The sequence below is a fragment of the Mauremys reevesii genome, linkage group 8, assembly GCF_016161935.1.
Source record: "Mauremys reevesii isolate NIE-2019 linkage group 8, ASM1616193v1, whole genome shotgun sequence".
NCBI classification, from domain to species: domain Eukaryota; kingdom Metazoa; phylum Chordata; order Testudines; family Geoemydidae; genus Mauremys; species Mauremys reevesii.
In genome coordinates, this window is record NC_052630.1 from 89,817,004 (window position 1) to 90,074,197 (window position 257,194).

The window sequence follows — 257,194 nt, forward strand, 5'->3', positions numbered from 1 at the left end:
TGAACCCCTCAGCCCCAGCCCAGAGCCTGCACCCCCTCCCACACCCCAACCCCCTGCCCCAGCCCGGTGAAAGTGAGTGAGGGTGGGGGAGACCGAGCGACAGAGGGAAGGGGGTGGAATGAGCAGGGCGAGGACTCAGAGAAGGGTGGGGGCGGGACAGGGCCTCGGGGAAGGGGGGTGGGGCAAGGGTGTTTGAGTTTGTGTGATTAGACAGTTGTCAGCCCTATGCAGTTCCTTTACTTTCATGTGGCCCTGCTGCAGCTCTGTGTTGTACCCCCATGCCTCCATCCCCTGGGCAATCTGCTCGTAGATGTCCACATTTCTATGGCTGGACTGTAGCTGTGCTTGCACAGCCTCGTCTCTCCCCAGGCCCAGGAGCTCCAATACTTCCTGTCTACTCTAGGCAGGAATGTGTCCACTACTTGTCTCCGTGCATGGAACCAGCACACACAACAAGGGTGAGCTCTGAGGTTTGCTCACCAAGGAGGACAATCAGGAAAAGGAATTTCAAAATCACATGGGAGATTTTGAAGGGAGTGGAGGGTAGCTTCCAGTCTCTGTGACCCCTGGCCTATAATTGTGACCAGAGCAGTCATTGTCAGAGGGAGTGATGCATTGTGGGACAGCTGCTGGAGGACTGTCAACACAGGTCATGCAGCATCTACACATGTACTGCACCAGCCTCAGTAGGGCTCTGCCCCATTCAGGGAAGTGTTTTTTCCTGCATCATTGTAACAGAGCTCTGACATTGGTCTGAAATAAATTTGAGAGCAGACATATGTACAAATAGGTCAATGTAAGGCAACTTACATCAATCTAATTTTGCAATATAGACCAGCCCTTAACTAACTTCTTCTCAGATCTCTAATTGTTCTGACATCAGAGACCATGGGTCTTGAACCCAGGTCTACAGAGCGCTTCATCCCTAGCAGGCTCCAGCCTGCTACCCAGTACCCTGTTAAGGGGTGGCAGAATAGAAGCTGAACTCTGACAGAGGACCCCATTCTGGAATCTGATTGGCAGAATGCTGGGTGCCTTATTGGTTCACAGCTTCTATATCAACCCGGCACAGGCCCAGGAAGTTGTCCATGTAACTGGGTTCTGCCTTGGACTGCTTCTCCTGAGATACTTGCACCCACTGCTGGTTGTCTGTTAACCTGACCCTGCCTGCCTCCTGACCTCGGTTTACCCTCTGGCCTGTCTCAGACTCTGACCTCCTGGTATTAGACCCAGTCTGACTCCTGCTCTGACCACTAGGTCAGCCTGCCCATGTCCGAGCTGTGATGTCCTCAGAACACTTTCTGATCCTCAATTCTAATTCTGTCTTCAGTCTGTTTTTCACTAAATCATCTAACCATCTATTTCTCAATAAGTTCTTTAGTAGCAACCAATAACTCCTTGGCAGAAAGAGTGACATCCTGCTGTGAGAACTATGTGACTCAGCAGAGGTGTTACTGTAGGTACGTGTTAGAACATGTACTACTTAGATATCGTCTCAGGAGAGGGTTTGGAAAAACAGAAAATTCTTCATCTGTCAGCTCCCTTGTGCACATAACAAGCTGTACGTAGCGATCGGTTTCAGTTGCAAAGTTCTTTAGCTTTTGGATTAGGACTGTCTTTATTATAAACTACTGAGAGTGATACAAAGAGCTGCAGTAATGATGTCTACTAATTAACTGGCTTTAGGCCTGATCAGCACTTAAGTTTTGTCATCAGACCTATTTTGGTTAGGGGTGTATTTTGCTTTTATTTTGTGTCTTTGCTGCTGCCTGATTGTGTACTTCTGGTTCCAAATGAGGTGTGTGGTTGACCGGAAGAATAATGAACAGTGGAGAGGCCTCTGCTAAAACCCTGCATCCAGACACACCTGAACTTTGGAAAAAGCCAAAGCTTGCTGGGCCCTCACCTAATTAGGACAGAGTGAAAGACGCAGGATGAAAATGAAAGTGGTTTCATGCACTAGGCGTGGCTGCTTCTTGGTTATGCTTCTCTTCCCTTACACCTTGTCTGGGTTTCCTCACCCTAGGAGTGGAACTCAACATTGATTAGGACCTTGTTGCCTGCAGCTCCCATTTCTCTGATTTCCCCAGGTCACTCTGCTGTCTGGTGCTGGCCTCCTCCTGCATGTTGGCATTTAGTTTATTGGTTAGAAAAGCCTCTGGAAGCACTAGATAAAGTCCTGGAGTAGGCTTCAAAGAGCAGGGTGTGTCTGTGAAGAGTGACTGAGCCGTGCCACAGCCATTGGGAAGTGGGGGCTGAAAATTGAGAACGTGTGCTCTGGAACATTTTTTAATTGCTTGTAGTTACCCCATGACACAAGCCCCCTCTCTCGGTGAAAAGCTGGCAACCTGACTGACGAGGGTGGTGAATTTTGGGACATAACCTTGCTCCTCACTGAGCCGCCTAGTGTGTATTTGAGCCTGCACTTTCACAGTGTCCATGTTTTCAACCCCTTCCCCAACTTCTTAGGGCTTGGCTACATTTGCAGATGTAGAGTGCGGTGAGTTAAACCCGCCTTTGGAGAGTGCAGTAGGGAAAGCGCTGCAGTCTGTCCACACTGACAGCTTCAAGTGCACTGGCATGGCCTCATTTGCAGCACTTGCAGCGGCATTGGGAGCGGTGCATTATGGGCAGCTATCCCAGCATGCAAGTGACTGCACCGTGCTTTTCAAATGGGAGGGGGGCTGTGGTGTGTGACAGGGAGTGTGTTGTGTGTATGTGGGGGGAGAGAGAGTGGGTTTTGGGGGGGTGAGAGCATGTCAGCATGCTATCTTGTAAGTTCAGACAGCAGCAGACCCCCTCTCCCCCCGCCTCTCTCTCTCACTCACAGCATTCCACACTAATGGTTGCGTTGTCTCGGGGCAGATAAGCAGCCGGCTGTCAGAAACGGAGCTTTCAAAGGGCTATCTGCATTCCTGTTGTGATTCAAAACAAAGACAAGAGTGGCCACTTGACTTAAGGGAATTATGGGATGTTTCCGGAGGCTGATCAAAGCGCAGTAAAACAACAGCCCATTCACAGTGGCGCCAGGGTGCTTCAACAGGGGCCCAGCAAACGTTATTCCTCTCGCCGAGGTGGAGTACCAGCAGCACTGCAGCCGCGGAGTCAGGGCGCTCTATGGGCCTTGCCAGTGTGGACGGGTAGTGAGCTAGTGCGCCTGGTACTCCTTTACTGCGCTGTAACTTGCAAGTGTAGCCAAGCCGTCATGTGATGTAACCTCTCCTCTGTGAACACACCCTTCTCATTCTTCTGAGGCTACAGGAGCTCCAGTGGGAGCTCACTTAATGCTAGCTACTGCTTCTAGGTCAGTAGATGGCCCTGTAGAGTGATTATCCCCCTAGGGCTTTCTGCTGGGTCTCTTGAGTGTAATTTTGCACCATCAGACCCCAAAACGTAAAATCTAATAACCAAAGTCCCATATACAGCATCTGTTCTTGTTACATGGGGGATGGGGTAGGAATGAATTGGTTTATGAAAGGTGCTGGTTTGCCTGGAAAACGAGGTCTTTTATTTAGCTACGCAACAGATAGAGCCCTGGTAAATGCAGCGCAAGCTTCTCCCATGCTGCCTTACCTATGTGCCCCAAGCCCGATGTGGAGTGGGACCTCCTTTAGCTACGTCTTTGTTTTCTCCATGAGAGGATGATTTATTGATCTAAGTGTTTTAATCTGAAATGAAAATATGCCACTGAAGAGGCATCTCAGCACTCAGCCACATGTAGAAGGAGGCAAATCGCAAGATCAGTCTGTGTCCAACTACAGATAAAGCCATCCACATTTAGGATGTGGACTCATACCCTGTTTTATATGAAGCTGTGTTTCTGTAACCCATGCTTCGCAGGAGATCAGTGCATGCAGCCAAAAAGATTTTTTTTAATTATTATTATTACATTGGGCATCTGGTCTGAACATGGTACAGTACCTGTGATAGGGGCAGTAGCAGCAGCTGCAGTGAAAGCTTCCCCATGCTGTCATGACAATGTGCCTTGACGCGGTTCTGGAGAGAACCACTCTGGGAGTGAGAGGGGAGTCTCCGGGCTTGCTCAGTTCTTGGCCTTTCTGCTGAGGCTGCCACCAAAGGTACAAACTGTGTTGGCGCTTTTGTTCCTGGAGGCGTCTGTCCATTAGGAACTGGACTGAGATCGCAAACTCTTTACTCCCACAACTCGCTAAGCAGCTGTCAGATGGTGGTAATTTGTGGTAGATTTGGGCTGCTGAATTGGAAAGGAAGAGCTGTGTATTCATTGCCACTCCCCTGAGCCATCCAGTCCCATCATATCCTAACCACTGCCTCCAATGAGAGCATTCTGCACTGTAAGCATTCTCCCATCTCTGATACATGCACAATACTTTCCTTAACAAGGAGATACAGCAGATTAACTCAGTCTTAGTGTGTGGGGGGCACTTAGAAAGTGGTGCCAAACAGGGCCGGCTCCAGGGGTTTTGCCGCCCCGAGCAGCCAAAAAAAAAAAGAAGAAGCCGCGATCGCGATCTGCGGCAATTCAGCGGGAGGTCCTTCGCTCCGAGCGGGAGTGAGGGACCCTCCGCCGAATTGCCGCCGAATACCTGAACGTGCTGCCCCTCTCCAGAGTGGCTGCCCCAAGCACCTGCTTGCTAAGCTGGTGCCTGGAGCCGGCTCTGGTGCCAAAGCCACCATGAGTTTTACAGGTGCACACAAAAAAGAAAGGAAACATGGCTAACTATGCAGGGCTCTGGGCCGAGAAAGTGCTTGCTCAGCTCTCCTGCTATAGGGTGGAGAAACATGCTCAGCAAACTGAAAAAACCTCGACACCTGCACTGAACTGAGCATGGGTAAGTAGGGGAGCGAATGGGAGGAGCTGGAACAGGTGGAGCTGGCCAAAGTGTCTGGCATAGGTGCCTATACACAATCCAAAGAATACAAATGATGTGAATCTCAGATATTTTAAGGATTTTCTGTTATTCCTGCTGCCCATAAGAAGCAGTGGCTACCTGAGTGTGTTTAAGAGCTGCACTTAGAAGAAACTGGGAACAGGGGAAGCAATGAAGGCCAGTGACTGACACAAATATGTCCAAGAGTTTTAATAAAACCATCGATTCCACAGCCAGTTTCTCAGCGTCTCATGACACATGCGAGCCAAAGCGTTCTTGCCAACCCCTCAACCTGCACTGCCTGCTCTTTCCGTAGTTCGCCTTCTTGGAGCTTATCAAAGCTGCATGCTCAGCAGCCTTCCCTGATGTCTCACTCTGCCTTCGCTCAACCCTCTTCCACACCCTGCAGCATCAAGCTCTCAAAGTTTGCTCTGTGTGTACAAACAGGAAGGGCTGGTTTTCACTGCAGAGATCCGCTTGGCATTGCTTCTGAGTACAGCAGAAGAAGGGAAAACAAATTTCTACATGTCTCTTAATTGAATAAGAGAGTACAGTACTATGAAGCAACCTTCCCTTGTATGAACAATACTACAGACAATAACTTTGAACTCTAGAAGTAGTAGCAGTGTAAGATCCAGTATTTTTAAGGGTTATTTTCAGAGGTGCGTCTAAGCCACAAATTGATTTTGCACAGGAAGTTCACATGTGTTTGACTGTGGGGTTTTGAACCAGCCCATTGCAAAGATGTAGGACACTTGCAAAATGTAGAGCTGGGCAATGATTTTTAATAAACCCAGTGCCCAGTGTTTTAGGAGGGAGAGGTTTTGATTTGAGCCCAGGCCTAGTTATTTTTACAAGGAAAGTAACAATTGAGGGATTTTTTTTATTCCTTATATTTGGAAGACTTCACCATGCTGAGATTCGTATTTGTATATTATTTAACACATCTGAACCTTTGGTACAAATTTGAAGGCTGAGCAGTTGCATGGATTGAGGTTGGGCCTAGTAGTGGCAGCTGCAGTTATGTTCACTGTCACAGGAAGTGCACCAGTGGCTTTTATCGAAAACAAAGTTAACTCTTTCACCGTTTTTTAAAAGAGGGAGGAACGTAGGCAGGAAAAGCATAACACTAAGCTGTCTGCACTGAGCTACAGGGAATCACCATTTAAGGCATGGATGGGCAAATTTAAGATAGTAGAGGGCAACTTAAAACCCTTTGGCAGGCCAAGGGGTTTGACATAGGGAGTGGTGCATGTCAGGTCCTGACCTGGGGGCTCTGACTGGGAGAGGAGGGGTTTAGGTCCTTCCCCTGGAAGGGGGGTGGGTTGTTGGAGCTTAAGGGGCCCCCCTGCCCAACCCCACAGCAGCAGCTCCTGTCCTGGGGGGCTGGGCTCCACACTCTAGCCCTTTGGCTTTCACCACAGCGTCATGTGACGGGTGCATCTGTGTGCAGACAGCCCTCTCCCCTCCCATCCCCCTGCAATGCCCTGCTCTACCTCCTTCCTAGTCCTGATGCCCCCAGATCACCTGTCTCAAGCTGGGCTATGGCAGGCCAAATAAAATGATCTGGTGGGCTAGATGGAGCACTGTGCTGCCAGTTGCCCATCCCTGATGTAAGGTCTGTTCCTGCTCGGTTTGAGATGGTTGAGTAAGGCCAGGTGTACCCTACAGACCTATACCAGTATAACTACATTGCACCTGGGTGTGAAAAATCCACCCCCCGAGCAACGTAGTTATATCAACCTTATCTCCCATGTAGACAGCACTATATCAGTGGGAAGGCTACCACCGCTCGGGGAGGTGGATTAACTATGCCAACAGGAGACACTGTCCCATCAGTGTAGGAGTGTCTTCACTTAAGTGCTATAGCGGCGCGGCTGCATCAGTGCAGCTGCACCAATGCAGCGTTCTAAGTGTAGACCTGCCCTAAAGCATGTATCTGCATTCTTTAGTCTGCTTTGTTTCTCAAGATACCTCACATACATTAATGAATTTACCCTGCTAACACCTTCATAGGATAGGCAATTATTATTCACATTCCACAGGAAATCTCGTACAACCAAAAACTGAATCTGGATTTTCTGAATCCCACACCAACGCCTTGACCACAAGGCTATTTGTTCTCACTGGTCATAGGCATGGGAAGTAGGGGTACGGAGGGTGCTGCAGCACTCCCAGAATTTATGCGGGGCTGCTGGCTCCACGTCTGGAGCTCCACTCCCCAGCTCAAGTCCTGGGGACCAGCTCTGCGCCCAGCTCCCCCGCTGCTGGATCCACACTGGGGCCCTGCTCCTGGCCTTCCACCTGGGACTCCGCTCCCTGGCCCTGTGCCTGGGGCTTGAGTCCTACCCGCTGGCCCTGCTCCCCGGCCGCTGGCCCCACACCCCTCACTCCTGCACCTGGGGCTCAGGTCCTGCAGCCAGCCCCACTCTGGAATTCACTCTCTCGTTAGGTCATCAGAGCCTAAATTTGTTGACCTAGGGTAAGACTCTTCTGTTTACTCAGGCTTCTGCTTTTGTTTGTTTTTGTTTGTTTTTGGGGTGGAGGGAGAGGAGTAAAAGGTGCTTGTGCAGAAGACCACAAGCAGAGGTCCTCTGCTAACAATTCATCTTGTTTTATTTTTCACTCTCCAAACACAGACAAACCCAGCTCCTGTTGAGGAATCTGGGTCATGTAGTCCCATAAATTCCTTCCGACACCAAGGGGTATATAATTAGAACTACCATTACTGTTCATATATTACAGTATGAACTCTTTACTTGAAATTTGTTAATGTTGTACATTGTTAATCTTTGTAAGTACACCCAGAGCTTTGGGTGGGCTCATTTTATAAAGCCATCAATAAATGAATATTAAATCTGTTATTTTAGTATGACTAAATTTGTGCATGGTGTGCTGCCATCTGTGGCTCGGATCCTGCATGTTGTTCCACACAGGCACCTGTTCAGAACCCCACTGAAATAACTCACATAAAATTAAGCATATGTGTATTTGGTTGTAAAATCAGGGCCTTAATCTTTAATTAATTTATCTTCTTATGAATGAGGGTATACTGGATTGAGTGATGTTACATAGTCTCCAAAATATACCTCTCTCTGCCCAGACATGGACTTCAGTCTGGGCCCTAAAGTCCTTTCTTGGGAGAGGAAATAGAATCATAGATTATTAGGGTTGGAAGGGACCTCAAGAGATCATCTAGTCTAACCTCCTGCTCAAAGTGGGACCAGTCCCTAATTGGCCCCTCAAGGGTTGAACTCACAACCCTGTGTTTAGCAGGTTAATGCTCAAGCCACTGAGCTATCCCTCTCCTATAGTCAGTTTTTGAACACAAGCAAACTGGAGTGCTAGTGACAGTAAATAAAAATTCATTTGGAATGATTTTCATTTGGATTCCTGCTTTGGGGATGCTGCATGTATAACTGAGCAGGCTATGAGCCCGTTTAAAAATCCTCAGTGGGATGCTAGCCTGCCTTTAGGAAGCTTGTACAGAGGGCCTCATGAAAGAGAGAGCTTTAGAGGGGGTCAAACAAAAGTGATTATAAAAGGATTTTTATGTGTTTACCTCAATTTTTAAAATACAAGGTGTGCTTTTACATATTGAGTATCTGCCACCTCTGTTAATCATTTTGTTTTCCTCTCTATGAAGGGAGTTGAAAGTTTGATTTGCAGATTACTGACCATTCAAGAGAAAGAAAAGTTAGAAAGGAATAAATTAGTCTTAATTTCCAATCAAATGTGTATTGCTGCTTTGTAATTAACTGCACAACAAAATTGAAATGTGTCATAATGTTGAAAGCCCTTCCACTGTCTGTCTTCATTATGTTATAACGATGTGTATGCTTAACACAGATATATTGTAGTAATTCAAATATTTAACCCCTGCCATAAGAAAATCACTATTTTCTCTGCTCAGTGCTATGCTGAAATGGACAAGTTACTGCAGGATAGCTGTGATGGCAAAGCTGCGTGGGGAAATTTGTGTGACTCCTGCCTGTGCTATGCCTGCCTCTATGGGTTTCTTTGTTAGACTATGATGATAGGTGTAAATGCTGTATAGTTCTAACTAGTGTTCACCCTCTTCCTGTCGTGTGTGCTACAAACTCAGCATTGCACACTGGAAAAAAGCAAGCAGACAAATCAACAGCAAGTTTCCTTAGTTTCTTAGAACCCATTTAATTCATCACCTGAGCAATATCTAATAGTCTAGAACAAAACAAACATTAAGCATCTCTGCATGTGGTATTTATGTAAACTTAAGCAGCCATAATTTTGAATTTAATGTCTGTTCTTCTTCTTGCAATAATTGTCTTATTTCAGAATTGACCAGCACTGACAGCTAATCGGTGTTCTGTATTCAGAAAGAATAAAGTGCAAGGAATAGGTCATAGTATCACATTTTACTCTTTCACGATCTTCATTCAAGCTGTATGAAGGCTACAGTTGTAGAACAGCAATTTTTGAATGCTTGTTGTTTTCATGAAGCAAATTCTAAGTGCTCTGAAAATGCTCACCAGAACAACAAATTGAGCTAAATAAACAAAATCAATTGAGTCAATTAGTTAATTGTTTAATACTATAAAGTAGTATATTGAATACTTATTGAGATTTGGTAAGTAGGATCAGGTTTCTCCTTTTCTATCCAAAACCTCACAATATTCCACAAAGAGTGGGAAAAGATCTGTCCCAAAAGAAAGCTCTTAAAATTGTCTTTATCTTCACAATGCTGTACATTTTTATAGTGAAATACTCTGTAAAACATACATCTGACAACTATCTGCAAGATTTAAAAACCTTCAGCTTAATGTGGAAACATCAGAAATACTGTTAATGGAGCCAGACTGCAGACAGGTGCCTTTTCTCCCCCTTAAACTTGTTGCATTTCTTATTACCCACTTAACAGTGCTTAATAAGCTGCCAGCCAACAGCTGTTAGCCAAGCTTGACAACAGTGTAGCATGTCATAAAGCTCTCAGCTCCTCATTTGGTAAGGAGTGCAGCAGTAGTTCCTTTGGTAGGTTATCTATAGGTCAGTTGCAGCCATGTAACATTGTTGCATGTTGCAGCTATAAATAGCACCAGTGATCTGTTTCTGTGGGTGGTGAAAGGGTTGGCTTTGATGCAATGCTAAATGGTAACTGATCAAATGAACTTGTCCTATACAAAGCCGTATTAATCTATTCAGTATTTAAGAATTTTCAACTCAAATTATTTTTCATTTGTCTAACAGTATATACGGTTCCTATCAATGCACAGTACTAATAAGGTGACTAGCCTGATGGCAATGTGGGGTAGTTCAGTGCTTTGCAAGTATTAATACAATACAGAGAGTTGATTACAAGCAAAAGTGTAGGTTACAAATTCTTGCCAAATGCTATTTAACACTCAAGCAAGGATTAGTCACAGATCAGACTTTTAGGATTGACGGCAATTCTATATCATGGAATGTGCATGAAAACATGTTTCCAGTAGAAAATCAGTGTCATTTCCCTGACCTAGCTGCTTATTTTGCTATGTGTCTGGCAGTTAGAAAGTAAAGAAGCCTAAAACCCCATCACTTGTGTGTCTCTTTTCTGGCTGTAGCGCAAATTCTGTCTTTACTTAGTGTAAAAAGTAGCTGGGTTTGTTTCAAGAGAGTTTAACTGAGGTTGGCTAACACACGTGTACATGCTCATCTGGACACTCCACAAACTGTGCTTTCCAGGACACACAAGTCTGTAAAGTGCCTAGCGCAATGGGCCCCATGCTCATTTGACCCTTAGGCCCTACCAGAGTAACCTTGGTTGAAAACGAAGCAGTCATGTACAAACATTGGCTAATTCAGGTTAATTGGCAATCAGTGTTAGTTCAATATAAAAAACCCTGCTGTGCACAAACCCTGAGATGAAAAGGCAGTGCAGCCTGGTAGACCAAGCACAAGGCTGGGAGCCAGAAACAGTTGGCTGTAGGGGACCCTCCATTCAATCATTTACAACAACATTTTGTAGAAAAATCAACTTCTTTGGCTTACCTGACTGAAACCTGCTGTGCTATGTTTCAGTTCAAATCAAAGACATTAAAATGTTGCCTTTCTTGAATGGTTTCCCCTTGGCCCATGTACAAGTGTATTCTGCTAGTTGACTTTTGGTTGAATATTCCCTCTCACTCCCATTAAGAGAGTGTCAACTTTTATGATGGCTCTTCCAATCATAATCTTGTCTTCTGCTGTTTTTCCAATGGATGGTCTGCTTGGCAAACAGCCAAAGCTCTTTAACCAGTATGTATTCTGGCTCAGCGCGGAGAGCAGCAAGAAATGGATAGGGTCAAGATGAAGACTTTTGAGGACCTTCCAGCTGTACTTTGCTCCAGAGAGATGTTCTATAACAGTAAGTTACAATACTGAATTGGAAAGGTGGAGGGATATTTTAGTCATGGTTTCTGCTACACTGTATTTGACATGGTCTAAAAGTAGGCGGAAGTTTATCAGGTTAAACATGTCACTTGGTGAGTTGGGTTTCAAGTTTAACTTAAAGTCAATTAACTCTTCCATTTTACCAAAGTTGTTCTGTTCCATCTTTGAAAGTTAAGATGACTGTCCATTCTATATATGAGTCAAGGTTTCTTCCTATGCTTTCATAGCAGATATCAAAAACTAGATGTAGACTCTAAACACACTATTTCAGAATGGTTAGAAATGGATATTGTTTTTATGGCCAGCACTAGTAGAAGATTGCAGGTGCCTGAAAACTGAATTCTGCAATTTATGAATTAATGTTTTTGGTCTTCTGTAGAATTTGATTTAAATACTGGAGTTTGACTTACGTGGCTGAATGGAATACATGCTTAGTGTGGAATACATGCTTGTTGGTGTGCAACTAAAATAGGTATGTAGTCCAGTGAAAAGTTAAAGAATGAATCATGTATCTCCATAATATTTTGTTGCTTTTATACAACAGATTAGTAATTTATTAATCGGTGATCACATAAAAATGGTCTCCTCTGGGTTACTTTTAAGCTGATGTTCTAATATAACAAGTCTAGTCTAAGGCCTGTGCTACACACATCGCACGGGTTTAAAACCAAATGTGTGCCTTAAAACAGATTTAGGCCATATTTACACTAGGAGAAGGTGCAGTTTGAACATGTTAGTTAAAACATGTTAATTTGCTTTGTTCACCCTAGGAGTTCAGCGTTTTAACTTGTTCATTGACTGAAGGAAACCTTAGTGTGGAGCTCAAGCAAAATGAGGTTGAAAAGAATCAGAAAACTCTTGCAAACCAAAGCAACAGGATTTTATACCTAGGTGCTATGAATATTTTAACAAGGAGTGCTACAAACTTCCCCTTAGCCTATAACAAACCCCATGTACTATGGGTACTTGACTGTGGAATCTCTTTGTATAAACATATGCCTTATCATAACAAACCCATAAAAAACTATCAATACCACTCAGCAAACAAGTACATTAAGCATCTCATGTGGGAAATGTTTATACTTTGTTCCTGGAAAAATATGTTGTGTATTGATATTTTAGCACAGTGTTCAACTTGTGTAATTTGAAGGGAGGATGGGACAGGCTGAACACTTATCCAGGAGTATTTTCCCTTAATTTTTTTATTTACCTGCTATTTGGTGAAATCTGATCCATTCCAATAGCAAAATACTTGCTCTAGCAAAACATGTTTTGAGTACTAGGGATATCTTTGTGGTAACAATGAGTTAGCAGTATCCTGAGAATGGGGTGAGCTTCCTTACAAAAGACAATTATCCCAAACTTCCTTTCAGTTTGGTAGCAGCATTTTAATAAGGGACTCCTGAGAGCCCCCATTGTAGGAAAGATTGTTCAGCTAATGCAGTGAAACTTGGGCTGCTATGATGAGCTGAAAATACCATGATTTCAGCCTTGTCTTAATGCAAAAATTGACTAAAAAAAATACTGATTACACATGGGGTTGCACCAATTTAATGTAGACACTCTTAAACTGATTTAATGAAATCAGTTTCTAAGGCAACTACATGAAATTGGCAACTTTTGTGAGTAGACAAGAAAAAAGATGTTAATATGAAATTGTCACTTGATGGGTTTTAAAATCTATTGTAACAAAAGCGTTGCAACTGATTTGAAAGGCATATGCATAGCCTAAGGTAATTATAGTTAGAAGGGTATCTATTTAAGTGTGGGCCATTCTGATCTTTAAATATGCTATAGCCTATACTTTGAGTTGTTGCACATATTTGCAATACTAATTGTTCTTGTTTCAGACTCTACACTTGATGCTACTTCATTCTAATTGATTATTTCCTGATTAGATAAAACAGTTAGTTAATCTTAAAATTCATTTACTTACTAATATATCAAGAGCATTTGCATTGTGGCTGTTACCCACTTGTAAGGTTTTCTCTCTTTAAAACAATCAACACGTTTTATTGATAACTGTAACAATGACTCTCTGATCTAGTTTCTTTGAGTAGGATACACTGAAGATGCTTTTAGTGGCAGAACACTTGAAAAAGCAACACTTAGGTCATAAAGATCAACTAGTATTTTATTTTAAATGTGAATTTTAATGCTAATGAAAAATGCTACATTGATAGTGCTAGAGTGTAAGGTATTCTGCATATCCACAAAAAGTACAACCTGGGCAGCAATAAAGCAAGCTGTACCACCAACACGTCTCTCTTCTGACAGAGGTGTCATTTATATAATTGAGTATATGTGGTGGAAAGGGGTCTGGTCTATACTAGGAAATTAGGTTGGTATAATTACATCGCACAAGGGTGTGAAAAATCCTCTTGGCGGGGGTGGAGTACCTATGCTGACAGGAGAACCCGTCCCATTCGTGTAGGTAGTGTCTTCACTGACCTGCTGCAGTGGTGCAGCTGTGCCATGATAGCAGTTTGTGTAGACATACTCTGAGTTTAACCATGATTCTTAAAGGAAGTTCACCGTCATATGACCATTATGGCTCACAATTAAGCTGTGTTTAGAAACATGTACCTAGCTGGAAATGTTACAGTGACACATACAAAGCTGAAGTACCAGAATCACCCAATGAGAGATCGGTTATGTCTACACTACAGCTGATGTCAGCAGAATTTATGTCACTTGGGGTGTGAATAAAGCACCCTACCTCCTGAGTGACATAAGCTACCCTGACATAAGCGCCGATGTGGACAGCGCAGATACACCTCTGCAAGTGGCAGAAGCTAGTTTTGTTATGCTGGCGGGAGAACTCTCTCCTGTTGGCCTAGAGCATCTTCACCAGATGTGCTGCATCAATGCACCTGCCTGCTGCAGTGCTGTATATGTAGACATGCCCATAGATAGAGCAGGCCAGAGCAGATAGGATAAGCTCTGATACAGTGGAGTCAGTAGTCAATTTAGAACTGTAAATGTTTAGAAAGCAGTTTGATTAAGCAAGATATTAAAATTAAAGTTAATTAAACAGGTTGAGGGAGTGTTCGTAGAGAGCTGATAAGTATTGAAGGGAGATCCTGGTGTCTGAGTTAATTGGCGGAAGAAATTATTAAAGGTAATACTATGCACTAGTGTTTAAACACTGCAATAATTTTCTGTATTTAAATGTTACAAAGTACCTTGCTTCTGGTATTTAAAATAGACAAAGATAAAATAGTTACTAGTTAAGTTGCCTCATCAAGATTGGAAAGAGGCTAGTGTGGAATGTAAGGTATAAACTATATTATATAACTTGGTAGTTAAAAACACACAACACAATTAAAGTTAGTGGGAAAATATTCTGAAGTTTATAACACACAAATAAAGATGAAGTAATATTTTGAAGTAAGCGTCTCTCTCTCTCTCACGCCCACACTCTGTACTATTATATGGGAGGGAGATCCAAAGATGCTTCTCTCATTGACAGGTAACACATGTTATTGTGGCCATGTTGGTCTCAGGATTTTAGAAAGAGAGAAAGGGTGAGGTAATATCTTTTATTGAGCCAACTTCTGTTGGTGAGAGAGAGAGAGACTTTGAGCTTACACAGAGCTCTTCTTAGGTCTGGGGAAATATACTCAGAGTGTCACAGCTAAATACAAGGTGGAACAGACTGTTTAGCATAAGTAGTTAACAGTTATAGGGAAGAAATAGGGGGAAGACTATATGGGTTATAGATTGTTGTAATAAACCATAAATTCAGTGTTTGTATTCAGTCCATAATTTTTAGTATCGTCTTTTGAAGGTGTTGTACAGGTTCCTTTGAGGATAAGGACTGATAGGTCAGATATAGAGTGATAGCTCTGTGCAAAATATTCACTCTCAGATGATAGGGTATTTTTGTCTTTTATCATATTACTGTGTGAGTTCATTTGAGAGCATAGTTATTGTCTGATTTCACCCACATAGTTGTTTTGGAGGCATTTAGTACCCTGAATATGAGATGTGTTGTAGGCAGTGTTGATCATTGTAGCTGTGCAGATGTGTCTACAGGTTTTGCATCAGTTGTTGTGGCAGGGTCTGTTGCTGCTTTGAGTTAGTGTATCCTGGTCTTTGGTGAGCTTGCTTCTGATGGTGAGCTTGGAGGTTGTTTGATGGCCAGAAGTTGGGGTTCAGGAAAGATTTCTTTCAGGATGTGGTCCCCATCGAGTATGGGCTGTAATTGTTTGATGATACTCAGTATGAGTTTGTGTGAGGAGGTACATGACAACTGGAAGTGTGTGGTCAGAGGGGAGTTTATTTCCCTATTGTAGCAGGTTTTCTCGGGGTATTTGGGTGGCCCATTTCATGATACAATCTACTTATCTGGTGGGGTGCCCTTGTTTGGTGAAGGCAGTTTTAAGTGTGTTAAGGTGTATATCCTGGACTTTCTTGTCCAAGCATATTCTGTGATATCTGAGTACCTGGCTGTGGATATCCGACTTCTTGGTGTATTTGGTGTGGCTACTGGACCTGTGAAGGTAGGTGTGGTGATACATAGGTTTCTTGTATATTGTTGTCTGTAGGGTTCTATTGGTGTCCAGGAAGTTGATACTAGTGAGGGAGTGTTCTAAAGTGACTTTACTGGTGGTGGTTGAAGTTCTGGTGGAAATTTGAGGCAATTTAGGTCGTCTGTTCAGAGGATGAAAATCTCATTGATGTATCTCAGGTATATCATTGGTTTCATGGTGATTTGCCCAGAAATTCTTCTTTAAGTTGGCTTTGCTATATACTAAAAATCATGGACTGAATAGAGATATTCGATTTACAGCTTCTTGCAGCAATCTACAGCCCACTTAAACCTCTCCACTCCCAGATTTTTTTCCCCCTTTCCTCTCCCCTCCCCCTTCAATGGTCCCTTGTTGTAGTATGGTTAATAGTATGCTAACTACTTATGCTAAATGATCTCTTACACCTTGTATTTAGTTGTGACACTAAGCATTTCACAGACCTGAAGAAGAGCTCTGTGTAAGCTCAAAAGCTTGTGTCTCTCACCAACAGAAGTTGATCCAATAAAAGATAGTACCTCAGCTAACTTGTCTCTCAGGTAACTTTCATTCACATATGCAAGGCAGCAAAGCTTCAGGTGCTTGAGTGTATATAATACAGGGCAAACCAGAACAGTGATTTCACAAAGATACTACAGAATTTCTTAATAGCACTTAAAGTTAGGAATTAATTTTGAAGCAAGACATCAAAGCTAAATTAACCATTAAACAATGAATTTCTGCAAAGATATAACTCTCTTAACTGTACATATGTTATGTACTTATCAAACCAAAGGTTAGTTCTCTTAAGCAGTAAGCCAGATAATTTTGTAAGCCAACTGAAGTGAACTCAGCACTACACACCAGGTGTGAACAATAACTCTGGCAGTTACAGGTGAAAACATTGGCACCAAATCAGTTTTAAGTACAATGGTGTTTGAATTAAATCCTATAACTTAGTTCAGCTATGTTTGTAGGAGAATTTTCCCAATTTTAAGCGACTTTAAGGCTCTGTTTCATTTTCCTCTGTCTACTGTAATTCTATTCTTTGGCTTATTTGGAATTAGGTTATCTTATAGTATCTATGGAAACTGATATGCTTATGACTTTGGTATTTTCCAATGAAGGGTTTCTACCAGCCCAAAAGTCTTGTTTTATGGAGTAGGGCTAAAATCTAATAGGTTCAATATTCTAGGAAAACAATAATTATGCTCTTCGAGGCCAAATTCTGACTTCCTTTGAAGCACAGAAATGCCCCAAGGAATTTTAGCAATAAGCATTGACTTCCTAAATCTTTCTGCACATTTAAGATGGTGGAATTTCTCACTCTTCCTTCTGTTGTTCGGTGTGCAGTCTGTTTTCGTGGTGGGATTTAGGCTTCTGTCTTCAGGGAAATCTCTCTTTTCCCCAAGATGCTAATAATTGTGATTCTGGATGTTAGTGTCCCAGGATCTAAGATTGTTCTTAGTGAAGGACTCTTAGTCCAAAAAAAAAAAAAACTCTCTTAGAGTTAAACAAGCACTTTATTATGTGGACTGGACCAGCTCATTGATCTGTTGAAGGTAGGTTTTGCTGGACAAAGATTTTGAGCTTGACAATCCTTTCTATGTATAATCTCCCCTTTGATTGCACTGGGGAACTTGGTCTACCCCCAAAAGCATATATTTGGCAATTTTCCATTGGCCTGTTTTCTTTTGGGGAGGTGGTCCTTGATTAACTGGACAGGTCAAAGTGTCACGGCAAGTTTCCTGCCCATCCAATAGATGGCATTCAAGCCTCACACAAAGTTCCTTTCCAAGGGTTTCCAGCCTTTCCTTGGAATCCTTAATGTCTTCTTTAGCATAGTTAATTAAAATATACACTAACAGAATTGTTCAAAGAGTCTTTTGGCTCGCTTTCTGTTTCTAGTTCTCGAACCACCATTTAACAACAGAATAAAGCTTTCTCATATTGTAACTAGGTAATTATCTTCCGGAAGTTGTATTCTTCATACTCTACTCAAATTAAAGTTAACATTTTTGTTCCAGCCCACTTATAAATGCGGGAAGAAATTATCCCCCATTTGATTCTAATTTACAACAACTTCCAGGTTCATTATAAAATCAGTATCCTAATTCCAAATGGTTAGAATAGTTTAGCTGGTTTTAAGCATTACACTTGATACTTCAAAACACTAGCAACAGAACAAGAGTGCTCCTTCTTACTAATAATGGCTTCACAGTTACTCCACTTAATCTTTTTTTATACCATGTTTCTGGATTTGTTAATATGTGAGCATACACTACAGTTCTATATACCAAAATCTTCTGTTTGTTAGTAAAAATATATTTTCATATATATGTTTGTGGTAGTGTTGCAGCTGTGTTGGTCCCAGGAAATTAGAGAGACAAGGTTGGTGAGATAATAGCTTTTATTGGACCAACTTCCATTGATGAGAGAGAAGAGCTTTCAGGGGTGCTGGAACTAGGGCTGAGATGGGGGTGCACCCACACCCCCTGGCTTGAAGTGGTTTCCATCATGTACAGGGTTTACAGTTTTGTTCAGTGGCTTTCAGCACCCCCACTATAAAAGTTGTTCCAACACCACTGCGAGTTTTCACAGAGAAGCTGTTGCTAAGGAGAAATGAGGTTCTCTGTGAAAGCTCATCTCTCTCACCAACAGAAGTTGGTCCCCTAAAAGATATTACCTCACCCACTTTTCCAGATATATGTGAACTTATTCAGTGATACAAAAACGTACTTTATTAGAAAAACCTTTGTTTGATCACTTTAAGCCAGGGGTCGGCAACCTTCGGCACGCGGCCCATCAGGGTAATCCGCTGGTGGGCTGTGAGACATTTTGTTTACATTGACCGTCCGCAGGCATGGCCCTCTGCAGCTCCCAGTGGCCGCAGTTCGCTGTTCCTGGCCAATGGGAGCTGTGGGAAGCAGCAGCCAGCATGTTTCTGCGGCCCGCAGCTCCCGTTGGCTGGAACAGCGAACCATGGCCACTGGGAGCTGCAGGGGGGCCGTATCTGCAGACAGCCAAGATAAACAAAATGTCTCGCAGCCCACCAGCGGATTACCCTGATGGGCTGCATGCCTAAGGTTGCTGACCCCTGCTTTAAGCCTTAACCAAAAAGTCATAATGTGAGTTGGTCTTAGAGTTTTATGGCTCTCTAGATGGCTAAAACAGTTGTTTACTTTTGTTCACCTTATGAACTAGGGAATGTTGTGAGATACTTATTAAGTTAATTTATTTATTTGCACATTGCTAAGAGGTGCATTAATGATTGTGATGGAACCATTTAGTTTGCGCCAAGTGAAGAAATAAGCATTTCCAAAACAATTTCAGAGACGTTGATTTTAGAAACACTTAGGTTTATAGTCCCACTTTGCTGGGACCTTGACTCGTTAACAAGGAGAGATTGCTGGAATGGGAAGGGAGAAAACAGACTGTAGAATCCTTTGTGTGTAGGTTTGTGTGTCACTTATGAGGAGATGAATTGAAACATGATACTAAGTATATTTTGATAACTCTTTTGCATGTTACCTTTTATTTCAGACTTTGTGATTTAGTTTAATACAGGCTTATTCAAGATGTTAATAGAAATTTAGATGAAAGCGGGAAAGGACAGGTCATTCTTTAAGGATCTTGAATATGTGGAGATATGAAGGCCTAGTCTCCACTACGAAGTTAGGTCAACGTAAGGTGACTTGGTGGTGGTCTAGTTGTGCATGTGTCTAAGCTTACATTTGTGTCCCACCGTGGGTGGAGCCCCCCTTTGGGGAGGCTAGCCCTCGGGTCTGCCCCTTCTGCCCACAGCCGGAGTCCTGAAATCCCCTGCCCCACCTGCAGCCACAAGTCCCCTCCGCCCAGAACCCACCCCTGACTGGAGGAGCCATGGGCCAGCTGCAGACTGGAAACCCCCCCACCCCTTCGGCTGCAGGAGCCCCAGGCTGGCCAAAGCCGTGCTGCACCTCCCCTCCCCAGACCCAGCCTGCCCAGGGGAAAAGTGTCTGTTAGAAGACGCTTTTGATATGCCCCATGCAGATTCGGGGCAGCTGAGGAGGCATATGTGCCTTCTCAGCCACCCCGGAACCTACATGGTACATAATAAAACAAAAACTTTGCCGCCAAACCCCACAACTGGGGATCCGGCAGCCGCAGCAGGTCCAGTGGCCGTGGCAGCGCTGGGGGAGGCAGAGCCTCCCTGGCAGGAGCGGCTCCAGGCACCAGTGCAGCAAGCATGTGCCTGGGGTGGCAAACTGCTGGCGGCGGCGTGCTGGTCACCGTGAGGGCGGCAGCGAGGCAGGCTTTGGTGGCATGCCTGCGGGAGGTCCGCTGGTCCCACGGCTTCGGCGGCAATTTGGCGGTGGGTACAGCAAAGGCGTGGAACCGGCAGATCACCCGCAGAAATGCTGCTGAATCCGTGTGACCAGCGGACCACCCACAGGCATGCTGCCGAAGGCTGCCTGACTGCCGTGCTTGGGGTGGCAAAAACCATAGAGCCGCCCCTGCTCCCTGGCCTATTATAGCTGCCATTCATGTGTCCCACCATATAAGTGCGACGTTACAGTGAGGCAGTAAAACCACCTCCCTGAGCAGCGGTGAGCCATGGTCAATGTACTGAGGACAACACAGCATGAGTAGACTCTGTGGTACTTATGTCAATCCTAACAGTCCTCTAGCAGCTGTCCCAAAATGCCCAACACTGATCACTCTAGTCACAATTGTGAACTTCACTGCTCAGGGGTCACAGACACCAGAAGGCCTCCCATCTCTTTTAAAGCCCATTGAATTTTTGAAATGTCTCTTCCTGATCGTCCAGCTTGGTGAGCACACCTTGCAGCTCTCTGTTCTTGTGAGGATCTGACCCTGCTGGCGACGCGCTCTGGCTTGAAGTAGATGAGAGATATTGGATCTCTGCGGCCTGTAGGCAGAAGAGGCTGTGCAAGCACAGCTACAGACCAGCCATAGAAATGTGGACATCTACGCAGGGCTGCCCAGAGGATTCAGGGGGCTTGGGGTCTTTGGCGGCAAAGCACGGTTAGGCCAAGGAAGCTCAGGTAAGTGTGTAATTGTATTTCCCATTGCAATGACGTACTGATGGTGCCCCCAACTTAACAGGATTCAGCTATCGACTTTTCATTAACTTACTCATACTAGAACAGGTAGCAGTACAACAAAGAGAGGAAGAGTTATCTCCTTTTCATTCCCTGTAGAGTTGGGCAAGAGGGGTCATGCAGTTTGTTTGTTTTATGTCGCTGGGATGTCCCTTGAATCCTCCTGAGAGATCTCAATGAAATTTATGTGGAGGTACTCTGCAGTCCTCTCCCAATGGTTTCTAGGGTTGGCAGTCTTATTTCTTCCTCTGTGGTAGCATGCTTCCCAACACCAGTCAGCAATCGCTTCAGCAGGCACCATTGCAGCACACAGCAGGCTAGCAGAATACGGCCTCGAAGAAGCCCACAGCAGCTGTGCTCTCTGTCTTAGTTACCCTCAACTAAAATCACCACTACCTGTGGAAAATGGTGCCAGTATTCAGTGCCATTGTCCTATACTCCTAGTTTCATGTAAACAAGCAATTCCCTTCTCATTTCCATCACCCCTGGCGGGCTATACTCACCATGGCTGATGCTGTGAGTGGTGCCATACACAAGCACTCTGATGCAGATGTGTCAATAAGCATGTTTTGGTTAAAACTTTAAGGGGAGCAAGGGAAGAGGGAGTTCAGAATCTCAAGTTTCACTTTCCATTGTGACTATACTGATGATCTCTGTGTGTTTTTATCTGACGCTGCTACTGTTGCAGCCTTGGGGAGTTCCCCCTCCATACAGGAGTGCCAGAAGCTCCCTAGAAATGCGGAGGGGGGGGGGAATCGGCACCAGAACCATGTCCTGCCCTCCACTCCTCTCTGCCCTCTTCCCCCATTGCTTGCCCATAAGGCAGGAAAAAAATGCCCTCCCACTTCTATAAGTGATGGGGCCATGGCCCCTCTGTTCAGATGCCCCTTAGCTGAGTTGCTCCAGCATCAGCACGTACAGCTCTCACTGGTTGGCCCAGCTGTGGGACTCCTGGTGTGGGTGATGATCCCAGAACAACTCAGCTAAGGGGTGCCTGAGGGGTGGGTCATAGAAAAGTAGACCTTTCTGTGACAAGATGGTCCGGTGCCAAAATAGGGATATTAAAATTGTATATACTGGGGCCAAAATCAGACCCTTTAGGGACTGCAAGTAATTCAGCCTCTGTCTATTAATCCTAGGAACTTCTGTCAAGTTTGTAAATCAGGGTACCAGTTGTAATGGGTGCTTTTTTTTCTGATGTGAATATTCATCCACCAGGACCTAGAATGAGATCACCCAAACATTTTATAGAGGACCCAAGCAGGTGATAACTAATGTTGATCGTTAAATCAAAGCTGGATTTGACTTGGTGACCTAGAGGTGAGTAATAGCTGTGAAATATAATGGACTAGGTAGTAGTACTGTTTTCATCTCAAATTTCTGATTCTCTGAAGGAGTAGGATTGCACATCTCAAGTACTAAGGCATTCTCCATGGCTCATAATACAAGAGTAGAAGGACATTTAATTATATGAAAAGGTGGTACATTCAAAACTAATAAAAGGACTTTTTTTTCACAGCTGTGGTTTAAGTGTGAAACTTATTGCTTTAGGAAGTCACTGAGACCACAAATTTTAACCAGATTCAAAAAGGGATTGTACATTATTTATAGTAACTCTGGGTATTTTTCATAGCTGTATAAATCACTATGAAAAAAATTGGAAGCGATATTAAACCTCATGCTTCAGGGTTTAAACCAGTCTCTATTGGAGACCCAAATGAGACCTGTGTTAGGGGCAGATTATCCCACATCTTCCTACTGCAAGGTTCTTACACTTTCCTCTGAAACATCTGGTACTGGCTGCTGTCAGACACAGGATAGTGGACTAGGTGGACTTTGGATCTGATCCAGTTTGGCAATTCCAATGTTAATGCATCTTGCACATCCTGGGTATACATTTCTTTAGTGACTTTGCTGGAACATGTTTACCCTCTAATTATGTGGTGGGTGGAGAGGGTGGGGTTTTAAATGTTCACCCAGTATTTAACATGTAGGTGATCTTCATGCCTTATCTGCATTACTCTTAGGACTGTGATTTAACAGTATTCATCATCAGCATGTAAGAATCCTCTTAATCTCCAAATCAAATAGTAGATAACAGTAATTGACATCTTTCTGCCGTTCAGTGGATAGCACACTAACATTGTTTCCTCCTCCTTAATATGTGCAGGTCCTGAAAGTGGCTATTAGATGCAGCTGAACTCAGAAATAATACAACAGTAGAGGCTATGGGAGCAACAATGACATTTTGCCACATAGTATGCAGCCAGAAGGGGTCCTGTGTTTCAAAGGGTTTGTGCTAGGAACTTTAATTGCAACAAAACACCAATTACTGAGTACAGTAATTTCAATATTAAAATGGGAAGTAGGGGGAATCTAAGCAATGTCTTCCACTGGTCAATAGGGCAATAAAAATAAAAGTAAATGAAGTGATCTCCGATTTCATAGGTGGATTGACACCTCTATTTTAGATTTTAAAATGCCATGTAAAATGATCTGAACATATAAAAAATATAGTCAGTCACAGTTCTGTGATTCTTGCCTTCACTCTGGGTTATGAACATACTCTTAAAATGTTTGTGTACACAGATAATTATATAAAAGTACCTGAAAATTGTAAATATACAGTGGCCAAATTGAGTAATCCCTTAAACAATCCCTATAAATGGCTTCTGTCTCATTTTAAAAGTAGCATTAAATGTCCTTGGAAGGATACCTGAAGAATATTTTATAAATGGTTCCACACCCACAGTGGAATCCTGAAATGCAATGTTTCTCTACTGTCTCCTTATCTGTGGGTATGTACTGGGCCTGTAATGAGGTGTTTTGAGTAGGTAGCTGATATGGATTTTTTTTTTTTAAGTATCACATTTAGATATGAGTGCGACAACTACTTGGATTTTGCTTATTGCTTGATATTTATATTACTGTAGCCCCTGTGATTATTGAGCCATGTTAATACTAAGTCATTTTTTCTTTGGTTTAAAGTATTTAAGATGCTCAATAGTTTTCAGGCATGAGTGCTTTTATACATTAAAATGTGGTGTAACTTGCAAAAATATTTTCAATAGGTTTAATTGTAGATTTACCAACTTTGGCAATATCTCTTTAAGGTAGTTCCTGTATTCATGAAGTTTTTCCATTTCAACAGTTAAATTTGAGACATTTCTGATTATTGCTAGGGTAACCCACTGGTCAGTAAAAAGAACAATAAGTATTTGTGGCAGCTTAGAGACTAACATTTATTTGGACATAAGCTTTCGTGGGCTAAAGCCCACTTCATCAGATGCATGCAGTAGAAAATACAGTAGGAAAAATATATATATACACGCACACGCACACATACAGAGAACATGGAAAAAATGGGTGTTGCCATACCAACTCTAACAACACTAATAAATTAAGGTGGGCTATTATCAGCAGGAGAAAAAAACTTTTGTAGTGATAATCAGGATGGCCCATTTCAAACACTTGACAAGAAGGTGTAACAGTAGGGGAAAAATGGCCTGGGGAAATAGATTTTACTTTGTGTAATAACCCATCCACTCTGTCTTTATTCAAGCCTAATTTAATGGTGTCCAGTTTGCAAATTAATTCCAGTTCTGCAGTTTCTCATTGGAGTCTGTTTTTGAAGATTTTTTTGTTGAAGAATTGTGACTTTTAGGTCTGTAATTGAGTGAACAGTGTGGTTGAAGTGTTCTCCGACTGGTTTTTTAATGTTATAATTCTTGACGTCTGATTTGTGTCCATTTATTCTTTTGCGTAGAGACTGTCCGGTTTGGCCAATGTACATGGCAGAGGGGCATTGCTGGCACTAGTCAGTGTGTGTTATGAGATGCCATCTGTGCACATGTGTAACAGAAGATGTTAATATGTTGCAGCCCTCATCTACAGCACCTAGCTCAAGTTGCCAAGACTCCTGCTTTCAGCTCTGGAGATCCCTGGACCAATCTCTAGGTTGGTGAAGATGGCAGCCATCACACCAGCAGTATGGTAGGTAGAGTTAATGACATAGCTCAGATCATATTGTTAATGGATGTGTTACATATATATCGGCTGTGGAGCCCATTTCAGGCTTAGAGAGAGCCATATGAGCAAACCTCTGTTTGCACAGAGTTTCAGTAGGGGACAGTATGGTGCAGAGTCCATTGTCTAAGTGGAGCCTTAGTTATTAACACCTAAAAAGTATTAAAATTGACTTTCATTGTCCATGCTGAGATGACTGACAAGTTTATGCTTTAAAAAAATGGTACAAAGTAAAATGGAGACTTAAATATTGTCAATTTTTAAAAAAACAATTAAATCTTGTCAGGCTTGAAAGTAGAAAAATCGGAACAGCATAGTTTCACTTAGGTTCATAGCCAATTTATTTCTACTATTGTAAACCATTAAATGTCTGGGTTACAAATAGACAAGATGGGTGAGGTAATACTGCAGCCAAAGTTTTGTTTTAAAGTAACTTTATACTGGCATTAAAACAAACCTATAAAACACTTCTACTACCTTTTCTAAAAGCATGATTTTACCAAGGCCAAATTTGAGTTGCCTCATAACTTGGATGGGTTTACAGTCAGATTTCCCTGTTTTAAAAAGTGTCTCTTTCACAACAGGCGAGGGAGAAACAAGTGCCAGTGAAACTGGCCCCAAAGTGCCCTCACATGCACATTGTTAAATGCAGTATATTTCCGCCTTTCACTCACTCACATTAACCTTGTAACAATAGAAACCAAACATCACTTTTGCCTTTTTTAAAGAAAGCTATAGGTGTCCCTGTAGCAGGACCCATCTGTGTTCAGACACCACAGGGGCTAGGGCAGTTTCTGCTCCAGTGTGGACAGGAGTTGGTTGTAAACAAGATCTGTGTGATGAAACATATCACTGTTCAATCCTGTTTATGGTACTACACTGGGAAGTGGGGCAGGAGACGGGGGCTGCTCCGTGGCTCTTTCCTGCACAGGCTGGGAACACCCTTTAAAAGCGAGGGGGAGCCAAGTATGAATAACGGTCCTGGAGGCAGCACCAGGGAGGCTGGGCTTGTGCGGGACCTTGTTTCCCTCGCAGCAGCAATTTGCTGCCCTGCCAGCATGAGCACAGTGCTAGGCGCTGGGGAGGCCTGGCCCACGTGGGTGGCCCTGTTGGGGAGCCGTTGCAGCGGGCTGGGCCTGCGCGAGACAGGTGTCCGGCCGGGCTCCGCTCCAGCTCTGCGTTGGTCGCCTCTCGCCACCCACCAGCGCGCGTTCACCACCCCTCACAACACACGCACTTAACCCCTCCACGCACGCGGGGCCTGCGCTGCATACTGGGAATTGTAGTCCCGCCCCTCCACGCGCGCCAGCTCCCGCGATGCTTTGCGCGCGGCAAACCCCGGCTGTTCCTGGCGCCGGAAGAGAAGCGGGTCTCTTTGGGGCCGGCCATCTTGTGTGGTATCGCGAGCAGGGGGCTGGGGCCTGGGCAGCATCGGAGGAGGATCCCGCCGAGAGGGGCCCATCATGCCCGGACACCTGCAAGAAGGGTTCGGCTGCGTCGTCACCAACCGCTTTGACCAGCTCTTTGACGACGAGTCGGACCCCTTCGAGGTGCTGCGGGCGGCCGAGAGCCGGAGGAAGGAGAGCGGCGGCGGCGGCGGGAGCCAAGGGGGCGGCGGCGGCGGGGCCCGTAGCGGGCAGGCGGCCCAGGCCAACTCCTCTGGCGGGGTCGGCAGCGGGGGCTCGGGCCAGGCTGGGGGAGGCGGCGGCGGCAGCAGCAGCGCGGCCAAGCAGCTGCGCAGGGAGTCGCAGAAAGAGCGCAAGAACCCGCTGCCCCCCTTCGCTGCCTCGCCCGGGGGCGCCGGCGACCGCAGGGAGGAGGGCAGCGGACAGCCCGCCGCGCCGCTGAGGAAGGAAGGTGAGCTCGGGCGGGGAGGCGGCCCATGCGGCCCGCGCCCAAATCCGCCAGGGCGGCGGGGGGAGTTTCAGACGCGAGACATGCGGCAGTTCTCCCTGCCCTGGTGTGGGGAGGGAGGCTGTACCCCCCCGATGCGGGGTTCAGAGTCTTTAACCCCCCCCACCCCCCGGGCCTGCAGATGTGCCGCTCCAAGCGGTGCACCCCTCCCCCCAGTGAGGGAGAGCTGCCGCCCCTGGGTGACAGCCCGTCACCCCCACATGCGGCCGGCGGCCTGGCTGCTCAGGCTGAACATTGGAGTCTCTAAAGCCCCAGGTGGGCCAGCCCCTGCTAGATCCCCACCGAGACACCACCTGCTCCTTGGGGTGGCGGGGTGGGGTAGTTGCAGGCCGTGGCCGCTGCTTCTCTACCCACGTGGGGGGAAGTGAGGCCTGTCGCACATGCTTGTTGGGAAGGAGGGGGCTGCATCTAAGTGGGGGTGAGGGGGTGGGCTGAAGGCGTTTTAACAATGTTAGTTGCTGTGGATGGGAGGAGGAGGCTTGGGGTGACCCACCGATGCAGGGCTAGGAAAGAGGATTGAGTAAGACCGGCTGGTGCTTGTATGTTACTCAGTACTTGTGGCTCCGGAGCATTGCACCGACGGACGTTTGGAGGCTGGATGACCCTGTTGACGATAAGGGACTGGGTGGGATGGCAGCCGCGTGTCGGGGAGGCCCGGCACGCTTAAAGTGTTGGGACGGAAAATGATCAGCCGAGTCTGTTTTTCCAAAGGGAGTTGCATCACTTTTCAAAGCACCGTAGCCGCGTGTTAGTGTAAGTGAAGCTGAGTTAATTATACCTGAGCCACGTGCGTTTTCAGTATGTTGTCGATCCCCTTCCCTTAGCTTCGGCTACTGCGTTATCTGCCGCCGCCTTCCACTGGCTGGGAAGCTCAAAATGGAACCGTTTAATTTGTGGTGCATCTGATGTCTTTATTTTTGTATGTTTGGACCCAGTTGTGGTAAAATTTTCATTGCTGAAGTGGGGAACTCACCAAACTGGCAAGAGAGGCGTGAGTAAGGAATCATTTGGGACTACGAATTAGAGACTGATTAATAATCGTCTATTAAGCCTAAATTGCATCTCTAAGGACTTGTCCCATTTAATAGTCAATTTAACACTCTTCTTCTGGGTTCTTTTCAGTATTAGTTTATAGCCTTTCAGATTCATTCTGAAATACTGTTTTGTTTTTTTAAGAATCATTTGAATTTGGCTTGAGATTAGTAATAAAAGTACATTGTTTTTCAGATGTGTTACTACTGAAGTTACATTTATTTTAGTGTATGTTAAACATTTTTGTGGACTGTAATAAAGTTTAATTTTTCTTATGAACAAGTGAAGGAATACACAAATATAGTGACATTAAAATTAATGTCTTTGATTTACTTTTTTATGGGTTGATCCTGCAAAAAAAAAATGCTTAATTTTAAGTGTGAATAGTTTGTTGGCATGGCACATTTCATCATTAGATCTCAAAGCGCTTTAGGAAGGAAATCAGTATCATTATCCCCGTTTTACAGATGTCAAAACTGAGGCATAGGGAGGGAAGATATTTGCCAAAGGTACCCTAGCAGGACAGTGATAGAGGGCTATTTATGTACATAAACTTTAGCACATGGATGATTGAAAGATTGTGGCCTAAATATGTAATGCTCATCATATAATTTTTGAGTGCATTGAAAGTGCTTGGTAATACTTGGATAAAGAGCTATTTGGCAAACTTGTAAGATAATTACGACTTAACCAAAACTAAATGAGCTCTTAAAAATCTTACTTCCCCAGAAGATTAGAAATAATTACAGTACTAAAGATTAACACATTGCATTTCTTTTTAAGAAAAAGTATATTGCAATATTGTCTCCAGGTGCTTTTTTTGACTTTTGGTAAGAGTGAGAATAGCTTTAACAAAATGTCACTTTAACCAAGGAAATACTAAGTAAAGCATCTTTTGTGAAGGAAAAATAAGAAATAAAAAATGTGTTTACTGGGCCTATGGACATCTTGCACATCAAAGTCTGGTAGTTGGATTTTTTTCTGAGCAGTGGACTAGCAGGCTCAGAAAATACCAACTGACAGTTACTAACCTGGTAGCTTTTTTGAAAGACCAGCTATCATAAATTTGCTCTGTCTTCCCTCATGAAATAGATTTTTAAATGTGGGTAATACTCCTGATTAAAGCTACAGAACAATAAGATTTTGACCCTTAAGACAACTGTCATATTATAAGGGCCTGACTTTTTTGTTTCTTCCAGACCAACAGGGGCAAGTCCATTCAGTGGAATAATAAAGGTAGAGGGGGTTTTAAACTTGGCATATTGTATTAAGGAAAAAATCACTCATAAGTTTGTAAGCATTCCTGATTTACTTTAGAACAAAAATGTTTTATTTCACTTTTAATAACATTCTTAATTTTATATGCTAGGATAAATTTGTATATTGGTACATGTGTAAATACAAACGCCAGTCATAAATAGTCATAACATTGTCTAAACTGCCTCTCCAATATATTAGTCTCAAAATATAAGATGAACTGCACCTTCAGGAACTCATTAAAAAGGCTGCTAGAAATTAGGATTTTAGTGCTGAAAGCACTTGACTTGGACTTTTGAGATCTAAGTTCAATTCCAGGTTCTGCAACGTATGTCCTGTATGGCCTGAGACCAGTCACTTAATTTCTCTTTGCTTCACCTGTGCATCTGTAAAATTGGGATAATACTTCCTTTCCTCCAAAGAGTTCTATTAAAGTAAATCTCCGTGAGTTTAACTTCCATCTTTTCATCTGGAAAAGGATTATTTAGCAAGAGTTTTGGGACTTGAAAACCTGTTTGTAGGGTAAGGAAGTCGTGTGTGTGTGTGTTTGGCTTGGATATCATTACAATGTGCTAGTTCTTATTGCTCCACCCAAATATAGCATTGCTTTTTCTGCAGGCGGTTGTTCAGTTGGCTTATTATAGAGAGTGAAATTTGGCAGTTTTAAATTTGGGATCAAAGACAACATGGTTTGACTCATGAATAAGAGCCTACAAAACAGTAGGTTCATGGGGAATATGGCTATTGTTTTCAGCTAAATCATAATTTTTAATCTTTTTTTTAACAGTTTCAGTGGTTGTGTTGCTTTTTTCTAATGTTGATATACATTGTTTTCCTGCTTGTTTTGATTTTATGTTAAAGCAGCTGATGTCTCATGGAAATGTGTGTTTTTTTTAAACCAGCGTTTGTATATTTTTAGCATTCTGAACTTTGCAATACAAAAGAGATTTGCATAAAAGCAAGGTCGCTTTTTCCTTGAGTTCTTTTGCCCCTTCTGATCATAACTTATGAAGTCATAATGATCTTTATGACATAATATCGTTTTAAAGATATCAATTAACTTAGTTCCACATAAAGAGCAAAACAGCAGGAGGATATTAATACCAATAAACAAAGGTTCCTTTTTCATGAAAATAACCTTAGTAGCATAAAATGGGGAAATTAAATATCTAACATTCTCTAACTAGAATGTGTTCAGGAGAGAAACATAGAAATCAAGCTGTTTCTGTTGCTTTGAAATGATTTGGCTTGTTATGGAAGATAATGGCAGAGTGGGAAACAAGCTTATAACAAATTTGTTCTGGTGAACTGACTGTTTTCATTCTAAAGAGCAGTAAGCGAACTTTTTCTAAAAGAACAGTACCATACAATTGTCCATTTAGAGTCCTCCAGACATCCCACAGTGAAAAACTGGTAATGGCCCTTTAAAAGTGACCTGCAAATGGGAGTGGGGAAAGTGAGCTCCTGCAGGGAGAAAATAACTTATGCTGGTGGCACAAAGTGTTCCTAAAGCTTATAATGGTTTGGGTGAATCCTTTGCTGTCACAGAGCCAGAATAGCTGGTTCTACACCATTTGGTAGGCAGAGGGAAAAGTATATCCATTGTATATCACAGTGGGGTCTCTGTGAGTAGGGTGCCTACACAGCACAGTAATACAAACAACAAACAATAATATCTGGGGTAGGAGGATGTTTGGTTAGAGCACATGGGGCCCTGGCAATCCCCAGCCACTTACCAGTCCTAGGATGAGTGAGGATGGAGCAGAAAGGTGATGTAAAGGCACTTTCATCCATCCACACCTCAGAGCAGAGCTCTAGTGCATCTGATGCAGATGCTAACTTACTTTCTCTAATGTGCTCCAAAGCAGTGACCCATCTGAAGCACAGTTGCCAACTTTCATGTGGTAAATAAGCACCTTGACTTCACAATAAGCCAAAAATCAAGCTAATCCCATTTGAAAACAAGGCCAAAGCGAGCCAATCCCTAAGAACCCCAACATTCTATGTGACTAGATCTCCTTGGTATGCAGTCTGGGACTGGTGGGTCTGCTGTGCACCCCTGACTCTCTTGACCCCCTTCCTCCTCTCTTCCCCCTCTCCCCCGCTTGCCAGGAGCCAATTTTTTTTAAAAAAAAGGCCACAAGCTGCTACATCGTGGTAGTAAAAGGACAAAACATTACTTGTAAAAGGAAATCCTCCCAAACCCCTGGCCATCAGGAGATTGGAAATAAAACCTAAATGTCAGTTCTGTATTGTGTTTTGCTTTTGTGCTGCTGGTAGAGTCACAATTTCTTGGTTGCTCAATAATTTGCTGATGCAGATTGTCTACTATTTTAGGTATAAGACGAATTGGCAGACGGCCTGATCAGCAGCAGCCTCAGGGTGAAGGCAAGCCTATTGAGAGGAGACAGGAGAGACGACCGCCTCGTGAACGCCGATTCGATAAACCTGCTGAAGAGAAGGGTGAAGGAGGGGAATTTTCTGTGGATAAGTAAGACTTTTTCATCTTGCAAACAATCTTTGTGATGATTTGGGTCAGTACTCTTATTTCCCTCTACTGGTGTACAAAATCAATAAAATCTTTGAGCTGGTTGGTTCAGAATATTGGTATCTTAATTTTGTTAACTTCATCAGAAAAGATTTGTAATCATGCAAAGTAGAATAATAATCTTTATCGTTATTGCATGACTTTGTTTATATACTTGATCCAGATTACTGTGGACCCAAGGTCTAGTCTAAAGACACAGTTGAACTGATTTTAACTAAAGGTATTGTTTTTTTGAATTTGTGCAGAACTCTGTCTGGACATTGTAATAGGTCTAAATCAGTTTAGCTTATGTCAATTTACAGTCAAAAGCTAAACCTATAGATCAGGTTTTAAGCCAGTATAAGTATGTCCATACAGGGAATCTGTCAGTTTAATTAGAGGTTTTCAAACTGATTTTAGTTAGACCAATGCAACTTGTGTGTAGACAAGGCCTAAGTTATGTGAATTCCAGAATTGTGTGTGTTAAATATAGTGCCACCAGGTATTACAATTTTTAATCAATTGTACCCTAATGAAAACATCATTACTTTTTTAAAGAAATAAGCTGGGGGAGAGCGGCCGTTATTAAAGAGACTATGTGGTTCTTGTGATATTTATTGTATTGCTTGCAAAAATATGGTTGATTACGAGATGAAATAAGGTATGCAGTTGACTTTTTAACGCATTGTTTCAAGAGTTTAGAACTCGGGCTGCATTTAAAGTGCTATTTTTTCATATTGTAATTAGATGGTAGTATTCCTAAATGGATGTTTATATTCGACTAACGGTATACAGCATAGAGTTTAAAAACAAATATATTGAAAGGCTCTGTGAGCTGTGCTTTACATTTTGGAAACGTAATATTTAATGGCCTCTGTTCTATAATAGACCCGTTATTGACCGACTTGTGCGTGGTCGTGGTGGTCCAGGCGGAAGAGGTGGACGTGGTGGTCGTGGACGTGGAATGGGCAGAGGAGATGGCTTTGACTCCCGTGGCAAGCGTGAATTTGACAGGCATAGTGGAAGTGATAGATCGTAAGTCTTAAATGTAAACTCTTCTTATTGTGTTTTTCACTAGCCTTTAATAGAATACAATTCTTAATTTGCCTTTGAATTTCTGTATGAAGACACTATTATGTTAACTCAGTTTTGTTAGTTCTCTCTCACATTCCCATTTCAGTGGCCTAAAGCATGAGGATAAACGTGGTGGCAGCGGATCACACAACTGGGGAACCGTCAAAGATGAGCTAACGTTAGTAATCCGTAATTTCTTGAAACTTTTAAAGTTTACATTTTTCTAATTTAAAATGGGTCCCCCAGTTTCCACTATTTATAAAATATAAAAAAGAGTATTTGCCTCTCTGGAATTTGTATTTTTGGTGGGAGTTTTTAAGTCTCCAGTGTTAGTGGAAATAGCATTAGTTTATTTTCTTAAAATGAGTTTTGAAACCTTATTAACACTTGACAAGCAAAAAGTTACCTAATAACTTGCTGGTAACATTTGGGGTTACTTGGACTTTGGACTCTAAGTTTAAACTGATGTTTTTCTTTTCCACTCTTTTTGAAAAGCAGTGATTGTCACTTTGCATCATTTTACATCTACACTTTTTCAAGGGCTTCATTGTCTTTCTAGTCCTCAGTTTACTGCCTGGGTCAGTTTTACATTTGAGGAAGAGGCAGGATACTTGAAGTATTGGGGATTGATACTAAGAGCAATACAAGTCTTGGGAAAACTGCCCAGAAAATTGCAGCAATTGTCCTTCTTAAATCTATAAAGAGACTCACGTTTTTCATGAAATAGTGAGAAAAGCTCAACTTCATGACTAAGGCTCTGTTTGATATGGATTCCATGATCTCTGTGACTTCTCGGGCAGCCTCTGGCCCAGGCGCGCCAGCTGCTGCTGGGGCAGTCTTGGGGGGGCCCCCCCGTTCCTGAGCAGCAGGAGTTTGGGTGTGTGGGGGTTTCAGGGCTGGGGATAGAGGTTTGGGGGTTGCTTACCTGTGGGGGGTGAGGGAGCGCTCCCCGGAGGGCAACAGCAACTCCTTTCCCTCAGCTCCTGCAGGCACTGCCCCCGCAGCTTCCATTGACCACAGTTCCCAGCCACTGGGAGCTGTAGAATCAGGGCTTGAGGCGGAGTGGAGGTAGCAGGTGGAGCTAGAAGCTAGGGTCTCTGCTACCCAGGAGCAGGGTAGGGAACCAGCCCCCCAAGGCCGCCCTCCCGAGTTGCACCTCTCCAGCTCTCCCCAAGTTTTAGTCAGGGGTATATAGTATATAGAAGTCATGGACAGGTCACAGGCTGCGAATTTTTGTTTACTGCACGTGACCTGTCCATGACTTACTAAAAATACCCGTGACTAAAACGTAGCCTTACTCATGACTGTTAAGTGAGTCCGAGTTAGAGATTCGGTAACATCTTAGTAGTTTTAAACAGTTAGGCGCTGGTTTGAAGAAAAATCTCTTAATTGCAGTGATTTGGATCAGTCGAACGTGACCGAGGAAACACCAGAAGGAGAGGAACACCCACCTGCTGATTCTGAGAATAAGTGAGTACTGTTCTTTTTACAACTTTCTTTAATTGCTTCATGTACCATTTTTTAACTATTTTACTTTTTAGTTTCTTGGGTTCTTTGGCCATGGTGCCATTGGCATGAGTTGTTACCCATGGGATCATTGGTATTTCTTCCACAGATATGTAAATGGTCACAGTACCGTTGAAAGACTGGGGAGAAGAGGGGCATGTTCTAAACTACCTTTATTTCTAGATGTTTACATGTTAATGGTTCATCAACTACTAGGCTGCCTTCAGATTTATTTTGCTAGTGATCTGTTAAATTATAGTTTTAATATGCTTCCAACATAAGATCTTCAAATCAAAACAAACAAACTTGAAAGCTACCCAGCCACATCTGAGCAGAGTAACTATTCAGGAGGAGATGGTTGGTAGGCAGCACTTCTTTTTACTTTTGGGTTTCCAAAATAGTTGTATTGATGATGGTCAGACTTGTGAAAATACTGCACGTCTCCCCAGTTACGTTGCTGTGTGTATGTGGGACTACTTTTAATTTAATTTAACTTGACCCTCAAAGAAAGAGGGAACCAGAGAATTGGAAATCAATGATTTTTAACACCTGTTGGATTGGTTGAATAAAAGCAAGTGGCTATAGGAAACAAGATAATCAGTAGTGAGACCTGGGGTTCATGAAAACGTAATGTGAAACTTTGATAAGATAATGAAATGTAGTTTGTCAATTTTAGTATGGCACGTGATACGGTTCCATGTGACAATCTCATAAGAAATGACAACTGGATTAGAGGGTAACTCGGAGTATACATTTGTCTAAAAAAATTCTAATAAGGGATGTAGTACCAGTCAGTTTTCTCATTAGTGACTTTGTGGATAGTCATAAAGAGGAGAGCAAAGTTTTATTATTCAGTGAGGAAATTTAGATAAGAACAGTCAGACCAAAGGTCCATCTAGCCCACTATCCTGTCTTCTGATAGTGGTCAATGCCACGTCCCCCAGAGGGAATGAACAGAACAGGTAATCATCAAGTGATCCATTCCTTGTCCTCGTCCGTTCCTAGATTGAGTATTAAAGGCCAAATTTTGCCCCTGTGAGGCTGTGGAAGACTCTGGTACAGCAGAAGTGCAGTTTGCCTCATGTCCCATGCATTTCTGTTGTGGTGAAGATCCCCACCTTCTGGTATGTAGGTGAGCAGAAGTGGGGTCAGTGGATCCACCAGCAGATTTCCCGTGCACTAGGGATGGCGGGGAAGTGCTCAGGATGCGGAACATCTTGATTGGTCCTCCAGAGCCTCAGGCGAGTGTATGTGATGCATTTCCAAGGATTTGTGGCTCAGTCTAACCACTTACTACATGCTTGTGTTTTGAGATTTGGCCCCTAAAATAACAAAACCAGTAACACAAAAATCTGCTGCGGAAGGGAGACTTACTCAGGGTTAGAAGTAGGGATCCACCCAACAGGGAGGGTTTACAGATAACTACATTTTCCACAGAACTGCAGAATTGCGTATATGATGCACTAGATTCCCACTACCCAAAATGATAAATCAGTTGTTAATATAGAAAAGTTCTTTAAAATAGATTATCTCTGAAACACTTGATGTGAAGTTGGGTGGATGAATGAAACTGAATGCTTCTGTTTGTGGCTTTAATAGTAATACCTTTTTAAATGTTAACATTTTGTTCTTTACCCAAATGTAGCTCTTGACATCACCCAGAATGCCCAACTAGTAAGTCAGAACAGAGTTTTGGAAAAATCAGTGTTGAGTATGATAAACATTTTACTGATAGATTATTTATTTAAAATAATTACATTGATGTAATTGGAGTTTTGATACCGAGTCCATTACTACTTGTTACAGCTGTTTAAACAGTTTGTCTGGTTCATGTTGAAAATCATTTTACAGTGTGACTCACATGGAAGTCTTGCATTTGCCTCCCAGAATTGCATTCAATATATACTTTATAGGAAAACAATTATGTTAAACTAAAACCACTAATTTCAATAGCTGTAATGTTAAGCATAATTTGCTGAACATGTTAGAAGCTTACAGTTTGTCATCATTAAACCTTGTGGTGTTAATGAAGTGTTTCAAACCAAAGCGGAGTAATATTAAATATGTTTAACAGTTGATCAAACAATTTTTGCTTCTCCTGGAAGTTATTGGAGTAATATCCTATTCCAGCATGCATCTGAGTAGCAGACTAGTATGAATCTCAGGTGAGCTGCATTTAATGAAAACCAGGTTTCCCCTGCAGCATGGAGTAGCTTAGGTACCTTTGAAGCAGATCTGGAGTATAGAATGCTAAAGTAGGAGAAAGAAGTGTAGTAATTTTAATTTGTTCAAGTTTAGGTAAAAGATGGGTGAGATAGAAAATAAGAAAGTAAGTTTGCAAGCTCACGCACTACTATACATCTTCAGAGAGCAGTAAATACATTTATTAGTGTTCTTGTTGAATTAGGATGTGTTTCTATTGAACCATGGGGTGGTTTACATAGAATTTCACCCTAAATTGGAATAGCAATTTGTAATCTGTTTAAATAGCATGTAGACACTTTCCATTAGTAAAATATGCAGACTGCCAACAGAAGGGATGTCCTGGGACAAATAGATAGAACGTAACTCAGGCAGTGATCAGTAAAGTTAACTGTGGATGTTAGCTTACATAAGCTTCATGGAACAGATTGGAAGGGAAATTTTCCATTGGGAGGCTGCCCCCACCACCTGAGACAGCACAGAAAGTAGCATGGAAACTGGGAATTATGCAAAGAAGTTAAGAGGTGGTTGGTCAAACAGGCTTGAGTGGGAGCATAAGAACTGTCTGGATGAGAATGGAGATGATGTGGGTAAGTGGGGACTGATGTTGTGTTCTCACGTAAATAAGGCTTCTGTTAGTACAGAGCTATATATATCTTGGAGTTTACACTGAACTCATTTATTTACGTTTAGATTTATTTTAAATGTTCAGCACTCTGGAAGCATGATCATACACTTCAACATTTAAAGAACATTTTTAAGGAAAATAAACTACCAAATTAAAATTATTTACCCCTTGTTAATGAGAGAGGTTTATAGAAAGCTCTCTGAGGTTTTTTAAAGTTTAAAATGAGGTATTTGGTAAACTTCTTGTTGGAAATGGAGACAAGGGAGGCAAAAATAAACAAATCCAAACTACTTTGCCACTAATTTTATTATTTTGTTTATTCCTTTGGTTGTAAGTAAAGACCTTTTGAATTCAATTTTCTCCTTCTGATTGATCTCTCATTGAAACCACTATGGCCGTATGATATTAAGGAATTGATTGCCACGACTGATGACTTCAGCGTAGCATGAACTAACAGGAGAGGAATATACTTGAATTGAGAAAATCCTGGCTTGAGCGCTAATAACTTCTAAAGTCCCTCTTTACGCATATCATGACCTACTGGTATTTGTTAGAAAAGGCCAGTGCATTGACTTACTGTAGCTTTTTGTATTGCTAGAGAATTTTCCAGTGCTGGAGGAAGAGACTAGTCTCTTGTGTATTTGATTTATGAGGTGCAAAGCTGTCTGATTCAATGGCAGTATGTATTGCAGCCAAAAAACCTACACTAAAAGAACATTAAGGTTGCAAAATCAAGCCCTCAAAATTAGAAAATGCCAGAATTGAGGCTGCCTGTGAAACCTTAATTTGGCGCTCTTGTGAGTATGCATTATGAAATTACAAGAACACGTGACCCTTGCTTCATGCACAGACTGTGCTCTGGGGGATGAATCAGGGTTTTGTCATCGTCTGTAAGGACCCCTACCTTGTTTGTAGTGGAAGTTGAAAGATGTACAGTGAATGAGGCACAGAACTGCAGGTAGAGAAAGGATGTGATTAATAGAGTTGAAAGCTGCCCTGGAAAGATGGGTTCTATTCCTGGCTCTGCCAGAGAGGAATTATGAGATTCTGGGCAAGTCATGTAAACAAAAATTTTCATAGGCAGTCCTAGGTTTCTCATTTTCTGGTTACCCCATGAGACACCCAGGGTACGTCTACACTACCCGCCGGATCGGCGGGTAGTGATCGATCTATCGGGGATTGATTTATCACGTGTAGTGTAGACGCAATAATTCGATTCCCCGATCGCTCTCCCGTTGACTGCTGAACTCCAGCAGTGCGAGAGGCGGAAGCAAAGTCGATGGGGGAGCCGCGGCCGTCGATCCAGTGCTGCGAGGTCGCGAAGTAAGTAATTTTAATTCGATCTAAGATGTGTCGACTTCAGCTATGCTATTCTCATAGCGGAAGTTGCATATCTTAGATCGATATCCATTCCCTCCCCACCGTGTAGACCAGGCCCCTGGGTCTGAGTTGCAGCAGTTGTGAGCACAACTGTTGTAAATGGGGGCTCTCCTTTGAATGTATAAAGTGCTATAAAAAACCAAGTAATATGAAAAAACAGGCCCTAAATGTAAATGAGGTAATACATTAAAATAAAAAATGTGATGCCCCAAATTAGTTTACATTTCTGACAATTTTGGCTTTAATCTCTCTGTCTCAATGGATATAATGCTACCTCACTTCATGAGTGTTGTGAAGATAAAATTATTCATGTTTGTAAAGCAATATATTATCATAAGCACTATAGAAAGGGCCCAGAAGAAATTAATGATACTGTTTTCAGCACAGGGTTTGATTAAAAAATAAAGATAAAAAATATTGAATAGCTTCCTTATCAGTGAGTGCTGTCCATCTTGTGTTGAATGAGGCTGGGTTATAAGGGGAAAAATATGTCGTCATGTAATTAAAGACAGTATCATAATGCATATGCACAAAAGGGGCTAATGCTGTACAAGCAAACTTAATTTTGGAATTTCCTAACTTCTGAGTGCTTGACTTTGTGACGTTAATGTTCTTTTAACGTGATTTCTGGATGCAGTTTCCCAAGTGTGTTTTTTTTTTTAAGCTTAAAACTTGAAAGAAAAAAATCATGTGGAACTATATTGACAACCCTGCCCATGGGTCATCAGCAGGTTGGGATCTTTAAATTCACAGTAGTCCTCTACTGCTTGAGCTAATAGAGTAACTGTGATAATGGAAGACGGTTGTGTAAGATGGGGAGACACTTTGCTAGTGGGTTTCACAGCTATTTACTAGAGAGTAACAGAAAGTTCACTCGGGAATAATTAAATCAATTCTAGGTTCTCTAAAGGCACGTCTACGCTACAAAGTTAAGTCAACTTACAGCACTGCAGTAATTACTGCAGTTTTTCATGTCCATGCTGCTGTCCTTCTGTGTGTGGTGTGCCTCCTCATTGGGAGTGCTTGCACTGACTGAAGAGGGCCAGTGTGGGGGGCCGAGAGCCTGGGCTCTCGGCTTGGTGCCAAGTTCCAAGCCGGAAGCTTGGCTGCTACCCAGGATCTCAACTCCCCATGGAGCTCCCAGCTGGAGGCCAGCAACTGCCAGGCTCTCAGCTCCCCACTCCCTGCGGCAGACAGTGTACAGATGCTGCATCACCCAAACTACATCAGCCTAAGCTGTACGCCTCTTGTTGAGGTGGCTTTACTAGGTTGGTGTAGCAGGCAAGTTACGGTGGCAGGAGGTACGCTGTCGTGTGTTACATAGTTAAGTTGCTTACATAGTTACGTTGATGTAAGCATGCCCTAAGAGAGTGTGCTTTAGTGGCTACAGACCCTTTTGCCCTTGATCCCCCCCAAGCCTCTAAGAGAGTGTGCTTTAGTGGCTACAGACCCTTTTGCCCTTGATCCCCCCCAAGCGTCTACCTGCCACTTCTGCTCCTGTCCCCTTCCCCGCTACTCCTTGTTGCCGAGGCTTTAGCTTCATGAGCAGCTGCTACAATAAAAATTTGTTTTCTTAAGGTGCCACAACAAGTACCTGTTTTTTTGTTGCCTCTAGTCATCTTCCCCATGCTTTTTTCCTATTTGTCCAGCATCACTTCCCTTCTCTTCCTTGTCCTGCATTTGAGCTTCTTCCTTTTCCATCCATGCTGTGTGGGCACCAGGAGGGGGTGGTATTGAGGGTGCAAGGCAGACATTCCTGTTTTTAGTTCCAGTGCCCCTAGAGGCAGCATGCTTAGTTGCTCTTTGGGGATGGCACATGCAGTCTGATCTCAGGAGCTGTGCTGAGGAAATGGAGCATGCTGAGTGCATACAGAATGTTTGGAGAATTTAGCTGCCAAACTGTAAAGAAGTCTTTGCTGAACATGTGCAAAAACTGAGATTTTTTGGAGGCTTATATCTTTCCACATTGGGCAAATTTTCACAGAGATGGCAAAAGGCACATTCCTGAAACCTGGGTGATCCTCCTTGCCAAATTTCAGATCCTTCCTCCAAAGCATGGAATAGTAGAGCTTCTCAGCAGAGTAGCTGAAAACAATTTTTTAACATGGCCAAACATATTTTTCCATAACCTTGTTCTTTCTATATACCTCCCCCTGGAAATTTCCACTACTTGCATCCGACGAAGTGGGTATTCACCCACGAAAGCTCATGCTCTAAAATGTCTGTTAGTCTATAAGGTGCCACAGGACTCTTTGCTGCTTGTTCTTTGAAACAGCTGAACCGTTTCAGCTGAGTGCTAAGTCTGAGTTTTTGTTTAACATAAAAAAAACCTCCTTTCCATTATCACACCAAAAATTAAGGTTGCTAAATAACAAGAAACTTTCTCATTTAGTTGATGCTTTTATAGTATCTTACATATGCCTGTGTACACCGTTCTCCCAAGAAGTCCAATGATATGTAAATACTGAATGTTAGTGGTATCATTTGCCCCATATAAACATACTAGGTGAAATAGGTACAGCATTTGTGTTCTCAGTATGGGTAGTTAGAGCACAATCTGTTACTGAAAACAATGACCGAGTATTTATCTAAGTTACAAAATAGGGTGGTTGTGTTTTGTTTTTTTGGTTTTTGGAAGAGATCAGAGATACTTAGTGAGTGAAACTGCAAAACGTAGGAATCAGATCTTAAGTTGTTTACAATTATTGTTTCAAGGCAGGTGAGACTATAACTGTGATCTGGTGGAGGTATAAACCATTTTGTGCATTTTAAGATTAGAAATCAGTCCTAGGACCAATCCTATTCAATTTATTCATAAATGATCTGGAGAAAGGGGTAAACAGTGAGGTGGCAAAGTTTGCAGATGATACTAAACTACTCAAGATAGTTAAGACCAAAGCAGATTGTGAAGAACTTCAAAAAGATCTCACAAAATTAAGTGATTGGGCAACAAAATGGCAAATGAAATTTAATGTGGATAAATGTAAAGTAATGCACATTGGAAAAAATAACCCCAACTATACATACAATATGATGGGGGCTAATTTAGCTATAACGAGTCAGGAAAAAGATCTTGGCGTCATCGTGGATAGTTCTCTGAAGATGTCCACGCAGTGTGCAGAGGCGGTCAAAAAAGCAAACAGGATGTTAGGAATCATTAAAAAGGGGATAGAGAATAAGACTGAGAATATATTATTGCCCTTATATAAATCCATGGTACGCCCACATCTCGAATACTGTGTACAGATGTGGTCTCCTCACCTCAAAAAAGATATTTTAGCACTAGAAAAGGTTCAGAAAAGGGCAACTAAAATGATTAGGGGTTTGGAGAGTCCCATATGAGGAAAGATTAAAGAGGGTAGGACTCTTCAGCTTGGAAAAGGAGACTAAGCGGGGATATGATAGAGGTATATAAAATCATGAGTGATGTTGAGAAAGTGGATAAGGAAAAGTTATTTACTTATTCCCATAATACAAGCACTAGGGGTCACCAAATGAAATTAATAGGCAGCAGGTTTAAAACAAATAAAAGGAAGTTCTTCTTCACGCAGCGCACAGTCAGCTTGTGGAACTCCTTACCTGAGGAGGTTGTGAAGGCTAGGACTATAACAATGTTTAAAAGGGAACTGGAAAAATTCATGGTGGCTAAGTCCATAAATGGCTATTAGCTAGGATGGGTAAGTATGGTGTCCCTAGCCTCTGTTCGTCAGAGGATGGAGATGGATGGCGGGAGAGAGATCACTTGATCATTGCCTGTTAGGTTCACTCCCTCTGGGGCACCTGGCATTGGCCACTGTCGGTAGACAGATACTGGGCTAGATGGACCTTTGGTCTGACCCGGTACGGCCGTTCTTATGTTCTTATGAATGAAGAAACAAAATTGCTAAGAGTGAGAACAGCATATGATAGTATCCCTCACTTAATTTGCTTGCCATCCCAGTCTTCTTTTCATTATCTGCTAAGGGACATCTGAAAAACTGATTCCAGGGCAAAAGGTGAAAATCTCATTTGCTGTGAAAAATAGAATTAATGGGTATAGGAATACATTGGGCCTTACTTGAAACTGTTTACTGTGCTATACTCCCATTTTGTTGTTCAGAGGCACATTGCTCTGCTGTTGCTGAGTTTTTATTGTTGGTTAGGGTGGACATCCCATCTTACTTTTGAAAAGCAACATACCCTTTCTGTAAGGCAGTGTTCTGAAGGTTTTCTACTCTGTATCTTAATAACTACTACAAAATCTTTGACATAATGAATTCCCCTATATTCTGATACTGATGCACTGTTTTTGGATTTGCTATGCATAGTTGTTTAAAATATTAATGAATAGAAATTAAGTAATCATAATAAAAATGAATTTCATTCAGAGAGAATGAGGTGGAAGAGGTTAAGGAAGAAGGCCCAAAAGAAATGACCCTGGATGAATGGAAAGCTATTCAGAATAAGGATCGTGCAAAAGTTGAATTCAACATCCGTAAACCAAATGAGGGTGCTGATGGGCAATGGAAAAAAGGATTTGTTCTCCATAAGTCAAAGAGTGAGGAGGTAAAGTAAAACTTAATGGTATTCCAAAGTGCCTAGATCTCATGCTGTTAAAATATATTTACTGTTTGACTTGCAGATTTTACTTCTTGACGTGAAGATTATGGCAATAAAATTGCTATTTAAAAGCAGCTACTAAAATTTTTAAGCAGCATAAATAAAACAATGTTTAGTGCAGTCAGTTTCAGGTACTGGGCTGTCTCTTTTTAGCTTAGTGGGTATTATATTTTTAACTAGAAAAGTAATGTATTAAAATTCTGGAGAGGTACTGCAGTTTTGATAGGTTCATGAGGAAGTTCTTTTTGAGCATTTAAAGTAAAACCTTACCGTATCAACATGTAAGTCCATTTAAACAAATTATAGATTAAACTTTGAAAGGCATTTGATCAAGTATCAAATAATACGTTCAGTAATTTTTTTTATTGTTACTGTCATGCCCAAAGGTCTCAATCAGGATACGAGCTCATTGTAGTAGGCCCTGTACAAACGTGTCTGAACATAAGCCTTGTCTGAAACATCTTAAAATGTAATGTAACATCTGATTTTATAATGTTGGTATCCTGATGTTTTGCAGTGCTACCTAGAGTGCCAGTAAAGAATATTAAATTAAAGAAACCACGGAATACTTGCTATTTTTCTGTAATGTTCATTCTATTAACTATTTTATGAATCAGAAGCAGGATAATCCTGTGTTGTGAAGAATCACAGTATCCAGTCCCCACAATATCTAACAGATTATTGGACCTCGCACACTGGTGTTAGAAGCTTCACGGATGCAAATTCCTTTGAATTTGCTTCCTCTCCTGAAACTTTAAACTGCATCATTTTCTAATGCGGACTAGCCAGTGGTTTAAAACAGCTTTGCAAACAGTCGTTCGGGGGGCTTTTTAGTTGGTCTTTGTTTTAAATATTAGCTTCAAAAAAGGATGAGTGACGTGGTCTGTGACAAGCCAAGGATCTAGAACTTTGTTCCGTAGTTTGCACCGACTCCCACTAAGCCAGTAAATTGTAATTACTCTCCTTAGTTTTTCTGATTGGATAAATTGATGCCCTCCACTTTTTACATCTCACTCTTGTTAAGTACACATACCCAGTTTATTTTCATAGGATTTAAACTACATGTATGGATAGATGAGCACTCTAGCCCCAGTTCGTCATCTCTAAAATGAGGGTACTAATACTAGCTTCTTGTCTCAGAGTACATTCTGAGACTAGGCAGTACTTGGATAATACTGTGATTGTGGCTATATACGTGCTTAGATCTGTGTGCTGTTATAGACTCAGTACTTGCCATTTTACTTAAACTAAAAAATGTTTAAAATTTGTCAATAAAAACACTTGAATGCATATGGCATCAGTAGAAAATACAGGTTTTTATTTTTTTGTTTAAATTTTGCCTCGCAGTATAGAAATAAACAAATTCACTCTTCTGAAAAGACTTTTGGATTGACATCATTGGGCGTCCGTATTTTATGGGGGCAGTGACTGTCTTTTTGTTCTGTGTTTTATATACCACCCAGCACAGTGAGGGTCTGATCCATCACTAGGACTCCTAGATGCTACAGTAACAGAAATAAAAAATTTCCTGGGTTAATTTGTTTCTATAAGGCCCAGCTCTTATTAGAGAGGCTAAGTGGAGAATGATGAGATTATACTAGGAAAAACTGACTTCCATGGCATATAGACCATATAATTCCTTCAGAGCTAGTGGCAGAGAGAGAATTTTCTAATTGCCGTTAGATGATTGATTTTTATTTACCTATATGTTTGTGTGTTAAGGCAATCTAGTATGGTTTTGGACGTTTAGCAGCTCTTGAAGTCATGCAGACAGTCTGGAACCTTTTTCTCTAAACCAGATCAGTTTGGTATCTGGCCAGGGAGACTTAAATTTTATTGTCTCCTCTAAGAATAAAATAAGGATAAAATACTGCGGCAGTACTGTTGAGCACATGCAAAGGTACATACATAACATATCTTTTATCTTAATTAGTTACTGTCTTGCTTTCTGAAGTTGCAGTTTTTAATTTTTAAAAATTTATATAAAGACTCAGTATTTCAGCTCAACAGACATCTCTCCCCATCCGTATTAATTTGTCATAGATTCAAAGAAGGGAGATAAATTTTTATTAGCTAAATATGGAAGGGGAGCTTTTCATAACATAGAAGTCCAGAATAGCAGTTGCATGAGCTCTCTACCAACAGATTAAGGAGTACAGTAATCCAAAAGTGGTCAAACAGAATTCAGAAATCAATATTTCCTGCTATTTCTGTTCCTCCTTCTTTCATACCACCTGATCAGCCATGAAATCTGATGATGTGATATGGAATAATTCACATTTAGGCCACTGGTGCAAACCTTGCTCTGGTCGATAGCAATCAAAAGCCATGCAATAGTAGTTTGGCTTGTATATAAGTTTGAGGTTTCAGTCCAGGTCCTTCTGGACTGTTGTGGACAATACAGATGATCATGGTGAGCCTCAATTGATAGTCTCAATAGAGTAATCAGGGATTGAATGGGCTTGATGATGGAACAATTTTCAACCCTTCAAATACGTTTTGAGATAATTGGTGGGCAAGTGCCACCCTGAGTCTCTAAGGATAGAAGACTTAAGTGTCCAGTGCTCACCATCTGCCTTAAAGTTGAGAGAATTGTTCCCCATACCAACCTCCATTTTCTTTTTTGCTGTTTCAAGGAGTTACAGCCAAGCATTTATCTAGCTGTTTTATCCTTCTCAGATTTTCCATGAAACAGTAAAAAACTGATGATTGTCTAGTAAAATTCACTCAAAAGTGTTTCTTGTTGTTAGATTTAAGATGAGATCTGTTGAATTTTGGGAATCTTGATCCAAATCCAATACTCATTAAATTGGATTGTGTGACATGAAACAAATCTGCAGTGTTTCCCTTCAGATTTGTTTTACTTCGTCAAATACACAAATTCTGTTGACATAGCTGAAAAATCAAAATGTAAATGGCATTGTAAAAAGGATTTAAGGTTTCAGGTTTAAATAGTTTTACTGGTGAAGGACTTGCTTGCTGGCAAATCAGTCCATATCATACATGTTTGCTATATAGATTGTGTTTGCTGTGCTTCCAAGCTTTCTTGCCTGTCCTAATTTTCATAGTGAGAGAGAGAGAGAGTGTGATGGGAGGTACCTGAAAAAGCTTTGAATTGTTTGTTGGAAAATACCTGGTATCTTTGAAAATTCAGAAAACTGTAAGTCCTCTTTGTAAACTTTTTCTGGGTGTTTTTTTTTTGGTTTTTGTTTTTTTTTATGACCCTTTGTGGAAAAACACAAGATTTCTTATATCAGCCTTACAGTTGGAACAGTTGCACACAAATCCAAACTATATGTGTAGATATTCTTTTTTTACCGGATGAGCAATGCTTTAATACAGCATCTTAGGTTCTTGTACTGTACCACTCACTGTGGTGGCTGAGAACCTGAGATGTGGATTTGCATCTTGGTTTCCTCACTGGGTTTGCAGTTGTGGTATTTTTTTAAATTTGACCACTGTTGAATCAAGATACGTCACTCTATGAATCTGCAATTGTACGCAGCCTTTTTCTCTTTGTGGGTACTTGTGTAGCCTTTTGTTGTTTCATGTACTCAGTGGCGTATGTATTCAGCGGGTTCACTTAACCTTAATGCCTGGTATTTCTGTATGTAATGGAGTCTTATTTCTTCTTTTTGTTTTTATACCTTTGGTGTGGACACACAACTTGCATCAGACAAAGGGGATGACAGAAATGCCGGGGAGTCCGCTGGAGTCAAATGAGGTACCTGATCCTTTATAGCTGTAATTAGTTATATTTATCGTATATACTTATTCATTAACCCGTTTGTTTATAAGCCGACCCCCCACCCCGCCGGATGGTTATGTAAAAATAGCAAAAACTATCTGCCCCTTTCATAAGCCTATATTTCAGGGGTTAGCAAACTTTGGCTCCTGGCCCGTTAGGGTAAGCCACTAGCGGGCCTGGACGTTTTGTTTACCTGGAGCGTTCACAGGCATGGAGCCCCTCAGCTCCCAGTGTCCGCGGTTTGCCATTCCCAGCCAATGGGAGCTGAGGGGCTCCATGCTTGCAGACACTCCAGGTTAAAAAAAAAGGACAATGTATTAGATATTCAATTCGGTGACTCCATAGAGTTTAAAATCATCAAATTTTGGTATAGACCCGTTTATAAGCCGATCACCGCTCTTTGATGCATCGCTTTTTACCAAAAATATTCAGCTTATGAACGAGTATATACGGTATGTTTTGAAACATTTATATGCAAGGAAATTAATAACAGTAAAGCATATAAATATATGATATATAACTCTTCTGTCCATGCCTGGTGCCTTGCTGTGTATCATGTATGACCGTTTCATAACTAGAATGTTTGCTCCCCACAAAATTACAACCCTTTGCTTCCTAAGTGTCTGCTTGTCTGCTTCTTTCATAAGTCCCTCTTTTTTCATACTATGCCTTGTACACAGAAGCCACCTCCCTGAGATAGTCCATAAAGTTATTTTTCACAACCCACCTCAAGACCCACTTCACCTGTGATGCCTACAGGAAATCATCAGCTGATAATGGCGAGATAGTGCCAGAGAGAACTGCTGATGTTTGTTCATACTTAGAACAGCTTTCAAAATGAGGTGGAAAGAGATGCAACTTCAGCTACGAGAATAGTGTAGCTGAAGTCAATGTAACTTAGATTGACTTACTTCGCATCCTCGCGGCACGAGATCGATGGCCGCCTCTTGCCCTGGTGGAGTTCCGGAATCGACGGGAAGCGTTCGGGGATCGATGTATCACGTTTAGATGAGACGCAGTACATCGATCCCCGATAGATCGATCACTACCCGTAGACGTATCCCAAGCCATGCATAAAGTGTGCCGGTATAATCATATGTTCTTATTACTATTTCCCTCATTTCCCTTCTGTTTTTTTACTCTTTTCTTAGTTTGTCTTAAATTAGATTGTAAGTTATTTTGAGCAGGGACAGTATCTTCATATATGTTTGTATAGAGCCTAGCACAGTGAGGCCTTCCATGATCCTCACAGTGGGGCTTTTATGTGTACCGCGGTTTACTAAAACTAGATTCACTTTCTGATGTGGTATGCAGCCTCTGGTTGTTCAAGCCGTAATGTGTATTCCCCTCCACCCCCCCGCCCCCCCCCAAACATAGTAGGAAATGATTGATCTGAAGTCGACAAACATTTATTTTAACTTCAGTAAAAAGGGGGGGGTTATGGTTTCTTTGAAATTAAATTATTTAATGTTAAGTGATGCTGACAATTGCTATTTATGGTTCTTTCTTCTGATAAAATCTGTTTTTTGAATAAGCTAACTTTTGATAAAACTCATTCTTCTGGTAGGCTACTAAGTTTTCAGTTTCAGTAAGCACGTTTCAGGAAGCCAGCTCAGAAAAGACACACGTAAATGGCTTTGTAATGTTGATACAGTTTTCTAGACTTCCCACTGGTTTTGGTTTTTTTTTTTTTTTTTTAATGATTAATTGTATTTTGTATGTGTTTGTTAATAACACCCCCAGCCTTACTGACTTGCCAATATACATTTTGGTTCTGGAACTTAGGATTCCTAGACACAATAAATGCTGAATACCTTGGGGGCCAGCTAGCTCCAGAGATAGATAGAGATATATTTTTTTAGTAGTACGCACTAATACGGCACAAGGTTAGGGCTCTTGTGTAATTTTCACTATAGCTCATGATACCAATTTGTTCTTTATTTAAGCATGGTATGTTAGCTGCCATCATGGTTGCAATATATTGTGTGTAATCTAATCCATTGGCCATTTGGGGCAATGGTATGGTGGGTGAAGTACTATAAAACTTGGCTTTAGCTAGTACAGAGGGATATGCAAATAGAGAAAGTTAAAAAGCAGTCATGTTAAATATGCAAAGGTTATTGACACTGAATAACAATTGAAATATAAAACTAGCAGGAGTCCTGGAAGAGGAAAAAGAGAATAATAGAAAATGAGATTCAGTATTGCCTTTTTATTGTTTTTAGTGAGAAAGATATGGATGTTAAGTAAATTCTTTCAGTTCTGTTTTCAGAAAAGCTAAATCAGCATTTGTTCCTTTAATGGAATACAAAAAAAGATCTAGGAATAGCCCAGTGTGTTCCATTTAAAGTTCTTTGGGTAAATGTTTCCTTTGCTGTATGCTAGCTTGTATGTTAGTGGAATTTCTGTATTATTCAAACAAAGTTGATATATTTCTCACAAGGAGAAGAAACTGCCAGTTTCTTGATCTTAGACTCTGAACGTAGCATACTTATGTACTTGCTTAAAGCTAAGCTCATAGATAAGTGATTGTAAGAGCAGGGCCTTAAATCGGAATTTTTTTGTAAGTGGTGGTGGATGCTTTCATTTTAATTTTAGGCTCATGCTGAAGACTCTGTAATGGATCATCACTTCCGTAAACCAGCAAATGATATTACGTCCCAGCTGGAGATCAATTTTGGAGACCTTGGTCGCCCCGGACGTGGTGGCAGAGGTGGTAGAGGTGGCCGGGGGCGTGGTGGAAGGCCCGGGCGTGGCAGCAGAACTGACAAGGTAAGTAATCTGCTTAGATCCACAAATTTATTTTCTTTTTAACAGTCTTTCCCAGCAAATTGGGTTAGTAAATCATAAAGCTTCTCCAGAAATCTCTGCCATTTTTAGAGACGCCATTATTTTTAACATGAATAGAGATCATTGTTCTAGTAGTCCATCCTTGTTCCTCCTGTTGGAGCGGAGAAAGAGCCTGTCACAGCTAGGAAACACATAATCAGCACTTTTTAGGTACTTGCATGCTAATTGTGCAGTTTATCCCTGTAAGTTTCAAGTAAACTAGTTTTCTACTAAACTTAAGGATGCAACTTGGCAATGTTTTCATTATTGGCAAAATTGACCCTAAAATGTTAGTATCTCTCTACAGGGATTCTTTCAGGTTTCATTACAGGTTACACAGTGCCTAGGAATGCTTGGTCATCTCTAATTGTCTATATTTTCCTTGACACACAACTCAGAGTTTATGGTTGCATTTTTTCCATTGACTCAAACATATTCCAGAAGATGTAAATTTTCCTCTAGAAAAGTATGCAAAGTTAGCAGACTGTAGAAACCAGGTCGTCTTGTTTTCACCTGAAATACTACTTATTCCCTCTACCTTTTCTTGTCCTTGGTTGACTTCCGACATTACTGCTTTAGTAGTTTCTATTTTCCTGGTTTCGGCAACAATTCTCTCACTAGAAAGCGAAAGCACCTAGGGCTTATCTGCATTAGAAGAACTGTACCAGTGTCACCCTAAAGCAGATCATCCCTACTATAGATACAGTATGAGCAAGTTAAGTTGGTCATTTAACCAATTTAAGTACATCTGTGCTAGAGGTTTGCACCTTTAAATTTATTTAGTTGCAGCACTGGTGCAATTTTTCAAATGTAGGCCAGCTTGTAGTCACTCCTTATTCAAAATACCTTGCTCACTTGCACCACTCACAGAAATCTGGTTTTCTTTTCTCTTCTGCATTAGCTCATCTTGGATGTTTAGATTTAGTAGTTAGGAAATGAGTCTACAAATGCAGTTGAATTGGGTTTTCTTTCCTTAGAAGCACTCCCAAAATCCAGGTATTTCTTGTTCTAACTTGATACTCCAGCATGACATCTAATTTCTTTGACTGTCTTTGTGATGGCATTCTTGAAGGCTTTCAGATCTTGCAGCTATTTTGTGTTGACTTTGTGTGTTTCCTTCCAGTTGGTGAAAGAGTTTGACGTGATCCACACACCCAATCAGGTTGGTGATTTACAATGATAGTGTTTTGTTTATTTTACCTTTGAATTAGGCTAGTCTATTATGGAGACCATTCGTTTCTGCGTGGATTGGCTTTTATGGCTTATCTTTTAGTTTTCATGGAATGGAAAAACGGGAGGGCTAGAGACTGGCATAGCAGATCCTTGCCCCACTGATGTCCATACTCCCAGCAATAGAGAGGAGGGTGGGTGGGGGTGTGTGTGTGTGGTGGGGGGAAATAGGGGACTGCTTTCTTGCCTCTGTCTTATATTTGGCATTTCTACCCTTTCTGTTTGTTTGAAATTCCTTCTTGCTTGTAATTGCAGTTTGGATCTTTGGAACATTGGGCTGAGGTTGAAGCCTCTTTATTCCTAATTGAGTCATTACATCCTTATTCAGGTGCAGCGTAGCAACCTTCATAAAAGATGGTTGAAGATGTGCTTAAGGGACTCGTTTGTTTTTTGTGGGTTTTTTTTTGTAGTTCAGCTTTAGCTTGCCAATTGTTGCTTGATGTATTTCAACTCTAGTGTATGTTAGAACAGGTTTCCACTTGAACTCAGACTTGGGTTTAACAGAATTCTATTCCTGAAAAACTAGTCTTGTTTAAATTCTGTGAATTTCCAAGAAACTTATTTTTCCCCAGTTCTATTGTATATCTCTGTGTTGGCATAAATAGTTACAGATTTTAAAGTGACAAAATATTTACATTTTCATCTATGAATTAAAAACTATACAGTCAACACCACTGTTGTGACCCATCCCTTCATGCCACAATAAGACTTAGAATTTGTGTCAATATATCACAGGTTGTCACTTTGTTCATGTCTAAAGCTGTACTTCTAATAGAATGGGATCAACCATATATGTAAGGTGTTCCCCCCCCCCCCACACACACACGTTTTATACCTTTTGAAAAACACATGGCAGTATGAGAGAGATGTACTATAACTATAGTGAGGTGTGAACATGGTTAATAGATGCCCAAAATGGATAACTGAGTAGTGGAGTAGCAGTACTAAAATGTTAGTGTGAGAGATCTGACAATACTTAGAATAATTCTCAGTATGATTTACTGTGGGGAAAAAATCATAGGAAATTCCAGTAATTTTATTTTGACTGTTTTATATACTACTTTGAACACCCATTGTTTGGCATTTTAGTCACTTTTCTTAACTTTAAGCTTCCAACTTGCTAGACACAAGTGTACTATGCATAACATTTAAAAAAGATGAAAACTGTAAAGATTAAAAACTTTGTGGTTCTCCAGTTAATTTCTATAATATGTTTTTCTTTCAGTCAAGTGCTTCTGCTCCTGATGTAGATGACCCAGAGGCTTTCCCAGCTCTGTCCTAAACTGGATGTCATAAGCCAACTCTGCCCTCTCGCTGGGCCCTCCTCTACGAGGCTTGCATGCTTAAGGATCCTAAACAACTAAGAAATTTAAAAAATGAGACTGTCATTCATACCATTCACACCTAAAGACTGAATTTTATCTGTTTTGAAAATGAACTTCTCTCGCTACACAGAAGCAACAATATGGTAGTCAGTTTTGTATTTAGAAATGTAATGGTAGCAGGGATGTTTTCATAATTTTTTCAGAGATTATGCATTCTTCATGGATACTTTTTTGTATTGCTGCTTGAAAATATGCGTTTCCAAACTTGAAATATAGGTGTGAACAGTGTGTACCAGTTAAAGCTTTCACTTCATTTGTGTTTTTTAATTCGGGATTTTAGACGTTTTCTCCAAACTACAAACTGGTTTTTAAATATTGCACACTATTTCTGTTTCCTTTAATACCTACTTAGCAGATTTTTATCAACCCATGGTCAGTTGGGATATGTAGGATTTAATTTGGCAAATTGTTAGTACCATGTGGAATACTATTCTGGAATACTTTAATTTAGTTTTTAATACTTAATTTCAGACTGGGAAAAACAGTCATTTTTCATCTATCTTTGGTAGTTTGTTGTGTATGCAGAATCTTTATACAAAGTTGATATCAAATACTTGAAAAATAGTCAAAGCACATTGGTTTATAGTCAAATACCTGCATATCGATCCAGCAGTGATGTGCAGATGATTGGTCTAAAAAGTTTTTTAAAACTATATTACACCTTTCACTCACCCTTTTTATCTTTTATTCCTTTCTCCTTTCAACAAAACTAGATACTTTATTGGTAAAAGTTGTTTATCCTACTTAATATTATTCTTTGGGAAAGTATCCTCTAGACTGGGGTAATTCTTTCTGTTCTATAGACTGGGAGGTGGGAAAGGGAGCATCATCTATTTCTAATGCAGTCTCTTTAAATTTAATTTGGACTATGGAATTTTGGCAGTGCAGTATGATTATATAAATACATCACCATCTGATGTATTTACACACTGTTCCATTAGCTGCAATTCTTGTTCTGAAGAGGAAAACAAAGAACACCATCTAAGTCTGGGAGGAGAATATTTGACTCCTAAGTCAGAGAACAAATCCCTTCAAAAGGAGACATCTGGTCTGCATAGGATACAAACCAAAAAACCTTTTGCTCTAAATTTTGTTCTGAATTTTTGCTCCATTTCTTCACCCTTTGGTCTCTGATTACTCGCTGACAAATAAATGTTTTTCAGGGGGTGATTGTAAGAAGACCCGCTACACCCTGTAGAAATTCCTTCTAGGTTAATTTAATCCCTGTGAACAGGAACATTACCACTTTCCAAATATGAAAGGACTTGAGAGAATGACTAATAAAAAAAAAGATTTCTTAGGTTTTTTTCTTTTGTCTGCAGCATTTGTTAGGAGACTAGAAACCGGTTGCTCATTTTATTTAATGATTTATTCTTAGAGCAGCTTATAAAATATTTGTAGTTTCTTAACCAGGTAGATAGAAAACAAATGGTAATGCCCTATTTTTTTAAAAACTGTATAGGACAGGCAAAAAATATTGGAAACCTTTGGATATGAAACTTCTGCTGTTTAGCTGGCCTGCTTTATCTAAACTATTTTCTATCCAAAAAACCCCAATACACACTTGTGCTGATTTAAACAAACGTTAATACCATTGGATTAGACTCTTGTAGTGCACTCATTTATCAGTTTAAAATAGTTGGCTCTGTGAAGGAGTAAATTTTTCCAAACAGTGGCTAGTAACATTTTTTGTTCCTGGATCAGACACTAAACATGTTTTACACAGGTGCTTAGCATTGGGGTATTCCAGTTCCTGGCACCAAGAGGTAAATCTTCATTAATTACTTTTGCTCCCTTTGCGATTGCACATTCCACACCATGGAATGTGTTGAAGGTTATAATGGCATCTGTCCATTAGGAATACAACTGATAATACAACTGTGCAAAAAGCTTGATTTCCAGAATCATTTTAATTGAAAAGCTTTTGCTGTAATAGAACCCCTTCCACCCAAACTATATCTTTGTGCTCTCCACCATGAATCTTAACTCTTTATCCAGACTACTCCTGTGCCAGTCGAGCATTTTGAGCCTTGCTACCCTGACATTGTCACAGAAGTCGTCTGCCTCTTTGCATATCGGAGTATAGAGCAATACCTTGAATAACATGTCAGATAGAAGACCCCTTTTAAAGACAGCCTGTACATAAAGTTGGTCCATCTGCTGTTCTGATAGATGTAAATTTGCTTCTTTTAGTCCATTTATGTCAAGAACTAAAACTGTGAAGTTATCTCTCACTAATATTAGTGGGTGTTAACTGACGTAAAGGTTTATTTTCATGCTCTTTTTAAAATGTCCTGAAAACAGACATAAGAATCCATTTAGGTTCAGGCGTCTCTTCTAGTTTCTGTCCCAAGTATTCTAAATCTTATGGTGGTAGTGCCCTGGCATGTCCATTGCCAGCAATGGGACTTTGGGTAAATGTCTCCCTCCATTGAGTAGTTCCAATATTTGCTATTGATGAGCTTCTCTTCAATAACTTGTCTTGTCCTCTTGCTTGCTCATCATGCTGCCATGCTATGACCAGAGCTTATTCATATTTAAAAAAGCTGGGTCAGAACAGAAAAGTTCACTCAACGTTTGTGGAGGGAAATGGACAGAATCACAATACAAATTGGCTTATGATTGTACTAATTCAAAGGCTTGAGCATGAAAGTTCATCTTATAACCTGAATACCATTGATCCTGGTAGAAAATATTAAGATTGATAGATAAATACAAGTGTTGGCCTCATGGAAAAGGGCATAAACTATTTTAAGGAAAATTAAACAAGGATAAAAAGCCTTTTTTTGTGGATATGGTGTCTGCACCTGTTACTTTCAAAGAGAAGAGATTACTGTCATTTGACCCAATACCTTTTGCCCAGTGACATTGATTTGTATATCCATGTCCCTTAATAAATGCAGTACATATGCATAGGACTGACACTTCCAAGCATTTTCTAACCTATTTTATGATTGATTATAGGGGTAGCGTCAACTTCATTTAGCCTCAGTATCCCTCCCACATCTACATTTATTTACACTTGAAAACTTGCTAGTTGTAAAGTTAAAAGTTACCACTTTTGTGTGATGTGATAACACACAATGCAAGTCTGCATAATGCTCTACAAGAGCATTAATGGATGCACAGATTCCTGCTGATGTCTTATGATCCTGGTACACTGATCCATACGCCAAGGCTGCTGTGTTGGCTTCTGCAATAAAAACAGCAAAGGAACAGTCTTGCTAGTGAAATAAAGAAAAGTTGGGGAAAGAAATGTTTTATTCTCACGAGCATTTATACAGACTATGCAGTTTAAGTACCTTACCTCTGGGTCTGAATGTGGATTTTATGATTGATGCTGATCAATTTTTCAAGCTTGAAACGGGGCTTTTAAGCAAGTTTCACATTGAAACTGACTACTGGGTCAACAGACTAAATAGAGCTTAAATTCTATAATAGCAAAGAATATATTAACTGCTTAATTACAGTTACTGATGCTGGACTTCTAGAATCAGCTAGCTGTACGTGAAGTGGTGGGCAGCATTGTGTAAAGCCTACGTGGTTGAGTGCTGGGAGAATGTCAAATAAAATAGCTGTTTTTAGACTCCCATTCTCAAATGATTTATAATACAGGCATCTAATCTGGTTGTGGGAAGATGCCGTAAGGTACTTACCCTTAGGTACTATTTTTTCTTTAACATGCCCTACCAGAATCTTCTACCAAAGTTATTAAATATACAGCTCTTGAAAAGGGAGAGATCTTCTTGGATGTCATAGCCAAATACGTTGTTTTCCCTGACTGTTAAGTCTAATGATAAACCATTGGACCCACAGGACTGAAGACCCTTGCATGTACTCCAGGCTGTGTGTTGCTGATAGTAGTTGTCAAGCAATAAGCTTTTGGGACCTGAAAGTGAAGCAGATAGGGTAAAAAGCTGGTAGTATTTCCTTAGGGAGAAAAAGTGTTTTCTGTTTTGCAGACCACTTTCATTAGAAAGGGGCCCTGTATAAAGCTAGGACAAAATTCAAATGTCTGCAAGGCTGCCTGAAGCCCACGTGGCATGATGGTTTAAATCTACTTTGTTCACAGGGGAGCTTTCAGTTCCATTGTAAAGATTGCTGTTCCTTCAGAACAAATGTTTGTCATGGCTTAAAGCTATTTTCATTTTGCCTTCAGCAATCTTTAAATTTGATATAGAATAAAAGAGCAGCGATTTCTGTTCTTGTCACTAGTGAAGTAGTTGCAGTGCGCACTGCTCTTATAAACAACTGGCCATCTGCTCAGAGGCCTGGGACTATTCGAGCTCTTCCAGGGTAAGGTGCATTGGCAGTCAGAAGAGGCTTGCAGAACACCACACGCCTGCACTACTTGGTTTAGCCTAAGGACAAAAAAGCGGCGGTCGCACTTTGACTTGCTGTAGCCTCATAGGCCACACTTACACGTGAGAAGTCAGTGCTCTCTAGCAACATTCCTGCTCGCTGCTGGCTGGAAATTCAGTGGAAACTGCAGGTGTTCAGCATCTATGACATGCATTTTAGACACTCAAGAATGAGAATTCTGGCTTCAAATTTGAGGCTTTTAGTCTACCAGGGTTTCAGGCAGCTAGGTCATTATATGATAGCTTCTATTCAAAGATCAAAGTATTGTTTGCTGGCCGCTGTGCTTTTGAGCTGAAAAACTATTGTGCTATGTGGCCTCATATATACTTGTCTTTTAAATGTATTTAGCAGGGACTATAAATACTAAAGGTTTTTCATTTTTATTAGCTCTGCTGCAAAACAGTGCTGGACATATACCTGTTACGCATGTGTGAACAGTTTAAAATGAAATAAGGCCATTTATTGGATATAATGACATAAAGCTACTTCTGTTTCTGAGAAAATTTGTGCACCAAAGTGTGTAAACATTTGAAATAAGTTTGGCCATTAGTCTTCGATAGGGCCAACCTGCTGCTTAATAGTGCCAAGTGTGGGTGGCTTTACTCTTGCCAGCGTTAGCACTCTCCGTTCATAAACACTGAATTTTCCCAGTGTTTAATGGTGGAGAGAGTATACCAGTGACATGGGATTGGTCATAGTCTATTGCAGTTGAGTTAAATTAACATGTGATCAGTATATTAAGCAGCCTTTAAGATGTGCACTTCAGAGAGTTCACATTGCCTGTTGTAATTTACTCTTTATACAGAACACTGAATAAAAATAAAGACTTGCCTGTTCTCTCTCTGATCACAAGGCAACAGTTGCCCAGTTTTTAAAGTCAAATTGATTAAATCCAAAATGAAATACTGGAATTACAAGATAAAATGGCAATGAGAAACTTGCATGGCTACATAGAAGAGTAAGAAAGTTAAGGAGAAAAGAGGCTGAATTGTCCATTGCTAGTGGTAGTATAAGATAAACATGCAGTTTCTGTCTGTCCCCTTCAAGGCCCTTCCTCCTAATATCACCACAAGTCACCATGTTTTGTGTTTGTATATTAGAAGGGTCCTGGTCCATGACCTGGTTTCCTAGGCGATAATACAAATCTGTTCGAGAGTTCAAATAGCTTTGTTGTACTCAAGAGAAAATGCTTTTATCAGTAGCAGCACAAAGGTGATGGTGATACTCTCCATTGCAAATTTTTGTGAAACTTCACCGAGCAAGCAAGTTCTTTGGGAATGAAATGACCAGTGTATTGCTGCATTTGTTTTCAATTGCTATGACTGTCTCCACCCTTAGCTATGGTTTGGCCATCCTAACTGCAACAATAAAATGAATATTGAAAGTGATCCTAGTGATCTTAAAACACTTGCTTATCATGACTCCCAGGATCAAATGGGTTGGGGCGGGGGGAGGATCCAGGTTCCTCCCACTGATATCTGGGGATTAGAGGGAATATTCTGATCAGTGCTAATGGTTTGGGGCATAAATACCTTGCATGTCTGTGGGAGTATACACCCCCAAACACAAGTGGTGGGCTAGGCAGTAATTATGTAGCTACATTGGCATAGGTGGGGAAGCTTGCTTTCTGCCTTTCCTTCATCTGTATATTGTGGATAATTTCTACAACCTGTCTTATGGCAATTAGAGTGAAGTGTTTTGACAATAAGGGTAAGTAACAGTTGCCATCAAGGGAGCACAATACACTTCACAGTATAATAAATAGCCTTAGAGTAGAAATAACATTCCAATTGTACCATGCAGAAATGCTAAGGGGCTTGGCCAGGGTGACACAGTGAGTTGGGGATAGAACTTGTCTCCTAACTCCTGGTACTGGGCTTTATATTAAGCTATAACAGATAGAAACTTTGTGAAGCTCTTGACACAGAGAATTAATGTCCAGTTGTGTAGTTCCTCTTCTAAGGCTTGTGATTGCCTGATCTTTTGTATTGGAGTGGTGGTGAAGTCATTACAAAGCTTTGAAGATTTCCCCAGCACTAAAGCACATCACTTTAAATTCCAAATTAAAAAGCAGACTGGAAGAGTTGTTTAAAACTGTGCTGTCCCCATTTTTCATAGCAGAGCAGCCTAAAATATGCATAGGAAAGACGTTTAACCCTTGTATGATTTGAATGGATTAGAACTTTTTGCTGATGGCCATTATCTGTTAAGTAAGCTATAAAATGAGGTTCTTTTTTTTGTGTGTATTCCACACTATTCCAATGTGCCTTTTTGTGGTACAGTTATTTTGCTGAAAAGTTTCTGGAGCTTCTAATTGTGTGTAATCCATTTTCCTGTTCCCAGATTTCCTTCCAGCTCTGAAAAATTGCCTCTCCAAATGACGTAGAACCCTACCTCTTAAAGGCCAGCAGACTCCGGATCTCCTGAATGTTAGTTCAAGCCCGAATTAGGTGTAGAAAGGAGACAATGAGGACAAGGTTACTTATTTTTGCTTCAGTTGCAATTGGCAGATGTTCAAAAATAGACTTTAGAGGCGCTAGACAAGCTTTGTGGTATATTGGATTGAGTTGTCATTCATTGATCAGATATTAAAACCTTAGGTCAAATGTCTTTAAAAGTGATTTGTAATCTTTTCTACCTATAAAGGACCTTTCAACAGTGGGGGAAGAATAAATTACCAATTCTAATTTTGAAGTTCAGTGACTTATTGCAGAGTAGCAGAAATGTGTAGCACTGAAATAGTAATGTTTGAGAAGAGATTGGTTACTTGTGATCAGACTATTGTACAATTTAGAGATGGAAAACATCAGCTGGAATTTTTCAGGCCACCCACTGCAAAGGTAGGTTATAGATAGGTATAGTATCCATTTAATATTTTATCCTGATGTTAACCAAAAGGCCAAGGAGGAACAATTGTTGAGGTAGTCGAGTTGGTCACATTAAGTCTTGTCTACACAAAGGAATTACTGATTTAGTTAAATTGAGGCAACTCCCTTGTGCAGACACTTCAGTTAGAGTACAGACCTTAGGCCTAACGCTGCAGCTTCTATTAGTATTGTGCCATTCATCTGGTACAATATGTACTATAGCAGTTTGTGTACATTTTTGTCAATTTTATTCCTCCCTCAGACTTGCTTGTTATAGACGTGTGGATTTATACCAAAGCACTTTTTTTAATATATTGGTTTTGCTACCCAAATTTAGAACTGTGTTCTAAAAAAAGACTAATAAATATGATGGAAATGGACTTTATTCAAGAATGTAGCGTTATATCTATGACAACTGGCTAGATTTACTTTATTTGTATGTAACCTATTTTCATGAGCTTAAATTATATTCTTGTTCATTAAGATGCCTTGATTAGTTGTATGACGGTAACATATGCACATTTCTAATCGTATGACAGACAGAATTTGATGTAAGACTCTTAACTGAGTCTTATTTTCAGCCAGGGAATAAAGAGGAACAAGATGACAATTTTTCAGAAGGGATTGTAGTTAAAAGTACAAAATTTATTTGAAACCCCGTGGGAACCATTTCAGAGGTGATCATAATTTGGCTATTGGAATTCAAATTTGCTTTAAAATGTTTTAGAATACATATTTGTACAAAACTTAGCCTTTTGTAATTTGGGCATGGAAAACAAAATAGTGTCTTAAACTAGGCGCTATATATATATTTATATATAATCATGAACGCATGCACACACACCTCATGATGTAATAAGTATATGTGTATAGACAGACAGTGTCCTGCTTGAGTACAATAAATGACTTAAAAGAAATCTTGCAGGCATTGGAGCCTAATTCTGCTGCTAATCTGTACAGCAACTGGAAGGGGGCTCCACCTAAGAAGTGGCTGCAGGCTCAGCACCATAGTTTGAACTTCTCTTCTCTCTTCCAATTCAAAAAAAAAAAAAAAAGCTAAATAGCTAATTTTCAATATGTACGTTATTTCACATATACAGCCACTAATTTCATAAAAGCAATATCAAAATATTAGACTGATATATAAGACCATAAGATAATTAGCAACAACAAAATACTATCTTCTGTTTTGATGCTTGACTACAGACCAAGTGCAATGACTATAGGGAAATGTGTGTGATTGTGTTTCATGCAAAATCCACAGGAATGTCATGACAGATCTTTTGACGTTGAAAACAGATGTGATAGAAACTTAACATTATGGACCCTATGTTAACAAAGAGGCAATAGTTGGAATAAAAAGTCTTTTGAAAATCTGCAGACAAATAAAGGGCTTCCTCCCTGACCTGCAAGAGTTACTTGAGTAGGTCCTTCACTTCTGAGTACAGATGCTATGTTGGTCTCAGTGGAAAAAGCTATGGCCCAAATGCAGCAATCTTTTACAATAATGGTGCATTTCTACTACATGGGGTGGGTAGGGAGGGGTGGTGGAATTCTTTATCATTGCTTTGGGAGTATAGATCTCTTCAGATTCACTGAGGATTGTTTCCTCAGGAAATTAGAAAATAGCATGTCAACAGAGACAGTTTGGGATAGTATTGAAATAGTTGCCATGCAACATGCTAAAATCTTAATCCATTTGTTGAAGCACTTGCTTTACCTGCTTTGAAAGGGGAACTGCTGTTATAAATGGTGAGTAAAGAAGGTCAAAGGAATGCATTAAAGGTAAGTCAAAAATCTGAACTGCTTCAGATCTGCTTGAAATGTCTACATTTTAAAAAAACAAATACCTCATATTAAAAACTCCATCTGTGGCTGTAGCCCAGAACGTGTGATCAGTCATACGGTAGCTAACAAGTCAGTATCGAATGGAAAAGAAGATTATGTGAACAAAGCAACTTAGTTTTCAAATTTCCAAGATTTTAAGTGAATAAAATCATAGAATGTATAGAAAATATTTTAAACTGTATCTAGACTATTTTAATAAACAGTCAAAGATTTTGCTGTTGGTAGATTCTTGTTGCCTGTTTCTTCATTCCTGGAAACTATTCCTACTACCTGCCATTGGTTCACTCAAAAAGGCAATCTGACTTTTGCTTAGTGATTCATATAACCTGCTGCAAAAATGTAGTAGGAAGCCCTTTCTCCAGTTACCCATGTACACGTGTAACACAGTGGACAATAGCACCACTACAGTTAAAGTTGAGACTAGCGCACTGCTTAACCGGGGCAAAAGAAAAAATCAGCAAAGTGCTCTAAAATTGTGCTTAATTCGATTGCCTTGAAGTGAACTGTGCTTCAGCAAGTCTCAGGGTGTGGTCTAAAGCTGGAGTTTGAGCGTGGCGTTTGTATTCCTTAAAAATATAAAGGCCATGTGACCTTAATTTCACAGTGGTTTTTTTGCTCATATTTGGGACTCAAAATGGTGATTCTGATTCACCCATGGCCCTGAGGATGTCACATGGGCCGCAGCTGTGTGCTGATTGGGCTGTGGGTAGAGAACCACTGGTTTAGAGACAGAGAGGGCAGTTGAGAAATGGATTTCTCTGTATCTCTGTCCATGTACAGGTGCAAGTAGACAAGTGCCCAGAGCCATCTAGAAGCCGGGGCTGGTAGTTTCTGAGCAGATCAGTGTTTTCCTGTGGGCTGCAGAGTAAGTTTCCATGGTAGTTGGAGTCATAATTGGAGAACTGAGCCAATCAGCACTCAGGGAGAGAAGCTATAAAATAGGAGTATGAGACCACCCAGTGGGCTCACTGTATGATCCTGATGAGATGATACATAATGGTGTCTCCTGGAGTCAGAGGCCAGGTCCTAATGTCTGTGATGACTTTGCCAGGGTCTTGCACCCAGTAGCACAGCGCCTGGGGCCCTCCATAGGATCAAGCCCTTAACACCATACATGACCTATTTGTGCCATATTTATGAAGCTTGATCTCAAAAGTTAGAATCGGGGGGAAATATCCTTCTTCATATAGCAAAACAGCCTTTAACTCAAAATTTTAGGTAGCGGGTCCACCATGGATTCAGCATATTTATTTAAAATTTTTAAGAGATTATCATAAGTTTAGGCTTTAACATAATTAGCATTCAATTCAGATTTCATTTTAAATAAGTTTTTTTTTCCATCTAGAATTTAAATAAAAAATCAAATTGAAATAAATTTTTTTCAAAAGAAATAGGGTTTTTTTTAAAAAACATCAGCCTGGTCAGGGTGGTTCCTCCTCCTCTCCTTATGGTGCTGCTCCATCAGAGAAGCAGCCCCTGTTGTGGTGATCCCTTACGCACATAAGGGACAGTCCTCAAAACGGAGAAGAGGAGTGCTAAGGGGCAGGGAGGGAGCTGTCCAACCAGGGAGACTTCTGGGACTGTAGGAGCAGGGGAGTCAGAACCTGGAGCCCCTTCCCCGACACTCCCTCTGTCACATTCTGGGGTGCAGTCCAGGCCAGTGAGGGGTTGTCACCACCTCCCTTGTAGGCCTGGCTGCCTCACAATGTCTTGCTGCTGCCACTCCCAACCTGGGCCACTACCAGCATGTAGGTCACACCTTGAGTATCTGGGCATGGCTGTAGCTGGTCCAACAGCTCTGACTCCAGCAACCTGTCAGCAACACTCCAGTCACACTCTGGCTTTCACCAAACTTAGTTACAACCTGCAGGTGACCCCAATGCACTCCCACTCCTGGATTTTCCCAAAAATGTGTTCTGCAACGTCCAGCCCTCTCCTGGACAGTTCAGACAGTATGGTTTATTGCTCTTGTAAAGAGTCAATATTCAATTTAATTAACTGAAGTTACCAAACAGCACTGGATTGGTTTAGATTAAAAATAAAACAATTTTATTAGCAAAAGATAAGATTGTAAGTGAATTCAAGTATGAAATAAAATGAGATTGTTACAAGCAAATAAAAATGAAACCACATGTCTAAAACTTAAGGTAGCAAATTTTGGTTGAAGGTTTTGTTTTAAGGTGGCCTTTCTCACACCCGGTCTTCCAGCAATAGGGGACTGACCCTTTTCTTGGTTAGGATCTCCCAAAGGTGCTTGTGCCTTGGTTGTCTTAGCTGGAAGATATAGCTTGGGTGTCTCTACCCCATTCTTTTACCTTTTGAAGTGGATTTACCTTGAACCTTTGAAGTGGATTCTTCTGAGGGTCACTCTTCAAAGTAAAGTTCATTCCATCAGTAAAGGAGAAGACATGGAGTCCATGCTTTCTTCCCCTACTTGTTTGCTGAAATCCAAATTCTTTTGTTTCCTGCCATCTTCTCCCCATACTGTCTTGAAGACCCTGTTTACATCTTATACGTAAACTGAGGTAAACTCACACTTCTTTACTTAGAACAGGCTTGTTTAATAACTTTTGCCTAGGCAGAGCTGGTTAGTTTTGGAACATGTGCTAATATCAAATGGGGAATTCACAACTTTACATATAATGTTGCTACATACATTTCACATGATAATTTGACCAGCGAGTTACTAATTTTCAAATGATACCTCACAAGGCATAGTTTGTACAAAGATTATTACAGTGATGTGTAAGGTGTGAATACAGAGATGCTTTTGATCAGTCTCCCCTAAAATAATCTCAGCCTTCAAAGATGGGGGGGCACCATTTAAAGTCAATGAGAGGGGGTTGTGTAGATCTGCCCTCTGTATTCCTTCGTTTTCAAAGGTTTCAGTTTAGCCACATTCTGCGCAGGGATGGGCAGCCTTTACCCCACATCAGTGGTGATCGCAGCCCTCCTCCCCCACCCTGCTTTGTGTCTGTAGTAATCCCACACACAAGTACATATACCAATTTAAAAAAACCATGCAACTCTCACTAAATTTTAAAACCAGTAAGGCACTGATTCAAACAGAACCATTTAAGTATAAGGGACTTCCACCTTACTTCAGCTTTGAAGGCAGTGTCACCACCAGCAGCGATGCGAAAGAATGGCGAATTGAACAGTTGCAAAGGTGTAAGATGGATGCCTTATCTCCCTCAAGTCTCAAGAGTTATTCATAGCTGTGGGTACAATGTGCGCAGTAAGGGTCCTGTCATTACCCCCCCCCCCCCCAAAAAAAAAGCTTCTCACACACACCCAGAATACATTCAGTGCCATTTCCTCCCTCAGAGAACCTATGCTCTACCTTAAAATGGAACTTTTGGCAGTTAATATATAAGTATGCTCTGCTGTAAGAACTCAACTTCTTATCTGTATGAACACGTCACCTACCTCAAAGGCAGGTTCTCACAAGATTCACACAAGAAAGAGGTGCAAAACATATACTATCTCACAAAGACACAAAACACAACTCTAACCATGTGTATGTTTAGATTTTACACCTTTCCTTTAAATTACATGAAGTGGCTGAGCTGGTACTATTAAACTAAAAACAATAATTTTGTGATTTGTGTATTTGACTAAAGTGCACAGAACCTGGCCAGAATACAAAAAAAACGGACATACAAACTGGACTGCTTAGTCTGTGAAAGAATTGCAGTCAATTTTTACTGCATCCAAAGTAAGTTTCCCTCCACAAGAAAACATTGGCATCAGAAGAGAAGTTGTTGGGAAAATGGAGAAGGATTTGCATTCAAATTCATTGCTTTCTTCATTTGTGTCCATAATGGGAGACAATATGTTTGAAGGCAAATAGTTCACAGTCATGTCTGCAAGTGGATTGGTAAGGTACTCAGAAACCGTTTGAATTTGCTCTGTTTCCTCCAGTACTACTTTTTTGTACAAGTAAGGCAGGTGACACTTATAATTGTCTTCATCATCTGGTGTGCTGGGGGCCAAAGGTTTGTACTCAGAGTTCTTTTCAGTGGATTCCTGTTTCTCAAAGCTGTTTTCTATTGTTTGCCAATCATGACCTTCACTGTTTTTAATGTTGTTGAAGATGGGTATGTCCTTGAAAGCCACTGGTTCCCTTTTTATGAAGACTTCCTCTACTTCTATAGTTTCAGGTTCTTCAAAACTGCTGAAGTAGCTTAGAAACTGATTGGAATCCAAGTTCAGCTCATTCTGATGGGTGAGGAAAAATATTCATTATTCAGACAGTATCTTCTACCCTGTCAAAATGCGAATAGCTTCTACACAACATCCTTTCTAATACTGCTAATCCTAACAGGGACAATGCAGAAACTTACTTTATCAGGCTAGGTGATAATCTTAACAGGCCATAAGATTCACAAAGTAGTTTCCTGCAATCATCCCACTGACCATAAATTCACACTTTTTTTTGTACCAAGAGATTATGGACACGTATGGCCAAAATCATTTTTAAAGTGAGCATGACAAGCTTAGTATAACAATTTTAAAAGGTGACTTACCTCTACAGAGGAGTACTTTTTAGCCCATGTTGAGTTAGCTGGGTCTGGAATGGCTTTTCTGTACCACTGAGGTACAAGGACAGAAAGGAGTGAACATAATCTACAAACAAATGGAACATGTTGGCATTAAAATCATGATTGCTAATTCCTGCAAATGTAATGGCTTCAAACTATATTGTAAACATCCTCACGTTTTAAAACTGACACATTCAGTTGGGACACCACACAATGCCAAGATACCAAATAATTGTGTTTTGCTCAGTGTAGACTACTTTAGTCTGGACCAGTAGAAATTCCAGCCTGCCAGTATTTGGTAATTTGCAATTTACCATGTTGGAACTTGTAATAAAGCAATTTAGTTTAAGCTCAATCTGGACACTTCTGATATAGCTCCAAACTTTCTGGTCTCTGCTGTTAACATTTTGTGGTGGTCATTGAGTCAACAAGGTAGTAGATAATCTACTTTGCCTTTTACCTTTAAGCATATCTTTAAAAAAACAACAACAACAACAAAACGGCCCCTGTTAAGTTTTTAAATGAATTAAATTTGGAAGGTAGCTGATATAGGGAAATCCTTTTGGCATCAAAACTGTTCTGTAGCAGCAGATAATTAGAGAGCTCTTCTGTTCTATAAACTATATTTTGTTCTGGTCTCTAGATATCTATTATATCCTTGGTGTGTGTTGCTTTATGAAGACAAATCCCTGCTCTTAAGAGTTTTCAGTCTAAGGGCTGGATTCTGTTCTCAGTGAAGTTAACAGGTGTCTTGTCATTTATTTCAATGGGAGAAGGATTAGGTCCTAAGGGTTAAACTTGGGAGAAAAAAAAAAAGTATATATCGGGGGGGGTGGTGTGTGTGCACATTCTCGATTGGTGCATTTCTGAACCTGCATCTATTTACATGTACAAACACCTAACTTTGTGCTGTTTTTTATTGAATATCATTTATGCAATTTTTTGGCATCTTGTAAGTTACAGGTAAAATTTCAAAGAAGTTTAGAACAAGTTGTAAAAAGACAGTATTATACATTCTAAAGAGAAAACGACTTTATTTTTGGAGTTATGATAAAAATAATTCACTTACGCTTTTTGAACAGATTGCACAAAGCAAATGCAGGCTGAAATACCGAAGAAGATGCAAGCAGCCGAAACAATAATCCATTCAGAAGAACCTATAAATCCAGCAAATCCATGTTGATAAACAGCAAAAATCAGGTTTTAAATATGCTAACTCAACTGTGTGGATGGTTGAACTATGATAGTCCTGGGGTATGCTCTCTTGCTCATAAACTAAAAAGAACTGAGTACATTTAAGAACTGGAATTTGGCACTGCTGCTAAGAAAAAAAGAGTACTTTGTAACATGGGGCTCTTAATTTGGCAATTTCACCCAAAACTGATTGTCTAATATATGCAGCCCTTTAACCTTTGTCTTGGGCCACTGCACTTAACATCGACATATGCAGCAAATAAACACAGAGTCAGTAAGATGGACTATGCTAGTGAACGCTAAGCTAGGCAGAAAAGCTTTAAAAAGTAAATATACTATGTTGTATCTGTGAAACACTCAAAATTAGAGCTGGTCAGGAATTTTTTTTGACAGAAAATTCAATTTCTACAAAATCAAAATTCATTAGGGGAACATGTTGATTTTGCTGAAGTCTTTAAATTTTTTGTTAGGGAAACTAAAATGAACTATTTTGGTTTAGATCAACCCAAATCTGAATACTTCAGTTTGTCGAACTGAATCACAATATTTCATTCGGGGTCAGTTCAACATGAATCTGTGTCTGCTGCAGCTGCCACAGTGCCTCATGGGAACTGTACTAGGGGTGCCTCATGCCCCCATTCTCTACAGGTCAGGCTCCCTACCTGGACATCTCCAATGATGCACCATGGCCTCTTCTCTGAACTACTGTGGTACATGATGGGAGTCACATAACCACTGTACATTGTAGGACAGCTGACAAACCAAAATGAAACTTTTTGATATTTACTAATCAAAATTCTTCTGAACTTACTAGTATATATGTAAAATTTTGTTCTTTGACTTTCCGTCCCAATTTGGGATGAAAACAAATTTCAAATATGGGAATTTCCTATGTGTTTGAAAGTCCGATTCTACCAGCTCTAGTCATAAAATGTAGAAAGGGGTCTGACTTTAACTGGCCTACACACACAAAGGGGGAACTTCTGAATACAGAAAACCTCTGAAATAGCTGAAAATTACAGCAATTCAGAAATAATACTATTTTATTTATTGACTAGAGTCAGTGGGAATTTTGCCATTCACTTCAATGTGAGCATAATCAGTCCCTACTTTAACCCTAGCTTAAATATGTAAGTAATAATGAGGCCAATGGGACTGTTCATATTGAAGCCTGTGCCAAAACTCCTCTTACCTTCAGTGAGGTCTAACACTGCTTGCCTTACTTATGTGAACAGTCCCACTGGACTCAAATTACTACTTGCAAATCCTATTTGTCTCTACAGGTGTCTTGGGGGAAGGCGGGCAATTGGAAGAAAAAAAAACATGCACAATTTTATAACCATCTGAAAATATCCAATTATTTCCTCTGTAAGGATGTACCTACTCCTGTTCAATCAAAATCTGTGTGAAAGGGCTGGGGCAAGGGATAGGCTTAGGTGTCTTTCTGCTGGCTCCTCACACAAAGGTCTTAAGATGAAGCTATTCATTACTTTCTAGGTAAACCAGTTCCTCGTTCCCCATAGGGCTTTCTCCAGCCATGGTTGAAGCTGTCATCCACAAAACGTAGTTCACACCACGCTGCAAGTTTTTGATTAAAAATGAATTTCTGGAAGTCTCTTTATGGATGACTGAAAAGAGGAAAAAAAGAGAAATCAACGAAGAATCCAGTGTTTTTATTTCTCTTGCTTAATTTTAAAGAACTGAACCCTCAATTCTCCATGTCACTTCTTTCTCCCTCCCTTTCCTTGTTCTCCGAGTCTTGTCTTCACTGCTTTCTCCTGCTCTTGGCTACCTATCTTTGTTTTTCTTCATAACCTATGCTCTGAACAGGCTTCTCTTTCACCAAGTGTCCTGATTTCTCCTCTAAATCTCTGTGCAGCTTCTTTCATGAAGCTTTTCCAACCCAGACCTCTGTCCCCTTTGCCCTTTTGAATCTGAGCCATTGTCTGAATTAGATCATATGCTGCTCAGGGTAGGGACTATGCTTGCCATGTTTGTTAAGCACTATGCATGCTTAAAGGACTCTGTAAATAACCATGTCCTGTACATAAAGAATTTAACAGTACCATTTTCTGCCCTATTCTAACGCGTGTGATTGCTAAATTGTAAAGGAACACTAAGCCCAGACTAGTAGCATTCATATTTGAGCAGCTACTTTTACTTTTTATGCTCCTGCAATGAGCTCCAAGAAGGATGGACTCAAATTCCCACACAGAGCCCTACTTCAAGTCAGTGCAGCTCCATGTGGTCACAGAGATCTGCCTAGGCAGCATTTGTAACGGGGAGGGAAGACAGGTTTTCAAATTATATACACCTGCTTTCAAGTGGGGCTGGAGCAGCAGTGGTCAGCCCCTGCCACAGAAATAGCAGCGGGGCTAGAGCAGCTGCAAGTCCTGGCGACACGCAGTTTGTCCCGCCTCCCCGCAGCATAATTTAGTAAAAGTCAAGGACAGGTTGTGGGCTTCCATGAATTTTTGTTTATTGCCTGTGACCTGTCTGTGACTTTTACTAAAAATCACCTTGATCGATCAGTCCTTCAGCCCTTGTACAGCTTACGCTGATCGCAACACATCTTCCATTCTTCTCATGTCCTGGCCTCCCTTCTCCCTGTACGGCCGTATCTTTTCACAATAAAATTTTCCCATCTCTTTGGAGGTCGGCCGAGTGGTTGTTTCAGTTCCCGTGGGTACCACTTGGCGACAGCTGCAGTCCATCGATTGTCAGTGAACCTCGCTATATGCCCGGCCCTTCAGATTTTACTATGCCTGCTCTCAAGGACGTCTTGCACTCCACTCTGTTGTCTGATCACTTCTTTGGGGACTCGGTCACAGATTGAAATTCCCAGAATTCTTCTTTCCATCGCCCTCTTCATGACAGACAGTTGCTGCTCTTCTGACTTCATCAGCGCCCATGTTTCGCTGCCGTACAATATTGCTGGCAGTATTGTTGAGTTGAAGAGGCTGGTGTGTGTTCCCTTGTTGATCTTTCCTTGGCGGACATCCTTGACAGAACTGAATGCACACCAACCTGCTTTCTTTCTTCGCAAGAGTTCACCTTCCTGATTGTGGCACATGTTAATTTCTTGGCCCAAATAGACATATTGCTCAACTTCTATTTGTTCTCCCTTGATTTGTTATTTGGGCTTTTGGCATGGTATCAGATCACATATATTTCGTTAATTTTCAGTCCAACTTAGCTGCTTTTTGTGTTGCATTCTCGCAGCATTTTCTGTAGTTTGATACTATTTTTGGCCATCAACACTTACTAAAAATACTGTGACAAAATCTTAGCCTTACCAATGATTCATTACAGGTTTTTCTGAATGTAAAAAATCCCTGCCAGTAGCTCCAAATGGATCAGAAGCCCCCAGATCACAAGCTGGTCTCTTCATAGGATTAGGAGCTAGCTAATAGTTGCTCATTGAACAGATCCCTAGTGAGTGTCATTTTTAAGCTTTATTTTATTAAACCTCATTAAAATCCCTTATGGTAGCAAAACTATTCCTCAAACTGTGAACGTGGATGTAAATCAGTGCAGACGTTGGCATGTTTTCTTCTAGACAATAGCTACTGCCCTGTTACAGTAGTACACAAACACCTCACAATCTTTTAATGTATTTATTCTTACAACACCTGGTGAGGGAGGGGAGTACTACTGGCTTTTTTTTTTTTTTTTAAACTGCCAGGGTGTTGAGGCACAGAGAGGCTAAATGACTTGCTCAAGGTCATACAGGAATTCTGTCAGAGCAGGCAACTGAACCTACGTGTCTCAAGTCCTAAGCTAGTGCCCTAGCCACTCTCATACTTCTCTGTGTTAGCTATTTGTGTAGAAATAAACTGCATTTACATAAGGAAGAAAAACAACTTGATAAAGTACAGAGGACAAAATTAAAAACTAAACTTGCTCCTATAAAATTACTTTAAAGGTGAATGAGAGTGTGGTGTGTTTTTTTTCGGTTGCTTCTTTCCAATTTTTTTTTTTAAAGGCCTGAATACATTTTGTCAGGAGGCTGTTGGGAGTGAGGGGAGGGGGCTTGGCCTTTGTTTTTTAAGTGTGGAAGTGATTTTTGCTTCTTTTTTTCCCCTCTTTCTTAGAAACAATAACTCTTCCCTCGGTGTGTTGGCAGAATTCTTGGATGCCTCAGAAATGTGAACTGGGAGGGTTCTCATTCCATAATGGAGGAGCCAGCAGGCCCAATCCTTATCCAAGAAGTTTTCTCCAATTCTTTAGTTAAAAGGGGTGTTGTTAAAAAAGAAACAAACCCATAGTTTTAAGCAGTGACTATAAACTGCTTCCTCTCTCAGGCTCCGATTCTGCAAACACTTACATTCTTAACTTTACTACTATGTGCTGTCCTATTGATTTCAGTGGAACTACTCACAATAATAAAGTTAAAAACATGCATAAGCAACATCAAGGTCTCAATTAGGTTTCACTTCTGTGGTATCTCTGATGCCATAAACTTACTACTTCTCTGGTCACACAAAATACCTGGGTAGATGAGACCTGAATTTCATTTAAAGGAAGTCAAAAGAAACATGCCTTGTAGGTCATCTCCATACGTACTTAATGAGCAGAAGACCCACCCCAGCATCATGGAGATACTACAGCCTGAGATTTGTGGCCTTTCCACAGTGATTAATTGACCTAATCTTATGCACAGGTGCTGTCAATAAGGAATTTGAGAGCAGAGAAAAAAGTGAAATTTAGGGTTGGTTTAGTTACAGTGTAGAAGCTGAGTCTATATCTGAGCTATAGCAGAAAATAGAATCAATAATAAAAAGCTGCTCTGTAAAGACAAAGATGTTTAATTGGGCAGGAGACACTTGAGAGATATAGTGTTATAAAACAATAAAGGACCTTTCAGTTGAAGTGATGCAAGTAGGAGTAAGGAGAACAGAGCATGTGTGGCTGCAACAGAGGTAAGTTTTTTTTTATTAGTCTTGAGAACCTAGCAAGTATACAGAAGAATTAACACTATTGTGGGTGTAGTAAGACATATATTATCCTGCAGTACAATGATTACTAGATACTGCCTGAAGATTGGATTTTTTTTTTTATCCTCAGGGTATCACTGGTTAGAGGTGAAAGATCACCCTCGCCTCAAAAGATGTTTGTGAGGTGATGTTTTGAAAGGCATGTTTGTGTTTTAAGAACTCTCTTGTTGCAGTGCCTGGATACAACTGAGAAAGGAATGTATATGGGTTTGTTTCTTCTGGGAGGGGGTGGTGGATATAGGAATTACAGTGTTCATGGGATAATAGATGACTTGCACAACAAGAAAGTGGTGTGTGTGTGTGCACGTGTGCGCTGAATAAAAACTTCATTGATATGTGTATATCCTGACTGACTTCTGAGTAAATCTGTTACCTTATCCAATCTATAACTAAAAGGGACTACATCAATGACTGTTAAGTAGATAATTCAAGGGTAGCAGTGTGCACAGATATCAAATTGCATTAGTTTATTCTATTTTTGTCTTGCTAATACAAGTGACACATTTTTAAAAACTGACTCTCCAGTCCCTTCTGCAGATACTTTTAGTAGAGAGAGGCTCAAACCAAAACTTGGAATTGGTTGGCTCCAAACTCTGGGGAAGTTCAGCTCTGGAGCCAAGACTTGTGGCTTTGGGGCTCATGTGTATCTTTCTAAATGCGTTTTTTCCTCTTACCTAGAACAGTGGGGTTCATATTTTCAATGTCCTGTAAAAGAACAGGGTTTATGTTCTGCTTATTTTTTGCCAGATACCTACCATAAACTTTAGGGCCTTCCTCTGAGTTTTTCTTCTGCAAGTACATATTGTAGCTAATGATACAGCCCATTTGCTGGTGGCCTGGGATTTCTTCCCATGAAACCCAAACACCATCTCCTTTTACTGCTGTATAAACCTGGGGACCAGCTGATGGTGCTGCAAAACACAATATTTTCTTTTTAAGGACAAATGTTCAGGCTAGTTTAAACAAAATGTCTCAAACTGAATAGCCAGAGCTTGCCTTCCTGTTTCGAGTATCCTCTAGCTGAAGCCACTCGTCCAGCTCTGTTCCTATAAAGTGCAAATACATTGATGTCGTAGCACACATCATGCTTTATGTTCTCTGAAACAAGAGAGATCAGACATGTGGTCAGTTGAAATATTATTAACCCAATTACCTAACCATTTAAAGTGGAGACTAGGCTTCAATTTTATTGCATATATTCTTCAAATTGAGCAAGAGGCTCTTCATGTTCTCCTCTCTGGCAGCTTTGCATCATCTCTCTGTTTGTGTAAATAGCTTTAATGTTTGTGAAAAATGTCAAGCTAACACTCCTGAAGACTGAAGTCTTTTACATAGCCATCGAGTGGGTATAGCATGGGCCACCACAGTGGAAGAAAAGTCTGAGGAAAATCTCTTCAGCCATTTTTGAGTAATGGGAAAGCAGAGGAGTAAACAAGCTGTTACACAGTTCACAGTTTTAATATATATGATTGATGGCTGCTACAGCAAAGTCAGATTGGAAGCAGTGCCAGTGATGGCCTCCTATCCCACATTCATAACCATGGAATATGAGCACCTCCCCACTAGAAGGGTCTCTGGGGGTTGTGAGATGCTGCTAGTAACTCGCTCTCCTTCTGGAGAGTACAAGATAGTAGCATGAGCTTGCTGGTTGTTTTCTGGTCTACTCCAGAGACAGCAGGGTCCTTACTCCTGAAAGGCCTAATAAACCAACAAGGTACAGGACCAGTACAGTATATTGGAAAGACTATTTATAGCAGTAATGAGCAAAGTACTACTGCCTAGATAGTCCAAATCAGCATACTTTGTACTGATTCTAAGTTCCCCTGTTAATCTGTTTCAGTGTTCAGACTTTGTGTAGCACTGTTCTTAAATCACCGGGAAGGGACTACTACTTATGGAATGAGAGAGAACTGGCACAGAACAGCCCATTTACCAGTTACAAACATACAAGGAGTCACTGACAGGCTAACCTAGCGCAACTAAGATTATTACATAGCAGCCACTAACTATTTTTAAATGCTTTAAATACTGTAACTGTTCAGCTTGGGCTAGTAGAAATGAACAGTGAATCAGATGGTTCCTAACACACAGCTTTCTAATTGGAAGGAGAATCCACTTCTAAACTGTACAATTACCTGATATTATTGTGGACAAATTGGATGCTGGAAATTTTATCCAGTTCAGATGGGTTTCAGGGCTGCCTGTCTTTGCCCATTCCACTATATATCCATTGAAGGCTGCGGATTCAATGGGAGGCACCCAAGTGACAAAGATGCTGTTATTCCCCATTGGTGTAACAGAGACGCTCTGCGGAGGAGGTAAATCTTAAAAAGGAGAGAGAAAAAAAACACACACAAGTTGCCTGTAACACTCCCTTAAACAATATCACTTATTTGAATCTGTTACTCTTGGTCTGTTGTATTTTGACTTGGTAGATTGGATATGTGCAGTTGCTGCCTTTCTTCATCTTAGTGCTAAAGAGTGTACAGAATCCTTCATCAGAGGGACAAGCTCTTTGTGCTAGTCTGATTACAACTAAGCTGCTAAAACTCTGGGGTTTGTTTGTTGTTTGGCTGTTTTTTTTATTGTCATCTTGCATCATGGTACAGCAACAGGAGCATTGCTAGCTTTACACCTTAATGTCCATGGTCTTCACATGGTTTCTACCTACCAACCATTCTAATAACACCCATGTTTCCACCAAGAGTCTGGAACATGTGTGATCCACATAAGTGTAAAATTTTGCTTTCAGACACAGGGCCACATTACTCTCTTCTGCAGGAAAAAGCTGCGGGAGGGAAGTTGGTGACAAAGGTGGGTTAGTAAGTTGCTGTTTACCACTGAAGTATGACCATGCCACAGATCTGACCTTGGTATAACAAACATGGCTGAGTTGTGTCCACTCAGCAGCCTTTTTCACAATACAGCCATGTATCAACTGTCTCTATCCATCTTAGGCAGCCTAAGCAAAAAAGGCCTCTATCAACACAGTCTCAGCTGCTGATATGCCATACTGTCTCAGTTGGGGGGAGGGCTGTCTAGAAATAGTAATGCAGAGCAGAATAAGCAACACGTGGAGCAATGCACGCTGTGAATATCCTACTGCAAAGTTAGGACAGGGCCCAATAGGGGATCCTATCGATAGTTTAAAAATAAGTATTACTCCTGGGCTACAAGAAGGCAACTATGTGCCAGCCTAGGCTGCAGAGAACGATGAAACCCGGCTAGCTGAGTCCAGCTGCTGAATATTAACCATGATACATAGACACAATGTGCTTAGAGTCAATCATATTGCTCATTAATTACAAACTCTGACAAATTATTAGCCTAGGCAGCAAGCCTCATAAGCACTAATCTGAACTGTATAAAGAGGTAACAGGGCTTTGAATGACCTTCTAGCTTAAGCTGAAGGTCACAAAAGCTGAATACTTCAGAACACAGAGTTCTGCTCTGTTCAAAAGCAAGAGCTGATATTTCTCGTAACTCAAGCAGTAACAGTGTTTACCTAAAATACTCAGATCAGTAATGATGGACGTTGGAGACGAGTTTCCTTTTGAATTATGAGCATAGACCATTATGTTATAATCCACTTTGGGGAGGACTCTAGTGAAGTGGGTTTGTGTGGTAATGTTCACGTCTGTCGTTCTAGGACTCTTCTGGTTTAGTGCTTGAAAGGTCAGTGTGTAATGCAGGATCTTTCCTCTTGCTTCTGACTTGCTCATAACCTACAAAGAAATATACCTTATTACTTTCCCCCATTATTTTCCTGGCAAGATCACAAATATTCAAAAACAGGAATTTGCCAAAACTGTTAAGAGCACCTTGCACTAGCACTGTTCAATTGAAATTAATTAACTGAAGTGCTTCAAGTGACTTTGGAAAGTTTTCACGTCTGCTCTTGGATAAATATGTTGTTAGCTGCTGAGAACTATACATCTTACCAAAAGCTATGGCTAGTAGTTCACAGAAGCGTCTGGTGCCTTTACAATAGCTTGTGCATAATGCATGTACAGTATAAAGGTTCAATATAGTAATAATTAAACTCAACTGTAAAAGGTTCGATACCTAAAAAAATTGGCATAAAAGTACACGCCGGCAGAAGAGGCTGTAATAACTGATGAGAAATCCTGTCTAGAAAAAGACATGAATTCAGATCAAATATTTAGAATATAATTGGGAGTTTTTGATTTTATATACATAAAGGCTTTTCATATTCAAGATGTACCAGAGCCTTCTTCACAGTAACATTCTGTTTCTGATAATTCTGTAATTATGAAATAAATGCAGAAGCTATTAAAGAATCAGCGATGTTAGAAAAGATATTATGAAGACCGGAGAAAGTTTATGAGGATCCTGCCATTTCCACTCAGTATCAAAAACAGCTCCTCCAGCAGAGACAACCAGAATGAGATGCAACAGCCCCTACTGTTGAAGGGAAGTGTGCTGGTGCGAGCCCCATCTACTGATGGAGAGTGCTGCAGCTACACTGACATAGAATCCTCCCAAAGGAGCATCAGGCTTGCAAAGGCCAAAAAAAAAAAAACTATCAAAAACTGAGACTTCAATAGTACTTCTGTTATGAACCTGCTATTTCCACTTTTTTTAAAGAATCTATTTAAATGGCATAGGCACATCTTGGGGTTTTTTTGTTTTTTTTAATTCAAATGCAGACACTGTAGTGATCAAAGGGACACTACTCTGTAGCTTAGATACCAAATATGACCTACCTTAAATTTACAATCTGACAACATTCTCTAGTTCACTCTTTTTTATTATTGTTCATAAGCCCATTGCAATTTCTACAACAAAATATATAGCAAAGAGAAGTTGGCTGAAGTTCTATGGCCTGTGTTCCTCAGGAGGTCACGCTAAATGATCATCTAATGGTTCTTTCTGGCCTTAAAATCTATGCCAAGATACATACTAATTCTATGGCAGAGAACCTTAATTATAGAGTAATAGCAGAGCAATCTCTCTACTTGTCTGATTTCTTTGCAAAACTTATAGCTCATAAATGAACTATTTGAGGTGCAATTATACCTTTTAAAGCAAAGTCCTAGGGAACTCAATAAGACTGTACAGACCGCTATAGGTCTTGTATCCCTGCTCCAGGATTTTATAGGTTGGTTTCAAATGATGCAGAAAGGTTATCGTTCTGTTAAATCCCTTTTCCTTAAGGGAAATAAAATTATAAAACTTTAATCCAGCTTTCCCTCTCTGTAGAGGAGAGGGATGGAAAGCTGGTTATTTGTGGGTCCTGTGGTAAGACAATGGCTTATGTCCTGTGTGGTGGTTCCGTGGAGGTTAACACACTTTGTTTCCCAGAGCTGTCTCCGTAAGCTAACAAACCTGAGATCAGCAATTCTGGTTGACTCCATTCAAAAACCACAAAAAACAATGCAATTATTTGCTAGGTAGTGCATCTAAAAAAACCCACTGTGTTTTTGCTTCTGCTCAAATGCATCTTCTACCAGGTAGCTACACGTAATTAAAGTAATGCTTTTGGATAGGGTTTTCAAAGGAGTTTAAGGTAGTTAGGCACCTAAATCCCATTCAATCAAATCAGTTCGCTGGGAATTGGTCACCTAACTCCTCCTCCTTTAAGAATCCCCATTGCAAAGTTTGCCATTAACTGCTACCTTAGCTACATTTCAGTGCTGAAAGGATCTTTTTTTGTGAGAAAATGATTCATTAGATGCTGCTATCCAGGGACAAGGAGAGAAGGAGGTGGAAATCCTGTCACTGAGAAATATAAAGAAGAAAAATCATTGCTCATGTAAGACCTGTAAAAAGATATTGTACCTGTGCTCCCTCTGCTGTGGAAAATTACTAATGAACACCATCTGTGATGGTTCTGGAAGCACTGATTAGAACAACAGAAGTAGTAATTCCTAGTTCTGTCTGTCTGCCTAATACAATGAAAGAAAATAGATTCCTGTGTCACCTCGTATACAATCTCCCTGTCATAAGTTTTTATAATATGAACACACTACACATGGGCTATAGCTTGTCCATTAAAGGCTCGATTTCAAGCCCACTGTCCTCCATGTAGTCTTTCCATACAAGCCAATAAGCTTTGAATCAGGGCCTAATTCAGAATCTCCTCTAACAGCAGCTGGGAGAGCTGTCATTTCCTGGAAAAAATATACCAGCACATCTTTCTTCCTTTCCAGGAAGGGGTTTAGTCTGATCTAATACTTCTGTCATGTGCGTATATTCCTTATGAGAATAAAGAATTGGAAAACAAACTCAGGAAATCGGAACAACTTCAAGAACAGCTGCTGTGGCTACCAATCGTCACTACTGTGGTCTGTCACTAATCTGAATGACAAAAAACTATCTGCTTGTTCAGTGCTTTTCACACCTTCCACATCTTGCTTCAGACCCTCAAGCTACTTATATTAAGTAACTCAGCCACTGTTCCTTCCAATACCCATTTTAAGGTGAGGTAACATTTTTCTGAATCAGACAGCTATTTATAATAATAGTCCTCTTCGCTAGAAAATGATACTCATATCAACACCTGTCCTTTAGTAACACACTTTCACTTTCTTCCTACCTCTAGTCTAGAAGCTGGAGGAAGTACAGTAACAACGTAGGCATTATTTGAAAGCTTATTGAGACTGGTTAGCTGTAACTCCTTATCAGAAATTAGCTAGTCAGCAGTGGCACTTCATGTTGGAGAAGATCTGAATATATTTCTTTTAATTAGCAGAAGCATATTTGTTCTGACTAGAAGTAGCAGCTGTCGTGTCAATAACTTACCAGATACAAAGGAAGTGTTACTTCATATTATACAAGAACCTGGGAGTCACCTAACGAAATTAATAGGCAGCAGGTTTAAAACAAACAGAAGGAAGTATGTCTTCACACAACCCAAAGTCAACCTGTGGAACTTGTTGCTAGGGTAAGCTGTGAAGACCAAAACTATAATGGGATTAAAAAAAAAGAACTAGATAAACTCATGGAGGACAGGTCCAACAATAGCTATTAGCCACGATGATCAGGGCTGCAACCTCACACTCTGAGTGTCCCTAGCCTCTCATTGCCAGAAACTGGGAGTGGATGACAGAATGGATCGTTTTACGATTGCCTGTTCTGTTCATTCCCTCTGAAGCACCTGGCATTGGCCACTGTCGGAAGACAGCATACTGGGCTAGAATGGACCATTGGTCTGACCCAGTGTGGCCATTCTGATCTTAAATTTTGAAATGCCCCATGAAACTTCCCGCATTTTAGAAGATCCTCAGACTAAGATATTATAAATAACACCACAAAAGGTATTTCAAAATATGTCTTCCCCGCAGCAGGGATGAGAGTTAAAATGTTGGGGAGGGGGAGGAGAACATGGATATTCTCTCTCCTAAGCCATGGCTGGGATGATTTAGTTGGGAATTGGTCCTGCTTTGAGCAGGGGGTTGGACTAGATGACCTCCTGAGGACCCTTCCAACCCTGATATTCTATGATTCCCTGGAAGGAAGGGGGAAGTAGTGATGGAGAGCATCCTTTTTTAAAGGAAAGGGGTGGGAAACCATAGCTGGAACACTTTCACTCCCCTGATCAGGTATTGCTACTCCTACTCCATCCACTGGCAGGAAATGTTGGGACCCCAAAAACTCTTCAGCCAGGAACTGGCTCCCTCTTCACATTCCCCCACCTGGCGAGTCTTTGCTGCACTGATCAAAGAGGAGAAGAAAACTCACAAGTAGCTGAATTTCCTCTCCTCCTTGGTCTGCTCCCTTAAAGGGAGGCAAGGAGGTAGCTCTCTTTCTGCTGTTAGCAGGAGAAAGGGAGCTGTGTTTTTCTTTGCTCTAAGCCCTTTCTCTTCAAACACAGTAAAACACAGTCCCTGCTTCAAACTTGACTATATACTTTTAAATTCACTTAGATTAGTAAAATCTTACCTTCCAAAAAAGAGTGATATTCTGTGTTTGGGAGTCCATATCCTGCATTATGTACCAGACATCTAACAACCCACTTGGCACTGGTTGGGGGGGAAAAATGTGTTGAGTTTATGACTGCACTTTGATACAAATCTGCAAAATGTTGAAAGATATGAGGGAAAACAAAACTAAACTGAAATAGAAATGTGTTTTAAATGGCACAAAACCATGCAGCCTAGAATCCTTGAAGGGACCCTTCTGAATTTTTCATTCATGTATAGTACTTAGAGGCTACAGCGAGAGGCACTTTAGAAATATTTATAGATGAACGACAATATAAGTACTAAGACAGGTAGGTTATGTTAGTGGTGTGATTACGTACAAGGAAAACAAGATTCTAGGGCATCCATCCAAACCATAAAACTCAGATACATTCTTAAGGCTACATCCTGCCATCATTCAATGCATAATAGCATGCTAACAAGATCAGCTGCTAATAGTTGCACAAAACTTGGAGAGAGTTAAACCATTTCAGCACTAAAACAATTAACCTTGTGGTTATGCCACAGCACTCAAGCACAGGACAGGGTTTTTTTGTGTGTGTGTGTTTGTTTTATTCTTACTGGCTCAACATCTGCAAACTTTTCTGTGGCTACTCAAGACAGATTAACAGCTCCATAGATAACATTCTGGTAGGGTTTTTCTTGTATGATTTATATCTATTTGTGACTTACTTTCTTGGTAGAAAGAGCACTAGATCTAAGCTCAATGGGAATATACCGTTTCTTATTATGTTACTGAAAATAATAAATGTTCATAATGAATGAGTAGGTATAGGATAGAGGGACCTAGACAAATTAGAGGATTGGGCCAAAAGAAATCTAATGAGGTTCAACAAGGACTAGTGCAGAGTCCTGCACTTAAGATCCCATGCACTGCTACAGACTAGGGACCGAATGGCTAGGCAGCAGTTCTGCAGAAAAGGACCTAGGGTTACAGTGGATGAGACACTGGATATGAATCAACAGTGTGCACTGAGGGATGTGATCGTTCCCCTCTATTTGACATTGGTGAGGTCTCATCTGGAGTACTGTGTCCAGTTTTGGGCCACACACTACAAGAAGGATGTGGAAAAATTGGAAAGAGCCCAGCAGAGGGCAACAAAAATGATTAGGGGGCTGGAGCACGAGACTTATGAGGAGAGGCTGAGGGAATTGGGATTGTTTAGTCTGCAGAAGAGAAGAATGAGGGGGGATTTGATAGCTGCTTTGAACTACCTGAAAGGGGGTTCCAAAGAGGATGGCTCTAGACTGTTCTCAGTGGTAGCAGATGACAGAACAAGGAGTAATGGTCTCAAGTTGGAGTGGGGGAGGTTTAGGTTGGATATTAGGAAAAACTTTTTCACTAGGAGGGTGGTGAAGCAGTGGAATGGGTTACCTAGGGAGGTGGTGGAATCTCCTTCCTTAGAGGTTTCTAAGGTCAGGCTTGACAAAGCCCTGGCTGGGATAATTTAGTTGGGGATTGGTCCTGCTTTAAGCAGGGGGTTGGACTAGATGACCTCCTGAGATCCCTTCCAACCCTGATATTCTATGATTCTATCATTAGTGGTGTCAAAAGTTGCAGTTAGCCCAAAGAAGAAAAATGTTCATGAAAGACCTTTTAAGATTTAGCAGAAATAAGATATCTGATAAGCTTTGGCTAAAGTTTTTAATAAACCCACAGTAGGAAAAAAATGGAGCAAACTGAGTGTGGAGAATGCCCACCAACTTTTGGCCTATGTGCTCAAGTAGTTCAAAATCAGAAAGAAGTAGCAAGATAAGAAGAAAGCTAGTAAAACAAAAGATACTACAGATTGGTTCAGCATACACTAGTGAAATCAGTTTTGAAGAAAGAAAAACACAACTCAAATAAGAACAAATAGTTACTAATAACTCTAAAACAAAAGCAAGGAGCTCATGGGCAAATCTGACTGGAATGTGACTGGGACTGCATGCAAGGAGGAGATAAGTCCTTAATATAAGCAATGCTAATAACTCTTGCCCCATATCACCTGTAAATCTCCCACAACCTTATTAATCTTAGCTAAAGGAGGGGGAAAAAAGTAGGATTTAGTTCTCCCAATACTAAGCACTATTAGATGGTGAGATAGAGGTTTTTTTTCCAAAGAATCAAAAAATATTCCTCCTTCAAGGCTATTTGCACATATATCCTATACAAGGTGCTTGAATGAACAGAAATTCCAGAATGGTGCTTAAATGTAACATGTCCCAATGCAGGACCAGACCCTATAGAGACTTGAAAATAAGTAGCTTTTTAAAAAATTCATTCTTATATTAAAAGCAGAGCTTTAAATTCTGCACATTAGTTATTTTAGGTAGTAATGTAGCCATTTTGTCTCTGACTTCTCACTAATGACTCCTATTGAGATCAGTTGGAATGAGGCTAGAGTATACTTGTTGATTAGTTTGAGATTCTTATTTCATGTTTAGCTGGGAAAAAGATTAAATGCTCCTCCCCGCCCTAACTGAAATCCTAACATTTAACTGAAATACTATAGCAACCCAATGTGCGTACAAAGGGTTACAAGAAGGAAATTGTTAGGGGGGAGAAAAGGTTCACACCTCTCTTGCATCAGTCAATGCCTCATACAGAAACTGATGTTGTCAATGGTGGTAAATTGCATGAGTCATAGTAAGATCCTGTAGGTTTTATAATAACTTAAAAATATATCAAAGGTATGTGTAAGATCAAAGGAGCTGGTGCCAAACTAACACAACTTTGACAGACAAACTTCTGAGAAGTTTTCTTCTTTAAGAAGAACTGAAAAGTCTGTACTATGTGATTTCATAGGGTGTAGTTTTGAAGTCAAGCTAGCAAACACATGACCCGATAGTGAGCATCACACATCTTATATTAGAGCTGGCACAAATTGATTAATACTAATTCTCTTTATGGTCTTACTATGTGTTCCTGGAAACTGTCACCTATTCCTACAATATGGAATAGTGGCAACATCTACTGTTCACCTCATACTTTATTGTGTGTTTGACTGTCAGAACACATGGCCAGATTCTGCTCTGTTACAACAGTGTAAGTCAGAAGTGACTCCACTGACTTCTGGATAGAGCTGTTGAGAAATTTTCCAACAGAATGTTTTTCCATCAGAAAATGCCAATTTGTTTCAATCAAAATGTTCCAAAGAAACATGTCAAGTTAGTTGAAACTGACAACAGAAACCAGGCAGGTTTCTAATGGAAGCCTGCCTGGATTTCCTGCCACCATGCTTGGCCTCTCAGCAGCCCACCCGGTAGGCTGATAGGTAGTGAAGAGCCTGAAAGTCCTGGCATTCAGGGGTGCAGCTCCTTGGCAACCTCTGCTTCCAGGCCTCTGCCTCATTGGCAGTCTGGGCTCCCAGGGTCCCCAGCTCCAGGGCAGTATGTCAGGCAGATGGCCCCAGAACCAGGGCTTCCAGGTTCCCGGCTCAGCATTCTTAGGAGCCCTGCCTGTGGGCTCCAAGAGCCTTGGAAACATTTCAAAAAGATCAAAATGAAATAATATTTCAGCTTTTAATAAACAACATTTTTGGAATTCCTGTTTTGCAGGAAACTTCAGAAATTTATTTTTTGTTCCATTTCCAAATGAATTATTTTTTCTGACATTTTGGAATTTCCCGATGAACAGGAATTCCAATTTCCGACTATCTCTACTTTTGGATTTACACAGCTGTAACTGATGGTAGAATCTACCCCACATTTTGCATTTATTAATATTAAACTGTTCTCAAACAATTTCTAAATACATGTTAGACAACAAATTAACATGGCAAACTGCATATTTTATTACCTGCTTCTGGAGTCTGTATTCGAAATGTGCTCCAGTCACTCCACATTCCTCTGTTGGGGTGAAATTTGCAGCAAACCTGAAATTCATACTCTGTATGTGGCTTCAGATCATGTAGATTATGTCTTGTAGAATTTAAAATTTCAACCTTTTAATGGCATTAAATGTAAAGCATATGTAATGTTAAACTTAAGAGGAAATAAAGATTGAATGAAGTAATGCTCTGAATTATGGATAACTGATATTCTGCCTGAAGCCTGTACTGCTACCCAGGGTTTTCAGAACCCAAAGCAGTGGTAACTTAATGGTCCTTTTTATGTGGTGTCAGGAATAAATCAATGGGGACAGCTCCTCTGTTTGATAAATAATTGGTAAAAACAAGAGTGCTTTTACCTAAAATTACCTTTTTTATTAGGTCTTACGTGCACACACCCCTATATGCTGTCGCAATAGGTTCAGAGCACCCTGTTACCCAAAGTCTGAGACTAGTTTTGAGTGATCACCAGCCAGGCTTCCGGGAGCCCTTCTTCTGTCTGATTGGGAGTTTAGGTGTCAGCTCATTGTCTGAAGAAAAGTTTCCTCAAACTGCTGCAAGGCATATTCTTAACTCCTGGTGGGTCACTAATTTTCTAGTTTTAGCAAACTACTCATTTCTGCAGTACTGTCAAGTTCTGGGGTTACTCACAGAAATATCATTTTGGGAGTTACAGTACCAGCTATCCTCATGTAGCAAAAAAAAAAAAATTAATACAATGCTTAAAACCAATGGCAAACTAATTCAGTGCAACCCTAAATAACCTTTTAAAAAAGAAAAGGGTAATGAATATTTTGGTTTGCAGTTTTCCAACAGAATTCTATAGTTAATAATCTGAAGATAACAAACTCTTCCATTGTTCACAAATTCTGTTCTCAATACTTTATATGATTTATACTTTTTTAAAAACCCTAATATGTTTGTTTGAGGTCCGACTTGGATCCTGTTAAAGTAAAAGGGAAAAACTCCTATTGACTTCAATAGGAGTTGGACAAGGCCCTTCTTCAGCTTAACAAGTGTGGTAGATATATGTTTATATCTTATAACTCTGAAAGTGTAATAAAAAATTTCTGGCTTTTGCTGAGATGCAGCAAGTTACTTACTATATGTCTGAACACAGGGCTATGTCAGACATGAGGGCCGTGATCCTGAAAAGACTCAAATGAATATTTGACTTCGCTGAGGCTATTCATATGCATAATATTAAGTACATGAATACGTTCTTGCAGGATTAGGGCCTCACATGCAGAAAACTTCAGACCAAAGATGGTGTTTATGATGGACGTTTAAATTAAAGCTAATTTCCTATAATGCAATAATTCATATCCTAAATTTGGTGCCAACAAGAAGAGATGCAAATTTGAAGGGAAAAAACCTGGTAAAAATAATTAAACAAAACCAAACATCAGTGACCAGCAACTTCCTTTTTTTTTTTTTCCTTGAAAGAATTATTACCATATTCCAGGAATGACTGTTAACCGGTCGGTATCTTAGTCTAAAGCTTTGTGACTGTTGTTGATCCTGCCACAAGACAGTGCAATTTGTTGCAGAAACGTTGTCAAATTTCACTAAAATATCCGTTGGAGAATGCGGTTTCACTAATAGCAAAGACCAAAAAAACAAAACAAAAACCAGTTAGATATGCAATGTGATTAGAAATCATTGTGTAAGATATGATGGAATATAAATTTCAGGTACATTTACACTGGGTCACTTCCTTATTAATTTATATTAATGTTTCTTTACAATAAGAACCCCCATCCAAAGCTCTGGGTGTCTTTGAAACTTGAAATTTATTCACTAAGGCATATATTGGTATATTCAACCACTTCTAACCAGCTCCCTAGATCTGCTCATTTCAGAGACAAGTAACACTTACCTATGTCTATCAACATGAATGTAAAGGGTAGGGAAGAAGCATTTCCTAGTCTATTTGAGGCAGCAACTACAGCTGTATAATTGGATTCAAAATTCAGCTTGGTCAGATTCAGTGAGCCGTATTTAGGATTCATACTTTCTTCTGCAAAATGTAAGCATTCTGTCTCATTTGTTAGCCTAGAACAAAAGAGAAACCTGTGATTAAAATCTTCAACACACACTCTGTGGGCCAAATCCTCAGATGGTGTAACTGAGCAGAGAAAAACCTGCCCTGGACCTATATTAGGACGCTGGACAGTTTGAGAATGTTCCCTAGGAAGGGCAAGCTTAAGCAGCTGTTTATTACCAGTTCCAGTAGTAAACATCCAGATTCAAGGGGGAAGCATGTCTAGAAATGGGGTGTAGTCCCTGCACCCTGCCTAGCTCAGAAGGTGCTGAGGAAAGTGGTACAGCCACTGTGGGGAAAAATGTGAGCTGAATGTGTGCTCGCTTTCAGGAATTTGAGTCATATACTGTCTCCATTGTGCTTTTCCCCAAATAGTTTAAACGTAAGCCAACTGACTTTTTTGGGGCCTTAATAAAAAGAAATAGGCCTGCCAGAAAGAGTAAGTTTTCAAGCTATTATTCAACGTAGGCTAAAAAGAACCTTGTCCACCAGTTACTTACTGTACCACGTAGGTAGTGTCTATGTGAGTGAGTCTTCCTTTAACCCAAGTGCAAGTAAGGTTTCCATCTCTTCCATACTGAATACAGGATACATTTCCTGGCTCCTCTGGAGGATCTGAACAGACACTCTTATCAATATTTGAGGTAAAAACTGGTAACAGAGGTATTAAGAAACCCTCTTCTACACAGTCTTGAGTTTTGTTTTGTTGCCTTTGTTTTTAAAAACAAAGAGTTCAGGGTTCAGGCTGTCTTTTAAACTAGCTCTTTTATGGGAGACTGGCTTTTTACTTACTTAGAAGAACAAATTAAAGCTCCACTTTCGGCAAGCTGTTTCCATGGGGTGACCACTGTGCGGAGCCCCAGTGAAGACAATCGGATTCCACATAGACGCAGGGGCCTCAACGTGCACAGCCTGGATAGGATTGGGGCCCAAAAGCCTGCCTACAGCAACTGATGACTGTTCTTAAAAAGCTTTCTTCCCCATGAGACAAAAGAGAGTATTAGCTCCCATAGGCTACTGGAAACTCTGTGGGATTCCCATTGCACAGTTTCTTATTCACACTAGGATTCATGGGGAACTACTGGGAGTTTGTGCCCTGAATCACAAATCTTGGGGATCCACTGGAGGCTAGATCCATCTATGCCAAGACCCTATGTCTGTATTTTGGGGAACCCTGCAACGGAGCAATCTGTTGTGGATTTTTCCATCTTCCACTACTTTGGAATCTTCTGTTCCCTTCACACTAAAAGGGGCATTCCACTGAGGAGGGTGGGAGAGGCACAAACATTAATAAAGCCTCATGTAGTATTTTACAAAGGGGAAAGGGTCAATGTGTTTACAGTGGGCTGGTGATGTGTGTGTCCAACCCCTTCCCAAAGTAAAGCATATGACACTACATGGTGAATGCCCACACATGCATGGGGGGAGATCAGTGTATGGAAGGTCCCGGAGGCACAATCTGGCCCAGAGTAAATAATTAACTAACTCTGACTATAATAACCTATCCATCACCCAATGGACTCACTAAAGTAGTTATCCCACTACCACTTTGTGATGTGCGTTCAGAGGTACATCACATCTGATACCCTAGGAAGAAAATAGGAAATAGCTTCTCCTTACTTCCAACATAGATGTCAATTCCACAGATGATTTTTCCATTTGATTTACATTTGCAACTAAATGTGTGTCTTCCATATGCAAGGACCATTTCAGAATTATTGAAAATTATCTCCTTGCATTGTTCACCCTGTTTTAGCCGGCACGAGAGGGTAATGTTTGATCCAGGAAGGACTACCGAATCTGTGCTAGCAATCATGTCTCCTCTTTTGCAATTTTCTACAATACAATGGGAAAAACAAACAGTGTATATATAGCAACAAAGAATCCTGTGGCACCTTATAGACTAACACATGTATTGGCGCATAAGCTTTCATGGGTGAATACCCACTTCATTAGATGCATGGGTATTTATACTCACATGATCCCTTCTTAGAATGTGCAAAGCCTTTTGTTTGAAATTTCCTAGAAATGTATCAGTATTTATTGCAAAAATTTTATAAAAGGGGTGAAAATCGGTGCAAAAAATTAACTTCAGGTTTTTGGGTAAATATCAGGGTTAATATTGGGGGACAGAAGGACAGAAAAAAAAAAGCAGCAGATTGCTGAGCTGCCATCTCTTTCCGCAGTGGGGAGCTGGTCCAGGGAATTCTGTCACTTTTCTTTTTAAGGACTTGAGCACTGGGGTGCATTTGTATGTGCGCACATCCTTCACTACATTGCCTTACTTTAACAGATAGCATCACATTTATACTTAGATTACTTTAGGTAGATGTGTTTGTGTTAATAATAATGTAATGGATTGGATTTTTCTCAACATAATCAGTATTTTCATGTTGAGTGGTCTAAAATTTGTGTAAATGTTTGGGGTTTTTTTGTTTTTGTTTGTTTTAAAAAAACAAACCCAAGTAATAGCTTTTCTAAAACTTGAGAATTGGGTGGGGGGGGAAATCAGTTAGTTATAAACTGAAAATGAATGGCCTTAAGTATAGGGTATTCTACAAAGCAAAGGAGAATCCTCCAGCAGTATAATCCTCTACCATAATCCAGTTCAGAACTCTGGATTATGATTTGTGCCTGGCACTAAATTTTCGTTGATTTAAGGGACATCATGAATGAAAGCCAACCTACTTTCTTACTGAAAAAAGTACAATCCAAGGAGTCACCTGAAAGCAGAACTTTATCTTCTAACAAAAAACACTATGCATATTGGTGAAATAGCAGCAATCATGTCCCTATTGAGGTGAATGGTAAAACTCCCTCTGAATTCCATGGGAGATAGTTCCCGTGTAGATGCAAGGATAGGCAGGTGTAACACCCAATTCAAACATATGTGCATATACATTTGATGTTGCTCAGTGGCCCTGGAAAATGATGGAGCAGCATTTCTATTTATTTGTTAACCTAGTCAACTCCGTCTATTTGGAAATGGATTGTATGCAAGATGTGCCTCTCAGGTAACCAACAGCAAACCTCTAACTTTAAATAAATTACTAGCAGTTATTTCCTGTAGTAGCCTTGAATTCACACATCAACAGAAGTGAAACTTTAGTTATATGCAGTATAAACAAATGAAAGTGAGTTGCCAATGGTTGCATGTATTGGCTCTTTTATCTTGTGCACCATTTGGTTCTGAAAAGTGCATTCAATGAAGACCAGCCTGATCCTCCAATGCCTTGCACTTTGTAGGGTTGTTTACAGTTGTGCACCAGGGTGTAAAATGCTGCCAAATCAGAATAGTAGTGTCATACATCCTCTATGACAAGGCGCAAGGCAATAGAGAATCACATCCACTATTCTTAACAGCGTTATCCAATTAACTGAAAATGAATTATTTTTAATAAGAAAACAATCCAGGCAGGCATTGAAGTAACAGTAGCATGACCCTCTGGAACTTAAATATAAGGAAGGCATTTTCCAACAAAGCACTCAAAGACAGAAGGAGAAACAAATTAAACTGTTCAAGATTTTTCTAAGCAAAGTTTCTGTTTAGAAATCAAACACTTACCTGTTACTGCTTGTACCAAACACCAAATTGCCATGTGCACAAGCCATGTGGAAAACATTTTGCTCTCTAAAGTGAAATGAATGCCTTTTCCCTGTTTTTTAAAAATAAAAAACAATATATTAAAATACTCCTTACGTTACAACATCTGCAACTTAGGACATCAAAGATGCTTGTTGCAATATTTAATTAAAAAAATAATCCTTTCACACACAGGGATAAATTGTGGCTTACTGGAAGCATTGGCTAGAGAGCTTATTGACCTGCTTCTGGCAGGCACTGTATCCATGGGAACGTATGGACTAAGTGTGCCTCCTTCCACAGCACTTTAAAAAAGATATAGCATATGCTTTTCCAACCCCCCCCCCCAATAGTCCCTCTTTACTAGCCCAACAGTCTAAAAAGGCTATGAGGAGGTTAGCACCACTAGCAAGTGCTAGCCATTGTAGTGTTTATGGTTAGGAACCACAAGGACAGACTGTGACTAGCCCCTGTGCAAAGCAGACATAAGGATCTCTGTTCACATCTTACTCGCTTCCCTGTTCTTCCACTACTTTGTATATCTAAGCAGGATTAGTCATGCAGTACTTAAGGGTGACATTCCCCAGCTCCCTGGAGTTCTGCCATATTTTAGTCCTTGCACAGCTACAAGGAAGAAGACCTGCCAGGTAGGGGCACTCTGCAACCCTTGTGTGCTACAGAATTCAACTCTGCAATTTTGCTCTGTAGGAGCCCAGGGGAGAAGGAGTTAGCGGACAGGACAGGTGAATGGTGAGACGAGAACAGTAAGTGGTCTTGTGAACTGGATGATCCACTGGCTAGAAAGCCCATGGGGGATAAGGGGGTGGGTAGGAGAGGGACTGGGAGGGGCACAGTGCCTGCCGCCACTCTTCAAAGTCTGTGTTATGACTTTTCTTGGGTGACCCAAGATACTGCCCTAAAGTGAGTAATGCTGTGTCCCCTATACACAGAACAGGTAGCAGAGGCAGTGAAAGCTTCCCTGTTAATTAACTCCAAACTCCTCTAGGGTTTAGGGCATAGTCCAGCCTTGCTACTGAGAAGGCCACTATGGGAAGTGTTATTCCAGCATGAGGAAATTAGTTCAACCATGTGAAATTCAAAAGAGAGGTTATAAATCAAAGGCTCTATAGTCTCCTAGGAATCAGTCTTGCTGACTCCAAGAAAATCATGGATCAGGCCCTATAAAATCATGACTTTTTTTAAAACAGAGAAGTGGAGTGGTTCTTATTTGCCTTCTGGCTTTTGAGCCTTTAGGGTTGCCAATATTGGTTGGATGTATTCCTGGAGATTTCATCACATGACATAATCTTTAATTAAAGATTAATCTTGAATTCCTGGAGACAACAAGCCAATCCTGGAGCGTTGGCAACCCTACATGAGAGCCATAAACACTTTTTTTTAAAAAAAATGAAACCTGAGACTCTCTCAAAATCCAGAGATTCAAGAATCTAGAACTTTACGAAAAACACCAAATAATGCAAGACTCATAATAAAATTGTGGAAGCTGGCAATACCACAATTCTTTGATCCATCCACTTCCACAAAATGAAAGGCAGCACAAATGATAAAAACACTGCTGACTTTCAAACTGTTAGTTAAAGTCTACCCTACAATAAACAAATGCCCAGGCAGATGTAATGGAGGCAACACTTTTTTTTTTTTAAAACTAAAAGTGAGATTTAAGTTTCAAGCTTCCAAAGGATTAATACATTTTTTAAAATTATAAATATGTCTCTTCAACTGCAAACCTATACTAGTTCTGGTCATAATAAACAACTTTAAAACATAGATGATCTTGAAGTGTTTGAACTTTGGCCAGAAAATTCCCAGAAGGGGCCTTGAAATATTTCAAGTTCAGGTGGGACTATTTTCCACCCTATTTTAACATCTAAAAGTGGCATTAGTAATTGATGATCTGTATCCTGTAATGCTGCACATATATATTGGAGGAGTGAAGGCATATCAGGCATGTTACAGCAGAGTGAATCTATTATGACTCTTATGATTTGTAATGAGAATACTTCTATTGCAATGTTTTCATGATTTAATTCTTTATTTCCAACGAAGTATTTGTGCTGTTAGAAGATCTGTAAATCCTGACCCTTTTGCATGACATTTTGGGGGACAAGTCTGAGACACTGTTCTGGAAAATCCAGTCTTTGCTAATTTTTTACATTAATATGAAGTTTTACTTTCAGGCTTTTGGAGGAGGAGGGTTGGGGGAGGCAAGGAAATGTGAACTTTTCCTTTTTTTTGAGAAGTATCTGAGGATGAAAGATAGAGGGGAGTTGATATGTGGTGGCTTGTAATTTTTTTAAATCTTATCTATTTCATAAAGACTGTATGTTTTTAAACCTGTAATTATAAGTCCTTCAAACTGAAATCTTAAGTCTCACTGTACAATTCCTCAGCCTCTGCATAAACTTTACTTACAGCAGTCACTGAAATCATCAGCTACCATACTGATGAGCAATCACAGCACTAATGTGATTCAAGTAAATGGTGTGTTTTCCAATAAACTGAAATTGCCCAGTAACTGTAAACATCCTTCAGACAGCTTGCTTTATGACAGCAAAACCATAGCCATAGTACTGCCTGAGTCAATGTGCCAAGAACCCATCTATTCATATCCTCTTTTGGCTAGTTGCTTATTGCTTAAGTTCTTGTCAATGAAAGCACTATAAAATGAACTGACCAAGTTACATACGCAAAATTCATACAGCATAAAATGTAAGAGTAAATATCAAAGGAGATCAGAGATAAACTTCAAACTTTCTTTTTTTTTTTTTAAAAAACCCAACCTTTAAGAGTCTATATCAGGAAGGGGAAATTTTGCTACCTGTACACAGACTGAATAAAAGATAACTGAGGTTCTCTTTAATCTTGTGAGCTAGCGAACCTATGAAGACAAAATAAAAGGTCCCCCATGCTTATGCATGCTTACAACCTTGAAGTCTACATGATATGCAGAAGTGCTGATAAGAGTGAATTCTGTGTGTCCATGAAAGTATTACAGTTGTCTTAAAGTAACTGATGTGATCAACTAATTTTTACTTCTTAAATAGTCTGTGAATTTTATCCTTCACAAAGGCTTTGCAGATCACCTTTAAGTCTGATGTTCTCATTCCAAGAGCAAAGAAATTCAAAGTTCAGGCAGAAACTTCATTCTAAGCAGGATATACTGCCATTGATAGGAACACTGAGATGTCTTTCTAATGATAGCATGATCTCTGACAGTGCATTACATTACATGCATTACAGCATATGCAAACTGACAGATCACATACTATTTAGGGATCATGAATAATATACTAATAAATCTAATATCTGTTTTTTCAGCACCATTACACCACCCACAGTGGTACTGATAGTATAAAATCTAGTGGACACCAAGAATAGGAGTGTTTATGTTGTATCATCTAACCTCCACAGGTAGTCTGAAAAAATTGACTGCTCCTTGTCTATGGTAGTGCTTACACTGCTGGTAGCATCACTGCAGCTGCACTTTTGCTGAGGATATTTTCTAGACAAGACCATGAGGAGTTACGGATAGAGTTGCAGCACTTATGGAATGTCCTTGCTTTTGTGGGTTGACAGACCTTGATGTTGAACAAAGAAAGGTGTGAATATAGCCGTATGCAGATGTCAGAAAGATTGGAATTATATAGCGTTTATATGGCAGCCTAACCATTCCGCTGTTGGGTAAACATATCTTAAATAATTTTTAAAAAAATACCTGTAACTTACTTAATACAATCATATGGTCTTGGAAAAAACCAACCTCCAACTTTTTTTTAAAGGTGGTGCTTTCATTCAAAATATTACATTTTTATAGTTTTCATTTGGATTATTGATAAAAGAACCCATTACAGGGTATAGTGTGAATCCAATAATAAGAAACGATTCCATGGTAATATGGATTTTTATATTTAGCAATAGTTATACAAAAGCTCGTTGGGGCAGGGATGGTCTCTTTGTTCTCTGTTTGTACAGTACCTACCACATTGGGGTCTTAGTCTATGCCTACAGTTCCTAGGTGCAATGGTAATACAAATAAATGTGTAAAAAATATTTTTAACCATTAATATGGTGACTTTGGGCTTGATCATCCTATTGAAGTCAACAGCACAGCTCCCATTGGCTTCAATGGGAGCTGGACTGGATTCATTAGATAATAGAAATATCTTAATTTCCTATGCGTAAATGGCTTGCAAAAATTTATTTTAAAAAATGCATATTTGAATTGCAGAAGCATCCAATATGCACTGATATAACAATAAACACAATTGTAACATAAAAAGGTAGGATGTCCTGCCTTAGTAACAGAAATAAGTATTGAATCGCTAATAATAGCATTTAGCAATGGTGTAGTGTCAGTACTTCTGCACTGTGTCCCAAAAGACGTAATGAGATCAGACATTCTCAGCCTGGAGTACAGTGTCTCAAAAAGGTTTGTGAGCACTTTCTAAGGGATAAATATATTTCAACCCATGGTCTGCAGTTTATCATTAAGGATAATCTTTCCTCCCTCCCAGAACCTTGTCTCAGCTAAATAGAAAACAAGGTGCTGATCCAGCAGGGTCTTTTCCATTTCTAACTTCTGTGGGCAAGACACTCCTCTCTCTGTCCTTTTTATTCTGATCACAGAATAGACTTGCCTGGCTTCACTGATGTGGCTCCAGTCACCAGGGGAGAGCTCCTGTGGTACCAAGAAAGGCCAGCTCCATCTCCACCATTGACCCAACATGACACGTCCCTTCCAGGGTGTCTCTTCACCGCGCAGCTTTCCTGTTGAGAGGGAATTTGGAAAGGAGAGAGGGGGGCAAAGTCTGACCCTGCATGAGAATCCCTCAAAGCCCAGCCTCTGGGGCCTGATGCTGGGCTGATCCCCCTCCGACCCCCAGCCCCACTAAGCGCCCAGAACCAGGAGCCCCCTGTGCCCTGGTTGCAACGAGCTGAGTTCAGGTGAGGGGGACAGGAGGGGACCCTTGCCCAGGGAAGAGGCTGGAAACTCCCCCCATTCTTCGCAGGCCGCACTGCCCCCTCCCCCCACAGCCCGGGGGCCACTCACCCTCCAGCATCGCCAGCCGGGCTCCTCGCCTGCGCCGCCTCGCTGGGCCCCTCCGCGCACACGCGTGCGCCGCGCAGCACCAGCCGAGCTAGGACAGCGCCGCTTGCCCGCCCCGCCCCGCTGGCCTTTCCGGCGCCCGGCCTGGCCCCTAGGGGCCGAGCTGCGCTGCTGGCGGCGGCTCCGCTGGCGCGCAGCCCTGGAGCGCTGAGGGAAGTGCCGGGCTCAGCCCTCTGCCTGGGCTGGGCTCCTCGGGCGCCCCGCCGCCTGCCCGCGTCCTGGGCAAACCGCGCCGCGGGGCAGCTCGGTGCGGCGGAAACCCACCCCCGCCCCGGCGCCTCTCTGGCCCGGTAGGCACCGGCTGGCCGCAGGGCGGGGGAGGGGACAGCGTGAAAACTACTCGGAGCGCTTGAAGCTGGTGGTAAGAGGCGCTGGGTACCCTGAGCCCCCTGATAACTAAAGGAGCAACTGTGCCGAGCTGGGGGGGGCAGGAACTAGGGGTGCGGCTGCACCCCCAGGTTTGAAGCGATTTGCCTCATATTCATGGTTTAGGGTTTGGTTCAGTGGCTCTCTTCCCCCCCCCCCCCCCACTATACAAATTGTTCTGCTCCAATGAGAGACTTTCCCTTGACTTCAGTGGGTGTTGGATCATGCCCCTTGTAATGATTATATGATTTGTAGCGTGGTAGTGCCTGGGAGCCCCAGCCACAGACAAGGACCCTATTGTGGTAGGTGCAAGAAATAACAGCTAGGTTAAGTCCAACCTTTTCTGCTTCTTAACCAACTTTTGAAAACTGTGTATTCCCCAACTTCAGGCTGACCATGACATGCATTACAGCTGTTTAAGTGGGCAACTCCTAACCCAAAACAATGTGCTGTGTAGGCCCACTCTTCAAATATTAATTGCTTTTAAAATTCTGTTTAAAAAACACAAAGAGCTCTCAAGGAGATGGTGGGCTGAGGGAGGCAGTCCTTTGCCCTTTTTATATTTATGGGTTAGGTGACCAGAGCATAGGATGGGTGCCCATTGTAACAGTGTAGAAATTTGGAGAGAAAGAAAAAGAATTGCTGAAAGGATTTTGCTCAAACATTCACTCGCACCTAATTTTTTTCTTTCTCTAGCGTCATTATATTTTCCTATAACAGGAAAACTTGAAGAGTAGTTTTTATTCTGTGCTTAATCTCATGTGACTTTTTCTTTCCATGTGCTGGAAACCCTTTGCATCATAGTTTCTCCTCTCTCAAACTATGTGTTCCAAAGAGCTTTCTAAGAGTTCATTTTCTGTAATCACATGCTCAGTAATATCTGATAGGACAGACTACAGAACATTAAGGAAAATATAGTCAATTTCTACCTAAAGTTAGCTTTTAAAAAAATTTGCTTGTATATTTGTCCTTGCCGCTTCTCTTTTCAAGATCTGACAACAAGAGGGCACTGTTGATAATGACGTCCCCTTGACTAGCTTGAATTTCATAACACAAGTATTCTCAGGACAGCCATTCAAATGAATGCCCAGACAAAGATGCGTATAAAGTTTGAAGACTCCAAAAGATTAATCTGTGAACTTCAGCTTCCTCAGCACCTCCGTTTACCAAACCCAAAGTAGCGTTAGTTTAAAAAAACCAAAAAAACTGCTGACAATTCACAGCACTGGCTTCTGCGAACGGTGCAGTTTTGGACCACATACATTATGAAAACACAAATTTCCCCAGTTTCATTTTAGGTGTGAATTTTCCCCCCCACTTCTACATGTTCTTATACTGAACACTTAATTTTTCTCTCTTATTTGCAGAGTTCTTTACATTATAGTTGGTTCCAGCATAGTCTTTCTACCATTTGTAAAACAAAGATTCCTACTATTCCCAAAGGACCAGATTCTGACTCCCTTGTTCATGTTGGGGCTCAGTTCATCAATGGGGCAATGTGTGTAGTCCTTTCTATCAGTGGAAAGTGGGTGCAAAATGCTTCCAAATCAGAATAGCGCTCACTTCTCAGAATAATCATTTAAGTGAATGTGTAGCACATTACTATACAAGTAGTGCCATTGGAGTAAGGAGCAGTGAGCAAGGGTATCGGAATCCAGCTTAGTGTTATGGAGTCTGACAAAAAGTCAAACTAGAAATTAAGATGCAATCTCTTTAGCCTTTTAAAAAAAATTACACTTGCTTAAGTAATTAAATCTTTTATTTTTATCTGTGAATTGTGGTAGTGCTGTGGACTAGTACCCCATTGTGCTGGTCACTGTAGAAACCCCACTACCCTTTTCAAGGCTTTATTATATTTGAAATTATTTTTGTTATATCCTATATGCAAATATACTGACAATATACTGAGCTTGTCAAAAAGTGGAGGCACTAGGCAGTCATGAAAGATTAAAGCAAATCTCTTCACAGTGTATTAAATCAGTAAATAGTTGTTTATAAACATGACTGCTGTGTTCATCACCGTAATCTCTGAGCATCATTTTGTTTCTCTACAAAGGATTACGCAGTCCAGTTTTGCAAAGATCAGTACATCATTGAGCAATTTAAAACAGTCTGGTGCAGAACTGGGAGATACTATTCACAGGGCAGTTCAAAGCTGGAGAACAACTTGAGTAGCCACTCCTTCCAATGGGGTTAAGGACTCAATCCTGCAATATGATAAGTATTCTGAAATCCAGCTAATCTGATTTCAATCCAGCTAATCATTTAAGCATCTGGGATTACTTGTGTTCAAAATTAAGCACATTCTTAAACTCTTTTCTAGACTGAGGCCAGAGTGTTCTGCACCTTGTGGAACTGAACCCTGAAAGAAAGAACATTTCTTGCTATGTCTCCCACAAATCTGAGAAAAGACACAATACATCAACTCTATTCCCCTGCCATGCAAACCACTATTCTTTGTATTACCACGTTGTCCAATCCAATTTAGAGAAGTACAAGGAGTGCAGATGGAAGCATGGTCACTTGGGAAACTGTCCCACACTCTGCTTGCAAGTTTGACCTCAACCTACATTTTCTTTTTAATTTTGTATAATATTGTCACACTGTCCCTAGCTATATTTTTCTCGTATCACCATAAATAATTCCTCTCTCTCCATGAAACATTCCAATATTTCTAGACAGTTACCATATTGTCATCACTTACCTAAACTATTAATACTTCTCTTTGAAGTCACTCCTTCCAATCATTTTTCTTCTCTGAATATCCCCCTATTAGTCAATATTGTTCTGGTACCTCATTACCAGAACTGAATGTTCTATTCTAGGAGTGATCACACGCTGGACCATATAGAGAGAGACTCCTGAGGGTGGGTGGCCTTGTTCTTGGCCCTGGGGGTGCTCCCCCTTCCTCTAAACTAAACAGGCAATCTGTTATGTAGCTTCCTCTGTAGAGAGGAGAGCAGCCATCCACCCCAGAGCACCCTTTTTTCCTGCTGCCACTAGCCCTGGCTGCAGCAGCTTGTCTCTCCTCCCCTGTCTCACCGGAGGAGGAGGTTTTTAAAGGTCTCAGGCAGCCTTTAAATGGATGTAGGGATCCCTAATTGACCTGAGGTAATCCCTTCACAATTTATAGGGAAAAGAGTCTTTATCATTCTAGGGCTAATATACCTGCCTTCCAATGCCAAGCAGAGAACAGAAGTATCCTGTTATCTAATGAGAAGTGGAACGTAAAAAAATAAGGAAGTGAAGGATCAAGGCTCCTGTGGAATTATAGATTTGGGCTGACAACAAAGTAGTGTGTCTGACTGATCTTCCCATGGATTATTTGAACCTGAAGTTCATCTTATGAAATGTATAACTGGACTGACTGTGTTTCATTGTGGAAAATGAAACCTTCACAAAGACATACAAGCAATTCTGTGTATTGAGAAGACCACCCTCTTGCAGCTCTCCAGCCTGACTTTGTCACAATTACATGATGTCTCCACTCAAGCAACACAAAAAATGCATTGGCCATATTGCCAAGTGCCATCATGTTGCATTACAAATTCAAGTTTAATTTCACGTTCACTATTATGCCAAGGATCACTACTTTCCAGTATTCTCCCTCCCATTGGATATGTAGTTCAGATTATTTTTCCTCCAGATAATATGTTAGAATGAATCTCTGCAAGTTAGCATACCTTTTTCCCCCAAGCTTTCATTTTGCTATCTTTGTCCATACCTTTAACTTCTTGCCCCTTTTGTGTTATTTTAATGTTCTGTCTGATGTTTGCAATCTCTTACAACTTAGAAGCTGTGCAAATTTCACTATCATGCTGCTATCTTCCTCTTTCAGATAGCTCCTGCCATATTTAACATCCTCATGAACTAACAGTGATTCCCATAGACGCCTATTGCCCTTTGCCTTCAGTAATTCACTCAGTTTTTCTCCATGTGTCGTCATTCGTCTTGTCCCTCCAAATTCTGCTCCTGTTCTTACTCTATAGGCCTTTCCCATGCTTTGGTTTGATGGCAGCCAGAATACCAATAACTCTTTAAGGCCAAGACCATTGGTTGATGTCTTTTGATCAAGAACACAAGTTGAGCGAAGGTCATTAAAACAGCTTGCAGCAGTAACACTGAGTAGCTTACATAATACAAAGTTTATTTAATGTTGAAAATATAGAATAAAGGCAAATAAATTGCTCCCCTCCATATTGCTGTTAAGAGTTATCACAGGCCTCATGGAGTAGCTGGAAAGGCTCTTTATGTTACAGCTTAAATGAAGTGGAAATCAAAGAATCTTGAATCCTCAGGCCATCCATGTCCCCATTTGACCATATGGGCTAGTATCACTCAGCTGCCAGCCCTCATGCTTCTACTCTCACTCCCCCATTTTTTTCCCTAGCAACCTGACTAACCATCATATCCATGGAGACAGGCCTCCAGAGCCCCATGCTAGCGATTCAGTTGTCCAGGCCCTTTGTAGGCCAGTTCTGAGGTGGTTAAACTTTCTTCCTACTGCTTCCCGCAAACACAACCAGCTTCCAAGACTCAAGCTACATCTCCTCACTACATCAACCATTCTATTTAGCTCTGAGTTGAATGATACTATATTGCTCACTTGGTTTGCTTCACAATGCCATACAAATAAACAATAGACACACCGGCAAAGAGCTAACAGCCAGAGTAGAGTTCATCTCAACAATTTTGTTCAGTGCAAGTTAGTTATCCAGCAGTATAAAAAAATTATTTATCTGTGTCAAATATAGTTTCTCCTCAACTGCTCTCCCATCCACCTCAGTACTGAAGCCAAGTTGAATTAACTTTTGAGAGTATGATTTTGTGAGACATTGTAACAATAATCTACTAAAATCCAAATAGCTAACAGCTGTTGGATCTGCTACTTCCCCCCCCCCCCGTCCCCCTTTGTGGTAAGATTTATTCTTTATTACTTCTTAGGTATGTAGATTATATTGGGGAGGGAGCAGTCCAGAAAACCCCCGTGATAGATGATGCTAGTTGTTCATGGTTCTTATGATTCTCTTAATCCTTTGTTTAGTGTTTGCTTGGTTATTTTCTCCTAATATTTGTTCTATTATTTTACTAGACATTACAAGTGATGTTTTCATAGCTTTACAAATGTATTCTTAACATTCAATGAAGCAGGTAAATGTATAAAACCACAGCCATGACTTCTCACATCCTCTTCTAGAAACTACATATTTAGTTTCATTCTCTACTGTTGCATTCAGTCCTCCTAGCCCTGCAAGTACTTAATCCTCAGTAGTGCTAACAAAAAAAAATACTAGAGACTATACTGAATCATATCATTCTAATAAACATTCATGCTCTTCTTGTGTAAGCACTTGAAACTCTGACGTTTTCTGTTGCTTTGTTGTTAGGGTGATTTTGATGAACCAACTGCAGTTTATTTACTGTTTTGCTTTTATGTGTCTGCCTGAACTTTAACCTTTTATCCTTGCCCTCTGAAAGCCAAAAATGCTATGGGTTAGTGCTTCAGCCTCGCTACTTAACATTGTAAAACTTTAGTTTAGTCTTTTAATCCAATTTTTAGTCACTTCAACATACTTACCTGCCGAAAGCTTTATTCTCTGTGACCGGTGAGTTACAGAATAATATTTTGACACCTTTTTATGGTGGTGTATGTCAAAAATACATGCATGGTAAAACTAAGCAATACCAGATTATTAGAAGAATTATTCTATTCTGTTTAGTGTTTTATAACACTGCTACTTGGTTCCTACATAGCACTTGTCATCTGTAGGGCCTAAAGTGTTTTACAAAGGAAGGTAATTATCATTCTCCTAATTTTATAGATGTGAAACTGAGGCACAGTGATTGGCTGAAGGCCACACAGCAGGTTAGTTGCAGATCTGGGAACAGAACCTAAATCTCCTGACATTGGTCTAGTGCCCTATACACTAGTTCACGCTTGCACCTCCTCCTCTACATAGCATCCACACTGTATCTGTTATACATTCAGAAGTGTAAACAATTCTGCAATAAATGATGCATGTTTAATTTAATGGAATAATATTTAATTTTAAAATGCACTTAAAATAAGAGACCAACACAACAACTAAAACAAAATAACAGACTCCATAATCATTACTGTTCTATCGATAACTCATCCCTCTGAGCCTAAAGTTTGTATTTGTCTCAGGAGAATTTCTGATATGCCATATAAAGATCTGACAGGGATGAGTTAAGGATGATATCAAAGCCTTGAGCTTGAATGTTTTTGTTCTTGTGGGTAAAATCCAAAATCTGGGCTCTTAATGGATTACTGTACAGTTTCTTGTATTTATTTTTTTTAATTTTCCTCTCTCTATCTACTGATAGATCCCTCTCATTGAGATTGCATCAAAGCTGTGAGAAACAATTACAGGATTAGCTTAGTTCTTCATTGTATAGAATATGATGCTAAGTTATGCTCATATTTAGATTGAAGGTCATAATAATGTCATGTACTGGCATGATATATTCATGCACCAGTAGGTTTATTATTCAGGAGTTCCTCCACAGCGTGATAAGTATGAATTTTGAGTGGGCCTGTTACCTCGCTTGCGTCTGCACTGACACCAATAGCAGAGGATGTGAGGCCACAGCTTTTGTGCATCATAAAAGGCAACATCAGCGTGAGAAGCTCTCCCACACCATATTCTGACACCAGCCGTTCCTCTGCACTATGCACAGAAAGAGGATGCCTGGCTGTCATGAAATGGCAGATAAAGATTTTGCTCAGTGGTAGGATGCATGCAGCAGCAGCACAAACATTTCTACTAGGGCTGTCGATTAATCGCAGTTAACTCACGCGATTAACTCAAAAAAATTAATTGCGATTAATCGCACTGTTAAGCAATAGAATACCAATTGAAATGTATTAAATATTTTTGAATGTTTTTCTACATTTTCAGATATATTGATTTCCATTACAACACAGAATACAAAGTGTACAGTGCTCACTTCATATTATTTTTTTATTACAAATATTTGCACTGTAAAAATGCTAAAAGAAATAGTGTATTTCAGTTCACCTCATACAAGTACTCTTTATCGTGAGTGTAACTTACATATGTAGAATTATGTACAAAAAATAACTGCATTCAAAAATAAAATAATGTAAAACTTTAGAGCCTACCAGTCCACTCAATCCTACTTCAGCCAATCGCTCAGACAAACAAGTTTGGTTACAATTTGCAGGAGATAATGCTGCCTGCTTTTTGTTTACTGTGTCACCTGAAAGTGAGAACAGCCATTTGCATGGCACTATTGTAGCTGGTGTTGCAAGGTATTTAGTGCCAGATATACTAAACATTCGTATACCCCCCTCATGCTTCAGCTACCATTACAGAGGACATGCTTCCATGCTGACGATGCACGTTAATTAAATTTGTGACTGAACTCCTTGGAGAACTGTATGTCTCCTGTTCTGTTTTACCCACATGCTGTCATATATTTCATGTTATAGCAATCTCAGATGATGACCCAGCACATGTTCATTTTAAGAACACTTTCACAGCAGATTTGACAAAATGCAAAGAAGGTACCAATCTGAGATTTCTAAAAATAGCTACAGCACTTGACCCAAGGTTTAAGAATCCGAAGTGCCATCCAAAATCTGAGAGGGACGAGGTGTGGAACATGCTTTCAGAAGTCTTAAAAGAGCAACACTCAGATGCAGAAACTACAAAACCCAAACCACCAAAAAAGAAAATGAATCTTCTGCTGGTGGCATCTGACTCAATGATGAACATGTGTTGGTCCTCATTGTTTTGGGTTGTTATTGAGCAGAACTAGTCATCAGCATGGATTCATGTCCTCTGGAATGGTGGTATTCTATTATTGTTTATCAGTGTGATTAATCACGATTAATTTTTTTTAATAGCTGGACAGCCCTACTTTCTACACCTATGTTTGAACTCTGCACTATCATGTGAGGTCAGCTAAATCCTACTGATGTGCCAGAGCTCAGTCATGCATTCTAGAGCAGCCAGTACATATCTTCCACTGTCCCTGGAGTGGCGGGAGGGAAGATGTTGAAAGACCGAAGTACCAAAAAAAAGCCCTCAAGTTTGTAAACTTATCCAGGAAGTACTAGTAGCAAACCAAAAACAGATTCTATGGAGCAAGTAGTGACATATAGCTCGTTAACACTTGGTGTATTAATTCATCATTTTTTCCTGATGCACTAAATGGCTCTATAGCTATAAAAGTATTTCTGAAGAGCAATGACTACTGCAGGGTTTAGGTGAAGGAACCCTTCCCCATAAAGTCACAGGTTGAATTCTAACCTATGTTGGTTATAGATTGTAATGACTTTCAACTAACAGCAATGTGGTGTCCTGCATGAAGTTAGCAAATGTTCTTCATCCAATAACATGTTCATACATTAAAATCACCCTCACAATGGGCAATGATCAGAAGACTTAATGAGCGTCTCAGCAGGGAAGTCCAGGACTGAAGGAGTATGGACACTGAACTATCCTCTTGCCCCTACAGGTCACTTCATGTCAGAGTTGAGATTTATTGCTGGGGAATTAAGACCGTAACAGTGGCCATGTTTTACCTGTTTTTTGACTAAATCTAGAACTTCAGTCCCCTGGGCTGTTGATCTGGGATCTCTCATGAGTAATATATTAACGTCAAGATTTAAGCAATTTTTTTTAACGATCAAACTATCTACAAGATCACTAACTTCTGCGCTTTTGGGTTTGTTGTAGTTTCTGTTAGGGAAGTCAGTATCTGTACTATTTAGTAGGGAATCAGGTTTGGCAGGACACTTCAATTATAACTACATGAGTTATCAGTTCAATCAAAGTGTGCATAAGTTGATGGAAATAGCTCTGTCATATTGGGAACACTCAGAGACTTAACACACGCAGTGGCATATTTGGTCTCATTCTAACAATACACCCGTGTATATATAGTTGCTGTCATTCTAACACAATATCTAGCCCTGCAACATCCTATGAATGCATGGAAGGGATAGAAAGCAATTAATTTTGCCCTGTACTATGATACAAAAATGAGTAGAGGACACTGTGAAACTGAAAGGCAGTGCGTTTAGAAAAAATAAAATAAAATTCTCCAACATCCAAGTTATAAGTAACCCATGGAACAGGCTGCTGCAAGATAAATTTGAGACAAATGGCTTATATATAATTTAAGAGGATTAGATATTTCTCTGACTCAGAATACAAGCTGGTTTTCAGGGTCCTCTAAAACCTAAAATATAATGCACATTTGAAATGTAATTCTGATCATTCCATCACAAAAAGATCCAGCAGAATTTGAAAGGACTGAGACAGGATGAAAAGAAGAGGCATGGAAAGACTTCTACATGAGGAAAGACTGAAAAGATTAAGCTGGTTTAATTTAGAGAGATTAGTAAAAGGGGACATGACAGAGGAATGTAAAATAACGAATGATATACAGAAGATGAATCAAGCCTTTCTATTTATCCTTTCTCCCAATAAGAAGAATAAGGAAACACTCAATGAAATTGAAAAGCAGTTTAAAACTGCTAAATGGAAATAGTTTTAGACCATTCATAATAATCTGTAGAGCTCATTGCCACACTCATAAGTAAAATGTGGAATCCATTACCACAAGATATCAGAGCATAGCAGAATTCCAAAAGGATTAGACAGATGGGAAATGAGAACATCCATTATCACATTAGATAGCATAACATATTTTTAGAAGGAATATAAACTCTCATCCTTTAGGGCATGAGCCATCCATTAACTGGTGTGGGGGTTAAAAAGAAACTTCATCATAAGCTTGTTGTTCCACATTGTATCAGGCTTCTCACTTATTCCATAATTGTCTGAATTAGTGATGTAGAAGTGGATAAGCTAACCTAACCAAAACTCCATATTCCCCAAACGAGAAGTGGGTAAACTCAGTTTAACCTAGACCACACTACTGCCCTGACACATCTAGTATGGTTACTGTCAGTCCACATACTGGATTAGATGGCTAGGTGCTATGCATAATCAAAAGAAGGCACAATCCCTGGGCCAAAGAGCTCAGAAAGGGCAAAACAGATAGATAAGGAAGAAGACATGCATACAGAATGTATTTCCCAGATCTGAAGAAGAAATCTGTGTAAAATGGAAAGTTTGTCTCTTGCTCCAATAAAGATATTACCCCATCCATCTTATCTTTCTACATACAACAAAGTTGAATGGAGTTGTGCTTAAGATATCCTGTTGCTGGTGATTTGCACTGTGAATGAATGGGGTTTGTGACATGTATTTGAAATATTTGTTTTCTTCATATACCTGTCAAAACACAGATCATCCATTCCATCCCTGGAGATGGAGCAATTTCTTAGTCAAACGCAGGACAAAACTGTGCCCAGTGCCTGTTTGTAACCAACACCATATTTTGAGTTGCACCCATTCAACTACGAGGAAAGAAGATCTGGGTTCAAGTGTAGGGGCCCTGTTCTGCATGACTGGGAGTGAAATCCTGAACCCACTGAAGTCACTGGGAGTTTTGTCATTGACTTCAATGGGGCCAGGATTTCATCCCAGGTATTTGGAGTACAAAAGGAATGCAGGATCAGACCCTTCTGGTTTGTCAAAGACCACAATGAAACATTTCCACGTTGTGCAGGTTCCTCTGCGTTTCTTGTTCATGTAGTGTCTTGAACTGAAATGTCAGGATGTGGACAAGAAAAGGGTTTATTAACTTCCACATCTCACATTTTGGGTGGTGTGGCTGCTCTCTTACAATTTCCTTCCTGCACAAGTAACGATCACTACTTTTAGACTAATGTGCATGCTAGAAAAACACTTACGCTTAGAGACAATTTGCAGCTTCTAAAATACCACCACAACCTCCGGGTTAAAAAACTTACCTGGTAATAGAGTACTCTGTAAATTAAGTAGAACGGTGACAGATTTCATGGATCCAACTAGCACACCGCACATTACTAGGAAGCAGCCACAAATAGTCCACAACTATCTCGGCTCAAAAGCCAAGGACAAGTAATCAGGAAGATCAGTCATCAGTTATTTGAGAAGAGCTTACAGAGCCTCACACCATTTGAGAAAAGCCTGTAGAGTACTAGCACAATTGGGTTCGCTGTCCATGACTGGGGCTTTTAGGTGCCACCACAATGAAAAATAAATAGTAGTAATTAATATTTAAGTGCCATGTTTCTCGATAGCTTGGTATGGATATTATAATTTATCTAAACCTTAAGATTATTAATACACTCATACAAAACCAGTATTTGTTTCCTTTTAATAGTTTACATTTCAGCTTGGTTGTAGGCATTCAGAGGTAACACTTCCTTTTAATATTATTATTAGCTTCATCATTACACAGGGAGAGAGGGATAGGCCCTACAATTTGTGTATCCAATTAAGCCATTTATATACAGTATCCTCTATGATTCCAAGTACATCAGAGACACCTGTATAAGCTTCTTTGTCACATAGTAAAAAGAATGTGCCCAAGGTTACTATTTAAGTAGAACTAGCCAAACAGGCTTGTACTTCCTATGAATAAAAAAAGCGTGCCCAAAATACAACCAAAAGGAACAAATGCATCTTATGGTGACCCCCACCTTCTCCCTTTTATGAAGGTTGAGGACAATGCTTGGTCTTCTGCAGAATTTTATTTTTAGTCAACTAAAGCAACCAACAAATTGTATGAATGTACTCATAAAAATTGGTGTACAACCAAAGGTTTTGGCTCTGACCATTTTTATTTTTAATAAAAATGAAAAAGTCCATATGCAAATAAGATTGGGCCCTGGGCTCCTGACAAGCTGCTAATGTCACTCTTGGTGTCTTTTGGGCATCATATGGAAGTAATCTAGGTATCTCAGAAGCCAAGCTTGCTGCATTGACATCAACAGGTGTCTTGCCATGTTCTTCAACTGGAGCAGGATTGAGCATGTATTTGCAAACAATATAAACTAGATACTAAAATATCATCAGAGCTGAAAATTATCTTAGGACTTGAGAGAGCCTAAAGATCTCCCCTCCCCACCCAGATTGTGTAATAGCAGCAAGCCAAAGCCTATAGCCCTTATTCAGACCTTAATTGTAAAGCTTGCACTGAAGGCAATGGGCCTGATTCTCATCACACTCACTTTATAACTCCACTGACTTCTTCATTAGGCTTAATTATGTTTTCATTTCCACTGGGGTAAATTGAGATTAACCCCGCTGAGGTTGCACTGGTGTAAACGAGAAGAATCCAGCTCTGTAAGTCTTTTAGTCTCATTGCTTTATGGTAATAATTATAAAGCAACTGCAGTAACTGTACTAGAAAGGACATGCGAAATTTGTGTTTACATAGAATCACTCGGGTTCAGATTCTGATACTATAACTCAAGCTGAAGTGCACATTTGAAGACAATCCAACTACTCATGGGGTATTCAACTATTCAACCCAAGTAACGATATCAGAATCTGGATCTTGAGGAAAAAACTGAAATTCAGGCCATGTCTTTACTACAAAAGTAGGCGGACACAAGTTATGTTGGCATAAAGCAGACACAGTTAGTATATTGCTCATGCATGTGCATACTTAGGTCCTTGCAGCAGCACAGCTCATGAGGTGTCCTTGTGTCAATTCACAGTGAGGTGCAGGGATAGATGTCCCATTGTGCTAGTCACCATTGTCCTGTGCACTGAAATTTGGGCAATGCATAGTAGAGTGGAAACAAGCAGCACAGTGACTACTGGGAGCTAGGGGTCAAGTTCCCAGCATGCAACTTTTGCCATCCCATACTAGCATTCAAATCATATCCCATAATTTTTATGCCTTTTTTTAATATCCCGCAAACCCATGTGGTACTATTCAGTGTCAGCCATCTCTGACAGAAGCATGGAGCCCACACAGCTCTGTACTATTGTCATGACTGTTGCAAATACAGGACGCACAAGTCTCCAGTATTATCAGAGCTGCAGGAAGAAGTGAAACAGGGGACCCGACGATTTCTTCAAGAACAGATTTCTGAGTAACATAGCAAAATATAATTCAAGGATGTTGGTGTCATTCACAGAAAAACTTCAGATGGTGGATCGCTGCTTCTGGGCAAGAAACAAGCACTGACTGGTGGGATTGCATCATGATGAGCAGTAGCTGCAGAATTTTCAGATACACAAAGCTATATTCCTGGATCTGTGTGCACTGGCCAGTCCTCCAGCGCATGGACACCAGAATGATAGTTGTGTTGACAGTTGAGATGCAAGTGGTGATCACATTCTGGAAGCTTGCAACACTGGATTGCTATTGGTCAGTCTGAAATCATTTTGAATTTGGAAAATCCACGGTTGGGGCAGTTGTCATGTTTCTTGGGTCATTAATTGTGTCCTGCTACACAAAACCAGGGTTCTTGGCAATGTACAAGTTACAGAGGATGGATTTGCAACAATGGGGTTCCCAAACTGCAGTGAGGTGACAGATGGCATGCACATCCTTAGTTTGGCACCAGACAAACCTTGCAACAGAGTACATTAGCAGCATGGGCTACTGTTCTATGGTTTATGTAAGCCGTGGCAGATCACCTGTGCACTGGTCTGGAAAGGTACATGATTCTTGCACCTTTAAGAACACAGGACTGTTCAGAAAGCTGCAACCAGGGACATTCTTTCCTGACTGGCCAATTACCATTAGTGATGTTGAAATGCCAGTAGTGAGCCAGGGAGACCCAGCCAACACGTTGGTTCCCTGGCACATGAAGCTGTACATCGGCCACGTCAACAGCACCAAGAAAAAATTCAATTACATGCTCAGCAGGTGCAAAATGACTGGTCAATGTACTTATGGATTGGTTCTCGTGAGAAAAATATCCCAGTGGTTATAGCTGCCCGCTGTGTCCTATGTAATATCTGTGAGGCCAAGGAGGAAAAGTTGGTGCCAGGTAGTGGGGAGTGGCTGTCTGCTGAGTTTGACAAGCCAAACAAAAAGGCCATTAGAAAAGCTCAATGTGGAGCGGTGACCTGAGGTGCCTAGGGCCAGGGTCAATGGGGGGGAGGAGGGAAGGAGGGCCATTTGGGTTGGTCCTCAAGCTCAAAGGGGGCCTCAAATTTAGGCACTTGTTAATTTTTTGGCATTTGATAAGTTTTGCAACTTATTTTTATGCACATTCCTATCAGACCAAAATGTGACACGCTCTCTCAGCTTAGAGCTGCAAATTTAAGCAAATAAGAGATGTGATTTGGTAAAAGATGTAATTTTTTTAACTGATATAGATTGTCATTAAAGAATTAAAAATGTTCATAAATATTAAAAATATATCAGTTCTGATGGCACAAGATTAGACTGTGATGAATGTGTCCTCTCCGATCAGCTGATTATATAAACAAACCACTACTAGTGGCTGACACTGGATCAAATGTGTGTTAAAAGGTAGAGAATTGTTACATTTTAGTGTCTTTATAGTTTTACATCTAGTTGACTAAGGAATTATTTATGTGTGAAAATTTCTCATTATCTTCATATCCTAGCTAAAAGAGGTGACTGGTTGGTTGGTTGAGCCCTAGCTTGGCAATCATCATAGGCTTTTGTAGTCTATAGGTCCAGATTCAAGGTGAAAATTTGTGAGGACAGTCTTGTACAGTGAGTTTCATGAGGACACACGTTTGAAATTTTTGCACATTATCTCTGTCTGTATCTGTGTCTGTTACTATATATGTGCCATCCCTTTGTCTTCAGCTCAGCCTGTTATATTATACCTTGCGTGCCTGAGTTTTGATTCAATGATAAGGATGATGTCTGACTGTTTCCTTTTGTGGTCTTAATTAGTATTTCTTCATTTTAGGTCTTTTCAGCATTTGTGTACATGTTTACAGTAGAAGATTTCAAGTGTAGATAAACTACTTATTTACAGCAGAATATTTCAAGTGTGGATAGGCTACATATTGACCAGATAGATCACTATGAAGAGGAGATTTGAAAGCGGTGCAAGCAAGAGATGGTGAAAACAAGTGAGTGAAGCAGCAGCTAAGAGCTCAAAGCCACTAACTTCATTTCTCAAACCACTGGAAAACACGCCTTACCCAACAAACAATGCTACAGATATTGAAAACTCCGCAACTGCAACAGGTGATATTTCGATGCCAATACCTGAACATGAGGACAGTCATCAATAAGGAGATGTGCCAACAGTAACAGATGCAGCAGAAGATCCTTGTACGATCAAGAAACTCAACAGCAACAGGAAGATGTAAATCTTGCGCAGCAAGAGCAATTCATGAGTACTACAGGGTTGACTGTGGAATTATTGACAAACAATGCTGCCCAAGTGTAGTCTTTTCTTCAGATTAGTTGTTTTGAAATTCTAAGTAACATTCCATGAGATGCTGATAATCATGCTTTCCCTACTTGTCTGCTGACAAAAACTCTTCCAAATGGTGAGACCTGCACAAGAGATTGGTTATGCTGGAGTACGGAAAAACTTTGTACTGTGCACCCTGCTTCATTTTGAACAAAAGTGCTGCAAATGCATCAGTTCTCTCTGATCAATCAGGATGGAGCATCCACAGAGGTTGGAGGAAGTTGAAAGGCTGAATACCATCACATGAGAGTTCAATGTCACACAAAGAAAACTATGTTGCATGGAAATCAGCCAGTAGGGCAGCATCAGCTGAAAGTTCAGTTTTACACAGGGTCCTGGCTGCTGACCCCGCGCCCGCCACTAGCTGTGGCCCCAGCCTCAGCCCCCTTACCCATGTCTGGGTCCCCCCCTTCTCAGAGACATAGCCCTGCTCCTGGCCCCAGCTCTGGGGGGAGGGGAGTGGACAGGGGCGCAAGGAGGCTGGCTTTCATCACCCCCACTATTAAAAATTATTTTCCAGCACCACTGCAAAAAGGTTGAGAAACACTGCTAGAGGATTAGTAGGGTTGACGTAGGTCATGCAATGTCTACACTCACTCTGCATCAACCTCAGTACATCAACCAGGACTCAAGGCTGTCCAGGGAGGTCCTGTTACTGCATCACCAGAATGGGGCACTTATGTCAGTGGGAGACAAACTTGAGTGTAGACACATGCATGAATTGGTTGATGCAAGGCAGCTGTCATCAACCTAATTTTGTAGTGTGGACCAGGCCTCAGGATAATATTTTAAAACAACCCCATAGGTGGAGCTAGACATCTCACAAGTAACATGTTTTTGTAGCAGGATGGTTTAGGATGTGAGTAGCTGGATGGCTAAAAACCTTAATATAACAATGATAAGCCAGCAGTGTATTTAAATAGTGGATGATGTTTGTAGGTCCATACCTGGTGCTTAACAAAGACTTTTATTTTAATTACAGGTGTTAAAATATTATTCTTATTTTATTATTTGTATTGCAATAGCACCTAGGAGCTCTAGTCATGGAGCAGGACCCCATTGTACAAGGTGCTGTAGAAACACAGAACCAAATGAAGGTCCCTTTGCAGGGCCGGCTTCAGCTTTTTTGCTGCCCCAAGCGGTGAAGCGGGAGGAGAAAAAAAAAAGCTGGTCAGCGGCACTTCAGTGGCAGCTCATTCAGGCTGCTCCAATCTTCGGTGGCAATTTGGCGGTGAGTCCTTCACTCCCTCTCTTCCTCTTTGGTGGCACTTCAGCGGCAGCTCAAAGAGGAAGAGAGGGACTGAGGGACCCGCCGTTGCCAAAGACCAGGATGTGCCGCCCTTTTCCATTGGCTGCCCCAAGCACTTGCTTCCTTCGCTGGTGCCTGGAGCTGGCCCTGTCCCTGTGCCAAAGAGCTGACAGTGAAAGAAACCCTATTAGGAAAGTAAACGTTTCCAAGTCAGTTTTTGAATGGGCTGCTGAAAGTTTGATATAAAAACTTGACATTTTCTATTAATTACAAAATTATTTGAAGTTCTGTGGAATTACTCTTTTAAAGAATTTATTTAAACTCCCTTTACTGTCATGTCTAGGTCTCTAAAACACATGTCAATTAGTTTGCTTTTTGAAAAGTTTTGACTCGCCATGTGAAATAAAAATATTAAACACAATGATACAACCCTTTCTCATTTAAAGTTTCAGAATGCCTAGGGAAAACTGTGTGATACCTCTAAAAGCACAGGCTGAATTTTCCATGATAGCAGTCCAGGCCATCCTCATAGGTACATATCGGAAAAGAGAGGCCTGGCTTTTCATTATCTTGATTTCAACAAAACTGTATTCCCTGTAACATACCTAATGCAGGTTCTCATTGCCATGTTGCAGGTCACTCAGAACACTGATGCTGGACTAAAAGAAAATAATTGATGAAGAAGTGAGAAGTTGGCGGGGGCGTGGAGGGGAGGTGATGGTGGTAAATCAGTAACATTGTTCCCATTAACTTAGTATGAAGGAGTTGTTTTGTGGCAAGTCTAGAAAGATGTTTTAAGGCAACTGGGCAGGGCAAGGTGTGCTGAAGGGTAGTTCTTCTATTCTTATTACAGGATGGAAGTGACAATTAAATATCCATTTTCAGTTGTATGGAAAAGATTGTGTTTTCAGCCTCCAGGCTTGTATTATACAATATATAAAAATAATCTTAAATGTAGTGCCTTTAAATCCCTAAGGATCCCAAGATATTTTACGAACTTCAGCTAATACATATAGGGATAATTTTATCCTTCACTAAAATACAACGAGCTCTTGAGTGAAACATATCTATTGCAACTATTTAACAAGAGAAATGACTTAAGATTTAGGATAGGAGAAGAATTCTATATCCAGTTAGAACTGCAAGGAGTATTGAAGCAGGCGGGATATAATCCCCTAAGTTTGAATTCATCTAGGGCACCTGATTTATATACTTACTCTTCTGAAAAGCCAAGGGAATTTAATGACTACAAATGATTAGTGACTTAAGGACCCAAAGCATTTTATCTCATCCGAAAGTCTTTTGATTCAACTTAAGAAAATGAACTTCAGATTTTGAATTAGGTTTCCAGTTCTGATTCTTGAAAATTCAGAGAGATAGATGTATCACGGCCATAAAATAGTATTATTTCTTTATTACAATTATTTCTATTGAAATAGTTTTCCAACAGTTTGTGGAAAGTAGGACTTTATACCTATGGATCCTTCAGTCACAGCTCCTAAGCAAGAGACCAACTCATCTGGAACTAATGTCTGCTCTTGAACATTTTCAGTGGACGGTGGACTTTTCCACTGGTTTTCCAAAAGTGTATTAGGTTCCTCATCTGTTGTACTGAAAGTGTTGCTCTGTCCACTTCTGTTGTTTAAAATGAGGTTAATCTTGTCAAGTAAAAATGTATTGCTCCCAGTTCCTTCAGCATTCCACAAGAAAGTAATAGGACTTGTATAATCTTTTAAGAAAACATTTGTATCTTGGCTTGAGAGGTATGTGTTTGGATCCAGTGCTTGGGACTGTGCTTCGTAAGTATTACTAAGTATGTTTCCCAATGGGCTTCTGTTGGAAACCTGGGGCTTATAGCCATTGTTCTGCTCAGTGACTAGAGTGCTGACAAACAGTGAGTTTTGGGAGATGGCCATATGCTCAGTGGCCACTTTTCTGTTTCCCTTTTTGGTGTCTGTGGTCTTGCACTCCTCCTGCAGTGATGTCTCTAGTACTTCCGTAACAACTGGATCATCATTATCCAAGAACAACTGGTTGGAATTGCAACTCATTAACTCACTTTTTTCCTGAAAAAATAAAATAAAATTAACAAATAGACAATATTTTGTAAATGGTAAAAGTGTCACTGCTGTTTCCTAAGAAAGAGACTGGAGTGCAGATTCAAAATCCTACTCATTTCACCTATCCTTCCTGTTCTCCCTTTCGGTCCCTTTGTTAGCATGTTACACCATCATTTAACCACCTTCTGCAAAGGGAACTAGAGGGGAGGAGGAAAGGGAACAGGTGAGTGTGCCTGAATATTTTTCAACACACTTCAGGGCCAGTCCTGATTGTAGTGCTATTATTTAATACTTAGGCTGCAGTAGAGTCTCCAGATCTCAACCAGGTTGGACCTGATGGTGCTAGGCACTGTACACGCACACACAGACGACGACAGTTCCTGCCCCAAAGAGCTTGCAATCTGATTTCCAGAGCCACTCCAGAATGTCACTGTGCTTGCTATGGAATCATGGTGAGCCATGACCCATAACTACAGCATAACCTGTTCCAGATAGATTCATAGATTCCAAAACCAGAAGGGATTATTGTCATAAACGAATCTGACCACCTATTAACACAGACCATAGTAATTCCCTGAATTATTTCCTGATTGAACCAGAGCATATCTGTCAGAGAGAGAAGATTTCTCTCACTTTGGGCTGCATTTATTTGACATGGCTTTTTGCATGTGGAGTTAAATTTGATCTGTATAGAAAAATGAAAACAATTGGGATGTTGTTTTGAGTAGTTACCTGGAGTGACTTTACCACACTGCTGTTTTCCACATTAGGAAAATCTTCAGTCAGCCATTTTGGTGTCAATGATGCAAGTGCTGTGCTAATTCTTACATAAAATAAAATAAGGAAAAAGTTAGTGTATTATATTAGTCGTTTAACAGGGTAAAATTGCCTCTGGACAAAGTGGCAATATGAGACTTATGCACAACTTATGTCTCACTTCAGTGGCAGATAGGCCTTGTATTTGCCCTCTGCCCAAGGGTGACATTTACCCTAGGAGTATTAAAGGCTCATTTACTTACAGGAATGTGATATAAATAATGGCATGCTGTGAATTCTCAGAATTACTTTGAAAATTGAATCCCATTTTTACTGTAAAAATAGTGTTGAAACCTCCTGGCAAATTTCCCTTGATTTCAATTTAAGTGCCCAATTGAGCTCCCTTTTCTCAGATCGAGTTCCCATAGAAGTCAGAGGAAAGGTAAACGCTGAACAGGGCTCTTTGGGAACATGAAAGTAGCTTGGTAGATGCACACAAGTGAGTCAGGGCTTGATCCTGAAAGCCTTCCATATGTAGAATTCCTAGGGAAACCATGGAGAGCGCCATTTGCAGATTACTTGTGGGATTGAGCCAGAGTATATAGCTTGAATCCCACACATTTCCTAATACTATGAATCAGTTCAATGCTAACAGACTGACTGAGCTTGAGGGATGGGGTAGGTTGAGTCTGGCTTCACCCCTGGGAAGGGGACAGGCTCTGGAAATTGCATAATACTTACTCTGGTCTTATGCTAGGTGGCTACTACTGAGGATCTAGTATCCTCAGATTCAGCCTTTGCAGCTGTGTAGCCTCCAAGGCTGATGGTGCTTCCATGAATCAGAAACCACAGAAGCCATTTTAGTTTGGCCCAAGCCCTCGTGCAAAATGTATAGGTTTAAATTTACAGTGTTGCCAGCTGTCAAACTGGAAAAAAACAGCATATGTTAAGAGGAAGAGGATGCATATATTTCCTGATCTGTTGAGATTGGCTCAGGCACATGGTCAGAAAAACTGTGGTATTGAAACTTGACTTTCTTACAATCAAAGCTGCTCTGTAACCTACACAAAAGAAAATTACTTACAAGAAACTTTAAGTGAGCCAAACTTCCATTGATCTCAGTGTGTGGTACAGTGTTCCTGAGGGAGTAGGGAGTCTCTGGTTTCAATTAAATGCTTTTATTTAACAGGTGCATCAATGGCAGAATAGATGAAACCTGATTCTGATTCTGTGTCTGGTTCAGAGAACCAGATTTAGTTGGGGATTGGTCCTGCTTTGAACAGGGGGTTGGACTAGATGACCTCCTGAGGTCCCATCCAAACCTGATATTCTATGAACCCCTTAACACCATCTGTCCACATATTTCTCTTAAGCCTACTTTGTGTTATGCCATCCTTTGGATCATGCAGGTTAACTCCATATGCAGGTTAATCCACATTAGGAAAATCTTCAATCAGCGATTTTGGTGTCTATGCCTCAGGAGTCTGCTTGCCCAAGAACCACAGCATTTCATTCAAGTTTCCTGTACAGGTGTGTTTGATGCAGCAGTGGATGAATTCCTAGGTATCAATATCTTAGTGAAGCACAAGATTCAAATGTTGAGGTAATTCACAAATAACATGCCCATTGTTCTGTGAAGTCCATGGTTCAGAAGGAAGGAGCAGGGGATACAATACATTTGATACTGTATCACTGGTAAAATGGATGTCAGGAAGTCTTTGTAAAATATTTTAACTGTTCTGACTGATTTTTCTTTCTGCTGCCCCTCTCCTATGATCTCTTCCTGTTTCTAAATATCCTAATGTGGGATTTTGATAGGCAAGTTCTATTTAAGCAGTAATTTAAATAGAACAGAATGTTGGGAATCATCAATAAAGGGATTGATAAGACAGAAAATTTCATATTGCCTCTCTATCAATCCATGGTATGCCCACACCTTGAATACTGCATGCAGATGTGGTCACCCCATCTCAGAAAAGATATACTGGAATTGGAAAAGGTTCAGAAAAGGGCAACAAAAATGATTAGGGGTATAGAACGGCTTCTATATGAGGAGACATTAATAAGACTGGGACTTTTAGCTTGGAAAAGAGGCAACTAAGGGGGGATATGATAGAGGTCTATAAAATCATGAGTGGTATAGAGAAAGTAAATTAAGGAAGTGTTATTTACTCCTTCTCATAATACAAGAACAAGGTGCCACCAAATGAAATTAATAGGTAGCAGGTTTTAAACACTAGAAAATATTTTTTCACGCAATGCACTGTCAACCTCTGGAACTTCTTGCCAGAGGGTGTTGTGAAGGCCAATACTATAATGGGGTTCAAAAGGGAGCTAGATAGATTCATGGAAGATAGGTCCATCAGTGCCTATTAGCCAGGATGGGCAGGAATGGTGTCCCTAGCCTCTGTTTTCCAGAAGCTGGGATTGGGTGACAGGGCATGGATCACTTGATGATAACCTGTTCTGTTCATTCCCTTTGGGGCACCTGCCATTGGCCACTGTCAGATGACAGGATACTGGGCTTGATGGACCTTTGGTCTGAGCCAGTAGGGCTGCTATTATGTTGTTTCCATTTATGCCTTAGCAATAAAGTTTTAAAAGATCAAATATATGCCAACATAGACTAAACTTAATTTGGGTTTAGATTAAGCTTTTTTTGTTTTTTTTTCTCATCTGTCTATATTATGAAATACCCCTTGTTCTCTAAATATGGGCTTTACAGAGGTCATATTATTTTGTGGTGTGATTACCTACCTTATTGTGTTTAAAAAAATAAAATCTAGGACATCTTTTGGCAACATATGATTATGAATGGGAAAAGTTGCCCTGGGTAACAGGGGGCTGTATAAAACTGGATCAATTTCTATAATTCTAGGGTTTTCTGAGAGAGAGCCATATTCTGGAGACTAAGGTGGGGGGGGGGGAGGGGAAGGAAAAGAAAGCAGTACCTTTTTCTAAGTGATTTTTTAAATATCAAAGTTAAGAAAACAATTGATAGTATGATCGCACCAGTGCCTATTCCCCAAAAAACATCTCCATCATTATCTGAAAAGGGAGGGAAAAAGAGAGAATTAATCAAATAGCTTATATCTTAGGGAAGATTTTTTTTTCTAGGCCCCAAACCTGAAAACACGTACACACGTGTGAGTAGACCCATTGAACTCAATGGGATTATTAACATGCATAAAGTTTATTAATGTGCATTAGGGTTTGTAGGATTGGGGCATTAGTTTGTAAACCAGCGGTCTGGTGAGAGGACAAACATTTTTCCAAAAATGAAGCTTAGAAAGGCTGAAGAAATCTTTCTTACTTTAAGAAATGTTGTGGGGCCTGTTGTGCAGCTGACATATATCAGCATCGCTCCACTAAAGTCAATGGAGTGATGCTGATTTACGCCAGTTGAAAATCTGGGGTGAAATACGCAAAATAGAATATTTTGTGCTTGATTCAGCCCATTTGTTTAAAAATGATAAAGCAAGGGAGATGAATGGGCACTGTTGTCCTAATTGTGCATTCCCTGTGCACCCCAAGATCTCACTGTCTTCAGTGAGTGTAGGACCAGGGGCTAGTGGAGCAGCACACTTTACACTGCATACTTCTGTACATTTGCTGCTGTGATCTGGCTGTGAGAAGCTAGCTGTGGAAGGGAGTTTCCAGGCAAGCACTTCTGAGAAATATGGCCATTGTGTTTAACCATTAGCTACACGTAAGAGCAAATGTGTACACTGCTTTTAAATTGATCTTTTGTTTGGTTTTGGTTGCCTGACTCTGAACAAGCAACACAGAAGTACCTTTATTGGTGACAAGAAACCAAAAAAAGTAACTGAGGTTAGTGTTACATGAGAAACGAACAAGCCTTTGGCTCAAATTGTGGAGTCAAAAGAGCTTAGCCAACATGCCTATCTGTATGATCAGGAAATGCTCTCTTATTTTTTGTCTTAGTTTCTCATATCCTAGCTGTTGTCACATACATTTAATTTTAAGGGTCTTAACAAAACAAAAAGACCTAAAGCATAATTGTTGCAATAGCAATATGCAATAGCAATATACAATCTACACCTCTACCCCGATATAGTGCGACCCGATATAACATGAATTCAGATATATCGCAGTAAAGCTGTGCTCTGGGGGGGCGGGGCTGAGCACTCCGGCGGATCAAAGCAAGTTTGATATAACGCGGTTTCACCTATAACGCAGTAAGATTTTTTGGCTCCCAAGGACAGTGTTACACCCTTTCCCCAATATATTAGTATTATGCCCTAGACTAACCAACATGTGTTGTTTGCTTTATAGGGATGCAGCATTCCTGCACTGGTGAAAGGGTGTGTTTTTGGCTGGGCCATGTCTCCAGTAACAAACCAAGTGTTACTAACTTTTCACTTCTCTGTTATCACATCACTAAACTGCCCTCCCCTCTCACAGTCTCTGAGATACTGTCGGTAGCACATAGTAAAGCAGAAACCACCCACTTCTGGTCAAGTAGAAACTCTTGCTTACCAAGTCTGAAATACTATCTTCTTACCATAGGAAGTCTCCCTTGTAGCTGTGGCGATGATTACAGGACCAGTATCAATGCTTGTGTTTGGGAACCTTTTCACTGAAATAATTTAATGAGAGAGAGAAAACAGTGTTGTGGTGACAACCTTACAGAATATGCTTCCTTTAAAAATTGGGTATGAAGTGCCTAAATCTGTTCCAAATGGCATTTAGGCACCTAAGATGCTTAGGTGCTTTTTGAACATTTTACCCATGTCTTTACTGAGGGGAAAAAATAGAGCTGTTTCACTCAAGCCCCAAGGCAGCCGTTGGCACCTATTTGCTTTGGTGTCCAAGCAATTCAATATGGATTTTTGTAGACCTGTCTGGAATTTAGACACAAGTGTGGAATGCCCATACTTACCCTTTTCAGCTCCCCTGCTCCTAACTGGGTGGATGCTTGAGATTTCTCTTGACAGTGCTGACTGCCAGTAGAGCAGTTGCCAAGCATCCTTGTCTAATGAGCCTCTTTTTAATTTTTAAATGGTAAAAGAGAAAAATCCCTACGCCACTCTGCTGTGAGTGGATACCATCAGAGAGATGTCATTAGCTTTTTCCCAAAGAGTGTGGATTTTGATGGCCAAGACCACAGACCAGTATGACAAACTGTAACATATTTAAAAATAACCCTATTTACAGCCACAGAGACCCATATCTATATCTATTTTAGGCCTCCATAATCTGGACTCCCAGGAGATGGAGAACTCTCCACCCACTCAATCATTTCTCCTTGCAACCTAAATGTCCGAAAAGAAGAATGCTGTAGCCTTGCCTGAATTTCTTTTGAATTCCTTTTGATATCATTCATTTTGACTGGCTGGATGCAGAGCCATGGCCAGAGATTGTGAGTAGCTTCCATGAAGGGAAGCACACTTATACTGAACAAAGTGAGTAGCTTGGTTTCTTGTTTCACTATTGCAATTCCCTTGGTATCTCTATTTCCGTCAGCCAACAGGAGGTGTCTTTGATTCCACAGAAAACTTCTTCCTTTAATTTTCGAAGTTCCACTCTATGCTTCTCACTATGTTTTTTAAAAAGTTACATTCAAACTCTGTGCCCCTAGACCTGGCAGTTCAGGCAAGCAAGTCCAACACTGATACTTTATTTTGAAGGACTTTTTAAAGCTAACAATGAAGAGTTACATATACAATTTACTGGGTTTTTTTTGTGTTTTTTTTTTTTTTAAAGGGATAAAGGTCCAAAAACTCTACATCTTATAATATCTTGCAACAGGACAATATCATTACACTAAGTCTTATAATAAAACGTTGTAAGAAGTAGAGTTGAATGACACTGAGCTTTGAGCCATTGCTGTAGAGTAATGCAATATTTTTTTTATAAAGAAAAAATATATTGTAGGTTTACACATGAATATGTACTGGATTTCGAGAACTGCTAACCCTGCTAATGATAAACATCATTCCAAGATGTATTGAATTCCGAACATATCTTTGATTCTCAGGATATGAAATACCATTTTAAATACTGATTGAATACAAATGAGTCATCACTGTGGACAATGACAGTCCATGCACCGTATAATTTACTCGGTTCTTTGGTTCCCCTGTTGTTCTAGGCACTACTACAATATAGTTAGTAATAATGGCCGTATCTAGTGCAAAATCAATTTTGCCATGTCATTGAGCACCACTTAAAAACGAATTATGGTTATCTTTTAGATCTGTGCTCTATTTGGGTTAAGGACATGACCTTCACCTGATGTAATTTGTTGGCCTATGTGAAAAGTCCATTATATGAAGTTAAATTTTGTGAGGATGACTTGCTATTGTATGATGATTTTTCACAATATATCATTTGTTAACACTGAAGAATTATGGGGAGGGAGGAAGTTGTGGGTGTGAAATGAGAAATGTATTGATCTATATATTAAAATATATTTAGCCAATATTAGTGAGTTGAGACAGAATTACTATATTCTACATGGAATGCTGCCATCATGTGGCTCAGGTGGAAATTGCAAATTATAACTATATACCTGCACCATGGATGTTACTTAGAGCTAGTTGAATCTGTTATTGCAAATAGTTTATTTGGTAACTTTGGCGCTTTGTTCTGTTCATGACCCAGTCCTGATTTCTAAGAATATATTTGGTTTTTGCAAGCATTCATCAGAGTTTATGCAAACGGATTTCCACAAAGTATTTCTTTCAGCTATGTCTTTGACTACTTGTGATTCATGGTATGTGTGATTGGTGACCAAAGGCATATGGCATTGTTTTTGTTCCCTGATTGGATGACTAAATACTCTTAAACTTGGGAATAATGAATGAATTATAGGAATAGCAAATAATGCGGTCTGGAATGAATTTTCATAGCTTGATACATGTTAAGGCCAGAAGGGACCATTATGAGCATCTAGTCTGACCTCCGGCCGTAGAATTTCACCCAGTAATTCCCTAATCAGGCCCATTAACTTACTGTTTCAGATGAGCTCAGGTGAAACATTTGGGATTCACAAACACTTTCATGAATAAACCAGTGGTTGTCCAAATATTTTCAAACAACAAATAATGGGACCTGACACACACACACTCTCTTACAGCAAGTGAGGGGAAATGAGGAGTATTCTATTCTGTTGAGTATGGCAGTATGAGTACCAATATAGAACAGAACAGAATACTTATGACGGTTTATTCAAACTCCACACTGATAAGGAAGGGGTTAAGCTGTTGCTGTGAGCCCAAGAGGCCTTACCCTGCCACACCAGCAAAGTATTCATGGCTTGGAGGAGGAGCTCAAAAGGGGAATAGGCCAGCTCAGAAGGAAGGTAGACAGTGGAGATGAACTGATCTACTTGGAGCTCCTGGGAAGGAGCACTACAAGAGATCCCGAGGCTCTGGTTGTAGAGACTTTGCTAAATCCATAGTGGAGAGCCTTGCCACACTCAGGAGATCTGAGACTTTATCTTTGATTTCAGTTATTTGATGTTTATTGCTTTACCTGTTGGGAAACAGGGAACTGGTAAGGAAGCAATCCAGGAGTAAGCAGTATGGCACTTTCAGGCACAGAACTTAGCTGCCTACCTTTTGGGTCCTGGATCTGAACCCAGAGGAGAGGGCAGGCTTGGGTTTCCCTACCATCCCCAAGAGGTGGATAGAAAAGTGTGACCTGGCCAGAGCTTGAAAGGGGCAGACCACCTCATGGCTGAAGCCACTATTACCAGTGGAAGTGCAAAAGAAGTGATCCTGCTATGCCTGAGCCTGACCACAAAGGGGCACCTCTGGTGTGCACCCACCTGCACAGTATTCCTCCTCTCTTCATAAAAATACTCACGAATCACCTTTTCTGCTATTCAGCTGGCTCTAGTGCCAGTAGTTAACATTTCCTTTTTAAAATGTCTTGTCTAACCAAGACGTTGACAAAAAAGGAAGACTGCCAGACTCAGAGACTGTACCTGATTTCTTCTTTGTCTCTGGACCCTCTCCACAACTGTTTATATGAGATGAAATGTATGTGTCACAATATCACTGCTGTGTCAACTGTCGAACTGTTTCATACAATTGTCTTAGTATGAGTTTCAGATCTGACCTGACATTCAGGCTGACATTGTGGTTTATAATCAAAGGTGGGAATGTGACTAATTCACAAAAGAAGAAAAACTATTCACTTGTTTTTGCCCCAGTGTGACTCATATCTATATTACCTATTTTCCCAGTGGACTTGAAATAGTTTTTACGTATTTATGAGCTTCCTAAATCAACTGTTAACAGAGACAAACTCATTTAGCTAAGTGCTTTAGAGTAATTACAAAAAGCCTCTTGGATAACTGGGGTTGTGGATGACGGGGATAAATTATATAGCTATATAACATATATCATTTACCCCAGTCATTTATATATGTAATATGTTATTTCTCCCTAATATATATAATATGTCACCCATGCCTTTGTCACCTTGGATTACTCTACAAGGGAACACAGACTTAAATATTCAATAGCTGCAGCAAGTGCAGAATTCATCAGCCCAGTTATTAAGTTGTATTTCTCATGACTAGCACACATTTGATTTCACATATGTGGCTTAAAATCACAATATAAATATTGATATGTTCTAGCTCAACCAGAAGATATGGGCTTGATGCAGGAATTATCAGATGCTGGTCTATGGCCTGTGTAATGCAGAAGGTCATACAACATACTAGATGGTCCTTTCTGGCCTTAAATCCTCTGAATATATTAACTCAGCTGTACCAATAACACTCTATACCAGGGGTCGGCAACCTTTCAGAAGTGGTGTGCCGAGTCTTCATTTATTCACTCTAAATTAAGGTTTCGCGTGCCAGTAATACATTTTAACGTTTTTAGAAGATCTTTCTATAAGTCTCTATAGTATATAACTAAACTATTGTATGTAAAGTAAATAATGTTTTAAAAATGTTTAAGAAGCTTCCTTTAAAATTAAATTAAAATGCAGAGCCCCCTAGACTGGTGGCCAGGACCCGGACAGTGTGAGTGCCACTGAAAATCAGCTCGTGTGCCGCCTTCGGCACATGTGCCATAGGTTGCCTATCCCTGCTCTATACTTAGATCCTGTAGTGTCTTCAGCAAACATCACCCTAAGCTATGTCTTGTTGAGAGTTTAAGATTTAGTGTCTTGCTTATACTGATCCTTTTTATCCCTCCTCACAAGGAGTAGATGGAATATCGGTAGCCTGGTTAGTTTCTATGGGAATCCTGTCTGCTGATCTAGTAACTAGATCACCACACTGGAGACAATCAATTTGTCTTTGAGGAAGGACAACACTGAAAACAGTGATCAAATAACTTTGAGTATATACTCAAGGTCATGCGGAAAACATTGGCCGGACTGCCCCTGAGAAAAATCCTGGCCAGAAACATAGCCAGTTTGTCTGAGGGGCAATGTATGCAGAACTTCAGGTAGCTCATCTGGAAATCTATTCAGAGCAGCATGAAAAATGATTTTGTGGCTTTATGGAAAAAGCACATATGTTGTCTCTGTCTCCAGTTATGGGTACAGTAGCTTTTATTTACTAAAGAAAATAGCCAGTAGAATTCTGATGGCCTCCAAAAGTGTGTCTCTATTGATCCAGAACAAAAGATCAGGTTTGGGCTTTGTGTACATCACAGATTGCATGAGTCCAGGCCAGGAGAAAACAGGACCCTTTCCCTTTGATTTGGGTGTGAAAGTATGTGGAGTAGCTGTAGGAGAGGGAAACACTTGTGTTCTCCCATATTGTTCTGAAGATCCCTGATTGGCTATTGGCTTGTCTCAGTGTGTCATTTCAGCTGGTGGTCTGGCCAAGGATCAGTTGCACAGAACATCTCAATTAATTTTGTGCATCTGGCTCCCAAGCAGAACAGAGGCCAAAACAATGCTAGAGGCCACTCAATTATCCTACAAGGGAGGCAGGGACATCCAGAATACTGGAGGTTATGCAAAGCTTTCTCTTCTTTTTCTATATTTAGACCACATAGGGCCTGGCTCTGGACCTACACGGCTACTTCTCCAGGGGAAGTTAGGAAGGGTCACAGCTTCGCCATTTTCTGCCCATAAAAATTATGGTGTTTCCTCACATTGCATGGGCTTTAATTGTCAGATGTGCCCCCAAAAGAAGAAAATTTTGTCCTCTTCCATTACAAAGTGAAAATTCTCCCCATGACCAAATCTGCAGATTCTCATGAAAATTCACAAACACATCAGTATTTGTACCATTTTGAAAAGTGAAAATTGATTCCCTTCAGCATCAGCTTTAATTACATTGTGTCCCATGAGCTGCAAACTACATTATATCCACACAAAGGCAAAGTGCAACTGTATTGGCAAGGTCCCTGGTAGCGGTGTTCTGGTATCCAAACCCCCACCCCTCCCCCCGCCTTCTTTTAAACTCCTTCTAAATTTCTGTTTTTCTCTATAGTTCAAGGAAGGTGGGAGAAAATGGATACGTTTAGCCATAGTTTATAAAATCAAGTAGTTCTACAAAATTGCCAAATCATGGAAAGACCCGGGGGAAGACTGTTTTCCATAAAACTGAACACTGAAATGTTACTTCCATCTCAGCACGCAGTGACTTTACCACAAGAGTGCACTTACCTAAATCCACCAGATAAAGTTGGCCAGGACATGGCTTGCTTACTCCATCTTGATACACTGCATATACTGAAATGTTCATGTGAATTCCTGCTGTGAGGTCTCCTGAAACAAATGTTAGTTTTATTGAAAATTTCTGTGCAAGTTAAAGTTAAAACTGCAGAAAATTCTAATGGGATATTTAAAGAAAAAGTGAAAAGAGGCCTAGTCTGACTATATGGGAACAGGAAGGACTAGAAATGCTTGAATTTTACTCCCATCATTCAGACTGACTATCCAGCTTTGTCAGATTTTTGGGGGGCGGGGGAGGGTGTTGGTGGAAAACTTCATTTTTTTTTTGCAGTGAAAATTCAACTACTGAATGATACATTCTGGGATCTCCTTTTGGAGAGGGGAAGCAGTGCATCCTGGGTGTCCTTGGCACTGTGCATCATGGGAAGATGTAGTCTGGGTGGGAAGTCTAGTCCATGGAGGACAATGGAGACGTGAGGCAACTGAACAACACTTCCCATGAGGCACTGCCTGCAGCAGCATGGCCAAACCTAAATATTTTGGAGTTTGGCTGAAATATTTCCATTTTTGGGGCTTTTAAAATTAATTAATGTATTTATATATTTATTTTTGACAAATTCAAATTCAAAATTTCCTTGGAAACTTCTCTCTACTTCCCTATCTCTAATGGAAGAGCACGCATTAACATTGCAGTGAAGATTAATTAGTTAATGTCTGTAAAGTCCTTTGAAGATGAAAAGCCCTGTGGATACTTGACACCCCAGTGACTTGTGGTTTTAAAAAATGCTAGAAAGAGAAATATATTATTAAAACTTTCAGAAGGCAATTTCAGTTGAATACAGATTGAATATAGCTAACTTATGTATGACAGGTCTGTTCTGATACATAACACTGGAGACAATTGAGTTGTGAGAGAATTTGGGTATCAAACTTTTCACATTTCAGTAATAAAAACTATAGACCCAAACTTCCTGAACATGCATTGCTGCCAATTTAGCAAAATTAATTCATATGTGCCATAGCAAATTTTATAATCTCTGTGGTGACACATGGTTTATCAGATGGAAGAATTAATTGTGTGTCAATTACAGTGAGGCTTTGTTTTCTGCACTGTACATTCCACTGTAAAGACCATATTCATTAACAGTTTATGGAAGGGATTTTAGTTTCATATTCATTTACATGTCTTACTTGTAATGTAACATGCCATCCAATGAGAAGGTGACTACAAAGGATCTGTTAATTTTTTATTATACAGTTGTATTTATTATGATGAAAGCAGCTACCAGTTTTCACTTGAATTTGGTTTCTCACATTTTCCTCATAATATATCAGTACAGAATCTTTTTTCCAACTAATATGGTTACCTGGAGATTCATCCTAGGCTAAATTGCTACACTGCTCAGGAAAACAGATCCCATTATATGCAATTCAGCAAGCCTATGCCAACTGATTTTACGGGAGTAAAATGCCAATGATCGCATGGAAATGTGGGGACCAGGAACACTTTGTTGACGAGATCTGCAGTCAACATAACGGAGAGACAAGGTGGGTGAGGGTAATATCTTTTATTGGACCAACAGAAGTTGATGATGGTAAAAGACACAAGCTTTTGAGCTACATCGGGCTCTTCTGAAGTTTGTCTCTTTCACCAACAGAAGTTAGTCCAATAAAAGACATTACTTCGCCCACCTTGTCTCGCTCTCATATCCTGGGATCAAGATGGCTACAACAACGCTGCATTCAGCATAATGGGACATATGCCACAATCCTTATTAGCTGGATGCTTGACCTCAGTGGGAATTTTGCCTGAGTAAAGCCTGCAGGTTTTGTCCCCTACAATTGTTCAGCAACAATAACTGCAGAAGACAGTTGCTGCCTCACATATTACTACCTTCTCTCCTGTCCTTTCACTCTTTATAGACATATTTCCATATGTACCACTCTGCCCTGCCCACATATGACTACACTACTTCCCACAATCTAGCCAAGTTTCATGTCTTCTCCCTCTTTGTGACTCGGTCCCTCCTTTCACAGAGCATCCTACACTTCAAACAGCCTCCCCATTAATTTCCACATTTCCTGCCCCAACCTCTTTCAGACCATGTAACTCCTCCCTCTTGCCTATCTGCTACAAACCTGCTCTCCTTTGTCATATTTGTACTGTTAAAAGTACCAGAGACCTGGGGCTCAATTTAAATTCACAGTTCCTTTGTTTTCTTTTGTTGTATTTTGAGCTACAAGGCCTTGTGTACATCTATAGCACTATACAGAAAGTAAATAGCAAAAAGATTGTTACCATATCTTACCCTCTATATATGTAAATGTATCCTGGCTGGGGACTTTCTTCCATAAAAAATTGTGTTGCTGATTATGCTGAGCTGCAGAAATCCATTCAACTATGAACCACAGAACTGATCTTCCAGCGTATTTAGGCAGCTTCCATTTGACAGAGACTCTTCTGTGGTCATCATGGCTAATCTGCATGTTGGTGGGGGATAGGAAATCTGCAAACAGAGGTAGGAGGAGTGATATGACTAAGGTGGGCTGGATCCTTCCAGTCATAGGAAGGCCCATTAAATGGCCCATTCTGCACAGGAAAACTGCCTATGCTCTGAAATAATTTAAGAAATGATCTTGAAATGAAAGGAAGAGATTTTACACAGACATGGAGCATTTTATATATTAAAGGCCCATTGTTGAGTTTATCGCACCTTTTCTCTCTCTGAAAATCTGTACCTGTTGCTTTTTACAAGAAACACCTCTAATTCTTCTAATAGAGAGACTCAAGAACAATCTGATTTTTCCACTTTATTTACCTAATGCACTTTCTATTTAGTCATTTTCACTATATAACCCCTTTCACTTGCAGTGTCTGTGGGACTTTCCCCCGTTGCTGAGTGCAAGAAACATTTTAGAAAACAGGAAAATGTGGTTGTGGAAAACCACAGTCATTGGCCTGGGGAATCTGAGGCAGATGTAGACCCTGAAACTACTTCTAATTCCTTGTTGTTGTTTGTTGTTTTAAATGACGAGATGTAAAGGTGAAACCGTGCCTTTATTGGAAATGAAAGGGGTTATTCTCACTAAGGTCCTGTGTACATAGGGAAATTGCCCACATTCTGAGACTGCTTTCAAGACCTACTTAAGCAGCACAGTTGTCAGCTGGTGCCAGCCAATTCAGACAGCCCAAAACTTATTTTTAAACCTATTGTTGAACATGGTCAGAGGAACATTTGAAATATATGGCTGCTTATTGTCTCCAGGGCTTCTGGAGAGCACTAAATTCATTGATAAAAAGAAGTGGGTAGGAGCAGAATTTCCAGAGGGTTTTCTCCACTTTAAAGCAATAACAGAAGACTTTTTTTTTTCCAGTTCTGACAAAACCAGATTTCAGTTAAAGCGAATGATGATGTGTGCATAATCTTACCGTTAGCATTACTGTGCTCTTGGGTCACTGTTATACTGGCTGGCATGGAACTTCCCTTGGAATTATATGCAGTCACGTGGACGGTACGCGTTGCTGGGGAAACCAGAACTTTGCATTGGGTGTCTGATGTGTTACATAAGTTAACCATTTCTCCCCGGCTTTCATGGAACACCGTGTAACCCAGAATTTTTCCTCTGGCGTCTTTTGGAGTGAGAGGCTGAAAACAATGGAAAAACAAATGCCCTTATAGAACAGTGTGTTGTTTGCTGCCACTGGGGAACACATTCCTAAGTTCACCATCCCCACGCATAGTGCTCCGCATGAAATTGTAACTATGTGCCAAGAGTATTGTTAATTGACAGAGGATTTCAAAGGACTGGAGTGAGACTCATCAACTTAGCATGCAGAATACTCTGGAACAATTTCTCCTAAAGGAATAGGCACAAACAAATTTTGCCTAAAGTTTATACAGGCATGTCATCGTCTTTGTCCTCTTTCTTCCCTCAAACAAACTGGCTGGTTACTGCTTGTACAAGAAAAACATCACTTTTTCATGTAGCTTTGAACTCCCATATAACCAGGATGTGGAACACTCCCAGATGAGCCCCAATTTTGTTCGGCACTAGAGCCACAAAACTAAAATCTCTTCTCTCCCCTCCTTCCTGAGCCCATAACTGTGCAGGGGAGCAACCCTCACCTCCCTTACAGGGTATCAGGATCCAGGGGTGTCTCTCCTCTCCCTTCCCCCTTCCCCCCACCATATGGGCTTAGGAGAAAGATGCAAAGACCAGCGAGCCAGAGAGGCAGAAGCAGCCAAAGCAGGGACCTTAGTCCTTTTTGGAGAACTTTCTACCGTTTTGACAGGACTTTCTCTGCCCTTTGGTGACTGGCTGCTTACTCCAACCATCACCCTCTCCTTCCCTCATAGGGTATGTCTACACTGCACCCCAACCTCCTGCCCCAGCCCAAAGTCTGCACCCAAACTCCCTCCCAGAGCCTGCACCCCTCACCCCCTCTCCCCAACTCCCTGCCCCAGCCCAGAGCCCTCACCTAGCACCCAAGCTCCCTCCTAGAGCCTGCACCCCTCCTGCCCACACTCTCCAAACCCCTGCCCCAGCCCAGAGCCTGCACCTCAAACCCCCTCCTGCACCCAAACTCCCTCCCAGAGCCGTAGGCAGGTGTGGGGGAGGGGGGGGCCAGAAGACTTGGACCTGTTCTGGGCACCACCAAAAATTATACAAACCTGCTGCCCCTGACAGCTGGCCCAGGCTGGCTGACTTGGGCTTGGGCTGTTTCACTGCAGTGTCGGCGTCTGGGCTAAGGGTGGGGCCTGGGCTCTACGACCCTGTGGGTCTACACTGTAATGAAACAGCCCCGCAGCCCAAGCTAGCTGGCAGTGTAGACGTACCAAGAGTCTCTTCATCCCAGCTTCACTCCTCTTACCTTCTCCTCCCTCTCCCTGTCTGTCAGTGTCCCCTCTCCCTTCTGCTTCGCTGATATCCTAACCCTCCTCCCCCAGAAAAACAGTGGCACTAACATGCTGTTTGCTGCCATCACACTGTTCCTGCTGCTGATGTATTCTGCCCCTACCCCACCCTGTGTCTCTTTTGTCTATTTAGATTGTAAGCGCTTCAGGGCAGGGGCGGTTTTTTTTGTTTTGTTTTGTTTTGCGTCCATACAGCACCTAGGGCAACAGGGTCCTGGCCCATGACTGGGGCTCCTAGATGCTACAGTAATACAGATAATAATAATAAACGGTATTTTAGAATCCCATGTGGCTTGAGAAACAAAATGGCATTACCTTTATCAAGACCGTCACTTCTTGGCTACCGTTCATATATACTGGACCCATAACCCTCCACACATCCAGGATTTTAGAAGGTGCTGCAATCAAAAGAAGTACAGTAACTGAATGGGTGATTTCTGGTATTAATATTTAAATGAACAAGGTAATGGCCATGATTTGGTATATGACTTACTTCAGTATTAAAATCAAATGGCGTCAGCAAGTATTTTCAAAGCACCCCCTTGGGGGCATTCTGAGACACAGGCTCTGGCAGATACATTTCTATAAACTTTCTAATAATAATAAAGAACTAAGCTGCCTTTAGTTTAGCTCCTTAAGACATCAGGGAAGGAGTTGATGATGCCTGCCTGGTCTCAGAGACCTGCTGGTACATAGCTCTGCCACTAGACAAAAGGAAACAACCCAACTCGGTAGAGTTATTTATTATTACTATTCTTTAGTATTATGAATAGTTGATTAGTTTCTTAATCCCTTCATAAAATGAGCCTTTTGTGGTTTGGTTTTATTGTTTGGCACTTATAGATGCTTTGTGATGGGCCACCTACCAATGGATGATTCATGGTGTTTAAGGCCAGAGGGACCATTAGATCTGTATCACAAGCCATGTTTCACCTATTTACCATTGCATTGAGATAACTTGTGTTTGGCTAACTCCTATCTTTGAGAACGGAGATCATGACTGGATGCCTAAGACACCAAGAGATGGGGAATTACATTGGTAGTTTGTTCGAGTGAGTAACCACCATCATTGTTAAAAATCTGTGCCTAATTTCTAATTTGTCTGACTTCAGTTTCCCACCATTGGTTCTTGTTTTGCCTTTCTCCACTAAATTAAAGTATTGTCTTCTTGTTAAAGAATGTTGTAATCACAAAGTACTTGTAGGCTGTAATCAAGTCACTTCTCACTCTTTTTGATAGGCTAAACAGTTTGAGATTATCCAGACCTTGCATCATTTCTGTGGCTCTCTTCTGTATCCTCTCCAATTTTTCAATATCCTGGTTAAAATGTGGACACCAGAACTGTACACAATATTCCAGTACCAGACTCACCAATGCCATATACAGAGGTAAAATTGCCTCTTTATTCTTACTCATACTTACAGATCCAGGGAACACATTAGCCCTTTTTGCCATGTTATCGCACTGGGAGCTCATGTTCAGTTGTTTTGTCCCCTCAATCCTTCTCAGAGTCACTGCTTTCTAGGATACAGCCCCCCCATTCGGTTGGTGTGGCCTGCATTCCTTGTTCCTAGATGTGTATTTTAACTTTGCATTTTACTACCTTAAAATGCATTTTATTTGAATGGGACTGTGATGGGGTGTTTACCCCACACAGGACTGGAAGGTTTTCAGATGGCCAGACAGGCCAATTAACTCCATGAACTGCACCTGGAGGAGGAGCCAGGGAGCAGGGGATTGACTGGGAACAGACGCTGGGCAGGAATAGGTGGGACTTCCATAAAGCCATACAGCAGAAGGGGGACTGGAGGGAAGAAGTCTCCAGTTGCTCCTTGGGAGAAGGGAGGTGTGTCTGGGGCTAGAGACAAGTAGCATAGTTACTCCCTGGGAAGAAGGCTGTGGTGTGGCAAGCCCAGAGAAGGGGGAGAGCAAGAGAGGTAGGCAAGGCTCAGGGGAAAGAGCAGTGAGGTATGGGGTAGGTCAAACCTTGGCTGCTGATGAGAAGGCCCCTGAGCCAGAACCTGGAGTAGAGGGAGGACCCGGGTCCCCCTACCAGCCACTGACAAAGTGGCACCAGTGGGGCAGTGAGCAGGAAGACTGCCTGCGCCTATTTGCCAAGAGGGACTTTAATAGTCTGGAAGGTGGGAACATATTTGGTGACCCAGCCGGAGGGCCGAGTCACAAAGAGGAGGCTAGTATCAGAGGGGTAGCCGTGTTAGTCTGTATCTACCACAACAATGAGAAGTCCGGTGGCACCTTAAAGCCGGGCTTTGGAGCGGAGCCCAGAGCTGGAGCATGAGCAGCTCCAGAGCAGTGGAGCTGCAAGTTCTTGCCTGGAGCTGGAGCACAGCTCCAAAGCCCTGCCTTAAAGACTAACAGATTTATTTGGGCATAAAACTACACTACCCACCTGGGGAAGTGAGGAAACAGATTGACAGAGCGACTATAGGACAGGCCCAACAAGGAAAATAACAGAATAACCACTGGCCATCATGTAAAGCCCCCAGCTAAAACCTCTCCAGCGCATCATCAACGATCTACAACCTATCCTGGAAAACGATCCCTCACTCTCACAGACCTGGGGAGACAGACCAGTCCTCACTTAGACAGCCCCCGAACCTGAAGCAAATACTCACCAGCAACTACACACCACACCACAGAAACACTAACCCAGGAGCCAATCCCTGTAACAAACCCCGTTGCCTACTCTGTCCCCATATTTACTCCAGCGACACCATCATAGGACCCAACCACATCAGCTGCACCATCAGGGGCTCATTCACCTGCACATCTACTAATGTGATATATGCCATCATGTGCCAGCAATGCCCCTCTGCCATGTACATTGCCCAAACCGGAGTCTCCGAATAAAAGGAAACAAATCAGATATCAGGAATGATAATATACAAAAGCCAGTAGGAGAACACTTCAGTTTCCCTGGACATTCAAGAACAGATTTAAAAGTATCAGAGGGGTAGCTGTGTTAGTCTGGATCTGTGAATATACAGACCCAGTTTCTCCAGTTCCTCCTTCACACCTCAACTGCTAGAACAGAACCTCATCCTCCCTCCTCCTCCTAACCTAACTATCTCTCTTCTCTCTTGCTGCTTGCTTGTATAAACCTGCCCCTGGAAATTTTCCACCACTTGCATCGAAAAAAGGTATTCACCACACAAAGCTCATGCAAAAAAAACTGTGTAGTCTATAAGGTGCCACAGGATTCTTTGTTACTTTTACAGATTTAAAAGTAGCCACCCTTCAACAAAAAAACTTCAAAAATAGACTTCAAAGAGAAACTGCAGAGCTAGAATTCATCTGCAAACTTAACAACATTAATCTGGGCTTGAATAGGGACTGGGAGCAGCTGACTCACTACAAAAGCAATTTTCCCTTTCTTGGTATTGTCACCTCCTCATCAATTATTGGGAGCGAACCACATCCACCCTAACTGAATTGGCTGCCTTATCACTGGTTCTCCGCTTGTAAGGTAACTCCCTCCTCTTCATGTGCCAGTACATCTATGCCTGTATCTGTAATTTTCACTCCATGCATCTGAAGAAGTGTTTTTTTTTACCCATGAAAGCTTATGCCCAAATAAAGCTGTTAGTCGTCAAAGAGGAGGCTGCAGTTCCAGGGAGAGGGATCACAGGGTGAGACAGGGTGGGTGAAGACACCATCAGAGGAGGGTGCAAATTGGTTGAGCTAATCCCCACGATGGCCACGAGGAGGTGCCACTAGCTAGGAGTGGACTTCATCACAGGACCCAGCTTACCAAGAAATCAAGATTGCTCTGTATTACTGCCCTGTCCCCCTCATTGACTGCTCCATCAATCTTTGTGTCATCTACACATTTTCTCACAGGGATTTTATATTTACTTTCTGATCATTGTGAAAATGTTGACTAGCATCACATCTAGTGAACCCCACTAGAAACACTCCCATTCAATGATCATCCCCATTAACAACTACTTTTTGAGATCTGTCAGCCAGCTCTTAATTCATTTATGTGCTCTATTTATATCATATAGCGCTAACCTTTTAGTCAGACTGTTATGCAGTACTATGTCAAATGCCCCACAAGAGTCTAAATACACCTCTACCTCGATATAACAGGAGCCAAAAAATCTTACCACGTTATAGGAGAAACTGCGTTGTATCGAACTTGATTTGATCCGCTGGAGTGCGCAGCCCCACCCACCCCGGAGCGCTGCTTTACCGTGTTATATCGGATAAGGTGTATATTACATCTATGCAGTTATCTTTATCAACTAAACTTGTAATCTCGTCAAAGAATGAAATCAGGTTTGTTTGACAAGTCCTATTTTACATAAAACCATGTCGACTTGCATTATTTATATTTCTATCCTTTAGTTTTATTAATTGAATTCTGTATCAGTTTCTCCTTTATTTGTTCTGGCTTACTGGCCTAGAGGTACCCAGCTCATCCTGCTTGCTCTTTTTGAATATTGGCACATTGCAGAAGACTGAAAGAGTGCTAATTTCTCTAGTATGACAAGATTTATTAAAAATGAACATCAGTGGGACAGAGATCTCCTCAGCCTGCTCTTTTAGGACTCTTGGCACAAGAAATCCCGGCCTGCTGATTTTAAAATGTTGATCCCTAGTAGATGTCTAACATCCTCCTTGGTTATTAATGGATTGGATGGTACTTCATCATCCTCATGCAATATAAGAACATTCTCCTCCTTCTTTCCAAAAACAGAATAGAAATGTTTTAACCACTTCTGCCTTTTCTGCATCATTATTAATAATTTTACCATCTCCATCTAGTAATGGGCCTGCTATGATTCCTTTTTATTCCTAATATACTTAAAAAACTCCTTCTTTATTCTTAGCCCTGCCAGCCATGGATTTTTCCTTGAAGTCTTAGGTTTCCTTTATCTATTTTCTGCACTTCTTAACCTCTAATTTATATCAATTGCTATCTGTTTCACTCTTTCCCCGTTTATTATTTGTTGCATTTTTATTCCTAGCTGCTACCTTCACTTTGCCACTGAATCAGGTTTGACTGTGAAATCATGGCTTCTTGACCCTCTGTTACAAGGTGGTCTGTCCTCTTTAAGAGGTATTGGGAAAGCAAAATGCTGTTCCAGGAGTTCTGGATCAGATGTTGGGAAAGAGGAAGTAGTCCCAGGGTAATAGTTAGACTTGGGGGAAACCCAGGTTCCTGTCTCTTTAAGACCTCAGGGCTAAGTGCCTTGTGCTGTATGTTGGCATAAGTATCCCCCCTCTCTCAGCCAGCCAACACAAAGTCTGAGAAAACAGGGGTGTATATAAGCTGCCTCTTCACTCATAACAAGAGGAGGAATAGAGAGCAGGGAGGATGCGGGGGCACCAGGGGAGACTCTAGAAAGGGAAGACTGCTTGTCTGCTGCCTGGTGGGGTGACCTGGCCTGCAACCTGTAGAGGAAGACTGCACCCCAGTGAGATGCCTTGGAGAAAGGACAGTTGTTATGAAGGTTTTGTTTTGAGTTTTGCTTCTTGAAAGCCTTTGATGTCAGCCTGGGTGGAACTGGTGGAGGGCAACGTATAGGGACCAGGAGAAGCACAGCACAAGCCATAGAAAGAGGGCTGTGGAATCCCTTTGTCAAGAGGAAAGGGTGTGGGCCTGCAGGGCCACTGGAAACTATGTAAAGACTCAATAAATTAGAACTCAGAAGGTTTGAAATATTTTGGACTGTGGAAAGTTGCCAGGAGACCCAGGAGGGAGCTGGGTGAGGAGTCTGCCATGCTCTGAAGGGGGTGCTCTGGACAGGGGTGGCTCTAGCCATTTCGCCGCCCCAGCGCCCAAGCATGGCACCGTGGGGCGGGGCTCTGGTCGCTGTGGCTGGTGCGCCCGGTGTCCTGCCCCTGCGGCGAGCCCTGGAGGGTCCGCTGGCGGGGGGCCTGGTCTGCCGGCCGCTGCCTGCATGCGGATGCACCCACGGAGGCGGCGGGACCAGCTCCGCAGGCGCGGCTGCGAGCTGATCACCCGCCCGCGCCTGCGCCCCCCCTGGTGGGGGGCCCGCGCCCGCAGCATGCCGCCCCAAGCACGCGCTTGGCGTGCTGTGGCCTGGAGCAGCCCCTGGCTCTAGAGATGGTGATCCAGCCACATCCTCAAATTCTTGTTAAAGAATTCCTAATCTCTGTTCACATTTTCCCCCAATCAATTCTGCTAATCATTTCCCACAGCTTTGGGAAACTATTGCTTTTGAAGCAGCAAGGATATATATTAGTGGTTGGGATTGTCCTCTGTTTGCCCATATTGAATGTAATCAGGTAATAATTTCTGGTCCCTAGGCAACCACCAGCTTCCATTCCAGTGAGCCAGTGATTAATTCATCTGTATCCACCAGAATGAGGTCCAAAATACTTACCTCATAGATTCTAAGGCCAGAAGGGACCATTGTGATCATCAAGTCTGACCTCCTGCATAATACAGCCCATAGCACTTCTCTAATTATGGCGGGTGCAATACCTTTTGTGTCAGAAAACTATCACCTATAAGTTTAAAAAACTCTAGTGACTGATGACTGGCTGCATGAGACCTCCATCATACGTCTCCCACATTGAAGTCCTCCATAACAAGTGTTTCTTTCCACACATAACAGAAAGGGTGCATAAGTAGTAATTCCTGTTCTTCTCTGGTTTGATTTGGTGCACTGTAATAGATCCTCCTCCTGGGGTTTGTTAGTCAACACTAGAGATGGTTGGGAATTTTCTGTCTGAATGATTTTCCAACAGAAAATATCTTTGTGTAACACCGACAGACCCCGGTCGTCGTCAGGCAGGATCGAACGTGGGACCTCTGGAGCTAAATGCATGAGCTAAAAGCCATATGGCACTTAGCTAAGGCCGTCGAGCAGACTCATTAATCATAGAATCATAGAATCTCAGGGTTGGAAGGGACCTCAGGAGGTCATCTAGTCCCAAGTACCCAAACCCATCCCAGCAACCTCAAACCCAACTAAATCATCCCAGCCAGGGAGCCTGACCACCCTGAAAGCCAAACCCTGAGGGTCAGAGACCTCCACTCCTCTAGTTAACACATTACAGTTCTCCACCCTTTCCTAAAAAAAAACCTTCTAAACTATCCTCCAACCTCCCTCTGCAACTTCTCCTCCTTGTCATCTTCTACCTCTTCTTCCTGAGACCAGTCTCATCCTCCCTCTTTTCCTCCCCCCCCCCCAGGTAGTTGAAAAGCCCCTATCAATTCACTTCTTCTTTCTTCTTCTCTTCTTCTGCAAATCCCAGTTCCTCAGCCTCCTCATCTTCCTCATGTGTTCCAGCCCCCAGCCCCATTTTGTTTTTGCTGCCCTCTACTCCTCTTCTCTTTTTCCCTTCCCTTCTTGTAGTGTGCCCAAAACTGGACACAGTACTCCACCAGATCACTCACCAGTGCACTGAAGAAGAGAATGATCTGTTGGCTCGAATGATTGCCCCCCCTACTTATAAATGCCAAAATGCCCAACTTCTGCACACTGCACACTCATATTCTGTTTTGAGTTCACCCCAACCGTTCCGTCCTCCCCTTGTCCTTTTCTCTGCCACTGCTGCCCCCAGCCATTCGTCCCTAGTCCTAGCGCAGTGCCTTCTTTCTTCCGCCCTAAGTGCAGGACTCTGCTCTTGTCCTTCCCTCATCTCATTCTTTTTTTTTTTCTTTCATCCTCCTAATCCTCTGTCTCCTATCTATCCTATCCCCCCCCTCCCAGCCCACTCCCTCCTCCCCAGTTTAGTCTCATCTGGCAAAAGTGTGTGCAGTCCACCCCCCCATCCCATCCTCCAGATCGTTAATGAAGATAAAACCCAAAAGCACCCAACCTTGGGGCACTCCACACCCACCGGCTGCCAACCAAACATGGAACCACCATTGATCTACACGTGAGCCCCGACCATCTCTAGCATTTTTTTCCACCCACCTTCCCCATCATCCAGCCCCAGCCCTCTCTTTAACTTGCTGGCAAGAATACTGTGGGAGACTGTATCAAAAGCTTTGCTAAAGTCCAGAAATAGCACATCCACTGCGTTCCCCTCATCCACAGATGATCCACAGATAATCTCTAAGTGGCTTCGGTGCTGCTAGATGGGACAGTATGCCACACCCAGGAGGTGTGTGGGTTACGTTTGCAAAATCAAATTTTTCTGCAGGAAATTTTCTATTTTTCCACCAGGAAAATCAAACTGATGGTACCCCAGCAGCCTCCCTAGAAGGTATAGAGGGCAAATTATAAAAGCCTTCCAGGTGGGCAACGGGCAAGGCAAAAAAATTCATTTTGGTTTTCCCAAACTGGAAGGATTTGGAACTTCTGTCTCATGAAAAACTTCAAAGTTTTTACTTTTTGTCCCAAACTGGGATGGAATTTATTCTGAAACTTTGAAGTCTTCTGCAGAACAGAAGTTCTGTTTCTGGCCAGCTCTGGTTAGCACATTGATCCACGTGCAGTCAAGATGCTGTGGTTCCAAGGTATTGATAACTCTAAAACAGGCAATGGTGTCTTTTATGGAGAATGCCACCCTGAACAGGTTATAACCATGGTTGGTTTGGGGTTTGTTTTTTGTTTTGTTTTTTTCTAACATTCCAATCATGTGAATTGTTCTCCAGACTTCAGTAATGCCAATTGTATCCACTTTCTTCTCATAATTGAGAACTCCTAATTCCTCTTGCCTGTTACCCAGGGCCCTAGCATTGGTCCATAAGCAACTGAAAAATGTTTTAAATGAAATAAGTGTGTGTTTGAGGTGGTGGGGGGAGAGGAAGGGTATTTTTCAGCATTTACATACATTCCCCGCCTGGGGGGAGGGATTTGTATTAAATTCTTTCAACTCCCCTTCACAGAGGGACCATTCTCAATGGGAAATGGCTTTCTCACAACCACCAGACACCTCACAAACTATCCCGTTTCCCCTTTGAGAGAGAAGGTTGTGAGGCTGTAATGTTCCAGCAGCCTCTGCTTTCTCCTGAGCTCCCCCTCCACTTTGGCCACATCAGGTACCTTCTGAAGTTCTTGTTTAAAAACGAACCAACCCTGTGACTGCGTTATTAAAACAGAATCTCGAATGCCCTACTCAACAGGGGTAGAGGCTGAGCAGCCATCACATCTAAGGGTGCCCAGACAGCAATTGTGAAAAATTGGGACAGGCATGGGGGTAATAGGAGCCTATATAAGAAAAAGACCCAAAAATCAGGATTGTCCCTATAAAATCAGGACATCTGGTCACCCTAATCACATCAGGGTCTGGGGCTCGAATCAGGACTGTTCAAGGAATAGCTGAGGAGTCTGTTCCTATAACAGTCTGTGATAAATCACCTCTAGATGGAAGCAGAAATCAACCCGCAAGCTTTCTGGCTACTGACAATGTCATACCCAGAATAAGCCAGCAGAGGGCACCAGCAAAACACTACCGTGAGACCTTTCTTGCCTAGATGTGCTGTTAACTCTATTTGCCCATCAATTTGCGGGGCGTTTGCTTATGTAGGTATTTAACCTACATAAGGTTACATAAAAATCGAATCTTTTTCTGTATCTATAGGAGACTAGAGCCCTGAGTATGTAGTCTCCACGATTCAGTCAGGCTGGGGGAAAAAATAATTTGACTGGCCTTATAATTGCCAAAGTGGCGGTACAACGGTGTGTCTGCCCAAAAGGCACACAGTACCTGGCACAACAATACCGAGAGCTTTTCCTCTGGAAAACACTTTGCAAACAGTCATTACGGCTGCTAACATATGGGAAGTGACTGGAGTGTAAGTGTTTGCAGGATTGGGGAGTTAACTTGTAATTCTGTTCAGAATCAAGTGGCACTCTGCATGACAGCAGAGCACATAGAATGACTGAATAATCCAACTGTACATAAGAATTGGATCAAATTAATTATGCTGTTGATATACCAGGAAATAGCCCTCTGCTCTACTTTCAAAGATGAGGCACACTGCAAATAGATAAGTAACATAGTGCCTTTATGACAAGTGTGAGTTCCACCATGGTTCATATATCCGCCCTGGATGAAAGTATTCATGGTATCTTTGAAAACCTATATCCACTAATGAGATGCTAATCCAGGGCCTGATCCAAAGCCTAATGAAGTAAATGGAAAGGTTCCCTTTGACTGCAGTGGCTTTGGCTCAAGCTTTGGATGGTGCTGCTGTATCGTTCCTGCATGTGCCACTGCTGGGAGGCAGTGATCTAAGGAAAGGTGTCACAGTGCATTGGCCAGGGCTGATGCCAGCTGCATTAGAGAAGAGGCAGAATGGGTACAGCAATTATTTTATTAGCTCAGTTTAAAACAGGAGGCAGTAACTAGCGCTGAAACTCAGTGCTCATATCAATGCCTTTCACGTGAAGACCATTATATACGTTAAGGCTCATAATGACCCTATGAGGTAGATGAGTATTGTACCCATCTAGCAGGTATGTACACTGAGGTGCAGAGAGGTTTAGTCATTGTCAAAGCCAGGAACACAATCGCAATGTCCTGACTCCAAATCTCCTACTTTAACCATTAGATATGCTGTCTCCTTTGACGGTGTTCGTAGTGTTGTGGTAGCCATGTTGGCTTCAGAATATTAGAGACAAAGTGAATGAGGTAATATCTTGTATTGGACCAACTTCTGTTGGAGAAAGAGGCAAGTTTTTGAGTTACAAATGACCTGAAGAAGAGCTCTGTGTAGCCCAAAAGTTTGTCTCTTTCATTAACAGAAGTTGGCCCAATACAAGATATTGCCTCACTCACCTTGTGTCTCCTTTGACTCAGTCATTTAAAAAACGGCACTAACTAGTCTGATGACATCTACCCTGATTGGTTAAACACCACCACAAGGTCAAAGCCCAAACATTACAAAAGGTCAATCTCCTCTTTGCAGATCCACTTGTATTTGTATTTTTGCGTGTGTGTTTGAATCCCAGGTGCAAACCTGGGTACCTGCCTCTCTAGTTACCTAACTGCAGCTGTCAAAAGAGAGGTTGCACCTCAGCCCGTCTTAAAAAATGTACCCTTTATGCTGTCAAGTGGGAAATGATGTGTCACATGCCATCACAAATATCTTTACAGTGGGCCTTTATTCCCCTATAGCCTGCCAACCAGGAGGAATGGGAAGTGTTTGTAGCAAGAGAGATTGTCACACAGGGAATGGCTAAAGTGACTATTTTTTACATTTAGTCTGATTAGAAAATCAAATGTTACATTCCTGTTTTACTTGGTAAGGGACAAATCTTGGTCACTTTGTTGGATTAACATGGAAGAAGATATAAGGAGCATTCTTGATCACCACCATAGCGCAGAGACAAGGTTTCTCATCAGCACTAAGAGGTGGGCCCAGCTAACATTCCCATTCCCTGCACCCTGGCCCAAAGGGGCTCTTAGGAGCCGGCAGGGGTTAGGCATGGCTGGACTTCCCGCTGGCATGCACTGACCAGGGAATCTCAACATAAGAACGGCCATACTGGGTCAGACCAAAGGTCCATTTAAGCCAGTATTCTGTCTTCCAACAGTGGCCACTGCCAGGTGCCCCAGAGGGAATGAACAGAACAGGTAATCATCAAGTGATCCATCCCGTTACCGATTCCCAGCTTCTGGCAAACAGAGGCTATGGACACCATCCCGGCTAATAGCCATTGATGGACCTATCCTCCATGAATGTATCTAGTTCTTTTATTTATACACCCAATAAGGTACTGCTCCAATAACGTACACCTGACCGTGTACTGATCCCACATGTTCCAATAGCAAGGTAACTAGAAGCCTGTGCCACTCCACTCGCTTTGACAATTGCCCCCAAACAAGGGGGTGATCTCATTCAAAACTTTTAAAAAAAATAAGAAAAAGTCATGCATGACAGCAGGAGATGGAGCAATCCCCTTGTAAGCCTGGGTATGAACTCACCTGCTTCTGGGGTTGTGTAAATAAAGGGCGCACTCCATCCACTCCAATAGCTTTTGGCAAGAATTAATCGGCATCTCACTTGAAACTCATACTCTGTGTTCGACTCCAGGCTGTACTCTGTGTGTGGCCCTCTTGTCACATTTATGTCCCATTCTTTCATCTAAAATTGACAAACAATATAACTTTCCAAGCTGTACTAACTAGCCTCATGAAATTAGACATCCTTTCAACAACACGTACTGGAACTATTAATGATGCTATAACAATCCCTGCCCAGTGCCCTAGCCCTGAGGGAGTAGGTACCAGCCTCCCCCGAGCTCCTAGGAGTGCAGGATCAGTGTGGGCACTGCACCGTGCCTTAGCCTAGGGCTGTGTTCGTGGCCAGCTCCTCATGCCAATGTGGAGGGGGGTGTGCCCATGGCTCTGCCTCCTCCTTATCTGTACTGGCCGGGTTTGCACCTCTGGGGGTGTCAGGAAGAAGCAGTGCTCCCCCAAATGGAGGGATTGGGATTGTGTCCTGTCCCTCTGGCAGGGTGTAAGGGGTGGAGGAAATTCTCCACATACACCCTGGCCCTTTTGCACAGTCAATTGGGGCAGGGCACAATTGAGTCCTTAGCAGCTGATGTTAAATCGACCTACAAAAGCAGCCTCGTCTCTTAGGGATTTTCTACATGGGACATTATACCAGTATGATGGTGTGAATTTAATCCGCAATAGTTATAGTGGTATAACTCCCCTGGTGCACACTCTTATTCTGGTATGAGTGGTTTTTCTAGCTCAGTTTGTCACTTTGGAAGTGATTTAAATTAAACTGTAGCACTGGGAAATATCTTGAATATTGTGTTAATTTTCTTTTGCGTAGTATAGGGTTTATCTAAAGAATTCTGCAAGTACAGCAGTACATTATTTTGAGTTACAAAGCAATGCAAGTCTGCACGTGGCAGTGAGTGGGTGTTACTGAATATCTCAATTGGAGCCTCTCCCTTCCAAATCACCTGTTTGAATCCAGCCTAAGTCACAAATGCCCTAAAGTTGTTAGTAATCTATGTGAAGTGACTAGGTGGTCTCAGTCCAGGTATGAGTGGACAAGTCCACTGCACAATACCAACATCACTAATTGACTCCTGGTAGGAGTTTCAGTGGAAAAGCTTAGAGTAATCCTCAGAGGAGGTGTCTCCAGGTTAGGTTTGATGCACACAGATAGAATATGAAGCTTGCACTGTCCTGCTACTGCTGTACCTGTCTGAATAAACAGAAGACTTCGGTCTCCAGGATTAGTAGCCTTGCACCTTTCACAAAAATTTAGTTCATTTTAAAATGTTTTAAAAACCAGGGCTGTCCAGAGGGGAGGGGGGCAATTTGCTTTGCCCCAGTTCCCCTGAATCCTCTGGGTGGCCCTGTTAAAAACAACCCCCCAAATACCCTTGTTGATATGGTGCTATTAGTATATGTAATCACTTGCAAATCCTTGCTTCATAGACGTTCTCCTCTCCTTACTTGAATACAGCAAATGACTGCATGAAAAACCAGATACCAGCGAACTGGTATCAACAACCTAGCCCAGCGATCTTTCACACAGGGCCCAGTCCTGCACCCACTGAAGGTAGTGGGAGTTTTGCCATTGACGTCAATGGGACCAGCAGCAGACCCATGTTATGTAGTTGAGAAAGGGTTGCCTCACATGCCAAGTTTGGTCTGCCAGTGCTCTGTATCTCTCTTCACAATAAACGTTCTCCGTGGATGTTTGCTTTTTCCAGTGGAGTATAGTTCTCGGTGCTGAACTGTCTGTAGTTTCAACATTGGTGATAACAGGTGTGGCTGGTATCACTAGAAGAGACAAAAGAATGGTGAATCTATTCTGAGCCCATGAAGAAAATGGTGCCAGTCTACCACTGTTAGGCTCTGCTATAATGATTTTTTTAATATACTTTACTACAGAAGACATATGTTCTCACCTGAGAAAATATATCTTGATTTTTCAGTTTAACCTGTTAAAAAGCCCCATCAGAGAACAATAGCTGAACAATTTCACTGTCAGTTAAAGATAACTTCCCATAATCAGTTTTATACTTTCATTAACGTACGCTGGGAATTTAATGTTGGAACGAATAGACGGGCAGTATGAGACTTGCTGTAATTGAAATGTATTACCAAATCACAGGCTCTGTGAGCCTCAGTATCAAATCCAGCACATCACAAAAAACTAAGGAGAGAGCATAGTGACCAATGAAAGAATATTGATGGAAAATATTACAGCCCAATTTGAGAAGAACAAATAAGAGAGGGCAGTAAGACAGTGTATCAAAATGTACATCAGCAGCTGTTTCCCTAATGTTAAACAGTACTCAATGTGTAATTTATCACCAACGTTCTCAGAAAACTTCAGTACTGCACATCCATCTAGATGTAGATTTTATCACTTTGGTTAGGGTTCTTTTTAGTTCATATTACAACCTGCCTTCAAAGCCATTTGTGAATTACCATATATTACCTAAATCCTCAAGGTTAACTTGCAGATGATCAGAATGTGCTGTGCCTAGGTCATTTTTGGCTTGGACCCAAATAGAATACAGTTTGCCTCCTTGTAATTTGCTCAATGAAATGTTGATTGCTGCAGTCGAAGGAAATGCTTTCTCCTCACCTGTCTGTAAACTAAAAAAGCAAAAAGCACTGGGGTAAATTCCGGGCCCCATTCAAGTCAATGGGAATTTTGTCATTGACTTCAATGAAGCAAGGACAGAAACAGCACAAATGCCAGTTTAAACCAATATAATTTAAAAACAAAAATCCCTGAGAATGGGGATGGTAGGGCCACCACATTGTTACAACAGTTTTGTCAGTCTTATCTCCTCAGGGCCGGCTCCAGGGGGTTTGCCGCCCCAAGCAGTCCCCAAAAAAAAATCATGATCGCGATCTGCGGCAATTCAGCAGGAGGTCCTTCGCTCGGAGCGGGAGTGAGAGACCCTCCGCCGAATTGCCACCGAATACCTGAAAGTGCTGCCCCGCTCGGGAGTTGCCCCACCAAGCACCTGCTTGATAAGCTGGTGCCAGGAGCCGGCCCTGTATCTCCTGCAGCAAATGCAGCCCAGCAACTCATTTAAGATTAGTGGTATGATAATAAGTTGATCTTCCTGCACTGTGACAGTCTCCTACATCCCCGAACAATCCACAATTGGTCATCCAGACCTCATAGGATGACTGCTGGGCTAGTGATGCCATCTCTTTCCTTAGCAATATATATATACCATTGTCAAATTGATACTGATGTAGTAACGGCTTTTCCTACTACTTCATTGCCTCATAATCCCATTATTTCTCATTTTGCCATCCATGCCCAGAATTCTAAACAAAAAGAAAGATGGTGATTTCTCATTCACTGGATTTTTTTTGTGAATCATTGTACAGACGGTGTTGTTTTTTCTGAATAAAATAGAATCTGGTGTATTCCATTTTTGTGGATCTACATAGAAAGGTCCAAATTGACAGGTGAGAACTAAGCAATGAGGAAGAATTCTGCGGTAAACACTACAGTGTTTCAGCATTTATTTAAATTGTTGCTTTACTATCTCAAGACATTGTGGTAGATTATAGCATCTCAGGACCTCTTCAAGGGCTGGTTAAACAACTTGATACTATCTCTGGACATTGGATCCTTGCTGACAAATAGAAACATACATGCCATACATTTGAGGGTGGGAGGTTTGCTCTGTATTTCCTTCCCTTTCCACCCCTCCCTTCTGTTTCTGACTTGCCTATTTCTCACTTTCCAATACACTGTTTTTTTATTAATCTGCGGGAAGTCAGTTTTCTCTCTGCTGTTAAGTTTCATAAGTATGTGTATGCTATTGAAAGAGGATGGCACTTCAGAGAGCTGGGTTCAATTCCTGTCTCTGCCACGAACTTCCTGGGTGACCTAAAGCAAGTTACTTAACCACTCTGTGCTTCATCTGTAAAATGAGGATATTATTTTCCTCTTCATCCTTTATCTGTCTTGTCTGTTTAGAGTGTAAGGTCTCTGGGACAGGAAACCATCTCTTGCTATGTTCATGTCTACACTATAATTGGAGGTGTGATTACAGCTTGGGTAGGCATACTCATTCTAGCTTTAATCTAGCTAGCACAGCTAAAAAGAGCAGTGAAGACACAGTGGCATGGACTCCAGAGCCGGCTGTACAAGCCTGCCTGGAACTCTCGGTACGTACTAATGTTGCTAGCCTGCAATGCTGACTGTGCCACTGTGTCTTCACTGCTCTTATTATCTGTGCTAGCTAGAGTAAAGATACAGTGCAGATATGTGCACCAGAGCTGCAATTACCCCTCCAATTGCAGTGAAGCTATACGGTGTTTGTACAGTTCCTAGCACAATGGGGCCCTGATCTTGTTGGGAAGGCTGTGCTACAGATAATTAGTGCTGTCCAGCACCTCCCAACAGAACATGTGGCCCTTTTCCCCCACTGTACTACTCCAGTTTACAGAAGGATAAATCCATGGAGTTCTATGAGCATGAGCTACATTGGCATACAAGTAATGTAACACAGCGATGGCTCAGGCGCATCAGGTAGAAAGCTGGCTTTTGTCTTACATTCTTGGTTTAAGTTTGACTGGAAACACATCCTCAACTACTAGCTAAATAGCCAGGGCTGGCCTTACCATGAGGCGAACTGAGGCGACTGCCTCAGGTGCCAGACTGTGGGGATGGCGGGGCGCCACTAGGATACAGAATGTAGAAAATTGTCTGCTGCTGGTGCATATGTATTCTCTCTCTGCTCTAGATGCACAGAGATGGTGGAGTGCTGTGCTAGAGGAAGGAGGGCACAAGAGACATAACAGGCAGGCAGGAGAAAAGGTGAGAGGTAATAACAGAAAGAAAGCAGCAGGAGCTGCAGGGAGAGAGAGAGAGAGGAAGAGGAGCTTCTTATGTACCTCTCTAGCACCCCCAGGATCCTGGACTGATTAACACCAGCTTCTCAGGGAGCTTCCTGTTTCCTGCTGCTTCCCTGACCCCATTTGAGGAGAACAGGCAGTCAACGGAAGTAATAGGAGCCAGTTAGGCCCTTAAGATGCTGATATTTTCCCTCACTCAGGCCCTGCTACCAGCCTGCTTATTTGTCCCCTTCAATTGAGTGTTGAGAGCCACTATAGCTAGCACAGAACAGCAGTCATGAGTGAAAGAAGAAAACGCCCCTCTGGGGCAGCATTCAGAAAAAGAAAGAAAGCAAAGGAAGCTTTTCTATCTAAGCAGGAAGGAGCTCTCCTGAGATACATAGACATAGCACTGATTAGACAAGTAATTACAACACTGAGTGGAAAGCTAGGTCTTAAAAGATTTAAATCCTAAACACCACCTCATTTGTGTTAAGTGAGAGCTAGCTAGATACACTTGGTAGTTCACCTGAAGAGATCTGTAAGGCGGTCTTCTAGAAAGTGTAAGTAGGACACTCTGTTTTTCCAGTCATCAAAACTAGAGCATTTGTATAATTGTGCTTGGCTTGTGGCTGCTGTTACTCTGACCACACATTTTAGACCGCACAGTCATACTGGTACTTAGGGTTACAAGAGCTCACCAGTCTTAACCATTACCCCCAATTAACCTAGTTTGTTCTGCTCTTTTCTTTCCATACCATTAGCACCTTTACCACAAAGCACACTAGCAAGTGAGAGAATCAGTGAGAGCATAGAATATCAGGGTTGGAAGGGACCTCAGGAGGTCACATAGTCCAACCCCCTGCTCAAAGCAGGACCAATCCCCAGACAGATTTTTGCCCCAGATTCCTAAATACCCCCCTCAAGGATTGAGCTCACAACCCTGAGTTTAGCAGGCCCATGCTCAAACCACTGAGCTATCCCTCCCCTCATTAGTGTGTAAGGCAGTGGTTCCCAAACTGGGGTTCGTAAACCACTCAGCTATCCCCACCCCAGATCCTCTTGGTCTTAGTCCTTTCAAATGCTCAGAGCCACATTCTAAGCCATGCATAGAGCCCTCTACTTCAATTGTTCTTGGTTTTCAACTAAACACAGCAAGAAGCTGTCCTGGCAAGACTTACCTCTTCAGGTAGAGAATGTAATTAGTACTTATGTAAGTGTATTTCCCTGCGTCCCAAGCACAAGTCAGGTGGTCTGAATGTTCATAAATGACACAAGTTAAATTGGTTGGACTGTCTGGTGAATCTACAAAGACAGATTATATGCAAATGTATGTCAGTTCAGTAGTTAAAGGGCAGCTCATCCAATGAGTGGACATTCAGACATTTGAAACTGTAATGTCCTATAGAACTTAAACCCAAGGGTCTATATCTTTGAACAGAAGTTACAAAGACGTGCTGCATTTTACCCATAATTATTTGATACAAGAATCAGATGATTGTGTTATTTTGTGGCTTTCCACAGTGGGTTTTAGCTGAGATTTTAAAGTACTCCACTAGTATTAATTAAATTAATCTTCTACTGGGCTGGGATGCTGGAACTCATTGTCCCAGGGATGGAGCTTGCAGGCTGCAGGCAGGGCATTCCTGGCACCTCTGCAATTCACTCTGCCAGAAACACACTTAAAACATGCACCTGACCACATTAGAAAATCTTACTTAGACGCCTCCCGTTGCCCAAGCTAATGATGAAATGTCCAACTGAACTATGAAATCCAGGGCCTTAGCTGACAGTCCAGAGATCCTTCGCTCAGTCTTAAAGCTACAGGGAAATGTAGTGTGTTTGATCCTCTAATTTAGAATGTTAATGAGCCAATTTAAGACATGTCAGTGTGTGGCAAGATACCACGTGGATGGGCATCTTGGCGTTTATTTGTTACAAATATTTATCACCTCTGTGGGGCAGATCAGTGTTATTTTACAGATGGGTACAGTGAGAAAAGTAGGCTGTCAAATGCTCACAGGCAGTGGCCAAGGATCTGAAAGCAAAAACTGCCCAAACTCTATTAATCCTAGGCCAGATGTGGGACTTCCAGCACACTCAAGCACAGTGGTGGTAAATCTCGCTGTACTGCTATCTTACGGCAGCTCTCCTGCCAGCGGAAGTGTTCATGTGGCTGCAGCAGTGAGGGGCTCTGGAGTCGGGGGAGGGATTTAATGTTACACAGAACAGCGTTAAAACTTTTGCAGCCATGTCTGCATAAAATGCACAGATTTTGAAAGGAAACCATCTGATTCCCAACTCCTTCTGCACTCTGGCTGCCCCATCTTTCTCCTTTCAACTCCACATGTCAGGGTATCCATGCTAGTGATTGTGTAGAAGGAAGCAAACTATGGCACATCAGTTTGCCTCTCTGTGCTTCAGTTTTCCTATGCGTAAAATGGGGATAATGGTAGTGACCACCTTGTAAAGTAAAGCGCTTTGAAATCTACCCCTGAAGACTGCTGTATAAGCATTAGGTGGTGTTATAGCCTGTAAAGATGCACACAGTCACTTCTGTCACTTGACTCAGGGAGTTCAATATCTCCTTGCCATTTGGGCAAGCACATGACCGTGATAGGAGAAGGATAGTTTCAGTGTCACATCCAGATACAGTAACTCCTTGCTTAACATTGTAGTTATGTTCCTGAAAAATGTGACTTTAAGCCAAACGATGTTAAGCGAATCCAATTTCCCCATAAGAATTAATGTAAATGGGGGGTTAGGTTCCAAGGAAATTTTTTCACCAGACAAAAAAATATATATTATATAGATATACACACAGTATACATTTTAAACAAACAATTTAATACTGTTCACAGCTATGATGATTGTGAAGCTTTGTTGAGGTGGTGAAGTTAGAGGGTGGAAGAGGGTGGGATATTTCCCAGGGAATGCCTTGCTGCTAAATGATGAACTAGCACTTGGCTGAGCCCTCAAGGGTTAACACATTGTTAATGTAGCCTCTCCCAAAGGCAGTGCGAACACGAGGGGGGAGACAGCATAGCAGACAGAGACAGACACACACCTTGTGTGTGGGAGAGAGATGCACACTGCCCCTTTAAGTAAGCTGACCCACTCTTAAGTGCATTGTCTTTTTAAGTGGATCAGGAAGTTGAGGCAGCAGCTGCTGCCCCAAACTCTCTCTGTCTCTCTCTGTGGGTGTCCCCTCCCTGCTCTATATGGAGAAGGGGTAAGCAGGATGCAGGAGCAGGGGGGGAGGGGGACACCCTGACATTAGCCCCCCCTTTCCCCTGTGCACAGCAAGCAGGAGTCTCTGGGAGCAGCTCCAAGGCACAGGGCAGGAGTAGCACATGGTAGTTGGGGGAGGGACAGCTGAACTCTAGGCAATTGGTAGCCTGCTGGGCGGCTGCAGCACAAGGAACTTAGGGGAGCAGGGAGCTGATGGGGGGCTGCAGGTCCACCCTGGTTACAAGCCCCCACCAGCCAGCCACAACGGGCTGCTCTTCCTGCAAGCAGTGGACAAAGCAGGCAGCTGCCAAACGACATTAGAAGGGAGCATTGCCCAACTTTAAATGAGCATGTTCCCTAATTGCTCAGCAATGTAACAACAAAACACCGTGAACTGGGATGACTTGCTTAAATCGAGGTAACGCTGCTAAATTCGACCTAAAGTCATAGGGTGGACCAGGCCTAAGTGAGGAGTTCCTGTACCTGTACGCAGCCACGTGACAGAACATGCACTGGAGTTGCTACTAATGATGTATATCAGCTGACTCCAGTTACAACATAACTTGCTGGTTAACTACAATATAGCTTTAATTACTAATAAGACCCCAAACCTTTTATTGTTAAATAAATAAAATAAAAAATGGAAGTTTCACTTTTCAACTGGAAAAAATACCAACACTGCTTTTGTGTGATTTTTTTTTTTTAGGTGCGGCATCTAAAAATATTAAAAGATTTAATCCTGTAAATCCGAAAATAGTATTTTTGGGGCTGCAGGCTAACACTGTCTAGGAAGGAATAACAGTTTATACCATCTTAAATGGGATGAAGTAGAATTAGTGGAAAAACCATCATACATACAGCAAATTACTTACATCCTGCAGAAAATTGTGTTCCACATACTACCATATGTGCAGCTCTGCTGGGACACTTGGCATAACATAGGACAGTGGAATATGGTTTTCTGAAATCATGAAGCTGAAGTTGCACTGTAGTTTTGTTTATTGTTGTTAATAATTTGTCTTCTATATGAGTATCATTTAGCATCATGTATAACTTTGCCATTTGACAGTTTACCGTAGAATGGCAATTTATAGAAATGTTCAAACCCATCTGAATGACTGGAGCTGGTTCTATCCACACGTATCCAGAGCAGTGAACGTTTATGACTCCTGTGAAAGCATAAATTGATTAAAATAGGTCTCTGATTGCTTATTTAAATAGAAGAAGCTAATGTTTCAGTTATGCAGCATATTTGGCTGCACTTCTTTTTGACTAGTCAAATGATTCTAGTGGACGCTGCTTAAAACCAGACCTTAATGAACAAGGTTGGACCTAAATCCAACAATTGTCCCTGGTTTCTGCACTGCTCTAGAGTAACATCCTGGAACTTCTATACCCACTTCAGGTATAGTTTAAACAATGGAGACATCTATTGATTTTAGTTATGAACGTCCCTTGTAAAGCACCTTGAGATCTACTGATGAAAAACATTATATAGGAGCTAGGTGTTGCTTTTGTTAAAATGAATAAGGCAATCAGTAAAATATCCCTTGTATTATTTATTTAGATACTAAATGTAATCTGTTTTACCCTGCACTTGCAGTTTCAGTTTGCCACGGATTTTTGCATTGAGACTGTGTGAGAAATACATATTTAAGAACATAAGATCATAAGACTGGCCATAGTGGGTCAGACCAAAGGTCCATCTAGTCCAGTATCCTATCTTCCAACAGTGGCCAATGCCAGGTGCCTCAGAGGGAATGAACAGAACAGGTAATCATCAAGTGAACCATCCCCTGTTGCCCATTCCTAGTTTCTGGCAAACAGAGGTTAGGACCTATCCTCCATGAATTTATCTAGTTCTTTTTTTGAACCTTGTTATAGTCTTGGACTTCACAACATCGTCTGGCAAAAAGTTCCATATGTTGACTGTGCATTGTGTGAAGAAATACTTCCTTTTGTTAGTTTCTATGAAAAGGATCAGCAAAAGGACCAGTGAAATAGTTTAGGATGAAAATTTACAATCTTATGACAATTTGTCATTAGCACCTGTTTGGGATTAATGGGTATTATTTCAGGCTGGGTATTACTCGGCATTCATGTTTAGTGGAATGTGCACTAGATTGCCATCACACTATCGGAGCAGAAATGGAGTAGGGGGGAAGGTCTGAAATCCTGTCGCCATTGAAGTCCATGGGTGTTTTGCCACTGAAGTCAGTGCAGCCAGGATTTTACATGTGGGTGCATGTACACACACAAAGCTATTGATAGCTAATGAGAGCTTAGAGTTTAGATCACAATGTCATGCTAAGGGGAAGATTTCGGAGGCCGTGGAATCCTGGAGTACAGAAGCCCTGCCTTCCATACCCTCTAAAACAAAGATACTGAATGGAGTAAGGGCAGTGCTGGTACTGTGTGTGTGCTCTATCATACATCCTGTACTACACTGACTGGTTCATTTTGGGCATGAAGCCAAGGTTCCATCTGTGTGGGAGGGGGGGGAAACACAGTGACTCAGTACACACTGTTCTCCCTTCTGCACAGCTCTCTCTGGTACAGGTCACGGGTGCCTCATCCCCAATGCCCCCACATTCCCCTGTCAGGGCACATAGAACCCGGCCCTACGAAATGTCAGCGGTATGCAGTAACAACTCAGATAGGAATCACCTGACGTCACAAATTTCAGATTGTGCTTTAATAATGACTAGCAGGAGATAACCTTTTACAAACGGATCTGAGCTAAAGCAAAGGTAAGAGGATTAAGGCAGCTCCACGATAGAAGCACAAGGGCCCCTGATGATCAGATTACAGCTCTGCACCAGAGATGACAAATTTAGCTTCTGAGCGATATCAGACGTGATCTGTTCTTCCTGGAAAGGTGTGGCTGCATTGAAACCTCTGATTTCTAAGATGTGCAATAAAACGAGGCATATCTATATGTCTGTAGGCATCAAACAGCTATAAAGGCCCCAAAATAGTTTATATGTTCATCTTATTTCAACTACATTCACTTTTATGCTTGGCTGTTCATCAGCTCTGTGTGCCATTATGTTAGCTGAAATGTATTGATTTCTCTAAGACACAAAGCTATACTAACAATTGTTCCTGAATTCAGCACTAAGAAGTGGTGAGATGGAAGACAGACTATACCTCTGTAAATCCAGCCGAAGAGTATATGGAGCGCCACTGCCACTTTAAATCTAACCATGACCTGATTGATTCGTGGCTGATGTCAGTGGAAAAGCATGGCCTCTGAAAAAATGAAATTAACATTAGACCTTTCTCACAATAAACAATGCAATGTTGAGACCAGGTTCTAAGACAAGACAAAACAAAACTAATAACATGAGAGGCCAGTATCAGAACCTCAAATACACAGATGTCATTGGTCCTGCTAGTTCCTGCATCTGCACACTGCTATAGCTCTGGTCCTATCTCACTTCCAGATGTACAGAAGGGCCTAAGGCTAGTTTCCAGATCCACAGCAGCAAAAATTGAAAATGTTGGCCACAGTAGGATGAATCTTTAGATGCTGCTAAATACAGTGGACCAAACTCATGGCTGGTGTAATTCCACTGAAGTTAATAGAGGTGTGAATTTGGCAAGGCGTTGCTTAGAGCTAGGCAGAGGAGGCAATATTCAGAGAGCTGAGTTCTAGGGCTAGGGTTTGCTAGAGAGGAAAGTATCCAGAAGCTACAATGTGGAATCTTAGATCTTTAATGGCGAGTCCCTAAAGTAGAGATGGCCTGATTTTCAGAAGTGCGGACCACCCACAGCTCCTGTTTTTATCTGGCTCCTTTCTGTCAGTTAGAGAAAAGGAAAATGACTTGCTCTAAGGTGGAGCACTTGGTTAATTTGCCTACTGGTTATGACTTTCTTTCTCATTTTTCTATTTTTTTATTTCTTCTGCTTTGTTTTGAAGACAGACTTTGACTTCCTAAGAAAGATGTCACATCTACCGCAAATTCACTTGAGTACTTTCTACTTAGTACTTTCCTGTGACACTTTCTAGCACGTTCTGATGGTGAAGGGGATTTTTACCCCCAGTAATCTTCAGACACCCACATTCCCTTCGGTAGGGAGACAGTGATTTTTACCCCTCCTACTCCTGACCTATTGTGCAGGTGCCATCAGGCTCTAGAAGATTTAGATTAAGTCTCTGAAGTGCCTAGTAATTTTGTGTGTCTCTTGGAACCCAACTTGAAACACCTTTAAAGTGGCCAAAGGGTGGGTACTCAGCACGTTCTCCAAATCTGGCCCCTTCAAGGTAGTCTCAAAGCTGAGCACCCAAATTCACTAGTCACTTTGGAAAATCTTGGCCTTAAGCCTCACTGCAACCTGATTTCTCTAGATCAGTTTTCCCCAGACTGTGGGCATGCCTCTCTAGGGGGGCACAGAGGAACGTTCAGGGGGGTTGCTGTGGGAACTGGGCCAGCCCCTATGGGGGGTGGGAAGGGAGCACCCCCTCATCTCCAACCTACTCCCTCTTCAGCACTCCAGCCCCACCCCCAATCAAGGTCCCGTGGATGTCGGGTCCCAGCCCCATCCCGGTTGCAGCTCCCACTTCTGGCCCTGGCCCCGCTCCTGGCTCCACTCCGGCTCCGTCCCAGCCGTGGGACCAGCTTTGGCCTTGGCTCCCAATCCTGGACCTGGCTCCCAGCGTGTGTGTGCGTGCGCAGGGACAGATTACATTACGGATAAGGGGAGCATAACAAAAAGTTTGGGGACCACTGCTCTAGATACATCTCTGCCAGCATTTGCAGGGACTTGGAATTTTGAGGCTTGTAAAGATCTAGAGGTTTGATGTCCAGTCCCATGGAGGAAGAAATAGACTGGAAATATATCAATGTTCTGAAGAGAGAGGCAATTCACTATGTACCCACATTCTTCTCTTGAATTCATGACATGCATGGATTTTGGATAAACTTATTTTCTTGGTAAAGTCAAATAGAGACATCACTTCCTTGTAGGCCGCTGGTATTCACCACTTTAAGAGTTTGAATCTGAACTTGCTTAGAAACAAAAGGAATAGGTGCAAAAATGTGCTGCACCTCTCTGTGCCCTAAGGGCAGCAGAGCTTACACCAGGTACTGCTATCTGGCATGGCAGAAATGGGAACGTATCTGGCTCTGAGCTGGGTGTGTTATTCCAGTTATTCAGTAAACTCAGCACCATCCAGGTGATGTGAAATTTCAGAATGGCAAGAGCCCAGGCTCCATCCTCATTAAGCCCTTCTCTCTCTATCCAAAGCAACTCCTCGCCCAGTGCTATTTCCTATCTCCTCCCTTTGGAGCCTAATCGGAAGGCTGATCAATGGCCTGCAAGCCCTCCCCTCACATTCATTCCAGGTCTTCAAGGACAAGGTTACTGCCCCTTTACTGTGCATCTAAAAGGCATGCTGAGTAGAGGCCTCCTTATCCCCCCTTTTCAGGGGGTTGTCTGATAAGACAGCTGTCCCACATCCTGGGAAGGTCTTTTAAGGACATGGGGCATTTGGAAGCCTCTCTTCCCTTTATCAGGCAGCAGTGTGGCAGGAAACTTCTGCATTCATGGCTCCTGGCTGTATAGTGACTCTGGCAGTCGTCAGCAGCAGGAGTAGATTGCTTCCTACCCCATTTGGATGATGGAAATGGGTGGCTTCCAGCTCCCTGGAAGACCTTTTGTAGGCTGGCAAGAAATGGAGCTACCAGAATACCCTCCTCCCTCCCACCCCCTTACTCCAAGCACAGAAGATGGGGCTAACTGCTGTTACTTTGAAGGCTCCCAGCAGAGAGGGAAAGGGACAGTCCCCCAAAGTCAAGACAAGAAAGAAGGGGGAATGGAGCTCTTCCATGGAGGATTTCAGACATATGGGGAATCCAGCAGCCTGTTAGGCAGTGGTAGCTGTGTCCCGGGAATAGATTGGAGGGTGAGGGTGGACATACCCCCAAAACTTTTTGCAAGCCTGGGATGAATTTTGGGGGTTGTTGTAATCATTTTCACACAGCCCTAGTTTTCATATGTGTGTGCTTATATAACCCCCACACCTCCTGGGTGTGGTGTTCTGTCCCATCCAGTGGCACGGAGACCACTTAGAGAGAGAGAACTGAAATGAATCTGCTCTGCAGCCTTAGCTAACAGTCAGCTGGCTTTTAGCTCATGCAGTAGAGGCTCATGCACTAAGCTCTGGAAGTCCCCGATTCAATCCTGCCGATGACCGGGGTCTGTTGGTGTTACATTTTCGTGAAGCACATTCAATCTTAAACCCACAGATGAATCTGGGTTCACATTCATGCATTATTTGACTGCCGTGTGCATTGTTGTGTCTGTTTAAATCAACACAGGCTTGCAAGTCATTTCTTGTCTAGACACACTAGTATCTCTTCTATAGTTCTGATGTGGATCCATTCAACTGCACTGAGAGGAACCAGTCCATAATTGTGTGCCACTATGGACTACCATTTAAAAACTAACTATTTTAAAAAAAACCATTAAATGTTAGCTAAATTACAATAATTCTAAAATTAACAAATGGGTAAAGGGAGAGGATTAAAGGGTCAAAAAGACCAATGGATGGAGCATGGTTTTGAGACCGCACCACTCAATGGCAGTAGGAAAAGGACTTAAGGAGACTAAGTCTTGCATCAAACATCTGGAAGCATGCAGTGGAATAAAAATGGCCACAAATATCACAACATTCCAGCTAGTAGCAAGCTCATGGAATCAAGGTGCATCTTCCCACAAGAGCAGATCTGCAGAGGAAATATACTTGGAAAGCTCCAGTTACAGATGAATAATCTTCTTTATTAGAAGCAGTGCTAGAGAGTTCAGTAGGACTATTCACATGCATAAGATTATGCAATGAGTAGTCAATTATTTTTTGTCAAGGTCTAAATTATAATTTGGTCAAGGTATAGACAAGGTCCAGATTCCAAAGAAACATTTTCCACACCACAATAATGATGAAAAGTAAATAAAAAGATTTCACGGTCCATTCAATAGCATCTGGCAGTCCAGATTTGGCCTACGGTCCACCTATTGACTACCTTATCCAATGGGAGCTGTAATTGTTTTCCTAGGTCTCTTCCATCTCTAATGCTATTAGGTTGGTTTTACTTTCCTCTAACTTGTGCAGGATTAATCACTCTGGTATTTTTCTCTAGGGTGTCATCCAATCTAGTTTTAAAAGTCCCAAGCAATGGGTTTTCTACTTTTCCCTTTGGGAGACTAGTTTATCACTCTCAGGAAGTCTTCTCTAATACCCAGTCTCAATTTTTCCTTGCTGAACTTGATACCTTTACACCTAGTTTTAATCTCTCCATACCAGCCTGTCTCTGGCCATTTTCTCTTTTATGAACCCGCAGCCCTCCAGAGAATGCCAGAAATCCACATGATATTTCTCAGTGCTGGACTTTTACATTGAGATGAGACCCAAGTTAGATGTAACATGGGTAAAATTAGAGAATTCTCGATTGATGATGCCTCTGAAGGGGCTAGACTATGACATATCTGGAGCTGGTGAAACTTGGCACAGCCATGCTTATTTTTGATGGGTATACAAGAATGACTGATGCGCCGGGCTGAAACCTCTTCTTGGGATACCACATCCATTTTGGAGGCTATCTGCATTAGCTACCCAAGCACAACTTTGAGGTGCATGAAAGTATGCTGCTGCAGCTGGCTCTCGGAGGGGAGTCAGCGGTGTTTCTATTTTGTGAGGCTAGGCATTTGCGGATCTCAGTTCAAAACTGAGCTCTAGGAGATATAGGATTGGCACTAACTGAAGGTCAATGATAGCTCTACCCTTCTGTTTAAACTGGTACTTAAGGCTATAGAAAAATGATCAAAAGTAGATATTGCCAAATAATTTTTTTAAATAATCCCAGTAAACTGAAAAAAGAATATTTCCATTGGAAATGGTAGTTCTTCAACTGCTGTACTTAGTGATCTAGAATACATTTCAAAAGGCTTTAGACTAATATTACATGTCTAGAATGTCTAATGCATAACAAGTACCCTGGTATTTCTCCTTGTATTGCCTTTGCCACAGTGTCCTAAAACTTTCCTCTGTACTGGAGATGGCAAAAATACTTAGTAATCCCCTTCATTAACTTTCATACTCTCTCTCCTTATCTGATCTGGTACAAGAATTTTAACACCCTACCAACATCCTGCTACACTCCTGCAAGTTAAAAAGAAACAAATAAAAAACACACATGCTTTGAAAAAGTTCTTCTTTAAGAAGAACTTTCTAGCCTCCAGCTGTAACATTTAGATCAGGATTTCAAACACCACCTGATTTGGGAGTTATTCAAATTTACGGTTTTATTCCAATTCATAGGGGCCACTTGCAACCTTTGGAATCAGATGCAGGCTTGGAATTTGAACATCCCGGTAATTTAGAAGTATCTGGCGCTGGAGATTCGATCCCATCTCTACTAAGAACTCTGACTACTAAAAACCTCTTAGGCCCAGATTTGTAAAGGTATTAAGTGTTGTGGTGCTCAGCACTGCAACACCTAACTGACTTAGGCACCTAAGTCTCATTTTCAAAAGTGATTTAGGTACTTAAGACCCTAAATCCCATTGACTGTCAATTGGATGTTGGCTTCTAAAATGTCTGAATCCCTTTGGAAAATGAGACTTAAGCTCCTAAATCAGTTAGTTGCTGCACTGCTGAGTGCTCCAATGCCTAAATATCTTAATATACTAACACTGCATTGTAATTTAGAGCAGGGGTTCTCAACCTTTTTCTTTCTGAGGCCCCCCGCAACATACTATAAAAATTCCACAGCCCACCTGTGCCACAAATAACTGTTTTCTGCATAGAAAAGCCAGGGCTGGCATTATGGGGTAGCAGGCAGGGTAATTGCCTGGGGCCCCATTCCACAGGCCTCCCGAGAAATTAAGTAGCTCGGACTTCTGCTTCAGCCCCGGGTGGTGGGGCTCAAGGCCCTGGGCTTTCTGCCCTAACACTGGTCCTGCTTGGCAGATTCCCTGAAACCTGCTGTTCGTGGCCCCCCCAGGGGACCCCAGACCTCTGGTTGAGAACCACTGATTTACAACAAATAATCTGGACAAAGTAGTTGTACCGTCTCTGCGACACATGCTGTGCAGTATGTTTACAGAAAGCATAAACAAGAAAGCCGTAAAATACCTAAGCCTGCTGCTAACAGCTTCAGATATATTAAAAAAAAATCTTATCAAAGTTTTGAGGAGTTTGGTTATTTTTTACCTTGCTATCTATCAGGCCATTGTTCCACTTCTGTAGTCAGCTCCTTGATTTCTCTACTCACTGCTACTTCACAGCATTTTTAAGAGGCTGGGACTAATTCAGAGTTCACTGCTATAACAGAAACTATCAGCAAAACCCTGACCTACATTACTGATCACTCAAGAATAGCTTATTGTTTCCAGTTTGATAAGTATCTTTGACTCTGAGTCATTCTGTGGGAAAAACCAGCACCCCTTAAAGAAACAACCTCAATTTTTTCCTCGCACGTTTTTTTGGAAAAGTTTATTTTTAAATTATAGTTATTCAACGTTTTAAAACAAACAAACAACCTTTCTCAATTTCCCCTGTTTGTCAGTTGTATATAAAAGAAATCTGATATATTTCATACTTAATTGTTTGATAGCAGTGAGTTAGGCTTAATTCAGCTGTTAAGAAAAATATATTTCTGATAATACACACATCAACCTATTACACAAATCTCCCCCCTCCCCAAAATGCTCCAGCTTTCAGTTGCATCAAATTTAGTTAAATTGCCTGGAAAGAGGGGCAGAGATAGAATGTGTGTGTGAAATGAACAGAAATGTTCCTAATATTTACCTTACAGCATTCCACCAGTCACATCCCTCCATCCCAAACTGCTGCCTTTCTCACTTATCTCCTAAATTGCATTTATTACAGAATTTCCCCCTCTGGTTGAATGTTTTAAGAAGCAGATTCCGAGGGTGTCTAATGTTATATCCCAATGCTGTGGTTAAGAGTAGATTCTTACCACAACTTTAAAACATGGGCACCTAATGCGGGCACCAAACCTGCTTTCAGGTGTTCATATGGATAGTTGTATACACAAATGCCATTTTTACCATTAAAACATGAGATTCTGACCATCCCATTTGACAAGTGAGTTCATAGTATTGCCTGTAACTTCTGGCCCTGTCATTTAGGTCAGTATAGAACAGTGAACTCAGTATTGCGACAAGCACCTTCGCTCCTCTACTACAGGGAGAAGTACACTTCACCCCAGAAAGCCCAATTTTAATTGGGCTCTAATCTGGTGAAGTGCAGGGGGTGAGAGAAGTGGTGTCAGGTGGAAGAGTGCAGCAAAGCCCACCCACAACTCCTACTTCAGTCTATGGGCTACAGTCCATTCACACCACAGAGGCAGCCACCAATGGATTCGTTATAAGGTACAGAGTTCTACAAGGAATGCTGCAGGCAAAGAAGAATTGTATGACGAGAAGATCCCTTTTGAATGAAGAGGGCAGTAAGGGATTTCCCTGAAAGGTGAGACTTTCTACAGAAAGTTACCCACATGGAGGAAAAAGTGTTTCTGCTGAGGCCTGTTTTACAGGTGTTCTCTAGAAGAAATGAAGAAGTCCCTTAGAAGAGATCTCTTGCCCCCTGTAGCCCTCATATGTGCTTTCCAGTAGATGCCCTCTCTGTTAAAGTAGGGGAAGGAGAAATCAGGAGAAAACATGAAGTCTCTACAGCTATGGTAGACATTGTAATCTGATACATTGCTTGTTGTATGTGGCTTTAAGGCAAAAAGAGTACTTGAAGGGTGATATGAGTGTTTAGAGGGTCCCATTAACGTAAACTATTTCTCTGCAGATTTTCTTCAAAACTTTACCTAGTCTGGATAAATACAGTCCTGCTCCAGAAGAACCTTTATGGATTCTAAGAGGCATTGACCTATACAAGGCAGTTCTCTAAAAACCCTGTTGTAGAGGTGCTCCTTTTAGGAGAAAGGCTGCTGGCTAGGACCCCACTAAATCACAAGTGAGGGCTGAGAAGGCCATCTGTCCCCAGCGGGGTAGAGTTGAGGCAGGGTGATTGGCAACAAAAGCTACAGGGAGGAATCTAGGTCTGTGAGGCAGGATTTTTACTGGAGATTTGGGTTCCACATCAACTGGGTCTCCAGACAGCAGATGATTGCTGCGAACATCTGAGAACAAGTGAAACCTGAGCTGAACCCTCTAGGATTGCGGGGAGAAAGAACCTAGACTTGACACGAGCCTGAGGATTGGGGTGAGATGTTTGAGGATTACATTAGCATAATATATTCTCACTCAGTGACAGATTTTTCTCCATTATAAAACACTTCTAAAGAGGCGGCTTCTTTTCTCATGACAAGTTTAAGAGTTAACCTCAGTAGCAGTGTTAACCTCATTAAGCACTGTAACCACAGGAAACATTTACCACATTCTGCTTGGGTGGCATCATTTTATATTTGCAACAGTTTAAACAGAAATAAAGCTTACAGAAGAGAGTTTTCCCCTCAGGCAGGGTACTGGACTTATGGAGCGCCACCCACACCAGCACCTCTTATTGCCTTTACACCGACCAATGCTTTTCATGAAAGTGAGGGTCAGGAAGTGAAAGTGGCCAGTTTTAGGGTCTGAGCCTCATCTAATGTAACTTACCATTGACTTCAGTGGAGCCAGGCCACTCTACACCAGCTGGGGATCTGGTCACTAGTCTTTCAAAAAGAAATATTTTAGTTTAATGTTCATGAATTACGTTTGGGGGATCCCAGACTGACCAGCTCCTTATCTTCCTTTGTTGATGGCCAAACTCACTACCTGCCCACATGGTCTCCTACTCATCATGCGGGGGTAGAGCCATTTTCTCACCAATGACTCTCCCTTTAAAGACAATTAAAGCAGCAGAACTACATTTTAACACATGCAGCATAATCCATTCATTCTTATCCCTATTGCCTATGTCAGGGGTCAGGACCTGCAGTGGAGTCAGTCACCGGGCAACCCTACAAGCACAGCTGGCCTGCAGCAGGCTACCTGATTGACTGCACCATCTGACTGGTCAGGAAGGGCAGCTGGCTGGCTTTAAGCCCAGCAGTAGCTGGCTGGTTGCGCAATGTGTATCATGCCTGTCCCTGCTCCTGCTCACTCCAGTTCCCTATTGGCGCCTGTCTCTCCAGTGCTGATCCTCGACTCTGCATCTGACCTATGACTCTGGTTACCCTCTGGCTCTGGCATTTGCTTTCTGGCCCTCCAGCACTGGTCCAGGGCTTGTTCCTGAACTCTGCCCACCCTGGACCCAGCTCTAATTGATAGTATGAACTCTCACTTTAACCACTAGACCAGCCAGCCCATGGCCTCATCTCTAACAGCCTAGTGCCTTACTACGCAAATAGTCCCACTGAAATCAGACTACTGGCAGAGTAAGGTACTACCAGCATGAGTAAGGGAGGCAAATTAGGTCCTACAATAAACACTAATAATTAAAACAGTATTCATCATGAATCAGTTGTAAAAAAGTGATTTAATCATACCGAGAAGAATCCTGCCCTTGCATACAACTCCCATTTGATGTCAAAGATGCAGTAGTTGCATGCTGATAGCCAAGTATAGAATTTGTCCCAGAGTTATGAATCTATTTAAACTTTATACAGAAGAGCAGGCTTCTGACATAAATGTAATAGCAGGCATGTGGTTTGCATCTCTGCTTAAACAGAGAACACATTGTTTTTGAGAACGCTTAATTATGCATTTGAGAAAAGGCCATTTTTGTATAGGTTACTCCTTGGGGGCTTGGAGAGTGTGACCTGTCTACCAACTTTTTCCTCTTTTCTTTTAATGTAATACAGGAACCGCCCAAGCTGCAAAATTCACAGCTGTATAAGCCCCCTAAATCTGGATGCTTGGATCCAGTATTTTGGTTCTGATCCTTCTTCAGTAGTCAGTATATTTTCCACGTTGATAGCTCCTACTTTAAACAAGCAACTGCCACTTTGGCCTTAGGAAGCACATTTCACTTTTCTTTCCTTTCTTCCTTATTCCATTTCCTGGTTCGGTGGCAGCAAACTGTTCTGCATGTCTCACTTGCTGGACCCATACATAGTATTTTACTGCATCTCACTAGGAATCCAGGCTTTGATCCTGCCCCACTGAGGTTAGCTATTGGCTTCACTGGGAGCTATATCAGATCCCTAGATAAGCCAAATAATTGTATTTTAAAAATGACTGAAAATATTTAGTTTAGAGAAACAAGGAACGGTAGGGCCGAATTGTTTTTCTTGTTGCCAACTCAGGGGTGTGGTTCCCACTATTTAGTCACAGGGGTTCTTCGAGATATTTAGGGGATACCATGATCAAGACTATGCAAAATAATCACAATCATTATCCAAACCTATTTTATTATTAAAGAAAGAAAACCTTAAACAAATCACACAACTAGGGTGACCAGACAGCAAGTGTGAAAAATCAGGACGGGGTGGGGGGTAATAGGACCCTATATATAAGAAAAAGCCCCAAAAATCGGGACTGTCCCTATAAAATCGGGACATCTGGTCACCCTACACACAACTGATAAACTGGTGGCTTCCGTTACAATCTTTGCTGTATGTCTCTCAGGGTACGTCTACACTACGGGATTATTCCGAATTTACATAAACCGGTTTAACAAAACATTGTATAAAATCGAGTGTGCGCGGCCACACTAAACACATTAAATTGGTGGTGTGTCGGTCCGAGGCGGTCCGAGCGATTTTTGCATTCTGCACTGTGGGTAGCTATTCCGTAGCTATCCCATAGTTCCCGCAGCCTCCCCCGTCCCTTGGAATTTCTGGGTTGAGATCCTAGTGCCTGATGCGGCAAAAATCATTGTCGCGGGTGGTTCTGGGTAAATGTCGTCAGTCACTCCTTCCGCTGGGAAAGCAACGGCAGACAAGCATTTCGCACCTTTTTTCCCTGAATTGCCCTGGCAGATGCCATAGCATGGCAATCATGGAGCCTGTTTAGCCTTTTGTGACTGTCACCGTATGTATACAGAGAGATCACACACAGGGCGAACAGCAGCATGCTTTTGCTTTTGCATGATAGCAGAGATGGTTACCAGCCATATTGTACCATCTACCATGCCATAAATTGGTAATAAGATGATCGTGGCTACCAGTCCTTTTGCACTGCACCATCTGTTGCTGTCATAAGTGCCCCTGGCTGCTCTCCAGGGGGGCAAAAAAAAATTGGGGGAATGACTCTGAGAGTCATCCTCCTTTTTGGTATCTAAAAATAGAATCAGTCCTGCCTAGAATATGGGCAAGTGTACTAGAGAACCACTGTATCATAGAACCAGAGAGCACAGCTGCTCTGTGTCAGATCCTGCAGAAATTATGGCTGCTGTATGCTATTCACAGGTGCTGCTGCAACAACCCCACCTGTTGATTCCATTTTTCCCCCAGCCCCTGGGGGCTGCTGTAGCATTGTCCCCACTTGTGTGATGAAGTAATAAAGAATGCAGGAATAAGACACACTGACTTGTTAGTGAGAAATGGTGGAAGGCAGCCTCCAGCTGCTATGATAGTCCAGACAGGACAGTAAGGAGTGTGGAGGAGCCAGAGCCCAGCATCCCTCTGCTAGTCCAGGGCAATTGAATCTTTCTTTACACATGAAGGGTGGGGCTGATGGAGCTCAGCCCCTGTTGCTATGATGATGGGTTTATCAGCCATACTGTACATCTACCCACGAAAAATTAGGACCAGGCGCCCTTGATTGACCTTACCGATGCTAGTCAGCATGGTTACCAGTCCTTTTGCACTGCCCCATGTGTCAATAGGCTGATGATGAGGACGGATACCAGCCATATTGTACCATCAGCCATCCATAGCGTGGGGGGAGCAAGGATGTTGGTGTTGAGTGCTGCACCATCGCGTCTATCTGCAGCATTCAGTAAAGATAGGGTGATAAAAAGAGAGAGAGAGTATTGTTTTTTTTTTCACTTCTGGGGGTGGGTGGGGTGTGTAAATTGCCTAGCTATGCCCTGACCCACCGCGGACACTGTTTTTGACCCTAGAAGCATTTGGAGCTCAGCCAAGAATGCAAATGCTTTTCAGAGACTGCAGGAACTGTGGGATAGCTTGAGTTCTCCAGTCCATGAGCGTCTATTTGATTCTTTGGCTTTCCGTTACGCTTGTCACGCAGCAGTGCGCTGAGTCCCTGCTATGGCGTCTGTCTGGAGATTTTAAAAATTTTTGAATTTTTGTCTTCTGTAATGGGCGCTGATAGAACATTTGCCTGCCTGCCCTACAGCGCATCGTCCGCATCGTCCATGCGGGAGCTCTTTTTTATTTTGATTTTTAACTGCATCGCCAGGCGTGCTGATCGGAGCTCCACGCTGGGCAAACAGGAAATATCAAAAGTTTCGCGGGCTTTTCCTGTCTACCTGGCCACTGCATCCGAGTTCAGATTGCTGTCCAGAGCGGTCAGTGGTGCACTGTGGGATACCGCCGAGGCCACAATCGATCATCTGCGCACCAACAACCCCAATCGATATATGTAATATAGCGAGCTACCTCTCCTCTTAGGTAGGGGAGACAGAAACTGGTTTAAAGAGCCCTTTATACCGAAATAAAGGGCCTCTTAGTGTGGACGGGTGTGGCGTTAAATCGGTTTTACGCTCCTAAAACCGGTTTAAACGCCTAGTGTAGACCAGGCCTCAGTGGAGAGCTTAAACAGACACTACACCCTTGAGGGAACCACCTCCGGGGGGAGGAGGAGGTTCTTTTCTGTGGGAAAGTTAAGATCAAAGTATATTGCTTCCTAAAATTATTGTGACTCCATTCCTTATTGTATCCTTCGGTAACTAAAAATATTTATAGATGGCAAAAATAATTTTGTTTCAGGACAGGTGGACCTGCTGGTTATTAATAACTAGCCAGCCAGTTTATAGTTGGCAAAGTAAGCAATCTTAACTATGTGCTATGAAACTAAAGAAAAAGTTTAAATCAGTTACTTAGAAGAAACCATTTGAGGAGCTGTCTTAAAACAGGCCAATTATGAATATTCAGAATCTTAAATCCCATTTTTTTCTCCGTTTATCAATGTTTAGCCCCTGTCTCCTCTCCAGGAGGTACATGGTCCAACCGCTTGGTGACTGACAAGAGAAACTTCCTTTCACCTATCTTTGTTGAAGGTTTGGGGAGGCTTTCCTTGGGTTGGTTTCTTTTTGAGTTCTCTCTGTTTTCTTGTCTGTCCATGGCAGCATGTACAGATGGACGGGGTAAGTTGATGAGTGCTTGCTGTTTTAAGAAGACTAGCAGAGAAGGTATATGTGAGAGGGTTTGATGCTGGCAGATCAGTTGCCAGCTCATGCGAAGGCCACTGAGCCTCACAAAAGACTGACAAATGCATAGCTGGAAACCTGTCTGGCTCGCCTGTTTGTTAGTATTGTTGAATAGATATTAGGGTTATAAGAATGTGTTTAGACTGACTGGAATACTTGTAGGAAGCCTCATGTGTTAATCCTACTTATAATATCTGTATCCCAGGTTGTTACAAGGTAAAATTATAACATTTGCTCTGTAATTATAAAAATGTTTGCTAAGACTGTAAACCCCCATAGTCTAATCACCACAAAAGGCGTTATCTCCTCCCCAACAAAAGAAGCCTATAGACACCAGACAAGCCATTGAGGATCTAGTGCAAATTTGTTCCATCACTTAGAAAATGAAGACCTGTGAATGTCTGGCAGGAGATGAATCAGGATATCAGGCATTATACATTTTATTCTGCTACTCATGGATCTTATTCCAGGATTGATATAATTTTTGTTTCTTATCCCTTGGCTAATTTAGTCAAAGAAAGCTCATCTGGGAGTTGTACCTTAGTCTGATCATGCCCCAGAATATACTGGATTAAAAGTAGAGATGTCAAGCGATTAAAAAAAATTAATCGCCATATTAAAAATATTAATTGTGATTAATCGCACTGCTAAACAATAATAGAATACCATTTATTTAAAGATTTTTGGATGTTTTCTACATTTTCAAATATACTGATTTCAATTACAGCATAGAATATTCAGTGTACAGTGCTCACTTTATATTTATTTTTTATTAGAAGTATTTGCACTGTAAAAAAACTAAAGAAATGGTATTTTTCAATTCACTTAATACAAGTACTATAGTGCAATCTCTTTGTCATGAAAGTTGAACTTACAAATGTAGAATTATGTACAAAAAAAACCCCTGCATTCAAAAATAGCACAATGTGAAATTTTAGAGCCTGCATGTCCACTCAATTCTACTTCAGCCAATCGCTCAGACAAACAAGTTTGGTTACAATTTGCAGGAGATAATGCTGCCCACTTCTTGTTTACAGTATCACATGAAAGTGAGAACAGACGTTCACATGGCACTGTTGTAGCTGTCGCCGCAAGATATTTACATGCCAGATGCACTAAAGATTCATATGTCCCTTCATGCTTCAACCACCATTTCAGAGGACGTGTCCATGCTGATGACTAGTTCTGTTCGATAACAGTCCAAAGCAGAGCAGACTGACGCATGTTCATTTTCATCATCTGAGTCAGATGCGACCAGCAGAAGACTGATTTTCTTTTTTGGTGGTTCAGGTTCTGTAGTTTCCGCATCTGAGTGTTGCTCTTTTAAGTCTTCTGAAAGCTTGCCCCACATCTCGTCCCTCTCAGATTTTGGATGGCACTTCAGATTCTTAAACCTTGGGTCAAGTGCTGTAGCTATTTTTAGAAATCTCATTGGTGCCTTCTTTGCATTTTATCAAATTTGCTGTGAAAGTGTTGTTAAAATAAACATGTGCTGGGTCATCATCCCAGACTGCTATGATGTGAAATATATGGCAGAATGCAGGTAAAACAGAAGAGAAGACATACAGTTCTCCCCCAAGGAGACGTAATTAATGCATTATTTTTTTAACGAGCATCATCAACATGGAAGCATGTCCTCTGGAATGGTGGCTGAAGAATGAAGGGGCATACGAATGTTTAGCATATCAGGCACATAAAGACCTTGCAATGCTGTCTACAAAAGTGCCATGCGAACGCCTGTTCTCAATTTCAGGTGACACTGTAAACAAGAAGTGGACAGCATTATCTCCTGCAAATTTTAACCAAACTTGTTTGTCTGAGCGATTGGCTGAAGTAGAATTGAATGGACTTGTAGGGTCTAAAGTTTTACATTGTTCTATTTTTGAATGCAGGGTTTTTTTGGTACATAATTTTACATTAGTAAGTTAAATGTTCATGATCAAGAGCTTGCACTACAGTACTTATACTACGTGAATTGAAAAATACCATTTCTCTTGTTTTTTGCCGTGCACGTATTTGTAATAAAAATAAAGTGAGCACTGTACACTTTGTATTCTGTGTTGTAATTGAAATCAATATATTTGAAAATGTAGAAAACATCCACAAATATTTAATAAATTTTAATTGGTATTCTATTGTTTAACAGTGCGATTAATAGCAGTTAATTTTTTTGAGTTAATCGCGTGAGTTAACTGTGATTAACTGACAGCTCTAATTAAAAGATTGGAACTCAGTGGAAAAACAAAGGGTCTGACAGATGAATAGAGCTTTGTTGTATAACCCCTTTAGAATTAAAGAGTTGGAAGAAAATTTTCAGAAATAGAAGAAGATGATAAGGAAGGGATTAGGTGTTCTCTAGGATGCCAGAAAGGCAGTAATAAGGAGGATCCTTGTAAATAAAGAATCATACCTCAATAAAATGAGAGCACTGGAAGAAGAAAGTTTGATTTAAGGAACGTATTGTTTTAGAAGGTAGACTTAAATCAACAGGATCTAAAAGTGTATAAGAAAATAATTGAGATGAGGGAAGATTAACCTATTACAAACAAAAGGGTGAGCAAATACTTAAATATATTAAGGGCAATACAGCTGATAGGCTTTTAGCCAGAGAGTTAAAGAAACAAGAAAAGTTAGCCATCCCTCTGATTAAAAATAAAAAGGGGGATTTAGTAACCAGCATCAAACAGATCTCTGAAATATGTGCTAACTTTTTCCATACTTTGTACACTTCTGAACATCCAAATCTTGAATTTATAAATAGATATTTGAGAAGTGTGAAACTACATCAGCTTTCAGAGGATGATGTGGCAGCTCTTGATAGGGTAATTGCTTCAGAGGAAGTTGAATTTATCATGAAGAGTTTAAAATCCAAAAAAACCCCACCCCAAGTTCTAATGTATTTTTGGGAGAGAATATTATAGAGCTCTAAAATAAGAGGTGTTCCCTATTTTAACTGAATTGCTTAACAGTATACTGCTGGGGAACAAGATTCCAGGTAACTAGATATAAATAGTTCACATATGGAGTTGGGTCCTGCAGGGATCTGTCCTGGGTCTGGTTCTATTCAGTGTCCTCATAAATGATTGGATAATGGCATAGAGATTACTTATAAAGTTTGCAGATGATACCAATCTGGGAGGGGTGACATGTGCTTTAGAGTACAGCATTAGAACTCAAAATGATGATGACAAACTAGAGCAATGGTCTGAAATAAATAGGATGAAATTCAATAAAGATGAGCAAAGAACTACACATAGGAAGCAATAATCAGTTGCACAAATACAAAATAGGAAATGACTGTGTAGGAAGGAGTACTGAAGAAAAGGATCTGGTGGTTATAGTGGATCACAGACTAAGTGAGTCATGAATGTTATACTGTTTCAAAAAAAGGGAACATCATTATGGGCAGTATTAGCAGGAGTTATAAGCAAGACACGAGAAGTAATTCTACTATACTCAGCACTGATAAGACCTCAACTGGAGTACTGTGTCCAATTCTGGGCACCACAATCTTGATTGAAAAAGATCTTGATAAGAAAACAACCCAGATGAAAAGATGGGAGAGGGGTTTAGACAAAGACATTGAACTAGTTGAGTTGGGTCTTTATGTGGGAAAGGGGATATACATCTCAATTTATGTAGCGCATAAAGAATTTTTTTATAAAAAACTGGAGTCAAATGACATCTGTACAATAAAGATCTATCATATTTTTGCTACTAAGGAGATGCTCTGTTGGAGGAGTTTCAGGGGAAGGGGAACATACTTGTTCATGTGGTGGCTGTGTCCAGGAATTAGATGGTTGGGGCAGAAATTATTAGAGATTCATTTTATGACAAAATGCCAGCTTCCTAGAGATCTCCTGATCGCCTTTCTTCATGCGCCAGTAAAAGGATCTACATTTTAAACAGCATGACAAATAATTTTTTTTATTGTTAGCTGCAAGACTTTGTATGGCATGTTATTGGAAAGTGGGATTTCTCCTGTGGACTGTGGTAGAGTAAAATATGGACTGTCCAAAACTTCTTTATCACAAGTAGGTACACAAAAGAAGCACCAAAAAGAGGATAGGTATTTAGAAACGTGCTCATCTTTTTTAGTGTACTCAGAGGAGCAGGGCTCCCCAGCTAGCAAGCCAGAATCTTTAGCCAGGTTCTTTGAATATTAACTTGATCCTTAATAAGTACTGTATAATGTAATATGTTAATATTTTATTGTAACTTTGCCTTAAAAGTTTCAAAATAAAAACTTCTAGTTATCAGAACAGTCTTTTAACATTAAATAACTTTTAGAAAGTCTTTAGCATAAGCTGTTGATTCTACATGATAGTTTTTGAAAAGATTTTTCTTGTCGTCCTGAGTTGATGAGGGTTTGTTTGTGTATGGCTCGTAATTAATTAATTGCCTATTAATATAAATATTCTTTATTTAAATGACTACTTACACTAGCTTTGCCAGGTCATCAGATTTCATGTCGGTACTTAAACTGTTACCACTTACAGAGCAATGACATTAGGAGCTTTGCATTTAGCTAGCATATTTGCAAGTCAGCACTTCTCAAAAGTTTTTGCCGTTTCAACATTTAAGAAATAAACAAAAGTTGAAAACATCTCTGAAGAACACTAGCAGCTTTTCTTGCAAGATGGTGAAGATCATTAAAGCCCGCTTTATTATTTATTGCTCTGATAACACACCCTACATTCTTTTCACAATCAGACCTCTTCCTAAAACATGAATGTTTAACATTGTTTATCTGCTTGATGCATGCATGTCGTTGGGAGTTAGAAGCAGAAACCTTCTGGGATTTCTTTGATTAGCTTTCACATTTTGTAATATAACTAGCTAAATATATGTATTGTTATATTTCCAAGCATCCAAGCTACAACATAATCGTAGCTATAGCTTATCATTTAGCGAAGGGCCAAAGACATTTGTAAGGACCTAATCAAATAAGGGATAGTAATTGTATTAATACCATTTTTGCATCAATATTGTGGTCTCTCCCCTACAGGATGATCTGGTAACTTTGGGAAAAATTTCTCTTGAAGTCAATGTGAGCAGGATTGGGCCCCCTTGTTTCGCCTAAGGAATACTGAATTCATATTTCCCCTTATGTATATTAATTACACAGATTAGAAATGGGCCCAGATCTGAACAACTCCCAGACTTTGAGATAATTTAGTTATAGAGTTAGATGTCAGTTTTGTAGCTCACACCCATCTCTAGTATTTACCTTAAAAATCTCATGACATTAAATCAGTGAAAAATTGTGAGAATGATGTTTAAAACGACATAAAGCTTACCTGACTTTAGATTTTGTTACAAACTTGAACAAGTTCATTCACAAACTTTAGCAAAGTTGTCAATCATTTGAGCAAACTTGGTGTCATGTGACAATGGGAAGGGATCACAGAAAAAGTCACTTTCTTCTGGCAAACAAGGAACTTTACTAGAATAAGGTTCTAAACCTAAAGCTTCTCTACTTCAACCGTTTCTACCCAGAACCTCCTCCAACCACTTCAGCCTGACTTCCCGCTACGTATTTAAAGAGATGAGACACATCCTCACAACTAGGTTGATGTTTTGTGTTGAAATAGTGCAAAGTTCATGTTTGTTTGTTACTTGAAACCTTGTGAAACGTAAGGGTTTGTGCTTGGAGATTGAGCTTTCATTTAAACTTGAAATCTGGGGCAGGGACAGGACAGGAGTGACCCAAACTGGACTGCAAATTGATTTAAATGTTTGCACAAACCCCTGCAGAGTAAATTGCTGAAGCTGACAAGGATATTAAAGCTCAACATTCTAATGAAACTAACCCACTGCCTCCAAAATAGCCCTTACCTTCAAGACTATTCTCCCATGGATGTGAGGGATGGCATGACCTACAAAGTCTCAGAGAAATAAAATGTGTTCCCAAAGTGTGGCCTCCAGAGAGGCAATTGACCTCTCTCAGCCTCGGTTTCCTAATCTGTAAAATGGGGAAATAGCATTTACCTGCTCTATGAGGATGTTGTGAGGCCTATCTAAATAAACGTAAAGGTGGGAAAAGAACTCCTAGCCCCCAGTCTCTGGATCCCTGGAGCTCATCAGCAACTTGTTCAAAATTCTCAAGTACAAAAAATGTTCATGCTAAGATGGTTTTATTGGTTCCCCCCCCCCAAATTTCCAGAGAGCTTAAAATGTTTTACACAAACATTAATTTAAAAAAGAAAAAGGTTTTTTTTTTTTTTTACAATTTCACAGAAGTTTCATGAATGTGGACACTTTCGTGATGAATATTTCACCCAGCTCCAGTAATATGTATTGTTTTGTGATGAAGAAAAATGTGGTTTCATTTTTCCTTATGAGAGAGAAAATTTTCCAGTTCATAAGTGTAAGTTTAACTGTAAGCTAAATAAGGCTGGAGTCCTGTATAAAAAATAGCATGTCATCGGGTACTTAAAGACTGTATCACAAAGTATATGCACAAGGGGAGCTGAAAGAGCAGGGAGGGAGAGGAGTTTTTTAAGTTAAGGGCCAATGTGGTCACAAGAACAAATGGATATAGACTGAACATAAACAAGTTTAGGCTTGGAAATTAAGACAAAGGTTTCTAACCCAGAGGAGAGAAGTTCTGGAACAGACTCCCAAGGGAAGGAATGGGGAGTGGTGGTGGTGGGGTGGGAGATCTACCTTGATTCGAGTCTGAGCTTGATAAATTTTTGAAAGGGATGTAATGCTGAGATTGCCTATGATGGCATATGTCCCATCTGTAACTGTTGTTAACAATTGCTCTGCTTGCTACCCCCTAATGCCAGCCCTGTGTGATTTTGAGTTACCGTGGCAACGCATCTATGTGGCTATCTAATCATGTCATGTTTTTTGGTGCATGCATCTGTGCGTATGTGTGTTTTCCACGCGGTTTCACTGGCGAAGACTTTGTGGCAAAATGTCATGATGGTTAGTGTTGCTGATTTTAACCTGTCACTAAAGAGCTAAAAAGACAATGCAAGTACTGAACAGAGTGGGGAAAAAATTACAACTGGATTACAAAGGCATTTTGTAAATTGTGTAAAAAAATAATTCAGCATCAGGCACGGCGGTGAGTTGGATGTGCAGCATCATACCAGTGAGAAACAACATGTGCAAAGCTGCCAAATTGCAAAACAGAATATCCTGGTCTCAAACTTCTTCAGCAAGCCCAATGAAACATTGGAGACCCATGTTGTTGCTGCAGAGCTTACACAAGTGTATCACACAGTAATGTACCAACAGTTGTATTGGTCCGGTGACTGTGAATTGAAGCTTGCAGCTGGTATCCAGATTCAATGATTGCAAAAAATTTTTGTTGTGGCTGTAGAAAAGCCAAAGCCCTGATTAAAGATGTACTATCGCTGCTGTTAACTGAATTTGCTGATATTCTTCACAGTCAAGACAGACCCTACTTCTCAATCATCATGGATGCATCAGACAAAGGTAACGTAGAATCTTTCCCTTGTCCCTGAGATATTAGACACCTGAACTAGGAATACAAGATAAACTGTTAGACTTTTATGAAGAAAGCGTGGAAACTTCAGGTCAATAACCAACACACTCTCCTTCAAAAACTTGTAATTCACAAACTCGACTTAGCTTAAGTCTCTTCCTTTTGCGCTGACAATCCAAATGTTAATTATGGCAGGCAGGAGCGATGGAAGCACTCTAAAAGTGTGTGTGGAGGGGGGGCCACTGGCACCTGAACCATGGCCCTGCCCCTGCACCGCCCTTTCCACCCAAGACCTTACCCCCCACTCGCTCCTCTCCACCCCATTTTGTCCCCCACCTTGCTCGCCTTTATGGCTGTGTGATGGGGCAAGGCCAGATGGCTACAGTAAAGTAGTAAGGAACAGGTATGTTAGCCCCAGGCTAACCAAATCCCTGGTACCATGGTAACCAAAGGGCAGTTGCTCCAGGTTAATCAAGACACCTGGGGCCAATTAAGATCTTTCTAGAAGGCAGTGGAAATAGCTACATTGATTGGGCCACCTGAAGCCAATCAAGGGCTGGCTGGAACTAGTTAAAAGCCTCCCAGTTAGCGAGTTTGGAGTGTGAGGAGCTGGAAGCAAGAGGCGCAAGGAGCTGAGAGTGAGAGGATGTGCTGCTGGAGGATTGAGGAGTACAAGCATTATCAGACACCAGGAGGAAGGTCTGGTGGTGAGGATAAAGAAGGTGTTTGGAGGAGGCCAAGGGGAAGTAGCCCAGGGAGTTGTAGCTGTCATGCAGCTGTTACAGGAGGCGCTATAGTCAGCTGCAATCCACAGGGCCCTGGGCTGGAACCTGGAGTAGAGGGCGGGCCTGGGTTCCCCCCAAACCTGCCAACTCCTGATCCAACACAGGAGGAGTTGACCCAGACTGTGGGTTCCATCAGAGGGGAAGATCACTGAGGTGAGCAAATCCGCCAATAAGTGCAGGACCCATCAAGGTAGAAGAGGAACTTTGTCACACTGGAAAAAAGTGATGGGGCCAGGGTGCCCTGGCTCCCCACAACCTCCTCTGGTCCCAGTGCACCTGATGGTAGGCAGAAATCTGTATACCAGAACCTGAAAAAGAAGAATGAAAATATTTTACCTGCCAACTGCCCAGCCCACATCATGCATAATGCAGTGGCTCTAAAAGTGGACAATGAGTCATTGGTAATTCAGACATTTGATCACTTCAGCAGTTCTACTAAGAGAGTGGCTGTGCTGAAGGACATGTTTGAGTTTATGGACATTGAGTGAGCTGCTTTGCTACGTCATGTCCCAACACATTGGTTGAGTCTTTCCCATCTGTGAACAGATTGGTTAGCACTTGGCAAGCAGTCAAGAGCTGCTTTGTTTCTCTGGGCAGAGACAACTGTCCATGGAGTTTGTGGTCTGTGTTTGCTGAGAGTGAGCCAGTGAAGAAGGTCAGGAACCCAGCAGTGCTGAGGTTTGCCTTTATTTTCTATAAAATGTACTTAAAGTGTTCAGCAATGTTCTGCCTGGAGAAGGCTAGTGTGACTCTGTGTGCAGTGTATGCCATAATAAATGGATGGGGAACAGGACGGGGATCAGGACAGAGGGAGCTTGCTGGCAGCAGCTGCTGTCTCAATTTGCTAATCTACTTACAAAGGCAATGTACTTAGAGAGGGGTCAGCGTACTTAAAGGAGTAATGTGAGTCTCTCTCACACACAAGGTATGTGTCTCTGTCTCTCTCTGCCATGCTGTCTCCCCTTCCTCCATTCGTGCAGCCTTGTATCATATGAGGCTACATTAACAACAATGTGTTAACCCTTGAGGGCTCAGCAGAGTGCTAGTTCATCATTAAGCAGTAAGGCATTCCCCGGGAAATATCCCACCCTCTTCCACCCTCTGACTTCTCCACCTCAACCAAGCTTCACAATCACCATTGCTGTGTACAGTATTAAATTGTTTGTTTAAAACTTTAAATACAGTCTTTTCTCTGGCAAAAAAAATTTCCCTGGAACCTAACCCTACCATTTACATTAATTCTTATGGGGAAATTGGATTTGCTTAACATTAAGAAAAACAAAGTAGTATTTTTCAGGAACATAACTACAACATTAAGAGAGGAGTTATTGTAGTATAAATGGTGGATTCTCTGTCAATTGAAGTATTTAAATCTAGATTTGAGGACTTCAGTAACTTAGCCAGAAGTTATGGGTCTATTACAGGAGTGGATGAGTGAGGTTCTGTGGTCTGTGATGTGCAGGAGGTCAGACTAGCTGATCATGATGGCCCCTTCTTGCCTTAAAGTCTATGAATTAAGATTGCACAGGCATTTCCTAACGTTTGAGTGCTTGCTTTTGGCTTTCTGCTAGCACAGTGGTGGTGGCGGTTTTGTTTTTTGTGTGTACTGTAATAGAGAAAAACAGTGTAACAAAGTGAGTTGTGTATGGTTATCACTGCCCTCTGCTGGATGGAATCAGAACTGGTCAAATATCACAGCCTGGCCTTCTCTAGTGCACAAAAATAATAGCAATTCTCCATTAGCTCAAGGAGTCAGGGTTCCTATAGCAAAAGGATTTGCATTATAGCGTTGGTGTGTCTAATGTTCTGAGCAACCATAGCATTGTGACATCTGTATAGTTCTAGGTGGCCATGGAGTTGTTAGAATACTTAACATCCTTGTGAGGAAGGCAAGTGTGAGGGTTAAGTGGTCAGCAGTTTAGCACTTTACAATTTCAAAATTCTTTTAAAAACATTATATTTAGTTGTTTAGTTAATGCACTAGTGGTGGTAAAATGATGCAGAGGATTCTGGGCTATGGAGATTACAGGAGAGTCTTTACAGGGGCTGAACACAGTCAGGGGAAGCCTCTACTTCTGTAGTGCTGAGAGAAAGAGAGAGAGTGTGTGTGTGTGTGTGTGTGTGTAAGTTGCCTTAAGTGCAGTTGCTCTTCAGCATGCACAGGAGCAAATACTGTTAGAACGGGGAGAGGGATAGCTCAGTGGTTTAAGCATTGGCCTGCTAAACCCAGGGTTGTGAGTTCAATCCTTGAGGGGGCCACTTGGGGATCTGGGGCAAAAATTGGTCCTGCTAGTGAAGGCAGGGGGCTGGACTCGATGACCTTTCAAGGTCCCTTCCAGTTCTAGGAGATTGGTATATCTCCAATTATTAAAAATTAAAAAAAATATTATTAATATAGGGTTTTCAGGTGTCTGGATTTCAACTGGAACACCCAGTCAAACAGGGACCCTGGTGGCTCCGGGCAGCACTGCTGACCGGGCTGTTAAAAGTCTGTGGGGCGTGGGGCCAGCAGGCTATGTACCTGGCTCTGAGTGGTTCCAGAAGCGGTGACAAGTTCCTCGGCTCCTCAGTGGAGGGGTGGCCATAGGGTCTCCACGCACTGCCCCCACCCCGAGCGCCGGCTCAGCAGCTCCCACTCTCTGAGAACTGTGGCTAATGGGAGCTGTGGGGGCAGAGTGCAGAGCCACCTGGCTGCTCCTCTGGCTGGGAGCTGAGGGACATGTGGCCGCTTCCTGGGAGCCCCATGAGGTAAGTGCTGCCTGGTGCCCGCACCCCCTCCCATTCCCCAACCGCCTGCTCTAGCCTTGGGCCCCATCTCATACCCAAACTCCCTCACAGAGCCCACACCCCAAACCCCCTCCCTATGTCCCAACTCCCTGCCACAGCTCAGAACCCCCTCCCACACCCAACCCCCTACCCCAGGCTGGAGCCTGCTCCCCCAGCCAGAGCCCTCACCCCCTCCCACACTCTAGTCCCTTGCCCCAGCCCGGTGAAAATGAGCGAATGAATGAGGGTGGGGGAGAGCAAGCAACAGAAGGAGGGGGAAAGGAGTGAGTGGAGGTGGGGCCTCAGGGAAGGGGTGGGGCATGGGCAGGGCAAAGGTCTTCAGTTTTTTGCAATTAAAAAGTGGGCAACACTAACCACATGGCTTTTTAAGCATAGTTCTAACATGGTTTCACTTTGAACACACTGGCTGACCAAACTGTGTTACGGTTTTCTCTCTACTCCATGCATGCAACCATGTTGAGAGATCTGTAATGGGTCGTCCCCCCCTCAACATGGCTGTATTTGTAGGGTAAATAGGCCCTTATAAAACAGGCTGGATCCCTGTTTAAACTAAACTTAACTCAACTCTTTACTATGTTTTAAATGTAATCCTTTAACAGGGTTTGAGCCCCTATCTGGATCAGGCCATAATTTTTTGTCTCCTGTCCCTCTGACCTCATAGCTTGGCAGCAAGTCACATAGGAAAAGACACATTTTTTCTCTCTGTTAGACAAGTGCAAATCTTGGCTTTCCAGGCAGTTCCTCTAGATTTACACTAGCATAAACTAGAGCAGAATCAGGTCCTGCAAGCCCTGCTCAGCCACTTCTCCTGGAGGCAGATTAACCCATTTTCCAGGCTGGGTGGGGTTGTGCATGACTGCACGCCCTGGGGGAAAAGCCCCGGTTCAAATGATTGAACCTGGGAACAGAATATATAGGCATGGTGGTGCCTGACGGTAACCAACACACAATAAGAAAGCCAAGCCCAGTGAGCCGGGGAAGCTATTGCTGAGCAACACTGTAACAAAAGGACGTGGCAGAATTACTGCAGGATCCTATCCCTGGGGAAAGAGGTGAAGGGGCCGTATGACTGAACTGCATCTTCCCACCATATACACACTATCTGTCTGGAGCAGACCACAGGAGCTCAGAGCAGCCCTGCAGATGGGTTAGGGGACCCTGGAGATCTCTTCTGGTAAGTGCCACAGCAAGAGAGGAGAACTACAGGGGAGGTAGAAGAAATGGAGGGCAACCCAGTCAGGATCCTAGATGCCCTGAGAAGAAGAGGCAACAGCAGTGGAGTTAGACAAAAGGAGAAGCAGCAGGACTCAGGTGTCGAGGAAGGGGAAGCCATATTTGTGGGGAAACAGTGTGCATGGCAGCAGGTTTGGGGGAATGATGAGGAGACAAGAAGGGAGAAGCAGCAGTGGATTATAGCAGGAGCAGTGGTGCTGGAACTGTGGGTTCTGGGGGTGCTGCCACATCCCCTAGCTTGAAGTAACAACAAACACCAACTATGTGGTTTCTATCACCAGCACCCCCACTATAAAAATTGTTCCAGCACCTCTGAACAGGAGAGGGAGACACTGGGAAAGGAAGAACAGGAGAAGCAAGGAGGAGCAGTAACTCAGTTTTCCCCATCTGTAAAAGGGGATAAATACCTGCCCTCCTAGGTATGTTGTGAAGCATCCTCAAGATTTGTAAGGTGTATGGAGTTTCTTGGATAGAAGATGCCAGGTGTAATTGCCCTATGTCCATTGAAGAGGATTAGCCTGGTCTACACTATGGTAATGTCCCAGGGCTGACAGTGAGTGTAGTTTGACAAACAGACTTTAATTGCAAATGCAGACAAAGACAAACAGTGTTCAGCAGCCGTTCAGAATAGACCAGCTGTCTGCACATGCAGTTTACACCTTGCTTAGCACCAGTTCCGCTGCATTCATTGTCAACACCCACTGTCAGCCCCCAAACCATTTTGTTTACAGCCCCAGGCTCTAGAGTAACAGGATACAGAGGTGCAATCCTGTCTAGGTGTACATATGATCTCACTGTGCTACTGGCCAGGCTGTTGTTTGGAAGCTGTGTGGTTAACTGCAAATACAGTCCGTTTTTGAAAACAATGAATTGGTAATTTTAGCCACTATGGTTGCCTCTAATTCCTCCAGACAATTCTGGTTTTACAATCACACTTCCCAGTTTAAAAATAAGTTTTACTCTACCCTTTTCCTGTATAAAAGACTCACGCAGACAGGAGAAACCAACTCACTGGCTGACTGTACAGGGGAGTCAATGAATTGGATTACAGAAGTGCACAAAATAAACTGAAAAATCAGAACAATCACTTTATTTTCTCTAACCTCTTTTAGATCTAGTAATCTAAGGTTAGACTTTTAACTGGACTGGGAAAACCCCAAACCTCACGTTTTTAAATTGTGCTGCCCCTTTAAATATATATTTAATCATACCATATCTATTTCTACTATAGCTTAAAGTATATTATCTCATTGTCTCAACTGGAGATGTAGATGAACATGCAGCTGACTTTTCTAAGCTGTTGTAGATACACACACAATGGTTTCCATAGGCTTTGGATGTGTTTGGTACAGTGTGCGCGCGCTCTCTCTCTCTCTCTTTCTGAATGGCAGGAGTTTTTTGTATAACACAAAAAATGTAACTTTTCAGCAGCTGCCAGTCACATTTCAGGGCTGAAGCTGCATCATGGCATATATCTGTGCTACTTCAGTCTCAGACCCCCTTCAGGAAAGTATTTAAGAACATGCTTACCTTGCAATGAAGTTCAAGGGGACTTAACTACATGCTTTGCAAAGCTCAGGCCATGTGAGCTGACAAACTATTGCTTCCCTTAGAAGAGGAATTGCTTCATCCTACTGGAACAATGGCTCCTGAGTCTCATTGTTTTAAAACTTGTGCATGGGAATCTTTTTGTTAACAAACTGATGTATTACATTTCTCTTCATACTAAAAAGGAGGGACCAAATTTTGCCATCTAGAAACATCCTATACTCTGTGGCTGTTTTTGCTGTTGAAAGCTGGATTGCTAAGTGTTCAAAAACTCGTAGCAACACAAGGCCCGATTTCCAGAGATGCTGAGCACGTCCAACTCCAAATGAAGACAATGGGAGTTGAGGATGCTCAGCCCATTTAAAAATGAGGCTACATTGTGTGTATCAGTCAATTTGGCCTAGCGATTAGTGCATTGAGAAGCCTGGAGGCCTGTGCTCTAGTCCCTGTTCTACCAGTGCTTCTGTGTGTAGCCTGGGGCAACTCATCTAACCTTTCTATCTTGGTTCCCCCATTGGTAATATGAGAACAATACTAACTTCTCTGACTTTGAGGATTAATCTTTGTAAAGTGCTTTAAGCATGTAAATTGTTATATAATAGCTAAATAATATTTTATTATTATTACCATGCAGGCCTCCTGTAAATTCTACAATAAGCCAAGGAGCCAAGGCCTCCCTTCCCCCTTCTTTCCCCACGCCCCCATAAACAATCTCTCCTTTCCCCCATCCCTGCTCACATGAAGCTTATCACCACGGAAGTCTCATTCAGTTTGCATCTCACTGAACTTGGGCTTCACTGCTGCAGCATGTTGTAGTGAAGTACAAGGTGGTTACACAGCAAGAGAGTGAAAGCCTGGATGAAGCCTTCGGAAGACACTTGCTAACTTCATTGCACAGGGGACCTGTGGAAATCCTGCAGCTGAGAGATCTGCAGCTGGACCCACCATACTTCACCATCTGGGCTATTGTGAGTCTCTGCACTTTTCCTTTCCGTCAGCTCAGCCACGCTGTACTTTTATGTTGCCTAATGCAGGAACCAGTTTATGCTGGCAAAGCAGGGATCACAGCAGGATGAGCTTTCAGGAGGATTCAAAGCATAAATAGATCCCACATGGAAGTCAGGAAGGAACCTAACCCACCCCATCCCCTCCACAGACAGCAAACATTGCACTGCACAATTAGACAGGGGTAGTAGGAGGCTTTTTGCCTACTTGGGAGCATCTAGTATTGGATACTCTCAGCTGCAAGAGACTGGGCTAAATAGACCTGAATCAAATCCAATATAGCAAATACTATGTTCCTATGTAGAAAATGATCCGCAAAGAAGAAAATGTTGTTTGTGCCCTTTTTCTTGTTGCTTTTTGATGCATGAAGAAGACCTGGTTTAAAATGGTTTGTTTTTCTGCTCATATTTTTACATTCCACATTCAGACATAGTCTACTCTGTCTTTCCCGGAAGACCCTATGGACAACTAGAGAAGCTAGTAGGATTATGACATCACCAAAACTTGTAGAGTGAAACCTTAGCAATTGAGACTGTCAGACTGTTTAGAAGTCAGGTTCTGGTTTTTGTTAACACATATATCACAACCCCCTGAGAAACAGTTGGGAGAAAAGACCTCATTGTTAAAAAAATCAACATGCCTTCCCTTTAATTGAAAGGCTAAGAGATCCAAGTCCTATAGCACTCTGGGCCTCCAAGGAGACTTCCTGCAAAAACAGCACAGATCAGACTATATCTCCAGTGTTTCTGAGAATAGCAAGTAGGAAATAATTTTGGAGGGACCTCTTTCTGTCCCTCTGCAGACTTCATGACATTTTTAAAATGTCCCTCCCTTTTCCCCTTTTCAGGTCACCTTTAATGTCTTTGGCTATTTACCGCACTCTCCCCAGCAGATTTCACACTGGAAATCCAATCAGGAGCTAATACAGCTCGGCAGTTAATTCCTGAGTACCTTCTGTGACTGCTTCTGGGGAGGCATCCAATAGCAGCATTAAGGGACAGGCTAGAAGGGCAGCTGTGCCTAGGTCATAGATCTCTGTGCCCCGAAATCTGTGGTTGATCTCATAAAATACAGGAAGGGCCAACCCCTGCCTCTGTTCCTCATCCATTTTTATGGAATGAGAAGGAAACTCCTAACCTCTCCCCAGGTTTTTCCTGCTATGGGATAACATGACCCTTAACAAAGTGATGGGACGGTGTTGTGATCCACGGATTGTTTTCCATGACATTACCACAAAGTTACTGGTGCTCCACAAAGCGTTTTTCAAAGCTTGTAGCATGAAAGCACCAATTTTTCTAAAATCATTATAATAATTATTTATTTTATTATATTTTATTTTAGGAATTTAATTAAAGAAAAATGACCCAGAGACTCTTAGGAAAACTTTATTCTCTGGAACAATATTCACGCAAAAGACTGGCCAAACATGCAAAGGTTGAAGTAAGTATGGAGCAAATCGAAATCATATCAAAGATAGACGCACCCGTTGTCAGCTTTGAAAGAACTCTTTCTTGAGTTATGCCAGCACCTACACACTATCGTGACTTGCACCATATAATAAATATCTAAGGTAGATGGATGAGATAGGTGGGAGAGGGAGAGACTGATTTATGTCTGACTGATGATTACTCCAGGCAACAAAGGAATACTGATAAAGTGAGCAGATCATCTGGCAGTAGAGTGACCAGATGCCCTGATTTTATAGGGACAGTCCTGATTTTGGGGTCTTTTTCTTATATAGGGTCCTATTACCCCCCCATCCCCTGTCCCGATTTTTCAAACTTGCTATCTGGTCGCCCGAGCTGGCAGCTGAGAAAAGAACATTAGAAGTGCGACAGGGAGTACCAAGCATTTGGCACCTCCTGCTGGAGGCCCTGTCTTTGGTGTACTGCCCAAAGAAGTTTAGTCCTCCACAAGTGGCCTAGAGAGGCCCCCCAGGATCAGCTGCTGGCAGAACCAATGAAAATTGGTCCTCCAGCAGCTAAAAGATTCGGGAGCAGGCGGAAGCCCGTCAGAGCCCAGCAGGCATGAACTTTTGAAGCTGTGGGCTGCAGTGTTTTTGTGCATCTCAGTGAGAAGTGAGCATTTTGAAAAGAACCCCTACCCCCCGCTGGCATAACCTCAGATGCACCCCACGCTAATGGCTGCTTTTCTGACCATGTGGTCTTGGGAGGCCAATCGTGCCTCTGAGTTCACATGCATTTTATTTAAAAAAAAAAAATGATTTGGATTTGCAGAGTAATTGTTGCCAAAGAGAAATAGCCCAGACCCTCCACATGCCAGGCAAGCCCCCGCCCCCCACATCCTCCCTCACTTGCCATGGGCACCAGCCCCCCATTCTTGCCCATGGCAGCTGTGCAGGTCTCCAGTCTCCCTGTGTGAAAGGAACTGTGCGGGGCTTGGGCTACAACCAAGATGGTTGTGCCACAGGCGGCTGCGTGGTGTGGCTGTGATTGGAAACAGGCTGAGGGCTACATGGCATGTGGGTGGCTGCCTAAAAACAACCAAACAGTGTGAAAATCCTCACAGCACCCAATGGTTGGGGTCACCTCCACAATCTGGGGTGTGATGCTGCCATGAACACTTTAAGGATGAGAACACTTGGCAGGTGCTAAGTTTTGATGCATGAATAATATAACAGTAGTAGTTTGTTTGTTTTTTAAAGAGTAATGAAATCTCTATTATAAAGCAGCAGTGGGTTGGACTTGTTTTTAGAAGTTAACTTTTGCTTATTTTTCTGACCTGACCTGCCAAGTTCCAGGGGCCCAGGTCTGGGTGAACAAGTGAAAGATCATGTTATATTACAGGATTTAAAGCCCAGGTGACCATCTTGAGTTAAATATCAATTTACTGCTGTACAATTAAGGTGTGCTTGCCTTGCGAGAGGCCCCAGTGGCTCAGATGGGCCCGTGACAAAAAGCCAATGGAACATCTCTCCACAGAGCACCTGTAAATGCACCTGCCACAATGCCAGTGTATGCAGACCAACTCCCCCACCCTTTCCTCATGTACCCTGGGCCGGCACCAGCACAGCAAGCAGGTGCTTGGGGCGGCCAATGGAAAAGGGTGACACATCCGGGTCTTCAGCGGGAATTTGGCGGCGGGTCCCTCAGTCCCTCTCAGAGGGAAGGACCGGCCGCCAAATTGCCACCGAAGAATGAAGCAGCGCGGTAGAGCAGCCACCAAAGTGCCGCTGATCGTGGCTTTTTTTTTTTCCCTTTTCGCCACTTGGGGTGGCAAAAAAGCTGGAGCCAGCCCTTCATGTACCTCCTTCCCCCACCAAATTGTCTGGTTTTAGAATGCGTTCTTTAAAAAATCGTAGGTTGTCAGAATTCTAGCAAGCTAATTTCTTGGGAAAATCTTCTGTAGTAAAAGTCAGGGTAACCAGTATCACAGTAATACTTAACTAAGCTGTCTCAACTACTGCATTGCACTGCCCCCGTAAAGTAAAAAGACATTTTAAAGTGCATTTAAACTCTGAGTGATTATGTAAAATGGTAGTTTCTTATTAACAGCTCTGCTCCCGATGTGTGTCTTCCAAGGCAAAGATATTTTAATAAAATAAACAAGATTGTATTGCTTTGACTCATGTTGACTTTAAATTCAGATGCTTAATTGAAGAAAGAGATAATAGCTGGTGGTTCACAAAGTTAGTAATATTTCACATAATAGAAATCAGTATATTGCAATCCTAACCAATTAAGGCCATGTACACTTGTGTTGCAGAGCCCAGGGATTGGGAAATTGCAGTTAAAGCCATTTGTCACAACCCCACTGATATTTGAATTTAAAGAGGATTATGATATACCCAGTGCTAGAACAGTAAATATTTCCAGGCCTAAACCTGCACGGCAGTTTTCAAAAGATGAACGGCTCTTCAGACATCAGCAAATAAGGTGACCCCAAATGAGAATGTTTTGTGTTAATTTTAGTTTGACTTAGAGATGCTATAAATATCGTAAAAGTACCATTACTCTTTGACTTTTACATCAGTTCACTCTCAGTACAATTAAATCGGAGTTGCTAAAAGTATCTTGTTTGCATGATTTACCCAAATCTACAGCCATTTTAAATAACAATTATTAGTGTCAAAGGTATTATTGTTAGGAAAGGCCTTGCAATGAGGGGATTCTGTGCTGTTTCCTACAGTGAAATGATTCCTCACCATAAAACAGGAAGCTAGAAATTTTCCTATCCCAAAAGAAAAAGCTGGAAAAGTGCAGGCAGTTTGTTTGCCACCTGAGCAGGGGTGAAAGTAAGCGGTACGGGCCGGTACGGCATACTGGTAAAAAGTGGCCGCCAGTACCAGCCCGTACTCAGCCGATGTTAAAGTGCTGCCGCAGCAGCACTTTAAGCAGGGTCCTTAAAGCGCTGCCGTGGCAGTGCTTTAACGTCATTGCCCCTTTTGCCTCCCCCCCGGGCTGCTGATGGGGGGCGGGGAGGGGCAAAAGGAGCAGCTGCCCCGGGGCCGGTGATTTAAAAGGGCCCGGAACTCCAGCCCCCACTGCAGCGGCCAGAGCCCCGGGCCCTCTAAATCACCACTGGAGCCTCAGGCAGTGCAGGCCAGACAGTGCAGATGGGCTGGCTGGGGGTGCTGACCCCCAGCTCCGCTCCTTCCGCCTGAGGCCCCACCCCTTCCAGGGGCCGGAGCCAGCCCCTGTACTGGTACGTGTTAAATGATACTTTTACCCCTGCACCTGAGGATGCAATCTTCCTGTGATCTCCAAAGTGATTACATACCAGGGTTTGATGTGCTATATAAAGTGTGTGTCCATGAGCAATTGGAAGTCAAATCCTAGTGAGGAAAATAGAAAGGAGCATAAATTCTGGCAAATCAAGAGTAAAAGCATATAACAGGCCAAGAACGAATTTGAAGATCAACTAGCTAAGGACACGGACTAACAGCAAACATTTTTTAAGGGCATCAGAAGCAGGAAGATTGCCAACTGGTCAGTGGGGCTACTGGATGATCCAAGTGCTAAAGGAACACTCAAGGAATACAAGGCCATTGCAGAGAAGCTAAATGAATTATTTGTATTGGTCTTCACTACAAAGGATATGGAAGAGATTCCCCCAATTGAGCCATTCTTTTTAGATGATAAATCTGAGGAACTGACCCAGATTAAGGTGTCAGTAGAGGAGGTTTTGGAACAAAATGATAAATTTACCAGTAATAAGTCACCAGGACTGGATGATATTGTTCTGAAGGAACTCAAATATGAAATTGCAGAACTACTAACTGTGGTATGTAACCCATCACTTAAATCAACCGCTGAACCACATAACTGGACAGTAGCTAATGTAACATCTATTTTTTAAAAGGGTCCATGGGTGATCCTGGCAATTACAGGCTTTGAGAAGCCTAACTTCAGCACCAAGCAAAGTGGTTGAAACTATAGTAAAGAATAGAATTATCAGACACACAAATAAAAATGATATGTTTGGGAGGAATCAACACAGCTTTTTGTAAAGGGAAATCATGTCTCACCAATCTATTAGAATTCTTTGTAGGGGTCAACAAGCATGTAGCTAAGGGTGATCTAGTTGATATAGTGTATTTGGACTTTCAGAAAGCCTTTGACAAGGTCCCTCACCAAAGGCTCTTAAGCAAACTCAGTAGTCATGAGGTAAGAGGGAAGGCCCTCTCTTGGATCATAAATGGCTTAAAAGATACAAAAAAAAGGGTAGAAAGTCAGTTTCACATGATGGAGAGGTAGATAGTGGGGTAAATACTGGGACCTGTGCCATGATAAATATTCATAAATGATCTTGAAAAAGAGGTGAACAGTGAGGTGCAAAATGTGCAGACAATACAAAATTACTCATAGTTTAGTCCAAAGCTGACTGCAAAGAGTTACAAACTCTCACTAAACTGGGTGATTGGTTGACAAAATGGCAGATGAAATTCAATATTGATAAATGCCAAGTACTGTAATGCACATTGGAAAACATAATCTCAGCTATACATACAAAGTGATGGGGTCTAAATTAGCTGTTAACACTCAAGAAAGATCTTGGAGTCGTCATGGATAGTTCTCTGAAAACATCTGTTCAATGTGCAATGGCAGTCCAAAAAAAAGCTAACAAAGTTAGTAACGATCAGTAAAGGGATAGATAATAAAACAGAAAATATAATGCCGCTATATAAAATGCGTGGTACACCCAACTTGAATGCTCTGCATGCATTTCTTGCTGCCTCATCTCAAAAAAAAATGTGCAGAGAAGGGCAACAAAAATGATCAGGGGTATGGAATGGAATCCATACAAGGAGTGATTTAAAAGACTAGGACTGTACAGGTTAGCAAAGAGATGAATAAGAGAGGTTATAATAAACAGGGCCGGCTTTTGGCCGATTCCCCCGAATCGGGCCCCACGCCCTAAAGAAGAGCACCTAACTTAGGCGCTTTTAAAATTTTTACTCACCTGGCGGCGCTCCGGGTCTTCAGCGGCACTTTGGCGGCGGGTCCTTCAGTGCCACGGAAGACCCGGAGCGAAGACCCGGAGCACCGCCAGGTGAGTCATCCCTGCCGGGGCCCTGTCAAAATTATTCTAATCAGGCCCTGCACTTCCTAAAGCCGGTCCTGATAAGAGGTCTATAAAAACATCAGTGGTATGGAGAAAGTGAATAGAGAAGTGTTTTTTAACCCTTCACATAACAAAAGAACTGGGGATGAAATTACTAGGCAGCAGGTTTTAAAACAAACAAAGGAAGTACTTCACACAACCTGTGGAACTCATTGCCAGGGGATCTTATGAAGGCCAAAAGTATAACTGGGTTAAAAAAAGATTTAGAGAAATGAATGGAAGATAGGGCCATCAATGGCTATTAGCCAAGATGGTCTGGGATGCAACCCCATGTTTGGATGTCCTTAAATATCCGACTGCCAGAAGCTGGAACTAGACAAGTGAAGGACCACTTGACATTGCTTTGTTCTGTTCATTCCCTCTGAAGCATCTGGCACTGGCCACTGTCAGAGACAGGATTCTGGACTAGATGGACCATTGATCTGACCCAGTATAGCCATTCAGACATTCTTATGTACCTATTCCCTGCTACTTGGCAGAGAGGGATAGCGCGAAATCAGTACTTTGAACACTCTCAAGTTTGGAGGCATTGTACCTCTGAACACTACCCCTGCCACAGAAATATAATATTAAATAAAATAATCTGACCTCCATTCCAGTTTTAAGCACCATTCACAAAGGTTCATTTAATGGAAATTCTCTTCCAGATTCAAGACTTATGGGGCAGCTGCTGCAGTTTGTATAGTGCCTATTACAATAGGCAGGGCCGGCTCCAGGCCCCAGCACGCCAAGCGCATGCTTGGGGCGGCATGCCGCGGGGGGTGCTCTGCCGGTCGCCGGGAGGGCGGCAGGCGGCTCCGGTGGACCTCCCGCAGGCGTGCCTGTGGAGGGTCCGCTGGTCCCGCGGCTCCGGTGGACCTCCCGCAGGTGTGCCTGCGGATGCTCCACCGGAGCCGCAGGACCGGCAACCGCCAGAGCGCCCCCCGTGGCGTGCCGCCGTGCTTGGGGCGGCGAAGTTGCTAGAGCCGCCCCTGACAATAGGGAGCTCAAAAGCAGCAAGACTGTGTTAGACTGCCAGCCACTCCACGAAAGCAATTTCAAAAGTACTAGGGCCTATACTGGGCACCTTCTGTTCCCATTAAATTCAGTCATAGTTCAAGTGCTCAGCGTCTTTCAGGATTAACCCTCTTCATAAATACACAAAACACTAAATGATAGGCTCAACCTAACATTTTGTACCTAGAGCTACCACTAATAAGTGCTAAATTTTGTTATTACCATTATTTCTCATCACTTGGGGGGGGGGCAACCTTTATTTTGCAATATTAGCTAAAGTATTGCTGTATAATTCTGTTACCTTTTCCAACCTGTTTAACTTTTTTTAGTCAGATGTTGACTGTGCATGTCTATAAAATGTACAGCTTTGATCTTAGTCCTAGCAGGCTTAAATCTGCGACCCCAAGACTGGCGGCTAGAAAGAGTCACTCTGGCAAACCAACTGCAAGGCCATTTAGTGCTCCAGATACCTTGCAAGCTAAAGCATGTCATCAGAAAGGTACTTCTTTATGTAACACAGGGTTACTGCTATTCTGACATACACGGTCTTCAACTTGTTTAGCCATTTTGTTAAACATTGTATGCAAAGGATTGACATTCGATGTCACATTTCAAAAAGCATGACTTTAGCACTATTGCACCGTCTACACTAAACTATGTCTTCACTGCCAAAAGGTGTGTTTTTAAATCGAGAGAGTTAGTTAACTTGATGGAAAAAATGCATTTTTCCAGAAAAAGAAAAATGGTTGCAAGAAACAATTTGTTTGGATGTGTTGAGCTTACAGGCCCTTGCATCTACATGTAACATCCATCTAAGATATAAGTGATGACTGTAAATGTGGGAGAAGGTCTTTAGCTCAGATATGGCCGAACCAGTACATTGTGGAAAGGAAACCGCAAATGTTGCAGCTGCACTGGTTCAAGTAGTTCTCATAACTCAGTGGTTCTCAAACTGGGGGTCGGGACCCCTCAGGAGGTTGTGGGTTATTACATGGGGGGTTGCCAGCTGTCAGCCTCCATCCCAACCCCTGCTTTGCATCCAGCATTTATAATTGTGTTAAATATATTAAAGAGTGTTTTTAATTTATAAGGGGGGTCGCACTCAGAGGCTTGCTATTTGACAGGGGCCACCAATACAAAAGTTTGAGAACCACTGTCCTAACTCATCCAACAAATCAGTTCCCTGTGTTAGGAAAAGTCCCAAAAGCCCTTGCTCCTGGAGACAGCGCTGAGCATTATAAGATATGTCCTGCAGAATCTCAGAATGTGTTGGTACAACCACAGATGAAAGGAGTGCTGTATGTGGATGAGTCAGAACAGTTCTGTTTAAAAAATAGTGTTTTCGGGTAAACCTGCTACATCATTGCAAAGGACAAGCAAGGGAGCAAAACATTACATGCAATCACTGTCTCTTCAGCAGTTTCCTTGCTTGATGTGGCTGCTTATTTTAATGATTAATTCACCTCTAATGTAACCTGTTAATTTAAAATACTGCACTATAATAATCTCTTCACATTATGCCTAAATTCATATCTATCCTTTTTTATAGAGAATCTGCGCATGTTAAAAGATTTTATTTCATTAAAACTAAACCAAAAAGTAAAACCTGCTAGTCTTAGACCAAAAGTTCACAGAAGACCAAAGTGGAACACAGAGGTAAATTCCACTCTCATCTTAATCCCAAACTACTAACTAATACTCTCCATTGCTGTCTTAACTCTAGCCAGAGTTACACATGCTTTAAAACCGATACTAATTTCTTCTTGAGATGGTTTACATCATCTTTTGGGTATGGAAGAAGGAGGTGTCTGATTGAGGGGAAATTCCTTTTCTGGTTGTAATCTAGATATCCATGAAAATCACTCACCATAGTGAGGGTCAAATTAGAAATGCTAGTTAATTAGTTCTTTTTTTCTGCAAGAAATACAGATCACAATTTTTTTCTAGTGAAACATATAATTTTTTCAAACTACCTCAACATCCGTTGGTCCATGGCTGTGTCCCCTTTTGCAAAAATTAAAACATTTTATTTTGTATAATTTAACATAACAAACTTGAGGGTATTTAGAATAAATGCTAAAACAAGATTGCTACAAGGTGAGGCAATCTTGCAGAAAGTTCTGAACTTGATGTACATACAATATAAACATCAACTGTAAACTCAGGGAAGCGATCAGTGCTGAAAAATGCTTTGCTGGAATGGAACCTGACAAAATGAGTGAACATGTGACTATGGGGCTACTTGGCACAGGCATTCCTGGAATAGATGCTTCTCTTGCATGAACGCCACATTAATATAACACAAGCTGCATACAGTAAAGACAAATATCTTAAGGTGGACCAAACAGCCAAAAAATATGCCAATGGAGCAAACAAAAAGTGAAAAAATCAGTCTTTTTCCTACTGAGCACTAAAACAAAATATTTCTTGTAATAAACAATTAGCTTTTATTATTAATCATGTTGCCAAAGGGCCAACCAAGAATGGTGTTGTCTTGTGCTTGGTGCTTAGTAGAAAGTCCTTCATCTGAAGTGCTTAGACTCTAAATAGACAAGACAGACAGAGTGGAGGAAAGGGGCAAAACACACAAGCAGGATGTGAACAATGCGATGGCAATAATCAGGGGCGGCTCCAGGCACCAGCACTCCAAGCGCGTGCCTGGGGCAGCAAGCCACGGGGGGCGCTCTGCTGGTCGCCGCAAGGGTGGCAGGCAGGTTGCCTTCCGCAGCACGCCTGCAGAGGGTCCGCTGGTCCCTCGGCTTCGGTGGACCTCCCAGAGGCTGCCGCCGAATCCGCGGGACCGGGGACCTCCCGCAGGCAAGCCGCCGAAGGCAGCCTGCCTGCCGTGCTTGGGGTGGCAAAATACCTAGAGCCGCCCCCGGCAATAATTGTCATATTAATTTCACAGTTTTTGGGGGGGTTGGGTTTAGTTAGGAGGGGATGAGCTAAATGGAAAGAAAAGGCAAGGGAAGCGGGTGAGGGACAGGGCAGGGGAGAAGGTAAAAGGGGCAGGTGTGGAACTTTGTTTTTGTTGTTCAACATAATTATAACCCTTTGTGGCTGATTGACATAGCCAGATTTTTTTCCTTCCCCTCTGAGCTATAAGAAGTAGTGCCTGCTTTCACAATGCTGATACACCCAAGGATTTTCCTTCAGGGTAAAGGCCAGATTCCAATTTCAGATGTGTATCAGCATGTAGTTAAAGAATATGTAATATTTTGCCAATAGCTACAACACAGTGATATCTAAGCTGCCACACCTTATCCCTATACTTAAAAGAGGAAATATCAGTTATAATCCTATGGCAAATACTGACTTTTTAACAGCTATTCTTATACTACGCACACAAGCAATATTGTGGATTTTTTTTTCTTTTTCATTTAGGTAGGCAGTGTTTGCTCACATATCTGAGCCTAGCACCTGTCTCTAAATATGAAATCTACAAAATCTGTATAAGCGTTCCACATTTTGTGCATACTTACTTTATATCGGACAGTCAGATTCTGTCATGAGCTTAGTATAAATGGTTATGCAATGATCTGGTATAACAGTTCCTGTGTTCTTATTTATAATTCAAGTGACTGGACTCTTTCATTTTACCACAAATGGTACGCTTTCTAATCTTTTTTTTATTCCGTCTCTGATTTTTTGCTTTAAATGCATGATCATTTAAAGTTTCTGACATACTATTTACCATGAAGATAATTTAAAAGTTGTCATAGTAGGGTTATATTTTTAATGGTGGCTCATTACAAATATGATATGATGTTAACATGTACAAATACTTCCTCATATCCAGGTTGAAAATGTTCTGAAGTTAGATGTCCTCTGTCAGCAAGATAGCCAAGCCCATTTACCATCTACTCTTGACCATACGGACACTTCTCATTGGTGCCCTCCTAAAAGTGCCAGTAGTCAGAATGAAGAGTCATTTCTAACAGCTTTGATGGGTAAGAATCAGTGAAATCCTTATGTAGCTACAGTTGAGGAAAATACATGGAGATTTACCAGTAGCATTGCATTGCCTTAGATTCAAATTAGAAGGAAAGTTTTACTTGGAGAAATTAGCAGTGACAATTGGGTAAAAGGACACATCCTGCCTAAATGGGCTATTAAATGTGCATAATTCTAACTTGTTCAACTTACGTTTTTCTTTAATTATTTAATTTATTTTTATGACACCAGTTTAAGAAAAAAAAGTGAGTAACTGTAGGAATGTGCAATGTTCCCTAAGATGGGAAATTCTATGTGACCTGCCACACTTTTGCTACCATCTTGAATTTCTTGTTCTGAGGAAGGAATCCTTGTGGCTGAATGTATTATTGCTGCAGCACCATACTGTCAAAGATGAAGACAACATAAGACAGCCTCTCTGCAAAGCTGTAGGCCAGGATCAGGCAGTTTAGCCCACTGATGGGATTTGTTGAAGCTCTCCCATGTGCTTTATAATACCCAACGCCTATACTATTTTCCAACAGCAGCCTGTGAGAAGTAGCTTTTATCTCCCTTATTTGCACATATTCATATCACATACGAAAACTCACTGTCTTTTCAGGGGACAAGATAGCGCAATACAGTATTTATGGGGAAGCTGGCAAATTCGTTGCTCAACAGCTAGAGAGAGACAATAAAATCAGAGTCTGTGTAAATGGCCATTTGCCATTAGATGGTCTGAAAGAAAGGTAATTACTGACAGACTGTAAATATTACTGCAAATCTAAGTTGAATTACTTTCTGAATGACCTACTGTGTGGCATCCCAATAGTCAATGACTGGCCTTACTACCCAGTTAGATCTCACAAGACAAGTAAAGTCAGGCCGGGGCAGTAGTTGGAGTGGAGAACTTCAAGGAGTGCCTAGGATGAAGAAGCAGGAAGTGGTACTAGCAATTCAGTGGGTAGCTCTCTTCCCTCTGTATCAATACTGAACCAATGCCCCTGGATGGTGCTAAGGAGCCCTGTGCTGCTTAAAGTGCCATTTTTATTGTAAAGCTTAAAAGACAAGTCATGTTGGTCATTAAAGATCCCCATGGCACTTTTGCAAGGACAAAGACGTTAACCTGGAAGTTCTGGTCAAATTCTAACTCAAGTAATTGCAGTCTGCCTACTTACGTTGCCCCTGCAGTTTCACCTGGTTATGGTATTCTTCACCTCTCCTAAGCTGTTGCATAGTGTTGCTGTGCACTGTCGAGCCATTGTTATACCCCATTCAGACCAGATTGTATGTAAGTGTTGAGCTGATTTTGCTCTGTGTACCAGAGGGGTGGGCAGCCTTTGCTGATTAAAGGGGAAGGCAGAGAAGGAATTAGATTAGGTGAGTCACCTCAGCTGCCCATGTTTAAAGTGAGTTGTCTGCCATACCATTTTCAATGTATCCGAGCTGGGGGTTGTTAGCATGAGGGCTCTGCATCTCATGGCTTGAATCAGCATGGGGACAAATGGTCATGCCAGACGCTGCTGGACCTTAGAGGTAATGGCTGAGCCTGTTGCATGACCTACAATGTCCCTGAGCCATGGAAGGGGTCAATGGACCCCATTAAGCTGTGCCCCCAGGAGAACTCAGTGGCATCCCATGATAGGACAATTGTGCAACGCGGGTCGCCAATACGAGCAGGTAGAGTCGGGAAAGGACATATGTGTATAAGATAGTTCTGTGTTAACAAACAAAGGGCTAGATTTTCAAAAGAGCTCAGCACCTACATTCAGTATCACAATGGGCGCTGCTGGGCACTGAGCTCTTTTGAAACTCTGCCTGTGCGCATCCACAAAGCCTATTCCTTTCTCCTTTTTGCAGCCTGATATTTGGCAATTCTCATGATGAGCAAAACCTTCAGGAAAAGCTGTCTGCACTGGAGCTGGAGGTATAATTTCCAGCTCAGGTGGATGTAGGTGTGCAAGCTTTGATCAACGCAGTGCACTAGAAACAGCAGTGTAGCCATAGAGGTGCAGATGGGTGGACAGGCTAAGTTCCAAGGGTCTGGGACGGATTATACTCAGGGCGGTTAGCCCATCCACTGTGGCTACACTGCTGTTTTTAGCATGCCAGTTCAATCAAAACTAGTATGCGCACGTCCACCCAAGGTGGGAATTACACTTCCAGCATGAAGTGTTGTCATATCCTAAGCTGAATGCCCATACCTGCCTTTAAAACATTGTTGTCTGAACATGTTTCAGGTAACAAGCAGCTATCTGCATCATCACTTGTTTAACAATGCCTTCTTTATTTTAAGAAATGAAGCTCCCCTGAAAGAAGATGTTTTTAATCTTGAAGAAACAGAAAGGAAGAATAATTTTCGCCTGTCTAAATCTGCTTCAGAAGAAAAGAAAAACCTCATCTCCTTGACTATTGAGGATGAAATGGAAAAACCAAATGCCAAAATAATCAATGTGGGCTCTCCAAAAGCAAAATCTCCCAGGCCGATGGTGGTAATGTCCTGTTTACTGTCCCTGTTGTGTTTGGTAAAGTTTACAACGGGTCTCGTATGCTAGTGCATGCTTCTATTAAAAGAATATTCTATTCTGAAATAAGACCAGACTTCTGAACACTTGAGATTCCTACAATAATAGCTTGCTATTTCATTATCCGTATTTGGAATAGTATGCATACAGAGTAACTTTTAGCAGGGGTGGAATCCTGGCCCCAGTGAAATCAATGGGGATTTTGCCAGGATTCCGCCCTAGATCAGTGGTCCTGAACCAGGGATACATGTACCCCTGAGGATATGTAGAGGTCTTCCAGAGGGTACATCAACTCATCTAGATATTTCCCTAGTTTTACAGCAGGCTGCATAAAAAGCACTAGCAAAGTCAGTACAAACTAAAATGTCATACGACTTGTTTATATTGTTCTATATACTATATGCTGAAATGTAAGTACAAGATTTACATTCCAGTTTATTTTTTAATTATATGGTAAAAATGAGAAAGTGAGCCATTTTCAGTAATGGTGTGCTGAGACACTTGTATTTCTATGTTTGATTTTATAAGCAAGTAGTTTTTAAGTGAGGTGAAACTTGGGTTACAGAAAACAAATCATACTCCAGGAAGGGGTACAATAGTCTGGAAAGGTTGAGAGCCACTGCCCTACATCATACGTCTAACACCTTAGCTTCTGGCCAGTGTCCTAGGCTCTCAGTTGAAGGCTGTCTGGAGAGAAGGGAGTGAGTGCAATTTTTAGCCCCTGAAAAAGGGGGTAAATTAGGACTCTTGGAAGGAGCCAACCTGATTCCATTTCCTCTGTTCCCATTTCCAGCACACTTGACATGATCTACTGCCAGTTCCTGCTCAGATTGCAAACCAGCAGGATTTTTGGGATCTGGTGACATGGAGGAACTGGCTTAGAGCTAGCAACAGAGTGAGAAAGTGGTGCAGGCTGCAGATGGTTGGGAGGTGTGGGCAGCAGCACATTCTGGCACCCAACAATGGGTGAGAGGCTTTTTTGATAAAGGAAAGGGAGTAGGGCACCCGCTTAGCATGCAGATGGGAAAGGAGATGAGGAATTGGTGATGAATACTGATGTGGTACTAGTCCTTCCATAAAGAGGAGTAAGGACAAATACACACATTCATAATGCTTAAAGGCTTAAGATTTCATGATTAATTTTAAGACCTAGTAAAATGCAATTTGTGCTCTATGTTGGCAATTGAACACTGTGGTCTGACCAGACTTCTCTAGGGTTGACGTTTGGGCTAACTTGTATCAAGCATGTCCTGAATGAACTCTAGCCCTGGAGCCTGAATTCACTTGCTGTGTTATTTTCTGTTTCTGGAGTTATTGGCTATTTTTTTTCAGACCCATGTAAAGATTTCAACGTATTTCCTTTCACTGGGACCTCTGTGTATCTCTTTTTTGTTTTTTTCTACAGTTTTCTGTATGGTACGTGGATACTCACGCTCTACCTTGGCTAGAAACAAGTGTCAAAAATGTACAATGAATACAGTTTATTAATATGGCACTGCAATGCATCATGTGGATATCAGCACCGTGTGACTGTTCGTGTGATAGCTAGGTGTATTATCTGATCTGATCCTATATATTTCTGCATCTTCAATACATTCTTGGACTTCTTTATGCAAATATCTCAGAAACTATATCAGTAAGAAAGGAGAAAACTAAAGTTCCATTCTTTTTTCTACAGAAAGTGAGTGAAACATACCCCATCATTTATGCTGAAGAAGGATATATGCAAAACTTTATTCTGAAGAAGTGGTTGCATTTACGTGGAGATAAAGTGCCTGATGACTCAGAAAAGGAAAATGGTGACATACAAACAAGTCCAAATTCAGTTTTACAAAACAACTGTGATTATGCCCTTGCCATAGTTGGAAAGGAAGAAAACAGTATGTTTAACGTAGCTGTGAAGGAGAATAAAAAGCTAAAAAGAACATTATCCGGGAAACGGAAAATCAATATTCATATTTTATCTCCAGATGGAAAAAGTAGGAGCTTAAAAGATTCACAGAAGGAAAAAACTTTTGTGCAGAAAATAGTTGGTAGCTTTCATGATGTTAAAGTACCAATCAGTAAGCTTACATCAAAAGACAGGAATGTTTCAACAAGGGCTGAATGTGACCCTGATGGCCTTGTTATACTTGGAGTGAACCCAAAAGCTGCAGCACACCAATCTGCTAAAGCGAATGCAGCAACCGTCGCTAAATCTCACGGTTCTTACAGCAAGCCACTATCCACAGTCTCCCAGCTTCATAAAAAAGGCAGGTTGGCTCATTCGTCACAGCTAGATTATATATCCATAACAAAACCTATTAAAATACCTGACTTTCCAAATGTCAATTCACAGTCATTTCACAAAATCTCAATGAAACGTGATCATTTGGAAAACAAAAGGAATATTCTATCTGGGGTTTGTTTTAAGGAAAAACCTCCACCTAGTCAGAACAATGAAGAAATCACTGAAGTATCCAAACCTGCCAGGTGTTCTCAACCAACTTCTCGCAAGGAAGAAACATCAGCTGAGATAAAGCTAAATAATAAGGAATATTACATAGATAGTAGGAAAGGCCAAGAATGGGATAATACTATGGAATTCTGGAGCACTCACAGATCTTCAGCATCACTGAAAAATTCATATGCAGTGCCAGACAACAGCCCTGAGCCTCAGCAAAAAGCAATGCTATCTGAATGCCCAGCATCATTACCTGTTAACTTCAATCATCCAATTATTAGCATACCAACCGCACAATGTGATGCCTCAGAATTCAAGATAAAAAAAGTCGAGGCTGAATTTACAGATGGCACTGAAACTCTAAAGGACACCAGGCGCTACAATTAACTGATGGTATGTCTAACAATGGGCTACCAAAGAGATATGGGATCGGTCAATTTCTGAAATGAGCAATCTAGATGTTATGGTAATTTTTTTCTCAGAACAGCTATTATTCTGTACATGAACGTATGTAAACCATTACAATGAATTATGATATAGCAATTATAAGGGGACGTGTGTCTATTAAAAATTAATTGATAGGCCTTTATTCAATGGTTTTATTAGGCAAACATAAAAAGCATTAAACTCCTATTTCAAGCACAGAAGTTATTTCTTTTAAATCCTGAATGACTTTGTGTGTGAACATTTTAATGCATTAAGATATTTATCTTTACTTATAAATACATTTAGTAGAATTAGGCTTTTAATAGTTAGCAATATTGGATTAGGCTGGAGTTCTCCATAAAATACATTGCGGACAATATGTATAGACTAATGACTACTTTGATTCACTTATTCTCAGCTAATATTAAATCACAGGCACGTTAAAAAAAAAAGAAGAAGAAAAGACTTTCAATGGGATAGATTGTCTCCATATGGGAAGTGTTTGGAACTGAAATGAATGCAGGAGATTTTCATCATGCTACTTAGAGGATATCTCACCAGACAAAGCTAAATTTACACACTATACTCAGATCTGATAGTTTGAACTTCTGAATAGACATGCAGTGTCACTCCTATAACTCTTTCAGTAAGCAACATGTAAGAACCCCGCACTTCCAATCATTAGGTGCCTAAATGGTGATGCAAGTCCATGGGCCCTTGGCTTTATCTCCTTACATTGCTAGAGTACATGCAACATAGCTGAGCACCTAATTTGTTTTCTGAACTGAGCTAATGTGTTTATACATGTAAACCCTGTATTTGTAATGCTTTGCCTATAAATGAAATTAGTGAGGAACAGATTTGATGTTGGGGTCATTTTGTCTTTTTTTTTTTTTTTTAATTTCCTTAAGTTCACACAGCTCCACCCACATGCATGTTGCCGAGCTGTGCAACCTTTCCTGTAAAGTGTCAAAGTAGCAAAGTTCATGTTCCCTTTGGCCTTGCTGCATCAAAGAGACAGCCAACTATTTAGGCTCCAAAATATATCTTTATATGCCCAACATCCCTGTTGCCTTTGTATGTATTTTTGAAAAATATGGATTTATTTTTGTAAATGTGGCCAGATCACCATGAATGCCCAAACAGAGACACCCCTCCACTCATGCTGGTAGCTGAAGGCTCTTTTAGATTTAAAATTGTTCAATATATTCTAAAGCCAAAACCATGCAAATCCTTCCTCTTGCCCTGTACGATTCTTCCATCCACTAGCATGTTATATTTCACCCCCAGCTCTCGCTGCAACCCCAGCACCTTTGCAGGCTTCTGGTGGCTGGTGAGAGGAAGGCAGCTGGAAAACTGGAGTTAACAATCTGGTGAGTATCTCTGGGCAGTTCTGTCTTAGGCCTGGTCTACACTAGGAGTTTAGGTCGAATTTAGCAGCATTCAATCAAATTAACCCTGCACCCGTCCACACAACAAAGCCATTTTTGTCAACATAAAGGGCTCTTAAAATCTATTTCTGTACTCCTCCCTAATGAGGGAAGTAGCGCTGAAATCGACATTGCTGGTTCGAATTAGGGTTAGTGTGGACACAATTTGACGATATTGGCCTCCAGGAGCTTTCCCACAGTGCACCATTGTGACCGCTCTGGACAGCAATCTGAACTCAGATGCACTGGCCAGGTAGACAAGAAAAGCCCCTGAACTTTTAAATTTCATTTCCTGTTTGCCCAGCATGGAGGGCTGATCAGCACAGGTAACCATGCAGAGCTCATCAGCACAGGTGACCATGCAGCCCTAGAATCGAAAAAGAGCATGGACCATACAGTAGGTACTGGATCTGATCGTTATATGGGGAGAGGATTCCGTGCTAGCTGAAGTACGTTCCAAAAGATGAAATGCCAAAACATTTGAAAAATCTCCAAGGCCATGATGGACAGAGGCCACAACAGGGACTGAACACAGTGCCATGTGAAACTTAGGAGCTGAGACAAGCATACCAGAAAGCCAAAGAATCAAACGGACGCTCCGGGACAGAACCACAGATATGCCGCTTCTATGCTGAGCTGCAGGCAATTCTAGGGGGGGCCGCTACCAGTGATGAGCTCCCAAAATCCTAAGAACCAGTTCCCTACTGGGTAATTGGTGGCACTTTGGCGGTGGCGGGGGGTGGGTGGGCAGGTCTTCGCTTGCTGTGGGTTTTCAGCGGCATTTCGGCGGCAGGTCCTTCACCTGGAGCGAGTGAAGACACACACACCCCCTCCCTCCCCGCCGCCGCCGAAGTGCTGCTGAAGACCCGGTAGGGAACCACACGGTGAGTACAGTACAAGCCCCACGTGCCTGTCTCCCCCCACATCCAACCCCAACCCACGTCCTGCCCCCGACTGCCCCCCTCAGAACCTACAAGTTTCTCCTCCTCCCTTCCCCCACTGGGGCTCAGGGGGCTATTCAAAGGGCCAGGACTCCCCTGCTTCTACTGCCCTGGCCCTTTAAATAGCCCCTGGAGCCCCCCACTACCCCTGGGCTCTGGGGGCTATTTAAAGGGTCCATGGCTCCCCTGCTTCTACCACCCCGGCCCTTTAAATAGTCGCCGGAACCCTGGAGTAGTAGCGGGGCTCTGGCGGCTATTTAAAGGGCTGGGGCGGTAGAAGAAGTGGGAGCCCTGGACTTTTTAAATAGTCCTCAGAGCCCCGCAGCCCCACCCCAGGGCTCCAGCAGTGGGGCTCTGGTGGCAATTTAAAGAGCCTGGGTCTCCAGCCCCTGCTGGGAGCCCCAGGCCCTTTAAATTGCCCCCTGGGGAAGCCGGGCCATCCCTTTAGCTACCAGTTCTACACCGACTTCTAAATTTAACAACCGGTTCTTGTGAATCGTTGCGAACTGGCTCCAGCTCACCACTGGCCGCCACCACTACGCCACCTCTGTCCGTGGACTCTGATGATGGGGTACTCTCAGTCACCATGCCTGAGGATTTTGCGGACGGAGAAGATGAGGAGGAGGAGGACGAGGTTGAGGAGACCACACAGCACACCATTCTCCCCAACAGCCAGGAACTTTTTCTCACCCTGACTGAAATACCCTCCCAACCCTCCCAAGGCGGTATCCCGGACCATGAAGCCTTAGAAGGGACCTCTGGTGAGTGTACCTTTGTAAATATAAAACATGGTTTAAAAGCAAGTGTTTTTTAATGATTAATTTGCCTGAGGACTTGGGATGCATTCATGGCCGGTACAGATACTGGAAAAGTCTGTTAATGTGTCTGGGGATGGAGCGGAAATCCTCCAGGGACATCTCCATGAAGCTCTCCTGGAGGTACTCCAAAAGCCTTTGCAGAAGGTTTCTGGGGAGAGCAGCCTTATTCCATCCTCCATTGTAGGACACTTTACCACGCCATGCTAGTAGCAAGTAATCTGATATCATTGCATGACAAAGCCTGGCAGCGTATGGTCCCGGAGTTTGCTGGCATTCAAGCAACATCCGTTCTTTATCTCTCTGCGTTATCCTCAGGAGAGTGATATTGTTTGTGGTAACCTGGTTGAAATATGTGAATTTAATTAAGGGGATATTCATAGGTGGCCGTTCCTACTGGGCTGTTTGCCTGTGGCTGAAAAGAAATCCTCCTCGCAGTTAGCCAAGTGGTGGAGGGTGTGTGGGGGGGAAATTGGTGCTGAGATGTTCGCATTTGGCTAGCAGGGATCTTCCCTGATACCAGCCACGCGGTGCGGGGAGGATTAAAGCAGTCATCCCAGAGAAAAGGATGTGGGCGGGGGTTAGTTTGATTTCTGCTGTTGCACGTTAACACAAAAACCACAGCCCTAAATGGACAACTCAACGGGCTTTGCTTGGTATGGGAAAGGAGGGCACTGCTTTTATGAAGGTTGCTGAAGCCAAAAGACTATGGCTTACCATGGCCACCTGCAAGCCGAATTCTGTTGCCCGGCGTGTTTGATGTCTAAACATCAAAGCCGCAGGCACTCAATATAAGATGCAAAAAACGACCTTGTACCGAAATCACATGTGCTATGTAATGTGAATAGTGTTGTTCACCGTGAAAGAGTATGCATTTTACAGAACAATGGGTATCTTTTTAAATACTTCTCTCCCATTTTTTCCTCCTGCAGCTGCAAATGTTTCAAGCCTCCCTCCTCCATCCCAAAGGCTATCTCAGATAAGACAGTGGGAAAAAAAAGCACGCGTGATGAAATATTCTCTGAGCTCATGCAGGCCACCTGCACTGAAAGAGCTCAGCAGAAAGGGTGGAGGGACACAATAGCACAGGACAGGAAAACGGCCAGTGAACATGAGGAGAGGTGGTGGCAGGAAGATCAGAGGATGCGCGAAGCAACACTGGGGCTACTGCGGGAACAAATGGACATGATGCGGCATCTGGTGGAGGTTCAGGAACGTCAGCTGGAGAAACTGCTGCTGCAGCCCCTGTTTAACCACCCTCCCTCCTCCCCATGTTCCATAGCCACCTCCTCACCCAGGCACCCAAGAACGCAGGGGGGTAGGCTTCAGGCACCCAACCACTTCACCCCAGTGGACAGAAGGCTGTCATTCAACAAGTATTGAAGTGGCCTCTTCCTTTCCTCCTCCCCTCCTCCCCCACCCTACCCGGGCTACCTTGTGAGTTATCTCCCTATTTTTATAATCAATTAATAAAGAATACATGGTTTTTAAACAATAGTGACTTTATTTCCAATCTGTGATTGAAGGGAGGAGGGCGGTTGGCTTACAGGGAATTTTAGAGTCAACCAAGGGGGCGGATTTTCATTAAGGAGAAACAAATAGAATTGTCACACGGTACCCTGGCCAGTCATGAAACTGATTTTCAAAGCTTCTCTGATGCGCAGCGCTTCCTGATGTGCTCTTCTAATCGCCCTGGTGTCTGGCTGCGTGTAATCGGCTACCAGGCAATTTGCCTCAACCTCCCACCCTGCCATAAATGTCTCCTCCTTATTCTCACAGAGATTGTGGAGCACACAGCAAGCAGCAATAACAATGGGGATATTGGTTTCGCTGAGGTCTGAGCGAGTCAGTAAACTGCACCGGTGACCCTTCAAACGTCCAAATGCACATTCTACCACCATTCTGCACTTGCTCAGCCTATAGTTGAACAGCTCCTGACTACTGTCCAGGGTGCCTGTGTACGGCTTCATGAGCCAGGGCATTAAGGGGTAGGCTGGGTCCCCAAGGATAACTATAGGAATTTCAACATGTAAACCCTGTATTTGTAATGCTTTGCCTATAAATGAAATTAGTGAGGAACAGATTTGATCCTCAACAGTTATTTTCTGATCTGGGAAGTAAATCCCTTCCTGTAGCCATTTAAACAGACCAGAGTTCCTGAAGATGCGAGCATTATGAACCTTTCCTAGCCAACTCACGTTGCTGTTGGTGAAACATCCCTTGTGATCCACCAGTGCTTGCAGCACCATTGAAAAGTACCTCTTGCAGTTTATGTACTGGCTGCCCTGGTGCTCCGCTCCCAAGATAGGGATATGCGTTCTGTCTATCACCCCACCACAGTTAGGGAATCCCATTGCAGCAAAGCCATCCACTATGACCTGCACATTTCCCAGAGTCACTACCTTTGATAGCAGCAGTTCAGTGATTGCATTGGCTACTTGCATGACAGCAACCCCCACAGTAGATTTTCCCACTCCAAATTGATTCCCGACTGACTGGTAGCTGTCTGGCGTTGCAAGCTTCCACAGGGCTATCGCCACTCGCTTCTCAACTATGAGGGCTGCTCTCATCTTGGTATTCTTGCGGTTCAGGGCAGGGGAAAGCAAGTCACAAAGTTCCATGAAAGTGCCCTTACACATGCAAAAGTTTTGGAGCCACTGGGAATCATCCCAGACCTGCAACACTATGCGGCCCCATCAGTCTGTGCTTGTTTCCCGGGCCCAGAATCGGCGTTCCACAGCATGAACCTGCTCCATTAACACCATGACGTCCACATTGCTAGGGCCCGCGCTTTGAGATAAGTCTATGTCCATGTCCTCATCACTCTTGTCACCACGCTGCCGTTGCCTCCTCGCCTGGTTTTTCAGCTTCTGGTTCTGCATAAACTGCATGATAATGCGCAAGGTGTTTACAATACTCATAACTGCTGCGGTGAGCTGAATGGGCTCCATGCTATGGCATCTGCGTGGAAAAAAGAGCGCAAAATGATTGTCTGCAGGTGTTCTCATGGAGGGAGGGGCGACTGACAACTGTAGCTATCCCACAGTTCCCTCAGTCTCCACCAATCATTTGAATTCTGGGTTGAGCTCCCAATGCCTGATGTGGCAAAAACATTGTTGCGGGTGGTTCTGGGTACATGTCAGCCCCCCTCTCCACAAATGGGGGGATAACTGCCAAGGTAGCCCGGGAGAGGTGGGGGAGGAGGGAAGCAATGGGTGGGGTTGTTGTAGGGGCACCCCCTAGAATGGCATGCAGCTCATCATTTCTGCAGGATGTCTGGGGCTCTGACCCGGAGCAGCCGCTTGTATCTATGGTTCTTTAGTAGGCTTGCCTGATATTCTAGGCAGCACTGAATCTCCATTAGACAAAACTTAAAGAAGAGAATGACCTGGGGAGTCATTCCCATTTTTGTCCAGGCGCCCCGACCGACCTCATGGAGGCCAGCCAGGAGCACCCATGACAGCAGCAGACAGTAGGTATGACTGGTAACCGTCATTGCCAACTTGCAAAGCAGCAGACGGTACAGTATGACGTAACCGTCTTTGCTAACTTGCAAAGGCAAGGAGCTGCTGCTGTGTAGCACTGGAGTACCGCGTCTGTCAGCAGCATCCAGAAGACATATGGTGACAGTGAAAAAAGGTTGAATGGGCTCCATGTTTGCAGTGCTATGGCGTCTGCTCGAGCAATCCAAGGAAAAGGGTGCAAAATGATTGTCGTTGCTTTCACGGAGGGAGGGTTGACTGATGACATTTACCCATAACCACCCATGACAAATTTTTGGCCCATCAGGCATTGGGAGCTCAACTCAGAAATCCAATGGGCAGCGGGAACTGTGGGATAGCTACCACAGTGCACCGCTCCGAAAGTCGACGCTTGCCACAGTCCTACGGACGCACACTGCTGAATTAATGTGCTTAGTGTGGACACATGCACTTGACATTATACAATCTGTTCCCCAAAATCGACTTCTGTAAAATTGGAGTAATTTCGTAGTGTAGACATACCCCTATTGTTATTAACTTTGGGGAGTGAAAGAAGAGCATTTCCTGTGCTGGGAACTTGCTATTGAATTTGATAGGACTGGGTTTGTTGCTGTGTTTTGAAATTTAGGCTTGGTTGTCTTGCAGTTAGATGAGTTATCACCTGCTTCTAGCAGGGCTCTTTGAAGTGAAAGAAGAGCAGTTTTGATTGGATAGGCCAGTGATTAGAGGCAGATTCAATTGTTTGTAGGGCTGTGGCTGGTAAGGCAAAGGCAGCTGGGATACTAAGGGAGTTAGCCAGCTGAAGAAGGCAGGGAGATAAGTTATGTGTTGTTTTCCTTAATTTGAAAGACTCTACAATGGGAGGAAAACAGTGTGTTGCCAACATCACTGCCAGCTCTTCCTCTGCCTGCACCTGTGGGGCCCTCTGCCAGAGAGGCACCCTGACCCTGGAGGTTTCCACCCAGGCCCTGGTCTCGACTTGCTAGGAATGTGGCCTGCATGTCCCTGCTGATGAAATCCAGGCAGGGGGAATCACTCGGTGTGAGAAGTGTCTGTTGGTGGAATCCCTCAGGGAGCAGGTAAGAGCTGCAGGAGGAGATGGCTCACCAGCATTTAATCCAGGAGCACAAGGACTTCATTGACAGGCTGCACATGGAAACATTTGAGATGGAGGATGCTAGCCAAATACAGATGACTACAGTGGCACCAGCGTAGGAAGGAGAATGGCTGCTTGCTGGGGAGGAGACTAGCTGCTGGCCACCTCAGGCAATAGATAGTGCTCCACTCTCCACCCAGTTCCCCCCATGCATTGTGATGAAGAACTATTATGCTGTACTGGCAACAGGAGATGAGGAACAGACCTCAATGGCTGAGGAGGAGGAGTCATTTGCCCCGAAAGCTGGGAGGCTCATGGCCATTGCACTCAACAAGAGGAGGTATAGAATGCTGGTGGTCAGCAACTCTCTTCTGAGGGGGATGGAGGCATCTATCTGCTGACCTGGATAGCTCAGTGGTTTTGCATTGGCCTGCTAAACCCAGGGTTGTGAGTTCAATTCTTGAGGGGGTCATTTGGGGATTGGTCCTGCTTTGAGCAGGGGGTTGGACTAAGATGATCTCTTGAGGTCCCTTCCAACCCTAATAATCTATGATTCTATGACATAATGTCCTGGGAGGTGTGCTGCCTGCCTGGAACCTGCATCTGAAATGTTACACAAAGTTTACCAAGGTTCATCCATCCCTCTGGCCACTCCCCCATGCTGCTCATCCAGATATGACCCTCAGCAGATCAGGAGTGACTCCAGGGTCAGGAGCATAGATTCTGATTTTAGCCATCCTCCCAGTTTAGGACGTGCATGGCCCTGCCTGGGCCTTTACCCTCGAGACAAACGCATGGCTGCATAGATGGTGTCAATGTGTGGGCTTTGGCAATTCACAGTGGGGGGCGGGGAGATAAGAGGTTGTGCATACCTTCCTCCACACTGAGGGAGGAGGCGGATTTCATAATATATCTTTGGGTCTGCACCCCAAGGGAGGTGGACACCTGAGTGCTGTGGGCACATCCCAGTGTCTGTTTCGTTCTGCAGTTTGTCATGGCTCTGCTTGTGTGTGTGTGCTGGAGGAGGCTTAATAGAATTGCTTGGCTCAGCAAGATAGGTAAAAAGGGTACCCAAGCCAGCATAACAGACAGGCTCAGTGGTATCTCAGCACATCAGGTGGCATCCTAAGTGGGAGGCAAACCATCACAATAAGTACTTCACTTAGGAAGGAAAAATGAAATGCACAACTACAAAATGGGGAATCATGGGGTAGGTGTTAGTACTGCTGAAAAAAATCTGGGGGTTATAGAGGAGCACAAATTGAATGAGTCAGCAATGTAAGGCCATTGCAAAAAAGGCTAATATCATTGTGGGATGTATTAACAGAGGTGTGTCCTGTGTAAGACACAGAAGATAATGATCCTGTTCTACATGGCTCAGCTAAGGCCTCAGCTGGAATTCTGGGTCCAGTTCTGCACACCCCACTTTAGGAAAGATGTGGACAAATGTGAAAGAGTCCAGAGCAGAGCAACAAAAAAAAATACAAGGTGTAGAAAACTTGACCTCTGAGGAAAGGTTAAAAAAAACGGGCCTGTTTCATCTTGGGAAAAGACGAGTGAGGCAGAACCCCCTGCGTCTTCACCGTCCCCTTTACAAGAGCCTCTGTGGCATTTGCTCAATGGTCCTCCACAACCACTGAAGCTAAGACAAAAATGACTGCAATCTGCAGCAAGGGAGACCTAGAGAAAACCAGGGCAGGGGAGCTCGCCTTGCAGGGGAATTTGAGGCAGCACCTCAGGGCAGGTTTGTAGGAACAGATCAGGCGCCTGTGGGAGGCGATTCTAGGTAACTTGGTGCTGCCTCAGCGCGAGGGCTGGACTTGGTGAGGGCCCAAGGTCCTGGGCCAACACCCCGCAGCCCCCGCCCCTTCACTGCTTCCCCTTCCCCCGGGCGGGCGCAACCGGCCGCAGCGCCGCCCCCTTGGGCTCCGCGCCCGGCGCCGCCCCCCGCCCGTCTGACGTGCCCCTGCAGCCATGTCGGCCGCCGCGCGCAGACGCCAGGCAGCCGGGGCGCCGCGCGAAGCCCCCGCTGGCGGAGATGAGGAGCCGGGCATGGCGGCCCCGAGCCTCAGCGTCTGCCTCAAGCTGCTGGCGGCGGCTCTCTACGGGTTCAGCTCCTTCCTCATCGTGGTGGTGAACAAGAGCGTCCTCACCAGCTACGGGTGAGCCGGGCCGGGCCGCCCCGCGCGGCGCTGGGCTCCGGGCAGAGGTCGGCGCCGCGGGCGGGGCGGGAGCGGGAGCGGGGCTGGCTGCACATTAACCCGTGCGGCGGGGCCCGGAGCAGGGCTGCCCCGGGTCCGGGGATGCTGTGCACGGGGAGCTGCTCGGTCACAGCACCGAGCGGCGCAGGGACATCAGTTGAAACCCCATGAATAGACCAGTGGGGCGCCCCCCCCCACCTTCCCCGGCTGCGGGCACAGGAGTGGGGGGCTCGCCGTCCCCCCGCCCCGGCTGCAGAGAGTGGGTGTGCTTGGGGCCACTGTTTTGATCCCGGCCCTCAGCTAAGCGACACGCTGTAGGGTGACCAGGCAGCAAGTCTAAAAAATCAGGACGGGGTGTGTGTGTGGGGGGGGGTAATAGGAGCCTATTTAAGAAAAAGCCCCCCAAATCGGGACTGTCCCTATAAAATCGGGATGTCTGGTCACTCTAACACGCCCTGAGTCTTGCTTGGCACTTGCTGCATCGGGGTGTTGTATGGCTTGGATGAGCTCGCTAGCTAATCGCAGGGGGGTTCCCCTGGCTGGAGCAGGCTCGGGGGCAGGTTCCCTGCCTGCAAGGAAGTGTTCAGAGTCACTGAGATCATGAGGCAGGGGAGAAGAAACCGTTAGCATCCCAAAGCTGTAGGGTCATGGGTGGTGTTTGCTGTTAGCTCGGCCGGTACAGCCAGCTTTTTAAAGCTTTGGCCAGGAAATGCTTTAAGGCAAATATTCAAAGGCTAACATTAAGGCTTAGCTAAAGAGCAAACTTTGAAAGGGGGGCAGATTGTATTTTCATGTGGTGTTTCTCTCTCTCTCTAGAATGTGATTGACTGAAAGTACAATGTTGACTTTGCTGACTTTTGTATTTTTATTTTTTACTATAGATTTCCCTCCTCACTATGTGTTGGACTAGGCCAGGTTAGTTGGATTCCTGAATATTGCGTGTTTCTAGTAGTGCATGGGAGGGGTTGTCGTGATGGAACAGTGAGTGTTTTGTGCTCCTCTTATAGATGCTGGCCACGGTGACTGTGCTTTGGGTGGGAAAGGCACTCAGGGTGGTGAAGTTTCCAGACTTTGACAGAAATATACCTCGAAAGGTAAAACATTTTTCACTCATAGTGTCTAAAGTAAAATACAGTTCTTAATATCCTTTTAAGGTATAAACACTTTAAAATGTGCATATTCTTTAAAAAGTTCACTAACATCTAGTGCTGTTAGCTAGACTTGAAAGAAAGAATGCTTTTTATTTAAAAATATACAATTTAAAATACTTTATTCATCAAATATAACATGGTTTCTGTCTTATTACATTATGCAATCCAGCACAGAATTCTGCTATATAAAGCAGTTGTTGTACTCTGTATTTATTTTTGTATTCTCAAGTATGTACCTTTTCCCAAGTTTATGTTGCCATTAACTTTAAAGATGGCATCTATATGCAACCAAAGATGTTCGGTTGATGTTTCACAAATTATTGCTTAAGATAAATGCATTTTTCAGAAGTGTGTGTGTGTGTGTGTTGTAACTCATGTTTTAAAGTAGGCTGCACAAATGTATTTGCTTGTCTCCATGCTGAGATGGTTCCCTAATTGAAAGCTGTTACAGAGTCGATGCTTTACTATGTTGTCTGAGGTCTGAATGTGCGTGAGAGAACTAAGCATTTCAGGATTGAAGAACTCTGATCATGTAACCACATTACGATGTGAATGGGTAGTTTTCTTAGCTGTCTAATTTTTTATTGAGTGTTGTCCCTCTTATAAATTTCTAGACGTTTCCACTACCTCTTCTATATTTTGGGAACCAAATCACAGGACTGTTCAGCACAAAGAAACTGAAGTACGGGTAACTTTTATTATTTAGTGAGGTTATAATGTGTTATGATGGTACATAAAGGTGAAACTGATCTTTAATATCACCATGGGCTTGATTTGTGGCAATGTAGGGGAATGAGGGTTATAACTATTATCTGGCAACTAGTAATCAAGGTCTCTTTCCTGGCCTTGGAATGCGCAAGGTGTTGGTTTTTTTTTTTTTTTTTTTTTTTTTAAAGAGCTATAAATCACAAGATGACACTTTCCTGACTGGCATTTAGTGATCTGTCAGTGTCTCCAATGAAGCTTATTCCTATAATCTTAGAGGAGTCTCTGTTCTTACGCTTGAACAGCATCTGGGGAGGCAGAAAGAAAAGAGTGGGGAGAGACTGTACTAAAGGTTGCTGTCCTTTGGATCTGGTGGGGGGAAGGAGGGAGAAAATGATATGACTTAGCTGATTTGAAGATACATTCTTTTGAGGGAAAGTACCCCACAATCAGCTGCACATCTATTCATGGAATGCTTTTTTCATTATAATACAACTTGATTATTTGCACTGAACTGTGTGAAGCCTTAAGATAAATAGATACATTTGGTAATAAATCAACCTTCATTTGTTACTCTGGATTTCATAGATTTGAGCTTGAAAATAGCCCTACAAAATCAAATTATTGTTAACCTCTGGAAGTAACATGCACTATATCCAGCTGGTAGGAGATGGAGACTTTCTCCTGTGAAAAGTTCTTGGCAGGTGTAAGTAGTACCTTTTGGCTATCGAATTAATGATTTCCAGGAGGGATGCCATGGAATCCTTACTGATGTGGTAGTTGTGTATAGCTCTGATTTTAATCTTTATCTTAGTTCCTATAAAGTAACTTGGTGTTGATTCAAAGTATCACTGTGGGAATGAGCTTGGGGTGTAACATGTCTGTGGAGTTTCATAATTTTTTCTCCCATGTTTAATCTTATTTTTTTCTTTTGCAGCTTGCCAATGTTCACGGTTCTGAGAAGGTTTTCTATTCTGTTTACAATGTTTGCTGAAGGAATTTTACTCAAGTGAGTTATTTCCAAAAGTATCAATCATTTATTCATGTCATTTTTAAGATTGTTAAAGTGGTTGCAACATTTTAGTAAGCCTTTGCGTGTAGAGGATTTGTGCAGTCAGATTTAGTTGGCCATAAATTGGGCTTTAGAAACATGGGGGCAAGGGAGAGAGAGAGAACACTGATAATACATTATTTTATTAGAAAGAGAATTATCTTATGCTAAATGGGTCCTTCACCTTCATGGTTTTTATCAAAGAAAAAAAACATCTAATGCATTAAGTTTATATATTTAACTACATGGCTAAGGGAGGAAAATGTTAAGATTCTTACACTAATAAGGCACTTTCTACACTGCGTCTCTATCATATTTGTCACTAGGCTGACTCTGCATGAGGATTATGTCCATATGCCAGAAGGTTAACACACAGTTAATTCCCTACAATGGGGGTGTACTGTATTTTGGCAGTCTTGGATGAGGTCAAGTCTCTAGATTAATTGTCTTGATGTAGTTGGATTCTAGCAGTGTAGGCAAGATCATTAATTCTATGTGTATAGGTAGGTTTGTCAGTCTTCCTACCCTGTAATTCTTTGGGCAAGAGGCTATCCTAAAGTTACTTACACCACATTGAATGAGGGTCACTCACTCTGTGTATTATTCATGTTTTTCCCTTCTTCCTCCTCCCTGGAATGTCACCTATTCGCAGACTAGTCAGTGTTAGTGGCCAGTCACGACAGCATTGTGGCATTTTTCTGGTCCACAGTGGTGATAGCTCACAAATGGATGTTCAGGTTCTCTAATATTGGGGGCTAGTTCTGCAACGCCAAGCTGAAATCTTTATAATTAATCTGTGCTCAGATAGTACTTACTAAAGTGTTACACGCCATCAGTCCTAATTAAAAAATCATAAGTATTCCGCTCTTCCAGAATTTCTGATCTTTGCTCCTTATATGTTGATTCTGCACCAGGAAGTCTGAAGTGTGACCAGAGCAAATGCTTTTTCCTTAGAAATGGCACTGCAATGTCAAAATTGAACTGTGCTTATGAGTGATAGTAAGGTTCTTGTATCTTTTTTTCAGGAAGAAATTTTCTTGGGGCATTCAAATGACAGTGTTTGCAATGATAATTGGTGCATTTGTAGCTGCTAGGTAAGACTTCAAGCTTTTATCCCTTCCTCTTAATGTTACACAGCTTTTTACAGTTTATATTATTTGTCTTTTAAATGGCTTGTACAGAGTATGCTGGTTAGTTTACAAAGTTAATTAGAATGCATAAACTGTAATAGTTTAACGGTAGCACTTAAATGATGAAATCCTGCCGGCATGCTCTGCAATAGATAGACCAGCTAGAAATTGCTAAAGTTGTGCAAAACATTGAATTTCATTGTCAGGGCAAGGTGAGTGGAAAAAACTCACTTCTTCACCTGTGAGAAGAGTAGACGGCTAGTTAATGGCCTAATGTTCGTATGTTTTCATTTAAAAAAAAAAAAAAAGGCCAGAACTGGAGAAAATGGCTTCCAGTCCCAGACTAAAGCCCCCGTCCTCAAACACTTATGCATGTGCTGGACTTTACTATCAGGAGTAGTTCCACTGATTTCAAGGTCATGCTAGTAAAGTTAAGCACGTGTAAACATTTGTGGCATTTATGGGATCGGGGCCTTAGTTTGTACAATTAGTAGTACTGAATGGAGCATTTATTATATTGAGTCTTAGCTCAGTGCCTCAAATGCAGAGGCTAGTCTGCCAGGTAGGCTCACTGGAAATGCCTTTTCTACATGGAACTTACAGACAAAATATAACATGGAGGATTTTTATTAATGTTACACTCTGAGCAATTCAAATTCTTAATTTCCCCCTCCAGTGCTGACTTGGCATTTGATCTAGAAGGATATATTTTTATCCTGATTAATGATGTCTTGACAGCTGCAAATGGTGCATATGTAAAACAGAAACTGGATTCAAAGGTAGGCTGACTTCAATTTTCACTTTAAGAATGACATTAGCTGTTACTTTGCAACACAATAATCTACAACATTGCCACTTTTAAAATGTTGAACATTATGGGTTAATTAATAGAAAGCTAGTTGGTTGAGTCTGAAAATGTGAGTGTATTCTGCAGCTGGTAATGTGGTGTTTGGATGAACTGTTCATTCCCCCAGGTATTGTGCTCTGTCCCTGAACTCATCACATCTTATCACTATTATTAGAAGTAGAACTTTTGTAGCTCCTTATTTTTGTGTTTGTCCTGAACAGTATTTTTCTGGATCTTAACTTGACACTTCTGTTTTATTTGCAAATACAGTTGCATGTATTTTGAAATAAGCTGTAAATTCAGTTTTTCTCAAACTGTAAACATAACTAGTTCACTGTTACTGGAGCTATATTTATTTGTGTCTGGGTGAAATAATAGATTTGGCTATTTAACTACAAAGTCAGGGTCATTTAAAAGACAGTAAACTGACCATATCCTCCCTCCCACTGCTTTCAAAGGCAGGGAGAGCTGATATGTCAGCCTATTCTACCCTTTTTTCTGCAGCCAGACCTGGAAATGAACTTCTGTCCTTATTGTTGCAACTGTGTAGTTTTTTAACACGGGCTGAGGGATGCTCTGTAGTGTACTTTGGGGCAATTGGGAGTCCCTGTTCATCTCCTTATAAACACTGAACATAAATGTGCTGTATTCAGTTAGGATCTCAGCAGTATTGCCAAGTTCCTAGTAGTTCAACATCTGAGAAAGAGAAACTGATTGTTTAGGCTACCCTGAAAGTACAAGGATGGGCTTCTGAGATATTCACAACATACAGTGTGAGGGCTAAGTGTAACTTTTAACTACAAGGTGGAGAACAAACCTTTACATTGCTAGTGAACTCCATTTCTATTAATCTAGCCAGGAAGCTACAAGTGCAAGCCACTGTAAATAACTTTGGGGCATCTATTGCCTGTGATATGAAGCATTTTCTTATATTTATTGTGAATGTTGAGTCTGTTCCTTAAAATTCTTTACTTAGTCGTCGTCTTCTCCTTTTGTTTTCTGTGATGAAGTTACATGTTTTTGTGTAGCATAGAATATGTAGTTTGTGTGTGAATAAGGTGGATTATGTCACCAGTCTGCTGCTATGGGAAATGACAAAATATCATGCAAACTTTTGAGCTAGGTATACTATAGGTGTATCTGTTCTTCTGTGGGCTGTTCTAGACCATTTTAGCATTATAAACGTATCTTGCAATCTTAAAGTTCTGCAGGGCATAGCTGCAATCTGTCTGACAGTGAAGACACTTCCATTTGATTAATGATAACTATAACCAGGTGTCCAAGCCTCCTGCATGGAAGTCAAACTAGGTAAAAGTATTGCCTAATGAACAAAATTTAAGAGAGCATTTTACAAGTCTGACAAACAGTGCTTCATCAAACCTGCTGGAGGTACACTCTTCTTTCTGTCTGTATTGGGAATTGGTCTGTGTTTGAGATAACTCATGTCAAGACTCCCCCAACAATGCACCTTGCCTCCTCTCTCAGAAAATTATTATTGAATGCTTTGGCTGCTGGTGTAAACAGGGCCAAACCATAATGATACAGAAAACTCAACCAGAATGAGGGCTCAGTCATGATTCCTGCTTCAGGTGTCCAAGAGAGACAAATGGGTGAGGTAGTATCTTTTATTGGACCGATTTCTGTTGAGGAGAGAGACAGGCTTTTGAGCTACACAGAGCTCTTCTTCAAGTCCAACACAGTTTGGCTCTGTCTACATCCGTGGTTGGTTGTGGGGCCCATGGAGGTCATTTACTGAAAGGGTGCCCAGGCACTGCTCATATCTGGCGCCTCTGTCTTCTCTGTGAATTCCAAACCGAATTGCTTTCTCTACCTGAAATGAAACATGGCCATGTCCCCGAAAGTGTGCATGAGTTTTTAAGACCCGAATATTGATGGCTGTTAATATTTCGAAGCACAGAATTCACCCAGTGGTTCTAAAAGTATCATATGCAAGACAGGTTTATTTCATAATATTTAAAATGTCCATGTTTCACTTCTAACTATGCATGAATAACACATTCATTTCACTGATGAGACCAGGTTTTGTGTAGCTTTATGTATAAGGTTTTATGTTTGTTTTGTGGAGCCAACCTAAATACACAACTATTTTCTGTTCCTAGGAGCTGGGAAAGTATGGTCTGCTTTATTACAATGCACTGTTTATGATTCTTCCCACCTTGGCCATAGCCTATTTCACAGGAGATGCGCAAAAGGTAGGACTCTTGTTCCAAATTGCAAGTCTTTAGTTGCACAGTAAACATTTTCTGTCAAATATATGCTTCTGTATTGCTAGAGAAAATGGGGTTTGTTTTTTGCTATTTATCATAACTCAGATGTGAATGCAGAATGACTTTCTATTTCCTGTAACTTATCAACTTGTTTTTGTTTGCTTTTTTACAAAATTTGCCATTTATATGTAAAAGTAAAACTACTATATAGTTTGCCCCCCTGCTCTGTTTGTAAATCGTATATGGCATATACTGAATTTGGATGTAAGGGATCATTTTTGGAGGGAGGCCTGAAGAAACCACAGAAGTTTCCTAGAACTTTAAGTATAAAGAGTTAAGAAAATTAGTGACTGTTGAAAAGAGACACCTTATTTCTGATGAAATCCATGGAATGGCTTTATACTGATCTTCATAAGGACTAAGTAATTCCTTTTTCCTAAAGAGGAATGGAATAATTAAAACCAAGTACTAGGAAGAAGTGGAGACTTCAGAGTAGGTTTATTGCTGATCTGCTTGTACTAGAAAGATGAAACACTGCAGACTTCTTGGATTTTTTTTTTCTTTTTGAATTGTAGAGGTAGTTGGTTTTTTATGGTGGATTTTGAACACTGTAAATATTAATATTTGCTAATATCAACTCACTAGTATATTGCCTGACTGCCTGCAGATCAATGCATTTAACATCTATATGCAAATTTAGAACTTACTTACATGCAAGTATGCTTAATTTGTTCTTCTAGGACTGACAAAAGCATTGATCTTGCACACCATTTAGTAAAATAATTTGATATATATTCCCCCCAAATTGATACTACTTGAGACTTTCACCCATAGATAGCTTATTCTAAAAAGTGAAATGATGGAGCAGCTAAATATTGGGGATGGTGGGGGGGGATGTCCTTATATCATTCACACGGAAGGAATTTATATGGGTAATGCCATTTAATATTAATACCACTTAGATGAGTAAATCTCTTACATATCAGTAGAGAAAACAGACAATCATAGAAAGCAATTACTAGCATTGTTCCTTTAATAAAATCACAAGCCACATACACTTACTATACACTATTGTGGGATGTTTGTGATGCTGCATAGACATTTAAATAGGAAGTCTTGTGATCTAAAGCTATATCTACTAGTTGGAATATCTTTTTTTGTTCTGTTTAATTAGTTTAATGTAACTAATAATCATAATGCTGGCAATGGCTTAGATCATGAGTATATGAAAACTGGGTGTGAACAGAAAATATTTCAGAGTGTCCATGCTCCCCACCTCACCCCCACTCCTCTCTGAGATAGGCCAAAAGCAACTCAGCTGGAATATATTTGAGGATAATGTACTCATTTATAAATCAGAGCCAACAAATGTGGAGTTGAATGTCAGCTTTGTGCTACTCTGTAGAGTCTGTGTATTCACAGTATGTGTAGAAACTTCCTCATCCCATTTTTTTGAATAAACTTTCTTTTGCTCTCTGAAAAAGGTCTTGGCAATGAAGGTGAACAAAGACTTACTCTGTTTAACTTAGTCTTAGGAAATTCACCATTCACCAGGTTATGAAACTTTATTTAATAAATGCGTGTGCTTATTTCAATGTTTTTTCTAAAGCATATCATCGTACTAATTTTTTTTTTTTTTTTGCATTCTCTGCTAATCCAAAAATGCATTAGTAAAGCAATAATAAAAAGCGTAGCCACAGGAGGAGAGTGGCCGTCAGTTATGTGAATATGCTCAAAAACTGGATTTTTGTGGAGGGTTAACTATCAGACAAAAAGATTTCAGATCCATAGGAAAATGTTTGTAATAAAAGTTGATAACATTTTCCCATTATCAAAGCATGTAAATGATTTGTCATAGTTATACGTAGTGTTTCATTAATCCATGTCAAAGGTACCGACATCTTGTTGAATTCCCAGTTACACAGCAGGCAGAAATGGTGCTGTGCTGAGTGCAAGCAAAATTTACATCTAAATAATTCCTGGTAATGAAGTGAATAAACCTCAGTGAAGCTGGTAGGTTTAAGTTTCTTTAACTGGTCAGTCAGCTGGCTTTTTTACGTCGGTTTCAAGTATGTACATGGCCCCCTACTTCATCCGTCTCTGAGCGCCTCACAGTCTTTCATGTGTTTATTCTCTCAACACCTGTGTGAAATACTGCTATAGTATTCTATACTATTATCCCCATTTTACAGATGGGAACTGAGGCTCAGTTCCCAAGTGACTTGCGCGAGGTCAGACAGGAAGTATGTGGTGGATCAGGGAATTGAACCCAGGTATCCCAAATTCTTGACTAGGACACTAACCACTGGCCCATCCTTCCACTCTAAAATACTTCCATTACGTGGTAAATTGGGAAGTATATCCAGCCAGGGACCCTTCTGATACCACTCACGCATGGGGGCGAGAACCTGTGTTTTCTCTAGTACTGACGGGGGTGTGTTTGTACATTTATATTTAAAAAAAAAAAATGCTTCTGGCGTGGAGGCCTGTTGCTTTAAATTGAGAATGTTAGTTTTCAGGCATCTGACATGACTATTGCTAAACGTCTGAAGTCATCTGGCCAGTTGTGCGGTTGTCTGTCATCCAGAGAAATAATGATCAATATCTAGGATCTTAGATTGTGGGGAGGCTTTTAAGCATTACTGTAGTGTTTAATGTTAAGCTCTGCTGGATGTTAATATTTGTTGTATGTGTACAGCTGTATGGCTGTAGAGCATTTTTAATTATGGATGCTTTCCACCTCAAACCTACTGCTGAGTTACAGTATACAAAGGAGGTGCGTGCGGTTAGGATAGCTTTGAAATGGAATCTACAGTTGGCCTTAGAGCTAGTTACAAAGAAAATGAGATTCTAGAGCGGTTGTGTCAGCAGGGACATGTAAGACAAACCCCAAGGGAGAGACTCTGCTCTTCTCAGAACACCTTAGAACAGAGGCTGTACGTTCAGTACTATTTCCCTCAACTAGGCAGAAACCAGACTAGAACTAAACTGAGCTTTGGTGAGTGTGAAAGCTATGCTTCCATGGCAAAGTATTAATGGAGAAGTCTGTCATCAGATGGCTACATAATAGAAATCAGGACATGTACTAATGTAAGAGTTCTACTTGAACAAAACCAGCTCAGAACAGTATAGTTAAGATAGGCAAAGAAAGCAAGAGACTTTTCCCTATCCTAGGGCTTGTCTTTACTACCAGGGAGATGAACATTGCTGCAATTGATGCAGCGGGTGTCGATTTAGCAGGTCTAGACACGATAAATCGACGGCCGAGCACTCTCCCGTCAACTCCGGTACTCCACCATGGTGAGAGTTACAGGCGGAGTTGATGTGGGAGCATCAGCCATTGACTTACTGCAATGAAGACACCACAGTAAGTAGATCTAAGTACGTCGACTTCAGCTACATTATTCACATAGCTGAAGTTGCGTAACTGAGATCGATTTCCTCCCCCCAGTGTAGACCAGGCCTGAGGTAAGTTGACCGGAGAGAGTCGCCTGTAGATGTAGTGTAGTGAAGACACCAGGATAAGTTGACCTAAGCTACGTCGACTCCAGTTACATTGTTCATGTAGCTAGAGTAGCATAACTTAGGTCTACTTACCCCCATAGTAAAGACAAGCCCCTAGTTACAACTAAGCATTTTAAGCAGCCATTTAGGTAAACTCAAAGGACATAGCGCCAAACCCATTAATAATGCACTGCTAAATGTTCTGTGAAGCTTAGTTCATTGTCATGTTAACTCTAGCAATGTGTTATCTCCTAGTATTTTATGGCCTCCAGTCATATAAGATAACAGCAAGATGCAGTTCCTGTTCACTCCAAGGAGAACACCTCAGAACTGTTACAGCTGTGAGATTGTTAGCAATATTTAAATCTCCTTCCTGTATTCTAGTAATCTTCCCTTTGAATGAATAGGGTTCCTTAATCAGCTGGACTGATTGCTGTTGGAATGACATGAGGCATATTCTCGACAGCAGGGATACTTAACCTCAATGGTTCAGGAGCCCAGTTAGCAATCAGCATTACCCAAAAGAGCCATAGTAGTGTGAATTGGTTGTTTCATTCACTAGACTACTATATATATATATATATATATATATATATATATATATATATATATATAGAGACACACACTTTCTCACAGCAAAATAAGTTAAGAACTTAGTGGAAGTTGAAAACTTCATTGGTTAATAGCATAGTAGAAGCATCCTGATTAGTTAATAACTTAGATTAATTAAATCAGTGTTTTAATATCATGTGCTGCAAAGAGCCTCAGGAGACTCTTGTGGCTCGTGAGCCTCAGTCCGAGTATCGCTGCTCTACAGCATGAAATTCGCCTACTGGCTCAGGAAGTGAAGCACCAGGAATTATTTCCTTTTCTCTTCCCTCCCATGTTCCTAAGCACGCCTGTCTTTCTTACTCCTCCAACTTTCTGCTGGTCCCATTGTTGGTTGTTTAGTAGTCTTTTGTCTGTTTCATTAAGGTATCTTCTGCTTTTTTTTCATGGTTCAGTATTGGCCAAATGTTTGAAGGTGGCACAGGTATTAATGCAGCTAAAAATAACAAGAAACAAAGGGTCCCATATGAAGTTAAACTCTGTGCTTCTTGGATTTTTCTGTAAACTAATGTTCACAGCATCTTTCGTTACAAAGAATGGTACAGGCGCCAAATTGCACACCTACTTCTAATATGAAAGCATCATAGTTTACTCTCTACTTTTATTGTAGAACACAATAAAAACTGTATTTTGTCTTCAGTATTTTCTACCTTGCAATAGGTGGCTATATGGAACAAATAGATTTTTGTGGCATTAGTGTATTGTTTGGTTTGGAAGGATTAGATTTTTATTGGTAAATGTCAATTTCAGAGTACACATACAAACTGATGAAAAAATATTTCCACTGATGAGCATTGACGTTTAGATAGGAAAAGTAAGAAAAATATTGCTTGAGAATTTTTAGAGTTTGAATTAATGATATTTACTTTATATTTTGATATGTGGTGACACTTCGTGTTTTAATGTTTATAAAGCTTTAACTTTTTGAGTCTGTGTCTACTGTCAATAAATAATTGTCGCACCCCCCCCCCATAATTTCCCACAACTGTGAAAATTTAAATAGATGAAAATAGGGAAAAAATGCATAACACATAATTTTGACTGATATTTATTTTAAGCTTTTTTATTTATTATCCATAGAAATTAGTTAAAAAAAAATCTAATTCTGCCAAGTCTAATTATTGTGTAGCATAGGTGTTTTTAAAAGCATGTATGTATTTATAATCTGGCGCACACACACTTGGAGTGGGTGTGTGTTCATAGATGTAGTATATGTGTTACAGTAATCTTCAGGTATAAAATGGAATAGACATTATACCACTGAGACAAATAACTCATTCTCAAAGCCATTCATAATACTACAACTGGGGTTTGATTAGCCAGTTGGCAGCATCTGCTGTGGATTGGCATTAGTAACTGTTTGCCTGTTCTAAATGATTTACATTTAGAAATTGATGGACCTCAAATCCCAATAGCAGTATTAGCAACTGCGTTTGAATAATAAGTAGTTACTCTCCCAGGGTATGTCTACGCTGCAGTTAAACACCCGTAGCTGACCTGTGTCAGCTGACTTGGGCTCACTGGGTGGCTTTGTAGGTGTAAAACTGCTGTGTAGATGCTCAGGCTGGAATCCAGCCTCTGGGACCCCATGAGGGGGAGCATGAAGCCTACACAGTTATTTTTAGCCGATGAGCCTGAGTCAGCTGACCTGGGCCAACCACAGCCCTGCTATGGATCTTTTATTACAGGGTAGAGGTACGCAGTAAAGAAGTGAAACTTGGTTAATTTTTACAAAAACTTTTTAACGCGGTTCTCAAATTGTAGTTTGGGACCCCAAAGTTTGTCATGACCCCATTTTAATGGGGTTACCAGGGCTGGCTTAGACTTGCTGCGGCCTAACCCGAACCCCACCACCCGAGGCCAAAGCTGAAGCCTGAGGGCCCTGGGCATCGAGGCTCAGGTTACAGGCTCCCTGCCTGGGACTGAAGCCCTTTGGCTTTGGTCCACCCTGCGCAGGGGTGGTGGAGCTCGGGCTTTTGCCCTCCCCCGGGCTCAGACTTCGGTCCCCCCTCCTGGGGTCATGTAGTAATTTTTGTTGTCAGAAGGCGGTCGCAGTGCAATGAAGTTTGAGAACCCCTGTTCTAAAACAGCATTCAAAATATTGTTTCTGATAGTTTATTCAATCACACACTTTAAAATTACCTTCATATGTATTAGATTTTAATATTCAAGGTGATGTGATCTGTAGTTGAGCTGCTCTTTTGGCTTCAGAATCCCTGAACTACTTTGCAAAGAACTTTGACACAGCTGGAGAACTAAAAGGCTATCCTAAAACACAATTCTATGGAACAATTAATTGTGCATGAAGCTTTGTATCATAAAAATAGTAACTCTCAATTCTCTAAACTGCAACCTTGTTTTAATACAGATTTTGCCTTGATTTTTTTAAATTATTTTTATTTAAACAGGTTTTGTTAAACACCTTGTTTTACAAGTGGCACCAGTTTTATAGACAAGCCAACAGGTGCTTAGCGCTGTCAGTGCTAGACTTATTTTTTTTTAAAAAATCTATATTTTATTGCTCACATTGTTGGAGCTGTAGCAATCGTTTCTAAACTGCACACTAACCCCACTTTCACTATTTCACAAACATCCCCCACGTTCACTATTTATGCTGAATAGTGTTGTAAATGGATGACAAAAACAAACTACGTGTCAGCAATTGCGAGAAGCTAAGGCTGGATACTACTGCCTGCCTGCTTTTCCTGTGTAGACTCATTGGGGAGGGAAAAGAGAAGAGTGAGAGTCCAACAGCGTCTATCCTCTGCTAGTATCTTGAATACTTCACAAATCTGACATGGATATATCAAGAACAAATTATGCCAAACCAACGTAATTTCTTCCTTTGGCAGGATTACTGGCCTAGTGGATGGGGGGAAGCTATAGATGTGATATCTTGATTTTAGTAAGGCTTTTGACACAGTCCCACATGACATTCTCAAAGCAAAGTAGGGAAATGAGGCCTAGATGAATTTACTGTAGGGTGCATGCACAACGGGTTGAAAGACTGTGCTTGTAGAGTAGTTATAAATGGTTCAATGTGACACCCTGTAGTTTATCTAGTGGAGTCTCATAGGGGACAGTCCTAGATCTAGTACTGTGAGTTTTATTAATGACTTGGATAATGGAGTAGAGAGTGTGCTTAATGAAATTTGCAGGTGACACCAAGCTGGGAGGCCTTGTAAGCACTTTGGAGAACAGGATTAGAATTCATAATCTTGACAAATTGGAGAATTGGTCTGAATCCAACAAGATGAAATTAAGTGAAGATAAGTGCAAAGCATTTCACTTAGGAAGGAAATATGAAATGTACAACTACAAAATGGGGAATAACTGACTAGGTGATAGTGCTGCTGAAAAGAATTTGGGGGTTATAGTGGATTACAAATTAAGAATCAAATTGTAAAGCAGCTGTGTTTAAAAAAAAAAAAAAAAAAGGCTGCTATTCTGGAGTGTATTAACAGGCATGTCATATGTAAGACCTGAGACGTAATTGTCCAATTCTGGTTGGCACTGGTGAGGCCTTAGCTGGAATACAATGTCCAATTCTGAGGACCACACTTTAGGAAAGATGTGCACAAATTGGAGAGTCCAGAGGAGAGCAATAAAAATAACAGGTTTAGAAAACCTGACCTGTGAGGAAAGATGGGGAAAAAAATAGACATGTTTAGTCTTGATAGAAGGCAGGCCAGGGGTTGGGGACCTGATAAGTCTTGAAATATGTTAAGGTCTGCTATAAAGAGGACCAGTCAATTGTTCTCCATGTCCACTGAAAATAGGACAAAAAGTATTTGGCTTAATCTGCAGCATGGGAGATTTATGTTAGATGCTAGGAAATACTTTCTAACTATATAGGTAGGTTAACTCTTGAATAGGCTTTCAAGGAAGGTTGTTCAATCAGCATCATTGGAGATTTTTAAAAACACCTTTCAGGGATGGTCTAAATGAGACAGGATGGGTGAGGTAATATCTCTTACTGGACCAACTTCTGTTGGTGAGAGAGTCAAGCTGGTGAACTTACACAGAGCTTCTCTTCAGGTCTGGGCTGACTGATCTGAAGAAGAGCTCTGTGTAAGCTCGACAGCTTGTCTTTCACCAACAGAAGTTGGTCCAGTAAAAGATACTACCTCACCCACCTTGTCTCTCTAATATCCTGTGACCAACACAGCTTCAACTACACTGCATACAGGAATGGTCTAAGTTTACTTGGTCTTGCCACAGTGCAGAGGGCTGGCCTCAGTGACCTCTCAAGGTCCCTTTTAGCCTTACGTTCCTCCCGTGATTCTAGAATCTGGATTCACACTAAGCTGCTGTACTCAGAAGGCTGTAATAGCGTTGGTGAATGACCTCCTTATGGCCATGATTCTTTAGTGCTCGCTTCTGGTTTTCACATTAACTGCGGCAAAATGTTAAAGGTTTAAAGTCTACTTTGGAACATTTTTTCATTTTTAAGACTGGATTTGTTTGTTTCAGGCAATGGAATATAAAGGCTGGGCAGATACACTCTTCGTTATACAGTTTACACTCTCATGTGTAATGGGGTAAGGATTTACTTTAATTTTAGTGGTGTTTCCTCCAAGTAGTATCTACTGTATCCTCACCAATAGATACTAAGGAAGTGCCTTACTATGAGGGCCTGCTCTGTAGTCAGTAGGCACATAAAACTCCCATTAATGTTAATTGTGGAGAGAATAATCTTTGCAGAGAAGTTCTACTGTTAACGTACTAATCAGTAGAAAGTCCAATTTCAGTGGTGGCACAAAACAGTTTGGAGAAAGATTATTCCTTAAAAGGCTGTCTCATGAGTTAGAAATTTAGATGCTACTGTATATTCTGATTTTGGAGAGACTGCATAGCCGTAATGTTTTTTATTTTCTTAAATCTAGCTGTTTTTATGAGCAATGGCATATTTTACTATTTCCTTTTACTCAAACTAGTAGAGTCTTACCAACTCTCACTTTGCTAATCCACGAACTCCAGTGGTTTTGGCCCGCTTCTTAGTTAGACTTAAACAATAGAATGTGGTAATGAAGTCATTACTAAGGTTTCATTACTTCTTTAAAATATAGTTTGTGACACTTACAAACATAACTTCTTATAAATAAAACTAAATAATGCCTGTCAAACTAAACTACCTGTAGAATTTGTGCTGTAGTATACTTAGGTTTTCTGGTCTATTTGTTCACTCACTAATTTCCAAAATGTAGTGATCACAAAAGGGTTGCCATGTTAATGCGAGTTAGTGAGGTCCTCCTGTACAATGCACTATAGTATATAGTGTACATGATGGTGTGGGGACACTATTGCTGTGTATTTTGACAGATAACATTACTCCATAGTGAATTATACAGGTCTCTTCAAGCAAATAGTTCTGGAAACTCTGTACTATGGCATATAATTAAGAGCAGGGTGTGAGATGGCATTTTAGTATAACAAATGCACCCTTAAATGATGAAAAGCTGAATGTCGTTGTGGTTTTTTTTCTGCTGCAGGTTTATTTTGATGTACTCCACAGTTCTTTGCACTCAGTATAATTCTGCTCTTACAACTACAATAGTTGGCTGTATTAAGGTAAATTGCATAAATCTCTTATATTTGTCAAGTTTATTAAGTTTCCATTTCCTGTGTTACAACAGTGCCTGTACGATGCTTACAAAAGCAGCATAAATGTTTATATTCTCAGAGGCTTTTGTATGATTGGAAGGGATATAGAGAGCTAAGTAGGAATTCATAATTGTCTCTCTCAGTGCCAATTCAAGGATGTTGACCTCTCATTTACTCGCCTGTGGTTCTTACTATGTGTTGTGGGGGACCATAACTAAAGCCTAGCAAAATATTCACACTTATGAATAACATTAATAAAAGAAAGGAAAGAAAAAAACCTGTGAGCTATAACCAATGGCTATTTCAGTCACAATCTCTTCTGTACTTCTCTATTATGGAGAGATTACACCATCGAGAATGAGTCTGGGCTCCTGGGGATGTTGTTCCCTAGATAAATTAAGACCAAAGTGTATTATTCTGCAATTCAGTAGTGAGTTCTATCTCAGTGGAGCATAGATAACTATTATAGTTTGTACCTGGATAAAGGAATTTCATTTAAGGGTTGGTGAATCCTGTTTGGTTATCATTCCTAACCTAAACAATTTACAGATGGGCAGAGGTAAGTGGTCTTAGCTAAATCTTATGAATCTGGAGAAAATATGTAACTTGTTTACTTAAAAGAAGTCATTCAAAAATTACTAATTTAAAATAGTAATGTTTCTTAACACACCAAAGCACTTTAAGGAGAGGTTATGAGGCTGGCAATTTACTGAAATTTAAGCATAGGAATCATAGAAATGCAGGACTAGAAGGGACCTTGATAGGTCATCTAGTTCAATCCCCTGCACTGAGGCACGACTAAGGAGTTATCTGTACCATTGCTGACAGGTGTTTGTCTAACATGTTCTTAAAAACCTCCAATGATGGAGATTCCACATCCTTCCTAGATAATTTATTCCAGTGCTTAATTACCCTGACAGTTAGTAAGTTTTTCCTAATGTCTAACGTGAGTTTACCTTGCTGAAATTTAAGCCCATTACTTCTTGTCCTGTCCTCAGTGGTTAAGGAAAACTATTTATCACCCTCCTCTTTATAACAACCTTTTACGTCCATGAAGGCTGTTATGTTCCCCTCAGTTTTCTCTTCTCCAGACTAACCCCCCCCCCTTTTTTTTTTAATATTTCTTCATGGGTCATGTTTTCTAGACCTGTAATCATTTTTGTTGCTCATTTTTACATTCAAATTAAATTCCATTACTTCAGTTTATCAAGGTTAGCTTATGTCGGCTCTCCAGGAGTGCATAGCCTAAACAAGCTGCGGTTTAGCAGGTTTAAGCTGTTAGTACTTTACTTACAATAGCATTTCAGTAGTCCAGTAAGATCTTTACCAGAAAAATTTACAACTAATTTGTTGGCAGTGCTTTTGCAAACTTCTTGTCAACAGTGTTAAAAGTCTCGGTGAAGTTATCAGGTTGCAGAAGCAATGCTAGACTAGAGGGTTGCTTCCTTTTTCATGCTGTTTTTTTGGCTTCTTTGTCATCTCAGCTATCTTGTTGCTGCTGCAGTTTGTTTGCAGAGCTGTTGATTTGAAGATATGAGGTGAACAGGCTGAACTGAGAACTGAAGTATCCAGTGTCCAAGTCTGTTTTCTTTCTGTAGTCTGATGGAAGGTGGAAGACTCACCTCTTTCAGGGGCTTGGCTGGATTCAAATATCAGCTCCTGTCACCTTTCACTTGCTCAGTGCCTTCATGGGATGGGCCTGGCAACATATTCCACTTGTGAATATGCCATCTACTAATGCATATGCAGCTGGGTTGTAATTCTTCAACTTTGTGGTTATTGCTTTTATCTGTGTGGTGGGAAATTCTCAGAGTGTCTTTTAAAGTTTTTAATACCTTTCTTTTTTTCGGTTAACTTTCTGAGATATCCCTTTAATTCCATGAGGGCTTAATAGAAGTTGAAATAGTTTCACATGAGTCCAAACACGGCTGTTTTCATGATTCCTAGAGAGGGTCTTTCAACTTAAATGGTAACCAGATAAATTACTTTTTCCCCTTAACAATACGTGCAGAGGTGATTCTTTGATAAGGAGTAAACATGCCAGATAGCTAATTAGTTCCTCAATAAATACAGATATTTTATATTCCAATGACTTTTTATAATAACCAGATGTAGCAAGGTCTCTTGATTCTATATTAGTAGATAAAACATCTTACTATTCACATAATATCAGGAAGTTTTGCTTCCGATGCTTGCATTTAGAGACACGCATTTGCAAATGAACATAAAAAAGAAACCTATACTATCTTAACCCTTTAAGAATGTTCACCTTTAAATGGAAAGTAACCAATAACTTCTATAAAATGTTTTCCCAACTAAACATTTCCCTTAAAGTTAAAAGTCTGGAGACTTTAGTGCATTACACTGACAACTTGGCATTGCTGTAGGTCTCTTCTATTCGATTTCAGACTTGCGTTGTGTGTTTTCCTTATGGCGTAGGTATAGGGCAACCATGTTCATATACTACAGTGCTGTGGCCAGTAGTGTGCAAAACCAATCTGCTCCTGAATGCCAGTGCTATAGGCATTGGAACCATGTGCTTTTTGTACTGGAATAATATATGTAGATCATGGTATCCCAGAAAAACACACAGACTTGAACAAATGCACGCATGAACTCCCTGCTTCTCCTTCCATGCACAGGTGTTCCCCTGATTCACTTCTTCTGCTTCTTTATCTTGCTCTCCTCTATGGATTATCACTCTCTCCTCCCTCTTTCCCCTAGGCTCTAATCTCCAAACAAGATGACCGTACCTGCTTGCTTGGAGAAATGAACAAAGTCATCTCTGGCAAACATCTCAATCCCTTGCCGTAAACTTTAAGAACAGAACAAAGGAGGCTATTTTTACTTTTTATTTTTTAAATATTTAAAATATTTTGATTCATCTATCAAATATAGTGGATTCCTCACGATAAGGGGACTAAGTTTGTGGAATTCACTGTTGCATTGAGTAGGCTTAACGTGGTGTTGTGTAAAGCAAAGTAGGCAGTTCTGTTGTAGTCAGTGACACCAAGGTCAGACCAAAACACAAGAATGTGAATCTGCCAAGATCAAAATAGTGTGTATGCTTAGCCAGAGAAGTACCATTTCCAAACAGTGATAGAAGTATAATTCAGCTGGTCTGGGGCACTTGCATATAATGCTTTTTCATGCTGGGCAAAGGCAACCCTAATACTTTGCTTATGTTTATGCAATCGGAAACCAACCATAATGCTGTATGACATAACTGAAATTATGAAATTGCTGTGTTTAGGATTGCAGTGAATTATACATTGGAAATAAAGACCTTTCAGGTCCTCTAATCCATAGGTCGAATCAGCCAGTCTACATAAATAGATTGACATTATTAGGTTTCACTTGTTCTTTCTGGCATATCACCACCTCTAAGACATTCTGCAGGCAAGATTTTGTCCTCATTTAAATCTGTACAAGTAGCAAAGAATCCTGTGGCACCTTATAGACTAACAGACATATTGGAGCATGAGCTTTTGTGGGTGAATACCCACTTCGTTGGATGCATCCGCCGAAGTGGGTATTCGCCCACGAAAGCTCATGCTCCAATACGTCTGTTAATCTATAAGGTGCCACAGGACTCTTTTTGCTACTTTTACAGATCCAGACTAACAGGGCTACCCCTCTGATATTTAAATCTGTGCAACCCCATTGTCTCTAAGTTAGCACAGGTGTAATTGAAGATAGGATTTGGTCCTGAAATGAGTTAACTATTCCATTGTTTTGTGAGCCACAATAGAATCCAGCTCACCCTTCTAGTGTCTTGGCTTGGCATGGTTAAGAGGTCAGAGGATAGACAAGGAATACATCGAGAGAAAAGATACAGAGGCTTCTATGTGGTATCCCTTTCCAGAGCAGAACTTCCCTTTAGGGCTGATGATCTCCAGGAGCCCTCCCATGTCTGTCTGGGCTCCTTTCCATTCATTGATAGGAGTTTTCAGTAGTGATCTGTAGCTGCCAGCATCTGTATATGGATCTCTGCTGGGTAAATTCTTGAATATCTTTTGCCTCATACACTGGGATTAAGCGCCTGTGGAGCCCTACTGTAGAAGCCCTGTGGATGGTTGTGTGGTTGAAAGCTGAGGATATTGAACTTGGGCATGACTGGAGATCTAAATGAAGTCTTTAACAAAACCAGTGATGCTTGAGGAGAAATCGGAAACCAATAAAAACATATCAGAGCTAAAAAGCTGCTGTTGAAGCTGTTAGGCCTAGAATTAGGGCTGCCAGCAGTATGTGTAGTTTTGAAAATACATAACTTTTTAAGGGTAAGGATTTTTGTACTTGTCAGCATCTGCCTACTTGCAGATAAGGAAGAGAGGCAGAGCAAGAGAATAGCTGGCTTTCTGAAGAATTCAGTGCTCTAGGTACATTGTTGTAAGGTTGCCTAGCAGAAGTGTTTTCCCCCCTATGTTGCAGCCTTTGTTTTGGATGGTCGGAGAGAACATTTTTGGGGCTCAGTAGGGCAATATGAAGGAAAAACAGTAAGACAAGAAAAAAAAATTAAGGCCTGAATATTTTAATATTTCCAGTAGCGCTGATATGGTAACTTTCAAGACAGTATTATAAATACAAATGTCAGTATCTTTCACACAGTTATCTCTTCTGACTCTCTTCTATTTGTTTCAGCATCCTGTTTATGCCAGTGGTATATACATAAACAGCTGTTTTACACATTTTGCTTAGAATTTTTAATCTTTTTTTCCCCTCCTTTCCAGAATATATTAATAACCTACATGGGAATGTTTTTTGGAGGAGACTATATTTTCACATGGACAAACTTCATTGGGTTAAATATCAGGTAAGAAAACTGAAGACTTGTCTTGAATGTATGTAACGCTCTTCAAAATAACTTGTAAATTGAGCAACTTGCTATTGAATTACTGAAAGAAGTATTGAACCATCCAAATAGGATCACTTTCCAAAATAGAACTGCACTTTTTTGAATTCTGGTGGGAGGAATCCACTACAAAGCTATTAAGTAGGAAGTAGTTAAGTCTTGATCCCGAAAACAGTTATGGATGTGAGTAGTCCTGTTGATATCAAGGGATTTATGTGCATAAAATTAAGTATGTGCCTAATTGCTTGCAGGATCGTGCTCTTGTCATAGCTTTTAGTTAAGACTGTATTATCTGCCCCACCACCCTGACTGAGTCTGGCCTGATCACACATGCTGAAGCTCAAAAAACCCTATAAAATATTAGAGCCAGAACTTGTGAAACAGATCCATGCCCCTCCTGGCTGGTAAAAGCCAATGAAGAATTATGCACACTATTAATGGATGCAGTCAGAGCCTCCTGCAGAGAAGAAAAGTCACCTACCAAACTCCTTGGGGGGGGTCGGGGGGGGGGAAAGGAACAGTTCACCCAATCCTCAAGAAAACATCCCTTGACCCTGAAGATCTCTCCAATTGCACTCTTGTCTCCAACTTCCCATTCCATGGCAAAATAATTGAGAAATCAGCAATCACCATGCTCCAGCATGTGAATCAGCCAGCATAGTGGATACCTGACAGATAGGGCACAGAGCAGTGGTAGTGCTGGTGGCACTAAAATATGACACCTCATGGCCATGGACATGGGCAAGATCTCTGTGCTCGCATTGCTGGATCTCTCTGCAGCCTTTGACACAGTGGACAACAAGATACAGCTACATGACACAGCAGGAGTAGATGGCCCAGCACTACAGTGGCTCCACTTGTTCCTCTCTGTCACTGCTTAGCCTTTCTGGAGGGCCTCATCTCTGGGGTCCTATAGGGATTCATACTGTCCCCACTTCTCTCCAATAACTACGTGAGACCATTTTGTGGGGAGAGAGGGGAGATGCTGGGGGCCTAGCTGCCAACTAAACTGAAATACATCATTCTCAATGGATGAAAGCACCAACACTACTAAAATGTCAGCGTGCCTACAAGAAATCAGCGCTTGGATGCAGAGCAGCTGAGTCAAGCTGGACCCTTGCAAGACCGAAGTGGTGGTAGTTGGAAGGGGGAAAATGCTCTGAACCGAGTGGTTGTCTTCTCCTTTCATTGATGGCGCACAGCCCCCATTCATCAAAGTGCTGTGAAGCCTCTGGACTCTCTGGGGCTCCTAAGTGTGGGTGACAGGTAGCATCAATATCTAAACATTCTTTTTACTTCCAGCTACCTAAAAAGGTGGTGTCCCTTCCCCCTAGACAAGGCCCTGACTGCCAGGATCCGTGCATTAGTAATCTCCTGGTAGGGTTACTATGATTTGCTGTATCTAAAGCTGAATGTGAAGATGATGCATGGGCACCAGCTGCTCTGTGAGCATATTAGGCCCATGCTCAAATCCCTCCACTGCCTCCTAATTAGTTTCCAATTCCAGTTTAAACCTTTGGTCTTAAATTTTCAAAAGCCAAATTTCAGTCGGCTGCACTCCTCTGGGACAGTGCAGATCACAAAGCCTGTGACCTAGGAGGTGAGAGCTGGGGATATAGTGTTCTGTTGAGGGGATACCACTCTGGAACAAAAGGAATGAGGAGTACGTGTGACACCTTAGAGACTAACACATTTATTTGGGCATAAGCTTTCATGGGCTAAAACCCACTTCATCAGATGCATGCAGTGGAAAATACAGGAGGAAGACGCACGTGCGCGCGCGGGCACACACACACACACATGGGGATTGCCATACCAACTGTAACGAGTCTTTTAGAGAGGTCAAGTGAATCCAGAATCTGGCCATCTTTAGGAAATACTCTAAAACCTTCCTTCGCTAAAGCCTTTTCACCATAAGAATGACACAACACGGATGTCCCCCTTCCACTCAATAAACCCCTATTAACTAAAAGAAGAAATTTAATACATTCAAAAACCCTATCCCACACAGTGTGTTTGCTCTAGAAGGGAGAAGTGCCAGCGACTTGATTAAGTGCATTGAGGACTTTGCTACTGCTATTAATTTGTTTTACATGGAAGATGCTCAGATGCTACAGTGATGACCAGCAGTACTAAACCCTAAAATAGACCAGACATATGAATGAAATGACAATCCGCAGTTAAACTATAAGGATTAAAGAAAATTATTGTTATTGATCATCTTACTTCACGGCATAAGCAAATCATCCACTGGAGTAATGAATAGATTGTCCCTCCTTAACATATTGTGGCATTTATGGGGTCTCGTGCCTTTCTCTGAAGCATTCTGTCCTAGCTACTGTATGAGGCTAGGTAATTGGACTACTTGGTTCATTGATCATCATCTGCTATAGCAAACCCGATGTAACTGTGTAGACTTCATGTGTTGAGACCGCATAAGGGAAAATAACTTAACAAACTTAATTTAAAAAACCAAAACCCAGAGACTTATCTTTTCAACTGATAAATACCTAAAACAAACAATCCCTTCCCCCCAATCCCCAATTCTACCAACTTAAATGGTTATCTTCAAAAGCCATTTTAAAAAAACAACACATACCTCCCTGGTTCTCTTTTGAAAACATTCAGAAATGCGTCTACACCCAATAAGAATGCACTGCTCATTCTAGGCATCACTGGGAACATCAGGGGTTGCTTGGTATTCAGTGCACATAAACTGAAAGTTGATACAATCCAGACCTACATTTGACTGATCTAAAAGGCATCCTTGGTTTGTTTGGGTTTTTTTTTTAAGTGGTTTTTTTAATGCTTTTATTTACAGCTCAAATTATATAAAGTCTCCAAATAGTGCCACTGGTTTCATTACCAAAAAAAAAATACAAAAAACCTATTATAAGATCGAGAGGTTGTGCTGCTAAAATATGCCTGTAAGTTTGGACCATTCTCTGTTTCTGCCTTTTTAAAAAGACAAATTTTAAATTTGTATCTAAAAGTAGTAAGAGAGAATGAAGTTACTTAAGCTTTTTAATTTACTTGGGCATACAGTATTTTATGGTCTGACATAGGTCAAGGGGTACCCTAAATAAATAAAATGACCTCAGAAGAAACTGTTTTTAGCTCTGCATAGAACACACACATTCCTTTTTCCTTTATGTTCTTCTGAATGGTAACTTCACAACACTGAAGCATGTGATGATAAAATTAAAGTCTCTAGATATTTAGTGGTTGGAGAAAATGGATTATAAATCAGATTGAACAAAATACGAACTGTAGGAAGAGCAGAGGATTGATTTCAAGGGGGCAGGGGGAGAATCAGCTAGCTAAATCAACCACCTTGTGCAGACTCCTCATATTTTACCAATTTAACTTCCTTTTGCAGCCTATATAAAACCGGGGGGGAGGGGGGGGAGGGGCAGCAGAGTATAATCAAAAAATTGTATTTCTGTGACTGGCCAGTTATTTATAGGGCCACCCCAACTCCTGTATCACCAGGCCTAGTGTTTGGTACATCTGCATACTGAGATCCATGAATATTTTGGTATAATGGTAGGAATGAATCAAAATTCAGAATAATCTCTGTCCAGGATTCTAGGTGACAGTGTTAATTAGTAAATTGGAGAAGGAATGCACATTTAAAATATGTTTAGAGTATGTGGTAATTTAAATGGAGTTCTAACATTAATTTCTCTCTTTTTACCTAAAAATGTGTTTTGTAGTATTGCTGGAAGCCTGGTGTATTCTTACATCACTTTTACAGAAGAGCAATTGAACAAGCAGTCTGAAGCTACTATCAAGATGGATATTAAAGGAAAAAGCTCAGTATGACCAGGGGATTATTTATAAGAAGTAACTCCTTGTTTTTGTTCAACGATCACTGGCAGTATACAGTAAAAATATTAGTGTGGGTGTCGTGGAATAATGCTGGTACTCTGCATTTGCACAATCTAAATATGCTGCCTTTTTAAAAAAAATTATTATAAAGAGATTTATAATTGACTGCACATTAAATATACAGCTCGTTAATTTAATCTAGACTATGAGGAATAAATCTTTTGTAATTTATTATGATCAAGTCTGGTGGTAGAACCATGCACAGATGATGTAAACACTTTGATTTTACAGGAGTACTGTTAATATTCTTAGATACAGTTTTGTTTTCTTGCAAGAAAACTTGTCCTAACCTATCAGTTACAGTTTAGCTTGCATCTGGGTTGTCTTGCAGCTAAGCATATCAATGGGCAATAATAAATATTTGTAATTGGCTTTTAAGGTGAATGATTGACTCAGCTCCAACCCCTTCATGCTGTCTAAAAGGGCCATGGTGATGTCAGGGGTCTCAAAAAGCCCTGCATCCCTTTCAGGGCAGAATTCCTCAGTTCAGGCACATCAGGCTGCCTTCGGAGGAAGCCCTCACAAGCCCGGGTGTGGGGGATGCTAGTTGTGGGGATGGGTGGGTTGGTATTGTGAGTAGAAGTGTTGCTGTAGCGCGGAGCCTTGTGGAGATTCTGAGCAATGCTGCAGCCCAGAAGAGCCCTGTGGGAAACTACTGTAGCTTAGATAAGCTCCCTGGGGTGGAACAGGGGAGGACTCTCCAGTCCCTGAAGCAGTTGGGCAAAAAGATGATTTAAAGCCAGCATAGGTCCCTCTGTGCAGGGCTGCAAGTTCTGTGCTGTGCCTCATGAAGAGGCAACATGGAATCTCACCCCTTAGCTCAGAAAACGCAAGTTCACAGATTAGTTTACTTTATTTTCGAGAAGGAAGCTACTGAAGCAGGGTAACTTTCACTAACTATAAGCCAACTGTAGGCCCTGCATAGATCATAAAAAGAAGATACATATTTTTGGCAATTTTGATTTCTTGTCAATATTAAGCTTTCAGAGGAACAAGAAAAAGGGAAAGAAAAGAGTTTTCTCTAGAGCTAGAATATATACAGAAATAGAGGGAGACTGAAATGTAACTCCTTTTTTTATTTACTAAGGAAAGGAATGGCTCTGCAACCTTGCATATGCAAGTGCAGATCTTTCAGCAGATGTATCAATTCTGCAATACACTCTTATTTCAGTTAGTCAGTCAGTCATCCGGTTTTAAGTTTTTGGACAAAACATTGGCTTGAACAGTCAATGATTTTAGTAGATGTTTAATTTTTTTCATTAACTTTTTTAAGCCTGTGCTCATCCTGCTTAGCTTCTGCATGCCTCACAACAGCTTAGTACCTCTTCTTGTAAAGCTGATGTTGGATGGTGAAATTCGTGAATAGGTGGTGGGATGATGGTACACCACCTTCCAATTTTACATAATATATTGGAGAACTCAGCAGGGAAGCACTGAATTAAAATAAGACCTATCCTGCAGTCATACATGAGTAACTTTACTTACATTAGTAATCCCACTGGGCAACTTAATAAGTAAAGGTACTCACGTGCATAAATTTTTGCAGGGTAAGGCCTAGCACTCGTTCAAAATCAAGTGAAAATCTGTGTCTAAAAGATTTTTTTAAATGAATTAATGTTTTTGATTCCCTTCCAGTCCCAAGTGTGCCCCATTATTCTGAACCAATAGTAAAAGAATAAATTTGAAATACGTTATCTTTTTTAGTTTAGTAAATTAACAGTTAATCCATATATAACATTTTATGCAGCTACACGTTGACAGGTCACCTAGAATGAATATTTGTTACCTTTACTCTTCTAGATGATGTCAAGGTAATTCATTAATTGGTACATTTAATTTGTACCATTATGTGATTGATACAGTTCTGATGTTTTAACTCTATCCAAATTTTATGCTCTGTTCAGTTTATTTTTGGATGCAGTAAAATTTCTTTTACATTGTGAGCTGTTTTTAATGGAGAAATATTTTTAAAATGTCAAGCCGTATTGATTTTTTTAAAAAAATTTAAAATTGATGCAATATTTCTGTCTATCTTCTTCCCTTTGATTCTTTCTTTGGTTAAAATTGTACACTTATTTCCCCACAATTTATTCCTACTCCTACTCTTCACTTACAAGAAGAGACTTTCACAGGCAGTTAATCTAATTGCATTTGGAAGGATATTTGGTGGAAAACTGAGTGACATGGTATTGAAAGAAACATTGCATTTCAGAATATTTTTTAGGTAATTGAGATGGGCATTTCTGTAACATTTTCTGTAGAAACGTTTAATCAGCATACTGTGTGTTACAGTATGTGTCTACTGTGTTTCTTTGGCAGTTTGCATTGTTAGCCTAGTCCTCCATTTAGAATCCTTAAAGGTAGCCTGCTTATCTAATTCTTGTTTTAATTGAGCTAAATGGAAAAATTATGTGTGATACCCATATACCGCAGGAAAAGGATGGGGGAGCATTCAACACAAATTTTGACTCAAAAACGTACCTGATGTGTTCATGCTTTTGCTAGCTTCCTAAAATCACGCAGCCAGCTCCTGCTCTACTGTGATTCCTCACTGTGATCCAGGATGTGATGACATAGCTACTAGTGTCACCCAAAGGGGCTATCCTGTTAAATGCCATTTAAGTGTGGTGCAGTTTTGTAAAGTCACTTCTTTGACCCTGATGGTCAATAGACTTTGCAAAAACACTACCCCTTACGCCAGTAGTCTGAAAACAGTCCCGTACTCTTGTAGGCCAGCTCCAGGTTAGCAATGGCAGCACAGCAGAAATTAGTTGAGGAAAGTAAACTTTAGATTATTTTTTGTGCTGAATGTGTCTCTTACTGTGTCTTATGGAATATTTTAGCTCATATACAAAATAAAGGCCTTGCAGGAAATTTAAAAAAAAAATAAAAAATAATAATAGGCTAGGGAACCAAATGTTCTTTTTTATTTTAGCTTGTTGTGATCCCCATTCTTTTTATAAAATTTGGATCTGTATTTAAATACTGAAATCTGAACTTTACATGTGATAAATGTGCCTGTTTTTAAATGTCAAGGTCAGTAACTCTGTCAAAAGAGGGTTTTCAACTCAGCTCATTCTGCTATAAATCTCAAAATAGGCTCCCAAATTCATTCTTTTTTCTTATGTCTCCTTGTCCTCGCACCCTCTGATGCGGGAATCTGGAACAGATAACATCATAATGCCACCAACTGGAAGCAAGAATGCAAAGAACTGCTAGATCCTGCCCCTGGACATAAAAGCCTCAGCACCGTCCCCTCAGTTTGCCTTTCCTCCTTTGGAAACCTGGAGTCCTTGCTTCAGCTCTCCTGCCATCTCTTTTCCCTTTTTCTCTTTTGTGGGGACTTTAAAGAAAAAATGGGACAGAATTGAGGGATGGGGCGAGTGGGAAGAAAGAGCGAAGTAAGAAGCCAGCAGCAGTTTCTCGGATGGAGAGTTGAAGGCAGAGCAAGTTGCTGTTCGGTTAAGCACCACCCTTCAAGGGGGTTGCATCTGGGGCCAACTGTTCATAAATGCCACCACTCAGGGATGGTATGCCCAGTCTGCACTCCACCTCTAAAGTGGGAGTGGCAGCTCCCCTGCCCTTGGCAGGCATCCCTCCTCTGAAGGGTCTTTGGTGACCTCCCTCCCAAATGTATTTCTGGTCCTGCAAACTCAGCCTTAGGAGAGAGGGACCAAGATCTTGACCGTGTTCTGCTCCTGGACTTAGATCAAGCCTCCAAGCCCCTTGGTTGAGCCTGGTTCTGATGCTGATACCAGTGTCCCCTGACTGGAGACTCTCTCATCCTCTGCATTCTCAGTTTGGAGACCCCCAAAGATACTGTTTTCAAGCATACATTTCGCAGAAGAGGGGGTTCTCTTTCCCTTCCATTTGGCCATCCTGGACCTTGCGTCCAAGGAATGGAACTAGGTGGACCTGTGCACCCAAGACTCTCGCCCTGCGGCTAGATGTTATCCTGTTTCTCCTGAAGAACCAGACGAAGTATTTGCTATTCCTAGGTTGGATGCACAGGCCTTATGTCTCACTTCTAAATTGTTCTCTCATGGAGTATATGTCCACCCTATGGATAAGACTTGGGGTGGACTTGGCCCTTAATACAGCTTACAAGCTCGCACTAGTGACTTTGCATATTGCAGCTCATTTTGCTATAGGGCCTAAGCTCTGTGGGTGGACCTTAGAAGGATTTCTCCTCTGCTTTTCCCCTTACACCAGAACTATGAGGGTTTCTTCACTGTCCCCTGGTCTATAGAAGCTGCTTCCATTTTGTGTAAAGCTGCCTGCATGTGGAGTTTCCACTGTGGGTCAGAGACACATTTGACTTTGGGAGTGGAATGCAGATGAAGGAGTAAAGTCAAAGCTGGCCAGTCGCCCCTTTTAAAGGGCTTAATCTCTTTGACCTGCTGCTACCATGAGGCGTGTAGATTCTTCTAAGAACCACCCCGCATCCTCGGGGAATGTGCCCCCCTTTATCTCTTGCTGAAAGCCCAGGCTCAGGTGTTGGCAGGGATCCTCTTTGGTATCCTATGACAGGTCAGCCCTTGGTTCTGTCGGATTCAGGTCTTTCGTGGGCCCAGGAGGCTGCTGTTTAAACACTTCTTTCCACTGCTTTCCCAAAGCAGCCGGTTGCACTCAGGCCAGGTCCATCCCCATAGCTCATCAGCCCTGCCATGGTTGGAAGTCGTTTGCTGATATTTGTGAAAATGTGAGCCGCCTCCACCTCCGATGCCTGATCACCTTACTCAAGCCCCTTCAGTCTCATGTCTACTAGAGTCTCAGGACCTCCTGCCTCATGTGGCCCAGATCACCGAGGAGGGAACTTCCCCATCTGGATACAGTCCTGAGTTCTTCACTAGGAAAGTCTTTCATTCCCCTGGACAGACTCCGCTCTTTTGAGCACTCTGTCATCAGTCAGCTCCTCCTCCCCGGTTCTGGCCTGGAGCCTCCTTTGATTGTTGAGCCATGTTGCAGCCTGTGTGGATCTCCTGGGTGGGGCTCCACCTTTACTCTCTGCAGTCCTTCTTCCTATCCAGATGGGATTCCCTGTCCTTCCTTGGAGGATAACCCTCTTCATTCCTCCCTGGAATCATGTGCAACACCTGCAGCTGTTTGCGTGGTTCTCCTTTCTGTTCACCCTGCCCCCATTTGTATTGCCACTGATGCAAATCTCTTGGGTTTAGGGGGGGCTCACACCTGGGAATTTTGTTAACTTAGAGCCTCTGTTAGCTGGAGGGACACACATTGAGTATAAATCTCCTTGAACTGCAGGCTGTAGGTTTGGATCTCATAGCTTTGGAATCCTTAATCCTCGTTCACTGGAACAACTGCATGACAGTGGAGTATGTCAGCCGCTGGGGGGACCTGCAGGACTTCGCTCCTGGTGGAGGCATTCCATCTGGATAAACCTGGTCTGCTTTCCTTGAGGGCCCTTTATCTGGAGGGCAACAGTACCCTTGCTCGGCCACAGCCATTTGGCTCCAGGAGAATGGAGCCTCCCCCAAGTTTTCAAGGCCATTTGTCGAAAGTTGGCACCATAGTCAAGTTTACCTGTTTCTGTTTCCAGACCCTGGGCTCTCTTATATGATGCATTTGCATGGAGCTGGAGTGTCAAGAGCTGAGTTACTGCTTCTTGAAAAACTGCTGAAAAAAATCAGGCAGGACAAGGCAGCTGTGATTTTTGGCAACTCTGTGGCACCCACGGTTCTTGGTTCTGATGAGTCTTGGATGATCTTTTCAGCCTGGTGCAAGTTCAGGAACGTCACTAAGCTGTTTTGGTTGCTTCAAAACATGTTTTGGATTTTCTCAAGAAAGGTCTTGGAGTCAATGTTTTTACATGTGCATACCTCAGCCATCCACTGTCTGTCCCCGATTTGTGTGTCATAAGAGGAGAAAAAGAGTAAGAGGTACCATGAGAGAAAACTACCAATTGTTGGGTCATGGTCATCTTCTATCCTAAGTTCGAATCTTCTCCCCTCTTGGGGGATGTGCTGCTGCTGTCTGTATATTGTCCTGTTCTTTTAACTCTTATACAATCTCTTTTATTCTCTGCCCACCTCCTACCCCCTTTCACCTTTGCTCTGGAAGTATCTCTAACTGAAGGGACTGGGTGAGGCTGAGGCTTATATGCCCAGTTTGTTTGCTTGCTTCCAGTAGGTGACACTATAATGCTATTTGTTCATAATTCCTGTATCATAGGATGGGAGAAGAGACTGTGGTAAACAAATTACAAGGTATGTAGTTTTCCCTTCTGTTGTGAAAATTGACAATATAGAAACTGGGAATTCTACTATTATGACATTATTTCTGTCGTACCACACAAGATACTGGAAGAATTATTTTGGGTTTGGAGCTGAATGGGTAAATTGTTTTTTATTTGCCCCTTTGCATATTTAGGTGAAGAGTCCCCATTTTAATTGATGGGATCTGGGGTTATGAGTGGGTTTAGTTAGTTCTTTGTATATGCTGAATGAGCATAAATGTGGGGTCTGCTAATTCACTGCTGTTCTGTACACTCTTCCCCCATCATAAATGTTGCTTATCATTCTTCACAATGAGTTGTTAGCTGGCACAGGCTAGTTGTATTGTAAAATTGAAAAGATTCATCCTGGATCTTTGTATATCTGGGAATCTGCAATGTAAGAGCCTTAATTATGATCAAATCTGGAGAAGCTGCTTCTGCAGAGTAACATTTTGCATACTGTGTATAGCTGACAAGGTTGTAAGACACTTCCCTTTCTTCCACTTCCAGTAACAACCATAAACAAGACTACCAAGGATCATGTACTTCTAACTATAAATTGTTTTCCTTTTAAACATGTAGATTTTAAATTTGGTAGAATGAAATTGTACCTGTTTGATAGATCTTCTCGATTTCTAATTAGCATGCAGGATGGTCTGCTTGTGAGGGGGGAAATTAGAAGATTGTAAACCTAAATTAAACATCATGGAAGTGGTTTTTTTTTTTAAACTTGAAAAAATATTCCAATATTTCAATTTCATACTTTCTTTATTCAGCTGATGGACCAGCTCAGAAATTAATTCTTCTAAAACCCTTTATATCTAACAAGACCATGGGAGAGATCCAAACGCCTCTCTGGCCCTTTTACACTGAGTTATAGGGCCATAAAATCCCCAGTTCCAGTTGTTAGAGGAATCCTCCAGGGCAGGCACAGAGGAAGATAGTCATAAGGCTGCTTTTTGGGGACCCTCTCGCAAGTCCTGGTATAGGCAGTATGCCAATGGTAGGTGTGGGGTATGGAGGGATTTGTCAGGCAGAGACGCCAGCGTCATAAAGATTGCAGCAGATGCTGTGGTCCGCGGGCAGCCCTGAGAGATTACTGTAATTTAGTCAAGCTTCCAGGGGTGTCTAAACTACACCAGGGGCCTCTCTAGTATAGGGAGGGAGCAAAGATGGTTGATAGCCACCATAGTGCCCCTTCTCCCTGGGCTGAGAATTCTGTGCTGCTGCTCTTAGAGGAGTTTTTTTTAGCCAAGACGACTTCTCATCAGTAGCTTAAAAACTGGAATATTTTCAAGTCACTTATTTGTCATCTGCTGTACAGAGGCATTTGGGTCAGGATGTTTGTTACTGAGAACTTTTACCATTTTTTTACTTTTAAATCTACTGGTTAGATTTATTGTCCTGTAAAATATTCTTAAAGCTTATTTTGCTTGTAAATGTGCACCTTTTAGTGCCAATGGCCAGACAGTATTGTATACACTGGGAAGGTGAACAAAATTGATACAATAGTATATTTTCTATGCTGTTAATCTTACTATAAATATTTTTCTACATAGATTCTATTTACAAAGTGACCATTTTAGTGTTAAAAGGGTAACCTTTTTCATTTGAATGTGCTGCAGGCTTTATATCTGTAAGTCAGGTGACAGCAAAAGGAATTTTATGTGCCTACGTATTTTTGTACGGGCTTTAAATAAATACTTTTTTCCTGAAAGACTGTGACAATTTGTTTTATTCTAATTGATCTAGTATTTTAAGGCTGCCAGTTGAGTTGCTGAAGTTCAGCATGAGGGAGAGGGTGTCATGCATATTAAATACAGTGTGGGTCTCTGTGCCCTCTAGTGGCTGAACCACAGAAGAGATTGAGTTAGCTAAGCCTTATAGAATATCTGGGTTGGAAGGGACCTCAGGAGATCATCTAGTCCAGGGGTCTCAAACATGTGGCCTGCCAAGCTCCCCGCCCCCCCCTCCCAGTTACTTCCTGTTGCCACCAAACTCCCCCCTGCAAGTTATTTTATGTGGCAGCTAAGCTCCCTGCACGCTGCTCCCCAATGTTTGGGGCCGGGTGTCTCCCCTGGCCATGCCTGCCGCCCCCACACACCTCCCCTGAGTGTCCCCTGGGCTCACTTGCTGCCCCCTCACTGCCCGGAGCCTGCAGCTCACACTGGCTCCACTCTGCTCTGCTGGCATCACTTACTGCTGCAGGGTCTTAGTGCCCCACTCACTAGGGCCAGGGCAGGCTGCCCTTCCCTGTCCTTCTGCTGAGCCTCTCCAATGCCCCAAATCCCTCATCCTCAGCCCTCACCTCTGCATCCCCAAACTCCATCCCAGAGCATGTGCATGCACCTGCACCCCCTGCCCCAGCCTGGAGCCTGCACCCCAGACTCCTCCAAACTCCCTCCCAGAGCCTTAAGCAGGTGGGGGTGGAGTTTGGGGGGCAGGTTCTGGGCACCACCACAATTTCTACAAACCTGCCACCCCTGGAAGAGGCAGAGCAGGGGTGAGCTTTACTGAGTGTATCTATTTTATTAAAACCACTGGGAGGAGGAGAGACTGGGTAGGGCCTCATGGAAGGGGTGGAGTGGGGGTAGGGCCAGGGCCAGTGAGGTCAGGCTGTCAGTGATGCAGCCCTCAGGCCAACACACTAGTCCTCATGGGTCATTTGAGTTTGAGACCTCTGATCTAGTCCCACCCCCTGCTCAAAGCAAGCCCAATCCCCAGACAGATTTTTGCCCCAGTCCCTAAGTGGCCCCCTCAAAGATTGAGCTCACAACCCTGGGTTTAGCAGGCTAATGCTCAAACCACTGAGCTATCCCTCCTCTCTGAGTGGTTCCTAAACTTTAACAACCTGTGAACCCCTTTCACTAAAATGTCAAGTCTTGTGAACCCCCTCCTGAAGAATATTTCCAGGGATTTTCTCCTTTCCTGAGTATAAATATACAATTTGTTGTTGACATGCTTATTAATTATTTATTAATTATTTATTATTAAAGTATTTTTATTACATTATGAAAATAGCAACACTCTTCTAAGATCTCACTTTTGTAGCTTGTATCACTTTGAATAAGCCTGTTATAAGACAAGGCTCCTATGTTTCATCAAGGAGTATCAGATGTGAAACAGTATGAAGGTACACCTCTACCTCGATATAACGCTGTCCTTGAGAGCCAAAAAATCTTACCGTGTTATAGGTGAAACCGTGTTATACTGAACTTGCTTTGATCCACTGGAGTGCACAGCCCTGCCGCACCCCGCCGCAATGCTTTACCGCGTTATATCCAAAGTTGTGTTGTATTGGGTGGTGGTATATCAAGGTAGCAGTGTATTTAAGAAGCCAACTCAAAGAAATACTCCTACACAAGCATTCAGCTCTTGAGCAGTCCAGGCAAACAATGCACGTTACAACAAAGCTTAAACTTGTTCTTTATAATAATTTTAAAAACAATACTAGCTCTCTAATTTTAAAAAAAGCAAAAAATACTCACCTCTCCATTTCTTATAAAGAGTCTTGAAGTTTAAATCTGCTCAGTGTGATAGATTGCTTGATTGGATCTGCTTACCTCTTGGAAGTCCAGCTCTGTCCACCATTAGATAAATGTTTTCCTGAGAACCCCCTGTAACATTTCACAACCCCCCAGGGGTTCACGAACTCCAATTTGGGAACCACTGCCTTACACACTAATGAGGGGAGGGATAGCTCAGTGGTTTGAGCCTGCTAAACTCAGGGTTGTGAGTTCAATCCTTGAGGGAACTATTTAGGAATCTGGGGCAAAAATCGGTCTGGGGATTGGTCCTGCTTTGAGCAGTGGGTTGGACTAGATGACTTCCTGAGGTCCCTTCCAACCCTGATATTCTGTGATTCTATGACTTGATCCTCTAGCTCAAGCAGTAGATGCTAATACTTTTTAGTAGGGAGGTCCTGGGTTTAAATCTCAATTTATGAGGTTTCTGTAGGATTATATAGTGTCATGTAGTTTAGATTATAATGCTGTACTTTCCCCACTGCTGCTCACAGCCCAGTTCATGCTGTCTCACTACCAGAAGAGGACAGCAGAAGTTACTGATGGAGTGAAAAAGGCTCTGTCAGCTGTTCACTTACTACCACAGCCCAATAATCTTTGAGAGGGGAAGACAAATCCCTACAGCTGCTTACCAGAAGCAATCACTTGCCTCAGCTATACTGAATGATTATTTAAGTTCTCTGCTTATCTTCTAAAGTTCATACAATAGCTTTTATAGAACGCTTTCAGTTACAAAGACAACTTACTTCAAACACCTGTGTAGTGCAATGTGCACACAACAGACCTACAATGACAAGAAGCAAACTGACCTAATTCAACTGAAACAGCAGGTGGGAATTATATGGGGAGAATTTTATTACCTCAATGGAGGGGGGGCCAGGACACTGAAGTTAACACCTCTACTCTTGGGAAAGCTAATGCTAAAGTGGTTACAATCACTATTTTTTCATCACGTTTGAAAGACCTCAGCACGGTGTCTCCCCATGGGGGTCACTGGTTCATTGCTTCAGAGAAAAGCTTCACTTAAGGAATTGCCATCACCCCTGCAGCAATCTCGTTTTCTGACATGATAATAATAATAGGAGATATACCAATCTCCTAGAACTGGAAGGGACCTTGAAAGGTCATTGAGTCCAGCCCTCTGCCTTCACTAGCAGGACCACTTTTTGCCCCAGATCCCTAAGTGGCCCCCCTCAAGGATTGAACGGACAACCCTGGGTTTAGCAGGCCAATGCTCAAACCACTGAGCTATCCCTCCCCCTCTTATGATCAGTGCACCCCTGGGACTCAGACCTTGGTTCTGTCCCACCGGTATCACTGACCTGCTCCATGAGGTAGGACAAGTCCCTTCACACTGTTGTGCCTCTATTTCCCATCTTGCAGTTTGTCCAACTTACTGATTTAGAGTGTGAAATATTTGCAGTAGGGTCTCTCTTAAAATGTGTTCGAACAGAGCTTAGCACCATGAAGCCCTGTTCTTGGTGGGGGGTCCCTAGTGCTACTCTAGTATGAATAATAAATATGCATGTTGATTTTTAAATCTTTTTTTTTTTAAACAACCTTGAGTCACTAAGAAGCCAGATACTGGTGCTCAATCTCTATTCAGTGTCTGGGACATGCTGCTAATGTGGAAAACAGATGCTGGGAATTTTTGGGTATAGACTCAGCACCAGTGGCTACTGGTAAATCAATAACTGCTGTGAGGTCATCTGTGTCTAATACACATCTGCTTTTCACATATTTCACGTCATCAATTTCCAGATAAAATGTGAAATGTTCTCTATAAATAGTGAATGTAGTGCTTGTAAAAGGCTCTGTTTACTTTCTTATGGACAGTAATAACTGTAAGCTTCCCAAAATGCCTAGCAAATCTGCCTCAGGCCTGATCTGGAGTGATGCTTCTTGATTTAAAAAGGTAGATGAGTTTTCCTGTCCTTTCAGTACATAGGATCTGTTAACTAAAGGGGTATTTGTGATGGAGTTTAATAGGACGTGATTTCCCCACTTCAAAGTGTACTCTGACCACTGTGCCATTTTCTATAGGCAGCTAACAGCCATTTGTTACTCAGCTACCCCAGCTTCAAGCAGCTGCTAGAGCAGGAGTCGGCAACCTTTCAGAAGTGGCGTGCCGAGTCTTCATTTAGTCACTCTAATTTAAGGTTTTGTGTGCCGGTGATACATTTTAACGTTTTTAGAAGGTCTCTTTCTATAAGTCTATAATATATAACTAAACTATTGTAAATAAAGTAAACAAGGTTTCCAAAATGTTTAAGAAGCATCATTTAAAATTAAATTAAAATGCTGATCTTACGCTGCCAGTCTGCTCAGCTCGCTGCCAGCCTGGGGTTCTGTTCACCTAGGCCGGCAGCGGGCTGAGCAGGTCCTGCGGCCGGAACCCCAGACCTGGGGCAGGGTTTCAGGGGTCAGGGCAGAGGGCTGGGGGAGGGGGTTCAAGGCAGAGGGCTGGGATGTGTGTGTGCGGGGGGGTGCAGGGCAGACGGCTGAGTGTGTGTGGGGGGGTCCAGGGTCAGGGCAGAGGGCTGGGAATATGGGGGGTGCAGGGCAGAAGGCTGGGGGGGGGGTCAGGACAGAGGGCTGGGGGTGTGTGGGGGGGTGCAGGGCAGAAGGCTGGGTGTGGGGGGGTTCAAGGGTCAGGGCAGAGGGCTGGGGGTATGGGGGCTGCAGGGCAGAAGGCTGTGGGGGGGGGGTCAGGGCAGACAGATGGGGCTGTGGGAGTGCAGGGGGAAGAAGCGGGGGGAGGGGGAAGCTTGGCTGCTGCAGAACCAAGCTTCTGCCTCCTGCCCCCGCAGGGGAGAGCGGTGGGCGGGGGGGCTGAGGGCCGGGACAGCGGCAGGCAGCTGCGTGCCGCTCAAAATCGGCTCGCATGCCATGTTTGACACACGTGCCTTGGGTTGCGGACCCCCTGTGCTAGAGCTTTTCTGTACCCGTATTTTTGCCTTAACTTATTTTGGGCTAGCAACAGACATAATGGAATTGGGAGGATAAGAAATTCAACTGTCATTTTCTTTATCAATTTTTTTTCATACTGTGTACTCAGACACTTGCAGTGGATTAGATTCACTAGAGTCAAGGTTGGAAAACTCAAGCAGTGAAAGGAGGAAAAAAACCTTTGGCTTGGGGTGCCGGGTGTCTGGTTTTTGATCGGGATGCCTGGTCAAAAAAGGACCCTAGTGGCTCTGTTCAGCATTGCGGACCAGGTCGTTAACAGTCCAGTCGGTGGTGCAGCAGCACAAGGCAACCTCCCTGCCTTCTGTGGGGCTCCCCAGGAACAGTGGCAAATCCCTCCTCTGGCTTCTAAGTGGAGGGGCAGCCAGGGGGGCTCTCCATGCTGCACCCACGGCAAGTGCCGGCTCTGCAGCTGCTATTGGCCACGGGTCTGCGAGGGTGGTGCCTGCAGCCGGGGCACCGTGCAGAGGAGCCGGAGGGGGGGGAAAACATTTCGGGAACATTTCACTGCTTCTGGGAGCTGCTTGAGGTAAGCACCGCCCACAGCTTGCACCCAGCTGCTGTCCCACGCCCCCAACCTCCTGCATCAGCTGTGATTCCCCCTCTGAACCTCTCACTCCCAGCCCGGAGCACCCTCCTGCAGCCCAAATCCCTTGTCCCTGGCTCGACATCTCGGGCCATTGGCCTGCCTGCAGCTATGAGGTGGTGCCCGTGCTGCAGCAGCCATAAAAGGCCCCAGCATCGCACCTGCTGCTAGCCCAGGGCAGGAGCCTGCTGCAGGAACCGGAAACACCACCCAGCCCCCTGCAAACACTGCCAACCCCTCGTAGTACCACCCAGCCCCCAGCAAGCACAGGCTAGCCAACCCCCGCCTCCCCGCAAGTCTCCTGAGCTCTGCAACCACTGCCCATCCATAGCACCACCCAGCCCCCACAACACACCCAGTGTTCCCTGAGCCCAGCAAACACCCCCAGCCCCCCTGTAATACCACCCAACTCCCCCAGCATCCCTTGAACCCCAAAACACTGCGCCCCTGAAACACCGCCCAGCCCCCTAAACACCCCCACCCCCAGGAGCCGCCCAAGCACAAATGGCTACATACAAACACCTTCCCCTCAAACACTGCCCAGCACCTCTGTAATATGCTGTCCCCAGTTCCCTCAGCCCCAATGCATATGCCCCACTGACATCCAGCCCACAGGATGCCCCCTCCCCACCGGTACCCTCAGCTTACCCCAGACAGACACGCCCCCGCCCCTCACAACCTAGTTTCCTCAGGATGCCCCCCCCACCAGCTCAGTCACTCCCAAACCAACTCTCATTTCAGACACCAGCCAGCGCTCCCCCCCTGCCGCCCCCAACCAAGCTGCCCCTGTCCCCGACTGACCAGTTTGTGCTCTAGCTCCCCCCAAGAGTGGGCTTCATGCTCAGCATTGCAGCATCGACTGCTGACGCAGCTGCCTGCCCATGGCATTGGCAGCCCCATGTTAGGGGCACAGGCATCCTAGGTACCTCAGATGCACAAACATCAGCACATTGGGGTGTATGGGTGGGGGAGGGGAGAGGCTCCTAGGACAACCAGTAGGAAATGTCACTCCAGCAAAGCGTGCCCCTGCGGGGGGGGGCGCCTCCCACCACATGGCTGTGCCCCTGCACCTGGGCGCATAAGCCAGGTCAGCCCTGCCTCACAGGTGCTGCTCTACGCCCGTCTCACCTGGTACACTAGTGATTAGTGCGGTCACCCAGCATATTGGCGGTGTAATGCTCTAGTCTACGCAATGTGGCTCAGCAACTTGGATTTGGGGGAGGCAGGGGAGCCCCCCCCCCGGTAAGTGCTCCAGGCATAAGCACACTGTGGCGGGGAACCTCAGTCTGGTCTGTTGAAGCTGCTCCATTTTGTATAAAATATTTAAACAGCCATCGGGCCAGAAACAGCATCAGTGTCTAGACCAGTGGCCAAGCCACACACCTGGGAGGCAGCAGCCCCTGCTTCAGCTACTTGCTCCAGTGCCATGTTGTGTTTTATAGGCAGCAGCAGTGTGTCAACAAGTGGTCATGACTAAGAAGGCCCCCACCCCGGCCCCCAACATACCATAGCACCCTCACGTGGCATCAAAGCCTTGCTCCACATCAGCCAACATATGACTCTGAACCCAAGCATCCCACAGGCTCAGTGCACCACCCTCTGGGCTAGTGGGTATAAGAAACCATTTGGGGCTCTAAGTAGGCCTACCCCCACATACACAAAAAAACATGGGGTGGTGCGGGGGAGAGCGGCTGGGTAGAGCCCTAAGCAATTGCTTAGTCGGCTTATGCCTAGCACCAGCAAGTCAACGTGCCCAGGGTGCTGCTTGGTGAGGCTTAGTATTGCTTTGGGCTGTACACACGGAAGGCTGTGGATGCCATGTTGTGTGGGAGTCTGGGCAATAAAAGAGCTGTGGCATGGCCAGCTCAGGGCAATTGACTCACGCGCATGACTGTATGTAGCCATTTGTGCTTGGGCTTGGTGCTGAGCCTCCCAGCGGCTGGCAAGCGCTGCGCCTTGGCGCTGCAGGTGTGGTGTGTTTTTCTAATGCTAGTGTAGCCAATGGTGAGCCAATGCCCAAGAACCGGTTGCTAAAATTAGACCTCCATTGACAACCGGTTGTTAAAGGGCCAGGGAGTGGGCAAAGAACTCCAGTCTGTGGGCTGGACCATCCTGTTGCTCCCAGGATTCCCAGCTGGGGAGGCTGAGGGTCCCCCGGCCCCTCCCCAATTTCCCCCCAGCTGCAGCGTGGTCAGCCACCGGCACCAGCTGGGCAGCTCAGCTGAGCTTCTGAGTCATCCTGCTGCTTTGAGCTGCAGGCAAGGTAAAGGAGGGGGGGGAATTTGCCCCAGGCCCTGCATGGGCCCCCCAGCCCCACGAGTATGTCTCCCCCTGCCCCGGCTCCTACCACCCGCCCGTCCCCATTTAAAGCAGAACTTTTTATAGGGAACCGGTTGTTAAGATTTTTGGCAGCTCATCACTATGTAGCTATACCTTGTGGGCCTATCACTGGGCTCCTCACTTTAATGGATGGACAAGCCCCAAAGGGTAAAGCCTCCAGGGGGGTGGCGTGCGTATGCGCGCGTACAAACCTACCTAGGGAATCCACACACGAGTATGTGGCCTCTTACTAACAATTGTCAAGTAACTTGGTGTGGCTGCAAATATAGATTTTTTTTTTCCTTTATGACAGACTGTGGCTATGATGTCCAAGGTTGGGTGGTGGCAGCCGGGGGAACACTATGACTTTTTTTTTTTAAAAGGGGTTTGGTAACTGACAACACGGTTGTGCATGACTGCTTTATCGCGTTTGTGTCACAGTCGCTCTAGCAGTGCTGTATAACAGTTCAAACTGCTGCCAAGCCTAACTACTAGTCTGTATCAGTGCAGGGAGGTAAGTGGCGGGCCACGAAAGGGGAAAGGCACAGCTGTAACGTTAGCATAGGGCTTACACTAGTTCTGCTCCTGCCTGACCAGGCATCTCCGTGCAGATGAGAGGCCTAGTAGCCCCAGCCTCAGTTGAGTCACATAGCTAAGTGCTGGGCCCCATTAGGTCTCTGCTGATTTCAGAGGTGCCTGGCTTCACCCAACTCGCCAGGCTTTGGGGAAACCAAGACCACTCTGAGCGTGTCAAAGGGGGGGCCAGCTCCCCATGCCCCACCTGAGCTCAGTGCCACTCAGTGGGCAGAATTGCTGACAGGTGTCTCGAGAGCGAGCTGTGGGCAGACCTAAGGCCAGCTGGCCCCTGGCTCAGTGGAGGGAAGCTGAGGCCTTGCTGAGGCAGGCGTGTGGGGAGGGCAGGCTTGGTGGCTGGGGGAAGCTGTGCAACACCAGGCATGTGCCATTGACACTGGTGAGAGCTGGGGCATTTCTTTTGGGGGTGGGGGGGGTCCTGGCCACTCCTGGGCCCCTGAGGCCTTATGGCTATGGCAGAGCAGGTGCCACCTGGTGGTTCACAGCCATTCCTGCAGCCCACGTGATAATAGCACTGGGGGCAGGGCAAGGCAGCCTTAGCCCCCGGTGTACTGCTCCAAGCAGCCTTGTGCTGGTTCATCTGCAGGGCAGGCTCAGGCACCAGCACCTTGGGCTCCAGGAATCCCTCCCCCCCCCCAAGTGGGCATGGGCCTCCTGACTCATTTGCAGGGGTTGCCTTATAGGTTGGGACGTACTTAGGGTCGCCACCTAAGGTACAAAACTCCAGGATATTCCTGTGCCATGTGTACTGGGCCCCCACCACAGCTGCTATGGGCTCAAGGAGCCCAGGAACCAGCCTGGCACACGTAGCATGCCTAACAGCACGCTCCCACCTCATGCATACCCCTGGTAGGGGGAAATCCCCCCCCGCCCCCCGCCGTGGGTGCCCCGCCCCCGTTTGTGGGGCCCGAAATGGTGCCGCCCCAGCCAGCCCTCAGTGCCAAGAGATCAAGCAAAAAAAAACAAAATGGTGGTGCAAAGTTATTTAAAGCAATATTAATTAAAAGTTAGAATGTGTGCCTACTTGTTTAATTTTATATATATTTTATTTGATTTTTGTTGCTGTGATGCAGTTTTCCTTGGTGTTGGGGTGAAGGGTGTTCTGCTGTGTAGATCAGGTGGCAGAAAGAGTGGCCAGAGGAGCCAGGAGAAAGAGACAGGAGAGCAGAAGAGCTGAGGAGGAGCTGAGGCCAGAGGACTGGGGGGCCAGGGGACAAGATGGTGAGCTGGCTGGCTGGGAGGTGTTCTGGGGCCCTGACTCCTCTTTCTGTACCAACCTCTTTCTGGTACTGTCTGTTCTGTCTAAACTGTCTACTGATCTGCTTCCTCTGTCTGTCTGTCTGTCTGTTTTCGCTGCACCTGACTGCAGACCTCTGGTTGCCCCACTGCCAGTCTGGGCAGACTCACTTTGGCAAGTGCGCAGGATGGGGGAAGGGCAGTGCCAGGGTGAAAGAGACATGAAGGTGAGAAGACATGCTCCTCCGAGCTCAGAGAGAGAGAGTCTCCCAGGCCTCTGAGAGAGAGGGAGCTCCCCCAGAGAGCATCCATCACCACTGGAGCTGTCCCAGAAGTCTCAGCAGGCACGACCCTCACTCCTCCTCCCTCTCTCTTCCTCTCAGCCTCTTTGGCCTTTTCCTCTCTGTTCTCCCTCACTCCTTCTCTCCACCTTTTCTCCAACACAGTTTGCACCTCTCAGAAACTGATTTGGGAGAAATGAAGTGAAAGCTGCCCAAAAAGGTGTGAAAATCTCTCAAAAGCAGGTGCTGGGGGTTCTGAGCAGGGGAGGTGTTGGGGGGAGAGAGGCTGAAGGCAGGTGCTGGGAGAGGGCTGGCAGGGCTCATGGGAGGCATGGCAGCTGTAGCTGCTGGCAGGAGGGGCAGTAGGAGGGGTTGGGAGGGAGGGGGCAGTCAGGGGTTTGAGAAGGGGCAGAGGTGGGGGAGGAGGGGGGGAGGAGGAGGCAAGGGGGGAGCAGGGGGCAGAGGGGCAGGGGGCAGGCAGAGGAGGTTACAGGGGAGTAGGCAGGAAGTCAGGGGGGGGGGGGTGGGGGGGGGTGGGGGGGGGGGGGGGGGGGGGGTGGGGGGGGTTGGGGGGGGGGGGGGGGGGGGGGGAGGGGGGGGGGGCCGGGAGGGGGGGGGAGGGGCAGGGGGAGGGGGGAGGGGGGGAGGGCGGGGGGGGGGGGGGGGGGGGGGGCAGGGGGGGGTGGGGGGGGGGGGGGGGGGGAGGGGGGGGGCTGGGGGGGGGGGGCGTGGGGCGGGGGGGGATAGGGGCTGGGAGGGGCTGGGGGGGGGCTGCTGGGCCTTTAAGGGCCTGCCTGGGCTGCTGAGGGGGAGCCAGAGGCTGAGGGGGAGGCTCTGGCAGAGCCCAGCCCAGGCAAATCCCAGCTCAGCCTGGCAGCCGGGGGGCTGGGGGCAGCTGGCTGGGCTGCAGGGGGGCTGGATCCCAGAGCCGGGGCTATCCAGAGACTCTGGGCTGCCTGCAACCGCCTGCTGCCAGGAGGGAGGCCAGCAGCACCCGAGGGGGCGGCCCAGGGGGGAGGGGGCTGGCTGGGCAGCAGCAGGCAGCAGGGGCCCGGCAGAGCTGGCCTGACGGCTGGGAGCTGCCTGGGGCTCTCTGCAGCTGCCGCTGCAGCCCAGGCAGCCTTCAGCTGCCCCAGCAGCGCAGCCAGAGGGCTCAGGATTCCCGGCCCAGAGCCAGCCAGGCTCCTCTGAGGCCCTTGAAGGGCTGCTGGGCGGGCTTGGGCTGCCTGCAACGGGGCGCGAGAGTTTTTTCAGCCAGCAGCTGCGCAAGAGGGGCTCTGGGGCTCCTGGCCTGCCTGAGAGCGAAGAGCCAAGCGCTTTAAATCCCAGCCGCAGAGGGGGCCGGGGGCCTCCTGGGGGGCGGAGCCCCAGAGGAGTAAGAGCCCTCGGGGCCGGGAATCATCAGGGCTCTGGGGCTGCTGCTGGGGCTGCTGGGCCAGCCAGCCCAGCAAATCCCAGGCGCCTGGGAAGGGAGAGGGCTCTGGGCTGCCTGCCTGCTGGAGCCCCAGCCCAAATCCCATCGGGAGAGCAGCCCAGAAGGGCGGGGCTGGGCCCGCAGCAGCAGGCAGCAGGCAGCCCAGAGCCTCCCCGGATGGGATTGGGCCTGGGACTGGCTGCCTGGGCGCGCGGCGCGGGGCGGGGCTAATCAAAAAAAAAAATTGTGGGGGCAGAGAGCCCCTTCTGGATTATTCATGGGGCTAAAGCCCCAGAGCCCCATATAAGTCGGCGCCTATGGAAATCCCCTGTCACAGTCCACCCTCACCCCCAACCATGGAGCTACCTGAACCAGCAGGGCTGGACCAGGTGTCTCCCTCCTCCTCTTGAAGATACCATGGTGCTGTGTGGGGAAGGGTACACATGCGCACAGTGGCCCCTCTAACAGGTGAGTTTGAGATGGGTAGATAGATACCTTGAAGCCAAGGGGAGGAGGTTTAGATCTAGTGTTAGAGGTGGGGCTGAGCCAAACAGCAGCACCTGGAGCTGGTGGGGGATCAGATGATGGAGGGCCATGAAGCACAGTGGTGGAGGGTAGCATGCACGCTGCCATAGCAGCACAGGTTCGTTGACTTGCTTGAGCAACCAGAAGAATAGGGAAAAGCTGCCAGTGCCGTGGGAATTTCTCTGCAGCTGCAATAAAAGGTTCTGAAAACCCCTGAAGTTGGCAAGTCAGGCAGCAGCCAGAGTCACCTGAGGAATAGACATACCTAGAGCACAGGGATGCCCATGCAGAATGAGGGGCTACACCCTCTGACTGCATGTGTGTACACACAGACTCAGGGGCTATGTAAATATCGAATAACAGGGATAGCTGGGGGATCATGTGTGAGGGTGGATCAGAAGACTCGGTGTGGAGAACACGTGGGGCAGGGTGTAGGATTGGATGTGAAGCATCACAAATGCATGCAGTCCATATAAGTAGGATAAAACAGGCACAATGCTTGGTTACATTTGTTAAACTTCTGCATGCAGCCTAAGAATGGCCATGCTGGGTGAGACCAAAGATCCAGCTAGCCTAGTATCCTGTCTTCCACCAGTGGCCAGTGCCAGGTGCCCCAGAAGAAATGAACAGAGCAGGTAATCATCTAGTGACCCATCCCCTGTCACTCATTCCCAGCTTCTGGCAAACAGAGGCTAGGTTGCTGTAGCCTTATCGGTTCCCGAATGATGGAGGTGGCGCGTGAGTTAATATCTTTTATTGGACTGACTGCTGGTGGTGACAGACAAGCTTTCGAGCTTACACAGAGCTTTTCTTCATCTGTCTCTCTCATCAGCAGCAGTTGGTCCAATAAATGATATTACCTTATCTACCTTGTTAAACTTGTGCCAGTTTGAAACAGTGCTAGGGAGGCGAAAGAGAGCACAATGCTTTGCCATGGATGAGTTTGCACACAAGTCAGGTCTTGGGGGCACTTCACTCGAGATGTACATAAAACTGTGATTGTTTGCTGCCTGCCTGCCTTCCCTCCCTGCCAACTTAGAAGAAAATAACTTTTACTGCACGACTATAAACCTAGCCCTGAGGTGCTGTCCCCCGCCCCCATCAGCTGCTGCTCACTTACAGAAGTCTCTTTGGCCATATTTTGTTACCAGTTGTGCACGCGGCCAAGAGGGTGTAACTAGGTGAGTGAACATAAGAAAGGCCGTACCGGGTCAGACCAAAGGTCCATCTAGCCCAGTATCTGTCTACCGCCAGTGGCCAATGCCAGGTGCCCCAGAGGGAGTGAACCTAACAGGCAATGATCAAGTGATCTCTCTCCTGCCATCCATCTCCATCCTCTGACGAACAGAGGCTAGGGACACCATTCTTACCCATTCTGGCTAATAGCCATTTATGGACTTAGCCACCATGAATTTATCCAGTGAGTGAGGGAAGTGCAGGAGGGAGAAAGAAGGGATGGGCATGGGGCTGTCTGGGTATGAGGGGAAAGAGAGGGAGGGAACTTGGGCTGAGAAGGCCTGGGCTTTGAAGCAGCATAGGCTGAGGGTAGGAGCATAGGTTCTTGTTCCACTGGAGAGTGTAGCCACTTCCCCTTCACTCACACGCTAACCTAGCTCATTAAATGTTGCTTGCATGTCACCCTCTGCAAAGTGAAACTCCTCCTAGCAGGCTAAAGGGTGAAGATTATACTAGGACAGCATGCAGCATAGTCCTTTCATGTCCCGGGTCATTTACTGAATATGAAGTTTTAAATGTGAGCTGCTGCAGGGCTGTATCCAGTGGAAGAATAAGTACCTGCTAGCCTAGCTGATGCCATAGTTACCTCCAGCGGAACATACTGTTAACAGTAAAGAGGAAGAAACTGGTTAAAATAAGGCAAACACTTGAAAAAAAATGTTTTGTCACACACCAAGAGCCTGGAGAGTACAGCACACTGAATAAGACAGACATGGGGGAGCATTAGCACACCATTGCAGAAGTAGGCAGGAGGCAACAGAAAATGTGACATGTAGCAATGAGGAAACACCTGTTGGAAGCTAAAGAAAAAGATTAAACAAGTCTGCTGAAGTGCAACATTTAGGGTAAATATTGGGAAAAAGCAAACAGGTTTTTATGAGTTGAATCAAAGGCGTTGTCTATACTAAACAGTTTGGTCAACAAAACTGCGCCCTGCAACGTTCGTCCCACCGATTTAACTCTCTTGCTCTGCTGACATAATAAAACCACCTCAATGAGCCACATAGAGCTTTTTGCAACGAAGGTAGAGTGATGCAGTGTCAGTGTAGACGCTGCACTTGCTTATGTTGCCCTAAGTGGCCTTCAGGAGGTGTCCCACAATTCCGACCATGACTACTCTGGCTAGCAGCTTTCCCTACAGCCAGGAACACAGGCATGAGCTCCTCCCTCTTTAAAGCACCGAGAAATTTTGGAATTCCACTTTGTGTTTGCTCAGCATGGAGAGTTCACAGCAGCGTTGAAGACCTGCACTTTTACAAGGAGCTGCACGCCATCCTCGGTGGCGACCTCACCTCCACCGCCAAGAGTCCCATGGATACTTCGGGAGGACTGGAGGCAGTAGCCAGCGGAGTCAATCCCAAGGACGAAGTGGTGGATAAGGAGATCGAGTTGGAGGAGGAGGTGGGACAGGCAACAGGGTCATCCAGTGGCATGGTGATCCAGGACCTCTTTTTAACTCCCGAGGGATCTAGCCAGTCCCAGTACTCTAGCGCCGATGCACTGGAAGCAGGAGAGGGGAGCTCTGGTAATTACTTATTTTGCTTTGATACTAGTACACGGTAACATAGGTGTCCTTTATTTTGTTACATGGGGCACATGGGAGAAGGGATAGAAATTAACACTAGGTCCTGTCTGCATCTGCTTCTCATTGCTGTGTAGCTACCTTGTGGGGACCTTGCAGAAAAGTTGGTTAATGCACACCGTGAATCTCCCACGAATTATCCCTAGAGATCGCTAGGAAATGTTCCTGCAGTTCCTCTGCTGAGGTTCCTTAGGAGAGCTGCTTTGTTTCTTCCCCTGTTGTAGGAAACTTTGCTGCACCAATCAGCAATTACTTCTGCAGGAACCAAAGCAGCACACAGGCAAGCAGCATACGGAGCCAGTCAGAAGCCTCACGCATGTGGGAGATGCACCCTTCAGTAGTGCGATAACAGCTTTCCCCACCTGTGGAAAGTGGTGCCAGTATTCAGAATAGTGTCCCTAGGCACTTCGTGTGATCCTGTTCTGAAACCACCCAGACCCTTTGTCCCATCTTGCACCTTCCTCTGGGCCACACTCACCATGGTTAGTGCTCTGGCCGGGCTATGTGCTTGCCAAGGAAAAGTGAGGTGTATGTAACTCGTATGATTCAAGACTGAGTGCACTCACAGTACTGACACTGTGTATTATTTCTTTTGCTTCTGCAGATGAGGGCCAGCTCCTGCACACCAGCAGAGCGCCTCCAGGTCAGATACGGACGTGAACGAGGAGTAAGGAGGACGTGTTCCAAGAAGTGCTGCAATTGTCTGATCATGCAGATGTTGAACACAGTGTGAAGAGAGAGAAATTAAAAACTCAGAATGGACAGTCAGGAAAGGAGACGGGCAGAAGCGGGTAATAGAGGGGCAGGAGCAAATGATAAAGCTTATGGAAGACCAAATAGAGATGCTCAGGTCCCGGATTGTGCTGCAGTTGGAACAGCAGGTTCTGTTTATAACAATCACAAGGCTGGAGAGCGGTGCAGGATCCATGCTTTCAGGCAGAGACAGCAGGTACATAGTTTACAGAGGCAGTTGAAAAATGCCACGAAATTTAGTCAGAAGCTCATGGAATGATGAGACTGAGAAAACTGCATCATGGGTCAGTGAGCCCACCCCTCAATGTATTGCAATCCATTCCCAGAATGCCTAGAAGCAGGTGGTGGTGATTTGCAGTGGGATAGCTACCCATGGTGCACTGCTCTCTGTCAGTGCTAGAGCACCAACTGTGGACATGCTCCACTGACACAAGGAGTGTTGTGTGAATATGCACAAGCAATGTAATTACAGTGGTTTATAATCAAGGATGTAACTTAAGTTGATTTAACTCTAGTGTAGACATGGCCTAAGATTTTCGCAATGTATGGTATATACTTCTATAACAGCCCAGCTGTAAGTACAGTAATTAAGGAACTCTGCTAGTCAATAC

At 42.4% G+C, this 257,194-nt stretch overlaps 5 protein-coding genes across 15 annotated transcripts; 3 read left to right on the forward strand and 2 right to left on the reverse strand.

Moving 5' to 3' along the window:
- The first annotated feature begins 26,218 nt into the window (after nucleotides 1-26,218).
- Nucleotides 26,219-60,824, forward strand: SERBP1 (SERPINE1 mRNA binding protein 1). 2 transcript variants are annotated; one of them, XM_039485005.1, is made up of 10 exons: nucleotides 26,219-26,736; nucleotides 31,420-31,573; nucleotides 32,498-32,644; nucleotides 32,790-32,861; nucleotides 34,079-34,153; nucleotides 42,767-42,944; nucleotides 46,675-46,722; nucleotides 49,345-49,518; nucleotides 50,699-50,737; nucleotides 52,031-60,824. In XM_039485005.1, the coding sequence occupies exons 1-10, from the start codon at nucleotides 26,343-26,345 to the stop codon at nucleotides 52,085-52,087; spliced, it is 1,338 nt and encodes a 445-aa protein (XP_039340939.1). In that variant the 5' UTR covers nucleotides 26,219-26,342; the 3' UTR covers nucleotides 52,088-60,824. The 2 variants fall into 2 exon arrangements, with proteins under 2 accessions (XP_039340939.1, XP_039340938.1); XM_039485004.1 differs by having other exon boundaries at nucleotides 26,220-26,736; nucleotides 32,766-32,861.
- Nucleotides 60,825-63,383: 2,559 nt separating this feature from the next.
- On the reverse strand, nucleotides 63,384-94,538 carry IL12RB2 (interleukin 12 receptor subunit beta 2). 3 transcript variants are annotated; one of them, XM_039485034.1, is made up of 17 exons: nucleotides 94,459-94,538; nucleotides 94,046-94,175; nucleotides 89,370-89,460; nucleotides 87,425-87,640; nucleotides 86,305-86,419; nucleotides 85,640-85,815; nucleotides 85,216-85,358; nucleotides 83,730-83,805; nucleotides 79,908-79,987; nucleotides 75,508-75,727; nucleotides 74,138-74,326; nucleotides 72,999-73,100; nucleotides 72,758-72,913; nucleotides 68,496-68,633; nucleotides 66,881-66,968; nucleotides 65,797-65,896; nucleotides 63,384-65,488 (listed from the first exon to the last, which is right to left on the reverse strand). In XM_039485034.1, exons 3-17 carry the CDS (start codon nucleotides 89,425-89,427, stop codon nucleotides 64,943-64,945), a joined length of 2,403 nt encoding a protein of 800 aa, XP_039340968.1. In that variant the 5' UTR covers nucleotides 89,428-89,460; nucleotides 94,046-94,175; nucleotides 94,459-94,538; the 3' UTR covers nucleotides 63,384-64,942. The 3 variants fall into 3 exon arrangements, with proteins under 3 accessions (XP_039340968.1, XP_039340967.1, XP_039340969.1); XM_039485033.1 differs by having other exon boundaries at nucleotides 83,730-83,874; XM_039485035.1 differs by lacking the exon at nucleotides 68,496-68,633 and having other exon boundaries at nucleotides 83,730-83,874.
- On the forward strand, nucleotides 71,793-198,642 carry C8H1orf141 (chromosome 8 C1orf141 homolog). Of its 6 annotated transcripts, XM_039485042.1 has the most exons (11): nucleotides 176,192-176,222; nucleotides 180,516-180,849; nucleotides 182,228-182,326; nucleotides 184,613-184,782; nucleotides 188,845-188,966; nucleotides 190,017-190,123; nucleotides 192,267-192,417; nucleotides 193,023-193,149; nucleotides 194,697-194,892; nucleotides 196,604-197,761; nucleotides 198,230-198,642. In XM_039485042.1, exons 3-10 carry the CDS (start codon nucleotides 182,246-182,248, stop codon nucleotides 197,753-197,755), a joined length of 2,106 nt encoding a protein of 701 aa, XP_039340976.1. In that variant the 5' UTR covers nucleotides 176,192-176,222; nucleotides 180,516-180,849; nucleotides 182,228-182,245; the 3' UTR covers nucleotides 197,756-197,761; nucleotides 198,230-198,642. The 6 variants fall into 6 exon arrangements, with proteins under 6 accessions (XP_039340971.1, XP_039340975.1, XP_039340976.1 ...); XM_039485037.1 differs by lacking the exons at nucleotides 176,192-176,222; nucleotides 198,230-198,642 and adding an exon at nucleotides 71,793-71,927 and having other exon boundaries at nucleotides 196,604-197,767; XM_039485041.1 differs by lacking the exons at nucleotides 176,192-176,222; nucleotides 198,230-198,642 and adding an exon at nucleotides 174,887-174,991 and having other exon boundaries at nucleotides 196,604-197,767.
- IL23R (interleukin 23 receptor) lies at nucleotides 112,874-159,088 on the reverse strand. The gene is made up of 15 exons (XM_039486466.1): nucleotides 158,987-159,088; nucleotides 152,923-153,024; nucleotides 150,645-150,941; nucleotides 147,723-147,846; nucleotides 144,170-144,330; nucleotides 143,360-143,505; nucleotides 141,679-141,838; nucleotides 130,114-130,196; nucleotides 128,313-128,529; nucleotides 127,192-127,389; nucleotides 124,874-124,975; nucleotides 118,788-118,862; nucleotides 117,214-117,310; nucleotides 114,239-114,329; nucleotides 112,874-113,512 (listed from the first exon to the last, which is right to left on the reverse strand). The coding sequence occupies exons 2-15, from the start codon at nucleotides 152,978-152,980 to the stop codon at nucleotides 112,874-112,876; spliced, it is 2,448 nt and encodes an 815-aa protein (XP_039342400.1). The 5' UTR covers nucleotides 152,981-153,024; nucleotides 158,987-159,088.
- An 8,563-nt stretch (nucleotides 198,643-207,205) lies between the features above and the next one.
- SLC35D1 (solute carrier family 35 member D1) lies at nucleotides 207,206-238,978 on the forward strand. 3 transcript variants are annotated; one of them, XM_039485197.1, is made up of 12 exons: nucleotides 207,206-207,720; nucleotides 208,641-208,674; nucleotides 208,767-208,853; nucleotides 209,525-209,592; nucleotides 210,553-210,624; nucleotides 211,692-211,760; nucleotides 212,473-212,575; nucleotides 214,764-214,856; nucleotides 223,458-223,525; nucleotides 224,477-224,555; nucleotides 229,319-229,401; nucleotides 233,157-238,978. In XM_039485197.1, exons 1-12 carry the CDS (start codon nucleotides 207,533-207,535, stop codon nucleotides 233,263-233,265), a joined length of 1,053 nt encoding a protein of 350 aa, XP_039341131.1. In that variant the 5' UTR covers nucleotides 207,206-207,532; the 3' UTR covers nucleotides 233,266-238,978. The 3 variants fall into 3 exon arrangements, with proteins under 3 accessions (XP_039341131.1, XP_039341132.1, XP_039341133.1); XM_039485198.1 differs by lacking the exons at nucleotides 229,319-229,401; nucleotides 233,157-238,978 and adding an exon at nucleotides 227,313-228,031; XM_039485199.1 differs by lacking the exons at nucleotides 223,458-223,525; nucleotides 224,477-224,555.
- Nucleotides 238,979-257,194: the final 18,216 nt, after the last annotated feature.

What these genes read in the sequence shown, in the direction of transcription:
- IL12RB2 (XM_039485033.1), bottom strand. Translation starts at nt 89,427, where the DNA reads ATGTTTTCCACATGGCTTGTGCACATGGCAATTTGGTGTTTGGTACAA. An exon ending in ATATCACTCTTTTTTGGAAG is followed by an intron (nt 75,728 to 79,907) that starts GTAAGATTTTAC and finishes ATTTCTTTGTAG; the next exon opens with GTTATGAGCAAGTCAGAAGC. An exon ending in AGGATACTCGAAACAGGAAG is followed by an intron (nt 72,914 to 72,998) that starts GCAAGCTCTGGC and finishes TGTGTTTTGCAG; the next exon opens with CACCATCAGCTGGTCCCCAG.
- SERBP1 (XM_039485004.1), top strand. Translation starts at nt 26,343, where the DNA reads ATGCCCGGACACCTGCAAGAAGGGTTCGGCTGCGTCGTCACCAACCGC. An exon ending in CGCGCCGCTGAGGAAGGAAG is followed by an intron (nt 26,737 to 31,419) that starts GTGAGCTCGGGC and finishes CTACTATTTTAG; the next exon opens with GTATAAGACGAATTGGCAGA. An exon ending in ACCGTCAAAGATGAGCTAAC is followed by an intron (nt 32,862 to 34,078) that starts GTTAGTAATCCG and finishes TCTTAATTGCAG; the next exon opens with TGATTTGGATCAGTCGAACG.
- SLC35D1 (XM_039485197.1), top strand. Translation starts at nt 207,533, where the DNA reads ATGTCGGCCGCCGCGCGCAGACGCCAGGCAGCCGGGGCGCCGCGCGAA. An exon ending in AACAGAAACTGGATTCAAAG is followed by an intron (nt 212,576 to 214,763) that starts GTAGGCTGACTT and finishes TTCTGTTCCTAG; the next exon opens with GAGCTGGGAAAGTATGGTCT. An exon ending in TCACAGGAGATGCGCAAAAG is followed by an intron (nt 214,857 to 223,457) that starts GTAGGACTCTTG and finishes TGTTTGTTTCAG; the next exon opens with GCAATGGAATATAAAGGCTG.
- IL23R (XM_039486466.1), bottom strand. Translation starts at nt 152,980, where the DNA reads ATGGTTAGATTTAAAGTGGCAGTGGCGCTCCATATACTCTTCGGCTGG. An exon ending in TACATTCTCTACCTGAAGAG is followed by an intron (nt 144,331 to 147,722) that starts GTAAGTCTTGCC and finishes TTGCTTTTTTAG; the next exon opens with TTTACAGACAGGTGAGGAGA. An exon ending in GTGTGGTAAAGTCACTCCAG is followed by an intron (nt 113,513 to 114,238) that starts GTAACTACTCAA and finishes TTATTTTTTCAG; the next exon opens with GAAAAAAGTGAGTTAATGAG.
- C8H1orf141 (XM_039485037.1), top strand. Translation starts at nt 182,246, where the DNA reads ATGACCCAGAGACTCTTAGGAAAACTTTATTCTCTGGAACAATATTCA. An exon ending in GACCAAAGTGGAACACAGAG is followed by an intron (nt 190,124 to 192,266) that starts GTAAATTCCACT and finishes CCTCATATCCAG; the next exon opens with GTTGAAAATGTTCTGAAGTT. An exon ending in AATCTCCCAGGCCGATGGTG is followed by an intron (nt 194,893 to 196,603) that starts GTAATGTCCTGT and finishes TTTTTTCTACAG; the next exon opens with AAAGTGAGTGAAACATACCC.